At 33.7% G+C, this 210,001-nt stretch overlaps 1 protein-coding gene and 1 pseudogene across 9 annotated transcripts; both read left to right on the top strand.

Annotated features, from left to right (window-relative positions):
• Window positions 1-54,777: 54,777 nt before the first annotated feature.
• On the top strand, window positions 54,778-209,480 carry DOCK7 (dedicator of cytokinesis 7). 9 transcript variants are annotated; one of them, XM_036234638.1, is made up of 50 exons: window positions 54,999-55,135; window positions 77,732-77,837; window positions 83,414-83,589; window positions 83,781-83,849; window positions 87,492-87,621; window positions 87,720-87,932; window positions 88,259-88,344; window positions 90,178-90,244; window positions 91,129-91,278; window positions 99,098-99,178; window positions 100,473-100,638; window positions 103,324-103,466; window positions 106,843-106,936; window positions 107,604-107,766; window positions 120,783-120,900; window positions 124,059-124,129; window positions 127,788-127,926; window positions 128,779-128,880; window positions 133,269-133,355; window positions 135,158-135,389; window positions 138,269-138,430; window positions 142,291-142,460; window positions 149,270-149,362; window positions 150,561-150,650; window positions 151,602-151,697; window positions 153,250-153,390; window positions 153,482-153,595; window positions 155,062-155,232; window positions 157,367-157,506; window positions 162,867-163,036; window positions 164,017-164,171; window positions 172,576-172,758; window positions 172,872-173,028; window positions 176,283-176,379; window positions 178,725-178,821; window positions 179,201-179,335; window positions 180,220-180,372; window positions 186,101-186,259; window positions 186,914-187,014; window positions 187,949-188,141; window positions 189,449-189,592; window positions 192,042-192,173; window positions 193,710-193,724; window positions 199,783-199,908; window positions 201,739-201,828; window positions 201,945-202,181; window positions 202,536-202,679; window positions 203,870-203,976; window positions 206,125-206,292; window positions 208,871-209,480. In XM_036234638.1, exons 1-50 carry the CDS (start codon window positions 55,098-55,100, stop codon window positions 208,911-208,913), a joined length of 6,414 nt encoding a protein of 2,137 aa, XP_036090531.1. In that variant the 5' UTR covers window positions 54,999-55,097; the 3' UTR covers window positions 208,914-209,480. The 9 variants fall into 9 exon arrangements, 8 of the variants coding, with proteins under 8 accessions (XP_036090533.1, XP_036090561.1, XP_036090531.1 ...); XM_036234651.1 differs by having other exon boundaries at window positions 172,872-173,007; window positions 208,871-209,476; XM_036234640.1 differs by lacking the exon at window positions 193,710-193,724 and having other exon boundaries at window positions 54,778-55,135; window positions 199,774-199,908; window positions 208,871-209,326.
• LOC118606613 lies at window positions 175,816-175,934 on the top strand (annotated as a pseudogene).
• Window positions 209,481-210,001: the final 521 nt, after the last annotated feature.

Genomic DNA, 210,001 nt, shown 5'->3' with positions numbered 1-210,001 from the left:
ACTCATCACTGTGCTAAATCCTGAGAATGTAAAGAGAATTCAGATAAGAAACTTTTGGTCCCACAATATAGTGTGGTAGCCGTTATGAATAGAGAGATGGACAAGGTGTTAAGAGAACAGGGAGTGTCAGTTACTTTCAAATTAAAGGATCCTAAAGGAGGAAGTTCTGAGATAATTTAAATGATAAAAATAATTGTTAAGTAACTTCAGAAAAGGGAGATTCAAACAGTATAGGATAACCCATAAATTCATTACAGCTGGAACATGAGAGTGGGAAAGTTGTACAATAATAAGGTTAGAAAGACAGACTGAAGCTATTTCATAAAGAGGTGTTATATGCTATAATAAAAATCTGGGACTTTAACTTGGTTATAAAAGAAACCATTTAGGGAAGGACAATTAGATTGCATTTTAGGCTGCTAGTTGCAGTATTATGGAGAAATGGAAAGACCTGTTGAGTGATTGTCTTCATAATTCAAGTTTTTAAAAATGTGATATCTGAAATAAATAATGATAAGGAAAAAAATAGGTCAGAAATATTAGGATAATAGAATCAAGAGGAAGTATGAGAAAGAGAAGGAATTGAGGGAGACTCCCGGGTTTCTGTCTTTCAACTTTCTACATGTTGAGTTAGAAATGTTTCAGAGTTTTCAGATGGCTATGCCCAGGAGACAGTTACATTTGGAGCTTAAGAGGCAGATTTGAGCTGAGATACAGCTTTGGGAAACATCACCTTTAGATTACAGTTGAAACCATGGGCATGGATAAGATTGTGAACCAGGTGGATGGGAATCGGAACTAGTAACCAGTAAGCCAAAATGTGACAGAGATGAGATAGGGTGAAGAATGACATATACAAATGTCATAAAATTCTTTAAGGAACAGGATTTTTATGTAAAAGCAAAGGACTACTGATTTAGCCTTGAATAATGAGAAGAGAGCTGAACTTATCTCTGGATGCAATGTTCATGAATAAATGAGACCAAGCATAAATTCAAGAAAGTTACAGGGGGACAGAATCTTCAGAGAAGAGTCAGTTTGTATTAAGACCAAGAAGTGAAGCAAGAATTGTGAGGTGAATCAGGGTGCAGCATATTAGAATATCAGAGAACAAATGGAAATATTGTTAAGGGAGAAAAATAGTATCATATTGGGTCATGGGAAGGGAAGCACAGGTGAGAATGCAGAAAGAAAGATAATGGCAAAGGATGACAGGAATATGAAATAGTATTCACCAGCTTCAAGGTTTTAAAATGGAAATCATATATGAATCTGCAGTTCACCCTAACCTGTGTGTGTAGCTTTCACGCATCTTGGCAGCAAGAGTACAACTGACTTGCTTACGATACTCACAACCTTCTCTTATAATGGAACCTACTCTCCTCCTGAAAGCCAAGAGTTTTAGGGAAGGAACACTCTCCCAAGCCCTTTAGGGCATAAGTTCTGATTTGCCTAATATTTATACTCTAAATCAAACATTGTGGCCCATTCTCTTGGTTTAGCCATGAATATGTGACATAATTCCAGACAATGAGATGTGAGGGGAGATGTGCTGGGGAGCTTCTAGAAAAGCTTTTTTCCCTAACAAAAAACATGTGTGCTGTATCACCCATGTTCATAGCAGCACAATTACAATAGCTAAACGGTGGAAGCGCCCCAAGTGTTCATCAACAGATGAATGGATAAAGCAAAACATGGTATACAGACATAACAAAATATTATTCAGCCTTTAAAAAATAAGAAATTCTCACATAGGCTACAGCACGAATGAATTTTGAGGACATTATGCCAGGTAAAATAAGCCAATCACAAAAAGACAGACACTGTGTGATTCTACTTACATGAGAATCCAAAGCAGTCACATTCATAGAGACATAAAATAGAATAGTGGTTGCCAGGGGCTAGGAGAGGGAGGATGGGGAGTTATTATTTAATGGGTACAGAGTTTCGGTTTTAGGTAAAATGAGTTCTGGAGATAGATGGTGGTAATTATTACACTACAGTATGAATGTACTTAATGCTACTAACCGTACACATAAAATGGTTAAAACAGTAACTTTTACAGTAACTAACATTATGTGTATTTTATTACAATAAAAAAAATGGAGGAAAAAGCAGTGCCAAGACCATTCAATAGCAAAAGAGTAGTCTCTTCAACAAATAGTGGGACAACAGCACCTTATATGCAAAAGAATAAAGTTGGATTCCTACCTTATATTATATTTAAAAAAATTAACCCAAAACGGATCAAAGACAAAGTATAAAAGTTAAAATGATACAAAAAAGAAACAACTCTTTGAAGAAATCATACAAGTAAATCTTCATGACCTGGATTTGGCAATGGCTTCTCAGATATGACACCAAAGCATAAACAACAAAGAAAAAAATAGATAAATTGGACTTCATCAAAATTTAAAGCTTTCATGCATCAGAGGACACTGTCAAGAAAGTGAAAGGACAATCCACAGAATGGGAAAAATGTTTACAAATCATATATCTGATAAGGATCTATTATCCAGAATATATAAAGAACTTACAGATCGACAACAAAAAGACAAGAACCCAAGTAAAAGACGGGAAAAGGACTTGAATAGATACTTTTCCAGAAGATATATGTACAGATGGCCAGATGGCTAACAAGAACACAAAAAGATGTTTAACATCACTAATTATATTTTTATGATAAATAAAATATATTTTTTATGTTTAGACCTAAATATTTATACATTTAAGAGTAACATATAATGCTTAAAACTGCAAAATGTCTCTTAGATATTGTTAGGTATGTATTTTGTATAACAAACTATCCACCTCTTAGCTGTGTTAAAAAAACATTTATTATCTTACACTATTTACGGGTTAAGAATCTAGGCATGACTTAGCTGGGTCCTCTGCTTCCTGGTCTCTGACAAAGCTGCAACCAAGGTGTTGGCCATATCATCTGAAGGTACAATTGGGGAAGAATGTGCTTTCAAGTTAATTCAGTGGTTGTTGACAGGATTCAGTTCTTTCTAGGTTGAACTGAGAGCCTTAGTTCCCTGCCAGCTATTGGTCATAACCACTCTCATTTCTTTGCCACATGGGCCTCTCCGGCAATAGCAGCTTGTTTCATCAAAGCATGTGAGCCCAGAAAGTAATATAGAGAGTCTGCTAGCAAGAAAGAAGTTATAGTCTTAAAATCTAATCATGAAAGTGACATCTCATTACTTTTGCTGTATTATACTTATAAGAAGCAATCCACCAGGTCTAGTCCACACTCGGGGTACATACGAGGAGGTGAAAATCATTGAGGGCCATTTTACGAATATCTACCACAGTCACCATATACAATTGTTGTAAATATGAATTCATAAGTATTTTGGAACCACAAATTGAAATAGGAACAGAAGCAAGAAAGTGAATGCCTAGCTCTATTGTGAAATGATTCTTTGCTATGCAAGAATCTATTCCACTCATGATTTCTGGAAAAAAAAAAAAAAAGGATTTGACAAAAAGTCTTTTTTAGCCCAACATTTTGCCACTCAAATCTCCATACTCTGAAGCAGTGTTTATCTTTGATGTTGCCACCAGCAAAACTCAAACCATTACAGCATTTCAACATAGTTGCATATTGTAGAGCAAGAGTTGGGGAGAAGCATTTCCCTGGGGCCTGAGCAATGTTAGTCATGAGAACGGATGTTTAGGGTGAGGGTTCACAATAGGTTAGTGCTGGGAGCTAGGCAGAGAATGAGAAAGATGCTCTTGTGTTTTTAGTATGGTTTTTGTGGCTATATTATATGCCAGGGCCTCTAAGGCATGGGGACAGAAAACTGGCTCCTCTTGCTTGGAGATAGTGGCAGAACTAATGTGTTTAATGCAGAAAGCATTGAGAAAAAAAGTTATTCAAATGTCATCATCTAAAGGCAACACTTTGACCTTCATTTTTTGGTATCTTTTGTATTGTTTCATTTGTTTACAGTGTTGTGATTATTTTAGAAGCATAATATTTTATCCAGCTCTTTTCACTTACCACTAAAACATAAAATATGTTTTCACATTATTATTTATATCATAAACATTATTATTTAAAAACCTATACTCTTTGTCCTACCTCACACTTCTTTCCAGGGAAAGACAGCAAGTTAAATATTGCTCAAAAACATTACCTCTGTTAATCTAAATCTCAGCCTGGTCCAATTTCAGATTCTTCTAAATCTAAAAATAGCAAATCGCCTCACCCTACCTCCTTCCCCCCACCCCATCCACACGCAGGCACACAAGAAAGTGATAGAAAATTAACTATTTGGGGTGTTTGGAGACTAGGAATTCAGTGACCTTGGAGGAAGAGGAAAGAGTTATTAATACTGACAGTTTGTCACTTGAACCAAAAACAAGGTCTCAAACTTTGAATTGGAGAGAGATTCCAAAAAGGGCTGCTCACTTAATATTAAGTTGATCTTAATATTAAATCTTAATATCACAAAAACTGTACATTTAAAACATTTTTATAAAAATCTCAGGTTTATATATTTTAAAGTAAAAAGGCATCCAGAAAAGAACTTTTCTTGATGTTTATTCTTTTTGACTTCTCTACAGAAACACAAAAGCTGGAAGGGATTGTGTTTGTTAAGTCCCAATAATTCAGTGCAAACGTCAGCATAGTAAAAAAGATAGATAGTGTCTTAGAGAAACTATAAAAATAGTTTTGACTGCAGACTTCTTGAAAGGGTCTTGGAAATCCCAGAAGTCTCCAGACCACGCTTTGAGAGCTACGGCTTTACATTCTTAGTCATTTACATCTGAGTAAATACCCGATATATTCTAGTCTCAGCTCTCCATGCCCTTATTTTACAAACTGAGGGAAGTTCACTGATTTGCTTAGGATCGCATAGGTATAAGGGAGAGAAGTAGAATTTGCATCTAAAATTGTCTAAGTCCAAATCCCAGGCTCTCCTTCTGCTTTATATTCCTTGGACAATAATGCTTAAATGACTAAGCTCTTATTTTCTGATTTGCAAAATATAGTGCTTGAAGTATTTGTTGTACATCTCTTCTTAACTGGATGGTCAACAGTACATATGGACTCTTGATAATCTGTTTTCCTAGTTATAAAAGTAACAGAGGTAATCTTTTGAACAAGAAAACCCCAGATTGAGAGAGAGAGAGAGAGAGAGAGAGAGAGAGAGAGAGGGGAAGGGAGTCATGCAGGAAGGAAGGAAGGAAGGAAGGAAGGAAGGAAGGAAGGAAGGAAGGAAGGAAGGAAGGAAGAAAGGAAGGAAGGAAGCCAACCAAAGATAAATGTGTCTATCTTATTCCAGAATGTGGGTAGAAAAAAAAGAATGGGGATGTATTTAACAAATTCCCAGAATTTGAAATTTGGGCCTGCCCTCACTCAAGTCTGGAGTTATACTCCATGCATGCAGAGATTCTCAAATTGAGAAATTGATGTAAAATAGATCCAAGAACCCAAATTTCTTTCTCTCCCATACTCTCCACAGCTGAAACTATCTCTCCCCACATACATACCACTTACTCTGCATTAACATGACTTTACTATTTCGCTGTCTACATAACCTTGTTTTATGTGTATTTCTGTTCCAAGACACCTTATATATGTATTATTGATTTATTAACGTTGAACTTATGGTCAACAGCACTATAAGTCATGCCTTGAATGAAGCTTTTCTAACACAGGTATTTTCTCGGTAACGCATATCACAGCCTCTTGCACTTAGGAACACCAGACACAGCACTTTAAAACTAACTAGGGGCCATTTCAAACAACAAAATTGCTAACAAAAAACCCAAGAATATGAAAACTGAAAAATGTAACAATAAACAGACAGCGAAAGGGTCACATGTTTACCACATGAGAGCTGAAACAAGAAGACAGAGCACGGACTTGTTTGACCTCAGCTTGGAACATACACAAGGGACTCATATTTTTCACAGCTCTGTGCATGAGTATGTCCACCAATGACAGAGAAAGGGCCATGAGTATTGATTTTGGAGTCACAAACAAATTTTAGCAAGTAGATGAATTTGAAAGTATAGAATCCACAAATAATCCACAAATAATGGACTGCAATTGTAAAACTTTCCTGAAGAAACTCATCCTAAAGTCAGGCCATCACAAGATTCTTATTCTGTTTAATATGCAGTCACAATCCAGTTACAGACACAGGAGGAAATGATTTATCATGAGTGAGATAGCAAACACAAGTACTTAGAAACCCAATATCTGGAAATGTAATTATTTGATAGGGACTAAGAAATAAGAATGTCAAAGTAATACTGAAACAAAAGAAAGGGGAAAAAAATCATGATATTATTTTAAAAGACCAGATAGATTTGAAGAAGATCAGACAAAATTTCTAGAAATAAAAAATGCAGTATATTAAGTACAAACTCAATGGAAAAGTTAAACAGTGGACTAGACACTTGAAAAAAATGAGCTCACTTAGATAAATCAGAAAATAGATCAGAAAAAAATACCTTTCAAATCAGTGCAGAAATCAAAAATAGAAAATCACAAAGAAAGTGTAAACTAAGAATCATAATTTAGTAAGTGGTATCTTTTTGGTAATATTTTTGTGTATATCCTTTCATATACACTTACATTTATGCATAAGTGTATAGTTACAATATATTTTGTAGCAAACAATAAAATATTATAGCATAATTGTTTTGATTTGGTAATTTGTTTTGGACATTTTCCAGTTAACAACTATGCTACTACATTGTGACTTTGATGGCATTGTATTTTATTGAAACGTTATAATTTACTTAGATAGTCCCCTATATAAAGTAAGTTGTTTCTGAATTTTTATTTAATAAATATTGCTGTACTGCATATTTTTGTACATGCGTTTTTTACATAAATTTATTTATTTAAATTAGCTTCAAGTATACAGTACATTGGTTATACATCTATAATGTTCATAAAACAATCCCCCCAATTACTCCCTCCCTCCCCAGACCCTCCACTTAACCATCATATTAATGCTAATTGCATTCCCTCTGTCATGCTCCCCATATCCAACTATCAACTACTAATTTGTACTTCTTTAACCCTTCACCCCATTCTCCTGACCTCCCAACCCACCTTCCCTCTGTCCATCACAAAATTGTCCACTATTTTTGTGAATCCATTTTTGATTAGTTTATTCTTTTTGTTCCTTAGATTCTGCATATAAGTGAAATCATATGGTATTTATCTTTCTCTGTCTGACTTATTTCACTTAGGATAATAACCTCTAGGTCCATCCATGTCATTGCAAATGGTAGGATTTAATTTTTTTTAATGGTTGAGTAATATTCCATTGTATATATGAACCATAATTTCTTTATCCAATCATCTGTTGATGGGGATTCAGGTTACTTCCATATCTTGGCTATTGTAAATTGTGCTGCCATGAATATTGGCGTGCATAGATTTTTATGAATTATTGTTTTGATTTTCTTTGGATAAATACCCAAAGTGCAATTGCTGGGTCAAAAGGTATATCCATTTTTAATTTTTTGAGGAACCTCCATACAGTTTTCCATAGTGGCTGCACCAATTTTCAATCCTACCAAGAATGTATGAGGATTCCCTTTTCCCTGCTTCTTCGCCAACACTTGCTGCTTTTGTTTATTGATGATAGCCATTCTAAGAGATGTGAGGTGATATCTTATTGTGGTTTTAATTTGTATTTCTCTGATGATTAGTGACCTTGAGCATCTTTTCATATGTCCATTAGCCATCTGTGTTTCCTCTTTGGAGAAGTATCTGTTCAGGTCTTCTGCCCATTTTAAAATTGGATTGTTGGTTTTTTGTTGTTGAGTTGTATGTGCATAAATTTTTTCATCCATAATTGTTTGTTTTTCTAGAATAATTTCCTATAAGTGTTGTGCTTAAGGCATGCCTTCCATATTTTTAGATGCTTCATGCATTTTGCCATCTGACTCTCAGGAAAGCTTTACCCATTTACATTATCCAATACTATATAAGAATATCCGTTCCCTCACACCTTCTCCAATACTAGAATATTATTAGCATCAGTCTTCGTGGGTATAAAATATATCTCCTTGTTTTAATGATCATCTACTTAAGTATATTAGTCCTCCCGAATGCAATGTGGATGTTCCAAGACCCACAGTGGATACTTCAAACCCTGGGTAGTACTGAACCCTATATATGCTAAGTTTTTTCCTATGCATACATAGCTATGATAAAGTTTAATTTATAAAGTAAGCACAATAAGAGGCTAACAACAGTGACTAATACTAAATAGAACAGATATAACAATATATTCCATTAAAAGTTATGTGAATGTGATTTTTCTCAAAATATCCTTTTGTAGTCTACTCATCATTCTTATGATAATGTAAGATGATATAATGCCTACATGATGAGATAAAGTGAGGTGAATAACATATACATTGTGATGTTGTTTAGAATATTATAAAGATTACTTGAACACAAGTACTAAGATACTGAAACAGTTGATCTGCTAACTGAGATGGCTACTGAGTGGTTAGTGAACAGGTAGGACAAACACTGTACAAAGGGAAAATTCACATCTCAGGCAGGGCAGAGCAGGAAGTCAAGCAATTTCATCACACCGCTCAGAATGGTGGACATTTTCAAACTTATAAATTGTTTATTCTAGAATTTTCCATTTAATATTTTCAGACCACAGTTGACCTGGGGGAACTGAAACAGTGGAAAGTGAAACCGCAAAGGTCTGAGCATCTCTTTAGCTTACAAAGTTGTAAAAAGGGCTGGCTGACTCTAAAAGCACTCATAAATTGGCAACTTCAGTAAATTTACCAGGCTCAAGGCCTGACCTTCATCTAATCTTGTAAACTTGGAAATATAACTATCCATTAGAATGGTGATTAATTAATTTTAATGAGAAATTAAATTGTGAAGAAATATGTATGTTGAGCAAAGGAAGACAACTTTTTCATAATGTTTAAATAGGATGAGAAGGAAATAACCAGGGTGGCAGCTGAAGGCAGATGGAGGGTTGAGGGTGGCTTTTCTGAAGGCATTCATTGATTAAATCAATACATACATGCCCAACATCACTTATCAGTATACTACCATAAATTCCTATCATAAAAATCAGAAAGTTATGTTTATAAATTTAGCATAGAGATAACCATTTAATTTCAATTATACTGTTTTTTAGTGAAGGATTAGTGTTAGTTTTATTCAACCGATCTTTATGCTTTGCAAAAGGATTAAAACTTTACTTAGCTATGATAATCTTAACTTCATAAGAAATGTCATAATAGTCTTTGTAGACTTATATGAATGTTATTGTAACATTAGCTATCTCATTTTAAATAAAATCATCTGAAAAAATTCCAACATTGTTTTAAATCCACTGTTTTAAAACAGAGAATCATTACAATAAAAAGCTTTAATTAAAAGATTATAGAAAAAAAAGATTATGGATATGCTAATGAAATGCTACTTTCTATCAAATTCTTTACTATTGTGTGGATAGTACTGAATATCTCCTTTTCTGGTATTGAAAATGATAGACTGACTAGACCATCATCTATTTTTCTTACAGTTATTTTATTATGTCATGAACCCAAATACCTACAGATTAATATTCTTTTATTTCAGAATAATAGTAGTTACAATTTATTGGATACCTGTTGTGTGTCTCTAGTTTTTACATATATTATCTCATTTTATCCTTTTAGTAACTCTTCGAAGTTCTAGCTATCACATTCAGGCCTGAAGTGTCTAGCAGAAAGTAGTCTTTTTTTTTTTTTTTTTTTTTGGCACAGCTTTTTTATTGTGGTAAAATACATATAACATGAAATTCACCATTTTAACCATTTAAAAATGTATAGCTCAGTGGCATTTAGTAAATACACAATGTTGTGCAGCCATTGCCACTATTTAGTTCTTCATCATCCCCAAAAGAAACTTCATACCCTTAAGCAGTCATTCTCTTTTCACTCCTCCCCCTGGCTTCTGGAAGCCATTAATCTGCTTTCCATCCCTATGGATTTGCCAATTCTGGATATTTTATAGAAATGGACTCAAACAATATGTGGTCTTCTGTGTCTGGCTTCTTTCATGTAGCGTAATGTTTTAAAGGTTTGTCCATGTTGTAGTGTATATCAGTACTTCATTTTTTTCACAGCTGAAAAACATTCTATTGTATAAATGGATATATTACATTTTGTTTATCCACTTATCTCTTGAAGGACATTTTGATTCTTTCTACTTTTTGGATATGTGAATGATGCTGCAATGAACATTGGCATACAAGTATCTGTTTGCATTTCAGTTTTCAATTGTTTCTGGAAGTAGATTTGTTAGATTATATCTATGTTAAAGTTTTTCCAAAACTTTATTCACAGCAACTGCACCATTTTACTTTCTCACCAACAATGTATGAAGGTTCCAATTTCTTCACATCCTATCCAATGCTATTATTTTTCACTTTTGATCATAGTTGTGGGAGAGGGGCAACAGGGAGGGCAAGGTGTTCTGATTGTATTTTCTTAGATTCTGTATTTGTCTATCTGGCATCCATTCATCACAGGGAAAATATTATGTTAACTATATTTTCTTATTTTCTATATTCTTGGGGCCTTACAGACTACCTTTCCAAGAGATAGCTAATTCCTAAAGATAATAACAATTTGCCTACAGAGCATGCCTTTGATGTGCAAACCAGACAATCCTGAGTCTGTATCCTCAACCATCTCCTTTTCAAATCCTCACACACTGAGCTAATATTTCCCCCATTCCAATGCACCCCAAGGTCAGATATCTAGTAACTAGAGACCATTCCTATAGCCTGAAACCCACCAGAATTATTCAAATTAGTTGATCTTAAACTATTTACCCTACTCTGCTTTGCTTTTTTTTTTTTTATGATTAGTGATGTCGAACACCACTATTTTGCTGAAATGAAGGCAAGAAAATTAATTTTATGGAATAACCCTGTGTTATTGGTTGAATTGTGTCCTTCTCTCAAATCAGATATTGAAGTCCTAATCCCCATTACTTCCTTATGTAAACTTATTTGAAAATAGAGTTATTGCAGATATTATTATTTAAGATGAAGTCAGATAGGAGTAAGGTTGGCTATTAATCCAACATGACTGATATCCTTATTAAAAGGAAAAATTTGTACACAGAGACATGCACTCAGGGAGAATACCATGTTAAGATTGGAATGATGCTGTCACAGCTAAGGAACTACCAGGAAGTAGGAGAGAAGCCTGTAACAAGTCCCTTCCTAGTGCCTTCAGAGAAAGCATAGCTCTGGCTACGCCTTAATCATGAACTTCTTGGCTTCAGCACTGTGAGACAATAAAACTTCTGTTGTTTAAACCGCTCAATTTGTGGTGCTTTGTTATGGCAACCCTAGCAAGCTAATACAGCATGCAGTAATTTATAAATTATGCATATCTTCCTTTTATTAATAATCCAAATAGTGCTAGGCCATCAAAAAGATACACGAACATTTACAGTACTAATTAAACTTAATCATCTTTGACTTTTTGATGACGTTCTGTCATATAAAACTGTAAATTTAAATAAATTTCTCAATTTGTTGTGATAGAAGTATTTTTTGACAAGGTAGGAAGATAGAACATTTTAGTTTTAGCTCTTACATTTAGATCTTTGTTCCATTTTGAGTTCCTTTAGGTATATAACTAAGACTTCATTTTTTTACATGTGGATTTCCAGTTGTTCTAGCGCCATTTGTTGAAAAGACTATTCTATCCCCACTAAATTGTGTTGGCATCCTTGTTGAGAATCAATTGCCCATAATATGGGTGTATTTCTGGACTCTCAATTCTATTCTTTTGATATATATATCAATACTTATGCCAATATCATGTTGTCTTTGATTGCTACCACATATTTGCTGTAAGTTTTGAAATTGGGAAATATGAGTCCTCTAACTTTGTTCTCCTTTCTCAAGATTGTTTTAGCTATTCTGAGTCACCTGCATTTCCATAAGAATTTTAGGATTATCTTGTCAATTTCTGCAAAAAGTCAGCTAGAATTTTACAAGAATTGCATTGCCTCAGTAGTAACTCTATATCATGAGTAGTGTCATCTTAACGATATTTATCCCAATCCATGAACACAGATGTCTTCCCATTTATTTAAGTCTTCTCTAATTTTTTCAATGAAGTTTTATAATTTTGGGTGTATAAATCTTATACCTTTTTTGTTAAAATTATTCTTAAATATTTTAAATTTTTTTGATGTTATTGTAAATGAAACTGCTTTTTTTAATTTCAGTTTTGGATTGTTAATTACTAGTGCATAGAAATACAATTAATTACTATATGTCTATTTTATATTCTACCACCTTGAGTACATTTGTTTATTAATTTTAATAGTTTTTGTGAATTCCCTTGGATTAGGGTACCTGCAAATAGAGATAGTTTTACTTTTTCCATTCCAATTTGGATGCCTCTTATTTCTATATTGCCTAATTGCTTTGTACAATGTTGAATACAAGTGGCAAGAGTGGCATCCATATCTTGTTCCTGATTTTAAGAAGAAAACTTGCAGTTTTTCACCATTGAGCATGATGTTGGCTGTGAGTTTTTCATAGATGTCTGTTATTTTCACAAAGTTTCTTTCTATTCCTAGTTTGTTAAGTGTTTTTATTCTGAAATGGAATTAGAGTTTTTTCAAATGCATGCATAATGATCATGTTGTTTTTATCCTTTATTTTATTAATATGAATACATGCTGATTTAGTTTACCCATAATACTGACCTTATATAATTGAATAAACAAGATTCCTTGAAGAAATCTTCTACTACCATCTCTCCAATCCCTCCAATATTCACTCAGTCTCCAGACTTCTGTGGTTCTACCTCAAAAAAATCCTTAACCAAGCATTTCCTACCCACACTTATTGATCTCTAGCAAGGAAGTTCAAATTTCCTCTTTACCAACCCTCTCACTCCCACAACCTTTTATTCTCCATTTGAATAAAGATTAAAGACAAAACACAACTTCACTCTAGTCTTAGTTTTTCTCAAAGGCACACCTTCTCTTCTTCCTCAGGCCCCACTCCGCATGACCTTAGATCTAGGTCGGCCCACGGTAATTCTTCATCTCCCAGGCCACAGAGATTGATTCAGGCACGAGGATGTGAAAAATTGTTCCTAACATTCATATGGAAATGCAGAGAACCAAAAATAGCCAAAAATCTTGAAAAAGAACAAAATTAGAGGATTTATCCCTTCCAATTTCAAAATTTACTATAAATCTACATCGACTAAGATTACATGTTATTGGCATAAAGTTAAACATATAGATCAACAGAACGGAATTGAAAATCCGGAAAAAGTGCTTACATTCATAATCCATTGATTTTCCAACAAAGATACTAAGACTATTCAATAGAGAAAGGACAGTCTTTTCAACAAGTGGTACTGGAACAATTGGAATACTAAATGAAAAGTAATAAATGTAGACCTATACCCCATCCATACAGAAATACCAACTCAAAATAGAGATCATAGACCTAAATGTACAAACTTAAACAATGAATCTGTTGGAAGAAAACAAAAATAAATATTTGTGACTGTAAGTTAGGCAAAAATTTCTTAGATACAACGCCAACAGCATAAGTGATTTTTTAAAATTGCAAAATTTAATTTTATCAAAATTTAAAATATTGTGCTTCAAAATTTTTTCATTTTTGTTAAGTGGAAAAGCAAGCATATGATATGGCTGATAAAGGACTTTTCTCCAGAATATAAGAAAAAACATAACTCAACAATTAAAAAACAAGCCAATTTTAAATGGGAAAGGGATTTGAACAGAAATTTTTTCCAAAGGAGAAAGATGTTTAACATGATTAGCCTCAGGGAAATAAAAATCAAAACCACAAAGATACCATTTCACACCCACCAGTATGGTTTTAATCTAAAAGACAGGCAATAACAAATGTTGATAAGCTTGTGGAAAAGCAGAACTCTTTATGTATTCCTGCTGGGGATATACAATGATGAAGCTGCCTTGGAAAACAATCAGTTTCTCTAAAAATTAAATGTAAAGTTACCACATAACCCATGATGCCACTCCTAGGTGTACATCCAAGAGAATGAGAATATACACCTACATGAAAAACTTGGTTGCAAATGTCTATACTGGAATTATTCATATTAGCCAAAAAGTGGAAACAGTTCAAATGTCCATCAAATTAGAAAAAATATTTAAAAATTTCATTAAAACATCATGAAAAAGAACAAAGTACTGATATATGCTACAACATAGATGAACCTTGAAAACATTATGCTGAAAACATTAAACATTTTATGAAAGAAGCCAGACACAAAAGGCTACATAATGTATGGTTTTATTTCTAAGAAATGTCCAGAATAGGCAAACCTATAGAGACAGAAACTAAATTAGTGGTTGCTAGTTTCTGGAGGGAAGAGACTATGACAAATGACTACTAATGGATAAGGAATTTCTTTCTGGTCTGATAAAATATATTCTGGAATTAGATAGTGGCGATGGTTGTGACTGTACTCAAAAATATTGAACTGTACACTTCAAAAGAGTGAATTTAATAATATGTGAATTACATCTCAATTTAAAAAAATGAATACAAGTAAAGAAACAGATTTGGTGATAAAAGAGAAAATGTGTTCTCTTTGAATATTTTAACACCTTAATATATTCCTCCAGGATATCTCAGTAGATACTCCAAGCAGGCATTGAAATTACTTCACTACGGTTCTGGAGAAGACCAAATGTCATGTGAGTTTTGAAACCATGGAAAATGTGAGATCATGTAGAAACAGTACAGCAGTTCAGCAAAACAGCTTCTAAGTATAGTATATCAAGCCCTCTAAGTATCCTTTCAGCCTGATCCCTCATCACTCTGTCTCAATTTTTTTTTCTTAGCAATACTGAATTACATTCATTTATTAAACAAAGATGTATTTGGTGTCCAATATGAGGAATAAAAGAGTGAACAAAGCAAACATAGACTCTGACTTCAAGGAGCTTGCAATCTAAAAAGTAAACAATTAATTATATTTTAGTGTGTTTGGTGCTGTGACTAGGAGAACAAGCTAATATATTATCTCCTTCCTTCATCAGCCTGCGCTAAGTGCCAATCCATTGTGGTCTAACAGCATCCATTACATATGTTAGTTATCTCACCTCATTATTTATACTCAAATTGATCTATATTTGCATTTTTATATTAACTAACTGTAACTTTCTCAAATTTGCCCTAAAATCTCTATAAATTATAGCAGTGTTGATAATATAATATGAAATCCATAGATTTTGGTATCTGGTTATAGTCAAGAGTATAGACTCTGTAGCCAAATTACTTGAGTCTGAATCCAAGCTCTGACACTTATTAGCTGCTTGAGTTTGAGGCAAGGTATCTAATTTCTCTATGCTCAGTTTCCTCATCTGTAAACTATGAATAACAGTAGCACCGACCTTACAGGTTTGTTTTGACAATTATAAAGTTAATATAAGTAAAGTCCGTGGACCAATGCTGGACATATATTCTCTGCTTTTATTATGTTTACTAAGCATCATATACCCTGTCATCAGCCTTCCTCGTATAATAACGAAATTGGCTAAATTTCAAAGAATAACTCAAACATGGGTATCTGTGTTTCAAGTTATAACTTATATTAAAGATATCTTCCTTTATACAAAGTATAGCATGGAGATTGGTCAGATTAAATTTATCCAGAAAGTTGATTACAGTATTACATATGGAAGTGTATTTGGCTTCTATAGAAACCTAATGAATTAAACAGATTTCAATGAACTACCAGTAGATGGCTCTCTTAATTTGCTATTTTATTTTCAGTTTAGATTTGTACATTTATGAGTCAAGTCACCATTTAAAAACCCTGGTAATGGTAAAAATGGCTCTCCAAGAATTACTTAATTCATTTGTCTACCTTCTGGTAGAATTTACAATACAGAGTTGTAAATTCATTTTCAGAGGTTAGTGGAGAGTTGTGGGAGGTGGGGGGTAGGGGAATGTTAGTTTTTGTTTGTTTTTTAATTAACAAAATATAAAGGAATACTTTTGGAAGTGTTTTAGCTGGAGCTTAGAATTTTGATTATTTTTATCTGTCATAATAGATGGATGAACATAATTTATTTCTTAAAATTTCCTTGGAAAGTGAACTTTCTTGCTATCTCATTTCTTCCTTATAACTTTAGACCTGGCTAATTCTCCCCCTCTGCTCTTCTCTACATTACAAAGCTAGAGTAATGACTTATAAAAATCTATCTTTTCTTTAATATATCAATTAGTTTTCAGAATCGTTATATCACCATAGCATTTTACCTTTATTTTATTATGCTGTGATTTTTTGGCATTTGTTAATTTTACCATTAGTTCCTCAAATGTTTGGAGACTTAATCTACTCTTTATTCTCCAAGATATTTGTTGTAGACAGATATGTCCAGACATTCACCAGTTAAACATTATAACTTATACCACTGTTTCTGCAAAGTTCTCAAATTTATTTCCTCAGATTATGTTTCTAAACTCCTAAATATACCTGCACGCAACAGTTCCATTCTACACTAGGCTGGTCCAGAGAGGAAGCCCAGTCTCTTCACTGCTTTCACACACACACACACACACACACACACACACACACACACACACACACAAAACCCACTTGTACTCAAGCACCTGATGAAGATCTACAGAGTCCTGAGAGGGGTCACAGGGCGAGGTGCTTGGTCTTTCCTTAGTTGAAACTGTCTTATAATTTCACTTCATATTTCTTCGTCTTTACTTCTCTCAATCTCTTTCCTATATATCCAAAAGGAAAAATTAGGTCAACCCTCTTCTTCACAGAACAGATCTGACAAAGTCCTTTTTTAAGTTTCTCAGACTCCTTAGCTGATCCCATGGGTAGCTCTCAAGTTGAAATGGCCCTTCACATGTGTCTTGAATCAAAACAAGAAGCTAGGCCTTGGTATCCCTCATTGATCAGTCTTTGGATGCAAGACGCTCCCAGAGAGGAGGCAAAGCGTTTGTCTAAGGGCAATTCCGAAAGAGAGACTCAGCTTTGAGCCATCAGTGGTCAACACCGATGGGGGGCTGGTGGGGGGTCGGGGAACCAGTGATTCCATCCTAAAGGTAGCTTCTAGATGATGAACCACAGAATCAACCTCAGAGTCCATCTTCAGAAGATGAAGATGAGGCCAGAACAACAAAAAGTAAGTCTAGAAAGAAATGAAGAGATATAACATTATTATTTGAGTCCCTCAGCTCAGCTCTATCTCTGGAATTTCTGATTACTTGAGCCATAGATTCTACTTTCTGCTTAGGCTATTTGAAATTGAGTCTCTGTTACTTACAACTCAAAGACCCTGATTAATAATATCTCATGTTTGGAGAAAGCAATAATCACTATTTTCTTCTTTTAGCACTTATCTGAATGTTATAATTTATTTACACATCAGGTAGCTTTAGGTTGACATTTAAAGTGGATTTGGTGGAATGCTCCTTCTTTCTTAAAATACACTTTTTGCCCTCTCTGTGATTCTGAGCTCTATGTTTATTCTTGGTTTATAGATTTGTTCACTGCATATTTGGTCCCAGGCTCTGTGCTGGACTTTGGGAATACAGCAATGCAAATAATAGAAAGGCCTATACCCAGGGAGTGTGTATTCATAAGAAGGAAGACAGATTATAAATGAATAACAACAAATGCAATGTGTATTGCAAAAGGTAAATATGAGAGCGTATAGTAGGTAAGGATAACTTAAATTGTGAGATTAGGAAAATTGTCCCCGAGAAAGTGACATTTCTACAGTGAACTGAAGAAAGAAGTTAGCTCCCGGAAGCCCACAGTAAACATTATATTGTGTTTCATTGGCCTAACATAATTGGTATGGTCAGAGGAGTAGGTGAATTCGCTATTAAATAGGAATTCACTAAGCAGCTATGCTAACCAGAACCCACTTCTGGAACTGAAGTTGAGGTTAATCTCACTCAAATTACATGGTTAAGGATGGGAGAGAAGTTTTCTCAAAAAGGAGATTTTTTTAGTACAGCTACCAGGAATAAGCAGATATGGGTGCTGGGCAGCGAGCACCAGCACCTCATCATAGGGAGCAAGACTTGGTTCAGGGAACTAGCTAGAAGACCCTTGCAATAAGTAATTCAAGTGAGAGATGAGAATGACTTGGTTAAGGAGAGGCCAGAGAAGGCTGAAAAAATGGATAGGACTTGATCATTAACTGGCTAAGAAGGCAAAAAGCAGGGAAACTAGTCAAAGGTGACTCCAAGATTAAAGTTTTTTCTTGCCAAGGCTGTGACATAACCTAGATGTCTAAAGAATGTACTGGCAGTATGTCCATTAAGAAAAGATTTCTCTCTCTTACCTTAAGGTTCCTTTTTGGTGTTTCTAACTAACCTTGTAAATGTCTCCTTTATCCTTTAGAGGTCTCTCTTGTCCCTCTGGACTCTCATATGCTTCTTTTTGTAATGTATTGCTTGTCTGAATCATATTCACTAATCAAATGTTAAGGCTACTTCTCCCTTAGCTTCTTTATACAATATATTTGGCAAGCATCTGACTCTTAATACTAATCACTGGTGAATGTGTTAAAGTTTGAAATGATTTCAAAGTAGTTTATTTAAGTATCAAAAAAAAAAATAGTATACACGGAATTGTAGACACAAATTGGGATGGCTGCTCAGCTGATGATTCTCCTGTGACTGTCTGATAAGAGATTCCAGATTCCTGGTCACAAAGGTAGGTGCACGATCCAGATGAAGTCGGTATAAGTTCCTCACTCCCCTAATGACAGTGATTCATCTAAGGGATGGGCTCATTATACATCATCCACACAAGATATGGAAAGAAACAGGAACAAGATACACAGAGATCTTGAAATCTGGTAGCATTTATACCCCTGGATCCTGCTGTCCCTGGAACCAGATAAACTTCTAACCTTCCTGTAATTTGGTCATGTGCTCTACAAAAGCAGGGATCCCAAGTGCCTAGCACATCATAGGTGCTCCAAAACTAATACTTGAGATAGAAACTTCATTTTGGACCAAGATAGAGTGGCAGGGGTCACATTTACCCTCCCTTCTGAAACAATTAAAAAAGCAGACAAATTATATTTAAAAATGGGTTTTAGACATTGGACATCAGACAGTACAGAAGAGTGTGATTCCTGAGAGAGAAAACAAACAAAGTAAGTCCTATTACTATCCCCATTATACTCTCCAGAGGGACTTTCATTATTGTGTTGCAAAGAGGGGAACCTAGGTAGAGCCTCATTATTCTTTTTGAGTTGAGAAGATGGAGCTTGGGTCATGAGAGGACAAGGCAGCTAGAGTTCACTGGGCAGCATACCAGATTTCTGCACAGAGAGAATGCTCCAAAGATCTGCAGAGGGTTCCCTTTTATTGTTTAACTGAATATTGATCAGGGTATGTAAAACAGGAACAATCTGAGGTGGGAATTGTAAAAATCAAGCATATCTTAGAGCATATCTGTGTTCCAATTTGGGCGATAAGTACATCTTTACAATTTACAATGAACAAAAGCTCTAATAGTTTTAAAAAATTCTTAAATGAATGTAAGTAAATAAATTCTCTCTCTTTTTTTTTAAAGCTAGTTGTAGTTGGGTTTCTATTGCTTGCAACCAAGAATCTTAAGCAACACACCTTACAGTTCCACTTCCCAAAATTTATCTTCAGGGTTAACAAAAGGAGTCCAAAGATTTTGGTTATAATAAGGTCTATCGTTTAATGTTTATAAATGTCGAAAATCAGAAACAAATCAAAAAAAAGATTTTCTATATAAATTTTGGTAAATTCATCTAATAAAATACTATGTAGTAACTAACATGACATCTTAGTTTCTTAATACAGAAATATGTTTATGATATATTGATGAATTTGAAAAGCAGGTTATAAAACAGAATATATAACTTCTTATTATACATTTGTATATATGTATATACAATGTAGAAGGATATAGCTTAAAATTTTAATAGTTCTTATCTCTGACTGGTGGAGTTTCAGGTAGTTTTGATTCTTTGGGGTTTTTATATATTTATTTATTTTGTCTGCATTTTCTGATTATTTTACAACGAATTTGCTTCAGTTTTTGTGTGTGTGTGTGCCTGGCTCCTTAGTTGATCTCTGAGTTTCTGCTTTTGATCTAAAGTTCACCCCGGATTTCCAGTTTATTTACAAAGCAGAAGAGATAGACACACTTTTAGTCGAATAATTAAAGCCTTTCCTATTCAGATTACAGATTCTTCCTCTTTCCCCAAATCATCTTTCAGAGCTCTAATCATTGTGGTTTTACAACATAACAACTATATTCACTGTACACATGCTACAGGAGCTATAAAAATCATTAAGTAGATAGTTATTCTTTCACTAATACCCTCAAGAAGAGATGTTGTATAGTCAAAGGTATATGTTCAATAAAATGAAGCCAGAGAGGTTTTAAACTTTTACCAAAACCCACTGAAGAAGTTCAGTTATTAAAGCTTAGAAATGTTTGCCAGTTCCTGGATGATCTAATGCTTCTGTAATATTGAAAAATGACCTCTGGTCCTAAGGGGAAGCGCATTAGACTTAACTATTCAATGTCCCAGATTTTTAAGAAAAGACCTAATTTCTTTCTTTTGTTTTTCCATAACAAAGGTCATTCCTTTATTGGATTTTAACTTTTATGTCTCTAGATTTCCCTGAAATTAATTCATGCATTTGAATAAAAGATCTTTTGCTAGATTACAAGTCTCAATTTTTAATTTAGAAAAACGATCACTAAAGCATCAGGGTTAGAACAATTAATCCTCAGGTAATGTAATGTGTCATTGGTGACCCGAGGAGGATCAGGGAGAGATATGAATGTTGTGAATATTCAAAATCTAATCTGGGACTCACACTTTAGTAACCACAAGAAACTACCTCCTTGAATTTCTAGACAATTTATACCACAATTCATTCTGACTTTGTAGTTTAATTCCAGAAATAAAGATAACTAGCAATGTAAAAGCTCAGTCAATATTTCGTTGCTTTCCATATTCTTATCTCTTAAATAGAATTTTAAAAAAATTATCAGCATTGCTGGGTTGTTTCGAGGATTAAATTAAATATTGAATATAAAAGTGATTTAAAAAGCCTTGCTTGTTTGTTATTGATAAGGGGTCCTTTGTTAACATCTTACTATGAAAGTTAAAAAATAAAAAACAGAAAAGTTGAGCTGCTCTGGTTAAAGAGGATTTAAAGGACAGAGCCCTTCATACAGAGTTGGCATGTTACCCTTGCTTCTTTCCATATTTATTAGAGAAAAATTAGAACACAAAAAAAGAAAAAATAAAAGTTATTAATGATTTTACCACGTAGAGAATTGTTCATGGACTGCATTTTCCAGACACTAAAAAATATTTTGAAACAAACTGGACCAGGTGACTGGTTGAGCAGAATGAAATCTCTTCCCATCATTCCCCGGGGGCTGGAATAAGTGGGATTCCGGGCCAAGGGTCAAAGTGAGGAAGGCAGATTTCATCCTCAAATCCAGGAGGCAATGAAATACATGGCCAGAAAGATGTGATAAAGGCCAGTAGCTTCTGGCTAATGAATCTGATTGAGAAGCCAAACTGAAATAAACCTAGAGACCTCTGACTCATAGCTAGAAACAGAACTAGAGTTCCCTTAGCTTGTTTTTATTTTCCAGCTTCTATAAATTTCTGGTTCAATCAGACTGATATAAAGAGTCAGAGTCAGCAACATAATTAAACTAAGAATGAGGTCATTTCATTAAACTTATAAAATTGCATTCTAAATTTTTGATTAAAGGTTTTAACAGCTATAAAAATGTTATTGTGAATATACTTTGAATTATAAGAGTAAAAGAAATGATTTTTTGTACATTCATTTAACTTAATAGAATGATTTTTAAGTTTCTGCAAATATGGTAATTATAAATTATGTATAATTACTGTATATATTTTATTCTAAAGAATATTATAAGTGACTAAAGTTGAAATAAATGCTCTAAAGTTAAAAAAAAAAAAAGAGTAAGAATTAGGATGAATATTTCCCAATACCCCCGCCCCTCCTACTTTCTTAAAGCTCCAGGGCAAGACAAGGAATTTAACTTGAAAGAAATATGCTGAGGCCTAAATAAATAAAGTTCTTCTATACCAGTTGTTTAAAAATATTACCATTATTTGATCTATTTTTCCCTCTCTTTACCAAATCTATAAAGAGCTATTAAAATATTAAAACCAGATATGATTCTGATTGTTAGGTCAAAACATTTGTTTAGGAACTTTCAATCTACTCATACTAAGTTCAAAATCTTTCAGAAACATTTGATTCTATTCCATATTCTTCATTATCTTCCTGCATATGTTTAGCCATTCTTTACTTGAGGAAGTCCTTCCTGACCCATCCAGACTGAGCTAAATACCCTTATATGTGCTCTAAGCTTTTATCACTCCTAATTACCGCCTTGTATTGACATCTGTCTTTTAGGCTGGCCCGTAAGCTTCTGAATAGAAATCCTTCATAAACCCCAGATGGGATTGAGTTCCCTTATTACAGCATCCATAATTTCCTATGGTTTTCCATTATTACACTTTGTGTATGATTATTTTTGTAACTGAGATGGTAATTAGCACTCTCCAGTACTACATAACAAGTATGGCTGAAGCTTTCCCTTCCACACCACTATCACTTTCCTCGTGTGTTTCCTTTATTTTCAAAAGATTATTTGAAAAAATTAGAATCTCGTGTTTCTTGCTTTTTTATTGAAACAGTATCTTTGTGAAGAGATTTAAAAGTCAAATAATACTTTATAATAAAATAAATACTTATAATAAAAAAAGCAGTACACTTCTCCTCGACCCCCAATTCTTGCTTTTTGAAGAGAAACATTTTTCCCCCATTATATTAGTTGAATATTCCTCTAGTACTTGCCTCAATTTCCCCAAATGACATCCTTGTAATGCTATTATTTCAAGATTGCTCAGTTTCATATCTTTCGGCTCCTTATTATGTGCAATGAAGATTAAGTTCTCTTACACCACTGCCTACCCCATACCCCATCACAGACACATTCATATACATTCTTTTCCTCCTTCATTTCTCCCTCTATGATTACATTATTAATACCTTTTGATTAACTCAGCATGATCATGCAGTATACTGTGATTACACTTCCTTTGTTGTACAATGTTTTTTTTTTTTTTCTGGAATTAATAATTTTCTTTACCGTTTATTAGTTTTCTATATAACCAATTCATTCCCAAACATTCTTCCAGGATTATAAATTTCCTCTCATAATGTTCAAATACATCTGGTTGTTTTTTTATTTTGATCATTTTGTGGCAACTTCCTTGGGGAATCCCTCTGCACCCCTGCTCCAACACGAACACGTTTTTCTCTAGAAATGTGCAGGTATCTCTCTGGGATGGCCATGTTGCTCACCCTGGAGATTCCTTTCTCTTCTCTGTCTTGGATCTCCTATTTTCTGGATTCTATATCTTTCTTCTTATTTTGCTTTCTTGCTTTGTGGAGCACAAACTCCAGTAATTTCTGAGAAAAGGTAAATGTTAAGTACAATCTTTAAGAACATAAACATCTGAAAATGTCTTTATTTTATCCTTACCCTTGAATGAAAGTTTGGCTGAATATAGATTTCTAGGTTGAAGCCATTTTCCTTGAATTTCTGAAGACATGACTCCATTGTCTTCTTGCATAGAGCATTCCTGGTAGAGTCAGTTTGTTCCTAATTCCAGCTCTTTGCTTGTGGGCTCTTTTTTTTTCCTCTCTGGAAATGTTTAGGAACTTCTTTTTGTCCTAGTAAATAAAACTTCCCATGTGGTACCTTCGGTGGGTCTTTCTAAATCTATTGTGCTAGCATTTAATGGGCTTTCATACTCTGGAAAGTCATTAGAAAATGTTCTTGAATTACTAGTTTGATAATCTCCCTCTCTGTTTTCTCTGTTTCTGAAATTTTATTATTTAGATGCTGAACTGCCTTTAATTTTCTTATGTTTTCTATTTTCTATGTCTTTTACATTTTCATTTTTATTTTATTTTATTTTTTTGTTCTACTTTCTCAGAGATTTCCTCCAATTTTATCTTCTAATTCCTGAGCTTTTAGGAATTTCACGGCATGAATCAGCCTGTTATTATAGTCAATCCCTGACTATGATGGTTTGACTTATGACTTTTTTGACTTGACAATGGTGCGAAAGCGATACACTTTTAGCAGAACTCATACTTCAAATTTCGAATTTCTGTCTTCTCCTGGGCTAGCAATATGTGGTATGATACTCCCTCTTGGGATGCTGGGCAGCAGCAGCAGCAAGACGATTTTGCCCAACTGTAGGATAATGTAGGTGTTCTGAGCACATTTAAAGCAGGCTAGGTTAAGCTATGATGTTCAGTAAGTTAGTTGTATTCTACACATTTTCAACTTACAATGGATTTATTCTCAAACTACCATGTAACCCCATCGTAGGTTGAGAAATATCTTCATCTTTTCTCTCTGCAAGTTTAGATCTGAGCTTTCTCTACACTAGCATATTAGTTTTCATTTACTCATCTGCTTCCATGCTTCAAATTTTGTTATGTTGCTTTTTCTCCCATTCTCTTGGTCCTTCTTGGTTTTTGTCTTTTTTGGGTCACTTTAGTGGGATTTCAGGAGGAACCTCTGGTGAATGCTTGTGTTCAATTCATCACATATAATCAAGATTTTTGATTATTTCCTGCTATAAGAGCCATATTTCTCAAGGCTACATGACTACCTCTGAGTTACAGGAAAAAGATCAAGTACAAGAGATTAGAGAAAAGAAGAAGTACAAATATTAACATATCAAGGTAACATTTCCAACAGTGCTGAAGCCAGCTCATACTGGCTCACAAAAATAAAGTTTTGCTTTCAGGAATTTTGTGAATCGGTCATTAAATAATCATTATATAAAGTTAAATAAATTTACAATGTCTAATATAACTTACGACTTACAATAAAATAAATTATGTTAAAAACAAAAATAATAAATACTCAAACTCATCATTTTCTCATTATTTTATTGAAATATAACAATGGGCAATATATCTCTTTTTGAGTCTGTTTTCAGTGAAATCCTATTAGTAGTTTAAAAGTGATCATAATGGGAGTATTTATACCACAGAAATAAAAAAAAAGCTACAAATAACAGATTGATATTGTTCTTTTCATTGTCTAGACTTAAGAAAGTGATGGAGAAAAATATTAATAATGCAAATTAAACTTAAAGTGTATTGTGCCTGTAGTAGTTACAGTGTAAATAGTACAAACAATTGAGGATACATTTTTATAACATTTGAAAACTATTATCTCAGTCAGTCAAGAAATCACTCAGTCACTGACAAAAAAGTGAAGTTATGACTTTCTTCTTTTTTTGTTTCACTTTCATCTTACTCTTTAACTTAAATGAAAATAACAACCAACATTCACATTGGAACCACACACATTTGTCGATTATAACCATAGATTGGCCACAGTTACAAGAAGTCTATAAAAAATCAACATCATTCTGTGAGAATCAATTGGTTATAATGATTTTACAATAAAGTATATGTTATTATTTATTAATTATGTGCTACATATTCTTTATATCAGTAAATTTAATACACACACATACTTTTTTGACTTATTTTTTGGAGAGCTAGTTCTTAAACATTTATCACTATGTATAACTTTTCCTATACTGTAAATTCCACGAGGGCAGTAACTGTTTTTGTTTGATTCCTCAAGTCTCACACAGTTTCTATTACCTAGTAGGTACTCCATAAACACTTACTAAATGAGTGAGTGAAAGCACAGGGACCTTGCCTTATTCATTTTTATGTCCGAGAATTAGCACAGTGCCTGACACAGACTGTCTCAAAAAAAAAAATAAGTTTGCCAACCTGAGTTGAACTTGAGTCAAATTCTCCTAATTCTGAAAACTATCTCATGATAAGCGAACACAACAAGAAAAAAAATGGACTATTTTTTCAGGCACAAGGCTTGTTTTCCTGGTTGCTTTGTAAGTTAAGTCACTTGCTACCGAAAGTCCGGAGTGAAAGCCAGATCTCCTGATTCCTAAAACAGTGCCTTATTCATTAGATTCCCTATTTCTCAGGGATGCCAGTATTTTCTGACGTTAATTTTGAATAGAAAAGCTGGTTTCTTGCTTTGTGGCTATAAGATTTTTACTTAAGATAAGTGACAATAAACAGGAAGCATCACGTAATATCTATCATTTAATGAGCCCACACAATATTTGTCATAAAACCATGCTTCAAATTCAGTAGCTTGGCTCTTTCAACAATGTTACAAAGTAGGAAATATCCTTACATTACAAATGAAGGCACAAGATTTAGAGAGGTTTATGAACTTGTCTAAAGTTCACAGCTGCTAGGTAGCAATACTAAAATTCCAAATAGTTCTTACTTAAGACAAATCCTTATGTATTTTAATTGGACAATTTTTCTTAAACATCAGCTGTTCACACACCATTGTTCATGTACTACTTTCAGGATTTGGCTGTATCTGCAATTTATATTATCATTTACTTCATAATTGTTTTGGATTTTTATTATTATTATTATTTAGCCTGATCTGAAACAATAATACCCATGAAATGTTGGGTTGGTATGTTATCTTCTTCTAATACATATTAAAATGAATATAAAGCTATTAAAATAAAAAAAAAATTGCCTACTTGCCAACTAAAATAACCTTAGGTACTCTCAGAGATACAGGTACTTTCCAAGGCAAACACTACTTGCAATGATGTAGATTTAACTTGTACAGGGGGTAGCAGCAAGAGTGACAGTCATATTATTTTATTTGCATTCCATCTCCACCCTGAAATAAAAGGAAATAAGTCAATCTGCTTTACTGGGAGGGAGCCTGACTAATACTTCCTGAGCAAATTCCAACTGCATAAAACAAGGTTTACAAAACCTTCTTCCAGGGTTACTGAAGCCTTCCAAGGAAAGATTTGGAATTAAGCTTGGTGAAGATTACTAAATGTCACCAGTGTTAGACGATTGAAGGTTTTTGCAGCAAGAACAGAATTCAAGAAAAATAAAATCAAATTGTTGGAAAGCACCTATAGTGAGAGCCACGCAGGTTTCAAAAATCTAAGAAAAGCTTCCTGGCATTTGTGCTGCCCCAGCTGGAGTTGATAGAATTGTTTCTATTCTTTCCTGTAAGTATGTTGGAGGAGGAAGTAGTTGGATTGTCTTTCTTGGCTTTTGAGTGGGAGGTATAATACAGCATTGTCAGATATAATGGCAAAAAAAGGGGAGGTTGGAATTTGTTATGAACTGCTGAAAAACTAAATTCATATCTCTGTGGCAGAACATAGATTTGGTGAAGTAAATAATTTGGAATGTTATCCGATGCATTTTAAAGGAAAAAATAAATAAATAAAAAGACCATCAGAAATCATAACAGCCAAGACCACAGTGATAAACAGCATAGATTTTTTTTTTTTTAGAGCTTGTGAAATATAAATGTTTACATTTGGTTCAGTGTTAATAAATCTTCTTTATGATACCTACAAGCTCCTCCACAATACGGTTTCTATCACTTATTCAGTCCTCTCTTTACCTCAAACATATTTGGGTCCTATACCCTGTACCAAACTGAGCCCAGGCCCAAGGTCATTGGCATAAGGATTTCACTTAATCTAAACTTTAAGTAAACCAGAACTTACAAATCTTAGTACTGCTGACCTTTTAATTCTTAAAAAGAAAAAATCCCCTGTAGAATTTAGAGCTAGGAAGAACACTGTTTTTCTTAAGGGAACAGAACATTTCACAATAATAAGACCTTCGTGGTTGAGTGTGTGTTTTCATTTTGCCCTGACTGACTGTGTGCCTAGCAACCTAAATGACAAATTAAATGACTTCACTTCCAGTTGCTGTAGAATCATAACAAAAGAATGAGATATCATTTTTCCTCCCTTTCTCGGAGAGTGTGGGCCTGGGAGAGGGGAAGGAGCCAGGACTACTTGTGTTCTGTTTGCTAAGGTTTAGGCTTCCTTCACTTAGTCAAGAGAATGTTAACTTTGAAATCTAGGTTCCTGAAGACTTGTTGTTAGGTTGGCCTAAAAGGGGACAGCTTCCAGTTTTAAGAGAAGGGCTGGAGCAGAGATGGGTTATCCAGAGTAGGCAGAGGGACTAGCCTTGGGGCTCTGCTTCCTCCCAGTGGCCTGGAAGTCATAGAAATTTTGATAGGCAGTGGCTTTGTGTGACCTGAGGACTGAGCACCACGCCGTAACCTTTCTTCTGTAGTAAAGGTCCCAGTTTCTAAATCCAGCCAAGAGAAATTAGATACTATCTTCAACATAGGAAACCTGCCTTTAAGTAGACTATTTCGATTTGGACACTGTAGTTTCAGCTGCAAATCAACGGATTGAGGACTCTCTACACACCTCTTGCCCACATCAATTTGCCTAAATTATGTAAACCTTAAGGTTTTTATGAAGAATGAGATAGGGCCCTAGTAAAATAACTACGATCAAATTATCAACCCTGATAGGTGAGATACCAAAGGATTTCATTTAATCAAGAAAAATAATGAAATATAATATTTCCTACACATTAAGTTTTATTAGTTATCTATTGCTGTGTAACAATAGTTTTTTTGGGGTCACGAATCTGGACATGGCTTAGCCTAGTCCTCTGCTTTGGGGCCTCTCATAAGGCTGCAATCAGGTGTCAGTCAGGGCTGGGCTCTCATTTAAGGTTCAACTGGAGAAGCATCTTCTTCCAAGTTCACATCATTTTTGTCAGCTTTTAGTTCTTTGCAGGCTGTTGGACTGAGGGCTTCAGCACTTCCCACTGTTGAGTGGAGGGGGTCCTCATTTCCTTGCCACATGGACTTTTCTTTATTGTGACTTTCTTCATCAAAGCCATCAAGTAAAAGACTCTGCAAGATAAAAGTTACAACCTTACATCGTAATGTATAGGAGCTGATACAAGAAAAGCTCTCTGCCCTCCACCAATTTGCCCAGCAGGTCACAAATTTGTAAAGGTATTTCCCCTCCACTCTCCACCAAGGACAAAAGTTAATACTAGAGACAACTCTAGACTCTTATTAGCCCATAGAGGCACCAGAGGAATCTACATAAAGAACATTACTACCTCTTACTTCCATTAGTTCCCTCATATGTTTGCCTTCCTTCAATTTGCCTCCCTTGAAATTCAAAGCCTTTTGTCTTGTTGTGTCTCCAAAAATGTATTGTTCTCTTTTTCAGATGCTATATAAGCCCAAGTTCTAACCACCCCCTTGGACTTAATTGTCTCTGAGTGCTCCCATGTATATGCATGATGCACTCGTTAATAAATTTTTGCTTGATTTTCTCTCATTAACCTGTGTTTTGTCAGTCTAATTGATAGAGCCTCAGCTAATGAACTGAAGATGGGTAGAGTGAGAAAAGAATTTCTTTCCTCCCCTACATTGCTCAGCAAAGACTTTGGAATGGATGAGTCATTATTCCCACTTTTCAAATGAGGAAAGTGGCACAGGAGAAGTAACTTATCAAAAGTAACACAGTTAGTATGTAGTAGAGCCGGGATTTGTAAACAGGTCTGTATAATCTTAAACCTGTGCCCTTAGCGCCTGTATTACTTTACTTTCCTCATTTAAAGAAATAATCATAATAACAATCGATTGCCGCCTTCTCAAAAGATAGTATTTTCCCAGAGTATGATTATAGTTTTCCTCAGCCAGTTAGCAAAATAATACATTCAAAATGGTTTCTTAAAAAATATTATGACATTGTGGAGGCTCATCCTTGCTGTCATCTCACTTCATTTTATGCTTCTCTGTTTTTCCTCTGGGGACTGTCTCTGGCACTTCTTTTTGAAGCATATTCTGGATCAAGGAAGTCTTTCTAGTGCCCCTCAACTGCCTCCGCCTACCCACAAAGCTGGCCTTGTGTCCAAAACACATCAACTTCTCTGCCTCCAAGGAGTTAGTCTTCTCTGGCCACAAAATGTAATAACTATTTTCCTTTCCCTTACTTCCCACACTAGTTTCTCTTTAGCCTGCATAAGTGACCTTTCCCACCCTGAATATTCAAATTACAATGTATTTTAGAGAAAACCCTCTACCCTTCTGAAAATTTTCTTTCCTTGTGGCAGACCTCTGACTGTTATATTCACATTTTACTATAGATAGTTATCACTGTTTGAGGTCTCACAGCTAACTCCATTGACTCAAAACAACACATTAAAGCCAAGATCTGGCCTACAAAACATTTCCTCAGTGTGAAACAAAGACAATCACACTGAGGCCTTTGACCCAGGCTGCACGAGCCCATGGAAGTTAATTGTTTGGTGATTTCCTATATTTGAGGAACAAACGCTTCCTTTTCCAACAATAGACTCACTAAAGCTAAAGCTTCAGTCAATGCAATGAAATTAGGGACTTGAAGGGCAGCCTGTATTCAGATAACGCTGAGTAGTAATTTAGGCTATGAGGTTTGCAGGATCACAGAAGGAACTATAGGCCCTCCCAGTGTGAGGATTCTTGATTATAGTTCTGAATATTTTTGGAGGAGCTGTGGCCCTCCTATCAATGACTCCTTGATTTTATTGCACCCTGTGGAGTTCAGAGACTTTTTCTTACAAAGGAGAAAAAGATGAGTGTGGATAGTATGCAAGCGTAAGCTACCAAGGGTATCAAACTCATAAGCATAGAATAAAAGTGTCTTCATGAATTGAATTTGGACTAACCAGTTTTTCTTCTGTCTTTTCCTGACAAAGATGCTCTCCTTGACCAAACTTCAGTCAGACTCCTATGACCCTTCTTTTCAAATAGGCCATGACCTTGGGCTTCAGTATCTGTCTTTGCTGGCCCATATTGCCCAGTTTTAGCAAGAATACTGCTAAGTCAGTATAGAGAGAATCCCCCACCCTTGATATCTGGTCAAATTCCTTATCTGCCACCATCTCCCAGGCAACACCTGATCACCCTGGCCTACATTCAACAAGAATCTTATTAGCTCAGTTTAGCAAAAATTATCCTACTCCCTTAGTAATTTTCCATTCACCTTCTGACGATACCACTCACCTCAAGCCCCCAACCCCATCCCATCTTGCTCCTTGCTTATAAATTCCCACTTTTCTTTATAGTCCAAATTGAGCCCAGTTCTATACAGAGGTCACTCTTCCCCTATTACAATGTTCCTAAATAAAATGTTTTTACCACTTTACTGTCCAGCTCTGGTTTTTCTTTGACACTGCCTTGTAGTAATTCTATGTTGTAGTCAAACTTAATTATTCTCTACTTCTCAGAACATTGCTTGCTTTTCACAGTTTCCTGCCTCTACATCTGCCTAGGAATGTCCTTTGTTGACATAAGAAATGTCCAAACCTGTAGAGAATTTTTATGATTTTATTTGAGCCAAACTGACCATTTCCAGGAAGCAAAATCTGTATGGATTAAGAAAATGCTCCAGAGAGTGGTAGCTTTACAGCTTATTTTATGCTTTAGAATCAAGGGAGGAGATGTAGGGAGGGGTACATGAAAGCCATTGGTGGTAGATGAAGGGTGGGAGAAAGCAGAGCAGGGAAATCTCTGGGATTGGATAAAAAATAAAACAGAGAGCATACTTTTTTTTTTTTACACTGGCGGGTACAGATTTCTAATTAACATTTATGGTACATACAGATGGTATTTTGAGAACAAGATAACAATGAGGGGGTTCTGTGGATATGTCCTGAGAGGTCTGGAAAAGAAGATCACTCTGACATTTTGAAAGTATGTTATGCCAAAAGACAATAGACAAGATCACTTACGGTAAAGACTGACCTTTGTCACGGAAGCTATAAGCCTAGGATGTGACTACACTCCATGACCTCCTTTTAGTTCGGAATTTTCATGTTCAGATCATCCTATGTGATTACGTTCGGTTCCTGAGTTTGTAAGGCCCACCATTCAGGCCTTCCCTGAGCTTGTCAGGTTTAGCGTGTGACTCCTTTTTTGTACACACCTGGTTGAATATTAGTCATTCTTTAAGATCAAGCTTACATCATTTACTAGCCAAGTCCCTTTCTCTCCATTCCTAAAAGCATTCTCACAACTCGGACCCTAAAATTTCTTGGCTGAATGGCTGCCGACCACCTACATTCTCCAGGTCTCTAGTGTTAAACCAGTTAAAATCCATCTTCCACCCACCAGCCAGAGCAATTTATTTAAAACACAAATTTGATTGTCTTATTCCTTATGAACTTTATAAATATTTCCATCAACTAGCTACAGGGTAGCTCACTAACATGAAATACAAAGGTTATTATTGAGCTTCTTCCTGCCTATTTCTTCGGCATTTCATCATTTACAACTTCTTTCCTGCTAGTTATCCCTGTAGCATGAGGACACATCTAATACGCATTCTCTGCCCTTCTTCACTACCAAATAATTACTTTTATTTCCTTGTTTTTCTTTTTCTTTTTTTTAAATTTATTTATTTTAACTAGTTTCAAGTATACAGTACATTGGTTAGACAACTATATAGTTTGTAAAATGATTCCCCCAGTTGCTCCATCACTCCCCTGATCCTCCACCTAGCCAACGTATTCACTCTAATTGCATTCCCTATGCCGTGCTCCCCATTCCCATGTCTATCTATCAGCTACTAATTTGTAGTCTTTAACCCTTCACCCCATTCTCTCAGCTCCCCAAATGCCCCTCTCCTTTGTCCATCACAAAAATGTCCATTATATTTGTGAGTCTGTTTTTGATTAGTTTGTTCTTTTTATTCCTTAGATTTCACATATAAGTGAAATAATATAGTGTTTATCTTTCTCTGTATGACTTAAATACCTTCTAGGTCTATCAAAGCAAAATATTTTTCCATCCTCTTCCTTTTAGTCTGTGTATGTCTTAATTTTAAGTGAGTCTCTTATAGGCAACATGTAGGGGTCTTGTTTTCCTTTCCATTCATCCACTCTTTTAGTAGGATGAATTCTTTTCCATTTGAGGTACTTAGGAATGTAGTTATTACCATTCTTTATTCCTGTTTCTGATACATGTTTTTTCTTCTTAAAGAAATCTCTCCAACATTTTCTGTAATATTAGCTTGGTGGTGATAAATTCCTTCAGCTTATTTTTGTCTAGAAAGTTTTTTATCTGTCCTTCAACTCTAAATGATAGCTTTGCTGGATAAATTATTTTTGGTTGTAGATCCTGGACCTTCATTTTGTTGAATACTTTTGCCAAGCTCTTCTGTCCTGCATAGTTTCTTTTGAGAAATCAGCTGCCAGTATTAAAGGTTTTCTCTTTTAAGTAACTATCTGTTTTTTTCTTGTTGCTTTTAATATTCTTTCTTTGCATTTAATCTTTGGCATTTTAATTATGATGTGTCTTGCTGTGGGCCTCTTTGGATCCCTGATTTTTGGAATTATCTGAGCTTCCTGGGGTTTTATGTCCATTTCCTTCACCAAGTTAGTGAAGATTTCCAGCATTATTTCTTCAAACAGCTATTCAACATCTTGATTTTCTTCAGTTACAGCAATCAGATGGATATTTGGACCCTTAATAGTATCCCATGTGCTCCTTAAATTATTTTGATAGTCACGGCATCTTATCTTTTGCCGTTCTGATTGAGTATCTTTGGCTTTTCCATCCTCTAGATAGGGTATTTGATCCTTTTCTTTATTCATTCTGTTTATTCCTTTGTTTATTTCATTTAATGTACTTCTCATCTCAGATAATGTATTCTTCATTTCAGACTGATTCTCTTTTATAATTTCCATTTCCAATTTTTATGTTTTTTATCTCTTTGTTGAAGTTCTCACTGAATTTAACCAAAAGTTCATTGAGCATCTTTATAACCAGTGTTTTGAACTCTGCGTCTGTTAGATTACTTGACTTCATCATATCTGGATCTCTGTTCTCTTCTCTGATACGGTTTCTGCTTCTTTGTCTTCCCATTTTGCCTGCCTTTCTGTTTCTGTTTCTATATACTAAACAAAGCTCTTAAGTCTCCCGGCCTTATTAGTGTGATTTGTGAAGTAAGTGTCCAGTGGCACAGTCCTGAGAGGGGTTCAGCTGCAGGCCAAATTTAGCCCAAGCTTCTGCCTCTCTGGAGCCACCTGTTAAGATTCAGCAAGCAATCCACAGATGCAGTGCTTATAGTTGCCTCAAAAGGCCACACAAGAAACCGAGGCCAGCTGCCACCAGTGTGAGTCTAGATACTACTTAGCAAGGAGTTCCTGACTCACTGAGAATATACCTGAATGTGACTTAGATGGGGCCCCGAGTTGGAGGAGACAGGGTTTCAGGGAATCCTCTGGGCAGAGTGACCTCTATTATCCAGTTTGATGATGTCACAGTTATAGCAGAGCTGTGTCCGAGCACTGGGAGCAGGGAGGGCTCCACAGGGAACAATGGTACCACAGGCACTCCTGTACCAAACAAATCTCACCTCTGCCCTTACTCAGATAATGTCTCCCTGTAAGTTCCTGGTGCCCACTGCGCGCAGCTGAATCGGCACTGGTGCTCAGAGCAAGCAGGTCCATCACCTAGAAAATCCGCTTGCGACCGCGGCCCCTTTAAGAGGTGTCTGCCACTGCTGGATCCTCCTCCGTCTCACTCAGCCGCTGGGGACTGGGCCGCCCCACGTCCTCGCCCCGTCCTACCTTCTCCCGTTGCAGGGTGCTTTCTTGGATTTCTCCCTAGTTGTATGGTTTGTTCATCAAGATCCTAGGCGATTTTTCCTTGCCGCTGTTCCTTGTTTCCATTGCAACTTTGATTTGGTCAGCAGAGGGATGGACAGAGCCTCTGTCATCTACGCCATTTTGGTTGCCCCCACTACTAAATAATTACTTTTTTATATCTTTGCTAGCTGACCTCTAAAAAGTTTTTTCTAACTGCATCTCCTCAAATATATAGGAATATTATATACAATATGTACATTTAGGATAATATATATTCTTAAACGTACATACTATAAGAATGCTCTCTATATACATCTGTACATAATACCCTATACATGCATAACCACTTCTGCATTTACTGTATTGTTTTACATTAACTTTTCTCTGTCTCCAATGAGACGATAACATTCTAAGGGCATGGGCCAGGTCTCCTCAGCATCTAACCTACTATATAGTACATTGTAATCTTAATAAAAGGTATATTAAATGAAGAAATAAAAGGAATACTAGAAGTTCCCTTATTTATTTTTTGAACTGTCTTCATAAAAAAATTAAAAAAAAAAAAAAAAAAAAAAGCTTAGAGCTAGCCCTTTCTCTTTTTCTCTCTCCTCAGTTCAAAATGCTTATATCTCTTAATAGCCAGCATTCTCTTAGATCTGCAGTTGGGCTCAATGCATTCAAGCCTCAGCACAATTTTTGTAGTTTTAGCCTTTTTGCAGAAAATTGGCTTAGTCTGCCCACCAGAGCCACTCCTTGTCATAGCACTGCTCTCTTTGCATATACAGAGAAACCTTGCCCTTCACTTTGTCACTTTGTATCACTATGTGGGGTTGGCGCCTGCCACATTTCTTACACGTCCAGCTAGTTTAAACAGAAAGGAATTTATTAAAAGACATTAAGTGCACAGACTCTCCTGGAAGGTGAGAGAACCAGACTTGGAGGACCGAGCTCCCCAAGTCCTGGTGGATTTTAGGAACTTCACCATGTTTACAAGAGGGAGAGAAGATATGCATGGAAAGAAAGAGCTAGAAATTCCCTTATTTTAAAAGTACTTTTCTCCACATAAATATTTCAATACCTGGGTGTTATTTGGGTTTTCAAGCTCCTCTTTTTAACTGCCAACTCTCAAAGAGAGAAGCCATCAGTTGTGTGCACTTCGGTGTAAATTATTTCAAGCTGCTGAATACCTGGCTCAGATCTGTAGAAGTTAAGAGGTTAACTGGAGGAGAGTAGTACACTTTTGTTAATCTTATTGGTTGTCCAAGACTTTTGATGATTTCTCTACCTTGTTAAGTACAAGCCTAACTTCACTTTCTCAACCTCTCTTGGAGTTAAGCTCCTCCAATCAGATACATTTGCACCAAACTTTGAAATGGAGACTAGAGAGGCAAAGAAACAGGCAAGACCCAGTTTAGCAAGAGTGAAGCAGGTACATTTGGACTTCCAGAGAACAGTAGCGGAGGTTCTATTGGGAAGGCCCATGCTCCACATTAGAATCAGTGGTAGAGGCTGTGATGTTTCTCTGGTGGAGTTCTGCCATGTCATTTGGGCATTGATCCTCCAAGCCTGGCTTTCTCACCTTCCAGGAGAATCTGTGTACTTAATGTCTTTTAATAAGTTCCTTTTCTGTTTAAACTAGCTAGAATATGTCCCTACATGCCCTATCAAATACTTTTGACTAATAGAAGTAGGGTAGAAGAAGGGAATACCAATCTTGTGCTTTGGGGAAGACAAACCAGAATAAAGGAGGGGGACTTTGGCCAGAGGAATAGCAATATAAAGATTGAATCCTTGGAGTAGCTGGGGTGAAGAAGGTAAATAAGAATCACGAAACTATGCTTACTTGATTAATTTTGCGTATGATCCTGGTAGGAGCCATTACGCATCTAAACATAATTTCTTATTTATCTTTAGTGAGCAAGGTATATGCTGAGAAATATTGACATCACAATTGGTTTAAAAAGCTGCAGACTTTAGATTCTCCAATCTGCTCAAGCTTGCTGGCCCAGAGAACCCCTGACTCTTCTAATGCAGATCTGTCTCTCTGAATTGGTATGGCTCTTTCCTACATAACTCCTGCCCCTCTTTCCATGAGGAAAAAGAGGAAGAGAGGGATAGGAGGGAAGAGAAACAGCCGCAGAAGCCAAGTACAGAGAAAAGAAAGAAAAAAGAAGGGAAAATAGTGTGTGGAGAAAAGAAAATGTTGGGGAGAGGAAATACGCAAATGTCCATTTGGAAGAGAAACTTTCTACTTTTTCTCTTAACCTCCTTTTCTCTTCTGGGCTTTCTTCTCTTTCTAAGATATTCAGTAATAAGGATTTTTCACATTTGAAAAGTCTTCCAGACCATATTTCTTTGCAAATATTAAGGCTCTTCTATAAATGCTAACTTAGATGTAGACCATCCTAATAAATGTGGGATTTTTTTGAAAGTATATTTATTTATCTAACAAATATTTATTGAGACCCTTTATGTGCCAGGGACTAAGCTCAGGAACAGTGCTGAATAAGATAGATAAAGGCCTTTGGGAACTTTCATTAGCATTGAGCTCATCTATACTCTCATGTTTCATAATCTATTAAAATAAATGTCCTCTCTTGAAATCAAAGCAGTGGTAAAATGGCAGATTAAAGTGTCTATCCCAAGGTTACATACAGGTAGGTGCTTAGTATAATTGCTTTGTAATGATAAAGTGATGATACTATTAAAACTCTGAGTATAGGCAGGGTAATTTCTTAAACTTTATAAGGCAATGGAAAAAATAAATTTTTATCAAGAATATTAGAAGGAGCTATAAATCAATCACTTGGGACCTTCTAGTTAGACAAATAGATGTACTTAACCTGTGAGTATGCTATTAGTGTTATTGAAGATACTTCTCTCTCACTCCTGGTGTTTCTTCCATTTGACAGGAGCCCATTAGTGTATATATTAGTACAGTGCTTCTGATCTTCTGCTAACTCTGTGCACGTTCTACCCTGGAGGTGATGTTTGAAAAAAGAAATTGGACATGAACAATTCAGTTTCTTCCTCTTGAGATAGAGCTGAAGAGAGTGAGTGTGTATTTATCCCTCTGCTCATCTAGGGACAGGCATTGTACATCCTGGGGGCGAAAGAGGGGTTCCCAGTTGTAGCACTGCCTACAACTGGGTAGGTATATCTGAATAATTCTGGACTCAGTATTAGGAAACCCACTTAATTAGACTTCGGCTTTCCAAATTAACCTTTATTCATAATCAAGGTGATTTATTTTGGCTTCTACTACCTTACTCTTATGTCTCATTTTCCCATCAATGGAGAAATCAGGTGGGGAAAAGAGGCCAGTTATTGGCCCTTCAGATTAAGTAAAGATTGTCCCAACAATTACATAAAGAAAAATGTAAAACAGTGGAAAATGCCCCAGCTCGGACATCAGAATTTTGAATCTTGACTCTGTGATATTGGGGAAGCCACCTAGTCTCAGAGAATCTAATTTTTTCTTTGGTACTCTGAAAATTCTGGGTCTGGTATTGTTGCAAAGATGGAAGATAACATATGTAAAGTACTAAGCACAATGCTTAGTACTTTAATAAACAGTAACTGTCAGTAATAGTAGTAGTACTGGTGGTGGTGGTGATTTGGGGTACCCACTCTGGGATAGTTACAAATATATTTCTGCTTGTACGAAAACTTCTCTTTAAAGAGATAATACTAAACATTTTTATTTTAAAAAATGTTTTTTACTAATTAAGAAAATATGTGGCTCATTTTAAAACATTTTATGTTTTAAAATACTTTGGTCATTCACTAATTTCTTTGGAATTCAGGAGAGACAATAAGTGAATGATTATTTCCAGTCTATTAATCTCCTTTGATCATTGTAGAGAAAAACTTTGCTAGTAATAAGGTCTTCCTTTAAGTCAAGCATGATAAGAGGAGTGCTGGGAAAGAACAAATCAGGCATCTTACTTTTGTAGACTATTTGTGTCTCCTCATTTTTAAAGTTAATGTTCCATGTGTGGAATTGTCTGTGAGTCAACATAAGATATTTGCTATTTTTCCCCTCATAAGCATCTTCCTGAGCATAATTTTATCATCCTCGCACATCTCTGCTGATTTCAATTCATCATTGGCAAAGGTGTGGACTGTTTTGTGGCTGGATAACAGATTTATGAAAAGAATCCAGATATGTTTCTATTATTTTTCTGATGCATGCTTTTCAAGGTTCATTGGGTTTAGAGATTTTCATGTTTAGCTCAAATAAATGAAAACTTCTATGTCAATTTGTGACCTATAACTCTACTGAAAAATAACATAAATTGATTTAATTTAGATTATGCTATTTATTACATTTTTTTTGCTGTCCTGAAAGTTCATATTTAAAATATTCTCTCTGTAAACTGACTGTTTAGATATAAAGCAGGTAAGTCCTTCTGTCTGTTAGCACTTTCACGGTTTATATCCCTCTTAAACAAAATGTACCTATCAGAAACAACACAAATAAAACTAGAATTAAAGAAACAGAAACAAAATGATTCTTTTTTGCTCACAAGTGGGAAAGTATTTTTTGTTGTTGTTTTTGTCTTTTGTGTGTTTTTGCAAAGCAGTAATGAGCAATTTCTAGACTATAAGACTGCCACGCTTTAGCATTCTGTTATGGAAGGTTCATATGAGGAGCCAGCCAACACAGAGATGGCGTTCTTTTGCACTAGAGCACTCACCCACAATGGAAGCCATGAGAATACACCAAATGCATCAAATAAATGACCGAAAACAAATGTCTGGTCAATCCAGACAACTGAGGATATTTTAGTAACTGAATTCAGTTTGATTTCTGACATTAGTATAATAAAATCCAGTGATTTTTCCTTTCCCTTAAGCAATATTGCCCAAATGAATGCTCTCGTGTTGGTTCTCAGGGAATCAGGTTTCCAGACTGCTTTGTCTCTAGCATCTTCCCCAAGTTCCCTGCTATGGAGAATGACGTATTTGCTGAACCCATTTAGCTAATGTTACTAATTAGAACTCTTTTAGTGGCAAACATCAAAAACAACTCAAAACAGCTTAGGCAAAAATGTGAATTTATTGGCTTTTGTTAGAATTAGATCCCTTTAGGCATGGCTGTATCCAAATTCTCAAACCAATGCTATTCAACACAAATATAATGAAAGCCACAAGTGTGGACCACATATGTAATTTGAAATAGTCTATTAGCCATGTAAAGAGGAAAACCAGGTGAAATTAGTTTTTCTAAAGTATTTTACTTAGTCCAATATATTCCAAATATCATTCCAACATGAAATCAATAAGAAAATATTATTGAGAAATTTTACACTTCTTAAATTCATACTAAACCTTTGAAATCAGTGTGATTTTACAATTATAGCACATCTCATTTTAGGCTAGCTACATTTCAACTGCTTACTTGCCATGTGTGGCTACAGACTTATCATCTTGGACAGTGCAGGTTAAAACAATGCATCAGCAAGGTGTATCATGCTGCTGCTCCTCCTTGCTTTCCTATATAGTGGCATCAGCATACAGCCTCATCTGACTAACTCCTATGTGCCAGCCACTGTGCTAAGCACTTTATATACATTATCTATTTAGTCCTCATACAACTCTATGAAGATACTACCTCTTGTGTTATTACAATTCCAATTTTACAGATAAAGAAACTGAACTTTAGTAAAATTTTAAAACACTTTCCAAGATGATAGCATAAGAATGTCTCAGTCAAGTTCTTGAATGCTATCTTATAAAGTCCTCCAGTAAATGTGATGTCTTAAAATATGTAAGGAGAGTCAGCGTATGGCTATGCCATACTACAGAAAGAAAAAGGATGCTGCAGAGCAAAGCTTTAAAAATGGCTGGGATCTGCTCAACCAACGTAATACATAGTAGTTGATTTTCTTATATGGGAATTTGTATGAGAGCCAAATCCACTCACTTGATCATGCCAATAGGGTTGCAGATAGAGTTCAGGTTTCTCTAGTGCTGTTAATACACTCGGCATTATTTATTGTGGCAAAGACAAATAAGAAATAAAGAGAAGGGAGAGGATAGAAGGATAGGAAACAAGAGGTGGGATAACAGGTAGTTATTAAATAGATTCAAAATAACACGATTCATAATTATTTAAAAAAGCAAAAATAGCTAATATTTATTGAACACTTACTATGTGTCAAGTCCTTGAATTGTTTAATTTTATCTTCCCAATGATCTATAAAATAGATGCCATTATTACTCTCATTTAGGTTCTCTGATATTAGTAAATAATGGATAAACCATCTTATTAGAAATCTCCAGCTTGCTCATCATTTTCCTTGAAAATTTCTTTCACAATGCTCCTGAATAATTTTTATTGTTCCTTTTTCTTCGAAAGCTTTTCTTCCTTGGCTTCTATAACACACTTCCTCATTCTCCTTCTACTTCCATTGCCCTTTCTTCCTATTCTCTTCCTTAGGAGTCCTTTCCTACTTTTCTTTTTTAAAATTTGATTTCTGCCCTCAGCCTTTTCTTCTTTCTCTCAGTTGACAAATTTTCCCTGTTCTCATACTTCACATAATATCTGCTTTCATACTTTGAATTTCTACATAAATGCTGATGATTCCAAATTTCGCCTACTGAATGGACGTTTCTGCCTGAATGTCCTACTTACGTTGTGAACTCCTTTTGTGCAAAACTAAATTCTTTACTTCCTCTCTAAATCTCTTCTTTTTGTGTGCTCTTACTCAGTAAATGTTATTCACCATCATCTATCCAGGTGTTTAAGTCAGAAACCTGGGTATCATCTCTGGTGCCATCCTGTCCATCACCTCCTATAGCCAATTCATAGCTGAGTCAACTCTACCTCCCAATACCTCTCATACTGGTTCACCTCTCTTAATTTTCACCACCACTACCTTGTTCAGGTCCTTTCCTTTTCTTAGTATAATAGAAAGTGCTAGTCGTCCCCCATAGAATTTATTATCCCTTTGTTTATAGTGATAAGCTCCTGATTTTTAACTGGGCACATGGCTCAATGAAGAAAAACTACATTTCCTAGCTATCCTTGCAACTACTCCTATGTCTCAGTTTGGCTAATGTGACATGAGCAGAAGTGATGTGGAACTTCCAGATCATAAACTTAAAGGGAAACGTATCCCCTTCTCCATTTTCCTCTCTCAGGCTGCAATGCATATGTGGTAGTGGTGAACTATCTTGGAACATGCAGCTGAGGGCTATAGCTGAGAGTCCATGGCCTGGAACTACTCTACCAGCCCTGGATTGCTTATGCTCATACTAAATGAGGAATAAAATTTTAGCTTGTGCATACCCGTGTTATTTGAGTTTCTGTTTCAATAACCTGATCTACAGATTAATATCGTTAGATTAAAGCAACAGCCTTTCGATTGGTCTTCCTGCTCCTACTTTTAACTTCTCTTCAATGTTTTCTTCACTAACGTCAGAGTAATCATTTAAGAACTCACATTTGATCAGATTGTTCCCTGCCATCCTCCACTTTCCCATGTTATTTCTTTCAGTGTGTACCTTATAGTCCATATCCTGCATACCGAACGCTTCATTAAACTGGCCTCTGCTTTATCCCTCAAATTTTAGTTCTTATCATTCCCGACCTTGTATGCCAAGCTCAAATCATATAGAACCTCTTGCAGTTTCACAGAGTAAGCCAGGCTCTTGTACCTCAGCGCATCTGTACACGCTGTTTACTCTGCCTGGAATGCCCAGTCCTTACCTGCACTAGCTCCTCTGCCTCACTGGTTTCTGTTTGCTTTTTAGGATTCAGATCACTTTCTCTTGAAACTTTTCCTTGCCCACTCAAGAATTGGTTATAGTCCCCTCTTAAGTATTTTGTATATACTTTTATCAAAAAATTACTTATTTACTTGTCTACATCTGTCCTTACCTCTCTCCTATCAACTCCCTGGAAAGCAAGGATCATTTTCTCATTAATAGTGTATTGCCATGCCTTACCACAGACCCTGGCACACATTAGCACTCGAAAGATATTTATTCAGTGAATGAATAAATCGATAAATGAATGGATATCATGGAGTCATGAAAAACGTATTTGAATGAAATACAGAGATCTGAGTTTTGTACCTGATTCTGCCATTTCCTGGATGTTTTTAGTTGAAATCATTTTTCTCCATTTCAATTGAGCCACATAAGCTCTCGGGTTCTTTCTAGGTCTATGCTTTGAAAATATGTTATATAAGGATAAGTAACAGTATGCAAACTTATAGAGCTGACAACTTTAAAGGGGCTGGCTAGGTAATTCTTGTATTAAAACATGTATTCTGAAAAAAAAAAAGGTCAAATAAAAGTGAACTTTTAAGCAATATTTAAACTATTTTTATAGAACCAATTCTTTCATAAAATTGTTCAGAAATATCTATTAGAATTTCTGTTTGAGAAGTAAAGAATGTGAAATTCAGTGATATTAAGTTAAAGGGTTCCTGGGCTCAATTCCAGTTCAGACGCCATTTAAAAGCTGGTGTGGTTATCTGTGCTTCTGACTGACTGGCTGTAAATCAAAGGTTCTCATGATCCTCTCTGTGGGTTTGATTAATTTGTTAGAATGGCTCACAGAACTCAGGAAGACCCATTTACTCACTAGATTACAAAGAATATTAAAGAGTACAAATCAATAGCCAAATGAAAAGATACATAGGGCAAGGTCTGGAACAAAAGAGTGTTTGTCTTGTGGAGCTTAGGGCCTGGTATGATGGCAAGTAGAAGTGTTCTAGTTTTCCAGTACAGAAACTCTAATTCCCTCTTCTTTTGGATTATTATGAAGGCTTCGTTACATAGACATGATTGATTAACTCATTGGCCATTGGTGATTGATTCAACCTCTGTTCCTTCTCCCTTTCCTATAAATCAGGGAGTGGGACTGGGAATTCCAGTCCTCTATTTATAGTTGGTTCCCCTAGAAGCCAGCCCCAATTCTTAGGTGCTTTGCAAAAGTCTCCATCATTAACATAAATCTCGTTGTGGTAGAAAGGTCTTACAATAAATAATAAGACACCCATTTCACCTTTATGACTCTAAAGCATTTTTAGGAGGTGATGACAAGAAACAAAATATAACAAAAGATGCTCTCGTTACTCTTATCACTGAGGAAATTCCAAAGGTTTGGGGAGCTCTGAGTCAGGAACAGTGGATAAAGACAACATATCTGAGAAATATATTTTAGTCATTTGAATAACCAAACATACATATTTCTTATAAATCACAATGTCACATTAGGTAACTTTTTATAGCTGGCAGCAGAAACAGAAGCAGAATCAGAGTCTGATTTAGAATTGTCTTGATGGTGTCGAGGAAAGGGAAATTTCCCTCCCCTCCCACCCTTCTTTATTTTTCATGGCTGAACTAACCATAATATTAACAGGAGAAAAAAAATTTGATACATACTCATAGAAGAGTCATAAATGGTGCTCAGAGAAATAATGAACCAGAACAACGTTTTATAATTTTTAGACAAAGAAACTATAAATTTTTGAAGAATTGACAGGACAGAAAAAAAGCGTTCATTAGAAAGGAATCTAAGCAAGGTTTGGGTATTCATTAGTAAGAAATTAAGTAAATTAAGAAAGAGGCAATAAGATTTGTTTATATAGGCTCCTCAGCCTTGGATCTCTTAGCTCTAGGGATAAGGCTGTCTCTCTTAACCCTCCTGAAACAGGGTGTGTGGGGGGGTACCTTTTACAGAAGAGATTTATTTTATGCATTCAAGGAGACAAGGTACGGTCTAGGCGCCCTCTGGCACTGGCTGCTTGTCAAGTAATTTTATTTCAAAGTAATCAATATACTATCGTGGGATATTTGGAGGTGATCTGTCTTGGGCCCGAACGATAGAATCCCACACATTACAGAACAAGCATGTGATATTATAAAGTTAAACCCAGAAAGAAAGCAGTGAACTTTAAAACAAATTGCAGATACATTAAAACAGCAAATAGCAAAGCGAAAGTGTAAGATAACATTCTATTTTAGAATTATGTAATAATGGGGTTTGGCAGCGTTCTAAAGGGGTAATTATCTACTTTTTTAAGCAAGGCTACATCTAGTAGTCCCCAAACAGAGCAAGTTATGTAGTTCTCTAAAAACATTTTAAAAAAGAATATTCTATAGCTTATTCATACTTGTGCCAATACCATATGACACTGATAACAGAGAATTTTTATTTAATTATCACCTAGTTTCATCATCTTTATTTTATAGCTTAAAAAAAAAAAAAGAGGCCCAGAAACATTGTGATTTGCTGAAAGTTGTATAGTAATATTGTGGCAGAGCCAGAACTAAAATCTGTTCTTCTGATTTCCAGTTCCCTGCTCCAATTGTATCAAGAGGGATCGTGACTATCAGGACCTTCCTCATTTCACTCTCTCTGTCTCTTGATAAGTATTCAATATGGGTTCTGACTCCCTAGCCAAGGCCTTATCTTTTAGTTCATGGACTAAACCAGTTTTAGTAATGGCCCTATATACCTGAGATTGCTATCCTTTCCCAGTTGTAGTAGGCAGAATTTTAAGATGGCCTGCCAAATTTCTCCCCCTGGTGTATATGTTTTGTGTCATCCCTCCCCAACTGCGTAGGGGGGATCTGTGCATAAGGAGATATAATCATTCTCTTCATAGGTTACATTATGTGAAAAATATATAATGGTTGTCCCTTTGGTCATATAGTGATAGGAAATGGATATACCAACATTACATGATTATGGTTAGTGAGAAAATGGAATGCTCCCTGAAAGTACTTCCTTAATTTCCCTTATTTCCACCCTCTCATGGTTGCAGACGAAAGGTACCTCTTTCTCTCAAGGTTATCAAAAGTGTTTCTCTCATATTTCCAATTTTTCTCTCTCCTCTTAGTCCTTCCCTAAACTTCCAAAAATGTGGGGTATCCTACCAGACAGAACCTTTCTATGACTCCAATGCTTTTGAATTTTGGTGCTTTTTCTTTCATCCTCTGTGTCAGATCTGTTTGCGCCAGATCTACTCTCCTGTTCCTAAAGAACACTAACCTCAACTGTGTCCAGATCCAGAATCAATAATCCCCAGCAGGTCTCAGATCCTAGCCCACTAAAATCAAATAAGAAAGTCACAATAGGGCACCACTGACATTGGATGGGTTCCAAGCTGGCCCTTGACCTAGCATTTCCTCTACTTGCTTTATTTCCTTAACCTCTGGCTGCTTAGATCTTTTATAGTCTGGCTACATGATAGAGTCATTCTGTGAGCTTTCAACTCTCTTTCTTCTCTAATCAGCAGGTTGTCATCTCTCTCTAGCATACTAGCTTAGGCCTTTTTTCCTTTTCTTTTTTTCACCTTAGAAAGAATGATGTAATGAATCCCAACGTGTACATCACCCAGTTTCAACAATTATCAGCATAAGCCTGGCATTGAATTATTATTGTTTTGTGTGTGACAAAAACACATATCATTAGATTTACCATCTTAACCAATTTTAAGTGTAAACTTCAATACTGTTAAGTATATTCCACATTGTCGTGCAACAGATCTCTGGAACTTTTTCATCTTTTAAAATTGAAACTCTATACCCACTAAACATTAATCACGTTGGATTATTTTTAAAGCAAATCCTAGACCTTATGTCATTTAATTCATAAATAGCTCAATATGTATCTTCAAGGAATAAAGCCCCCCACCCCATACAACCACAAACCCTTATCATACCCAAATCAAGATTTCAATAGGATGACACATTCAAAATAAGATAATTTTAGGAGGGTTTATTTAAAGGTTGTGAGTATAGGGGAACTGCAAGGTATAGGGCAGTAACCTAGGCTAAGTGGCTAAGGTGGTACTACCTCCAGGCCCGTTAGGGAGAAAGTGGTTACCGGAACCTGGAAGGAGAATCAGGAGAATTGGCTGCTCTGTGAGAAGCGATGTCCTTTGGTCAAGAAACACAGCAGGCAAGAGATGGCATTGCAGGGAGGGAAGCAGGAGAATAATACTCTGACATTACTTTCTTCCCTCCTTCAATTCTCTTGCAGTATTTCTCACTGGCCATGTCCATTTAATAGCTAAAAGGCATGGGAACCCTGCAGTTACAGTTCATATAGGTCAGCTTTCTGGAGCAGAAAGCAAGGTGGAGAATGTATTGGAGGAATAAATGGATGATATGCAGAAAATAATAATTCTTAATATTACTTAATACCCAGTCACTGACTTGAATTTTCTGACTGTCTCAAAATGCCTTTTATTTTACAGTTGGTTTGTTTTCTTTGGACCCCCCCCCCCAAATTCCATACATTGTATTTGATTTGATATGTGTGATGGTTAATTTTATGTGTCAATTTGACCGAGCCACAGAGAGCCCAGATGTTTGATCAAATATAATTTTGAGTGTTCCAGTGAGGGTGTTTTTGGATGAGTTTAATATTTAAATTAATAGACTAAGTAAAGCAGATTACCCTCCCTAATATGGGTAGACCTCATCCAATCAGTGGGAGGTCTGAATAAAACAAAAAGGCTGACCTTCCCCTGAACAAGAGAGAATTCTTCCTGTCTAATGGGCTTCAAGCTGAGACATCACTTTTTTTCCTACCTTTAGACAATTCAAAGTGAAATATTGGCTCTTCCTGGATCTTGAACCTGCTGGCCTTCAGAGTAGATCTACATTCTCAGCTCTCCTGGCTATCCAGCTTGCCAGCTGCAGTTTTTGGGACTTAGCCTCCATATTTGCTTGAGCCAATTCCTTGTAATAAATCTGTTGTATTGATTCTGTTTCTCTCGAGAATCTTGACTAATATAGTATGTCTTAAGTCCATTTTATTCTCTTTTTTATGATAGCTTTATGAGATATGATAAAATAAGTTTATATTTAGTCTTTGTCCCTGATTCCTGACAAAGATCTTCCAAAAGTCTTAGAAGTTCCTGAGTGATAGAGGTGATAGGAGCATCTTTTGTTATTTGTAAAAACCTTTCAACCATGTCTGAGTTTATGCAAATGAGGTGACTCTTGGTGGGTCTCTAGGTAGTTTCAGGATGGGGGTTGGTTCCCAGAGAAACCAACAAAGTGATTAGAGGTTTGAAACTTTCAGCCCTACCTACAGACTTCTGTTGAGAGGAGGGGCTGGAGATTGGGATCAATCACCAATGGCCAATGATTTAGTCCATCATTTCTATATAATGGAACCTCCATAAAACCCCCTAGATCAGCGGTTCCCAACCCCTGGGCTGCAGACTGGTACTAGTCTCCATGGTCTGTTAGGAACTGGGCTGCACAGCAGGAGGTGAGCGGCAGGCAAGAGGTGAAGCTTCATCTGCATTTGCAGCCACTCTGAAGTGCTAGCATCACCACCTCTGCTCCGCCTCAGATCATCAGGCATTAGATTCTCATATGATCACTGGTCCCTGGTGTCAGAAAATGTTGGGGACTGCTGCCCTAGGTGATGGGGTTTGGAAAGCTTTCAAGTTGGTGGACATATGCATATGTTGGAAGATTGGTGCACCACATCTCCACGGGAAAGAAACTCTTGTGCTGGGACTTTTCTGCACTTCATCTAAGTACCTTTTCATTTTGCTGTTCAATTCCATCCTTTATAATGAACTAGCGATAGTAAGTAAGGTGTCTTCCTGAGTTCTGCGAGCCACTCTAACAAATTATTGAATCTGAGAATGGGGTCATAGGAACACACTGAATTTATAGCTGGTTGGTCAGAAGTATAGGTCGCAGCCTACGACTTGCAACTGGAGTCTTAGGCGGGGGCAGTTTTGTGTGATTGAACCCTGAACTTGTGGGGCCTGTGCTAACTACAAGTAGTTAGTATCGGAAATGAATTTAATTATAGGTTACCCAGTTGGTGTCCAGAAAGTTAGAGCATTAGTTGGTGTGGGGAAAAAACTACACATTTGGTGTCAGAGTGTTGTGAACAAAAATAGTTCATGATAATGATTCACAAACCATATAACTCGCCCATTTAAAGTGTATAATTCACATCTTTTAGTATATTCACAATTGTGCAACCATCACAATTTTAGAATGTTTTCATCACCTCCTATACCCATTAGCAGTCATTTTCCATTCTCCCTCTCAGTCCCTGAAAACCACTCATCTACTTTCTGTTTCTGTGAATGTCTATTCTGGACATTTCATGTAAATGGAATCACATGACTTATGGCCTTTGGTATCTGGCTCCTTTTGCTTAGCATGTTTTCAAGGTCTCCCCATGTTGTAGCATGTATCAGTACTTTCTTTTTATTGTCAAATAATGTTCCATTGTATGGCTATACCATATTTTATCCATTTATCAGGTGATGGGCATTTAGATTTTTCAGTTTTTTGGCTATTATGAATAGCGTTCCTATAAATATCCATGTATAAGCTTTTGTGTGAACATGTCTTCATTTCTTTTAGGTATGCATCTGGGACTGGAATTGTTGGGTCATAGGGTAACTATGTCTAAACTTTTGAGGACCTGCCAGACTCTTTTCCACACTGGCTGTACCACTTTACATTCTCATCAGCAGTATACAGGGGTTCCAACTTCTCTACTTCATCACTTATTAATATGTCATTTTAATTCTGGTCATCCTAGTGGGCGTGACGTGGTACCTCACTATGGTTTTGATTTGCATTTCCCCCATGGCTAATAATGTTGAATATCTTTTCATAGGTGTGTTGGTCATTTGCACATCTTTGCAGAAATGTCTAAATTGTTTGCCCATTTAAAAATTGAATTCTCTTTTTACTATTGACTTATAAAAGTGGTTTATATATTCTCGATACAAGTTTCTATTCAGATAAATGATTTACAAAATTTTTCTCCTGTCCTTATTCTTTGGTTTATATTTTTACTTTCTTGATGGTGGTGTCTCCTGAAACACACGAGTTTTTAATTTTGATATGGGGCAACTTACTTTTTGTTGCTTGTGCTTTTATTCTAACTTTAACCTTAAAAAACAATTCCTTTCCATTTATTTCGTTGAAGGAGCTAGGTCATATATTCTACAGAATTTCCCACATTCTCATTTTATTAATTATAGAGTGTTAATGTATTTCATCCTTTTTATTTTCTATAAACTGATAATTAGATCTAGAGGCTTGATCAAATTTGGGTTCAAATTTTTAGCAGGAATATTTCAAAGGTGGTACGGTATATAACCTAAACATCTCTTTACATCACATGAGAAACACAGTAACTAGTTGACTTATTTGTAATGCTAAGTTTGATCAATGGGTTCCATTCTCATTAGGTTGAACCAATCACATAAAATTCCCAACAGGATCTTATTAATGGTTTCATTAACTATAATCTTTGGATATGTGCTGTCCTATAGAACTTTCTATGAGGATGAAAATGTTCTATCTGTACACGGCCCAATATGGTAGCTTATATTCACATGTGGTTATAGAACTGAAAAATAAATTTTAAACTGTATTTAATTTAAACAGTCACATATGGTATTACTGAATTGGATAGTACAGGTCTAGATTATTTCACCAAAGCCTGTAGCATTTCTGCATTCGTTAGCTAGAATTCTTGTAAAAGAATTTTCCCTCATCAAATATGGCCACCATGAAATACAACTCATTCAGAAAAAAACATATTATGGGTCAGTTTTCTAAGTGGGCACTGAGCCTGCATTACAGGATAGGCTATTTTGATTGGAGTAGCCCAGCCTTTACAGAAGGAAGGCCCAGCTCTGTAAAGGAGCAGAACCATGAGGGGGTAAATATACTTTATTCTGGTAGAATTGTAATTGTGGTCTCTGAATTACTTTTGCAGGGGGTGGAGGGTGGGTTCTGTAATAGATTCTATTGGTGTCCCATATTTCTTCCTCACAGCTCATCTCTGACTTTAGCTACAGCTATGGTGGCCTTATGTACATGATGGCTTCCTACCTTAAGTACCTACTATGTCTCTCAGCTTTTTGCAGCATGGAGTATGAGGATAGTTAGTATCCCCAGGGTCAGCCTACAACCAATGAGTTTAGAAATTACTAGCTAAATATTCAACCTCAGAGGGACAATTCTGAGGTGCATACTCCAGAGGGTTGCGGGCAGGATTGAGCTTCATTACCCATAGTGATAATGCCTCAATGATGCACCCTTTACTGACTTACTCTCTGTTCTATTCTCTCTACTCCCTCATTCTAGCTTTGTAGGATCACTCCATAATAAACTACCTGCTTCCAAGTCCTTGTCTCAAGCTCTGCTTTTGAGGAAACGTAAAAAAGGCAAGATCTCAACATATTTTAGTCCATGGCATTTATTCATTCAAAAACATTCACTAAGTGATGATAATGGATCAGGCAGTGTATGAGATGCTGGGAATACAATGGTTAACAAGAGATTAAGTCTAAAGGGTTATCCAGATTAATAGGCAATAACTAAATAGTATCATAAGCAATATAACAGAATAAACATGGATGGTATTAGTTGTGAAGTGTGGGCAGGTTTAGGATCCCTGAGTTGTCCTTTGCAAAAAAATCGCATTTTCTAAGTATTAAGAAAGAGTGAACGATAGAGGACAAGGCAGACAAAAGCATCTCTAGCTTGGACTTTGTGCCTAACTCCAAGATTTCAGTTTGGGATTGAGGTAAACCCGACCGCCATGCCTCAGTCCTCCTTTCCTCTGGGCCACGCTCATCTGGCTTTCCGAGAGTCTTCTAGTGAAGGGAGCCCCATGTCAATCTTATTGCATGCTTAAAAGCTCAACCTTGATAAAAGGAACCACTCCCTAACCCCCAAATAATCCACAAAGAGAACCCATTCTGCCTCCGAAGCCACACTGTATCCCTCAGGACACAAAAACTTTGTCTCTTTGTAGTGTGCCCTTAGTATCTTGAGTTTGTCACAACGACAACCCTTCTTAGTGCTACATTAAAGTGGGAAAGTTGAACTCGATAAAGGTTAGAATGTGAACCAAATATGACCCCCTCTTGTTTTTCCCCTAAGTCTTCTGCTTGATGGACTTTAGAATGCTGGGTACATCTAATGGCAAAACCGTCCTGAGGCTTTCTTACCTAAAACTCACTATTTTGAGGCTACTCTGCTAAATTGGTCCTGGCCCTTAGTAAGTAGTTTCTTTGCCAGTATCTTCCCATCGGTGGGAGACTCGGGTCCTGAATCCCAGTCAACGGCTGGGCCATTGATGCTCTAGAGTTCTAACCAGTCTTTCTACCAAGTTTTAACAAGGTTAGACATCGAGTTAAACTCCATCTAGTTTTCACCATCTTGTATCAAATGAACATCTTGGTGGTAACCTAGTCCTCTACTGATGCTGAGAATTGATGCTATCTGGAACTTAAATGTAGCATCCTGAATTTTTTCTGTTAGTACTTAACATACTTTTTACTTGCTTACCTTTTCAACCAGACTCTAAACTATTTGAAGCCACAAATAGTGTTTATTACTCTTATACCACCAGGGCACAGTAGTATTGGTTGACTAAATGAAGGCCTGTATCAGGTAAAATTTTTTCAGTTGCTAATGACAGAAAACCCAACTCAAATTAGATTAAGCAAAATCCACAAACCACGAGGCCCACACCAAGACACATTATAATTAAAATGCCAAAGGTTAAATACAAAGAGAATCTTAAAAGCAGCAAGAGAAAAGCAGTTAGTTACCCATAATGGAGCACAAATAAGACTGGCAGTTGATTTCTCAAAAGAAACTTTATAGGACAGAAGGGCTTGGCACAAAATATTCAAAATGATGAAACCCAGGATCTATAACCAAGAATACTTTATCTGGCAAAGCTAGTATTTGGAGTTGAAGGACAAAGAGCTTCCCAGACAAAAATAAGGTAAAGGAATTTATCAGCACCAACTCAGTATTACAGAAAATGTTGGAGAGATTTCTTTTAGAAGCAAGAACATGTATCAAAAAACATGAATAAAGCATGGTAATAACTACATTCCTGTTAACAAGTACCTCAAATGGAAAAGAATTAAGTGCTCCAACCAAAAGATAAAGTGGTTGAATCAATAAGAAAACAAGACCCCTACATATGCTGCCTATAAGAGGCTCACTTCAGATTAAAAGACACACACAGACTAAAAGGAAGGGGATGAAAAAGATATTGCCTTGATGAACCTAGAGGGTATTGTGCTCAATGAAATAAGTGAGATAGACAAATATCGCGTGATTTCACGTACATGTGTAATCTAAAGAAAATAAACAACAACAACAGAAATAAACTCATAGATACAGAGAATGTTTTGAAGGCTACTAGATGAGGTTGTACCCCAGTGGGACATGGATATTTGCCCACACTGGACTTGCCTGTGACTGCCAGCTCCTCCTTAGAGGTGGGGGCTACTATTCTTTCTTGGAGTATTCCCCATATTCCCCAGACTCGGTGTACCCTGATTACAATTTTGTCCTGCAAGTCCTCTTCCTGCTCTAACTGTTCCCAGCAAGCTGCACAGTGCATGCAATGTCCTTCCAGAGACTTTGGCAACTAGTGAGTCATGTATACAAAGAACTATTGAAAACAGAATGTGGTCAGTTCTCTAATAGAGTAGTTAAAAGATGTTTGGAGAGCACAGATAAAGGCCTACGACATACGGCTGGAAGCTTGAGAGTAGACAACTGATTCCAGGATTATCAAGTACCCAGGACAAGCTTAAGTGTAGGATGAATAATGAGAATAACAGTGAAAATAATAACAGCAGCTAGTACATATAGTACTTACCATATGCCAGGCCCTGTTCTAAGAACTTTACATAAATTAACTCAATGAATCCTCACTATACTATTTCAAGTAGGTACAATTATTTCCATTTTAGAGTTGAGGTTAAGTAATTTGCCCAAGGTCACACAGTTAAGTGTCAGAATAGGATTAGGTTCCCATCACAGAGGATTTTAAAGGCCAGGATACAGAGTCAGCCTTGATTTAATCTAGTTGAGTAGCTGTTTCATCTTTCCCAATGGAATCAAACTTCCTGAGGGCAGGACTGAGTCTAGTTATCCTTTGTATATGCTAGAACACCCAGGTGAGCTCTACACTTAGGTGGAAGCTATTTTAAATAGACTTATCTTTACTGGAATGAGCACTATTATATCAAATTCACAAATGAAGTCTTCCATAGTGGTTGGAGCACTAGACAGGAAGTTATGGATCTGACTAATTGAGGCTTTCACCTCTGACTCAGTGTGTGACTCTGGGCACATAATCTAATGGCTGCATGCTACAGATTTTCCAACTGTAAAAGAAAGGAAAACAAGCATCCAATGTACTTCACAAGGACAAAGCAAGAAAATAAATGAATATATACTAAAATTTTCCAATACTTAACAGGAAAGGTACTACAAGAGAACAAGATATTTTCCTTATTTTCACTGTAACTTCAGTAATCAGCAAATGTGCATTAAGAGCGAAATAATCTACACGCTATGGGACTACAACATAATAAAACATGATTTCTGCTAGTCCCTATTTAATAAGGAAGATCTGTTTAAGTGGTAAACACTGAGATTATTTAATAGAATATCAAAATGGTAAAGTACATTACAGCTCATCTCGTTCAACATAATATAAATGGAAAATGAGATTCAAAAGGGGGATGTAAAAGACTCAGGGAGAGTATTACTAACGCAGAAACACTTGCCCTCAATTAAAAGGCCTGCACTCTGCTCTAGGGTTCGAAAGTCAGTTGAAGAGGTTACCATCTGTGCGGCCTGGGCTGGTCGCTTGGCTTCTCTGAACCAAATTCCTTCTCTCTGAAAATAGTGATAACGACTTACTTCAAAGAGCTGTTGTGAATTTTAAGCAAGATCATGCGTGTGAAATTTTAATCTAGTGCCCGAATAAGCACAAGTCAACTGTTATCACTGTTATTTCTGTATGAGAAAGGTATTTTCTGGCTTTTTCTTTAAAAAACAAAAACATTCCTTCTCTGGTCAGACCCCATTCACATGGTGGAAACAGAACAGAAAGTGCTTTCAGCTGCTTGTAGATGGGCGCTGCAGAAACACGAACCAAGCCATTCTGAGCGGCAAAGCCCATCTTCCATTTCCTTCCCTTCCTTTTCGGGAAAGCCCCCCCCCCCCGCCCCTCCCCCGCGTAGGGTTATCTTATTTTCCAGCTTCGCTAGGTCGCTTGTCCTTCTCAGGCGTCCTGCCGGTGGTGCGGACCCCGCGGCATCAAAGCGGCCGGGGATGGCGTCTCGGTCCCTCCACACCCCATTCTTCCCCTAGGCTCCCGTCCGCCGTAACGGCGTCCCGAAGCCGGTGCTTCTGCGGAGACTGACGCGCTGGGGGAGGAGCGGTTTCTTGTTGCGCGCCTCTCAGGAGCATTACGGCAGGGCTCGTTCCCGGCTCCGGCCGCCAGCCCCTGCCTCCCGAGTCCGGAGCTGGGACTGGCAGAGGCCGCGAGGGAGGGAGCGCGAGCGAGGAGGCACGCTCCCGCCGGCCCGCGCCCAGACCGCTGCGGCCGCCTCCTCAGCAGCCATGGCCGAGCGCCGCGCCTTTGCCCAGAAGATCAGCAGGTAAATCCCGGGCGTGGGGCGCGCCGCCGCAACCGGAGCGAGAGCCGGGGGGGTCCTCCCGGGTCGGGCCTAGGAGGCGGGTGGGTGTGGCGACGCGGACGCCGGGATCCCGCGGCCTGGCCCGCGGCTGGGCGGAGGGGTTCGCGGGTGTTGCGGTCGCCGCCGCCGAGGCCTCGCGCCACCCTCCCACCCCGGCCCTCAGCCCGCGCCAGCAGCCAAGCCTCGCTGGGGTCCTGGAGATCCCGGGCGCCCACCTCCGCCGGGTCCTCGGCCGCGCGGGCCTGCATTTTCGCGGCTGCTCATTGAAGGACGGGTGGGGGAGCTCACTGGCCGGCTGATCTGCGCTTCCTAAATTCTTTGTGTCCCCACCCCCGGCGCCGGGGGAATCGCGGCGCTTCGCCCCCTCCCTCTCCCCGCCCACTCTTGGTTTGCCCCCGGGAAGGTGCGGGGGTCCGCCCTCCTCTCCACCCCAACAAAAGGAGCGGCGCGCGGCGGGCTCCTGGCGGGTGGGAGGCCGCCCCTTCTACACGCCTCTTTCCCTTCCTGAGAAATGACAGGAACCCACTTTGCACCCCGGGGCACAATTCAAAGTGGGCTCGTGCGCTCAGAATTTCAAACGTGTGGCCAAAATTAAAAGTTGAGAGCTTGTGCTCTGCACCTTCCGTGTGCAGCTACGGACTGTTTGAAGAATTTCAGGTTGACGCTTAATGTTAATACCATGTGAATTTCAGTGTGCGCCGCCTGTGTTTCTCAGCACTAGAGGAAGATGGATGATAGGCAGTGTTCTTTACACACTGGCCCTTTGACTCCTATTTTAAGAGTCTGGAAGTAACGAAGCGATCAAGGTTAAAGTTTCCCAACCTTTTATCTATTTGTGGTGGGTTGGTTGCCACCTTTCTACCCCTCACAACTAAAATTGAATTACAGTGGAGGAGTCTAATATTTCTTTGTGAAACATACTAATGTATAAGACACTACACTTTTGAGTTTCAATAAGGCCATATATCTGAATTATGATGTCCTAGTAAAAGAAAGGAATATTCAAATGTATTTTTGACAATTATATATCTGTGGCTCTGGATCTTTTTAGTTTGCTAATGTATTTAAAGATTTTTGGACCTACCAAACACCAAACAAGTCCTGTCTTAACTTCCCGAACTTCCATAGTGTTACTCTGTTTTGGCTCGTTTTTAATTTAAAGCCAACATCACTTTAGTTTAAGCTTCCTGCTTAATTTTTTTTTTTTTTTTTTTTTTTTTTTTTTTTTTTACTTTCGAGCTTTAAAACACATTTCATTTTCTCCTTGAGAGGCAAAATAAGTGATTAAGACCATGGCTCTAGTGTCAGACTGTGACGTGAATTCAGATCCTTACTGTTATTTTCTAACTTGATACCTTGGCCAAATTGTTTAAGCTCTCTTTAAGTTTTAGTTTCTTCATCCGAAAAATGAGTATAATGATACTACTTCACTGATAGACTTGTGAACATTAAATGGCATACTTTTTGTAAAGTGTTCAACATAGTTCATGACCTATACTAGCTATCCTAGGGAGTCATGATACTTAATGGGAAATTATCATTATTTTTTTTGTAAAACAACTGGGTCTTGTTTCTGAAGGCAGTGCCTTTTTAATTTTTTTTTTAAAGATATATTACTTGACACACATGCTTAATATTAATTTCCTTTTAATGGAACCAAAAGTTCACCTCTGAGAACATTGTGCTGACCAAGAAAGTACACATTAGGGAGTTAGATACAAAATACGTACAATGTCTGTTTTCTGTTTATGGAGTTTGTCCTTAGATGGGACAAGACAAAACACACATATACACACAATGATAATCAGTTTTGCAAAACAACACAAAATTCAAACTAATATAGCCTTGTAGAGATGCATTTATTGGACAAATACTTAGGAGGTAGATATCGCACTGATTGGTGATTGATATGGAAGGTGAGGAAGACTGAAGAGTCTGGGATGACATCCAGGTTTCTGACTTGGGCAACCAGGTGGATGATGGAGGCAATCATTGAGGTAAGAGAGTACAGAAGAAAAGGGGTTTAAGGGTGGGAAATGAGGTGGAATAGAGATGATGATTTAGTTTCGGACATGTTGATTTTGAAGTGCTCATGGAGCATCAAAGAGAAATGTCCATCTGGTTGTTGGTGTAGGTTTAAGGTACAGAAGAGAGACTGGGCTGGAGGGCTAGATTTGGGAGTCATCAATAGGTTGATTATAATTGAAGCCAGAGGAGTAGATGAGATAGTCTCCGAGAAATGTGCACACTTAATTTGGAGGGAAGACCAAGGACAGAACTGCTATAGATGATGAATTATTGTCTGCTTATTGTGAATGAAAGATACTTCCTCCTTGTTGCCGAATATAGCTGAATAATACTTCTGAATAAATTCTTGTTCTGTTCTTAGTTTCCTACTAGAGGAAGTATAGTATAAACTCTGGAGACACAATGCCTAGGTTTGACATCCTAGCACTGAGTAAACTTGGACAAGTTACATCACTTCTCTTCTGCCTTATTTTCCCTATCTATAAAATAGGGGTAATAGTAGATGCTACTTTATAGAGTTGTTGTAAGAATTAAATACATTAATACCTATAAAGTGCTTAGAATGGTGCTTTTTTTCATAGTAAGTGCCCAGTAAATATCAATTACTTTTTATTATTAATATTTTTTGTTACTACAGTATTTATAATGTGGCTTAGGACCTTTTCTTGGAAGTGATAATCCTTTTCATGATTTTCAAATTTCATACGAAATTTGTTGCTCTGTGAAAAGCCTGTTGCTATTTGAAACCTTATAATTGTCAGAAACCTTTACTTTACAAAGAATTATACTGATTTCTCTTCCGGCTCAGTTATTTCCTAACCCTTTGCATTTAGTGCTTTTATTTTTTGAAGCTGCGATTTGGTGATTTCTCCAAGCTCTTTATTTTGTATCACCGATCGTAGAAAAGCAGCATGTACATTTTGTCTCTATCACTGATCGTAGAAAAGCAGCATGTACATTTTGTCCATGGAGGTGCTGCTTCTTATCTTCTTACTTTTTGAGGACAAGGCATATGCATTGTTAACCTTTATAATCACTCCCAGCTTTTAATAGGTACAATATATGGAATGTTGACTGTAAATTAATGATCTAGGATTTCGTTTGGATTATTTTGTCCTGTCACTTGATATTCAGCAGTAATGATGAACATTTGTGTATACTTAAAATACTTTTCATTGTACTCTTATCTTCATAACTCAGGGAGGTAGAAGGACATAGTAAAAAAGAATATAGGCTACAGGGGACATTGCACGAGTTGAAATTCTGCCTTTACCACATAATGGCTATATAATTCTGGGCACCTGATTTAACCTCTCTGTCTTGGTTTCCTCATCAGTAAAATGGGAATAAAAGCCTCCACGGGGTTAATGTGAGGATTAAATGAGTTAATGCATTGATAACATTTAGAACTGTGCCTGAAACATAACCATTAAAAATTAATGTTAGCTGCTGCTATTATTCCTATATTATGTACTATTCCCATAATCTAAATGAGGAATTGAGGCCTACAGAACATGAGGTTATTTATCAGAATTGGGACTCAAATCCTACTCCTCTGATTTCAGATACTATACTCTTTTTATGTGACTGTATTTTCTTTCTGCAAAATATTTTGTGGAGTAGCTCCACATTTTCTAACTGCCTCTGTTAGCATCTCGAGAGTTACCCTTGCCTTCTTAATCTTTCCTTCATTAATTTGATATCATTTTTCTGCCCAAGAAGCAGAGTTTTATGAAAGGCTTTCATCAGACCTTTATTTCTGAGGAAAATCTTACATGACTAGGGTTTCCTGGATATAAGCTTATTTATATCCTCAATTGTTTTTAGTCTTGAACCTGTTCATAACTCTTGCTCCAGTCTTTCAGTTCATTGAATCTACTTTGTTCGATTCATTATCTCACTCCTGATCAAAGTAAATCTTTTCCAGTTAGTACCAACTACTTCAATGCTGCCTGTTTCATCACTGTGGACACATACACTTCTCTGACCTTTTGTTCGACTCACCTCACTAACTCTTAGTGCTGAGTATCTAACCTGTTTCTTACTCCAGAGTTGTGTTAGAAGGAGACTAGACCAGGCCAGAGTTGATCTTTTATTAATTAATGTTTTCTCATTTGAAGTGAGGTTTACACCAAATCATTTATTTATTATCTTTGTTTCCTTACCCCATCTTTTACTGAAGAGTTCAAGACCATCTAGCATGAATTCTTCATTTTAACCTCGGCATACTTCTGCCCCAATATGTCATCTAACCATCTTTCTCGTGAGCCTGAAAGGTGTCTTATCCCTAAAGCTTACCTATTTTATTATGCTTTGAATCCCCTACCTTACCACCTCCCTCAGAACCTTGATCTCACAATTTTCCCTTTCTTTACTAGTATCTTCAATCTATTCCTTTTTATGGATGTTTCCCTTATACCATAAGACTTACTGTGCCTTCTCATCATAAAACAAAGAACCATTGAGTCTTCTGGCATTTCTAGATGGAAACCAATCATTCCTTTTTCTTTTCTAGTCATATTTGTCACTTGTATGTGGTATAGTCACAACTACTTTCTTCCTTTTCTCGTAAATCCTTGGGCCGTATGGCTGTGCTTACCATGGTATTTTATATGTGCTTGAATTATAGAATTCACAAGGATTGAGAACCTTTGACTTTTTTCTTTTCTTCACTGATTTCATGAACTACTTCTTGTTTGTTTTTCAAAAAATTTCTTGTGCTTGTTGTCCCCAACTCTCCTTTCCCCTTATTTTATACTTCTTTTCAGAGCTCTCTGATAGCTGGTCCTAGGTCTTTTTAGCTTCAGTGCTTAGCACACAGTCTGTATAAATGAGACACATAGCGTTTGAATGAATGCCACCCTGCCACCATGGAGCATTTTTCATTACCTCTCTTCTAGATGACAACAACAGGGTCATAGCTGATCTAATCTCTCCTGATTCAAATGTACTACAAATGAAATCTCCCTAAAACAGAGCTTTTATTATGGCATTCTTCTGTTCAAGAATATACAGAGGCTTTCTTCGGTGTTAAATCCAAACTCCTGTTTGCATTTTCAAGTCATTTGTCATCCGGTCCCTCTCTTGTTGATTTATTCTCTAGCTTGCATTTTGGACCTGTCAGTCTGTGTTTTCACTGTACCCCAACAAATGTTCTGCTCATTTGCGTCTCTGTAACTCTTCTGTTTTTTCTTTTTGGTATATCCTTCCTTCTCCATATCTTACCCTTTTCTTGAGGCTATTCTAATCCATTATCCTTACTTTTGGCATAACCATTTCCTTGCCTTTTTTTTTTTTTTTTAACCACCTGCGAATGCATTTTTAAGCAGTATATTTTTTTCTGTTTTTGAATTCACCTGAATATAATCATGCTATATATGTTTGTACGCTTTTCTGACTTATTTGCTCAAAGTTATATTTGTATCTATGAGATTCATTCATGATGTTATGAGTAGTTGAAGTTCATTCATTTTCATTGTTTTGTATTATTTCATTGTGTAAATATACAGTAGATGGACATTTGGGTTGTTTCCAGTTTTTGACTATTAGAAACAATGTTCCTATGAACATTCCTATACATGTATCCTGGTTACATGTGTGCCTTAGTTTCTCTAGGGTATACCCAGGTGGGGAATTACTGGGTCATAGGTATTTTTTTGCTCATCACAGCAGTTTTATTTATCATCAAGTTTATTAGGTAATGCCAAGCTGTTGTCTAAAATAGTTGCAGAAATTTACACTCCCACAACAATATTGCTTTACATAGTTGTATCACTTGGTATTGCCAAGTTTTTGCCAATCTGATGGATGCATGATGCTTACTTATTATAAGTTTTAATTTGTATTTATTTACTTGATTACCGATGAGATTGAGCTCTGTTTTGCATGTCTTTTGACCACTTGAATAGTCTTTTGTGAATTACCTATACACGTCTTTTGCTGTTCTCTCCCTCCCCCCCACCTGTGGATTCTTTTTCTTATGGATTTGTGTGAGTACTTTATATACATTCACTGTATTAGTCATTTATTGATTGTATGTGTTGTAAATATCTTTCCTTATGCTGTTTAGTTTTTAATCTTTTTATAGAATCTTTTCAAAACTAAATTCTCAGTTTTAATGCAATTTATCAGTCTTTTTTTTTTTTAATATTCTTTTGGAGTCTTGTATAAGAAATATTTTATTACCCAGAGGTCACTAATATATTCATCTGTATTATCATAAACTTTGTAGTTACCTCTTTTGCATTTAGGCTTATATTCTACCTGGACTTGATATGGGTATGGTGTGAAATTTAAATATTTTTCAGAATGGATTATCCTTTTTCCATCGATTGCCCTGTCACATCTCTACTAGATTGTGTGTCTTTATTTGTGGGTCTGGTACTGGGCTCTCTGTTTTGTTCCATTGGTCTCTTTATATATCTTTTCATCCATTATAAATGATCTTAATTCCAATAAGTCTTGGAATTTGGTAGAATAACTCTTCTCATCTTTTTAAAAGAGCCCTGGCTTCTCTTAGCCCTTTAAAGTTACATGTATATTCTAGAAACCCCCTTAAATCCTACTAGAATTAGGGATTGTATTGAACCTATATATCAACTTTGGGGAAAAATGACATCCTTATAATATTAAGTTTCCAATCTGTGATCATGATGTCTCTTCTCCATTTATTTAGTTCTGCTTTATGGTGTACAATGAAATTTTAAATTTTCTCCATAATGTTCTTACATATCTTTTGTTAGATTTATTCATAGGTTTATAATGATTTTGTATCTAGCCATATACCTTGCTAAACCCTTGTTAATTCTAAAAATGTATCTGTCTTTGGATTTATTTGTATTTTCTTTGTAGGCAGCCATATCATCTAGCAATCATGAATTTTTATTTCTTCCTTTTCAGACCTTATAACTGATTTATTTTTTTGTCTTGCTCTGTAGGTTATTACTTTGCAGTACTGTACAGATTATAATTTCTATTCAACATTTATTACTATTGAGCATCCTCATTTTGTTTATGAGTTCAAAGGGAAAGCTTTCTGTGTTTTACTTAATATTAAGCCTCATGGTTACTGTAGGTTTTTTAGTTTGGGTTCTCTAGAAAACAAGAGACTGAGACACAGATTAAGAGTTGAGGGTTTATCTGGGAAGGAATAATCCCAGGGCCTCAAAAGAGAAAAGGAAAGTGAGGTGGAGAAGGAAGGGAAACAATATAAGGAGTTGTCTTATCTTGTTGGACACTACTTCCCAAAGAGCTGGAGTGAGGTCGTTGGCAGGTGTGCTTGCTGGGCTACATAGAATATCTTTTTATGGATGAGCAGTTCCTTAGATCAGTAGATGGGAGTCTGAAAGAAGAAATTTATCTTACCTGCTTTTGTCCTGCATCCTCTTTTCCATTAGTCAATTCAGTCTTCTCAGAGTTAACTCCGCTTCACTTCTGGGTTGCATCATTTGGATCCCTTTAGCAACCATTCTAGGTGTCTCACTAGTTTTCAATGACTTTATACAGAGGAGACTTTGGTTGCAAGCAAAAGAAACTCAAATCAGATTAATTTGCATACAAAAAGTATTGACTCACAAAACTGAAGTACATCTGGTTCTGAGATACAGATGAAGTCAGCAGGCCTCTTCATGTCTTGGATTTCCCGCTGAATGGTTACAATGAGAGTAGGCAGCTTGAAGCTCAAATCCTGCCAGTTTAGTTCTGGTAGAAAAGATCCAGCAACTCAATTATTGGTCTGGCTTGAGACACGTATCCTTCCTTGAGCCAATTACTGTATCTAGGGATATAGAGGACTCTGGCTAGTCTTGGGTCACATGCCATTCTGTATGGCTTGGAGGAGAGATAGGATGGTGTCAGCCTTGCCCAACTCAAGGAATGAGTTCCTTACCAAAAACAAAGTGTTTCTAACCAAAAGGAGGGTAAGAGTGGTCACACCAAAACAACTAATGGTCTTAAAAATTAGACATTTTAAGTTGTTCAGCATCATTATAATTTAAATACAGTCATTATAATTTAATGACTGTATTTTAAGTTGTTCAGCATCATTATAATTTAAATAATTTAAATAGAGTCAGCTGTGGTACCTACTAAAATTTAAATGTAACTTGTGAAATACAAAAATACAAAGACAACCAGGATTACCTGATACCAGCTATGGATTTGGTCCCTTAACTTTATTAGCTCTGATCTTAATGTCTGCTCATAGCCCTTCCAAGGAGTAGTAGGTTTTTTTTTTTTTTTTTTGCTTTCCCATGCTTCTTTTTGCATCTGCACTCCTGCACCATCACGAGATCTTTCTGATTTGTCCTGTGACACCAGAAAATGGAACTTCTTCACCTATATCAGCCATTTAATGATTTTCATAAACTTTGCTAAAGATACAGGGATTGTGGTAAGGCATCTCAGGGTGTAAAACTTAGTGACTTCCACTTAATCTCTCTTCTTTTCTTGTTATCATCATTCTTACTGACTAATAAGTAATGTCTTCCCCTTATCTTCACAGAGTAGTTAGTTCCAACCATGCTCTGGCTCTTAAAAACAAAAAACAACAAAAAAACTTTATTGAGGAATAATTTACAGACCATAAAATTAATTTAAGTGACCATTCAATGATTTTTAGTAAATTTATAGAGTTATGAAAGTATCACCCACAATCCAGTTTGAGAGCATTTCTGTCACCCCTCCCCACAATCCCTTGTGACAGTTTATAGTCACTCCTTATTTCTATCCCCAGCTCCAGGTAACCACTAATATACTTTCTATCTCTTTCTCTCTAGATTTACCTTTCCTGAACATTTCATATAATTAGGGTCATACAATATGTAGTCTTTTGCGTTTGGCTTTATTCACTTAGCATGATGTTTTTGTGATTTATCCATGTTGTAGCATGTATCAGTACTTTATTTTTTTTGTGTGGCTGAATAATATTCTATTTGTGTATATACCACATTTTGTTTAGCCACTCGCTGACAAACATTTAGGTTGTTTCTACCTTTTGGCTGTTGTGAATAGTGCTGCTATGAATAGTCATGTACAGCTTTTGTTTGAACACCTGTTTTTAATTCTCGTGGGTATATTCTTAGGAGTGGAGCTGCTAGGTCATCTGTTGGTAATTTTATGTTTAATTTTTTGAGGAACTGCCAAACTGTTCTACAGCAACTATACCATTTTAAATTCCTACCAGCAATGTACAAGGGTTTGAATTTCTCCACATTCTCGCTAATACTTGTTAATGTCCTCTTTTTGATTAGAGAGAATCTAAATGAGTGTGAAGTTGGCATGTCATTGTGGTTTTAATTTGCATTTCCCTAATGATTAGTGATGTTCTTGTGTTTTTTGGCCATTTACATATCTTTAGTGAAATACCTATTCAAACAATTTGCTCATTTTTAAATTGGATTATTTATCTGGTTTTTGAGTTGTAAGAGTTCTTTATATGTTCTGGATACAAGTCTTTTATTAGATGTATGATTTACAAATATTTTTTCCCGTCTGGTTTTTTTCCTTCATTTTCTTAATGATGAATTTTGAAGTACATTTTTAATTTTGATGAAGCCCAATTTATCAATTTTTTTTCTTTTATGGATCATGTTTTTGGTGTATCTAAGACTGCTTATCATGGTCGAGATTTCCTTCTCTGTTTTCTTCTATAAACTTTTATAGTTTCAGCTCTTATATTTAGATTTCTGATCCATTTTGCATTAATTTTTGCACATGGTGTGAAACGAGGGTCTAAATTTATTTTTTGCATGAGAATGTTTAGTTGTATACTCTGAAATGACTGTCTTTGTCTCACTGATTTGCCTTGGTACATTTGTCAAAAATCAGTTAACCATAAATGTAGTTTATTTCTTGACACTGGTTTCATTGATCTGTATGTCTGTTCTTACACTCCAGTACCACAATGTTCTGATTACTGTTATTCTGTAGTAAAATATGAAATCTGAAGTGTAAGTCTTCAAATGTTAATTTTTTTTCAAAATTATTTTGCCCATTTTGTCTGGATTTTTTGCATTTTTATAAACATTTTAGGATCAATATCAATATAAATTTTGCCAATTTCTGTAAAAATATTTTTGAGATTTTGATAGGAATTATGTTGTGTCTGTAGTTTGGGGAGAACTGCCATCTGAAAAATCTACGAACACAGACTGTCGTCTCCTTATTTTAGACCTTAGTTGATTTTTCTCAACAGAATTAAAATTTCCAGTGTGTAAGTCTTACACTTGTTTTGTTAAATTTATTTCTAAGTATTTTATAGTTTTTGATATTATCATGAATGGGTAATAAAATTATTATTAAAATTATTTTTGGTTCATTGCTAGTGTATAGAAATGCAATTGATTCTTGAATGTTGAACATGTGTTCTCTGAATGTATTCTTGCTGAATTCATTTGTTAATTCTAGTAGTCTTTTTTAGAGATTCTTTAGGATTTTCTGCATACAGGATCTTGTTGTCTATGAGTAAAGATAGTTTTATTTCTTCCTTTCCAATCTGAATGTTTCAAATTTCTTTTCTTACTTTCCTTCCTTCCTTTTCCTATTGTACTGGCTAGAACCTGCAGTACAATGTCGAATAGAAGTGGTGGAGCAGACATCATTGCTTTCTTCCCATTTTAAGGAGGACTTTCAGCATTAAGTATGCTGTTGCTTGTAGACAGATATTGTAGGAAAGGGAAGGAGGGGACAAAGATTTGAGAAGTATTTGAGTTAGAATGAACAGGATTTAGCAATTAACCGTATACACTTTATACCAGGATATAATTTGTATGTTTGTAAGAAGATTCTGGCTTTATTTTTATGAAATAGGGTTGAATTGAAAGTAAATTTATTTCTTTTAGAAGGATTAACTTTTTACAGTATAGATTCTTCTCAGTTTTCTTTGTAGTTGCCAATTTCAGATGTGTTAATTTTTTTAAATGCTAATTTTTTAAATTCTTTTTTTCTCTATAGTTATAATTTAATATGTTCCATGAATTAGAAAGCAATATTATCACCATGTTTTAGTTGAAAAAATTAAGGTATAGTGAAATACTGTAGATCAGAGTGACGAAAATATCTAAGTCTCTTTAATACAGTGATTTCTAAATCTTTAACTTAAATGTTATCCCAAAATAGTGTCACATGGGATACATGAGTCATCTGATATCTTCTTTCTATCCTCCCCCCAAAAGAGCTATGTCTTAAATGTTAAGGGCTATTTCTGTTCTTTGGTTTTACAAATCAACCTTTTTATGTTTGTATCTTCTTGGGCCTTTAGTGGTTACTGGTCCACTCTGGACTTAAATTCCTAAAGAATTTAACACCGTAATTTATGAGTGACACAAAGGCAGTGACTCAGATGGGAGTTTCATTTAGCCATCTATGAAAGGTAGGAAATAGATCATAACAGTGGCGGTAGTCATTATAGTGTTCCTATTAATATGTTAGTATATACACTAGACATTTTTACTGGGTATATGTGACTGACCTCATAGGCTGGGTTGTGAAGAATAGAGAAATTATTAATATGAACTATTGCTAGAATCATTTACCTTTGGAAACTGGCTTTCATGGAAAGAGGCCTTAGGAGCTTTATGGGTCTGAATTCAAACCCTGACTCTGCCTTTCATAAGCTTAGGAAAATTATTTTTGAAGTTTATTTAAAAGTATCTGTTTTTCTGATTATAAAATAATAGATGGCGCTATAGAAAATTTGGAAATACGAAAGAGAAAATAAAAATCACTCAATTTATTTTTCCTATTTTAGTTCAATATTCATGCATTGGCATGAGAAAAGGAAGAGAAAGGAAGAGGAATCTAATTTTTGGGGGGCATTTGAGTGCTACATTTTCAAGGGATCTTGATGTAGTTCCTTCATAATTTTTGATTTAGACAAATATCTACCCTCTTGGAGCTTACATTCCAATAGTGATCTTTGCAAACACTAGAATTGGCCTTAATGTCTACCAATAGAGACTGGCTTAATGTATTCTAGTTGATCTATGTCATGGACTCTAAAGCCAAGAAAAAGAAAGAGAGCAATGGTTAAGAGTATGGGCTCTTAAGTTCATATCTTGGTGTTATTCCTTATTGGTTATATGACTTTAACCCCTTGAAACTTCAATAAATATCCTCATATGTGCCTACTTCATAGAGTTTTTCTGAAGATCAAATGAATGAGGTGTAACAAATGTAACATTTTGCAAAATGTCTGGCACATTTTAAGTAATGATAAATATTGCTAGAGTAATTTTTATTTTTTGTACTGATATGGAAAGATTTCTAAGATACATTGTTAAGTATGTAATGTAAATTACATATCAAGAAAATGTTATTGTGTGATGTCATATGTGGACAGTAAAAAATAAGGATTTCTTACATATATGCTGCTGTATACACATTTCTTTTCTTGAAGAATACCTAAGAAAATATTAAGTGGTTACATTTGGGGAATAGGACTAGGGATTTGAGGTGTTAGATGTCTTTTGTTTTTACCTTTTTGTGAAGTTTGAATTTTTTAATGCATGCACATATTTCTTTTGTTTATTTTTTATAGATATCTTCTTTTCTCAAGTTGTTTTCTTTGTCTTTTCTCCATATTAAAAAAATCTATTTCCTCTGCTTCTAGTAGTAACTTCATCCATATAATCACAGAGCTTGAAAATAGTTCTGGAGCCAGCCCTTTGCAGATATGTTAAAGACATATTAGAGACTACTTTGAGATAAGTAAACATGTTATATATCTTGTTTAAAAATTGTTTTAAAAAAGTTCCAGTAGTAGTTTTTTACCTTAGCAGTTAACACATGGCATAGTGATAATGTCAGCTAGGCTCTTAGAGAAAAGGTTATACATTTAGAAATCTTCTGTGAATTCAGAGTTTACCCCCCAGCAAACATTTACTTATTTGACAGTAATCGATTAAAAAAAGGCATACTTTATAGTCCTTTTCCAATCTGTTAGAAACCAATAATACTTATAGATTAATTTACTCTACAAAGCATTTGGGAAGTTCATATACTAGGGAGTCTCTAAATTCATTTCTATTACTTATCTTTTTTTTTTTCTCCACTCTTATACTTTCCTCTCCTTCTCCCTCCTTCTCTCTTTCCCACCTTCCTTTTTGGAAGGTCACATCAGTTGTTTCATTGTATCATTCTTATGGAACTTTTTTAGGGGGAGTAACTATGAGTATCTCTTTATTCCCATTTTGCCACTTCCATTTTGTAAACATTTTTAAAGCACCGGGTATGTGGTGGGCACTCTGCTAGAAGGTGCCAAAGTAAATAAGATGAAGACTAGTCTTTTAATTGCTTAGTTCCTTGCAAGGACATAGGTGAATAGATTTCATAACAGTTTGATAAATGCCATGGGTAAGGTATTGTTCAGTTATCACAATGAGATAGTTCTTGATAGAAAAGGGCCCTCAGGCAGAGTTAAAGAATATACATTTTCTTTAATGGCAGAAATTAACCTGCTTTGAGATATTTATACAAAATAAGAGGCAGCATAGCACTCTAGTCAGAAGTGTAGTTTCCTGTCCTCCCTAATTCCTCAAGGAGGTTGTAAAGGTGCCAGGCCTGAGAAGCCAAATTCTTAATACATTCTATATCTTTTTTTCCCACAAATTTTGTATTTGTGGATCGCATCACTACTATTCCAGAAAAGCCGACTTTATAATTTATATGCTTCTTTTAAAGAGAATGTTTATAAACTGGGCTTTCCTACTGTTGAAATCAAACTACGTCACCAAGGCCAGGTTCTTATTCCACCATAGAAAGCAGTCAGGCTAGTCTGTAGCCTGTCTGAACTAGCCTCCCAGAAACTCCATTTCTTTGAAATCACAAAGTAGTGTCTAACCTGAGTGGAACCGAACAGAAATAATCAGGCAGGGCTTTATGCAGTCTATAATACCTCCTTTTTTTTCTGTAATGAAAAAATTTTTTTATTTTAATTTTATTTTTTTAAATGTTTTAAAAATTTGTTTCAAATATACAGTACATTGGCTAGACATCTATATAATTAGTAAATGATCCCCCCAATTGCACCCTCTCTCCAAGTCTATGTGTTAATGCTGATTGCATTCCCTATGCTGTGCTCCTCACCCCCATGACCATCCATCAGCTACTAATTTGTACTTCTTTAACCCTTCATCCCTTTCTCCCAGCCCTTCAAACCCTCCTCCCCTCTGTTCATCACCAAATTGTCCACTATATTTGTGAGTCTGTTTTTTATTGGTTTGTTCCTTTTATTCCTTAAATTCCACATATAAGTGAAATCATATAGTGTTTCTCTTTCTCTCTTTGACTTAAACACCTTCTAGGTCCATCAAAGCAATATCTTTTTCCATCTTTTTCCTTTTCATATGTAGGGGTCTAGTTCCTTATTTTTTCAGCCACTCTATCTTTTGGTTGGAGCACTTAATTCTTTTCCATTTGAGGTATTGATAGGAATGTAGTTGTTACCATTCTTTATTCCTGTTTTTGATACATTGTGTTTCCTCTTAAAGAAGTCCCTCCAATATTTCCTGTAATTCTGGCTTGGTGGTGATAAATTCCTTTAGCTTATTTTTTCTGGGAAGCCCTTTATCTGTCCATCAACACTAAATCATACCTTTGCTGGATAAATTATTCTTGGTTGTGTGTCCTGGGTCTTCATCCTGTTGAATATTTTTTGCCAAGCCCTTCTGTACTGCATAGTTTCTTTGGAGAAATCAGATACCAGTCGTATGGGTGTTCCCTTATATGTAATTATTTTTTTCTCTTGCTGCTTTTAATATTCTTTCTTTGTATTTAAACTTTGGCATTTTAATTATAATGCATCTTGCTGTGGGCCTCTTTGGATCCCTGATTTTTGGAATTCTCTGAGCTTCCTGGGGTATTATGTACATTTCCTTCACTAGGTTAAGTAAGTTTTCCACCATTATTTCTTCAAACGGCTGTTCGACATCTTGATTTTCTTCACTTACATGCATCAGAAGAATATTTGGACCCTTAATAGTGTCTCATATCCTCCTTAAATTATTTTTATAGTCATGGCATCTTTTTTTTTGCCATTCTGATTTAGTGTCCTGATTGGCTGTCCTGTCCTCTAGATAGGGCATGTGATCCTCTTCTTTATTTACTGTTTATTCCATTGAATATACTTCTCATCTCAGATAATGTGTTTTTTATTTCATACTGGTTCCTTTTTATAATTTCTACTTCCATTTTTATGTTTTTTTAATCTCTTTGTTGAAGTTCTCACTGAATTTATCTACACTTTCCAAAAGTTCATTGAGCGTCTTTATAACCAGTGTTTTGAACTCTGCGCCTGTTAGATTACTTGACTTCATTATATCTGGATCTCTGTTCTTTTCTGTCATATGGTTTCTGCTTCTTTGTCTTCCCATTTTGGCTGCCTTTCTGTTTCTCTTTCTTTGTACGAAGCAAAGCTCTTAAGTCTCCCGGTCTTATTAGTGTGGATTTGTGAAGTAAGTGTCCAGTTGCACAGTCCTGAGAGGGGTTCAGCTGCAGGCCAAATTTAGCCCAAGCCTCTGCCTCTCTGGGGCTACCTGTTAAGATTCAGCAAGCAATCCACAGATGCTGTGCTTATAGTTGCCTCAAAAGGCCACACAAGAAACCGAGGTCAGCTGCCTCCAACAGTGTGAGTCTCAGGAAGGGAGCACCTGACTCTCTGAGGATGCACCTGGATGTGGCTTGGGTGGGGCCATGAGTTGGGAGAGGTGGAGTTTCAGGGAATCTTCGGGGCAGAGTGACCTCTGTTACCCAGTTTGATGACATCACAGCTATGGCGGTCCTGTGTCTGGTGCACTGGTATGGAGGAGGGCTCAACAGGGAACAATGGACACTGCGGGCACTTCTGTATGAAACAAGTCTCACCTCTGCCCTCACTCTGACAATGTCTCCCTGTAAGTCCCTGGGCACAGCTGAATCGTCACTGTTGCTCAGAGTGAGCAGGTCCGTCACTGCACAAATCAGCTTGTGGACACGGCCCCTTTAAGAAGCATCTGTATGATCAAAACACTTAACAAAATCAGTATGGAAGGAAAGTACCTTAACATAATACAGGCCATATATGACAAGCCCTAAGCCAGCATTATACTTAATGGTGAAAAACTAAAAACCTTCCCTCTAAGATCAGGAACAAGGCAAGAATGTCTACTATTGCCACTGTTATTCAATATAACGTCAGAGGTCCTAGTGAGTGTAATCAGGCAAGAGAAAAATATAAAAGACATCCAAATAGGAAGCGAAGAAGTTAAACTGTCACTATTTGCTGATGACATGATTCTCTATATAGAAAACCCTAAAGACTCCACAAGAACACTATTAGAAACAATAAGCAAAGACAGTAAAGTGTCTGGATACAAAATCAACATTCAAAAATCCATAGTGTTCCTATACTCTAATAACAAAGTGTCAGAAGAAGAAGTGGAAAAAAATAATTCCTTTTTCAATTGCAACAACAAAAAATAAAATGCCTAGGAATAAATCTAACAAAACATGTGAAGGGCCTATATGATGAAAACTATAAGACCTTATTAAAAGAAATCGAAGAAGATACTAAGAAATGGAAGGATATTCTGTGTTCTTGGATTGAAAAAATCAACATAGTGAAAATGACCTTATTACCTAAAGCATTATACAGATTTAATGCAATCCCCATCAAAAGCTCATCAGCATTTTTTAAAGAAATGGAACAAAAAATCATCAGATTTGTATGGAATCACAAAAGACCCTGAATTGTCAAAGCCATCCTGAGAAGAAAGAATGAGGCTGGAGGCATCACTCTGTTCGACTTCAAATTACACTACAAAGTGACAGTAATCAAAACAGCATTGTATCGGCAGAAAAATAGACACATGGACCAGTGGAACAGAATCGAGAGTCCAGAAATAAACCCATATTTATATGGGCAAAAATAATGTTTGACAAAAATGTGAAAAATATACAGTGGAGAAAGGGAAGCCTCTTCAATAGTAGTTCTGGCAAAATTGGAAAGCCATCTGCAAAAGAATGAAGCTAGACTGTTGTCTATCACCACACACCAAAATTAACTCAAAATGGATTAAATACCTGAATATCCTTAATCCATTTTATTGTTTCAATAAAATGCATATAAGAAAACATAGGAACTAAACTCAAGGACCTTGGGCTTAAAGAGGATTTTATGAATTTGGCCTTAAAGGCAAGGGAAGTAAAAGCAAAAATAAATGAATGGGACTACATCAAACTAAAAAGCTTCTTTCTGCTAAGCAAAAGAAACCATCAACAAGGTAAAGAGACAACCATCTACATGGGAAAATATATTTGCAAGCGACATCTCCGATAAGGGCCTAATATTCAAAATATACAAAGAACTCATATGACCTGTCATATGATCCAGCAATCCTTCTACTGGGTATTTACCCCAAGACTTGAAAACTCATATCCGAAAAGATATTTGCACACTGATGTTCATAGCAGCATTATGCACAGTGGCCAGGACATGGAAACAACCAAAGTGTCCTATGATAGATGATTGGCTAAAGAAGCTGTGGTACATATATACGATGGAATATTAGCCATAAGAAGAGATGAAATACTGCCATTTGCAACAACATGGATGGACCTGGAAATAATCATATTAAGCAAAATAATCCAGACAGAAAAAGTTGAAATGATATCACATATGTGGGCTATGAACCTAAAGGCAGGACAAACATAGACTCACGGACATGGACAATGGACTAGTGGTTACCAGAATAGATGGGGGAGGGAGGAAGGGGAAAAAAATGTTAAAAAAAAAATTGTGTGTACTATGAAAAAAATAATAAACGAGCATTAAAAAAAAAAAAAAAAAAGAGGCGTCTGCCACTGCTGCATCCTCCATCTCACTGAGCTACTCAGGACCCGGCAGCCCTGTGTCCTCATCCCGCCCTACCTCCTGCCATTGCAAGGTGCTTTCTTGGATTTCTCCGTAGTTGTATGGCTTGTTCATCTAGATCCAAGGCGATTTTTCCTTGCTACTGCACCTTGTTTCCGTCACAACTTTGATTGGTCACCAGAGGGACGAACAGAGCCTCTATCATCTATGCCATTTTTTTCTCTCTGTGATATGCCTCTTGCAGAATATTTACCTTATCTGTACTTTGTATTTAATTTGCTAGTTTTCCCTGTTAAGGTAGAATAATAATAATTGAATCGTTCAGGCTAAATTACAGACATCATTTGCATCTCTAAAAGGACGTTTCTCTGCATTACTATATTACTTTTTTCATATATTAAAAAACAAGAACAGTAATTCTTAATTATGTAATGCTTTGCCTTTGTTCAAATTTCTCATCCCCAAAAATGTTTTTTATAGCTGGTTTGTTCGAACCAAACTCCAAGAACTGCTCATTGCATTTAGTTGTAAGACTTTCTTTCCCTTTTAAATAGCCTTTGTTCTTTAGTCTTAAGTCTTTTTTTAAACTAAAGCTTAGCTCACATGCTCATGCTCAAACTCTCTCTTTCTCCTTCCCTTCTCTCCCTCTCCCTCTCCCCTTTATCCTCTCCCTCCCTCTCCCCCACCCTTTCTTCCTCTTTCATTGACTTGTTGCAGAGACTTGCCCTATAGAACGACCTGCTTTCTGGTTTTAGTTTGATTGTTTCCTTTGGTCTTAACTTGTTGCACTGTTCTGTGTGTTTTCTGTAAACTGGATGTTAGATATGCAGGTTTGATTCAATTCAGGTTAAACATTTTAGCACAAATATTTAATAGTTGATAGTAGTGTTGCATTACTTTATTCTTTTATTTTGTTTCTCTTTATCTTTAATACCAATGGTAGAACTCTGATTCAAACCGTCAATCACCAGTCTTCCCCTTGGGTAGTCACAGCACTGGAGTATCAGCTGCTTTTGTCCTTTTTCTTTATGGGATTTTTAGCTAGCCCTTTTTTGCCTTGTCTTTGATATACTTACCCTTATCTGGTATATTCCATGCTATATTCCCTTATCCTTCACTCCTTCCCTGACTTCTATCTTAGACATAAATACTGCCAGTTTCAAGAGATCTCATTCTCTTTATTTGACACGACATATATATTGCAGCTGTGTGTGTGTGTGTGTGTGTGTGTGTGTGTGTGTGTGTGTGTGTGACCTCGTCGAAGTAGCTCAGCAAAACACTTTCTATTTTAGTCTCAATTCTCCTCACTCACTTTTACTCAGGTTTTGCTTCTGGCCCCATGAAGAATGACTAGAGATAAGAGAGGCCCAGATTGGCCTGTCATCCTTGAGTCATACTGAAAATCATGGTTTGATGGGGCATCTGAAAGTGGGAAGAGGCTAGAGGAAAGGTTAAATGCAACATAATTTTCCCTCAGGATGTGGGTCTTTTATTGGTTATTTCCAACATCCTATGGTGAATGACCTTAGCAAGAGTGCTTTATTTTGTGAAAACTCTAATGCATGTTGACACAGTGAGGGAGCTGGTGGAAACGGAAAGAGTCGATAAGGAGAGAAGTAGGTCAAATATTGGATCATGTTCTTTTGGGAGGAGTAAAAGATATTCTCTTATTATAATTTAGGACTTAAGTAATTATGAGATTTTTGACCTACTCTTCTTTGATATAAATAACTTATTAGAAGTAAAAAAGACTTCCTTATATTGCTTTACTATATGAGCTATCACTAGGTGTAGGAAATTGTTTTTGGAAAAAGTAATCTATGATAAAGGATTTTAACTGTTATCAGAAACTATATTCATCACATTTCTTATCTTGTATACTTGGGACTGTAGTGTGGTTAAGAGATACTGTTTTTTTTTTATTTGGGAAAATTTCCTTACTACCATTTAATAAAATCTTTTCATGTAGAGGACCTCAGTGTAAACACATCCTTTGTCTGGATTGCATATTTTTTTTTGATGATATAGCTCAGTTTGGAAATGGTTCTTAATTTTGATTATTGCCAATTTTCTTTTTCGGGGGAAATTATGTCATGTAGAAATAAGACAAATATTTGTAACATGAGAAATATCTTTTGTATGTCTTTTATTAAACTAGAGATTATCTCTTTTTGAGGTAATCATATTTCATTTAAAATTTCACTTTTTAACATCTTAAATTAGGGTATATCTTCCAATTAATTGATGATGTGATGTGAATTAGCAAGGTTTTTCTTTCTTAGCTGTACATGATGGAATAGCACCTCTTAATAATTAGTGACATCATGAATTTGATGAAATACAGCAGTTTACAATTCAGATTATTCATGGTTTAGCCTCAAACAGTGAAGTAGTGCTCAGGATGGTAGATCAAGTTGAGTACCACTGGGGAAGATAGACATAGAATATTTGTTCTTTGCCTCTCTTTTTAAAGACTTACATATTCTCATCTCAGTCTTGGCAAAAGGATCAGGAGATTTTAAGGCCTTTAAATGAAACATAATAATGAATGCTCATAATATGTAGGTTTCATTAAAAGGCCTGACTGGAGTCCTAAACTGAAATGAAAATTGCTATCTTTTCACATCTAGAAGCTTTACAGAATTTGCTCTTTGCCCTCTCTGCAATCTATTTTGCCTTTTCTAGAATATCACAAAGTTGAAGTCATACAGTATGTAGCCTTTTAAGATTGGCTTCTTGCACTTAGCAGTATTCTTTTAAGGTTCTTCTATGTCTTTTTATGGCTTGATAGCACATTACTTTTTATTGCTGAATAATATTCCATTGTATGGATGTACCACGGTTTGTTTATCCATCTACCTATTGAAGGACATTTTGGTTGCTTCCAAATTTTGGCAATACGAATAATGAATTAGTCTTTTAGAAAACACAAATATGATCTAAAGTACTTTAAGTTACCCATAAAAAAGAGTCGAGCTAATTCAGTATATTGAGCCTAAAAGAATGATAACTCCTTTACCTTTGTGTCAACAATTTCTGATTGAGTAGTCTGCTCAGAATGATGCCCAGTAGATGTGTGTGGAATGATTGAATGTGAAAAAAAGCAAAGAGGAACAGAAGAGAAGAAGGCAGGGAACATTATATAAAAAATCTGGATAATTTTTAGAAAATGAGATTGCTTAGAAATTCAGCTAGAAATTCTAATGGGGACCAAGATGTTCAGTGCTCTAATTCACACATCAGCTTGACGACACTTCAGAACAAAAGTATCATTAAATTGGCCCAGAAACCAGGTCATGAGGCCTGTTTCACTTTATGTGCAATGGAATGATAGGAAGAAAGTAGGGTTTATGTTTTGGAAAAGAGTGAAAGAACAGAAGGTAAGTATTATAAAATAGGAATGTAGCCAGTTGATTAGCATAGGGTTGAGGTTAGATAGCGATAGTGGTCTTTATTTTATATTCTCGAGTTTTATTTTCTTCTTAATAAAAATATTACTAACATGAAGAAGTTGTTTACTTACCGGATTTAGGATTCACTGAATATTTTAGTTTATACTTTTGTGGAATTTAAGGAATATAGAGATTAATGAGCTATAAAGTCATTTGAATATCTAAAATATTTTTATTTTAGAACTGCTAGTTAAGTAAGTTTATAATACTCATAGGCCCCCAAGGGTCAACAACCAGCTTGAAATTATGGAACTTCTGAACATTCCTGATTTAAATAAAGACTTAACTGCCAGATTGTGTTATAGTAATGCCCTGGTGGTTTATTTCATTTGCCAATAAGTTTGGTAATATTATATATTTCATAGGTCTAAACATTCACTTACATTTTGGGTGCTGTTTGCTACATATTTTTGGTAAAACAAAACAAATGAAACCATTGCCTCTGTTTATATAGAATATATATGAAAAGATGTGGAAAAAATAACTAGGAAGGAGGAAAAGGCAAGTTAAGTTATGATAAATGCTCTAAGGGTTTTAAAGAAGGGTGATATTATTTTTAGTTGTGAAGAGCCAAGAAGTTTGTATGGAGGTCTTGGTATTTGAATTTTACCCTTAAAACTAATTAAGAGTTGAATTTGTGGTTATGGAAGAAAAAAAGCATTCTAAGAAGCAATTTATGTTCAATGACAAGAATTTGGGAAGGAATATTTAAGGCTAGAAAGGTGATTATGGTCAGATTATGGACAGACATTAATGCTAGAGTATAAGGACATTTTTTATTACGTGAAAACAGAGTAGTTTTGTGGAGCATGAATGAAGAGTTAGGTAAAAAGAGGAGTTTTTTTCCTTCCTAACTCTTATATGTTGATTTGTTTATAAAGTATTTTAAAATTAAATTTATATCTTTAAAAGATGTACACTTTAATATATACATCTTCTTATAACTTCCAGCTCTATCGTAAGCCAAAGTATATTCCCTGAAATGCCACACACACACACACACACACCCCTTATGTAAGTTGGCTGTCACTCTTGTATCCTACATCAGCCTTATAAAGATATTCTGTAATTATAAGCAGTATTTACTGATACCTTATAAATTTATAGCCTTATTTATATGCTGAAGTTTGATGTTCTTGAAATGATTCTTTCACATACTTAACCTTCCTCCCATTTTAAACCTAGGTTGTTTTCTTTTTAAAAATAATATATTTGCTTTCTTTGTTATAGAACTGTGGCTGCTGAAGTTAGGAAGCAGATCTCTGGACAATACAGTGGTTCTCCCCAGCTGCTCAAAAACCTCAACATTGTTGGCAATATATCTCATCATACCACAGTAAGTAGCATATTTAAAATATGGTATGCTACTGGTTTATTACTGACTAGGCCATGAAAAAAATGGTGGAAAGATAAGAGCCAGTAGATTGAGTTACCCTCCCCCACCTCCATAATCTTACTTGTTGTTACCTCACTCTTTCCTGAAATTTGAGTTGAAGGAGAGTGTTAGGAGTTGTTATGGAAATGTTGATTTCTTAGTCAATTCTGAAACTTTATATTCAGGATTTAATCAACTCTATAATTTTAACTTTTTGTGGCATTGACGTGTTGAGGAAATTGGGCTAGTTGTCAGAGAATTTCTTGCCTTTTGGATTTTATGTTTGCTTCCTTATAATCTTATTTTTCTGTCCTTTGTACTTCCTGTAACTGATTCTGCTTCAACTTTTTTGAAATTTCTTCCTTGTAGCCTTGTTTTTTATCTTCTGTATTTCCTGTAACTGATTAGATCCTGGTTCAACTTTTTTTAAAAAAGTTTTATTGAGAATTTAATTCACATACCGTACAAGTCACTCATTTAATTTACAATCATTGGATTTAATATATTCACAGATATGTGCAGTCATTGCCTCAGTCAATTTGGAGTATTTTCATCACCTCAAAAAGAAACTCTTTAATTAGCACCCTGTTATTCCCTCCCCCTAGGCCAAAACAACCACTATTTGAATAACAGAAGTTTTTATGGCACACTGAAAAGGACTGAGAAATCTTAACATTAAACATGTCAGCTAAAATTCCACCACAGTGGTTGCTGAAGTGAGATAAGTTCTTATACTGCCTATGACAGATTCTGTACTGCTTCACTATTGCTTTTCTTTGTCATCTTCTTATCCTAATTACTCTCCAATTACTCACTCTCTCATAAAATCATGTTGCAGTCTTCTTCCTTGGGTCAGTAAATATAGGATCTTTCTTTGGAGTCTTGCAAAGTGATTTATAGTTGTAAGCAGCTCATCACTCCATCGTAAGACTAACCTAGGCAGCTGTCTTCCATGGACATCAGAGAGAATGGACACAGTTTGTAGCAAAAATAAATTTGTTTCCTTGATCCAGGTCTAGCTAACAGTATACCTAGAAAGCCAGTGACCTGGGAAAATTTGGAAAACAGATAATTTATTCTCTATATGATTTAGTTTTTTTAAGAGAATGTCATAGTTTCCTCTCTTACCCTAACACTCTTGGTCATATTTGGAGGAAAGATTAATTTTGAATTAGACATATGTAAGGACTCCCAGCCTTCGTCATTATTTTCATTGAGTGTTCATTTGCGATACTTTGAATCCTGAAAGGTATACTGCCCCAAAGATAATACCTAAGTGGAGAAGCACTGACTTAAAACATTTTTTTAAAAAGTTCACTTAAAAAATGTTTTGTGTCTATCTGCCTGTCTGTCATCTTGTAGTAAAATATATTAACATAAAATTTACCATTTTATTCATTCCTGAATGTGTAAAATCCAGTGGCATTAAGTATATTCAGTGTTATGTAACCATCACCACTATCCATTTCTAGAACTTTTTTATTGTCTCAAACTGAATCTCGATACCCATTAAACAATACCTCCTTATGTCACCCTCTCCTCAATCCCTGATAACCTCTGTTCTCTTTTCTGTCTCTATGAATTTTTCTGTTCTATGTACCTCATATAAGTAGAATTGATTAATATTTGTCTTTTTATGTCCAGCTTATTTCACTCAGCATATCGTCTTCATAGTTTATCTATGTTGTAACGTGTTAGAATTTTATTCCTTTTTAAGCCTGAATAACATGTCATTGTGTATGTGTACTACATTTTGCTTATCTGTTCATCTGCTGATGGACATTGGATTGTTTCCGTCTTTTGGCTGTTGGTAATAATTCTGCTATGAACATGAGTGTACAAAATCTGAGTCTCTATTTCAGTTTTGGGGGGTTATACCTAGAAGCGGAATTGGTGAATTATATGGTAACTCTATTTTTTTTTTTTTTGGAACTACCAAACTGTTTTGCACAGTAGCTACGCCATTTTACATTCCCACCAGGAATGCACAAGGCTTCTGATTTCACCATATCCTCTCTTATACTTGTTTTCCATTTTTAAAAAATGATAGCCATTATAATGGGTATGGAGTAGTATCTCATGTTTTTGATTTGCAATCCTTCATCTCACAAGTTTTGTTATGTTGTATTTTCATTTAGTTTGATGTATTTTTTAAATTTCACTTTTCAGACTTTTGTGACTCATGGATTATTTGGAAGTGTATTGTTTCACATCCAAGTGTTTGGAGATTTTCCTGTTATCTTTCTGTTCCTACCTTCTAGTTTGATTACTTTATTGTTAGAGAACACACTGTATGATGTCAGTTCTTTAAATTTGTTGAGGTTTGTTTTATGGGTCAGGATATGGTCTAGCTTGGTACATGCTTTTTTTGGCCTTACTTTGAAGAGTGTTTATTCTATTGTCATTGAGTGGACTGTTCTATAAATGTCAGTTAGCTCCTGCTGGTTAATGGTGCTTTTGAGTTTTACGGTATTCTTGTTGATTCTATCTGATCATCTTTCAGTTGTTGAGATGTCTTGACATCTCCAACTGTAATTGTAGATATGTCTGTTTCTCCTTTTAGTTCTATTGATTTTTGCTTAATTTATAGCTCCATTGTTTAGTACATATATACATAAGATTGCTATTTTTTCCTGGTGAATCACACCTGTTATCAGGTAATGTCCTCTTTATATAGTACTTTTCTTTGCTCCAAATTAATATAATATAACCACTTCTGGTTTCTTTTGATTAATGTATGTATATCTTTTTTTATCCTTTTATTTTCAACCTCTTTATACTATCTTATTTGAAGTGAGTTTTTTGTATACCAAATGTGTAGGTCATGTTTTTAAATTTATTTTGCTAATCTTTTTTTTTTTTGGAGAAAACTATATTGTTTATAATATTATCGTTCTGCTAAGGCTTTAATCTGCCATTTTCATTTTTGTTTGTTGTATGTTTTTTTGTTTTTCTGTTTTCTTTTTCTTGCCTTCCTGTGAGTTACCTGACCAATTTTTAGAATTTCATTTTGATTTATTTATACTGTTATTGAGTGCATACTTTTATATAGCCTTTTTAGTGGTTGCTTAAGTCATTATATATATATATATATATAGCCATATCACATGACTGATATCAACATTTTACCATTTGAATGAAGTGTAGAAATCTTATGTATCTTTTTGTAGCTTTACCCTCAAGGTATTACATTATAGACATCCTCTGACACTGTCCCAGCAGTAAGTGGAAGGGGTGCCTTATTACTGCTGCATGGGAGTAGATGTCCACATTCTGTATGTGGGCTCCAGTGACACTGGGAGTGGGGGACTCATTACCTCCTAGTAGGTATGAGAATGTAAGGTCCCCACTCTAACTTTTCTGACACCACAATGGTGGGAGTGTTGGGATGACTTGCTATTTGGCTTGGTGAGCGTGAAGTCTAGTTCCCTCTTGGCCTTTGCTTGTGTAGATGTGACCAGGACTACAGTTTTTCATGTAGTACCTAGCTGGAATAGAGCAATTAGTCTAAAAGTTTCTGTTGCACTAGGCTGCCTGTTTCTTGGTCTTTTTAGCTGTGGAGAACAGGCTTTTTTGTTTGTTTCTTTCTTTTTTTCTTTTTTTCTGTGTTCTTTGGTGTTTTTGAGTGGTGGACTTCTCTAGTTCCAAGTCTGGAGTAAGTAAGGAGAAGAGAAATTTTAGGTAATTCACTTTTGTGCCATTCCTTGGGTCCCAAAGCCCCTGCTTATCTGCCCTTTTCTCTACCTCTTTAGGAATCTTCTTATGTTTATTTTATAATACCTCAGGTTTCTGGTTGTAATTAGTGGGAAGAATAGGGAAAAGTATGTCTACTCCATAATCCCATAATCCCTTAAGTAGAAGTGCCCCCTAGTGACTTTTGATGTTGAGCACTTTTTCACATGCTAACTGGCCATTCATTCCGCCCTCCCCCCCATATAGCTATCCAGTTGTTCCAGCAATAACAGTTGAGAAAGATTTCCTTTTCTCTATTGAATTGCCTCTTTTCCTCTATTAAGAACATTATGATAGTGTATTATGTACTTGATGGAATAGGTAAGATAGAATGCTTATAAGAGGAAAACCCATTAATTTTAAAGCTTAAAGATCTAGTTTTAAGTTTTGCTCTATTATTTTGTGGCTCTTTTATTTTCAGAAGTTGTTTAATTCTTTGAGCACAAGTAAATGCCTTTATTTGTAGAATTAAACTAGCAATCATCTCTAACAGAGGTTAGAGGAGATTTAAAGAGAGAACACAATGATAAATGGTAATAGCTGCTCTCTGTTGAGTGTTTATGATGTGCTGGTCATTCATCATTTTTACTTAATATCTTTAAAATGTTGCTCTACCTCTTACTAGTTGTTCAGTCCAAAGAAGCATAGACTGAAGCACCTTCTTTTTTAGTAACACATACCCACAAAGAGGCAGGTCTCAGTGTTTTTACCCAGTTGGACATCTTGAGAAATAGTATGTTTTTATTTTTATTGGTCCACATCTGCACATTTGTTATATAATCCTTCATAGTTTTGCCTGAATATTTTTTTTTCTTGAATTAGACATGTCTAATTCAAGATATCTTACTAAAAAGTATGTTTTTAGCTTGGCTAAGGAATGCCATGAATATTTTATTATTACTAATAGGTATTTTTAATAGGGTCTGTGTACTAGTTTGCATTGGCTGCTGTAAAAAATTAGCACAAACTGGGTGGCTTAAAACAAAAGAAATTTATTTTTTCACAGTGCTAAAGTCAACAAGTGTAAAATCAATCTCAATGGGATGAAATCAGGGCTTTGGCGAGGTCATACACTCTTTGGAGGCTCTAGTAGAGAATTAGTTCTTTGCCTCTTCCAGATTCTGGTGTCTGCTTGTAACTGCATCACTTCTGTCTTTACTGTATCTTCATATGGCTTTCTCCACTTTGTGGCCCAAATGTCTTTCTGTCTCCATATAAGGACATATATGATTGCATTTAGGATCCACACAGATAATTCTGTATTTTAAGATTCTGAATCATATCTTCAAGCATTCTTTTATTTTATATCTTAATTTTTTTTTTCTTGCCATGAAAGGCGCGTGGATTGGGATGTAGAAATCTTTTGGAGGGCCATTTTTCAGCCTCCCACACAGTCTGGTAACATATTTTTACTAGGGTAATCAATAATAACAACAAATAAAATAAAGGTATTGTTTAGAAACTTAACAGTGACAATTCCAAAGATATGAAAAAGGAAAAGAACTCCTTCACTGAATATTTTGTCATTGTAAAGTATTATAAAACTGTTAACTTTACTGTCTTTATACGAGAGTAAAGTCCAAGTAGGATTAAAGAGTGTGACCCAGAGCATAAAGGCCTGTTAGAATGTCAACACCTTTGGTTTCTTTAGTACACCTGGCTGAACATCTGTTGAAATTTTAGAAATAACTAGGTTAAGACATATATTTAAAACAATAATAAATTTTCTTTGCATAAAGATTAAGAATTTTTACATCCACCTCTCCCTTTCTGTTCATTTCTAACACTTACTTTACTTTATAAAGGTGCCCCTTACAGAAGCAGTGGATCCAGTGGATTTGGAAGATTACCTCATTAGTCACCCTTTAGCTGTGGATTCTGGGCCTTTAAGGGATTTGATTGAATTCCCTCCAGATGATATTGAAGTTGTTTATAGTCCTAGGGACTGCAGAACACTTGTTTCGGCTGTACCTGAAGAAAGGTAAGGAGACATTTACCTGTTTTTGGCTTCAGTGTAACTATAGGAAGGCTACTTTCCATTATTTTATTTAGGTTTTATTTCCTGTGATGATGTTTCCTGTTGTATGGACAAGAACTGTAGCAACCAAATTCACAAACATCAGCTAATGCTTTTCTGTCCAAATTAAAACTATATTTTCTCTTTTAAAATAGTGAAATGGATCCACATGTTAGAGATTGTATAAGGAGTTATACAGAAGACTGGGCAATTGTGATCAGAAAGTAAGTTTTATTTTAATAATAACATTTAGAAATGCTGAGTAGTATCTATAAATAGGTTAATGTAGATTAATAATTATGAGACCTGAAAATTTAAACATGTAGCTGAAGAAACAGAATAACCTTTGCCTATAAATGTCTTCTCCTTAGGAGTTCTACAATTACTTTTACTTATTTTTCTTATAAAAATAATAGGCTGTGGGGATAGTAGTTCTATAATACCATATATTATTAATAACTAATGATATATAATGATAAAGACTTGTAGTCTAATTTAAGAAATCATGGATATTGATGAGTAATTTTTATTATTCAAAAAGAATCCATTTTTTGAAACTTGAATAGTTAAATTTAATAGCCAGTTTTCCATATCCAGTTGTTTGAAAGGTCTCTGCTGTTTTTTAACTATTTACAGGTTCTTGACCTGTACATCCAATCAGGTAAATATTTGTAAAAAATAATGTTTTCTTCTACCACAATTTTTTTTTAATGGACAGTTTTGGGATGTAACATGAGATTCAGATATAAAAGAAAACTTTTTCTTTCTAATTTATGTAATAAAGAAAGGGTCTTCATAATGAAACTTTTCCTTATTCTATTTTTCTAAAGGAAATATTAATGACGGAAGTTGTGGAGGATTCTGTTATGACATAGTTTTGAGAAATCTGTGCTAAATTGTACTAGTCACAGTGGCATATCATTGCTTATTGTTTTGTGCTTATGACTGCTGTCTTATTTCACTGGGTTTAATATTCTGCTAAGCATCACTCTTGGGAATACTGCTGACATGCTTTTTAGTTTTAGTGTGACCTAATAAAAGCACAGTCTGCTACTCTTTATAAAGAAGAGCTGTTTTTATGAGCTTACAATTTCGATAAGTATTTCAAATAGCCAGATTTTAGACATTCCCGAAGAAAACTTTTCCTCTGTCAGATAACTCACATGTCTTTACCTCTATGCATGTATGTTGGAAACTTATAATCATAAATCTAATAAGAGATTAGTTGTAAAATACAGTAACTTCATAATCGCAAAATCTGCTACTTAATTCCAATCATGGGGTTATTGACCTTGATTTATGCAAGAGGGCAAGGTAGTTAACATTTATGGGTATTTACTATGTGCTAACCACCTTAATGGACATTTTACACTCTTCTCCTTTAAGGTTTCAACAAATAAGGTAGCTCAGGCTCAGAGCAGTTAAGTAAATTCTTCGAGGTCCCACAACTAAAAAGTGGGATAGCTAGATTAGAACCTAGGGACATCAGATTTCTGTTATACTAGGTATTATATTTTATCTGTGGTGGTAAATGAAAAACAAAAATGTTATTTTTGGAAGACTAGAAGTTTTAAAGTATCCCTGAAAGATAGAAGAGAAGTGTGATTGGAACATACGAGAAAACCACAATACAGAATAATCTAAGGAGAAGATATAGGGTATAGCTTCAATAGTGCTTTAAGCTCAGAAGCAGTGAATACAGGCAGTGGAAAGGATACCTGGGGTAACTATTTGATATTTGGTTACTCTGAAACCCCCTTTACCATGTGTGCATAGTATGTGTGCATAATGGTGGCAACAGAGGTATTTGCCTTTTTTGTTAAAGAACAGTAATTATGGGGCCCTGAGCTAATAGCATTGTATACTAGTGCCCAGGAAGGGCATCTCATGGAAGAAGAAGGAACCCTTATACCCAGAAAAAACGATACTGCAGACTGCCTGGCTGCATGGTTTGCTTCTTCTCCACAACTATTGAATATTGGCTGGGTTGAGCAGATACAGTATATTTCCAGACAAATATGGGGATACAAATTTAAAAATGAGCACAGAACTCAGAATTGCCAACTATTTGTTGAAAACCATTGCACTTGAAAAAGCATTTCAAACTACAAATAAAAGAATTAGCAATTAGAAAATAGTTAATAGAACACAGGTCAAGACCCATAAGGATATAAGTAATACCCGTAAAGAGATTTGAAAGGGTATAGTGATAATATAAATATCAACTAAGTTATCTTTGGAAATAAAAATTTCTTCAGGGGAAAAATATTAAAAATGTAGCCGATGGGCATGATTGAAGAGTAGAATAGTAAGCTGTAAGATGAAGCTACAGATTCTTCCATAATTTAGCACCAAAGGAGAAAAGGACAGAAAGTACTTCATTTAGTCATTCAACAAATATTTATTGAGTATCTATTATGTGCTAGGCACTGTATTAAACAATGATAATATAGTAATCAACAAAACTCACTCCTTGCCATCATGGAGCTTATATTATAGTTGGAGATGAAGGTAACAGCCGATAAACCAACACAGATAAATATATACTAAGTATGGTGGAGTAAGTCTTGTGGAGAAAAAAAGTAGGGCGAAGGGTATAGGGAGAACCAAGAAGAGGGGTTAAATTTTCTATTTTATATAAGCAATCAGTAGAGGCCTTACTGATAATATTAACTTGAGCAAAGACCTGATAGAAGTAAGGGACTAAGCCCTTTAATATCTAGGGGAAGAGTGTATCAGATAGAGAGAAGAACTGTATATGCAAAGACTCTATATTGGAAGCATGCTAGGAACGTTCAAGAACTAGCAAAGAACGTCAGTGTGGCTGGAACAGAATGAGTGAGTGTGAGAATGCCAAGCTCAAAGGTCATAGAAATGGTAGTGGATGTGGGGCTGGATGGATAATTATGTAGAGCCTTATCATAGCACCAGACCAGAGGACAGAATGATAATATAGAAAAGAGTATTGATCATGAATCATGTGATTCTTCTCAGCTTTTTAAAAATTTTGTGATTTTATGTGAATATCACATAGCTTTTATTTTAAGATCTTTCACAATAAGGCATAATATATGAATGATTTATATGAAATGTGATTTTTTACTATTTCATAAGTTGACAGATAGCAGGGACCATATCATCCTTTTGTAATCATAATTGTTTTTGCTCCAAAAAAATCCCCCCCCCCTTTCACTATATGAGATGTGGAACAGTAATTGCTCTTTGATATTAGTATCTATTGTTCTTGGATATTGGATTGTTAGGTAAGGTTACATTAATTTAAGAGTTCTCCTTAACTAAATATATAAATTGTATAACAATGTATGTTAAGTAATAACGTATATAGTGATATAAATCCTGCCATTTATCATTTTAAAAGTCTGCAGGTTTAGATTGTTTAAGATTTTTATACATAATGGGATAAAGCAAAAATATTTTGCCTTTTTGAAATTTTAAGATTTTTATATATGCTATATTTATCTTTTTTGCCTTTTTAATATTTGTATTATTATGGATGCATTATATGTTTTCTACTCTCATTTTGTTCTATAACCTGGCTTCCCATTCTTTCTTTTTAAAGACCAATTGTCTGAATTGAAACTACAATCTTAAATTATATACACATGGTTATGAAAAGAAGACTACGTTTTACTTTTGGAAATTCATAACCTGCTCTCTAGTTGAATTAAAGGAACTTTGAATGGAAGTTTTCGTAAACCTCTGGTTAAATGTTTAACACACTAAAAACTGCTGGAATGTATCTTTTGTTATGTAAAGAAATAATGCAGAGAACAGTTGGCTTATATAATGATAAAGTGAAAAATTTTTAAAAATTGATATTTCTTTAACTGTTTTATTTTGAATAGATATCATAAACTGGGAACAGGATTTAATCCCAATACATTAGATAAACAGAAAGAAAGGCAAAAAGGTTTGCCAAAACAGGTCTTTGAATCTGACGAAGCTCCAGATGGCAGCAGCTACCAGGATGAGCAAGTAATACTTTTATTTTTAAATGACTATAAGAAGTTATTTTAAAATAGTTTGTTTTATTCATTGATTAATATATTTATTTTTAATATTTTGCTTGACAGGATGACCTTAAAAGACGTTCAATGTCAATAGATGATACTCCAAGGGGTAGCTGGGCCTGCAGTATTTTTGACTTGAAAAATTCACTTCCGGATGCTCTGCTTCCTAATTTACTTGATCGAACTCCAAATGAAGAAATAGACCGTCAGAATGATGATCAAAGGAAATCAAACCGTCACAAGGAACTTTTTGCTTTGCATCCATCACCAGATGAGGTATAGATATTTGAATATAAAAAAGCAAATAATTATTAAATAGATATTTTGAGAGTATGAACTGTATATAGTATTACAGTAATGTAGGGAGTAAAATGACTGATTTTTGTAAACGAAATATATTGTATTCTAATAAATTTATTCTTAATAACTTCTGTGACTTGAGCACATTTATTATCTAATAATTTGAGAATAACTAAGTCATTCTTTTTGTGTTCAATTGCGAAGACTAAAAGTATTAGATTAATAAACTAAGTTCTTAAAAAATTGTAAAAAGTCGAAATATGTTAAGCATTTTCATTTTGGATTTGCTTGTCGATTTGTAGGAAGAACCAATAGAACGACTTAGTGTTCCTGATGTGCCCAAAGAACATTTTGGTCAAAGACTTCTTGTAAAATGTTTATCACTCAAGTGAGTATTTTGTTTACTGTATCCTTTTATTTACTGTGGCCTTTTGAGAAACATTGCTCTTCTAGAGCTGAGCTTTAGAGCATTTTTGGTCCATAGGTAGAGATGACTCTGCCACAGCTATATAGTCTTATAACTTGAAAAAATATTCACTGAAATAATACCTTTCTCTAGTATTATCAGACACTGTTCTTGGCTTGGGGAATATAAAGACAAAGTATCTTTTTCCTTAAAGAGTTATTCATTTGTTACATGGTAGGCTTTGTTTTTTTTTGTTTTTGTTTTTTTGTTTTTTTTTTTTTAATTTTGAAGTATATATTTTTTTCCTTGTTTAAAAAAGTTAAATGACTTCTGACCTAAAATCAATGAAGTAATGTAGCTTACATTTATATTCTGCTTCACAAAGTGCTTTTTTTCTTAATTTGTTTCATGTTGTCTTCAGAATAATTTTATAAGGTATATATTATTTTCTTCATTTTACAAATGAGGGAACCAGGCTTAAAAGCATTAGCAGAAGTTAACTGGCATGCTCATTACTGTGTAACTGAAAAACAAACTCTCTGCTCTTTCATTCTATCATGTTAATATTATTAGTTAGTTCAATATTAGTTCTTACAGGAAAAATAGTTTCAATTCATAGAGATTTCTAAAAGAAGCAATTCATAGGAACAGACCACTTCAGTCTATAGATAACCTGGGATGTTTCCTTCCTTTGAAAGTTAAGCCTTTATATGTTTAATTAGATTTATCTAGAAACTTGTTATGTTTAGTGCATGTATCTTTTGAATATCTGGACACCTGACATAAACTTTTTTTTTTAACAGCTTTATTGTGATATAATTTATATGTCATAAGTTCACCCTTTTAAAGTGTACAAGTCAGTGGTTTTTAGTATATTCTCAGAGTTGTGCAACTATCACTACTATCTAATTCCAGAACATATTCATCACCCTGGAAAGAAACTCCATACCTAGTAGTATTCCTCTCAGGCTTCCATAACAAAATACCATATACTGGGTGGCTTAAACAACAGAAATTTATTTCTCACAGTTCTGGAGACTGGAAGTTGAAGATCACGGTGCTGGTAGGATTGGTTTCTGGTGAGGCCTCTCTTCCTGGCTTGCACATGTCAACCTTCCTGCTGTGTTCCACATGGCCTTTCGTTTGTTCCTACATAGAGAGAGAGAAGTCTCTGGTGGCTCTTCCTTTTCTATAAAAACACCACTCCTGTTGCTTTAGGGCCTTGCCCTAAAGAGGCAATATAACTAAATATAGTTATATTGAGAAGACTTCAACATATGAATTTGAGGAGGTGGGGAGCCACAGTTTAGTTTATAACAATACCAATTAGCAGTCACTCCCTAGTCTAAGTCCCTGGGAACCACTAATTTGCTTTGTTTCTATGAGTTTGCCTATTCTTTATAATTCATATAAATGGAATCATACAACGTGGCCCGTAGTGTCTGGCTTCTTTCACATAGCACAGTGTTTTCAGGATTTATCTATGTCGTAGCATATATCAGTACTTCATTCCTTATGTGACTAAAAAATATTTCAATGTGTATATACCACATTTTGTTGGTAAACATTTGGGCTATTGCCACTTTTTAAAAAAATAACAGCTTTATTGAGATATAAGTTACCTATTATGGAGTTTACCTAGGGTGTGCCCAGTATATAGTTCACCCAGTATATAATTTGGTGGGTTTTAGTATATTCACATATTTGTGCAATACCATCACAATATTGAGATAATTTATTTGGGGAATGAAAATATCTCTCCACTTATATATTTTATATTTATTTTTAAACTACTTTATCCTTTTCTTCCTAAAGGTTTGAGATTGAAATTGAACCCATTTTTGCAAGTTTAGCTTTATATGATGTCAAGGAAAAGAAAAAGGTAAGGTTATATAATTTAAACATAGTCATTTGTCACAATCATAAGTTTTAAAAATTGTTTTATAAAATAAATAAGTAATGATTTTTTTGAGAATTATTAAACATGGATCTTTTAAAAGGAAAATAGAAATTTAAGTTATTAAAACTTGTTAAATATTTTCTTACTTTGGAATAGTTTAGTTGATATATAGTTTTTATTCCATTTAAAGAGTTCCAAATGCCAGTAGCAGAGGCAACTTTCTTTTAATTTTAGAAATGGAAAATATAAGAAAAGCATTTTATGCAATATATAAAAGATGAGAATGATGATGACAGTGAATTTCTGTTGACATTATTTTTGAATTCTCACTAGATACAAAGTCATTTATGTATAGTTTAAAAATATTTCCTCTTAAATACTGATCTTAGTTTTACCATCATACTTTACAAAACGCTATCTCATACAGTATTTCTTAATTTAAAGTTCGAAGCCGAAAATGTAGTAGAAACTTGTAGTGCCTTCAGTGACTTCTACTGTCAACATATTATAGTGTTCTGCAATGGAACTCTGCTCTAGCAACTTATATTTGCTAAATCAAAACTACTGAGATATTATTCATAATAATTTCTTTGTATACTTTATTAGAGCTGATATTTCTTATCAAAAGAGTTTGAGTTATACTTTTTTAGAATATGTTTATTGTATTACATTTCCCAAATAGTTTGTACGTTTCTTTTGCTTTGATTTAGACATGTAAAGATTGGTTAGTGAAATATATGATAAATTATATGTTATAGAATAATATTTTACTATCTATAATATTTTAAGATTGAGTATGTATGATTTTTGTGAGCTTTTATAAAATGTGCAGATTTAAAAATTTAATATATGATTGTATTTTTTAGATTTCAGAAAACTTTTATTTCGACCTTAATTCTGAGCAGATGAAAGGATTGTTGCGTCCCCATGTACCGCCTGCTGCAATTACCACCCTGGCAAGATCAGCTATTTTTTCTATCACTTATCCTTCCCAAGATGTTTTTCTTGTAATAAAGGTAAGAATAGTGTTAAATATATTTGTTTATTCATGTTTATTCAAGTAGTCTGTATACTTTTCTTCCTGTTAATATTGCAAGCTTTTCAAGGGCAAAGATTTTACCTTTACTTATTTTTTCATCTTAATGTTTCTTAACACAATGTTGGACATACACTGTAGGGGCTACCAAAGTTTTTCTTGAGTAGGCAGTTATATTAGTCTGGGTTCTCCATAGAAACAAACCAATAGGATGGGGACATACACACATACATGCACCAGGGAGAGAAAGACAGAGAGAGAGGGAGAGGCTCGTGTGATTATGGAGGCTGACAAGTACGGCAGGCTGTCAGGCTGGAAATTCAAGTAAGAGTTGATGTTGAAGTTTTGAATTTGAATTCCACAGGGCAGCATACTGGCAATTCAGGCAAGGTTTCTATGCTATAGTCTTGAGAATTTTTCTCTGAGAAACCTCACACCCTGGGTGAACTGCATAATAGGTGAATTATATCTCAATAAAGCTGTTATTTTTTTAAAGAGTCTTTGCTTTTACAACGTTCAACTAATTGGATGAGACCCACCACATTATAGAAGGTAATCTGCTATACTTAGAGTCTACTGATTTAATGTTAATCACTTCTAAACAATACCTTCACAGCAACATCTAGTCTGGTGTTTGATCAAACAACTGGGCATTGTAGCCAAACTAAATCGACTTATAAGATTAACCATCACAACTAAATTGACATAAAATTATAGGAGCTATACTAATTTTATCACTTATTTCCTAAATGATATGTATGCTAAAATCTAAATCACTGAGGTTATGGAGCATTATGATTTGACTGTCAGGCAATTAGAAATTAGGATCACAAATTTTAAAATTTGCATATTACTAAACTACTTAGCTTTAGGGTGCCTTAAAGAATAATTTATCTTCAATTGACCTTGATTTGAGAGTAGCCTAAAATATATTCCTTGATCATCTTTATTTATATATAAAATTATCATAAAAATATAATGAGTTTTATAATAAGGTTATAAGGGGAGTCATGAAATGAATCCTGTTTATAGGAATAATGTCCTAATTTGTGGACATGTTCTTATGAATTCAGGTTAAAATAAATCTTAGTTACAGTGAATAATCCTATTTTATAAAATAGAACACATTTGAAGGAATGAGTTGGAAAAGTAGAGGTAATGGTTGAAATATTAGCTGCTTAAAATTGAGATTATTTAGTGACAAGATTTGGTTGTCATCATGGAAGTGAATGGCTTAGATAGGATTAAAAATAAGAAATATTGAATGTAAATTTTCAGTGTAAGTAAATAGATAAATCACTGTACATTTGTATGATGGAGTACTATGGCACTTAAAACCACAATTTGAAGAATTTTTAATGACATCGAAACTTGTGATAAAATGCGTAGTGAAATATATACACACACACCTGCACACACATAAATGTATATATATACATAGAAAAAGACTGTTTTGTACTAAAAGAAAAAAAAGTTAAATGTTTAAATTTTAAAGGAAACGTATTTAAAGAAATGTATACGTTTTCTTTAATTACTTCTGGTCCATTAAGATGTTTTTGTTTTTGAGAGAAAAGTTCCCTTGATCTGTGTATCACTTAATTATTCCTGGACAAGAACAAAATCCCAGTGGCATACAGACAATAAATAAACATTTATTTGGTTTATGCATCTGAATTTTCTGCTGGTCAGCCTATCTAAGCTATGTATTCTTTTAGGTGGTTATGTTCCTTCAAGTGTCTGTAGGTTGCTTTGTTGTTAGTTGATTTAACTGCAGTTGTTCTTTTCTGTATGTCTCTTGTTTTCTAGAAGGCTGGCCTGGCATATTCTCATCATGATTTTAGATGTGCCAAAGAACAGACCCATTTGCACAGGCACTTTTCAAGCCTTTGGTTACATCGCGCCAGCTCACATTTTGTTGGTCCAAAAAGGTCACATGACAGAACACAAAGTCAAGGAGTTGAGATGTATAGTTGGCTTCTTTTTTGGGAGGAATTGCAATGTTATATAACAATGAGAAGGGTAAAGGAAGGGTGAAGAATTGGGGCTTTTAGTGCAATGTATCACTGTCTGCGGTATTGGGATTCTCACTCAGCCAAGATTATTAATTCCTTGCCTATTTTGGTGCCCTGTTTATTAGCATAATTAGTCTCTGATAAGTATGTGAAGAGATAATATTATTATATATGGGGTATTGTTTATGTAAGCCTGCTGTTTTAGAGAACAAAAACACAAAGAACATGGAAAGAAACCCACAAATAGATAAAGAAAACCTTGGGTTACAATAAGGTAATGATAATAAAGTGGGCTTAAAATTATTTAATTAAAATCTTTATTGAAGTGTGACATAATTATAGAAAGTACACAAAAGTCATAAAATAGTTTGATGAATTATCCCCAAATGAGTACACTTATTATGTAATTACCACTTGCCCAGGTTAAGAAACAAAACTTTACCAGAATGCCAGAAGCTGCCCTGTGCCCTATCCCATTCGCTGCTCCCTTTTCCACAATCTTTGCCTGTTTTTGAACACTGTGTTAATGTATGCAACAGTATTTATATTTTTTGTTTTGCTTTTTTCACTCTACATTACATGATTGTGTGATTACTCTGCTCTATGTAGTAGTTTAAAAATTCATTTACATTACTTTATAGTATTTCATTATATGAATTTATCGTAATTTGTCCATTTTACTGGTGATAGATATTTTAGTTCATTTCATTTTCTGACTTATCAGTAATTCTGAGAACATTTGCATTTTATGGTGATAGACATGTATTCATAGTTTAGTATATTCTTAGCAGTAGAATTGCTAACTCATGGGATATTTGTATGAATAAGAGTTTCATTTATTCACATTTGGTATTTATCGGTTTCTTTTTAATTGAGATATAAAATACATACAGTGAGATCTATATAGTACACAAATCTGAATTAAACAACTTGGTGAATTCTTACACATGTATTTTTCATCTACGTAGTCACTTCTGAGCTCAAGTCACACCGTATTTCAATCACCTCATCACCCTGAAGGGTTCCTTTACTTCTGTTTCTAGCTGCTACTCCCTCTCTTCGTCCAGGTGATTGGTACTCCAGTGCCTATTACCATCTATTATCATCATTTAGTTTTTCCTAGTCTTGAATTTCATATGAATGGGTTGTAAAATATGTAATCTTTTGTGCCTATCTTCTTCCACTCAGTATGTCTGTGAGAGTCATCCTTATTGTTATGTACAGCTCTAGTTTGTTCTTTTATTTTTATTGTCATGTTGTAATGTACTCCATTATATGACTGCAACACAGTTTACTCATTCTGCTTAGATGAACAGATGGACCTTGATAGACTTGAGGGTTATTTTTTTTTTTTTTAGTGTACCTCTAATTTTCAATTGGTTATTATGAATAAAGCTTCTCTGAACATTCTTTAACAAGTCTTTTGGTACACATGTATAGTCATTTGTGTTTGATATTGCTGGGTAATAGAGTAGATGAATGTCTAGTAAAATACATCAGAACAGGTTCCCAGAGTGAGTCAACCATTTTACACTCTTACCAACACTGGTATTTGTCATTCTTCTTAATTCTAGCCATTCTGGTATTTACTGTGGTTTTAATTTGCATTTCCCCTGACTAATAATTATTTGACCATCTTTATATGCTTATTAGTCATTGGATATTCTTTTTTGAGAAATGGCTCTTGAAATCATTTATCCACATTTTTATGGGGCTGTTTTGGCTGCTTTTTCTTGTTAATTATTGAATATTAATATATTCTAGATGCTAGTTTGTTGTTGGTTCTTTTTATTCCTCACTTTTTTTTTTTTTTGCCACTCTGTGTTTGCTTTCTCCCAGAATCTTATTCTTTGATAAACCAAAGTTCATAGTTCACACATTATCTAATTTATTAACCTTTCATTTATGGCTCTGGTATTTTGGGTTCACTATGTGAAAGTTTTGCCTCTCTCAAAGTCAAGAACATAATTCTATTAAGTGATCTCTTGTAAGATTGTTTTACTATTCACATATAGGTCTGTTATCTGTATGAAATTGGGCTTTGCATTTGGCTTGAGATAGAGATGAAGATTAATTGTCTTCCCCCCTCCCAATATGGATAACCAAATGACACAGAACTATTTATTGAAAAGACCGCTTTTTTTTCCTACTGTGTTTGCAAAGTCTGTTTTGTCATAATTCAAGTGTTCACATTTTTGAGGTTCTTTTTCTGGAGTCTTTGTTGTTATTGCCCCATTGGTCTATTTGTCTTTTCCTGGCACCAGTACTATACTGTTTTAATTATTGCAACTTTGTAACAAAAAGCATATTTTCCTCCCAACTTTATTCTTCAAGATTGGCTTGGCTATTCTTGACCCTTTACATTTTTGTATAAATTTTTGCTTGTCAGTCTCTCTCCAATAGAGGCATACTTTCTTTCTCTCAAGAATGAAGTTCCTGAAATGCATTAAATATACAGACAATTTTGAGAAAGTTGATATCTTTAAACTATTGAGTTTTCTAGTTATTGAACATGGTATTCTCTCCATGTTGTTAGGTCTTTTCCTCTTCTATCTTCCCGATAATTTGATATTTTTGATTCTATTATAAATGATATCATTAAATTTTTAAAATTTTAAATTATATACAGAATTTAATTTTATTAATCACTTATATAGAAATTTGGTTATCTGTTTTTGTAAACTTTTATTTATGCTTAGTAACATGCACAAAGTGTACACCTTCATTAATTTTTACATACTTAACTCAGTTATGTAACTAACATCCAGATCAAGATATAGAACATTACCCAACAGCTTTCTCTGTGCCCTCCTACTATACTGACATTATCACCATAGATTCATTTAGGCTCTTTTAAAACTTTGTATAAAAGGAATCATAGTATATGTTCTTGTGTCTGGCATTCTAAAGAATTATGACTGTAAGATTCATATAGAAGTAGTTTTCCCGTATAATATTTTGTTATATGAATATATCAGAGTTTTTTTGTTCATTCTAATTGTTGGTGGACATTGGGGTTATTTCTAGCTTTGGCTATCATAAGTAATGCTACTTTAATCATTCTTGCATGCAATTTTTGGTGCAAGTATGTTTTCATTTCTATTTAGTATATAGATAGGTATTGAATTACTAGATCATATTATAGCTTCAGTTTTAGTAGAAATACCAGTTTTCCAACATGGTGAATCCAGAATTCACTCCTCTTAGGAGGCCTTAAGAATTTCAATTGTTCCGCTTCCTCTCTCAACACTTAATATCATCAGATTTTATTGTATTTTGCAATTTAATTTAATTTTATTATGCATTTTATTTTCTGGTACATCTGCAGGGTTGTATCAGTTTGGTTTTAATTTGCAGTTTTCTGATGACTAAGAATATTGACTGATATGGCCATTTGTATATTTTGTGAAGTGATTTTCCAAATAGTTCATTTTTAACTTATTTGTAAGTGATTTATAGTATAATATACATAATATACATAAATTTTAAGTGTGCATAGAATACATAAGTTTTAGGTAGAAAAAATATACACCTGTGTAATATCCATTTCATTGGATTATTTTTATTTATCTTATTATTTTGTATGAGTCCTTTATATATCTTTCATTCACTAATTTGAAGTACCAAGTTTATTATGTGCTAAATTTCTATATATGCTTGATTTGGTTTCTAGACTTTCATTCTATTTTATTTACATTTCTTTTTTAGAAAACATTAAACATTATATAGGGGTCCAGTGAGACAATTTGGAGAAAAATGATAAATAGAAACTATTTTATTGACCACTAAAGAATATTATTTGGTGAATTGTCTTTTTTAATTGTAATTTTGTACTTTGATATTATATTAAATGGAGGTGAACTTACAACTTGCTGCTTTTATTTCTATTTTAAATCGTAAAATACACATAACAAAATTTATCATCTTAATCATTTTTATGTGTACAGTTTAGTATTAAGTATGAGCATGTTGTTGTGTAACCAAGCAGAAATTTTCTTCTTCACATACAACTTATTTTCTCTTCTTTCCACCTTCTGTCAGCCAATGTTCTGCTCTCTGTTTGTATGAATTCGACTACTCTAGATACCTTGTATGAATAGGATCATATAGTAGTTGTCTTTTTTGTGATTGTCTTATTTTTCTTAGCACAATGTTTTTAATTCTCCACTCCCCTTTTTGAGACTGAAAAATATTTCAGTGTGTGTGTGTGTGTGTGTGTGTGTGTGTGTGTACACCATGTGTTGTTTATCTACTCTTATTTCAGTGGACCATTTGGGTTGCTTCCATCTTTTGGCTCTTGCGAATAATGCTGCTTTGAACATGGTGTACAAATATCTGTTTGTGTCCCTGCTTTCAATTCTATTGGATATATACCCAGAAATAGATTTCATGAATTGTATGGTAATTCTATTTTTAATTTCTGAGGAACCTTGTACTGTTTTCCATAGCAGAGTACCATTTTACATTTCACTAATAGTACACAAAAGTGCTATTTTTTTATGTCCTTGTCATTTGTTATTATTTTTATTGTAGCTATCCTGATGGATATAAGGTGCTATCTTACTGTGGATGCGATTTGCATTTTCCTAGTGATTCCTTATGTTGAGCATCTTTTCATATGCTTGTTAGCCATTTGTATATCTTCCTTGGAGAAATAAATGTCTGTTCAAGTTCTTTGCCCATTTAAAAATCAGATTGCTGTTGTTTTGTTGTTGAGTTATAGGATTTCTTTTTCTATTCTGAATGTTAACTTCTTGTTATATAAATGATTTCTCTCAATGATCTCTTTATATATATATATATCTTTATGCCAGGACCATACTGTTCTGTACCTTGATTTGTATTGTTTTGAAATCCATAGGTATGAGCCTTCTAACTATTTTCCTTTTTCAGAAGAAGTTTGTTTTGACTATTCAAAGTTCTTTGAGATTCGATATGAATTTTAGGATGAATTTATTGCTGCAAAAAAAATGATTTTGATAGAGATTATATTAAATCTATAGATTTCTTTGGGTGTGATTGACATCTTAACTATATTATGCCTTCCAATCCGTGAATATGGGATGTCTTTCCATTTCTTGGTATTTTCTTTAATTTTTTTTCACCACCATTTTACAGTTTTTAGAATACAAATTTTCACCTTCTTAGTTAATTCTGTAGTATTTTATTCTTTTTTGATATTATAAATGGAATTAATTTCTTAATTTCTTTTTTAAATTTCTCATTGTTAGTATGTAAAAATGCAACTGATTTTTGTGTTCTTTGTATCCTGTAACTTTGCTGAATTCATTTATTAGTTCTAAAGGTTTTTTTTTTTGGTGTATGGAATGTTAGGGTTTTCTATATAAAAGATCATGTCTGTGAACAAAGATATTTTTACTTCTTTCTTTCCAATTTGAATGTATTTCTTTTTCTTGCATAATTTCTCTGGCTGAGGCTTCCAATACTGTGTTGAATAGAATTAGCAAAAGTGGTCATCCTTACCTTGTTCCTGATCTTAGAAGAAAAACTTTTAGACTTTCGTCATTGAATATGATGTTTGCTGTGGGCTTTTCATATATGGCTTTTATTCATGCGCAGGTAGTTTCCTTCTATTCCTAGTTTGTTGAGTGTTTCTGTCCAGTGCCTTTTCTGTATTATTTGAGATGATTATGTTTTTTTCCTGTCATTTTTTAATGTGGTGTGTATTACATTGATTAATTTTATATTTTGAACAGTCCTTGCATTCCAGTCTGATTGCTTTTTTTTTTTAAGCTTAAGTAACCCTTACCTTTTTGTCTTTGACAGCTAGAAAAAGTCCTACAGCAAGGAGACATTGGAGAATGTGCAGAACCATATATGATTTTTAAAGAAGCAGATGCCACCAAGGTAAGATATTGTACCTCTCATTTTCCTCTCTTTCGTATTCATTAGCAGTCACTCCCCATTCCCCCCAAATCCCCAAACCCAACCCTGAATAACCTTTAGTTTCCCAAATTACAATTTGGGAAAATACTATACAAAGCGTATTGAAAAATTTTACTACTAATTCACTTTTTCTATTGGCTTACTCACTGTCTTACATTCTTCTTTATTTTCTTGTCACCTAGCCTGTGTCATGTACTGTGCTGTTCTTTAAATTCTCCCTCACTCCCAAAGTAATTAATTAAAAAACTTTTTTCCTGGCGAGTAGTTAATTCAACTTAATTCCTAAATAATTAAATTTTTCCTGTTTTTACAAAATAGTGATATTGATGGAATTTTTCTTAGCCAAACAGAAGTATTTTAGGCTTCTAACTACAGGTAATTAAGGGAAATGGTAAACATAGGAAATATAATTTGTGTTTTGCCATGAAATGACCAATTTCTAGACTCTGGATAAATTTATAAAGCAAAAATAATTGATCAACAGTAGGTACCAAATTCTAGGTACCCTGAGTTAGCTACAAGAATAACAGGTGATCTTGGATCTTAGATCTGTCATTAGAGTATACCTCACCAACATTCTGTATGAGAAGAGTATGTGAGATTTTGGTGTAGGTTTTTACTTTTGGACCACTGATTGGCCACTTCTTAGCGTTTGTTTCAGGAATAGCCTAAAACTTGAGCCAGCCTCAAGATGTCTTCCAGATAGGCATATACTGTTTGGACCATTCGTTTTTTTCAGGGTTTAGTTCTTTTGTAATACTTTTTTTCTTTCTTTTATTTCAACTCTGGGCTTATTATTGGTCTATTTTTGCCTTCTACTTGCACCTCATGATTGTCATAAGTTATGGATTATTTCAAAGTGGCTTAACTGCTTCATCTTTTTTTAGAATATTAAAATTCAGCAAGTCATAACCTAGAATATTTTGTAATCTGCAGTTGCTGACTAGAACATGGTTATGTTTTCTTTCATAAAGTAGTACTTGCAGTACATAACATGTTTGACATTTGTTCTCCTTTTCTCCAAAGATGAGGTAATCACAAAAATTTCAAAAACTTACTCTATGCATACATTCGTAGAACATGTTGAGGTTGTCCAGTGGTTAAGATGATACACTGTTGATTGATCCCTGAAAGGATCAAGTTATTTTTCAATCTTTGCTGAGAACTGAAAATTCTTAACCCATTGATTATAAAATAGTCTTTAATTCATTTTTTTTTAGCATAATCATATACTGTATAAAGTTTTATTTTGCAGAATAAGGAAAAATTGGAGAAGCTGAAAAGTCAAGCCGATCAGTTTTGCCAAAGACTTGGGAAATATCGCATGCCTTTTGCTTGGACTGCGATCCATTTGATGAATATCGTTAGCAGCGCTGGGAGTTTGGAAAGAGATTCTACAGAGGTAGAAATAAGCACTGGAGGTAAGACTGTTTTATGTAAAATATTTCTAACTGTAATTTTTTCTGTTTTCTTACATGGACTTGTTTTATTTGTAGATTTTGCAATGTAATGAGGCATAAAAGGGTCTTTGCCTTTTTTTCTTTAACAACTTTATTGAGATGTACCATTCACATATGATACCATTCACCCATTTAAAGCATATAATTCCAGTGTTTTTTGGTATAGTCACAGGGTTCTGTAACCATCACCATTAGCAATCACTTTCCCTTCTCCCCAAATCCCCAAACCCAACCCTAAACAATTTCTAATCTACATAGTGTGTATGGATTTGCCTGTGCCAGTAATTTCATATCAGTAGAATTATACAATATGTAGTGTTTTGTAATTAGCTTCTTTCTTTTAGCATGTTTTAAAGGTTTGTCCATGTTGTAGTGTGTATCAGTATTTTATATCTTTTTATTGCCAAATAATAGTCCATTGTATTAATATATCACATTTTATTTTTTCATTCATCAGTTGATGGGTATTTGAGTTGTTTTAACTCTGGTCTTTATGAATAATGCTGCAATGAACATTCATGTACAAACTTTCGTGTGGACATATGTATTCATTTCTCTTATAGCAAGCTACAAGAGAAATTACTGAGTCATATGATACTCCTATGTTAAACCTTTTGAAGAATTATCAGATTGTTTTCCAATGTGGCTGCACCATTTAAAAATTCCACTAACATTGAATGAAGGTTCCCATTTTTCAATATATTTGCCAACACTTTTGTTGTCTGTTCTTAGATTATAGCCATCCTAGTATAGGTGAAGTGATATCTTCTTGTGGTTTTAATTTCCCTTTTCCTGATAGCTAATGGTGTTGAGTATTGTTTTGTGTTCATTGGCGGTTTTTATATCTTCTTTGGAGAACTGCGTAGTTATATCCTTTGCCCATTTTTTAACGGCTTTTTTGTTTGTTTTATTACTTAGTTCTTAAGTGACTTTTTTTGTGTTCTTATCATTGAATTAGAGTCCTTTATTCTGGATACAAACCCCTTATCTAGTAAAGGATTTGCAAATGTTTTTCCTAATTTGTAGGTCGTATTTTTTATCCTTGATGGTATTATTTGCAGCACGTAAGTTTTGAATTTCGATGAAGTTTGTTTTATATGATCTTTCCTTTGTTGATTGTGCTTTTGGTGTCATATCTAAGAAAGTGTTACTTAACCCAAGATTAAGAAGATTTACTTGTACAGTTTTGTCTAAGAGTTTTATAATTATAGCTCTTATATTTAGGAGTAATCCATTTTGAGTTAATTTTTGTACATGGTGAGAAGTAAGGGTCTAACTTCATTCTTTTTATGAAGATATCTAGTTGTTCCAACACCATTTGTTGAGAAGACTATTTTTTCTCTTATCGAATGGTCTGGCATTCTTGTTGAAAATCAGTTGACTGAAGGTGTACAGGTTTATTTCTGGACTCTCAGTTCTATACCATTGATTTTTATGTCTGTGTTATGCTACTATTATACTGTCTTTATTATTTTAGCTTTGCAATAAATTTTGAAATGGGAAAAGTGAGTCTTCCAACATATTTTTTATCCTTTTTCAAGATTATGACTATTTTGGGTCCCTTATATTTTCTTATGAAGTTTAAGATCAGTTGTCAGTTTGTGCATAAAGGCAACTGGAATTTTAATAGGAATTACATTGAATCTGTAGATCAGTTTTTGAAGTCTTCTTAACAATATTAAGTCTTGCAACCCTTGAACAAGGAATTTTTTTTTCGTTTATTTAGATCTTAAAATTTTTTTCATTGTTTTATAGTTTTCAGTGTACAAGTCTTACCCTTCTCTTGTTCAATATATACCCAAGTGTTTCATTGGTTTATGATGCTATTTTAAATGGAATTGTTAATTTCATTTGCAAAATGTTCATTTCTAGTGTACAGAAATGCAATTGACTCTTAAATATTCATCTTGTACTTTGAAACTCTTTAAACATGATTATTAATTCCATTTTTTTTAAATTTTCTGGATTCTTTAGGATTTTCTATATACAAAATCATGTCATGTGCAAATAAAAATAGGTGTACTTTTACTTTTGCAGTCTAAATGTTTTTTATCTCTTTTTCTTTTCTAATTATGTTGACTGGAATCTCCTGTACAATATTAAATAGAAGTGACAAGAGTAGATATCCTTGTCTTGTTCTTGACCTTAGGGGGAATGTATTCAATCTTTCTTTCACCATCAAGTCTGTTGTTTGCCGTAGGTTTTTCATGGATACAGTTTAGTAGGGTGAGGAAGTTTCCTTCTATTCCTAACTATTTTAGTGTTTTATCATGAAAGTTTATTGACTTTTGTCAAATGTGTTTTCAAACTCAAGTATCAAGACTGTGGGACTAAAATAGGACTAAAATTTCCATTGTGTTGACTGTTTCCTAGTAAATACACAGTTCCTCTGTAGCTCCTCTTCATAGTTCATCTTTGGTTATATGCATAATCTCTGTGTGGTAGAGACTTATTTTACATTGGAGAAGTTTTTAAAAGAGAACCAGAAATTTTTAAGTGTAGCACTTCCTTACTGATCATTCCAGAAGCGAAATTCTTCTACTGTGATCAATGTGCTCAGTAGATTTTGTCCTGTGTTTAGAAAACTGTTTTAAAACAAATGTTAAATATTATGAAAATTAATATCTTACTTTTTTTCTTTGATAGAACGTAAAGGGTCTTGGTCAGAGAGGAGGAATTCTAGTATTGTTGGTAGACGATCACTTGAAAGGACAACAAGTGGAGATGATGCTTGTAACTTGACCAGCTTTCGACCTGCTACGCTCACTGTGACGAATTTTTTTAAGCAGGTATTGTTCTGTCATGAAGGAATTCTTGGGGACTATTTGTACGTGAATTTCTTTTGGTTTCAGAAAAGTCATAATTGTACATGCTCATGTAGTACATGTACATGTAATAATTAATTATGATTTCAAGAAATTTGAAAAAACTAAGAATAAAAATAGAACAAATAAAAATTAAAAATAAACAATAAGGTTTACAACCATTTTATCTTTAAACAACATTAGGTAATAATGCCTCAAAATCAATCTCCACTTCTATATCCTATTTTTTAATTGTAATACTTTAATTTTTTCTAAGCATTGATGATTTGCTTAGAGAGATTCTGTGGTTACACCTGTCCTCCCCATGCAAGCTTTTTTTTACATCACCTATCACATCCATGGTATATGGAGTAGAACTTCGAGGTCCTAATAGTGCATTTCTATGCTAAAATGCCATTTTTGTTTTTATAGGTGAGTTTATACGTCTATGAAGTTCTTAAAGATATTTTATTCTTTGCAAGTATGTTGCCTACACTTCAAATCATGAATCAAATCAGTATTTTTCAAATGCTGGTTATAATCCATTAATGGTAATGGAAATTTAGTAGATAACAACCTGCTTGAAAAAAAAAAAAAGCAGTAGAATAGAAATATAATAGTGCATTACACATAGTGAGGTTAAATATTGCTTCAGTAAGCTCCCCCCCCCCTTTTGTGTGTGTGTATGCATGTGTATATGTGCATACTGGATTTTGATGTAAAATAAATTTTATACTGCAAATCATCTGGACAAGCCTTTGTACAGATGACCAGAACCATATAAGAAGGAGATAAAATTTATATTAATGCGACAAACTGAAAAAAGATATTATGTATGTATTTTAGATAAGATTAAAGAAAAATACTAAGTATTGTTTCAAAATTCTGTTTTTAAAGATGTTACTGTATATAAGAAGAGGATATTCTGGCTTACTGACACCTTATAACTTCAAAAAGCAAGATTTTAGAACAGGATGTGCCATGAGTTGACAGATAGCAATCTATTTGAAGCCCCTTTCATAGTTACATATCAATAGCATTTATAGGCAGCTTCTCTGAGAGACTCAATTGGAAAATAAGGCAGGTAAGAAGTGTCAGAAATGGTAAGAGTCTTTTTCATTCTGGACAGTAATAGAAGAAAGAATCTAGAAGAGGACACAGTGTTACTTAGATGAGGTGATAGGCCAAGTATAGCTATGGGAACAAGGCAGTAGATTTACCTGCTAAATTGATAAAACCTTGCAGCTATGACATTTCTCTTTTTTTGTACTTCTTCAGCTGCTATATCACTTTTGCCACTATTTCCACAGCTCTTTTTTTATTTCTTCAGCTGCTTTATCATTGAACTGGTATTATAAACTTAAATCAGGAAGTCATCCATCCTTCTACCCACCTGTATTTATTCAACAAATATATTTTGAGCATTCACCATGTACTGGAGGCTAGAAACTGGCACAGAGTAATTGTGAAATCTTAAAAGTGAGTGATTGCTGGAGACACGGAGCAATGGAAAGCAGTTACTGTTGATTTTGTAAAGTTCCATATTTTTTTAGCAGCATATACAATTTTTATAAGTATTTTTAAATAGGGTATTATACATAAGGCAAATGCAAATTAAGTAAAAAGCAGAGATTATAGTTTTAGAATTTAAGGCACATGTTTCTTATAAATAAGATACAGAAGGCAATTTGTTTTTTTAATTAATGAGAGATTACTATCCATGCTTGTAATATACTAATCATTGTTTATGTACGAATTCGAAATGTCATGCTAAAATTATTAGAAATACACGAAGATTTAAAAACAAAATCAAACCCACATATTATTTTAAGGACATTTGTTCTATTTGTTAAAAGGATTATAAGTTACCGAGTGTTCTAGGATTATGCAGCAGTAAACACGTAGTGTGGAGAAGGGGTGTCAGCTATGCTCATTCATATGTTTGGAAGTTAGGTGGTGTCAGCTGATGTAGTTTGACTTCTGAGAAGACCGAAATGACTCAGACCTCATCCTCTAGCAGGCTAACTTGGTCATGTTCTCAAAGTAGTGGCCGAAGTTCAAGAGAGAGAACAAGCTCACTTTTGTGCAGATGTTTTTTAGGTTTCTCCTACCATGTTTGCTTATTGGCTAAACCAAGTCACATGGTCAAGGTTGGGGAGGGAATTATGCCCCACCTAACAAACGGCATAGAAACAGACAGGGAGCCAAGAATGGAGACCAATAATATAATCAATTTAGCAGGTTAAGTAGACAGAAATAATTAAGTCTAGAGATAATCTGAATATATTATATGTAAGGACCATTTAAAGATCTATATTAATTCTGTACTCAATAGGAGAGAATATACTGTTTTAGCAACTGATGGAACATTTATAATAATCATATATTAGGTCACTGAAAAAAATCCTCATAAAGTCAAATTCTCTAACCATAAATCAAACCTAAAACCTATTTATAAAAGTATTAACAAAAATCTCCAACCACTTAGAAGTTAAAAATCACTTTTCTAGATAATAGAGTAAAGGAAGATCAGTTTTGTACTCCTTTAGAATACAGCAGTGAGCCAAAGGGATATGGCTCAGGGTGAGCTCATGGTAATAAAGTAGCCTTAAATATATCCACTACCAAGTAAGATAAAAAGATAATATATGAACTATGCATTAAAAACAGTAAGATATCAAATGCAGGAGGTTTGGATTAATAAAATCTAAAAACTGACTCGAATAAAAGAATAAAATCAATCTCTACATTTTTAATTGTAAAAAGAAAATGCTACATTATTAAAAGTATTAATTGAAAATTTTATATTAATTAGATATAGTGTGGTTTTGTCTCTTTTCCCATTGATTGAAGTCTTTTCAGAGTTTTCTTTCTGGTCTTAGTATCAGGATCATTGTCCTTTTCTTTAAGAGTAGTTTTTTGTTGTCATATCTTTTCTTTTTCAAATTGAGTCAATGCTGTATATTTTGCATTTAAGAAATTCAGTAATATAAAGTTGAAAAGACAAATATAAATTCAATAATAACAAATTTATAATAAGGCTGCCATACACACACACACATTTTGTATTGTGTTTATAGTCTTTCTTTTCATCAACTTGTGTTGATTTTCTATATTTTGGAGGGTCCTATAATAATTTATAGACATAAATTATAGGCTATAAGTAAATATATAAAATTTAAAAAATAGTATAATAAAATTCAAAAGCATAAAAGGAAGTAGGTCAGCATGTTTATTTTTAATCATGATTATATTTTACTTTTCATTCTGACTAAATTGAAGAAAGAAGAGCAATATAATTCATTTCAATCTATTATATTTGTTTGTTTTAGCAAATTATTTTTTTTGTTTTTAAAATCAGGAAGGAGACCGCTTAAGTGATGAAGATCTGTACAAATTCCTTGCTGATATGAGAAGGCCATCTTCTGTTTTACGGAGACTAAGACCAATTACAGGTATCTTAAAATTTTGAGTAGAAAAGACTATAACTGTTATCACTGATATATTGTATTGTTCGTAATTGTGTATTCTTTTTTTTCTCTTATCTGGCACATGTCTTTCTGTGCTCAGTGCTGATCAGTCTTCTCATTATTCTACTCTTATGTGGTCTAACAGTTGGGACGCAGGATTTGAGTACTGAAATGAGAATGATGAATAATATTGTGGCTTAAAATTATTTTCTAGAGGAAAGAAAAGAAGTTCATGGAATGGTAAATATTCAGAAATAGATTCATATTGTGATCAAAGCAAACCTTTCTAGAGTAAAACTGTTTTGAAGACTACCAAGTTTAAATTAAATATTTAATCTTGGAAATGTTGGCTTGTTCCTGTGCTAGATTCTTCTGTTTTCTTCTTTCCTTTTGCTTCTTCCTTCCTTTTCATTCATTATTTCATTCATTCATTCATTCATTTAGTATTTTACATGTATTTATGTCTTTCTCAGTAATTTATAAGTTTGGGACTTGATAAAATGAAGTAATTTAGCGGTCTGAGATGATAGTAATTTTAGTTTCTTCTCACACATCTTGCAAAAATAGGGTCTAAACCTTCCAAAAATATTTTTAACGTGAAGTTTTTATTTATCATGTTTACATTGTTTTTATAATATGTCTTTATATGCAGCTCAGCTGAAGATAGACATTTCTCCGGCACCTGAAAATCCCCATTATTGCCTAACCCCAGAGCTACTTCAAGTGAAGCTTTACCCTGACAGTAGAGTTAGACCTACCAGAGAAATTTTGGAGTTTCCTGCCAGGGATGTCTATGTTCCAAACACTACATACAGGTAATACACTTTAATTTTGGGGAATTCTGAAATAAGATACTATTTTTTATAATATTAAAGTAGAACTAGAATGCAACTTTCCAAAAATATTTTGGAGCTTTGTCACATATTCCATTTCTTACTACATGATTTTATTACTGGTGCTCTATTAAGCTTTTACTCTGTGCTAGCTATAATGTTAATTACATTACATGCATTATTTTTCTTGGTCCTCATAGCTGGAAGTAGGTGTTACCTTTTTAAAAGTGAATAAACTGAGGGATAGAGAATTTAAGTATACTTGAGTGTGGTGGATCTAGCACTGAATCATGGACTATTAGGTTAAAATATTTGAACTCCTAGTTACTATATTTCCTCAAATATTCTTATTAGCAGAATTTAGCATTACACATTAATCAAGTTTATGTGCCTACACTGTATTTGAACAATTAATCAATAATATTTGGTGAGTATATACTACTAGGAGAATACTTGACATGAGGTTGTTGGATAGGCTTTTCAGGCTGAACACTGCATAACTCCAGGGTACCATTTACGTGCATTTTTTATGAATGATGCTCCCTTTTTCTGTGAATGCGGAGACTGTGACTTGACATAACTGTCGGGATATCTAACAAGGCAGCTCAGACATAAGATTCTAACCCAGAATTCCTTGTCTTTGTATATTTCACCACCAATATTTCCGATCTAGGTGGTGACTTAGACTAGAGTTTTAAAGGTGGAAAAGGTGAGAAATATTGGATTTGGGATACATTTTGAAAGTAGAACCCACAAAACTTGTTGGAGGAGTAAATGTGAGGAGTAAGAAAAGAAGAGAAGTCATTTTGATTCCCCAAATTTTGGCCTCAGGAACTTTATATTAGTTTCAGGTGTATAGCATGATTCACTATTGTGAAATGATAACCACAATAAGTCTAATTAACATCCATAACCATACATAGTTACAGAATTTTTCTTTCTTGTTTGAGAACTTTTAAGATCTGTTATTTTAACAACTTTCAAATACGCAATACAGTCACCATGCTGTACAATAACTGTAGTCGCCATTCTGTACATTGCATCGTCATCACGTACTTCTTTTATAACTGGAAGTTTGTTCCTTTTGATTTCTTTCACCTGTTTCACCCACTCCTCATCCCCCAGATTCTTTTTCAATTTTCAATAACTATTGACTGTTATAGAAGATGAAGATGTAACTCTTGTATCCTCCTTCCAAATAATATGTATATATGTGCATAAATCCAGAAAAAAATACATATACTTATTATCTCTTCCACATATAGTCATATCCTAGTTTTTCATTAAATTGATGTTATTTTTTTTACATGTTCATGATTATTAGATAACTTTTTACACTTGAGCCTCCTAGATTACTATGATTTTATTCTCATTTTTTTCATATAGCTTTTTATTTTTTGTGGAGTAGTAACATTATTTAGTTTCCCTATTTTTCTGTGTGTCATTACTAAAATTCTCTGTAATGCTTTTTGCAATACAGTAAAATACATCAGCTAATCAATCATTTCCATTCTTGCTACTTTCTTAATTTTCCTTGCAACTAAATTAGAAGTTATAAAGCAGAGATTTTCCAGGCTCACTTGGCTTACTGTACATTTGTTATCTTGGAGCCTATTTACCATTTTCCTGAATTTTTTTTTTTTTTTTGCGTTTCTTCTACAGTGGAGTCCTTATTTCATATATATTTTTCTTTCTTGGATTATTCATTTCTCTGAGAGCTATCAGTATCTTCCTGAAATAGGGCATATGGGGGTAAATTTTTTGAGACCTTTTGCATCTGACAATATCTTTATTTTATCCTTACTCCAGAATTGTTAATTTTGCTGAGTACAGAGTTCTAAGTTGTAAATCATTTTGTCATAATTTTAAAACCATAACACAATTGTCTTTTTGTTTTAAGTGATGCTTTTTAGTACTCCAATATAATTCTGATTGCTAATACTTTGTTTATGTCATATTTTTCCTTTGAAGGCTTATTTGGGTTGTTTTCTGAGCTTTAATGTGATATAATAATTATGATATATATTTATTATAGTGCTTTATAGTATTGAATTGTTTTCATTTAAATTATTTTATTCAGTGTCAAGAATCATATAATTATGGAATCCTGGTAGTATTACTTATTTATCTCCATTTATAGGTAAGAGAAATAAGGCTGAAATTAAAAAAACTTATTTGGACTTAAACCCAGGTCTTCTTATTTTATTTTCTATGTTCATCATTTGGGATGATAGCACAACAGCATTCATAATTATATATAATGTGAAAAAAATATTCAGTGCTAGATAATTGGTTACTACATTTTTATTGGAGCAGCTAGAACATCTTTTTTTTTTTACCTTATTATTTGCCTCAAAATGTACAGCATTATTTATCCACATTTAATAATTTTTTAATATCTTAAAATTGACCTAGGTGTTAATGCTTGATAGATATGATATCCTAGAGTATTATGTCTATGAAGTGATAGAAACTAGGGCCAACATAGGAAATCTAGACATGTTACAGGATTTGAATGGGAGTTGGGTAGAAAGCTTATACCAAGTGAAAAGACATCTTACTAATTAAGATACATCTTTTTTTCTCTTGGAGGAGATGGAAAAGTTAATACACCAAAAGATTTAAGTGGATTTTATAAATTATAAGTTAGTATGGTTTTACTAAATGAATTTATGGAAATTTTATCAATATGTATTAGTAACTCTTTAAGATAACTTCTTTATTTTAGTTTTTATGTTTGAATACTTTGTCATTTGAAGTGTTTAGCACTGGTAAGGATAATTGGTAGGGATATTTGTCCAAAAACTAATTATTTTCTATTCTGGGTATAAACTTTCAAGTATGAGAATAAATTCTTAGCATATAAGATTGAGAATGATCTTGAGAGGTCTTTTGATATATCTCAGTGTCTTTAGTTTGAACTGTAAACACTGTGTTATAGAGTTGGTTGGAGCAAACATTTGACTGACTGACTTGAGAAAACCATAGGAAAAAGAAGTATATTCTGAAAGTGACAGATTTCTTATTAATACTCTTTGCTTCTAATTTTTATGATTATTATCAAACAATTAAGAAAGAGATGTCTAAAAGGATATATATGTAAAATACATATTTTTCAGTTTAATTTTTTTATTTTTATATTTAAAAATATGCTTTTAAAGATATTGAGATTTATCCAAGATGTTTTTTAAAAAAAAATTATTGTGAAGCTAAACATACTATTAGAGATTTTCACATTTAAGTAAACATTTTCCCTGCTCCCCGCCCCCCCACCCCCCAACGCACATGTGATTGTTCACTTATTCTTCTATATTGCTAACCCAAGAGGGACCTGGTCTTTTCAAATCCTCTATAGAGATAAATGAGATATATGGTAGTTTCTAGCAATTAGGAATTGAACAACAAATTTTTTATTTTGCCAAACAAGTGGAGATTATTTACATCAAATGCTTGCTCTATTGAGGAAATACTTGTGCTAAGAATGAATGTAGTGGTTCAGAACGGGTAACCATCACTGTGACAAACAAAATGAGAGGATGCGGTTCTTTTTGATCTGAACCTTTGTTAGCAGTTAGGAATATGACCCATATATCTCTTAATAATCCTTAGTAAATTTATTATCTGTGAATTAATATGAGTAGTATAGTTTTAAATTCTTTATAATAGAAAATTACAAACATACAAAATAGAACAGTACATTTATACATAGTCATAGTACATAGTCATTCTTGTTTCATCTATTACCTTTCCCAGTGTTTTTTCTGTAGTGCTTTAAAACAAAACCTAGTCATTATATCATTTTACCTGAATATCCTTTTGTATGTATTTCTAACAGATAAGGACTTTTAGAAAATTAGCCACAATAACATCCAAGGTGTTTTATGAACACTTTGCAATTTTACCTTGTATCCATTTTCTCTTGAGTAGTTTAATAAGCTTATTATATTTTGATTCTTTTTTTTATCCTTAAAATTTGTTTGTAGGAACAGTTTGGCTAGTCAAAGTATATATATACTATTTATATTATGACACAAGAGCCATGTACTTCATGTTTCTTAAACTAGGTTATTACACAATGGTAGGTCTTGCTTAAGGTTCGGAGTTTTTAATACTTCTGTGCCATGGTACCCTTTGGCAGTCTTGTGAATCCTATGATTCTCTTTTTTGGAATCATGTTTTAAAATGCATAAAATAAAACACATAAGATAACAAAGGAAATCAATTACATTGAATTACAGTTATCAAAATATTAAAGTTGTGATATATATTTATTAATTGACTAAATAACAAGATCTAGCTGTGGGTCTAAAAGCTAAGTGGTGATAAGCATGAGCAGTATTTTGAGATATCTGCAATAGTTGTAAAAATATGAAATATGTGTAATATCTATTAACAACAAAGTCTCATGTATTGTATTGCTGAAACCAGTGTGATTAGTTCAAAACTTAAGGAAGTACAAGTTTCAATAAAAATTAAGTATTTTTTTCCCATTTAGGTTTACGGTGCCATGCTTTAGAGTGTATTAGTCTTTCTGTTTATTTTTAGTTTTCATAAATTTCTTGAGCTATTGCCACTTACTCTGCTTTTTGGTTTCGGTCTAGATATACCACTCTGGTTTTTATTCTGTCCAGTTGGTCCGAGTTAATTTTAACTACAAAAATTCTTGAAGTTGAGAGCTGTTACCTAACGTTTACCAAAGCCACCCAGAAGTTTTCAGTTAGGTGCTGCATTTGAACGTGGTAGACTGTTATCTCAGTCTCTGAGAGAAGGAGTGAAATTTCAGAAACAGTACCAGACTGTGAGGAGAGCAATTTTGTTCTCCTATCCTGAAATGAGAGTGTTTTCAGTTGGGAAGCAGTTATATGTACAAAAATGTTAAAAATATTAATAGGCCTGCCTAAATCTGATTATCCTTTCTAAAATGGATATTATGAAACATTTTACAGATGAAACATATTAGAGTATAACAGATATTTTTAGATTTGGTCATTGGTAAAATATCGCATTTAAGAATGTTTTAAATTAAAAAGTATAATTTTTAATAACTTCTCTATAATTTTAAAAATAATTTTTATTTGGAATTAAAAACATAAACACATAGATCTTTTTTAAAGTAAGAAAATAATCAAAATTTTCTTACCAATTTTTGAATTAGTAGGGGACTTTATTTTAAAGATTGCAAATACAAATGGTTTCCTTTTTTTTTTTTTTTAATCTAAAATACAGTTTAATGGGAAGGCTGACAGAACAGGGAAAACACTAAGATTACTACCAATAATGTTCAATCAATAGATTTTCATTTTGCTTATTGGTAGAAACCAGGAAGCAAATAAAAAATTTCAACACCAAGCATATAAATAACCATCACTAATGGGGGGAAAATTGCATACTTGGGAAATAAAAATTTGGTACCAAAACTGGTTTCCTAATTGCTTCCAATGGGTCATTATAACAAAATCTAAATTTAAAGATATAAACAGAGCCACATATTGGGTACTGATTCATGCATAGCATAATAAACGGCTTACTTTCTTACAGTAACAAATGAGTACTATAGACTTAAGTGTCAGCCTTTTATTTTTGGGTTATACTCACTCCAAAAGAAGCTTTGGAGCTACAAAACAATCACTGAATATAAACCTTTTAGTTAGGGATTTAACTGGTAGTTGGAGTACAAAATTTTTTGAATGGTCAAATGGTATTGAGTGTTTAAAAATAATGGATGCTTTCCACTTTACAAATGAGTACTTGTACATCATTCATGGATTTTTATGATATGAATTTTTAGATTGTAAACCTCCTATTTATTTTTATTTTGCTTACTTTATTTTTTATCTTGTTTAATTTGTCATCAAAATATTATAATAATTTTCATTGAGTTAACTTTTAAACCACACGTTTTATAGTATACATTAATCATTGAAATCTCAACATTTTAGACTGTACATCTGACACCTTCACGTCTTACAACCTCCAAATAACTGATATTTAAAATTTAATAAGAAAGTAGAGTGACAATTGATAAGAATGATTTTCTTCATAGCTTGGTCATAGCATTTACCATCTATAAATGCTATGAACAAAGCACATAGTACTTGATCAAAATTGTTTTTGATAATTATGTAATTAGAAGCCATCAAATTGTGGTAAGTATACTTAAGAATAGACATGTAACTGTAAATCATATAATTCAAATAAAGACACTGTAATAAATGTAATTACTGACAAGTAGGTAATTATTTTTAAATAAGTTCTATGAAGGCCAGGACTGTTCCTCATTCATTGTTGCATTCCTAATGCCCAATCCATGATAGGTTTTCAATAAATATATTTAACAAGTGAATTAATAAATGAATGGTCAACTTACCATCAAGATTCTCAAAACCATATTTGTAGTTTTCTCAAGTTTCATTGAAGTCTTGTGATCCATCTATTCGGTACTGAATTTATGTCCATGAATTACTTGAGTATAATGAACGAAAGGCTGTATTTTTAGTAGATTCATGCTGACAGATATAACAAAATACTGTTATTTGGTTTCATTTTAATTGATGGCTATGTAAGGTAGTTATTAATGTTGCTATGGTAATGACATTTTTTTTATTTATTATCGTCCCAAGAAGTTAAGTGAAGGGCAACTAATGAATTTGTCTTAATAAACTTATTGAAAATAATCTTTTCAGATTATTTTATAGAAAAAGATGGAGAATATTGAATAAATTCATGGATAAATACATGAAAAAGCAAGAAAAATATAAGTACTAGATCTATATAACTGTTCATGTTATATATATTTCATTATATATTCAGAACAAACATAACAGGATTAGTCTTACTAATAGGCAGTGAGTGAGTAACCTGAATTAACTGCTGTCCATTTTCTTTGTAGGCTAATTTTACCTGGTTTAACATCACAGTAAACATTAAAAATTTGAGAGTTGCTGGGTCTAATGGAATAGATGCCACTTGTTTGTTTGCCTTTGTTATAAATGGTGGTACAATCAACAGGAATGTCTAGAATGAACAAAATATTACATAAGATATAGTAATAAGGTTGATATCTTTAGAGCTTGAGATTTTACTTGACATTTTATGGAATTATGGTGAATGTGGCCTTCAACCCTTTTCAGTAATATATTACTGAAAAAGTACTTTATGCTAAAGCATTTTTTATTAGATGGCATATTGTGTAAATAATATCAAAATAGTTATTACCAAACTGATTTCTTTTTGAAAAAAGTGACAAAATGAGAATTTTAAGCCTTTTTTTTTTTTTTTTTTTTTTGGCTAGGTATAGGAAGAATATAAAAATATCACATATGAGATACCAAAATAATGTTTGGTTCATAGAAGATAGTCACAGATATATGTGGAAAGAATGAACATACATGGAGGAAACTAATAGAGACCTTTTTTCTGTATGAATTACATAAAGAATAAATGTTTTTAAACTATATCATTTTGTTGAGAATAGAGACTTTTTTCCTTTATCAGGCAAATTTTAAGGCAAACAGGGAAGTAGAAAAAAATATCGAAGAGAATACCATAATCTTTCCATTCATATTCAACAATTGTAACGTTTTGCCATATTTGCTTTATAAACATACATATACACAAGTACGTATTTTGCTGTGCTTTTTGAAAGCAATTTGCAAGCATCGTGACCCTTAACCTCTTATATATTTCAGCATGCATCTCTTAAACATGAGACTATTTTCCTACATGACTGCAAAACCATTATTACATCTAAGAAAACTAATAAGAATTCTGTGTTATCTAATACCAAGTCTATATTCATATATCCCTGATTATCTTAAGTATGTGTTTTTTATAGAGTTTTTTTTTTTTTTTTTAAACCCACCAGAATCCAATTTAGGTCGGCATATTGTATTTGGTGGATTTGTCTCTACTTTCTTTTATCTAGAACAGGCCCTGAAAATAGGGATTTTTTAAACGGAAATGTCAAAGGTAGAAAAAGAATTTGATAATAGTTTCAAGAAGGAAACCAAATTACCTTACCATCATGTTCTACATTGTTTGTTTCAATTTAAGTGAAGAGAGGGAGTACTTCTTGGTGCTCTTGATTGAGAAGAAAGAATTTTCTGTGGATTCTTGAATACCAATTTTTCTTAACTGATAAAATAATATATGCCTGCTTTTAAAAAGTGATATTGGCTATACAATTAGGGGAATGGGTGGTGATATTAAAAGTACAACTTGTACACATCTTTTAGTTCAAATGTGTTATTGTTTTTGATGTTAAATGGGATAAACAATGCTATACAGATTGTACAAGATGTTCTGTTCTCAAAATATGTAATCAGGTACATTATTTAATGAGTTTAAAAAAAAAAGAGAGAGCAAGGCAAAACTTTTTGTTTTTCTTCTTCATTAGTAAAAGTATTTGTATATTTTTATTTACTTGTCTTCTTTATTTCTTTTAACAGAAATGTGTATGTGGTCTATATTGAATACATAGAAAAAGTATATAGGGGTAAACAAAAGACATAATTCCTTGCACTTACTAAGGTCCAAGAGAGCAAAACTCATACAACTTAGATTCTAGCAAAATTTCCCTACTTATGCCATCTTAACATGAGATTAGATAATATTCACTGAGAAAATATTACAGTATGTACCGAAATGCATTGATTGTTTCTAATTACCAAAAACAGCTAATATATCATACTTTATAGTGTTTACTATTACTGGGTAGTATTCTAAGTTCTTTAAAAAATATTAATTTTTTAATCTTTATACAACCCAATATTATCTTCACTTGACAGACAAGAAAATAGAGGTACAGAAAAGCTAAGCAGTTTGACCAAGAATCACACAGCTGAAGAACAGCAGAGCCAGGATTTTGATTCATAACCATACTCCTAATCATTACGTCCTAAATGCTTTATATATTCTTTTAATTCTCATAACCCTATTAAGTACTATATATGTAGCTACCTCAACTTACTGATGAGGAGACTGAGGTATGGCAAGGTTAAGTAAGTAACTTGTCCAAGGCTGGACAGCTAGAACTGACTGTTGGACCCAAACCAAGTCCGATTCCAGAGCCCACACTCTTAACAATTCTATATTAATTTGTCAAAATAAGGAATTTTTAAAGGATTTATTATTTTCTCAAAAAGTTCTTCATATGAACACTCAAAAAAAATAATCACTTATAAGTTAATTGAAGTATTTAGTATTTTTTCTTTTAACACTAAGTTACAAGCAGCACAATGGAACATTTATTTTTAAACATACTACTACTTTTTTGGTTTTGTTAAATTTACATTATCAAAATCATTACCATCATTGCTATGATTATGATTATTCTTGTTATTAGAAACTGTGTACCTGATACAGTTTAATCCCACCAAATATAATTAATCTACAATGTAAACAACAGGCTAGGTGAGAGAGGTACCTATTTATTATAAAACTGTCAGAATCTAAACATTCCAATATACAGTTCTACAGTTCAAAAACTTTAGAAATACTATTAAAAAGTCATTCAAGGGGGTTCCAAAAATAAGACTCGGAGAAAATGGTAAAAAAAAAAAAAAAAAGCCAAGAATTACAAAACAAATATTAGTAGCAATTTTCACTAAACAAACATATAATTATGTTTCAGTAATTTCATGACTCATATTTTAGTAGGTTATTTTTGCTAATTATCTAAAAAGGTTTTTTTACCAACTAGTTTGATTTCTATATTTTTGTTTTTATTATGTTATTTTTCTAAATTGTTTTCCCTATACCTTTTATTATGATTAAAAGAGCCTGTTCACAAACATAAAATACTATTACTATAAAATTATATACATGTAATAAAATATGTGAAAATTTTGAATGATGAATTTCTGAACTGGAAGAAGCCTTAGATCATCTTCAAGTTTAAACGAAGAAACCAAAACTCTAAAAAGTTAAGTGACTTTAAGATCACATAGTTATTTAGTAGGAAAAACTAATACCCAGTAAGTGAACTTCACAACAGATCCTTCACAACAGACTGGGCCCTGGAAAATGCCATTTATGCTAATGTCAAAACCTAATACTAATAACACAAGATATTACATACCACTCTGCTCTTCTCAGATTATCAATAAGAAAAGCTAACAGCCAATAAACTGCAAACCTAGCACACTTTTAACTGTTATTGTTAGACTAACAGACAATGAAATATCGAACATATTGAAAGCAAGCACATAATCCTGCCAATTTGTTATCTCTACAGATATGTTTACATGTCAAAAATTACCAAGAAAGCAGTCTTGTTCAAATTATATGCTATGTCTTTATGGCAGGTCTGAGAAACAGAAAGATCTATAATTGAGACTTATTAATTTAAAACCTGCCTGTGCTACTAGATACAATATATATTCTATTCATATAAATAGGTCATATTAAAATATTTCAGCAAAGTCTCTGCCTTCGGTCTTGATATTTTCTAACCAATTTGTGTATAAATATTTTAATATGATAAGTTTATAAATGTTAACTTTCAAATTATGATTTCTCTTATCAGAGTATCCTTTGTTGTGCCATTTACATCCCTACCAGGAGTAAATGAGAGTTCCTCTTTTCTCATGAATTTTTACCAGTGCTTTGAATGAGTAAAACAAAAAATATCAATAAATATAATAGGCAAATATATCTAGTTTATTTTGTTGGCCATCTATTTTGCCCTCTTTGTGAAATACCTGAGTATTATGAAAGTACCCCCTCAGTAAACTCCTTCCTCATTTTTTGTTAGTCTATTTCTGACTAATTTAGGAATTATTTACATATTTTAGATACTTTTTGTCATATCTGTAACAGTGTTTTTCCAATTTGTTGTTTTGTCTTCTATCGCTTGCTCTATAGAGGCTTTTAAATTTATCTTTTAGGATTTTTGTAGCTCATGCTCAGAAATGTCTCCTTCAATAATAAAATATGGTCTTTTTTAGGGCTTTTCTAATACTTTTATGGTTTTATTTTTATTATTTAAACCTATGATTGATCTGCAATTTATTTTGAGGAGGGGCTAAAATATGAATTTAGTTTTCCACCAAATGGCTAGTTGGCTATCTCAGCACTTCTCATTAATCTACCTGCACTCTGCCGATTTGAAATTCCTATGAAGGAGTATTATAAATACAAGGTAGAGACTTGCTAGAGTTTTATGGGACTTTATTAGTGGAGGTAATAGTCAAATGGAAAAGAACCTGGATTCAGTTGCATGCCTTTAGCTTTCAGAGACAAGTTGAATTTAAAATTGTATTGCTTATATTGGAAAGCAAGCATGGTTTATAGATAATGATCAATTAATTCCCATTTAATCCAGAGTCCAAACTCCCAGAAATGTTAAGTAACTAAATATTTTGTACCATTAATTTATTCCTCCATTCAATATGAGGCTCTGTTTTAGGCATTGAGAATATAACAGTTAACTAGATAGATAAAGTCCTTACTCTCAAGGAGTCTGGGCTCTGTTAAAGGAGATATAAACAATGCATAAATGAACAAGAGTTTAGAATTATCCTTAGAAGATTTTTTAAGGGTTGCAAATGAAATAGCAAAGTGATGTGATGGTGCGGGGAGGTAAAGATAAGGCTTTCTGAGACTTGAAGGATGGGAAGAGGACAGTCATGTTCATGTCCACAAAGTGAGGACAGTAGTAATCCCAATGCAGAGATTCTCAGGGGTGGGGAAAAGCATGACAGGTTTTGCTTTTCTTTGTATTTTTCATGCCTATTCTACTTACAAATTTCTCATTGAAATTTGTGGTTTGATTCTTTAGTCTCAAGTCCTCTTGTGAGTTCTGCTGACATTCTATGTTCATAACATTTATCATGCTGCATTACAGTTATTTACTTGTCTGATTCTCCCTCTAGACCATGAGTTCTATGAAATCAAGGACTTCAAGTCTTTTATTGCTCTATTCTCAGTATCTGGCACACTGCATACTCAGTAAATGTTTGTTACAAAGAGGAATTATAAACATAGTTAAGGCCCATCTATTTTTATATGCTGTTCTCTCCCACCATTTCAGGAACTTTACATTCTTGTCCTAGTATATGCAAACCTTGTCTCAAGTAGATTCTTTTCATTAGGGTTTACTCAAATCTTTTCTATCTTAAAAAACTCATAGATCTTCGTATTGTCTCCAACAGTTGCATTATCTTTCCTCCCTTCACATACTTTTCAGAATTTCACTTGTTTCATTTTGTTACCTCTTACTTGCTCTTGAACCTACTTTATTTGTTTTCAGCCTGAAATTATAAGTGAATTTTATGTTGCTAAATCCAAAAGTTTTCAATTCTTTTGGCCTCTGATTAGCATTTGACACTTAATTCTGTAATTTGCATATTTTCTTCCCTTGGCTTTCATGTCACTGTATTCTCATGGTTTTCCTTCTGCTTCTCTGTGGGTGCCTTCTCAGTCGTCTTTGCAGGCTCATTGTCCCCTGGCTGACCACAGAATCTTGGTGTTCCTTAAGACTACATTCTTGGATTAACACACACGAATAATTAAGTGACATTCTAATTCTCTCCTAGTTGATGTCCTTGAGTATCATTCTCAGCATGGGAAAAATAATATATAGATGCAAAATTGAAAACTTTAATAAGAACGTTATAGTTTTGAATTTGAAATAGCAATATGAACTCAGGGTGTATTTTACATTAAAAGCATTTTCCCTTAACTTTTTCTATTTAAATGGCCTAGAAACAATGCCTAACCCACAATGAGAGCCCAGACTGTAGCTTGGGAAAACACTTCTCATTCAAAGAACCACAGCTCCTTGGAGAAATAGCTGATTCCAGTTGGGGTGTATTTTATTGCTGTCTATTTGAATGATTAGTCTGAAGAGCAAGTAAAACATTTTATGTGAAAATACTTAATATAGTGGCTAGCAAATATGAACATTCAGTATTTGTTCATCTCTCTCTTTTGTGGCATGTAGTGATACAGTGTTTCTAGATATATATTCACTGTCATGCATACTATTGCCTTCACAGAAATCTTCTCTACATATACCCTCAGAGTCTCAATTTTGCCAATCGTCAGGGTTCTGCTAGAAATATAACAGTGAAAGTCCAGTTTATGTATGGAGAGGATCCAAGTAATGCTATGCCGGTAAGAAATATTCTTTTCTTATTCTTCATATATGGTTCCAATAGACATTTTTTGGGAGGGTATCACGTGATTGGCAGCCCTAAACTAGAAATTAATGTGATCCTGTAAACCACATTTCTAACTGCATTACAGATAGTAATAAATTTACTTAAATTCTTTTATTTATTGAGAATTTGGTATATGTCGGGCACTCCCAGAGATACAAAGATGAATAAGACTTGTAATCTAGAGGATATAAGACAAATGCATGAAAATCTAAAATGGCAACTTTCAAAAGAGGGTCAGAGCAGAATTACCTAGGGTACTCTAACAAAGCCACGGATACTTTTTCTCTTCCTTGATGTCTGTGATTCTGATTCTCCTCCTTTAGAATGAAAAGCCAGGCGAGGGAAGTGAAAAGTAATGGGCTGTGGTATAGTTTAAAAATAGCCCCACCTGATTCTAATATGTATGATTCTCCAAGTCTTTGCTGAGAAACTCTGGCAATAGTTCTCAACATTGGCTGCATGTTAATTACACTCTCCTAGGGAGCTTTTAAAACTACCAATGCCCAGACTAAATCTCATTCCAATTAAATTATTATCTCTGGGCATGGGAATCAGGCAGGTGTCAGTGGTTTGACATCTTCCCAAAGGATTACATTTTCATAGCCAATATTGAAAAGCAAGGTATGTGCTAATTATTAAAAGATTGGTATAGGGTTTCAAAGACATAGATGTTCAGTGGTAGGTGAGAATGCGTTAACAGAGGTTAAAATGTTTTGGCAGTAGGTCTAGATGGTGCAGAAATGAAACCAATTCAAGTTGGAGAATGGCCTTCAAAGGGGTCCAGTGGTGAGTCGCCAGTGAACCAGAGCAGTGGAAGATAAGTCAGCAGTACTAGATTGAGGCCAGACTGGGGAGATTGTTGACTGCCCAAATTGTGATTTAGGACTCATGGGACATTAATAAATGCAAGTTCCATGAAAACAGATTTTCGGATCAACTTGAAGTTAGTAACATGGAATAGGAGCACAACTGTCACTGTAGATGTTCAACCTAGTAGAATGAAAATGAGCTAAGAATAGATATATTGTTAACAGAATTATTTTAGCTTTCTGTATCAGTCATTTGAGGCGAGTTCTGATTTTCTGCTTACTAGGAAAGCTATATATCTCCCCTTATTGCCTCAATTTCATCAGCATTTATAAATCTTGACAGCAGCAAGCGCAAATTATTCATCTTTGTATTCTTCTATGGCAGCTATTTCAGTTCCGTGCAAAAAATAAACATTGAATAAATATTTGTTGAAGAAATGTAGAATTTATTTTTAAAGTTTGAATTAGCATTTCATGCTCTACTAGCTCTTCATTTCTGCTAAAAGAATGAATGTATTATAGTCGATGAAAAGATACTGGATTGTGAAAATAGATGCTTTATTATCCTATATGTAAATTGCAATATGAATTTGAGTTTAATGACAAATGTAGACTATGTAAAATAATCTGTTTTATTGTTTGCCTAACAAGCTCTTCCTTGTTTTAGCATCTGTATGGCCTCCTCTACAGAGCCCCAGCTGCATCCAGCCACATTGACAGTTAGACTACTCCCTCTTTTAATGCTACCGTAGCATCTTATCACTTCTTTTATGGCCTTATCACTTTATGATTATATGTTTATTTCTTCATCTTGTCCACTAGACTGTGAGCTCCTTGAGGGCAGGGACCGTGTCTTACTCATATTTATATCTCGATGCCTATTGTAGTGCTTGGTATATAATGGCATATAATTGATGCTCAGTCTGTGTTGACAGATGATTAAAAATACATGTCAAATGGTCAAAGAAAGAACTTTCTACTTTATATCATTTGTTATGAAAATAAATTACTTTATGAAAAATGATAGCTTCTCAGAGGGTAAAAGGTACTGCATGTCTTTATTTGTGTATTATTAGTCATATGAAAATATAATGCTTTTAGGCTTATGTGAGGGGCTGGTTTGAAAGAGTGTATAAACTTGGATAGATTTTACTTATTTTTTTTTTAAATAAGGACTATTTAAATGAGTCCTAAGAGAATTTTTTGATCACATAATGTCGATATGATAAAAATCATAAACTTCATGATTCTTGCACTGGAACGTAGTAAGGTTTTCTTAGCAAATTGATGAAATTAGAGTTACCTAGGATCATAATTGTTAAGCTTTGACATCCCCTTAAAATAAAAGGACCTGATTGAGATGTTGCAAAAAGAAACAAAGTACCTGTTAATGTGTTCTTTTTATTTTGGAATGGTCCAATTAATCCCTTTGTATAGGAAATAAGTGTTGAATTTTACCAATTGTGTTAATGGGACTGTGATAACATGCCCACATACTTATTCATGCATACGTAGAGATGGCTGGCCAGATGTGAGTTTTATCTATGGCTAGATAATATTGCAAGCCTAACTGTCTCACATAGGAATCATAGCTATGACCTTGACATCATTAAGCCATTGATCTAATCTGCTGCCCTAATTAACCACAGCTTTTGTTAGAATTCAAGAGGCAGATATGTAAGATTGAATTATTTTTTTCTCCAAAAATAATATAATATTTTTTTTAACGTGGTGGATTTCTTTAAAAAACACATATGTAAGAATATATAGAATGTCTTCCTTCATTGCAGAGTAGCTTGCAGGGAGTACTTGAAGCAAAGGATATATATTTTGACCTAAAATAGGATTTTTAAATATCACTTATAAATAATATATATTTGACTTTCAGAATGACTGCCGTTTTTGTGGAGAACCCACCAATTTGTATAGTAGATATATGCCACAATTCTAGGGCCATATTTCTTATATAAATTCCAAATGATGTGCTACATCCAGATTTTAAAATGAATTCTTCACCTTCTTTTAAAAAAAGAGAAAGTAATGTACCTTATTGCCCAAGAAATATAAATATAATGGATAGAAACTTTTTGAATGTTTGAATGTCAGATGGGTCTATAGTTGAAAAGAAATTCAGAATTAAGCAATTGAACTGATTAATGAACGTCAGTAGGCACATTGTTCTTCATTGGGCTGATTTTGCCCATTGTTCTCAAACAGTTATTAAATCAGACAATTCTTACATAGATATGAAACATTCAGCATTTATTACAACAAAGTTTCAACATGCTGTTATTTGTTACAGGTAATCTTTGGTAAATCTAGCTGTTCAGAATTTTCAAAGGAAGCCTATACAGCCGTAGTATATCATAACAGGTACTGAATTCAAATATTTCTTTCAAAGTTACTCACTCCTCAGTGGCCATTGTTAGCACTCACCTTAGTGTGTTTACCGAATGCCTTGCTGCACTGATTGTGCAAAATCAAGACAGGTGACATCAGAGTTATAATTTTAAATCTGGAGATCCACATTTTTCATAGACATCTCAAATGTAAGACTTTAGACACAAAACATCTTTTCTATCAAATTCTGATTCTTTCTTTTTTTATTATAGTGTTATTAGTTATCATTGTGGCTTCTGGTCCTTTCGATCTTTCCCTATTACATTCCCCTAACACTTTGTAGTTTTACTTAAGCTTGAACCCCTTAGTTAAATTGGTGTTATTCTAAACATCCAGTAATCCTTTCACTTAGTGCCTTTCCATGTTACTTCTTTGGGAAATTGTTAACTTTAGATAACCTTTAATTCTTTTTTAATTTAATGCTGTTGGAGGAAAATCACAGAATTGTACCAGTCACAAATTGATATTATTTTATTCTGTGATGGGGCTACAGTAATTCATTTTATTTTATTTTTATCTCGATTTTGGCCCCACCATTCTTTGGTAATCTTTTTGTCATCACATTTTTTACCCTTTCTCTCATTTGGCAGTAGTTATTTTAAGCCTTTCTCCCCCTTCCTCTAGCTCCTTACTTCTGTTTGCTCTGCTTTTAGCTATCCTGCTTTATTAAGCTAGTGGAGACCATCCAACCTGAGATCCATCAGCTTCTCTACTCTTCACCTCAAATTATCTTTGTACTGATCTGCCTTTCCTTCTGTTTCAAAGATAGTAATGGCCCTTACCCTGCCCACTGTCAAATCTTTTCACCTCTGCTGTCAGTCTTATCCAGCTTCTTCCAGAATATGACTCCATCAGTTATCCCTTCTCTTGCATCATCAGTTTCCTGTTTCATTGGCTCCATCTCTTATTGTCAAAAAGAAGCTTAACTTTTCTATTCTTAAAGAAACAAAAGTCTTTTTGCAGCGCTGTTGTGTAGTGTGGTTTTTCCTTGTCTTCCTTAAAACTTTCTTCTTTCTCACCTTTATTTATGGCCTTCTCTCAATTTCCTTCTATTTCTTTGAACACTTGTTTTCCTTCTATCGTAATTATTCTAATTTTTCTTTTTCTTTTAAGTATAGACATTGCACACAAAACACAGGTTTTGTTTTTAACCCTCTTGTTCTATAATATTCTCTTCCTAAATAATCTTATATGTATTTCTCAGAGTTACATTCAATGAAAATGCTACAACTTTTATTTTTATGTGGATTATTCACAACTCTTACTTTCAGTCATAACCTTTCTGAGGTACAGACATGTATTTTTAGTAGCCCGTTGGGCATATTCATTTGGGTTCCCTGCTGCCTCCTCAGTTTCTGCATATTTATCCCTGGCCTTCTTCCAGACCCTGTCTCTGTCTCACTGTTTATTTTAATTAATGGAACCACCATTTCTCCAGTTACTCTGACTCAAAATTTAAGACATCCCTTCCCGCCTTCTTTTTTTCTCTAATATCCAGTTATCTTTTAGATCTCGATGATTTTCTGTTTGCCTCATTACTAAATGTATTCTGTGCTGTCCTGTTTTGGGTCCTTTATTGGATCTTTTTTTCTATTACAATCCCTCTATTTATTGAACTTTTACTCATTCTTTAAGGCCTATATTATATAGTGCCTCTTAAATACAATTCCCTCATCTAAATCTTGAAATAATCAGTTCAACTCTGTTCTTTTAAGTACTTACTCTATATGCTCTATACCAGAGGTTGGCAGACTTTTTCCACAAAGGGACAAATAGTATATATTTTAGGTCTTGTGGGCCATAAGATTTCCATTGTATATACTTAGCTCTGTTTTTGTAATATAAAAGCAGCCATAAACAAGTAAAGTTGCAAATGAATAGGCATGGCTATCTTCTAATAAAATTTTATTTGTGGACTCTGAAATTTGAATTTCATTTACTATTTCAAGCGAAATGTTGGTCTTGATTTTTTTTCAATCATTTAAAAATATAAAGACCATTTTTAATTTTTGAGCTATACAAAGCCAAGCAGTAGACTAGATTTGGCCTGTGGGCTATAGTTTGCCAACCTCTGCTTTATAGCATAGCAATTGTTATATATGTGTCTTATTTATTTTTCTACTAGATTATATATTTTTGAGAGTAATTATTTTTTGTGTTCCCCTTTAAAACCACCACAAAAGTGCTTAGCCTAAAGGTAGGCAATTCAGTTGTTGATGAATAACTGGTAGATTTTTACTTTTTTGTAACAGTCTTCACACAATGTGATTTGAGGAAAGAAATGAACTAAAACACTCAATACCAGTAAAGATATTAATAAAGAAGATAGTAATTTCTAAAAAAATATCTCGGTTTGTGGCTAAGTCTTTATTTTTGTTGCTCTCAGCATTAGTAGAATTTAAATAACAGTACCATCTAACATTGCTAGTAAATTCAACTTTCTCATAATTCAGTGGTGACTAGTGAGATCAGTAATATGATGTATAGCATCTTTTATTCACCAAATTTGTCAAATTCTCAGATAGCCAGCATTAACTATCTTCTTTGTGGATATTAAAAGCCTCATTTCACTTAACATTTCTGTGGCCAAATCTACACCCATTAGCATTTTCGAGGCTTATTTGAGATGGAAGAAAATTTGACCAATTAGCATCAGAGGAAAAAACCCTAATAGGTGGGCCAGCCTTCACTTTAAAGGTAGTTAGAGCTGTATGGTTTGAATGCATTTTCATTGACTATAACTCTGAGAGATACTAGTTGAATATGGAAGGTTGGGATGCTAAGGTCCTAACCCTTTTAAGTTTATAGTATGAATAGCAGCCATACTTTCCTATAAAAATATTCTTGGGGCCATCCTTAATGAATATTGAGATGAAAATGCCATTAGTTTGATTAAATATGATATCTATTATATTCTTATAAGTGGCTAGGAGTACTTCTAAACTGTGGGACAGGTGTAATCTGTGGGTGTTCCCTGGTGTTTTTCTTTTCTTTGAGCTGTTAGTCAACACACTAATTAATGTTTTGGTAGCATTATTTATCTCTTTAGCAAGAGGACAATTGATATAAAACATTTCATAAAGAGCCCAACTTTATACTAAGTTGTCTAAAGACACCTTTTTTCTTTTTTACAAAAGGATAATTCAAATTAGTCTTAATTTTAAGCTGTAGTCCTATAATAGTAAAACGTTTTTCTCTGGTATGGTTTTAAAGTATACACTTATAAAAATTCATATTATTTTTTCTATGTAATGTGTATTAGAATTGGTTTATAATATATAGAAGGCATTGCCCTAGTCTCTTCTTTCATACAGTTTCCACTCTAATGAAGACCTCAGCATCAAGGTGGTGATTATAAATGCATTTTCAAATAGCAGGCTTACTCAGCCCATTAATAAAAATGGGGTGAGAAATTTCAGAAACAGAGGCAGCTCCCTCGTCTTGAAGTAGGAATTAGTTACTTAGGGTTTGAGAATAAAGAAAATATTTAGGCCAGAAGAAAAATTAAGCATGAATCCTGAAATTAATTAAAAAGTTACTCAAATATACAAATGCAGTAGTTATTTATTTTGAACAATTTCCTGACTATTGATCTGTTTTTTGTTTTGTTTTGTTTTGTTTTGTTTGTAAGGTCTCCTGATTTCCATGAAGAAATCAAAGTTAAACTCCCTGCTACTTTAACTGACCATCATCACTTGCTTTTTACTTTTTATCATGTTAGTTGTCAACAAAAGCAAAATACTCCTCTTGAAACTCCTGTGGGATATACAGTAAGTACATTTTTATTAAATATTTAGCTCTTTGATCTTAAAAATAATTATAATATTTAAGATATAGTTGGTATAATAGTTTTTATCTGATTTCCCACATTGGTTAGGAGTCAAGAAAATGCCCATTAATGTATTGATTAACTAGCGTGTATAAACAGATGTTTTTCCTGATTATTGTGTGTTTACCCAACAGTACGGTATAAATATAGTAGTTTTAAGGGTTCTTCAGAAGAGATAGTTTGAAAGTAAATTGATTAAAAGAGACCCTTGGCAATTAAATACATATATTATTACTTTAATTAAAGGCAATTAAAACCCTTGAGTATTTTTTGAAGATCTTTATGATTGAATTGCAAAGGTGAAGGACGTCATAATGTGCTATCACATTTTTGTCAGAAAAATCATGCCTTACCCAAAAGAGAAAATTCAACCTTTGATTCATTTTCTGTCTTCTTGCAGTTTGTGACATCAGTTTGCTAAATGTAAGAAATTAAATTTCTGGTCATACTTTTTAACTTTGCTTTCAAAATTCACATCCTTATTTACTTTGACACTATTACCCCACTTTAAAATGATATACCTTGTGGCTACCAACTTTCTACTACCAACCTCCCCTTGGCTAATAAGGACCTCCTATAGATTTAAATATTGCATAGTTAGCTAGTCATAATAATGTTTTGAGGACCATCCTTAACAAAATATTGTAGGGGGAACTTCATAATTAGATAATTAAATCCCTTTGGGGATGTGTGATAAATATGCCTCATATCAAGTTTTTAAAATAAATTTCCCAAGTAATCATTTATGTAACAAACGTATTTAAATGAAAATTGTTTCCTTTTTGTTTAAAAGTGGATACCAATGCTTCAGAATGGACGATTAAAGACTGGGCAGTTTTGCCTACCGGTCTCATTGGAAAAACCACCACAGGCTTACTCTGTACTGTCTCCTGAGGTCGGTATCTCTCTTGTTGATATTTTCAAGACTGGATGAAATGGGTTTTTCATTACAGAGATGTTTTTCTCAAACAAGACCTTGCTATTCTGTCTATAAGCATGTAGATAATGAAGTATTATTTTGTCCTATAAATAAAATTACTCTGTAGAATACTTAGAAGCTTTTATATTATTTCTAAAAATATAAGTATATTTAAAATCGAAGTAGTACATGAAATATAAACTCAAAGGAAAGACAAATTTGGAGAAGTTTTATATTGTAACACGAGAAACTTCTTTATATAAATATTTTTAGCAGAAAACATTTCACTAAAAGGGCGGAGGGAGAACAGATATAAATTAATTTTTTAGAATCTTTTTTGTAATTGATGATTATATACGTGAAAGTAAAGTAGCTATAAACATGTAGTATATGAGACATTAGCAACTTTGATGATGACATGTGACTTGAAAAAAACAAAAATATTGGAAAAATCTTAATCAAGAATCAGTAGTTGCTGTTTAAGAACCAAAGTGCCTTTTGAGAGAATATGTATTATGAATGTCGTACTGGTGACATTTATTTTCAGATTGGAGCTCAGTATTCACAAATAAATTTTTATTTTTATTTTTATTTTTAAAAAGCAATATAAGGTAACGCTACTGCTCTGACCTCTTTTCTCACTATTCTCTGTCACTCATTCTGCCTTAGCTACATAGCACAGCATCTTTGCTGTTCCTCAGACATGAAAAGCGCATTCCCATTTCAGGCCCTTTGCACTTATGTAAAATATACATAACAGAATTTTCCATTTTAAAATGTACAGTTATGTGATGTTAAGTATATGCACATTGTTTTGAAAACTAGCCTTTTAAAACTACTTTATATAGATGCCTAAAAAATACATTTTTTACTTTGCTTATTTTATGATTTTAACAAAATGTTATTATCCTATATATAACCTTCTGGGACTTGTATTTTTCATTCAGCATCATAGTACCAAGATGTAGTATTTTTTTTCTGTGATCAAAATGAAATATTTAACTGGCCTTTTATTGTCCTTAAAAATATAATCCTGATTTTTCTCCGTGACCTACAAATCTCTGACTGATCTGTGGTCTTCCGCCACTCCAACATCATCTTCTACCATAACTGCACACCTTCTCTCTGTACTTACAGCTTCTTTCAAACTTTCCTCTAAGCCTTTGAATTTTCTTTTTCCTCTTCCTGAGCTTGATGTGGCTGGATTTTTTTCATTATCTGAATTGTACTTCCTCAGAGAGAGACATCTTTTCTTTATGAGTTTTCAACCCTTCCCTCCTCCACACTGCCAATATACTCTATCATTTTTAATCCAATTTTTTTAACTTAATACTACCACCTGGAATTATCTTATTTTTTACTTGTTTTTATTTATCCCTGCTTGATGGTTGGATAAGTTTCCTGAAAACAGATCTAATGTTTACTATGAAACCCCAGTATCTAGAAAACTCTGTACACTTCAGTAATTATTTGTATGAATTAACCAGAAAAATTACAGAATTACTGGTATTAGTGAAAAAAAAAAAAAAACATGGAAATGACCTGCATAGAAACCAAGAGGTTAATGTTTAATTAACTTTTTGTGCATCCATATAATGGTATAGTAGCTAAGAGGAATGATATAGATTTAAATATCCCAATAAAATATTTATGATAAAAACATAAAAACAAGCAATGTAGTAGCAACCAAACTCAGTATGTAAGTATATATTAATAATTGCATAGGAAATAGTTTAGAGACTATATACCAAATTTAGCAAAGTTAGCTGTTGAAGGAATGTGGGACTATGAAAGTTTTTGCTGTTTTTTAAACCTCATATATTTTAGAAGGAAGCATAGCATAATTTGCATGATTTCACTATTGATTTCACTACTTATAGTTGGGTGACCTTGGGTAGTTTTCTTAATCTTTCTGCTGTGGATGAATTGTCTCACCCCAAAATTCATTCGTTGAACTTGTAATCCCCAAACATGATAGTATTTGCAGATTTGGCCTTTGGGAAGTAATTAGGTTTAGATGAGGTTGTGAGGGTGAGGCCTTGTGATAGAATTAATTAAAAGAAGAGACACCAGTTTGTTCTCTCTCTTGTGAGGACACAGTGAGAAGGTACCCTTCTGCTAGCTAGGGAGGTTCTCACCGGACACTGACTATGTTGGTATCTTGAATATGGACATTCAGTCTCTACACTGTGAGAAAATAAATTTCTGTTGTTTAAGTCACCCAGTGCATGGTATTTTATAATAGCAGCCCAAGCTAAGACGCTTTCTGTGCTGGAATTTTCTCATTTGTGAATCGAGAATAATTTATGCTTTTAATAGGGGTTATGTTGATGAGTGCATGATATAATAGTATTCAGAGCATTTAGAATGGTGCAAGGCACATAAAAAGTGTTAAAGTAGTGCTTGCCACTGTTATCACACTGCTTGTTAGAATATTTTAAGACAGCCTGCTTACTTTAGCAAGCATCAAAATCACCTGGACAGTCTGTTGTACCACAGTTGTTGAACTTTACCCCCCGAGTTTCTGAGGCAATAGATCTGAGTTGGGGGTTGATTATATACATTTTCAACAAGTGCTCAGATGATATTTATATTGCTGATCCTCAGATCAAACTTTGAGAATCACTATTTTTAAAGAAGTATATGTTCATATTTTACTCATGTATTTTTTTTATAACTGAAAACAGTGTTTTGGGTTAAAAGAGCTAGTACTGTTTTTTCTTTTGAGTAGTTTCAGTTCACCAGCTTTTTTTCCCAAAAATGTTTCCAAACCTATATTATCTGCCTCAGTAGAGATACTACATTTCTTTCCTATTTATGTTGAATTTTGTAACGGAAAACTGACTTCATTTGGTTTTCTTCACATAAAAATATAAAACAATGGAAAAGAAATTTATTTTTTATTTATTTTTTGCTGAGACTTTCTATTTTTGTCATTTGTTTCACAGATATTCACAACTGCTTGAAGTTATTTTTTTATGATGGCTGCTTTAAAAGCCTGTCAAATCTGTCCAGTCTGGGTTATCTTAGTATTGGTATCAGTTGCCTTTTTCTCATTTGAGATTTTCCTGGTTCTTGGTATGATGTGTGATTCTTTATTATATCCTGAACATTTCGAGTATCATTGACTCTAAATCTTATTTAACTCTTGTATTTTAGCAGTGGGGATGAGGGGAGGAGCTTTGGCCAGATGGGAATAAAGGTTCACATTCCTCACTCTGCATTGGGTTGGAGTAAGGGCTTATTATTGGATGGAAGTGGGATTTCAGGCTCCCTGCTAGGCCTCTGCTGACACTCCCTGATTGTGAAGAGCACAGGGCATCTTGGTACCGCTTTCTTCTTGGCCTCCACTGACACCACAATTGGGGTACATTATTCCACTGGGCAGGGGTCAACTCTCATCTCTGTCTTCTCTGATACCACCCAATGTGTGTGGGATGGGGTGAGGATCTGGCACCTTATTACAGCCAGCTGATGGTGGAAACCCAGGCTCCCCACTCAGCCTCTGGATGTGGGGTGGGGCTGCAATTTGTTTCTTTGTGTTTGGCCAGAGTAGGGCAATTCTCGGCTTTGACTAAAGAGAGCAGGCTTTTCTTGGAAGTTTTTTTTTTTTGGTCTTGCTCCTTTTGGCATTTCTGTGTTGCCAGCTTCTCTAGCACTTAGTCCAGGATATATGAGGTAAAAATAAAACCCAGGCAACACTGCCTTATAGTTCAGTCCTGAGGTCCCTATCCTATCTGCATTCTTCTATCCACCTGTCAGTCTTTGTTTATTTTATATATAATGTTCAGGGTTTTTAAGCAGTACTTAGCAGGAGGAATAGAGAGAAATAATGTGCTCTCTTTTTAAAATAAATTTATATGATATAATTTTAATTAACTTTCATGTTTTATCTTTTAAACAGCAGATTTCCTTTGCTTGTGAATATTTTAAAGTCCAATTAAAACATAAGAGTCTTTAAAATAGAAAAAATAGAATATTATAAACTTAAAATGATATAAATATGAATTTATTGACATGAAAAGAGATTCACAATGTAATATGTGAAAAAGAGGTTTCAAAATACGTTTGATATCACCTACGTAAGGGTGTGCATAAAAATACATTTGCATAGAGGAAGATTTGGAATGATATAAAGAGATCTGTTGTTGGGAAGATAGAATTTTGTGTATATTTTCTGCTTTTCTTTCCTCTAACCTTTTAATTCTCTTGTAGAGAACATACCAATTTTGTAATAAGAAAATGTTTTATATTTAAAGTACATAAAATATATTTCACAGTATTTTTTCTCATTGAAATATAATTTTTTTGTTTTCAGAATTTATAATCAAGCATCTGTGATCATTATATTTAATATCTTATAGGTTCCTCTACCTGGCATGAAATGGGTAGATAATCACAAAGGTGTTTTTAATGTCGAAGTTGTTGCTGTTTCATCTATCCATACACAAGTGAGTTTTAATAATTTTATGATCACATTTCACTTGAATGAATTGAACATATTGTTTAGTCCTTAAATCCATTTTGCTACCTGCTGTAAGACTTAATGAGAGTTCAAAATGTATAGATTTATGGACGTGATTCCATAGTGTAGTGGTTAGCATGTCTGCTCTACACACAGAAGGTCCTCGGTTCAAACCCCAGTGGAGCCACAGTCCGTGGTCTATACCCATGCTACCCTGAACAAGCCCGATGTATAATCTCATAAGCTAAGCAGGGTCGGGCCTGGTTAGTACTTGGATAGATCACTTATGAAGGCCAGCTACCGTAGGCATAAATTAAAAAAAAAAAAAGTATAGATTTAGAAGTTAACTTTTTAAAGAAATCAATAAATGTCATTTAATGCCAACAAAAGCAAATATTTTGCTTTTGAAAATGTCACTGACTCCATTTGAACAGTTAAGTAATTTTTTCTGTTAAATTTCTGATACATAGCAAAATGCTTAAAGTTGAAAAAGCACCATCTGTCTCATTTTATCTCTCATAGATAGACACAGGTATTTCAAATGGAAAGAGTTCTTAGGGATGATTTACTCTATATTCTTCACTATATTTCTGGAATATGCTTGTAGCTCTTTGAAATTTACTGGATGTATAGTTAGAACTCCATAGAATTATTTTTTACTTGTTTAAAATATACATGTCAATTTAGTGTTATAAATGTGAAGCTGTTCAGCATTATTACCTTTTCTTAAAGTGTATTTTTATCATTAAATAAGTGAAAGTCTTCCCAGAGTTTCAGCAGACTTTGCTCACACCTCATTGGTCAGAACTATAACACATGGTCATCTCTAGTTATTAAAGAGGCTGAGAAAGCAGGCGTGTATCCTGGGAGTGGGCACTTACTGCCTTATATAAGACTGCTCTTCTGTTAGTGTATAGGAGGTTAAATAAGAGTAGTCAGGAAATGGAAACTGCCAGTAATTTGAACGGATAAGATTTGTATATAAATAATTATTAACTAGGTTAAAGGTAATTCACTACTAAATGGAGTAAAAGAGAATTCTGTGATTGTAACAAAGATAGCAATTGCAGGATGTGATAAGGAGGGAAATTAGAAACCTAAAAAAGGATCCTGAAGGCTGAGAATTGGATCTCTGAGGAGAGGACGCCACTGCCACAGGAACACATTGCCTGCCACGCGGTAGTAATGAAGAACTTGGTGGAGGGCACCTACTATGAGAGCCATCATTGCTGTGGCGAATGCTGCTACCCACGTCCCTCACCTCTGAGCCACCAGCATTCACATCTGTTAGCCGCCAGGGAGACAGCAGAAAGGTTCCTGCTAACTGCTCAGGCCTAGCAGGCTGCTTCCTGTACCATCGTTGTCAGAGCCTGACCACAAGCCACCTGACAAGGGAGAAATGTGATTTGAAGAGTCTAGTCCAAGTACTGCAAAATGTGGCAAAGGTGATGGGTTTGGATGGAGCCGAGAGGCAATAAATTAATAATGAGCACAGGTAGGTTACTGGCAAACCTGCCGTAGTAATTGAGCTCTAAAACAATAAGGCAGACTCACACTGGGGAAAAAACTCTTAATTAGTATTAATAGATTTCTTGAGTCATCACTGGTATTTAAAGTGGCTACTTTCCAATAATAAATGAAAATAGATGTAGTGTTTAATTAGAAACGATATTGTATATACTTCTGTACTTTTATGTATAATCAATTAATATGAGATATTTTATTAGTTATCCATAGTTTGGGGAATTTACACTTATAATTGTTTAGTGCTTTTGTTCTTTGTTTTAGGATCCTTATCTTGACAAGTTTTTTGCTTTGGTCAATGCTCTGGATGAGCACATGTTCCCAGTCCGAATTGGAGACATGCGAATCATGGAAAATAACTTAGAAAATGAACTGAAGAGCAGTATTTCAGCATTGAGTTCATCTCAGCTGGAACCAGTGGTCCGATTTCTTCATCTTCTGCTTGATAAATTGATACTTCTAGTTGTTAGACCTCCTGTCATTGCTGGCCAAATAGGTAATTTGCTTTTGTTTGGAGAATCATAAAATTTATAATTTGACATTCCTAACTTCTGCAGAACTAGAACCATGATTCTCCTTTGCTGTTTGATTTTGGGGAAGCGGGGGGGGGGAGGGCGATTGTTATTTATTTGTTTTTAATGCCAGAAAATAACTTTATTTTGTTTTTTATAAAATGTGCCATATAGATTTCTATGGAAATTATGGAAACACATTCATTTATTCACCAAATATTTACTAAGCAGTTATTATGTACCCAGACACTGATAGGCATTGTCCAAGGCATAGTTCCTGCTTTTAAGGCTCTCAGAGACTCGTTAGGAAAACAAGCAGATAAATCAAGTTGCATTTTACATGCCATGTAATCTACCCAGTCTACATTTCACTCACCTGCTTCCTCTATGTAATGTAGCTCTTCTTTTCTTCATTAACTCAAAATTTCTATATTCTTTTTTTAGTTCTGTATTGTTCTAGAATTAGAAGTATTCCTGTTTCCCACCCTTTCCCAAGATTTCTTCCTCTACTTTTGCTGACAGCTTTTACCTAAATCCTGCAATGTAGTTGAGCTTATAAGAAAATCCAGCTAACTTGTTATAGAAATTTAGTGTTAAGTGGGAAAGGAGTATTCGATGCCTTGGGACCTTTTTTTTTTTTTTTTTCCTCAGGGGAGGCTTGTAAGTAAGGGTAATTTAAATATGAGTAGGAGTATGACAGGTTAATAGCTAGTCCAGGAAGATGAAACAGCATGTGCATTATACAAAAAGGGACCCGGAAGATTGGGAGAATTATAAATAATTGGAGGGTTGGTATTTAGAGATGATAGGTGGTGAAGGAGATCAAGTAGGGTCTTCCATGACACCTTGGGGAATTGGACTATTATTCTGTAAGGATAATAGTCCCAGACCCTTCGAAGGGTCTGGTCTTAATTAGGGACGTAACATGACCCAGTCTGGCTTTTGTAAAGATGACTGTGATGCATGGAAATGGGTTGAAAGTGAGAAAATCTGGAGGCAGGGAGACAAATTAGGAATCTTGTAGAATTTGATGTAAAAACTATGAGGTCCTGATAAAAGATAGATGACAGTGGGTTGGAGAAGAGAGGGTGGGTTAAGAGATATTGAAGAAATATTGTAGAGTACCAGTACAGGAGTCATAGGAGAAGTTAAGGAAAAAAGTTTATTAATTGTTATAGATTGTGTAAGTAAAATAATATCAATAGTAATAAACATTTGCATAAGGCTTATATGTACCAGGAATAGTGCTATGTGCTTTATTTATATTAATGTATGTAATCCTCACAACTCTGTATGGGTATCATTGGCACCACCATTTCATGAGTGAGTAAAGTGATGAGCATAATGCTTTGAAAATTTGCCTAAGGATTCGAGCCCAAGCAGTTTACTCCAGAGTCCTACTCTTATCTATTATACTTATATCCACTGATGAAATTCTCAAGAATAGTTTTAGTGTAATAGTGAAAATAGAAACTGGATTACAGAGAATTAACTAGTAAACAGTAGATGATGCAAGGAATACAAAAAGCATTTACTACTCTTTAAAGATATTTAGTTAAAAGAGGAAGCAGGGTCAATTAGGGTATAAGAATATGAGATTTGGGCATGCTTATGTCCTTTGAGAAACTACAACGGTGTAGGGGAGAAAATTTAAGATGTAAGAGTGTGAGATAGTTTAATTCATGAAGCAAGCCTGTAGGACAAAAGTGAAGGTGAATAGATCATTCTTATATAGGAGAGGAGCACTGATTCCTTTGGACAGAAAATAAAAATCTCTTCAGATACTGCTAAATTTTTACAAGAACTTCAGGACTTTCCTGTTATATACTTTTTTTTTTTTTTCCCCTGAGTGATAAAAAGCAAGATTGCTGAGAAGGGAGTAGGTGGACTTGAATTTTGAAGAGGAATCTGGTGGTTTGGAATAGCTACTTCTATGAGGAAAAGGAAAATGAATTAACCAGAAACACAAGTAGGATTGCTAAACCTCACTTAAGTTTCTCTGTCTCTCTAGTCTCTTCCTCTTCTAGTTCAATATATGTAGATTAATCTTCCTAAATGACCACTTTATCTGATTATTCTACTTTTACAAAAACTTAATTGGTCCCATTATCTGTTCATAATTTCCTGTCTTGATGAAATAAATCATAGATTGAGACTCTATTGCTCACAGTAGCTGCTTGGTTTATCCACTTATTCAGTGTACTACCAGAATTTCCAAGTTTGTGCAAAATTCTTTTTATATACTGACTTGAATGACTGAGTAGATGTTGCTTAATCTGACATTTAAAATGCTATATACAGTTTTACCTCAACCTGATTTTCTAGCCATTTTTCCTTCTAATACTTTTACAGATTCACTTATTTTAATCAAGTTGTTTGCTCACTATTTTCTTATTAAGTTGATATTTTAAACAATCTACTTTTGCTGTTAACAGTTTTTACTTTTTTAAACAAAAGTAATGTGCTCATTGTATGCTATGTAGCGTTTCAACAAAATTGTTAAAATGAGAAGTTACTTCTCAAAGGTGATACGCAAGATAGATTTTTTTTTTTTCTTGTGTGCTTTGTATTATTGTTTTACAAAATAATGGGTACCTGTTTGATGGTGTTTTGTTTTTCGACTAAGCCAACCCATACAATTTTCATGTTAAATTAATAAAATGAGTTTTTTCTCATTTTGTTTAGGAAGGTATTTTTGATTCAGCTAATACAGGATATCATTAAAATTAATATCAAATATCTTTATGCACTTATTGTGTATATTGACTATACATAATGCATATAGTGATAATAATAACTTGATTCTTTTGGGATTTAAGGTCTAAAAAAGTTAATGCAAAAATATTTTCCTCATTCTTATAAGTTAATCTAGGTCAAGCATCTTTTGAAGCCATGGCATCAATTACAAATCGGCTTCACAAAAACTTGGACGGAAACGACCAGCATGGCCGGAACAGCCTTCTCGCGTCATATATCTATTATGTTTTTCGCCTACCAAATACTCACCCTAATTCCCCATCACCAGGTATTTTTTTTCTTTTTGCTATGAAACTGTCTTGCATAGATTATTTATTCATGGCAAGATTGGAATAATCTTATAGTCCATCGTGTGATGCAGTCATTCAACAGCAAACATTTATTGAATGCCTGCCAAGTGCTATGGACTATGCTAGGTGCTGGAGTTAAATTAGTAGTTAAAAAATATTCACTGAATGTAGAGTACAGCATAGGGAATGTGGTGAACTACATGGTAATGACTATGTATAGTGCCAGGTGGGTACTAGAGTAAGTGGAGAAATCACTTTGTAAATTATATAAATGTCTAACCATTGTGCTGTACATCTGAAACTAATATAAAATTAAATTTTAAAAATAATATGTTTAAAAGCATCATTACAGGTTACACTTACATTATAGGTTACATTTTAAAGCATTATTATACAGCTTCCTTTAATTTGCATTAGAGGGATTTTGGTTGAAGTAACTCTTGGAAATGAACCTTGAAAATAACTTACTCTGTCTCTGGAAGTGTTTTATTCTTCCCCGTTAAGATAAATAGAATGTCGTATTTGTCATCTAGAGTGCTATTGGACATTAAAGAAGAAATATAATGTCTCAGTCATTTCCTGATAACCCCGGGAAACCTACAATAATAGATTATTCTCTAGAAAAGTCTGATCTATTCATGGTCAATAAAATAACATAGCCTTTCTGAACATTAGAGCTCAAAGTAGTTATTTGCTTTTTATTGTGACCTTGGTGATAGTGGAGTTTGTGGTGTGGTGAGGGCAGGTAGATGTCTTAGTTTGAATAACTCTTTAGTTAAAAAAAAATAACTCTTTAGTTATTCAGTTAATCATGTCACATACAACTTTCCACTACTCACCTACTTGTATGATAACTCTATTTGAGGTTTCATCACTAATGAAAATGGTGAATGCCCTTTTTTCCATCTCCTGGCAACATTAACATTAATATTGGTGACAGTAATTATGATATTCATTGTGGAAACAAGGCGTAATAGTGTTAACTCATTTTATTTTATTTTTTAATTTTTATTGTTGTCCCTCACTCCTTTGGCAACCATCAGCTTGTTCTCTGTAACCATGGGTCTGTTTCTATTTTGTTGTTTATTCATTTGTATTATTTTTTTAGATTACATGTATAAGCGAAATCATGTGGTGTTTGTCATTCACTGTGTGATTTATTTCACTTAATACCCTATAGGTTCATCCATGTTGTCGCAGATGGCAAAATTTCATTCTCCTTTATGGCCATGTTGTCGCAGATGGCAAAATTTCATTCTCCTTTATCCTCTGTGTGTGTGTGTGTGTGTGTGTGTGTGTGTGAGTGATGATGTCTTTATTCATTTGTCTATCAGTGGACACCGAATATTTTTGTTTTGTTGGTATAAATACCCAGAAGTCAAATCGATTGATTGTATGACAGCTCTATTTTTAATTTTTTGAGGAATCTCCATACTGTTTTGCATAGTGGCTGAATTAATTTACAGTCTTACCAACAGTGTACGAGGGTTCTCTTTTTTCCATATCCTTGCCAGTACTTGTAATCTGTTGACTTATTGATGATAGCCATTCTGACATTCTGACAGGTGTGAGATTATATCTCCTTGTGGTTTCATTTGCATTTCCCTGATGATTATTGATGTTGATCATTTTTTCATATGTCTGTTGGCTAGGTGTATGTCCTCTTTGGAGAAATGTCTCTTCATGTCCTCTGCTCATTTTATTTCCCCTCTTTAATCCACACCCCACCCCCCACTTCCACCCCTGACCTACAGATGTGGCTGTCTCCCCTTAAGAACTGGATCTCTGAAGGTGGGGTGTCTCCTCCCACACGCTCACAGCATGCATGCGAGGCCTGGCATCCCTGGTGCACTCACGGGGACCCAGTGCTCCCGGAGCCTGGTGCACCCGGGCCCAGGGAACCCGAGGCTTGGCATCCCCTGCACACTCAGGGGGCCTGGTGCACCCAGGGCCTGGCGCACCCGGGGCCTGGTGCACCCGGGGTATGGTCCGTGACTCCACCTGGGGCGTGAACCCAGAACCTTCTGCGTGTAAAGCTGACATGCTATCCATTAAACTATGGAGCCACCCTCTCTTCTCATTTTTTAATCAGATTATGTTTTGGCATTAAGTTGTATAACTTAGATATTTTGGGTCTTACCCCCTTATCAAATATATTATTTGTGAATGTCTTTTCCCATTCGGTAGGTTGTCTTTTCGTTTTGTTGATGGCTCCCTTCATTGTGCAAAATCTTTTTAGTTTGATGTAGTCCTAATTGTATATTTTTTCTTTTGTTGCCCTTGCTGAGGAGACATATCCAAAAAGATATTGATAATACCATTATCAACAAGTTTACTGCCTCTGTTTTTCTTCTAAGAGTTTTATGGTTGAAGGTCTTACATTTAAGTCTTTACTCTATTTTGAGTTTATTTTTGTACATGATATAAAAAAGGGGTCCTATTTTATTTTCTTCCCTTATCTGTTCAGTTTTCCCAACACTACTTATTGAAGAGACTGCCTTTCCCCCATTGTGTCTCCTTGTCATAGATTGATTGGTCGTATGAGTGAGGATTTACTTCCGGGCTCTCCATTCTGTTCCTTTGATCTCCGTCTGTTGTTATGCCAGTACCATGCTGTTTTCACTGTTGCGCTTTGTAGTACAGTTTGAAATCAGGGAACATGACACCTACCACTTCGTTCTTTCTCAAGATTTCTTTGGCTAAATATGGGTCTTTTGTGGTTCCTTATAAATTTTAGGATTAGTTCTAATTCCGAGAATACCATTAGTATTTTAATATAGATTGCATGAATCTGTATATTGCTTTAGGTAGTAAGGACATTTTAGCAGTAGTAATCCTTCTAATCCAATAATAGGAATCTGACTCCAAGTTTTAGTTTATCTCATAATTGCAAAAAGAGAAGTAATTGGCTCATATCCTACTTTCTAATTTTCTATCTTGATTTTTAAAATTATAGTACTTGAGTCTCTGAATGTACAACTGATTGTGGACTATATATATGATGGTTCTCCATTTACTTTTTTTATTCAGTACACTATTAGAATTCCACAGATTTTTGCAAAACATCTTTTTTTACACTCTAACCTGAAAGACTATATAAATTAACTCGTTGACAGGTGTGTGTCATTTCCAAATATGATAGAGCTCCTTAGAAAAAATGAGATAAACTATGGAAATAATTGCTGGCTATTTTTATGCTCATAGAACATGGTTGAATGATGGTGTCAGGCTTGATTTTAGGTTAAAAAGGGATTTTTCACTTTTTTTTTGTAACCTGGGCTCTAGGAGAATTATCTCTAGGTTTTTTTGTATGTATATCATAAGGATACCATTTTGTTATAGTTCAAATTGTCACTGATGAAGATAGAGAAAGAAAATATAGTCTCCTTTATGAAATATTGACAGTAAATTGGCTCCCCCTTTAGTGATTGTATCAAAGGACAGAGCGGGAGGGGTGGGAAAAAGAAAAAGACATCAGGTGTGGAGTATTTTGGGTCCCAGATACTAGGTACACCCATATCTAAATTTAAGGTAATATGCATGAGTGTGTTTCCTACTACTTTTTGATTTTTATTTTACATATAATCAATAATAGAAACTTGAAGAGCTGATGGTTTTATTTATAATTCATGTGGTTTTGTTAACTGCTATAAAATAGAATATCTTTGTGTAGCTATCATTGGGTATTGAGTGTTTTTCTTTCTCTTACAGTCTTCATTTAGAAACAAAAGCAATTCATGATCTTTATGGAATTTTGTGAAGTGGCAGAGATTTTATCAAATGTTTTTCTGACTAATTTTCTTTGTTTAATTATATATTATTTTATACACAACTCTAGGTCCTGGGGGTTTGGGCGGATCAGTGCATTATGCCACAATGGCAAGATCTGCTGTAAGACCTGCAAGCCTTAATTTAAATCGTTCTCGGAGCCTTAGTAATAGTAATCCAGATATATCTGGAACTCCCACGTCACCAGATGACGAAGTACGGTCCATCATCGGCAGTAAGGTAAACTGAAGATATGCGTCTATAAATTGGGTTTTCATTTATGAACAAATGAAAAAGTTTTTAATTATTTTAACTTATTAATTTTAAAATGTATTTGAGTTAATAATGAGCAAGAAATTGTACATTACTAGTCTATCAGTAAATTTATTCTTAGTTTAAAAATGTGTGTTTGAGTTAGTAATAAGCAAGAAATTATACATTTCTATCAGTAAACACTAAGCGTTTCATGTTTCTGTTAAATAGGCTTGCTGTTAGAAACCGATTTGTGCACTTTGCTCAAAAATCTGCCAAATTCTAAAATCTATCCATGATGACCAGTCACATATTACTCACTTTTGTCTTTCTGATACTTCATCATGTGAGAAATGGCTAGATTTATTTCCTATAGAATTAAAAGACCTATGTGACTACTTTGTAGAAAAGACATATCATTGATTCAAAATATAAGTCCTCCTTCTTCAAAAAATGTCAAGAACAATGTTAAGCCTTATTGATAATAGAGATACATTTCCTATGCAAAACTCTGTGTAAAGTGCACAAAGATAAAAAGTGTATGACTTATTTAATGATAGTTAATGACTATCGCAGACATCAAAGGAGACACCAGCTAGTATAAGATCTAGCCACATTTGATTTAAAGCATTCATCTTTATTACCCAAAGAAATATACTTATGGAACAAATAGTTATTATGTGAAGTACAAAAATAACCCAGAGTATATACAGTCCATCCGGACATAAGAACAGTAAGACTGAGGCCAAGAAACCACGTCACGTTGTATTTTGACCATACTATTTCAAATGTATTTTTTGCTATTGTAAAGGAGGAAGATATTGTTATGGAATCATAGCCAACTTTTCTTTGGTATTTTAGTTCATTAATAAAGATATGAGGAAAAGTTGCTAACCACTTAGCCTAAACTATAATAGAATTTTTTTTTTTTAAGATCTGAGTTGTTTGGTTTTGTTAGGTGAAATACTTGAACATTGACCAAAAACATCAGAACTACTCACATCTATTCATATAGTTATAGAAATTTTATATTCAGAGGCTTCTAACGAGCTTAAAGTACTGTTCATTTTAAAGCAACTTTTTAAAGTTAATTTCTCACAGATCAAAAATATATTTTGTAAACTTACCCACATATATTTCCATGTTAAGGAAAAGAACTCAAGTTTTTTATACTTGTCTTTATTTTTTTATCATATCATTGTTATAGAGGTAATACTTAGCATTATTTATATACTATAAAATACAGTTTTTTTGTAGAATGAATCTGATTTACGAATTATAAGAAATTTTCTTATTAAAGAGCTATGGATACCATTTTCTTGAAGGTCCTATGTTTTAAACCTCTAAATTTATATAAGATTTCCATTATGCCTAAGTTAGCATGATTCTAGAGTTTTTTTTTTTTTTATGATGTATTTGATAAATTATAACATCAAGATTTAGAACAAATGTCTACAGATACGGGAATTATTTGCCTTTTTCAGGTAGTTTATAAAATGGGGCATAATGACATAAACTTACTTTCGATGCTATATGATATATAGTGATATATATCAATTTCTGAGAAAGCCATCATAAGATGAGAATTTGTTTTATGACAACACAGCCATGTATAGGTCAGGTTTTTTTTATATAGCTTTTATATGTTCTCTTTTTGTTGCAAAATTTTTGCTAGCTACCTTTATTTTGGACCATCGTTTAGTCATAACCCCTAATAATGGTAGTATATAATTTTATTTCATTGAAAAATTAAAAGGAATGTTGAAGTTTATTTATAGCTCCTCTTTATTCTGATTGTATTGGCCTAGAAATTTAATTAACTCATCTTCTTTAATAATTGTTTTCTTTCACCTTGCCTTAGCCATGGTCATAATCTAGATCTTATCTTTACTGACAACTTTAACCTTCATAACTTCTGTTTCATACATTTGATTCTCTAACCATTAGCTCCTATTTTTTCTTTAGTACCCCAACTCCAACAATTTCTCTACTTCTCTGGAACTTCTAATCACTTGATCCTATGACCTTTATACTGTGCCTCACCTTCCTAATGTTTTTTCCTCCAATTTAGCCAATTTAAGTTCCAGTCTATTGTTATAATTATCCCCATTGTAATCAAATTGCAATTCACTTATCCTTCTCTCACTTCATTTTACTTGCTTAACCAAACCTCAAACCATATTTGAACCCAATTCACTGCCTGTGCCATGTTAGCACCTGTGCCATTGAACGTGACTGGAGAAATACCATGAGCCTGGTGTCATTTGAAATTAAAGAGACCATAAACCTCAGAGAACCCCTAATGTTGTCAAGCAATTATACTGCGTGCGTGTGCGCGCATGAGCGTGCGCTCTCTCTCTCGCTCTCTCATTCTCACTCTCTCGCTCGCTCTCTCTCTCACTCTTCTGTATTCCATCTACTTTCCCAATCTCCCAGAAAAAGGTTTCATGCAGCCTTTTGTTACTTCAGACCTCCTAACATCTCTCCATCAGTCCTTCTTACTTTATCTCCTACTTCATTGAGAAAATTGAAGCCATCAGAAGAAAATTTTGGGTAGACATTTATCCTTGTAGCATCTACCTACCTACTACCATCTCCTATTACCTAATACTTAATACCCTGCTATAGATGAACTGTCCATTTCCCTAAATCACACCCTCCATTTGTACACAACTTCCCATCCCCTCTCACTTAAGATCCTCGCTCTAGCCACTCTTTTCAACTCTCTTCCATATCATCTGTTTCTCCTTGTCTGCTACATCATCCCATACACATACATGTTATTTTTCTATTAAAAAAATCTTGTTTAGTATTTCTGCTGTCAGCTTCTTTGTCATTTCTCTGGTACTTTTTGTAATAGGATTCTTCAAAGGAGCTTTTTATACTTCCTATGCTCATTTCTTTTGCTCCCATTCTCTTTAGCCTACTTCGATCAGATATTTCTCCCATCTTCCACCCATACTGCCCTTGTTGATGTCACTAGTGCTCTCCGTGTTACTAAATCCAATGGTCAAGTCTCGACACATAGCTTTACCTTCTAGCAGCTTTTATCACAGTTACGTTCTCATTCCTTCTTGGTTTATTGTGTTTACCTGGCTTATTCTTCCTTGGTTTGTTCTATTTACCTGGTTTGCAAGAGAGTACTACACTCTCTTAGTTTTCTACTTTACTAATTACACCTTTTTGGTCTCCTTTGTGGATTCTTGTTTTTCTGATCTTCTTATCTGGAAGTACCCCCAGGCCTCTGTCCTTTATTCTCTTCCCTTCCTATCCCTTCCCCTTTTCTTCTCTTATTTCTACACTCACTTGGTGATCTTATCAAGCCCCATATTTTTAAGTTCCATTTTGTGTTAATGACTCCCAAAATTATATTTTCAGTACAATATCTCTCTGGAACTCTCAGTTGCCTTTTCTAAATTATTTTGTTTGATTTTCATATATGTTAAAGGTAGAGCCACTTCTTACCACCTCTCCTACTATATATACTGTGTTTTTTTCCTATACTACATACCAGTGATAAAGTTTAATTTATAAAATAAGCGCAGTAAAAGATGAACAACAACTTAATAAAATAGAATAGTTTTACCTGTTTACTTAAATAAAAGTTATGTGAATGTGGTCTCTTTCTTTTGGAAAATATACTGTACTCATTGTGATGATGTGAGATGATACAGTGCTTATGCGATGAAATGAAGTGAGGTAAATGACGTAGGCATCTTGAGCTGCCATCAGAGTGACTTGAACACAGACCCTGTGATACCTCAATAGCTCATCTGAAGACCCAGAGAGCTACTTACTATGTAACTAACGGGCAGAGAGCATATACAGTGTGAATAAACTGAACCAAGGGCTGATTCACGTCTGGCCTGCAGAGGATGGGACAGTACAAGATTTCATCAGAATGGCACAATTTAAAACTTATGAATTATTTATTCTGAAATTTTCCATTTAATATTTTTGGGCCACAGTTGACTTTGGGTAACAAACTGGGGAAAGCGAAACCCTGAATCAAAGGGAGACTACAGTAATGTCCAGCATTAAACTTTATTCCTTATAAAATGCAGAACTCCTAAAATTCAAGAATACTTGTATCAACAGGCTTTTATTCCTCCAGGGCTAAAACAACATTTGTGAGACTTTCTTCATAATTATTTTCTAAAACTGGTCTATTCTTTCATTGTCCCAGCAATAGTCTTTTAATATTCAGTTATGTAAATAGTTACATAAGGTTTGAATTTTATTGCTTTTGATCAGACGCCAATGCAATTGTACTTTGATAGTTTCTTTCTAATGTATCTTCTGCTTTTTTAATTTTCAAACACTAAGAACTTACTGTGTGCTAGGAAGCATGCTAAGGACTTCTGGGTATAAAGCCAAATCTTTATATTATAGCATGAATGTTAACGTCAAGTCAAATGTAATGCAAGCCTTGCTCAAGGAGAGAGCCTATCTACAGCTAAGGGGCAAAATAATATTACGGGGATTTGGCAGAAACAAAAATACTTTCATACACATGTGTATATATTTGTTTAGTCTGTTCTATGATGGAGATCAGTAAGCATAAAGTTATTATGTTAGTAAATATCATTGATGAATTTGCTTAACTAAGGCCTGTTTAATTCTTAGCTTTATAACACCTAATTTGTGGAAATTATTTGCTTTACAAGATAATTCACAGCTTTTTCCTTAATTAAATGTAATTGCTTGGTGTAATTATAACTGTACAGAGCTTTAGTATTGTGGATATGATATATAATTGCACAAAGAGATTTATTGTTTATTCTGACATGACTGATTAATATTTCCCTTAGTTTTAAAGAAGATTATTAAGCAAGGAATAAAAAGTGAATTTAAGAGTTCAGTAAAGTTATTCTAATTTTTCAGAAATCAGGTGCTCGTGTTTTGTTATTTTTGTGACATTAGTAGTATTTATAAAAATTGAAAATGTCATGAAGAACTTTATATGTACCCAATGGAGACATAATTTGGGAGACTGGTGAAAAATTTTATTTTAAACATATTGTATGCTGGTTTTCTTTTATTTGAGATAATATAATGGGATTCTAGGTAGGCAAGTATCTTAAATTCAATTACATATTTGCACTAGTATTTGAATATTGTCTAATTTACTTTGCTATGAAGCATTTTTTAAAAACCTGTATAGAAAATTTTTTTAAAACAATTTTTTGAGATTTTACTATATTTGAGGTATTGCACTTAGTAATTTACTTGCATTATTTAATCTGATGTTTATAATATGAAGGAGACACTATTATTATTCCTATTTTATAGCTGAAAAACTGAAAAAGAGATTAGGTAATTTACCTTAAATTTTACAGTTAGTAAGAAGTAGAACCTGGAATTGAGTTTTAACTCTCATCTTACCCATTGAGTGTCAGATGTATGGGTGATTTTATATCATCATTTCAGTCCATTTGTATTTTGGGGGAAAAATAGGTAAAAGAAAAAAAAGAAGGGGAATAACCTAAGACTTTGAGAGTTGGCAGGTTGTCTAACCCCCTCCCCTCCCTTCCCCCCTACTTCCTCTCTTTCTCTGTTTCCCCTTCCCCTTCCCTCCTCTCCTTAGCAAAATACTCTGATTTAATTGTCGAGAGTAAGGGCCCTGCACATTTGGGTGGTTAAGCTTCCCAGATGATACTGTCTATCCAGAGTCGATAAACATTGTTAACTATTCTTTCTTTTCTTTTACCTATCCTTCTTTTGGTGCTTTCTGGTTTGAGGCCATACTGATACCCTCATCTTTTTAGTCGCTTCTCTTGGGTTGTTTTAGTAAGTGTTATTCCAGCAATCCTCTAGAAATTTCTTGTAACTTGTTCTAGTTCTATTAGCAGCTTCCCAGGACCCAGCTCACATTGCCAAATCATGATTTCTGAGGGTTGGGCCCAGAATCTGAATTTTATAAAGCTTCCCAGGTGACTTTAATGGTCATTTAGGTTTAAGAAATTGAAGTTAAGCCCCCTTCACCTGGGAAAATAATAACCTCTCTTTTAGAGACAGATAGACATAATTCACTGTGGTCATATACATTAGTAGCATATTGAATTAACTTTAAATTAATGAAAAAGGTGATGAAGATATAATTCCTGTGAATAGCTCCAGCATAGTGTTTTCCCTTATACTATTAATATAAATAGTAGCCAATTAGGTTTAATTATAGTAAGCACAGTAAAACTAAGCACAACCCCAAATTCACCACCCGTTTAATGATGGAGCAAATATTAGGTATATTTTTTTTCCTTAAATTTGTCCTTAATTTCTCCTAACAGTCCCTATAAGAAAGTGAAAGAAGAAGCAAGGTCAGATAGAATTATGGAGTATCACTGCACAGAAGTTTTCAGTTGATGACAGATGGAATGGAGTTGAAGTCTTTCAGAAAAGAATGGAATGGTTTCTACTTCCATTTCTTCCTTTTAAACCCTAGTTATATTCAAAGGAAATTATGTGTTGCTAACTTGTACCATCTTTTAGAGAATTTGTGAGAATGATTCTGTGGGAACTTTAGTTGTTGGTACTTCAAGGTGATCCCTTTGCATAAAAAGAAATTACCTTTAAATGCTATACTTAATGTTCTTGGTGATTTTTAAAACTTATGTAATAAGGTAATTTTGGTGAACTAATACTCTATAGGTGCCTAAAATTTTTGGTTGCTTTAACAGTACTAATTTAAAAAAAAAAAATTGTTTGCATTGGAAAGTCTGGATTTCTTTAAGAGTAATTTATAGCATGCCACATGTAATATTTCTTTCCTTTCCAACTGCTTTCTATTATATGCTTAGGGTTTAGATCGCTCCAATTCCTGGGTTAACACTGGTGGTCCAAAAGCTGCCCCATGGGGATCCAACCCCAGTCCAAGTGCAGAATCAACACAGGTGGTGTTTATATTAGAGGTTTCTTTATTGGCTGCTGATGTGTCCCTTTAGTACATTACTTTTTAGTACATACTATGATTTCAGTGGCTTGCTTTTTTAATCATTAAAAAGTGTGTATTTTTGTTTACTTAGCACATTGTCCAACTACTATGCATGAATACCACCAATTGCACCAGTATTGCTCTGCTTTCCTGTTTCCTGTCTTTTTTCTCCTTCCCTCCTTATACACCCTATCAATTTTCCAGTGCCTGCTGCTTATGCAATTGATGGCTTTGATAACAATTTCTACTTTAGGGGTAGCACATCTTCAGTAGGAATTTAAAAATTTTTGTGTGGAAAAAGACCTTATAGTTTTCCATTTGCTTTTGGTGAAAATGTAGCTCTTGTATCATTTTCATTTAGCATTTACTATTTTGTCATTTTTTCATAATCACTAACTAGAAATACTGGTAATTAATGGAAATTAAATGTGAATAGTGTTTGATCCCCATGCTGTAAGATTAAATACCAGAAGCAAAAATCCATTTTAATTTGTGCTGTGTTGCAAAGTATGAAATTTGTTATAACTTAGTTGAATTAGGTTTTGCTTACTTAAGTTTAATTGCTTGATAGCTAATACTGCATGATACCTCAAAATGTACTTCTCATCTGTGTACTGGCTTTGGAGGAAAATGCTGATGTTCTTGAAGAAAAAAATGTAATTCCTTCTTTAATATTATAATTGATTTATATTGGATATCATATATGCCAAGCCTAAATAGTAGTTTTGCTAGCAGTGAAAAATGAAAGAATTTATTCTAAACTTTTTATTCTTTCTATGAATATAAAATTCTTGATTTTTTTTTTTTTTTGGTCTGAGACTGGCTGAGAAGTATGTTTTTATATTTTCTTACTAGATATGTGCATGTATATAGTTCACACAAATAAAAGTTTCATTCTTTGCAACACTCTGAATTTGTATAATTTTAAAATACTCATCTTTTTAAAGACTAAAAGTATAGAGAAGCCATTTTGATATTTCTAATGCCTTGTCATTAAAACAGCTTAAAATGGTGAACATGAGATAAGCAATAAAACAGATGGTTGTTGAAACCGCAATAAAACACTATTTTAAAAATTGTATGTAATCCTTTAGCTACAAAGTCATCCACAGCAGACTTTAATGTTATCTCGTCATTCATTCATCTTCACTCCATAGGCTATGGATCGAAGTTGTAATCGTATGTCTTCGCACACAGAGACGTCAAGTTTCTTACAAACATTAACGGGACGCTTACCAACTAAAAAGGTAGATTCACATGAAGACAATCCAAATAGGGGGAACATAATTCCAACAATTAAGTAGATACAAGATTTCTTTACATAACAGTATGAGATGGTAACAGTATTTGCGTAGTATTTAAAAATACATTTGAGCAAGCACTGTCTGTCTGACACCTTTTTGGGCTTACCTCTTCAGTGTAAGCTCTTTTACATCATTATAGTTATTTAATCTTTGGGATTGACTGTTTTTAGAGTTTAGCAAATTGAAATTTGATCATCAAATTGTAGTGCCAAAAAATGTATCAACTCTTAATTCTGTTTCTGTAACTACTTCTGTTTTGTGTTTTAAATCTCCAGGGAAAGGAAGATGAGTTAGAAAAATTATCACTCTTAGTAAGATATGTTGATTTGCTTCCCTTATGCACAGTTTTGTTAGTCCTTTTTCATATTAATATACACGACTTTGCAAATGCTTTGTATGCATATCCATTACAAGGCAGGAAGTATCTGCCATTTTTATAAAAAAGACTTTAAATACCTGAAAACTTGAAAATTAACGCATTATATCAAAGTTTAAATTTTTAAAGGTATTTCCTAAATTGTACCAGCAAAGTTCATGAATGTATTTGTATAAGTTGAAACATGTATGTAAGACAGAGAATTTTATTTGTAACTGTGAGTTTTTGGTCTAGTTTCTGTTTGCAGGTACAATTTAGGAGGCTGTTTACCGCCTGTCCTTTTAAAATTACATTTTACTGCAAGATAACATGTAATTTTTTCAGCTGTTCTACATGCCTCTGTCTTACATGTATAAATAGCCGTTTCGTTAATGGGTGTCCTCACTGCATCATTGAATGGTTCACATGCCTTATTTTGCTTATTCTCATTATATCTTCATTTGCAGTTGCATTATTATTTGGTTTGTGTTATTAACAGACTTGACTTTGATAATAACTTTGGATTTACTTCTGGATAGCTTTTTCATGAGGAGCTGGCTTTACAGTGGGTTGTTTGCAGTGGCAGCGTTCGGGAGTCAGCTTTGCAACAAGCCTGGTTCTTCTTTGAGTTAATGGTGAGCAAACGAAACACGTTCTTAATGTTGTTTTTCTTAGTGAGCACTTTGTGCTAGCTCATTATTTTATACTAGAAATCTTTTTCTATCATCCATCTCATGGTTTTACATGTGCCTCCAAGACAAGATTACATATGTTACATCTATAAATAAACACTCTGGACACTCAGCACAATTTAGGTGGAATTACTTAGCTATCTTTTTAAAGGACCTGTGATGCATTCTTTTTTAGTCTGAACAGGCTGCTGTATAATGGCAGTAGTATAGATTTCATAACCAAACATAGATGAAGAGAGCTTTATAGATACTGCTTTTAGGGGAATGCCAGTTTCGGCCAATTAAAACAAAACAAAACAAAACTTTTTGTTTAATCCAGTCAATGATATTAAAAACAAATGGATGAATTAATATTTTAATATTTATATACACCCATGAATATATATATACACAAAAGTAATACATTTATCAAGCGTGTATAATGTGGTAGCACTGCTTATAGGGCTCGGTATTACCAAGGCACAGAGAAATTAAGTTGTCTAGATATACACAACTTATAGAAAGCAGAACTGTGATTCAAACTCAGGCGTTCTGGCACTAAGGACCTTCCTCTTCAGCCTCTGGAAAGCTGAAATTGAAGCTTTTTCTTCCACAAAAGAAGTATGTAAAAAACTAAGAAACAAAAGAAAACAAATCAACAAAATCAAAAGGGAGAAAAGAAACAGAGGGAACTTCTCAAGGATGTTATAGGATCATTCTCAGCATTGAAGGTTACCTATATTGGGGATAAAATGACATTTTTTCTGGGGATTTACTAATTGAATAACTAACTAAAGAAGAGACTATACCTAGAGAAAAAACAACGAATTTGTAATTTGTACGCTTTTAATATAAGGTCAAAGTTGTAATTTTTACTTACTTTTTGGTAGTCTTCCATGTATGTTTAGATTTCTTAAATACAAAATAGTCAAAAGGCTGCAGTTTAAGACTTGGCTTTAATTTCCCCGAATTTACAATCTTTATTACCTTTACCACATTCTAATAATAAGAATCTATATCCAAAAGCATTTCGTAAACTTAAATCACTTTGTTACTTTGTACCTAATATCTCATTCAATATTTAATGTATACGTACCATTCGCCTCTAGACGCTAGACGGCAAAGACAATACAGTGAAGTCAGTTTCTCACCTCTCAAAGTTCACATTTTGAGGGAAATGGAATGGCAAAATTGTTGAGTCTTGGAAAGACTTAATTTAAAATGACTTTAAAAAGGTGAAAAATTTTTTTCTTTTTATATACACAGAATTTTTTCCCTACAGACAGAGTAATTTTATGAAGGTGATGCAGTGATTGAATTGTATTGGATATGATATTTCTTTGGAAAATACAGAATATTGTAGTTAACTTTTCAAAATATTTGAGTAGCTAGAAGTATTTCAGTTATCTGTTAAATCACATGGTATACTGAAAAAAATAGCCCTACTATTTATAGAGTCACTGTAACTGTTAACTGCATGCATAAGAAATTAAATTAATGACATTTATTGTTTCAGGTGAAGAGCATGGTGCACCATTTATACTTTAATGATAAACTTGATGCACCAAGGAAAAGTCGTTTTCCAGAGCGTTTCATGGATGACATCGCTGCTCTTGTCAGTACAATTGCTAGTGATATATTTTCACGATTTCAGAAGGTAACGATGACTTTTTTTTTAAGTTAAATCTCTTTTTCAAGCTTACATTAAACTCATACTTTTATTTGTGTTTGCTTTTTCTGTTTCTTAGGACACAGAAATGGTTGAGAGACTCAACACTAGTCTTGCATTCTTTCTCAATGATCTGTTGTCTATTATGGACAGAGGATTTGTCTTTAGCCTTATAAAGACCTGCTATAAACAGGTAATACATAATTAGTAATTAGTAATCAAATAACTTAAATACTGTGTTTGCTCTTTTTACAGATAGAGCTAAGAGACCTTCAAGAACACATTAATATACTGATATTTTTAAAAATGGCATATTTTTATTAGTAAAGCAAAAATAAATTCTATTTGTTTAATCAACAAAGATTAAACAGAACTCTGGCAAGCTGATATCAGAACAACTGGCTTTTCCTTGGATTGTACTGGTCCACTCAAGACTCTTTAATTCTCATTCTGGAGCATACTATCAAGTCAGTGGTCTAACTGTAAAACTGCCCCAAGATACCATTTAAGAGTAGCATTTATACTGAATCAGCAGCTAATTGAACTTTTTGTGTCTTGAGCGATGTTTAAATCAGCTGTATTTTGTTGTATATATTCTTTGTAACGCAGCCCTGGCCATTGTAGAATTTAGAATCATGGACAGATTTTTACCTCGTTCTCAAATGTCATTTATTATCTCGCTTTTTCTAAACTAAAAGCATCCTGGAACTTTCCCACAGACAGCTGATTTTGTTTTAAAATGTTTATCAACTGATCAATGAAATCTGCCTTTTGGAAAACATTCATTATTGAGCCTGAGAGGCCATTTCGGTAGTGAGCTTTATAACCATCCTAGAATTACCTCTTAAAGGAGCTTTAAAAATATACAGATCTGTGGGTCCCATTACTGAGGAGTTTGAATCCTGGTGGTAGCGATGGGGAGTGTGGGACACAGTGCTTGTGAAGCACTTCCCAGTAGGTCCACAGATTAGATTTTGGGAGCTGCTGGGTAAGAATGCTATTTGGCAATCTAAATTTCAAATTTTGAAGATTTGTTATATTGGATGCCTTTATTGTATGTTTCTTTTGATAGAGAAGTTAAAACTACACATAGGCACTAATCCACTGGCAGATATTTACAAGTATGTATCATTTTTACTTTGTCCCCAAAATTTCATGTACTGTTGCTCCCAAAACCTTTCCTATCTTTGTTCAAGCATTGACTTCCTACATTTTCCAAGCAGTGATCTTGACTCTGGGGATGTTATTAAGTTAGTTTATATGTGTCCTCAAGGAGTTTATGTGTGGTGAGCTGGGAAAGTAGACAATTATAAATATAAGTTAGCACAAGCTATATAAAGAATGGTTAATTTCTTTTATGCAGTTATTTTGGTGGTGTACTTTTCTTTCAAAAAGTACATCCTTGAGATGTTTAAATTTTAATGTTATATTGGAAACATAACAGTGTCTAGCCAGTGGTTTTATACAGTAAATCTTATAGTTCAGAATTTTTTATTTTAACAGTAATTCTGGAGAAAACTAATACTGTTGTTCATATCACAAAACCCAAAGCTGCCCACTGAGTACTGTTCTTTAATTCTTTAATCTATCATTCTGGTGTTGGTACTGGAGAAATGATATATTCAGTCGGTGTTCTCTTGTTTATTCAATGCTTACAAGGTGTCGTCAAAGCTTTATTCCTTACCAAATCCAAGTGTCCTGGTATCCTTGAGGTTGGATTTTTTGCGAATCATCTGCAGCCATGAGCACTATGTTACATTAAACTTACCCTGCAGTCTGCTTACTCCACCCGCCTCACCATCGCCTTCTGTTTCTTCTGCAACATCTCAGGTATGCAAAGTGCATGGAAAAAATTTTCTTAAAGTTCACATTTGTGAAAAAGCATTCTAAACACTGGAAAAAAATATAAGTAAATATTGAATAACAGCTGTATGGTAGGCTCTGTGCTTTATAAGTATTAATCATTTGCTCCTCAGAGCAGCTCTAGGAGATAATTTCTGTTACTATCCCCATTTTACAGATGAAAAGACCAGAAACACAGGTCAATAACATACTGAAAGTCACACAGTAAAAGATGGCAGTGCTAGGCTTTATTTTATTTTAAATTTATTTTTCAATTATAGTTGACATAAAATCTTATATTAGTTTTAGGTGTATAACATAATAATTAAATATTTGTGTACCTTACAAAGTGATCACCCTGGTAAGTCTAGCACCCATCTGACACCATATATATGTTATGGACTATATTCCTGTGCTGCACTTTACATGTTGGCTTTATTTTAGAGCCCAAGTTCTTAGCCACTATGTTATACTCTTCTTAGAGATCTATACACATGTGAGTGAATTCACCTACAAAACTCACTTATTTAGATGTTTTCACAAATTGGATTGTCTCGAAGCACAAACAGACTGAGTTTGGGGTGTAGGATGTTTATAAGGGATCAATATTTCTGAAAGGAGGGAGAATGAAGCATAATTCAGCAGAGAAATCAAACTGCAATGGAGGTCCAACGGAGCTTTGCCTGTCTCTCTTTTATTCAAAAACCCAAAGGAAACTAGGTGGATATTTATAGGTTTTCATTGGGTGGCACTTGACTTTAATATCAAGTAGTTTCTCTAAAACTCTGAAGACGAAAAAGGGTTATCATAACAATTTTTATGCATCCTATTAGATGGATTGAGATGAAAAGCTTTTATGGTTTTAGTATTAAAGAAGCCTGGATTTTTTTCCTAGTGAAACATTCTTTCTGCTACATAATTCGTGAGGCAAACAAGCCGCTTCTTTAAGCTATTAATGTCTAAAATTGATCTTAACTCTTCTTAATTTCATTTTTGAGATATTTAATTCCTGAATGTAATTCCCTACTCTAGATCAATCTCAAATGTGTGTTAAAAGAAAATTTTAAACTTCATTTAGAAAACAACAAAGAGCACCCACAACTTTTTACTTTACCTTTGCAAAAAATCTAGGGATCAGCCTATTTCCATATACTCTTTTGCCTGGCTAGCACACACTTCTTCCTAAAATGGATGAGGCTAGTCTTTTCCTTTCTTCCTCCAGCCTTTGCCAAAGACATGACTACACACAGTAAAGAACAAATTGAGCATAGGTGCCGTTCTAAAACCTTTAACGATACACATTTGTTTACATCTAACTCCCTGCTGAACATCTCATTTCGCCAAGAAATTGATAGAATTTCTTCCATTATCTTGCTCCCCACTCTGTCATCCAACTAAAGTACATACTTTTCAGGTTCTAATAGATGACAGAGACATCATTTTTGGGGGGTGGCAAGAAGAATTTTACATACTTATTAGGATGATGATTTCTCCATAGAGAAATCTGAAATCTATTGTTCTTCTAAAAAACCTCACATGGAAAGTCTTGAATTATGGATTAGAGGGTGATGAAGTTGAGGACATTCTTGCCTTGAATTATATCTTTGGGAATGCTATTTTTCAGTATTAAAAATCTTTCCAAAACTCAGTAAGTGGACCACAAAATGATAGTGATTTTCTAGAGATAGTATTTTCTCTGGAAAACAGTTTTACTGGTATTTGAAATTTCTCTGGAAACCAATAGCCTTGGCAATGAGTATTTCTCTTGTACTCAGTGGGTACAGAATATATTATTTGGACTTAGTTCTTTTTCTCCCCCTTCAGAGTGATATTAAAACATTAATTAGTTAAAAGAATAAAGAAAAACAGATGAAAAAGCTTCACTATGAGAAAAAGGAAATTGAAAATCTTTGAAAGTGTTATTTCATCATAGTTTCCTATAGCAAAAGTAAAAGCAGTTACTTTCTCCCATGTTAGTAATCTATAGTAAACCTTAGGCGGTAAATTACCGTAGGCAAAGTTAATCTCACTTTCAGATAATGCTCACATTTTCTTTGTTGCAATACTCTGGATGTTTTGTTGCACAGCTATTATAGTTTTGTTCTGCCTCACTCCCAAACAGAGTTCTGGATTTTCCACCAATGTACAAGACCAGAAGATTGCAAATATGTTTGAATTATCTGTACCTTTCCGCCAACAGCATTATTTGGCAGGACTTGTGTTAACAGAGCTTGCTGTTATTTTAGACCCTGATGCAGAAGGGTAAGTAGACCAGTTTTTGCCTTGAAGAATATCAGTTTGATTTTGGACAGTGGGACAGAAGTATTCACTTACACTTCTAAGAATCAAAGGAATACTCTTTCCCATTCTTCCACTTATCTATTTACCAAGTTCTAGCCTTATGTTAGCTCTATATTCCATCAATTTTAAGAAAGACATTTTTTCATCTTAAAATCAGTGGTGTATCACAGTTTATTTGGTAGGTTTTTTTCCCTTCTTAACTTTACATAAAATAGTTCTACAGTCTAGTAGATGGACTCAGATTTGTTGATAAATAGTAGGCAGACATGTTTAAGTTGAGGAGGATAGACCCATCATATGTTTGATTCCTTGTGAGGAAAATTTATCATTTGCCATCATACTATGTAGCATTTTATTTGAAAATTTGCCCTACAAACAAAATCCTTAGGTTTTAAAAACTTTCAACACTGAGTACATTTTTAGAGGGTTTTTAGAAATGGATGCAGTAGGAAAAGAAAGGGTATATTGTCTGATGATTTAAATTTATAGTAATAGCTTGATGTGTTGTGGTTTAGCATCCTTATAGGGTACTTCCGCCTTAATAGTTACTTTTAAAAATCTGTATGATCATAACTCATTTGGGTAATAATTCCTTTTTCCTCCCCAATTTTTCTCATAATAGGGTTATTGAGAGTCTTTAATGCAATTTAACCTCATGTCTAAGAGCTTCAGAGAACAAAAGGAGATACCTTTGAACGGGTTTTACCAGGGTTCTACAAGGAACCTCTGATGTATTTGTTGAGTGAATGAAAGAGGAGGTTTCAAAAGTTCTTAGCAATAGTCAGGGATATATTCAATGCTCTATAAATTGTGAAAGGCTAAATCTTCTGCAAATGAAAGACATACCTTTTTTCAATAATGGGAACTTCCCACTTTAGAAATACGTGTTAAAGAATTGTTCACACTGTATTCTGCAGAACTGTAAAGTTCTAAAGAGGTGCTTATTGGGTTTCCATGAAGGATAGGGTTTGGGGTGCAGCATTGGAGCATGGTGAGGACAGACTAAGTTGGTGAAACTCTGAGCCTTCCACCTTTGCATGCCACCACCTTTATATTTTGTCATGTGACATGTGAATATGATGTCATTTGGCGAAAAGGGGGATTTATTGTTTGAAAAAAACCACTCTGAAAACAACTTCTAAACATACTACCTTTCTTTAATAAGTGATATATCTCAATTATTTGAATGCAAATTTTCAGTATTTTTACTTGCTATATCAGGGTATATTTAGTTACAAGAAACAGAAAACCTTTCTTCATATTAGTTTTATTAAAGGAAGGAAATTTATTATTTTATAGTTGGAGGAAAGATAGGGTTGTTTGAACAGAACAGTACAATCAGTGGCTCAATGGTGTCATCAGGGTTCTGGTTCTTTATCTCTCCTGTTCTAGATGTTTTATCCTAAAGCTAGTGCCTCTCATGACTGCAAGACAGTTGTCACTGGCAAGTCAAATGAAATTCTTACTTGTTTACATCCATCAGGAGAGCGAAGGGGAAACCCCCTTCCCAAGCATGCAATGTAATTTTTTTCATTTGGACTGATTTGACTCACTTGCTATTCCATACTGTCACAGTTACCGGAGCAATGCCAGGTTGCTGGGTGGATTAAATTAGTTCTATTCAAATGTGGTGCTTAGACTGGTATCAGTTCATGGTTTGTTACAGAACAATAAATCAACTATGCCACTAAACACGGTGTTTAGGTCGTATGACTTTTCTTTGCCTTGGGTAGAACTTCTCAAGTAAGGAAGCAATAAGTTGATTAACATTTATCTCTTCTCAGACTGGTAACAAAATGGTTTGCTAACTGATGCTTTAAGTAGCAGAGCTAGTCTAATTAGGATCTCCTGAAATGGGATGGAGTTGGCTTCCCCTGAGTCATAGCAGGAGGAATGCATATCTGAAAAATATTGAATTCTCCTAAGACAGAAGACAGGAAATAGATGTTGTATAAGTGTTCAGCAGTATCTGATATAAAGAATAGAAAATTCTAACAGTCAGCTGTTTCTGCAGTGAGGGTTTTTCATGTCAAGGATCAATTCTATTAAAATAGGTTTTTTGTGTTTCTGAGGACTTAAGAAAGAATTATGTATTGCCTTTTTCTACCTCTTTAAGCTAGAATGTGTTGGTCTTTCACACTTGGAAATATTTATTTTCTATGAAGTCCAGAAAACAATGATAATTGTACTCATTACCATCTTCTCTTTGTCTATGCAATTAAACAAGATATGGGCAGAGCTTTAAATAGCAGTATACAGGATTACATCCTTAGTTTTTACTGCTGCTTGTTTTCTTTCCTCACTTTTTCCTGCACCCAGTCCATTAGCAAATTCCACAGATACTACCCCAAGTTCAGCTACTTCTCTCCATCCTCACTGCTACTTCCCTAGTCATAGTTCCACTCCTACTTTCCTAAAATCCTTTTTTCACACAGCAGCCTGAGTGATCTTTTAGAAATGAGAATCAGATTATGTCACTTTCCTTGCTTAAAACTCCTCAATGGGAGCATAAACTCTAAAAATGGCACTTAAAATCCAGACTTTTATTAATGGTCCTCAAAGCCTGATATATTTCTGGCTCTTGTCTACTCCACAACTCTCTTCCCTCTTTGCATACTAAAATCTAGCCATCCTGGCCTTCTTTGTCTTTCTCGATTGTGCCAAACTTATCTACCTTAGGGCCTCAGAACTTGATATTTCTGTGCCTGAAGTAGTGCTCCAGTTGCCCTCAGGTCTTTTCATACCCATTTCCTCTGTAAGGTTCTTCAGGTCTCCACTCTAACAGCATCTCCTCAATGAGGCTTTCATTGACCTCCCAATCTAAATTAAAGCTGTGTCGCCCTTGCCACAATCATTTTTAACCACATAACTGTTATTTTCTACAAGACACTTATCTGAAATTTGCTTGTTTATTATCTATCTTCCATTAGAATGTGAGCTCAGGAGAGCAGGCATTTTGTCTTCCTGTTCGCTGTACGCTCAGTGCCTTAGAATTGTGTCTGGTACAAAGTGGAAACCTGACAAATACATGTTAATTCAATGAATGAGTGATAGACTTTGAGAAACTCACATCTCTTTTACATTCTTTAGTGGTATATAGTTAAAATGCAACATACATTGATTGTCTTAGATAAAATCCTTGAGAAAGAATGCTTTTCTTTTTACTGCATCAGCTTGCTAAGTAATCGAGAATAATTTCTGGCAATCATATGTTCTAATATCAATCAAAGATTTGCTGTCTAAAATCTTTCATTATAATAAGAAAGTTAAGACTATGAAACAATACACTATTATTAAATGCTAATTTCATAATACATAGATCTGTATAGAAGAATAACACTTGTCATAACATTTGTAACATTGAATTATTTTTCTGTGTTTCTTTTACGAAAACAAGCTCTCTTAAAACAGACACAACCTCTTATCTCCAACATCTAGAATAGGATAGACATTACAGGTCCTGCATAACTATATATTTAATAGCTGATGTGATTGAGTATCTTAGACGAAAGGGCTTCGTGAAGACGGATGGATAGAGTTTAGATAGGTGGAAGTCTGGGGCTGGTAAATGCTGAGAGATAAGAAATACATACCCAAGTTTGGCAATCATCACTGGTGATACAAGAAGTTGAAAGGGAGAACATAAAAAGCAAATAACCAGAATTTGAGACTTGGAAAGAATAATGAGAGAGAAATATGAGGAAGGGTGGCAACTATTTGGAGACTATATTGAGAAGAGAACATGTAAGATGACAGTGCCAAGTAGGGAGAGCTGGAGAATGAAATCTGAAATATGTTCCTCACATGTGGTTCTTGACAGTATTTAAAAATAAGCTTTCTGAATAAAAATCTGGAAGGGAGAAGAAAGAATATTCAGCTAGATCTTATATGATCTAAATGGCAGACAAGATCAAAGGCTCTGGAGTAAGACTATTTCAAATCTCGGACTTTAAATCTATATGATCTTAAAAGAGATAAAAGCTACTATTTACTGAGGAAGGCAATGTACTAGTCACTGTGCTAAGCACGTTACATAAATTATGTAACTTAATTCTCACAAGCACTGGTAGGTTATTACCCTCATACGTAAGTAGGAAAATGGGGGCTAAGTATCTTTGAAAAATCAGTTAGCTGTTAAGTGATAAAAGCTAGTGCGGTACCATGTTGTAAGCATTCAAATATTGTTAGCTTCAAAGAAAGGGAGTAGATATTAGGAAGTAAATGTAAACACATACATTTGGGAAGTTACTACTGGAGAAGTCGTATAATAGTTTTACTATGAGAAGTACTATAAAAGCGAAAGGAAACTAGTTTCAAGTGAACATCTATTCTCAAGATAGGGAAGGCTTATTTGAAGAAAGAAAGGAAGACTTTAGTGAGGGGAAACAATGAAGCTATTGAAGAAAGATGGGATTCATTGAACATAGGCGGAGATTACTTTCTGAGAGAAGGTACAACTTTTTTTGAGACAAAAGGAGAGATGATCTGATAGCTATAAAGATGGAGATGTATCAAAAGATCTGACCAGAACAAATTCAGAATGGCTACTCTTTCTTTAAAAAGTTGGTATTTTATTGAGATTGATGGTGAGAAGCTTAGGAGAGAGAATGAGATCTGAAACTGATGCCAGCTACAGCATAAAGGCCAGTGGAAGTTGGGGGAATTTTTAATTAGAATGGTTTGCATGGTCATGGCGCCTTTCAGTCTAAGAAAAAGGCAAAAAAAAAAAAAAAAAAAGTGAAGATGAGCGTGACCCTTCTTAGTGTGTTAGCCCAGTGAAACTCAGGGGTTTGAGAGTGTAGAAAAGTTTTAAGTACCCAGTTAAGGCATATGAGCAAAGAAATTCAGTTAAAGAGAGATGTCACTCGCAAACCCAGCCTGTGGACTACATGATCTGTTAGGTGGAATGTTTTTCTTTCAGAAAAAGAAAATACAAGTTTATCTTTGTTAAATGTGAAGAGATCTCACTTGATGAAATAAAATTTATAACTGCTTAAGATTTCCCTTTTTTTGCTTTAAAATATAACCACAATAGGTCTTAAGTTATTTAATATTAAAATGAACTAAATAAGGAGTTAATGTAAAAAATATTCAGATTTACTCCTAAGTCAATTTGTATATTATTTCTTTTTCCTCAATTTTTTTTTGTACAGACATTTATTAATTTTAAAATGAGGTGTTTTGTAGGAATACATACAAATATGTGGCAAAGTGAAGAAGTTGAAAAAAATTGATTCAGTTCCATGACTTACTATTTGCCTTAAAGATATTAACTAATCTCTGTGACCTTACTGCTTCTTCTTCATCTTCTTTTTAAATAGACTGTTTGGATTGCATAGAAAAGTCATCAATATGGTACACAATTTACTATCCAGTCATGACTCAGACCCACGGTACTCTGACCCCCAGATAAAGGCTCGGGTGGCCATGTTGTATCTACCTCTGATTGGCATTATCATGGAGACTGTTCCTCAGCTGTATGATTTTACAGGTACTTAGTATATTTAAGACAACTTTTAAAGACAAATCTCAATGTATGAAAGTGTAAGAAAATATCTCAAAGATAAAGATCTTATTTGAGGAGAAAAAATATAAGGACATAGATAGTGTATAAGTAAACTGTGAATACTTAACTCGATTACTGAAAAACTTTTCACCATGTGGGAGACTTCACTGTAAGGTTTCTATAAATAGTTCTTATGAATTTTAAAATAATGATTATATAGCATTTCTATCCCTACCTATTAGGAAATAGGTTGTGTGTGCATGTGTATATACTGTTCATCTGAAATAAGAATACAAGAAAACCTGGCAGAAGTTTACTATGCTCAATGTCATTTTATCATATACATATAATAAAATTAATATTCACTTGTATAACAAGAATTATGTTTATTGCTAACACTGGGTTAATACGTTGAAGTTTGGTTGCTTTTTAAAAATTAGAACCTATAAAATTTTATTCATCTTGCTTTTCATATTTAGAATTTACTTAAATTCCTTTATTCACTCTGAAGAAAGCCCTGATAAAGTACTTCCAGTTCAATAAAAAGAAAAACAAACATTATTTAGTACCTAATATGTATTAAGAACTTCAACAGGTGCTGGTGATAAAAAATAAACAACTCCTTGCCTTTAAAGGACTGATAGTTGAGTACTTTTCCCAGTATTTTGATCACTAACATGAGCTTCCTTATCTGAAAGCAGAAATGTTTAAATTATTAGATCTTCTTTTACTAGCAAGTTAAAGTTTACAAAACTATAAATTATGGTTGTAGGAATGAGTTAATATTTAAAATATTGTTTAAAAGACCTAAATCTTAAGGATAAGTATCACACGTTAACAAGTTGTTTGTTTGTTTTTTTTTTCAAAAATAATGGAGACTTGGAAGGGGAATTGCATGCTCAATAACTGTTAATCAAGCTAAACAGAAGTTTCATTTATTTATTTTTGGATTATTTTTTTTCCAGAAACTCACAATCAACGAGGGAGACCAATTTGTATAGCCCCTGATGATTATGAAAGTGAGAGCGGAAGCATGATAAGCCAGACGGTTGCCATGGCAATTGCAGGAACATCAGTTCCTCAACTAACAAGACCTGGCAGTTTCCTCCTCACATCAACGGTAAAAATCAACCCTCCTACATAAGTTTATTCTGGAAGAACAGATATTTGCAAGGATGTATCCTTAAATAACTGAGAATATTGTGTTAGCTGAGGCAAGAGTACTCTGAGCTTAATTTATTTTGTGGAAACATTAAGTTCTGAGAATATTGCCTTTCTCGTACCAAGTTATTTTATAAATTATTAATTACCTCAAGGTTTATGATATAAAGCTATATATTCTCCCATTAAGAATTTTGAAAGTTGCCTTATTTTCTATATATGTAAATATTATACATATGTACATTCAAATATATATTAAATCCATTTTAATATTCTCATTTAATAAAATGAGAATTTTTTAATCTGCGAAGATTTATACTTTTCATGTTTAAAAAATTGATATTTACTCTGCCTCTATAATAAATGGGGGAAAGGAGGAAACAAACTACCAGTAAAGCAAGATCAATTTCTAAAAGTTTTAAAGGACTTTCAGAAATATGCAATATTTATGGAAGCTATTCTACTTGACAACTTAGAAAAAAGAGTTTACTGAAGTGATTTACATATCAAAAGATTGACCCATTTTAAGTGTACAATTTCATGGATTTTAATATAATTACAGAGTCGTACAGCCATCACCACAATCTAAGTTTAGAACATTTCCATCATCCCTGTAAGCACCCATAGGCCTGTTAGCAGTCACATCCCCCAGCCTTAGACTTCAACTGTGCTCTTTGCTGTGTGGCTTCTTTCACTAAGCATAATGTTTTTGAGGTTCATCCATACTGTAACATGTATCAGTACTTCTTTTTTTTTTGTAATTGCCAAATAGTATTCCTTTGTATTGATATATTCGATTTTTATCCATTTGTCAGTTGAAGATTTGAATCATTTCCACTTTTTGGACATTAGCAATAATGCTGCTATGAACATTTGCATACATGTCTTTGTGTGCATGTATGTTTTTGGATTTTTCTTAGGTAGATACTTAAGAGTGGATTGCTGGGTCATATGGAATCTCTGTGTTTAACATTTTTTGAGAAAATTTAATCTCTTTTTCAAAGTGGCTGCACCATTTTACATTCTCATCAGTAGCGAATAAAGGTTTCTAGTTCTCCAAATCCTCACCAACACTTCTTTTTATCTCTTTTTTATCCTAGTCACCTTAGTGGGCATGAAGTGGTATCTCATTGTGGTTTTGATTTGCATTTCCTTAATGTCTGCTGATGATGAACACCTTTTCATTTGCTTATTGGCTCATCTTTTTGTTCATCTTATTTAGAGAAAAGTCCATTCAAATCATTTGCCATTTTAAAATTATGTTATTCATCTTATTATTATTGACTTGAAAGAATTTTTTATATATTTTAAGTACAACTAACTCCCATATATGTGATTTGCAAATATTTTTTTCCATTCTGTAGATTATCTTTTCACTTTTTGACGGTATCATTTGAAGTGCAAAAGTTTTTAATTTTGGTGAATTTTAATTTATTGATTTTTTCTTTCATCACATGTACTTTTGATATTATACATAAAAAAGAGTATATAAAGTGCATGTGCAATTATAGTAGAATAATAGAAGATACAACAGTGTATCTACCACCCAGCTTCAGAAATAGCACATTGTAAATATCTTGGAAGTTCTCAGTCTGCCTTCAATTTACTCCCTCTCTCCCTTTAAAATGACTACTATTCACAATTTTATTGATTGCGCTTTTCATTTTTAAAAACTTTTCTATATTACACATGAAAGTATACATGAAACATAAATATATGTTTATAAAATATAAAACAAACACCTTTATAACCACAAATCAGGACAAAATATAGAACATGGCTATTTCCAGAAATCCTTAGCTTGTACTTTTGTACCACAGCTATCCACCAAGCTCCCCCATTATTCCAACTAACTAACTACTGCTTAGTTTTGTTTATAATGTTACCATATAAGTTTTCATATATAAATAGTTTACTTTTTAATTTAGTTTTACATTATGTAAGTCTTTAATATTCACTTGTTACAAATTATTGCTATAATTCACTGATTTTTACTTCTGTATGACATTCTATTGTCTGACTATAAATTTTTTGGTACAGTTTATTTACTAGTTCTGTAGATAGATGCATGAATCATTTCTGATCTTTGGTTATTACAAATAGCAATTCTACAGATTCTTTTATATGTATCCTGTATGCATGATTATACTTTGAGTTAGGGTATTTCCTAGGAGTGGAATTTGCTCAATCATGTAATATGTGTATCTTCCTCCTTACCAAATATGCCAGGGTGTTTTCCAAAGGATTCATCTTAGTTTATACTTGCACCTACAGTATGAGTTTCCATTCCTTCACATGTTCATCAGCACTTAGAATTTTCAGACTTTATAAATTTTGTCAATCTGGTAATTTATAGTTGTATTTCATTTTCTTAATATCTTATGAGGGTGTGCACAATTTCATATGTATGCTGGCCATTCGGATTTTCTCTTTGGAAGTGTCTAGAGTTTTTTGACAATTTTCTCTTCTGGGTCGTATGCCTTTATTTATGACTTGCAGGAGGAGTTCATATGTTCTGGATCAAGCCTGTTATCAATTATATTTTATTGTTCAAATATTTATGTGGCTTGCTTTTTCACACACTTAATGGCGAGTTTGATGATTAGAGTGTCTCATTTTAAAATACTTAAATTTGTCAGTCTTTTCCTAGTGTTTTTGTCTCTTATTTAAAAAATTTTTGCCCTATTCTATATTTGAAGGTATTCTCCTATTTTTTTCTTAAATGCTTTTTTTTATTCTGTCTTTTGTATATAATTCTAAACTTTACCTGAAATTGATATTTTTATGAACAGTGGAATTTAAGGGCCCAGGTTCATTTATTTATAAATACAAATCTATATAAATTTTTAGAATCAGTTTATGAAGCTCCACTAAAATAAATAGACAAAAACTAATGAACCTGATGGGATTTTGGCTGAGAATCTATGGATTAATTTAGGGGAACATTGATATGTTCAGACTGTTGAATCTCCTAATCCTTGAACATGATGAATCTCATTTTTGGGGCCTCCCTTAATGTCTGTGACTACATAAACTTTTATAGTTTTCACCAAAGATGCCTAGTACATCTTTTGTAGATGTATTTTCAATCTTTGACAATTGTTAATGCTTTTTATTATAAGTAATATAATATAATTATATATAATAATACTCTTACAAATGTCATCTTTTTCAAAAATTCTATCTTCATTTGTTGATCGCTTTTGTGTAGAAATAGAATTCATTTTGTACAATAATACTTATTTCCAGCAGAATTACTAAACTAGAAACTTATGTATAGATTTTTTACCTACATACACAATTACATCATCTATAAATAATAGGAGTTTTGTTTCTTCCTTTTAGTTTTGTTTCATAATTTATTTTACTGGCTAGAACCTCCAGTATAATGTTGAATGGAAGTGGCGATAGTTGGCATCCTTAAAGGGGAAACTTGCAACATTTCGTTCTTAAACATATGTGCTATCATTTTTTTTAGGTGCCCTCTTATTATATTATGGATGTCCCCTCTGTTCCTAGTTTACTTAGAGTTTTGTTTCTAATATGAATAATTGTTGAATTTCATCATGCTTTTTTTGTATCCGTTGAGATGCTCATTATCTTGCTTTTGATCTTTCACTGTGACCTCTTTCAATTGGTTTTTTAGTGTTAAACCATACCTCAAATTCCTAAATTAAACCAAACTTTTTTGTGATTGTGTATTAATGGATTTTATTTGCTATATTTTGTTTAAGATTTATGTATATATGTTTGTATGTGAGATGGTCTATAATTTTTCTTTCTCATAACATTCTTTTCAAGTTTTGGAAGCAGTGTTAAGTTAGACAATTAAAATGAGCTAGGAAGTTTCCCCTTTTATTCTGTTCTCTTTAAGTACTTGTTTAAAATTGGAATTATTTCTTCCTGGAATACTTGAAGAACTTGTGGGTGAAACCATCTGTACCTGCAGTTTTCTTTTTTTGAAAATTTAAAACTCGACTGATTTAACTTCTTTTATGACTGTAAGAGTTTTCAAGTTTTCTACTTTTTTTTACACTGGTTTCTGAAAACTTTATTTTAGTAGAAGTTTATTCACATTTGTGACAAAGTTGTTCTCAGTATCTTATGTGGTTTTCCAAATGTCTATGGTAAATGTAATAGATAGAAACTGTAGTAGATGTAAACATTTTCATTTCTGTGACTGGCTTTTTGAGACTTTTGTCTGTAACCAGGCTCAACAGAAATTTGTATACATCTTTAGTTTCTATAGAAAACCAATTTGGGGGCAATATTGATCCTCACTTTTGAATTTTGTTATTTATTGCCATCTACTTTCTTCGGGTTTATCTTGGTGTTTTTTTTCTAACTTCTTTTTTTTTTTTTAATGCCAGTTAATTTTTTTTCAGACTGTATTTATATAATTTTTCTCCCTTCTGGTACTTTTTCTAACTTCTTGATATGAATGTTTAACTCACTAGTTTTCATCCTTTCTTTTTAGATACATATTTTAAACTTATACATTTTCCTTTAATTATCGTTTTAGTTGCATGCCACAATTTAAACATAGCATTTTCATTATTCAGTTCAAAATATATCTAAAGTTCATAATGATTTCTTTTAGACTCTTGCTTGGGCTATTAAGTTGGGTTTTTTTTTAAATTTTCCAGTCATGAAAATTTCTAGTAATCCTTTTGTTTCAGATTTTGGCTTAATTGCATAAGTAGAGAACTTACTTTGTATAATTTCAGATATATTCGTGGCAAGTGGTTTTATGGTCTAGTATATGGTCAGTTTTTGCAAGTATTTTATGTATTCCAAAAGAATGATATTCTTCAGTTGTTATTCACAATGTCTGTGTTTGTCTGTTATGCCCATTCTGTCAAATTTATTAATACTATTGTTTAAATATTCCTTTAATGTATTCTGTCTGCTTATTCTAACATCCCACTATAATCGTGGTTTTGTAATTTCTACTTGCTCTTCTGTCAGTTTTCTGTTTTCTTTCAGCACATTGAGGACACTGTTGCCACTGTCTTCTCATTTCCATTGCTACTTTTGAGAAGTCAGCTGTGTCAAACTGTTGGTTCTTTGAAGATAATTTATCTTTTTTTCCATCTTGCATCTTTGTTTTTCTCCATAAAATTGATTTTCCGTGGTTTCATTCTGTTGACTGTAGTTTTGAATTTCTTTATATTGATTCTGCTTTGTATTTTTTGGACTTATTAAATCTATGATTCAGTATCTTTCTTCCAGTCTATGAAGTTCTTGACTATTACCTGCGTGGATATGTCCTCTTTTCCATTCTCTTTCCTCTTTTCGTATTCCAGTTAAATGTATGTTAGTTCTTTTTATTTTATCCTCTATGTCTTTACTCTTCTTCTGTATATTCCATCTTTTTGTTGACTATGCTTCATGCTGGATTATTTCTTTTGATCTACCCTCCAGTTTACTAATTCTTCCCTTAATTGTAATTGATATTATATTAAAATAATCCATTGAGTTCTAAATCTGGTTATTGTGTAAATTTTTTTCAGTTTTCTAAAGTCTATTGGTTCTATTTTTTCAAAAACACTTCTCTTTGTACTTTCAAGCTTCCTTTCAAATTTTTAAACATTATTTTTTGGACATGGATGCATAGAAAGTGTGATTGTTTTATTTTTTTGATAATTTCAGTATCTGAAGTCTTTGTGTACCTGTTTCTGTTGTCCGTTTTGGCAGTTCTCACTTATGATGTCTTGCTTCCTTGAGGGCCTGGTTCTTTGACTATGTACTGAACTTCGTAGTTGCAGTATTATTTGTATGTATAATAAGAGTCCTGGGATTGTGGTCTCTTCCTTCAGAGATGATTCATTGATTGATAATACCAGACCAGAATTCAGAATTATCCTTTTATTAATGCCGTGGGAGATTACGGGAAACAGTCCTTTGGTCATTTTGGGGGAGTGCTTGATTCTCTCATGGAAACTTGATTAAAAAAGACTTCTGGGTACTGATCTCAGGTTGATTTTATATGCAGCAAATTTCTACTAATTTATGATGTGCTTTTTCAATCTATTTATTTTTTGATGAACACACATTCCCAATTTTAATGTAGGCAAATATGACCATCTTTTTGTCGCTTATGGTTTATGCTTTTTAGGTCTTATTTCAGAAATTCTGTCCTCCTAAGATCATAAATATACTCTCTTACATTTCCTCCTAAAAGTTTTAAAGTTTTACCTTTTCACTTTAAATTCTTCCTTTGTCCAGAATTTATTTTTTATACAATGGTATGAGGTAGGAATCTACTTTTATTTTTTTCTCTAGAGAATAAGTTATCTCAACACCATTTATTGAAATACTGTATCCATCCACTACTGATTCATAGTGCCAGTTCTATTACATATCAGATTTTCATTATTCTTAGGAATTTTTGCTTCATATTCTATTTCATTACACTATTTGTCTACCCATTTGCCAATATCAAGCTGTCTTAATTATTTTAACTCTTTAGTAAATCCTACCTGGTTCTTTTTTAAGAGTGTCTTGGTTATTTTTGGCCCTTTGATCTTTCCATTAAAATTTCAAATTAACTTGTCAGTTTCCAGGAAAAACCTGTCTGGGAATTTGATTGGAATTGCAATGATCCTATAAAACATTTTGGGGAAAACTCAACCTCTTTTCATTATTGATTGAGTCTTTTTCATCTTTGTCTGACATTCTTTAAAATATATCACTGTGTTGTTGGTTGGAAGGGGATATAAGAAATGTTAGTATATACCTATTTGTCAAATTCAGAAAAATTAAAAAATTTTATTTCTAAAAAATCTATCATTGAGAATTCAGTCAATATATTTATGCATACCTGAAAGTTCAGCTATATAAAGTACCTACTTTTTAGATAAAGATGCATTTTCCTTTTCAGAGGTTGTGGATTCGGGGGTAAAAGTCAATGCTATTTGTGCCCAGGTCAGAAGCAGTATAACATAGTGGTTAAGTGAGTTTTTGTAGGTGAATTAATTGACATATGCATATGTAGATATAGTAGATATAGTTTTGGTCTCTGGAACCAAACTTTCCTAATTTGAATCCCAGTCTTACCATTTACTGCAGAATACTTGTACAAATACTTAAACTCTTAGTGTCTCAGTTTTCTGTCTCTGAGATGGGGTAATAATGTTCATCTCTTTTAATGGTTGCAAGGGATAAGTAAGTTAATATGCATAAAATGTTTAGTATAGTGCCTAGCACAGAGTAAGCATTATATGTATGAGTCAGCTGCTATCATTATCATCATCCAGGACAGAGAAAAGATTACGGTAGAGGTTTAGATCATGATTTCAGCAATTAAGTATGTTCAGCTTTTCTTTGTCTTTCCTCTCAATATATCTTCATTACTTTCTCATTATTATTTAGCATATTTATTAACCAAATATTAGACTGTGGTATAAAGCTGAAAAGTAAGCTTTGGAGTCTGGTTAACCTGGACTAAAATCCTGGGTTTACCTTTTCTTAATATGTGATTTAGGGCAAATACTTTGTCTGTAGCCTTTAGTTTCCTTACCTGTAAATTAGAAATAACAATAGTTAATATGGCTTCATAAAATTATTATGAGTTAAATAAGAAAAAGTGATTAACATAGTGTCTAGCACATTTTAAATTTGTTATGTTTTGTCATTATTATTGTCATCCTGTATACTTGTCTGTAAAATTGAGATGATACAACCTGCTTGGTAATATTGTTGGAGGACTAAATGAAATAATCTACGTAAAGAGCTTAGCATAATGACTGGAACAGAATAAATATCCAGTCAATAAATGGTATTGTAAACAAGTTCTTCTAAAGTTTTCATTTGTATTTCACATACTGTATACTAATATAGATTGAAGACTGAAAATAGCATCTTAACCTTATATGTTGTATGTAGAAATGCTTTTTACTTTTATATGGTCTAAGACTTTTCCCTTTTGTCAGTGGCCCTTGACAGGAAACAATGATTCTCTAAACCTTATAAACATTTTGTTATTACATTCTGTTCTTATACTTCTGTTATTTTACTGAATCAGTTGTGTGGGTTTTTTTCCCTTTATTTTCATCATGTCGGATATTCTGTGGTAGATATTTAGTTAATAATAGTATCTTTTAGTTTTTTGCTTTAATGCTTTCTATTATCATCTGCCAGAAGCTCTGCCACAGATTAAAGCAATCTCCTATTGCCAGGAAAGGTTCGCTAAACTTCAGTATATGACTTATACAAGTATTATCTAAATTAAATGTTGTTTTTAAATATTTGATTATAAGCAATTTTTGTTTTTATTGCTTTCATAAGTAAACAGCTGACAACTCACAAAAAAGAAATGGTCATTGATTTTTCTGTCTCATTCTACTGCTCTTTATTTTCAGAGTGGCAGACAACACACTACCTTTTCGGCAGAATCAAGTCGAAGCCTTTTGATCTGTCTACTTTGGGTTCTCAAGAATGCAGATGAGACAGTTCTACAGAAATGGTTTACAGATCTCTCAGTCCTGCAACTAAACAGGCTATTAGACCTGCTTTATCTCTGTGTATCCTGCTTCGAATACAAAGTAAGTGATTATTATGCCATTGCAAAGAGAAACAAGAAAGGAAACAATGTGGAAAAGGAAGAAGAAAATTTTCTCAATGCCTCTTCTTTCCTTTTCTAATGTTTAAATTTTAGGGAAAGAAAGTGTTTGAAAGAATGAATAGTTTGACCTTTAAGAAATCAAAAGACATGAGAGCAAAGCTTGAAGAAGCTATTCTTGGGAGCATAGGTGCTAGGCAAGAAATGGTGCGCAGAAGCCGAGGACAGCTTGGTACGTACACAATGTCTTCTGGTGAGGATTTTTCAGTTTCTCTGAACTATATATTATAAAGATCATTGTTGGAAGTCTTCAATGATAATTCTCCACTTTTGAAAAAGTATTTTTGAATGTAACTGTGAATTAACCCAAATAACCATTTCTCTGCATGAATTCAAGTTAGAATTCTGGTTTAAGTACAGTAAACATACTTCCTGATTTGCTCTGGATAGAGTCAGTTTATTCTTGTTGTCCTTGTGTGATTATTAATAGCATCCCTTATGTTAAAAAGTAGACTTTTTTTTTTTAGAGCATTTTTAAGTTCACAGCAAAATTGAGCTGAAGGTACAGAGATTTCCCATATACCCCCTGCCTTCACATATGCATAGCCGCCTCCCTTATTATCAACATCCCCCACCAAACTGGTATACTTGTTACAATTTGATAAACCTACACTGGCACTTCATCTTCACCCAGAGTCTATAGTTTACTTCAGGATTGGTTTGCTCTCTGTGTTCTACATTCTATGTAGCATCATTTTTTACTCTTAAAAGTTTCCTAGTTTGCACAATGAATTAATATACCCTATATGAAAGGCAAAAATATTGCCCATCAAACTCATATATCAAGGAGAAGAAAACAGTTTAGTAGTCTTAGAGGCCTGTTTCTAATCTCAGATCTACTACACATTAGCCATGTAACCTTGGCCAAGTCACTTAATCTCCCTACTTTCCTTTTCCTCATCTACCTGTAATTGTTTTGTAGATTTAAAAAGTTGTGTAACTGACCTTATCTTTGTGGGGAGCATTTGCATGTGAATATTTCGTAAATTCTAAAGTGACACAAATAATATTGTTGCCGAGAGCTCCCTAAGATCAAGGACATGGCTTAGTCATCTGCTCATGATGCATGCTAACAGTTCCTCATATATTTGTTGACTTAAAATATGAATGTACATGAATATTTTTTAATTATCATTTTCTAAAAGGCCATTAACATAGTGATTATTTAAGTGAACTTAAATTCCTTCATATGCAATGTGTGTTTGGAATTTAATAATGAATAAGACGAAGTCTTTGCATTTAATGGAATTTATAGAGCACTATTTTTATATACAGTTTACAATGTAACTATGGATTTTCTCTTAACTCATTATGTATAACATCCTCTAAAAAATGCATGAAAATTAATTTTTATCTAGGTCATTTATTACCAGAAGCTAATGAATAATTCTCATCTTTAAGATAAAGAAAATAAACTCATAGAAGTAAATACCTATCTTGCCTGAGATTATAAAGGAAATAACAGAACCAGGATCTTTTGACTTCCAATTTAGTGTTCTTCATATTATACCACAGATTTTTCTGAGGTTTATTGTTGGAAAGAGTAGAACTGCTAACAGTGTTTGTTACATTTTTAAACCTGTGGCCTGAGGACTGTTACCATTGTTTAAATGTAAGAATTGAAGTTCTATATGTGGAATCTTAAATGAAACAAAACAAAAACTGAACTCATAGATACAGAGAACAGAGAGGTGGTTGTCAGAGGCAGGGGAGAGGGGCTGAGGGGTGGAAGAAGTGAGTAAAGAGGGTCAAAAGGTCCAAACTTAAAGTTATAAAATACAAAAGTACCAGGGTGTAACAAATAGCACGGCAACTGTAGTTAATAACACATGTTGTGTATTTTAAAACTCAGAGAAGATCTTAGCTCTCATCGTAAAAAAAAAAAAAAAATGTATAACTGTGGTGATGAATGTTAACTAGACTTATTGTGATGATAATTTCATAATAAATAACATATTGAATGATTATGTTGTACACTTTAATGCTGTGTCAGTTATATCTCAATTTAAAAAAAAGAATGAAGTTCTTATCTTATTAAAATTAAGCCTTTACAATTCTTATTTACATGTGGACATTTAAGCTAAGTCACCTAGTGGTAGACATTCTTAACTAAGGAGATGAGAGACAATTTCATGAAAACAGGTTAATGATAAAAAATGTAAATAGATCACAGATATTTATTTTGTTAACTATCTTAATATAGGTGTATCATCTTGTTTTTTCATAATTTTTCTTAAAAAGTGTCATGTTTTTCAAAAAAAGAACATTAGTTTTCTCATTGAAAGCCTGAAATCATGACTGATTCTGTCGTTTAAATGTATATGTATGTCTCCACAATTCCCCGTGCCTTCTCTGCTCCTGATGGATTTGTGTGAAATCAGTTCTATTGCTGCTGCTCCTTAAAGGAGCCCATACTGTTTAATATGCCTTCTATCCTAGAAACCTATCAGGAGAAAGCCCCTGTCTTTTTCTTGTCCTGCCTTCTGTGGACCAAAAGAAGTAATTACTTTAGGAATCCTTTTTATTTTCTTTATTCATCAGACAAAAACTTATTGCGCTCTCAAAATGTGTCAAAAACTTTGTCATTCCTAGACATGAAGTGATGGACAAATTGGCATAATCTCTATTATTAGTAGTTTATATATTCTTGTGGCCATAAATGCTATGGAGAGAAGTAAAGCAAATAAGGATGAGAGGAAGTGTTAGAGAATTGGGAACATCTTTCTTTGGAGGTGATGAATGATTGGCCAGTGAAAATATGAGGGGAAGAACAATCAGGTGAAAGGAACAACAACCATAGCACAGGTCCTAAATGAGAAGCTTATATAGTGAGACTATATACAGAACATGCACACACACACACACACACACACACACACTCTCACAGAGTAACTGGTGGCATAAGCAAGAGGGAGAATGGTAGGATGAGGTCATATCATATAGATATGGTTAAGATTTTGAGACAGTTGTCTATAGCCATGTCTATAGCCATGCTGCCTTGGACAAGCCCGATCCTGTCTGATCTCGGAAGCTAAGCAGAGTTGGGCCTGGTTAGTACTTGGGTGGGAGACCACCTAGGAAGACCAGATGCTGTAGGCATTAAAAAAAAAAAAAAAATTGTAAACTGACAAGGTTCCTGCAATCTGTGAAGTTAACCAAGGATTGCCTCGCCTGAAAAAAAAAAAAAAATTGAGACAATCGCTATTAAAAAACTTCTTATTTAAAAGGGTGTTTTTTATATTACATGTAGCAAATATAGTTCTTCTGTAACCATTGAAAAAACTTTTAATAAAAAGTACGTTGTTAGGTTTTTCCATTTGTATTGAGGATTAAACTGGCTGTGTATAAAATCAATAATTTTGTGCAGTGTTTCTTATATGTTTACAAACATACATATATGTGGTCCTACTAAAATAACATTCTAAAAATGACTTCAAAATTTGACAGAGAGAAGCCCATCTGGAAGTGCCTTTGGAAGTCAGGAGAATCTGAGGTGGAGAAAGGATATGACTCACTGGCGTCAAAACACTGAAAAGCTTGACAAGTAATATAACCTTTTTTTTTTAATATTGCTGATGGGTTTGTTAGATTTTGATTGCAAGAGAAAAATGATTAGTTTTAGTGTTACTTTATTTATGTTAGGCATTCAAATCTTAGAAGACAAAATAGTTGTATTTAATTTTTAATATATGTGTTGCCAAAGCAAGCACTAAACCTAATTTTTGAATTTTAGATTTAAAAAGATTTGGAGGAAGAATTTTCCATATGGGATAGTGAAGCAGAATGTTACATATTTTAAATGTTAACCTCATTTTCCACCAACAACCCAGCATATTTTGGGTGTCACAATGAACTAAATATTTCAAGGATAAAAAAAAAAATTAGAAAACCTTTGCTCTCTTGGAGCTTAAAATATAATTTAAAAAGGCAAAACACTGCAGGTCTTCTGCTTCTAGCATGGAGGCAAGCCAGATACACTGACTGACCCTGTTGCCAAAAACAACTAAAAATGTATTACATGAGCCTGGGATCCTAAAGACTGTACCTTCTGCATATGGGGAACTAGAACTAAACCTGTCTCACTTCCAGGTGACTGCAGGTAAAACTACTTGGCCCGAAACCTGGAATCAAGTCAAAGGGCCACATATTTTCTCTTGAGAATTTGTGATTATAGTTTAGCCCTCAAGTATCTTGACTGGACCAAGAAACTTTGAGAATTTGGTGACTCACTCATTCAGGTTTGCCTAGCATGTCTAATTTTAGCACTGAATATTCTACATCCCAGGGAACTCCTCAGTCCTGTCTTAAAGCAAACCAGGGTGATTGATCACCCTATCTGAAATCCATATTCAGCCCAAGCATTAGAGGATTCTTACAGATAAACCTCTAGAAACATTAGTTCACACAGTAAAATATAAAGCACAATACAAGGCCCTGGACAAGTTTCAGCCAAGAGAGAAGCAACAGACTCAGTACCATATAGATGAGAGTTTGGAATTATCAGAAATGTTCTTAGTCTCTTCAGGCTGCTGTAACAAAATAACACATGCTGGGTTGCTTGTAAACAACAGAAATTTATTTCTAATAGTTCTGGAGGCTGAGTCGTCCAAGATCGCGGCATTAGCAGATCTGGTGTCTGGTGAAGGCTCTCTTCCAGGTTATACAGACTTCTTGCTGTGTCCTTGTATGGTAGAAGGGCAAGCAAACTCCCTGGAGCCTTTTTTATAAAAACTCTAATCTCAGTCACAAGGGCTCTGCCCTCATGACCCAATCACCTTCCAAAGGCATCCTCACCTCCGAATATCATTACCTTGACCATTAGCATTTTAACATATGAATTTCTGGGAGATGCAAATACTTAGACCAGAGCAGATAGTGAATACAATATAAATATGTTAAAATTTTTAAGCTTTGAGTGTCAGCTTTTCTTTCTGTGTCTGTCCACGTCCCTTTCTTTGATCATTTGTCCGCATGTGTTATGGAAATCACAAAGCAGCCAAATACTCTACTGTTAGTTATAGCTTTTTATCTACAATTGTATAATGTGTTCTCTCTCTTTATCTTCTTGTGTTCTAAGGAAGCCTTATTTTTGGTGTTTTCCCGATTCTTATTGTTTAACCCATCTTGTCATTGTCATGTTTCTTCCCAGAAATCTCTCTGGAATTTTATGTTTGAACATTGTATATTTTCTTTGTCAATTTAATTCTAACTTTGCTGTATCCTCTCTTTAACTTGTAAAATGTAAATTAATAAACTATTTGCTTTAATGGTAGTAATAAAGATTCAAAGACGAACATCTAAGAATTTCAGAAAGTTAGCATTTAATATGTCCTTGGACTTTTGCTTTGATTTATGTACCATCTTGTCTATTTAGATGTAATATATAGTTTCTGTATATGTATTGCTACTAAAACAAATGTGTAGTTTTTCTTAAATTTTTGTTTTCATTAAATAATACTTTTGTACATATTTGATATTCAAGAAAACCACTTTATTGGCATCGAGTTATTTTGTTTCTAATGAGTGATTTCATCCAGCCTCACTGAAGAGTTAAATTGTTTTCTGCATCAAAATTTTTCAAAAATTTTGGGAAATTAATATGAAACATTAGAAAAAAATAAGTACTTTTATCCTAAATTATTATATTGAAATTCTTTGAACGTTTTGAATGTTGCTTTACATGAAACAGCCCTTAATGCAAGCCCACATAGCACCACCTACTGTCTGTGCCATTCAGAACAAAACAATGTGTTTTCTGTGTTTGCTGTATCTCTGAAAGTTAAATATTTCTGCTTTTAGTCGCATTCTGATACTGTAATAGTGTGAGAAAATGTGTATCAGCACGGTCAAAAAAAGATAAATATAATTTCTTATAATGTTTTATATTAGGTCAAGAGCGGAGATTGAACATGAAGCGCTGATCGATGGAAATCTGGCTACTGAAGCAAACCTCATCATCTTGGATACATTAGAGGTTGTTGTCCAGGTAAGAACACAAAGAAGGGGAATTTAAAGTATAGATTTGGTAAATTGGGGTAAGGGATAAAGTATTTACTAAGCCATATAATTACATTTAAATATCAGTAGTTCCTAAAAGTTCTATCTTCACTTCTCATTTAAATACTATCCAACTTTTCCCACGCTTTTCTTCTCTTATCCAAATCCTGGTAACCACCTCTTTCTTGAAGTACTCCTGGTTCTTATATTATCATTGTCTTTTAAAAAATATATATTTGTCAAAAAATTTAAATCATTTCTTCGATTTAAAATTTTAATTAATTTTTAAAAATATATTTTTGATACATATTTTATCTCCGTAACCAAATTTCAGGTGCATCTCTATTTTATTTATCTTTAAATTGCAGACTGTTTCTGTAACAGAATCCAAAGAGAGCATCCTCGGTGGGGTGCTGAAAGTGCTACTACATAGCATGGCCTGTAACCAAAGTGCGGTTTATCTACAACACTGTTTTGCTACGCAAAGAGCTCTGGTTTCAAAGGTAGGTTAATTTTGTACCTGCAGACTTGTCAGGCTTTATTAACATTGTCTAAGATCATTTGACATGTGCCTTGGTTAATATATTTATAGTTAAAATTTTAATAATAACCCGAGACCCCTGATTCTTGTTTGCCTCTCTTCTACTGCTTGCCTTTTGGAATTCTTATTCAGATCACCTTTAACCAGTTTCTGGCTTAAAAATAGTAGTTTTGATGTGGAGGAGGGCCTGAAATTAATAGCCGATTTTAAATTGGGAGCTTTTCATTATTTTTCTTCATCCTGTTCTGTCTACTCCTTATTAACATGATTTATCAAGAATTCAACGTATAAGTAGTTCAGTCTGTTGAAATTAACATATTCTGTGTTGAATGGAAAAGAAAGAAAATTTGTTCAATTACTTTAAATATTTATTTTCTATGTTTGTTTTCCCCCAAAAGTATTTATATTCTTAGATCTTAAGGGTAGTTATTTCATCTTAGATATCTGATAAGATGGAATACAGAGATGTTGATTAAACTTAACCAGTGAAAATAACTTATACACTATTTTGTAATAATAAAAACATGTAAGGAATTATTACACATTAGTTACTATACTGTTTTATGCACATTATCTAATCTAAGATAGTTATACAGTCCCATGTAGATAATATTATTAGGCTCATCTTATGAATGAGAAAACTGATCCATGGTCACACTATTACTAGCTAGCAAGTGGCATAATCAGTATCCAAACTCTGTCCACATTATCAACCATTGGCAAAAACTGTCCCTTAACCATTCTTTTAATTCTTGGGCTATGGTAACAAATCTCTAGTTTAGGCTATCTTAACATATCTTTGGAACTTTCAGTTCATAAAGTCGGTGTTGGTATTGCTTTTTACAGTTCCCAGAACTCCTGTTTGAAGAAGAGACAGAGCAATGTGCTGATCTATGCCTCCGGCTTCTCCGACACTGTAGCAGTAGCATCAGTACAATACGGTCACACGCTAGTGCCTCCCTTTACCTACTGATGAGGCAGAACTTTGAAATTGGGAATGTAAGTGTTTTGTCTCTCAATTTTATCGCCGGATTCATAAGGGAATGTAACTTCTGCAGCTATTAAATGGCTTTTTGGGGGTCATGGAATTATTTTGCATATTTTGAGTCTAATTCTAGACGGTCTTGATATTTCTCACTTTATGGGTAACATAAAAATCCAAATCTCTAATTTGCTTCCTGTACTAAAAATAACACATATAGTAGTACATACTTAGAATATAAGTGTATGTTGAGCTATTGTAAATTTTAATTATCATTAATTCAAATGAAAGTAATAATAAAGAAAATTAAAGGTTTAAATACCTTGGATTAATACTTTATATGCCAGTCCTTGAGGAATTGCATGTTTTTATTTAACTTTTTTATTTAATAATATATTCATGTATCATATTTTTCCTAGCTTTTTGAGTCAAATGTTTAATTAATATATTTTTACTCATGTAAATATTTAAGAATTAAATTTTAGAATTTTTCTGTGAGCACTCCTTTTGGTATCTCTTTGGTTCTGATATGTAGTATTTTCAATATTCTTGTTCTGTACATATTTTGTAGTTTCAGTTTGTATTTTCTTTTTAACCCAAACAATTGACAATCCTTTTAGTTTTAAAGTTTTTTTGTTAATTCTTAGTTTCATTGCAGTGTAATCATACAATGTTATGTCTTTTGTACTGTGTGTGTGTGCATTTGTGTGTCCAAATAATGTTTTTATAAATGTTACACAGGCATTTAAAATTTATTTTTAGAGTATTGAGTTAAAAAGAAATATACCGTATTAACTGCATTATTCTGTTTTTCTATTTTCTTGTTTATTTTTAATTCATTTAGTAAACTGACAGAAGTGATTTAAAGCATGCACATTGTCTATTTCTCCTTTAGCTCTTATTTGGTGAATCGATATTTATAACTATTTGGTATATTGATATTTATAGCTATTGCATCTCCTTATGAATTATTATTACCTTTACAATTGAAAAGGGCCTGAATTCCTGAATTGCTTTCATTTAAAACTTTTATTTTTATTTTTTGGCCTAAATTCTACCTTGTATGGTGTTAAAATACCTCTGCTTTCTTTTTAATTTGAACTTATTTCAGTTACCTTTGTCCTTTTATTTTTACTTTTTTGAATTACTTTATTTTAAATGTACCTCTCGTATACAACATAGAGTTGAGTTTCACTATGTAATACAGTCTCTATATTGAATTAAATCTTTTCATATTTGCTCTTATAACAGATATGTCCTGGAGTTCTATTGTATTATTTCATGATACCTCTTCTTCCTCTCCTTTTTTAAAAATTGTTTTGGTTGTTTTCACCTTGCACCATTTGGTCAGTTCACCTAATACTTTGGGTATAGTGTTTATCATATTTAGGAAAGCTTATATTGCTGCAATGATTGCCTTTATAATCATGTAATATCTTCAGTCCTCTAATTCTTTAGATCATGCATTCTCAGTGGAGGCAATATTGTCTTCAAGTGAGTGACAATTGTTTCTTACGGAAAGAAAAAACAAATCTTAACTATCAGTGTCACAGTGGTTTGTGGCCTTCCAAAGTTCAGCACGACCATCAGCACCTTACTCTTCACTACAGTTGACCCTCGAACAACGTGGCTTAGGTGCACCGAATCTACATTTACAAATCCACGTATAACTTTTGATTCCCCAAAACTTAGCTATTACTAGCCTTACCGATAATGTAAACAGTTGATTAACACATATTTTGTATGTTATATGTCTTATAGACTGTATTCTTACAATAAGTAAGCTAGAGAAAAGAAAATGTTATTAGAATAACCATAAGGAAGAGAAAATACCTTTGCAGTATTCAATCTGTGTGTAAGAGGACTTGTGTAGTTCAAACCAATGTTCAGGGGTCAACTGTATTTATTTCTCTCATTGGGTTTTATTGGGTTTTACATGAGCAGCACTGACATTAAGTTCATGGAAGGTAAAGAAAACACATGCAGGACTGGTGATACAAAACTATGGAGAATATATGGCTGTGATTTGGGGGACCTCAAATCAGTTGTTTGATCCCAAAGTCACATAGCAAGAGGTGGTCTATGTGAGCCTGTTGGCTTCTATTGTCTTCCTTGTGGTGGTTGTTTATGTCTGACTCTCAGTGCTTTTGTATGTGACTTAGGCTTTGAAAACTAAATTTTATTATTTAATTCAACAAAAGTTATTCAACTCGTCATTATTTATGTCAAGTGCTGAAAAAGAAAAATGTAAATATCCGAATGACCATCAAGCAGCTTAATATTATCCTGTAGTTGTTTATTTAAGGAATAATATTTCCCAAGTTCTTGATTATTCTAAGTTGTCTGTAATTCTAAGACAGTTAGGATGGTTAAGTTTTTTTCTTCAGACTTTGAATAATTAAAAGGGTGAGAAAGATTGGCAAAACTTACCAGATAGAAGACTTACTATAAGGGAAAAAAAGGTATTGAATACCATTTTCTTTTGGCTTTAAATATTGTTGTAGAGATATATGAAGACAATCTGATATTTTCTTCTCTTTTAGATAATGTTTTCTCTCCCAGCTACTTGAGTGATTTTTTTCTTTATATTTAAAATGAAATGCCTTTTCTAGACTATGTCATGGTGTTAGCAGATTTTTGTTAATTTTATCAGGCACATGATGTCTACTTTTATTTATTTCAGAAAGTTTTCTATATTTTTCCCCCAGAATTTTGGGTTTTTCTGCTAAGTACCAATTAGACATATGTCGAATCTGTTTTTCCTTTACTTTTTACCTATCATTGTTTCTTTCTGCTTTTAATACATTTTAAATTTCCATTTATTTTGGTTGCTTTTCTTATTTCTTTCCCCTCTATTGCTTACATGCTTTTCGCAACATCTTTCCCTTTTACCAATTTTATCTTTTTCTTTTCTACTTCTTTTTCAGGTAGTGTTAGCTCACATGTGAACTTCTATTTCATATCATCACTTTGCGATTCTTGTTATCCTTCCTTGAATTCTTTAATTTCTGCTTTGTTTTCCTTCCTAAAATTAATGGCTTCATAAATTTTTTATAATTTAAGGTAAAATATTTCATTTGAATTTACACCTGTTTCATAACAGCATTTTTATAATAAGTATTCTTTATCTGGTGAGTTTCATTGATCTTCTTTACCTTTCTATTAAAGTAGAATGAGTTGGATTATCTTGGCTAAGATATATGTAGGAAGTTCCTTTGGAATGTGTTTCTCATGGAACTTTGCTATTATGCACAGCTCTTGCCTAACTTTCTGAAATTTCTGATCAATCCCTTTTTCTCTAGTCCTCCCAGATTTTTAGCTCATTTTTTTTTTCAAGATAGAGAGTTTTATCACTTCAAAATAAGTCTCCTATTTAAAAGAAGCATTTTTCCCTTTACTTCTGAAATCTTTACCCTAGGATTCTTCACTGTTTGCTTTCCTTGCCTTCTATTGACTTCCTATCTTAGCTTGTCTTAGCAACCCTTATGCATTTTTCTAATGTATGGGTTATATCAGTCTCCTCATTTTGCTGAAAATAGAGTTTATGGATTTTTTCCTATTCATCTTTTCTTTTTGTATGAAATCCAGGAGAAGTGGGAAATTGCTCTCACACTATTCTATTTTTACTTGAAGCCAAGTCTTCTTTCTTAATCCGAAACAGAAGAATCCAGTTGTTTTATCGATCTTGCTTAGTTTTAAAATCAGGTTCCTCAAATTTGACCATGCTCAAATCTTTCTTGATACATTTTTCCATTATTTTAGGAAAGCTTTATATAATAGGATAAAAATAGCTAATTTATCACCTTAGTGTCAGGTAGTACCTCTAAAAAGGAATAAGTAATTTAAACTTATTCCTTGATTTATATAGTTCAACAGATATTAGAACAAAGTATTGAATTATATACTAGGTACTTTAGTGGGCATTGGACAAATAAATGGACAGTCTTTTTTCAGGTAACTTAGCACATAGTGGGGGAGAAAATGAACAGGTAATGCTTATCTAATAATAGTACCTACTTCAGATAGTTTCGTAAGGATTATATAAATTAATGTTAATTAAAATACTTATAACAGTACCTGGCACTGGGCAAATGCTGAATAAGTGTTTGCTGTTGTTAATATAAAAAGAGGTTAGCACAGGACAGTGTATAAGCAGAGAAAAATAGCTTATGCACTCAGAGATGAGTGTTCAGAAAGAGGAAATGTTTGAACTAAGGATGAAGAATTGCCTAATCCTATGGGTAAGTAGATGAATAGAGCTTTGTGCATAATTAGAAAGGCATGGAAATGAGAGAAGGACACAGGCAAACAGAGAAAGATTCATTTTTAGCCCTTCTTGGTGGCTATGGCTGGAAGAGAGAGTAGTAAGAGATAAAGTTGTAATTAAAAAGGCCTGTACTAAACTATCATAGGGCAGATACTTGTTCTGTTTATTAGTATACTTTCAGTTCCCACCATATAGTTTGACACATTACTGAGTCAATACTTGAATTTTATCCCCAACACTATGGGCAGCCATTGGAGTATTTTAAGGAAAGAAGTGATATGTTCAGATTCGCATTTTACAAAAATTTTCCTAATGCTATATGGAAGATAGACTTTAGGGGTAAGAAAAAGGCAGAATGATCAATTAAGAATTTATTACAGTAATCCAAGTAAGAAATGGTAAGGGTATAAACTAAAGCAATGACCTTGGGAATGGAGGAAGAACAGATTGAAACAGATTAAGGTATAGTAGTATGAATAGGATTAATGGTATGACTAATGAGTGACTACAAGAATAACAGCACTATTTATTTAATCAATAGGGAAAAAAAGGTATTATAGAAATGTTAAAATTGACATACCCATGAGACATTCAGGTGGAGCCAGCTAGTAAAATATAACAGCCTAGAGTTCTGGAGAGAAGTATGAGCTGAAGACATAGACATGTATCTATACTAGTCTAAGACTTGGATGAGGTTATTTAGAGTATGACTAGTGAAAAGATTTTGACAGAATCTTCAGGAACACTGGTATTTAAGGAATAAAGGAGACAGAAAAGGAGTGGCTAAAAAAAGTAGGAAAATTAGGATAAAGTGGTACCCCTGAAGATAAGGCAGGAAGTTTTCAAGGAAAAGTAATTCATACATTTAAATATGCAGAGATGTCAAGTAGAGTACTGACCTCCCAAAAATCTTGGGTTTGGCAGTTACTATGTTATTACCGATAACCTTAGTGGTTTCTTAGTGGTGAATGGCGGAACAAAAATGAATTTACACTAAAAAAGGGAAAATGTAAACTCTTATAGGCATCCCCAAAGATTCTACCTCTAAATTATTTATGCATGATGTCTGTTAATTAGGACCTCATAAAATGGGCTGGAGTTTAAAGACTGCATCTATCACTTATGAATTTTGTGATGTCGGTCAAGCTTTATAACCTCATCTATAAAAATGGTGTTATTATTAATAACATATACCTTCTAATAGGTCAATGAAAAGTCTTATGCACAACTTCTAGTTCGATTGTGACACATGGCTTTTTTTTTTTTTAACCCTGTTTTATAGCATATTGTTCACAGCAAGATTCTGTTTTATGTCCTTTTTAAAATAAGATTTCAACATGCTTATTTCATTACTTTTTACAAACAATTTTGCTTAGAGTGGTATTTTTTCACTAAACTTTCCTTTAGCAAGTAAAAAAAATACTTTTTCTTTAAGCTTTCTGTTATTAAATGCTGACATGACAATTTCTCTGTTACAGAACTTTGCCAGGGTGAAAATGCAAGTAACCATGTCACTATCTTCCTTGGTGGGCACATCTCAGAATTTTAATGAAGAATTCTTAAGACGGTCTCTAAAGACTATATTGACATATGCTGAAGAAGATCTGGAATTGAGGGAAACAACCTTTCCTGATCAGGTCAGAAATGCTGCTTTCTAGATCATTAATTGAAATAGGATTGTAAATAGGCACTTTCCAATTGTTAAATCAGACTTTGTTTTTTATTGGAGGAATCTTGTTTTTCTTTTAATCCAACATATCATACACCATAGATTGGGCTGAATTTTTTTGTCTCAATAAGCCACCCTTCCTTCTTGGAACATTTAATTAAAAGTGTTTAATTCTGTGAATTTATAACAAAAAGAACAAGTAGACTTAGGCAGTCTAGACAAACAAAAACCTGTATGATAAAACGTTATTCCCACTTATTGCAAGAGTAACTTTGTTAAAAATTTGTTTCTACAAATTACCTTTTGGGAAAATCAGAAACATAGGAGAGAATTTCCTTGTGTTCTTTTCTTATATCCACTATATCCCTATATTTTATTTCTGCTTTTAGTTCTTATTTCCAGATGAGAGACCTGAAAAAAACAGTCTGCTGAGGAATTTGTATAAAGTTTACTACCCTTAATCCACCATACTCCAGCATATTCATACTTTTCAGAACTCTGTCAATATCATTTGTTTTGAAATTATTTGTTCAGATGCTCATCTGAAATATCTTCCAAAATATTTAGTGATTGTGAATGAATGGCAATTGAAGAATGTTTTTCATATAATTCTCTGCTGCAGGTCCAAGATTTGGTTTTCAATCTCCATATGATCCTTTCTGATACTGTTAAAATGAAGGAACACCAGGAGGATCCGGAAATGTTGATTGATCTAATGTACAGGTAGCATTTGTTTGATTCACTTATACCTTGTATAATGGAGTTAAGTTAGTAAGACACAGAAAACATTGGATTAAAAGATAAACATGCAAATATTAAGTCATCTTTTAATGGTTGATTGACAAGCCAAAATGCACTTTTTTAAGCCTGCCTTTTCAGATCCCCATGCCACTTCTTTTAAGAACTATGCATAGTTGTTCAGTATATTTTTTGGTTATCAGAAAGAAGAAAAAATTTTAAAATAACCATAATACATTTAATTCCTTGGCATTCTGGGCCCTAGACATCTTCATAGGAAGGCTCAAGACCCATATTTTAAATGTAAAAATCAGTCCTTTAGGAAGAAAATATAGTGTATTGTTTTATCATAATATTAATTTTCCTGACTTTAAATATAGTTATGCCTGCAGGATAATATTTTTTAGGAGCACATTTTGAGAATTTTTAAATTCCTATTGTATATTGAAAGGTGTAAGTAAAATTTGAAACTTTTTCCTTGCCATGTAACCCTCTCTTCACAGTTCTAGAGTTTTTTAAAGGCACATATAAAATATTTTATATAAAATAAAGATGATACCATCTTTTATAAATCTTCCCTTTTTTCTTGAATGTAAAACTTATTTATGTTCCCATACCAAACACACAAATTCTCATAGTTTTTACCTTACCAATTATTTTCTTAATGGTCAGATTTTAATATGGCATGTCTTTTTTTAGTTACCCCTCCCCTCCAAGAAAACTAATATTACCCATTCCATGGCCCCACAGCTATTTCTCTACACATACTCGAAGACATCTTCATACCACTCAAAAACTTGTTTTAACAGGTTTTGTTAGATTACAGAAATTTTTGTAGATAAACCCTGAACAAGCAGTCTAAACTCCCTTTCAGTTTGGGAAGTAAATGCTAAATGAGAAGAATTTCTGTTCTAATTAGAATTGCCAAGGGCTACCAGACCTCTCCAGACCTGCGGCTGACCTGGCTGCAGAACATGGCTGGCAAACACTCCGAACGCAGCAACCACGCCGAAGCTGCGCAATGCCTGGTCCACTCGGCAGCACTCGTTGCTGAATATTTGAGCATGCTGGAGGACCGGAAGTATCTTCCTGTGGGATGTGTAACGTTTCAGGTAGGAATCTGCCAGATTTTCATTAAATCAAGGTATGTCCTTTTTGGTTTTAACTTTTCTCACTGGTGTTTAGATTCATCTTGTAAGGAAAGCATAGAGACTGGAGGTGTGCTTCATAAGAGTAATTAACATTTCACTATCACTGTCATCAATACATTCTGAAAGAGTACTTCTTGTTAATTCTCTTTCCACATTTTCTTCTGAATTATCGGTGGTATGTAAATTTATTCTGTTTATAGTACTGTGGACTCAAAATATTGAGAATTAGACTTCATTAGAGACTCTTAATTGGCCTTTATTTAACACACCAAATAATCCAACATTCTCAATTCCCTGTATAAAATATGCCAATACCATGACTCAGAGATGATAGTTTACTGTAGGGTTATATACCTCTAAGTCACTAGTTGACTTCTTTTCTTACCTTGAGTCAATCATGCTTTGCTTTTCTTCAAAAACTGTTAATGCCAGGTATGGGAAATGTCAAAATTTCATTAAATATTATGTCCTCTAATGAGATCTGAATGCAAAAAGAAAGTGAGTTGTTGTTTCTCAGAAAACTAAGTCATATGATTTGAAAAGACTTGATAAAAGTGAGTCTCCCAAATGATTACTGTTTAATTAATATGGTCCAGACAATGACAAAAGATTGTAGGAAAAGCTCTTAGAAATGTAGCCTAAGTTGATAATCTTTCTAAGTTCAAATTTTACTCTACTTTAAAGAAACAAAAACTAGAAATCTTAAATGATAGTCGTGTTGTGGGTGGGTATTTAGTCAAGAGAGATTATGTGGAACTGTGATCTGGAGACCCACACAAAAAGAAAAGGCCTTAGACCTACTTCAAAAAATTGACAAATGAATTTATAACGACCAAAAATGTTTAGGTTAAAATAAAATAGTTAAGGTTTGTATGTATCATTTCTTTAGTTAGAGGTAATGACTCATCCCAATCTCATGGGATAAAAGGGCTTTTATTATACCTGTTTTTTCATTAACTTAGTGTATGTTAGACAAGTCAAAGAGACCATTTTTGTCCTATGTCATCACTGTTTTCTTTAGCCCAAAATTCGAAAAGATTTTTTTTCTTACAACCTTTTATTAATGGAAAAGTTATCTAGCAATGGTGTTTTATTTTCATCTTCAAAATACAAAAAGTTTTAGATTTGTCTTTTGTCTGTGCATTGACTACCCTTTTTTTTTAACTTAAGCTGATAATTATATTTCGTTTCCAATTACTTCTTCATATACATCTCTCATGCTAAGAAATTAATTCCATTTTATAAACCTTTTCAATTTTTCCCCCTAGAATATTTCATCTAATGTTTTAGAAGAGTCTGCAGTCTCAGATGACGTGGTATCTCCAGATGAAGAAGGTATCTGCTCTGGAAAGTACTTTACTGAGTCAGGACTTGTGGGATTACTGGAACAAGCTGCTGCTTCTTTCTCTATGGTAGATGACTCTTGTTCATTCTCTTTCCACAGTTACATACTTCTGAATTATTAGTGATATGTATATTATTTTCTCTGTCTATGAACCTACTTTTTCTTTATGATCATTTTCTCTAAGTACCTTAAGAACTATATAGGAACAAATTTTCTTTCTAGATTCATCATTGCTTACTCCTTTTTGTCTTAATAATCTGTCACTTCCTGTAGTGCTTTTTTGTGAACCAACTCTTAATCTACAACAGATTTTTTATTGGTTTACAAAACTTTTACCACCAAACATTTCTAAAATGTTAAAATTTTATTAAAAACAAAACAAAATAAAAAGCATCTGGATGATTTAAGTTCCTGTTTGAGAAGACTGATGTGGCTCTAGATACAGAACTTGTCTGTTGAATGAAAAGAAGAATCTTCTTTTGAGTGTGTTGGCTATTGCCCTGGTTCAGGAAGGTTATGGCAACTCATCCCATTGGTTACCTAGTGAGCCCTATTAGGTAGGTGTTAGGGGCCAGGAGCTTACTTATCAGGAGCTTCATGAACCACAACCTGGATTCCTTGTCTGACCTGCCCTGCTATGCTATAACCAGTCCTTGTCCCTCTCCATCAATGTGTGAAAAATTGAAGCAGTCATGTGGATCTGAGATAGGATGTTTATTGGAGAAGGGAAAGATAGCCAGTCAGATCCCTGCTTACTTTCTTGAACCATGGTGATAGAGTCACCTACTTTCTGTGACATTTATTTCTGCTGATTGTTCGGTGTCCCAGCATCAAGGTTTAGAAGACAGTGAGGTTCATGTCAGCATAAGAAGGAAGCTTGAGGTAATATGTAATGCTGTCCTCCTTCCCCACTGAACTACTTTTAGGAATTGGTTATTTCTTTTCCTGGCCTTAACCCTACCCTGCAATCTGTTGGTTAAGGATATAGATTTAGAAGTCATACAGCCAGAATTCAAATCCTGGCTCTGCTACCTTAATCCTGGCTCTGCTACCTTAGTCGTTAAATCACTTCAGGTGCAAATTATTCAACCTATCAGTGTCCCCCTTTTTTAATCCATTAAATGCATCTAATAATAGTACCTACTTCATAGGAATGTTGTCAAAATTAAATGCGATAATAATGTATGTAAAGTGTTTATCATACTTTCTGGCTCCAGGTAAGTAAGTACTAGTATGTTTGGCAATATTATCCTCTTCATCATTATTGGCACTTAAAATCAACTCATTTAAATATAATGATTCTGAGACTAAGAATGTTAAGCATTGAATCATGTTAAAATTTCTTATCTTTGAGGACCTCAAACGCCCTGATTTCTTTACCTGGATCTCTGCAAATTGAGTTTCAATTTAAGTGATCTGAAGTAGCAGGGGAAAAGTTTTTTTGCTGTTAATGGAATATTTTAATAAATATACATTCTGTGTGTTTATATGTGTGTGTTTGTAATTTTAATAATTCACAGTGGTGAATTTATATTGTGGTATGGTGGCCTATATTAGAATTTCTTTTGCGATAGCATGTAATTATGAATTTCATCCTTTTTCAATTAGTCTTCTTAATCTTAATAAAATAATTACTGGAGCATTTTAGTTACACTAAATATATCTCACTATTACAACTACCTGAGTGCTTAATAAGCTCCTGTGAACTAACTAGAAAATATAAGAACTATATGTATATTTCCTTGAGAAAATATGTTTGCTGATTTGTGAGGCAGTGGGAACTCAGTGGCTGTTGGAAAATATCTCTCTCTTCCCTCACTACAACCACCAAACTATGATTAATAAGGATGAGAGAATAGAATAGCAGTATAAACACATTTCGTCTTTTATGCTAAGTATAACCAGAGCAACCCTTGGCCAACCCCTGGCCAATTAGCAGCTAGTAGAATAAAATCTGGTGGCTCAGAGCCTTCTCATGTTTTGTTAAAGATGAGAAGATTTCTGATAAGATTTTCTGTGCCAATTTAATGTTTTGAAAAAGTAAGTAATTTTAGTTATCTAGGCAGCCACAGGTTGTCTGATATCTTGTGTATCCGTGACCAGTGTAATAATTGGACTTCTCTTATTCCTCTGCTCAGAATTAGTTTCTGCTGAAGTTTATATGCATATATAAATACACGCACACATTTACCTTAATGAAGTAATTATTGGGTAGACAGAAGCAGAGTGTCCAATTTAAATTATATAGAATAAAAGTATGCATTATGCATGTTTGTATGTTAAATGCACATACATACATACATGTAATTCCATCCATCTAGAGGAAACAATAATTGTGCAAAATTTATTTATTAAGCTTTAGTATAATTAAAAATTAGTACCTTTTATTTTTATATCCTGTTAGAAATGCATCAGTGGTATTGTCTTAGTAGAAATATTGTGAATTCATAAATTGTAAATATTTACTTTCTTATTTATGTAAAAGAAAGCAATATCTTATAACATTATTCTTATAGGCTGGTATGTATGAAGCAGTTAATGAGGTTTACAAAGTACTTATTCCTATTCATGAAGCTAATCGAGATGCAAAGAAACTGTCCACGATTCATGGTAAACTTCAAGAAGCGTTCAGCAAAATTGTTCATCAGGTAACGATTGCAATTTCTAACTTCAGTATAAGCAAAGAAAATTGTCTGAAAGCATTAGCGTTGCTTTGTACCTATGTCAAACCAGATCCCATGAAATGACTATTTTAATCAGGTTACAAATGAATAGTGTCAAAACGATGGTTCAGGGCCAACGCTAGGCTCATTAACAAAAAATGAATTTACCTAAAGTAGATTATGATTATCTTAAACTTCCCACATAGCTTTTCTTTTTTTCCTTCACTTTTTTGAATTATTACTAACTGCCAAAATTTTTTAAATTGTGAGTTATTTTCTGTTATACAGTATCAGTTATAATTATAAATCTGATTTTTAAATTGAGTTCTATTCCTTTGCTGCCAAAAAAGTTTTTTATTCAAATTAATTTTTAATTAAACAATACGAAAGTTTAATAAACTCCTAATATATTTAGTGATTTCAACTAGACTTAATTGTTTTTCCTAGATGTTACTATTCACTAATCCTTTGACATATTTCTAATATGAAAATAATGAATAAAATTGTCTTATGTTTATTCGATTATAATATAGTATGACTTCAGTACTGGTTTATAGTTCATGGGATCCACATATTATCACCAAAATTAAAATCAAAATAAACTTAGTTTACAAATGAAGTAGACTACTACCAACTGATATCCTTGAAACTAAATTCTTGGCTCCATTGAAATTCTCTGAAACATCCTGTTGAGCCTTTTTCTTCTCCACTTTTCTGTTCCCTTTCCTGTACTACCTGTGCTATTATCTGCTACTGCCATCATCTAAAAAGGAAGTGGAGTATTGAAAATCCACTTTTGTATTCAATACTAGTCCTACTTCATTGTCCATGGGCTTGACCTCCTCTTTCTTGCCATGGACTAAGCTGTTCTAGATGAATTGATATAATCTGAAAACTCTTTAACAGTTTTAAAATAGGGCTGCTGTACTGTTAAGCCAGAATTTTATTGTCAGCTACTAAAATATTGAAGTTGCAAAGATTTACTAGGATTCATAATCATAACAAGTGGGTCTTTTTTACAATCAGTTATACGTATACTGTCAAAAGAATCTCATCCCAGCTTCTAGAGCTGTAAATTGCAAATTATACATGTCAGGTCTGGAACATCTAGAGCTAGTAGATTCCAAGAAACTTAACATCCATTTATATAAAGACAATTGAGCAAAGTGGCAATTTCTATCCCAATTTACCCTTGGTAGCTCAGTTTATTTAGAAATCTAATTTAGACACCAAATAGGAAAAAGCAGTTGCTTTTCTTTCTCCAAAATTTGTACTTTCATATTTAAAGTTTTAAAAGGTGAAATTTTAGCTACTAGATTTTGAATAAGCAGTTTATAAAATTATCTGCAGTCTTAAGTGAAAAAAATATGGTATTTTAAAATATCTTAGTGTCTTCTATTCATGGAGAAGGATTTATGGTATATGGTACCTTTACACTACTAAACTTCCTTTGGCCTTTTTTTTTGTTTTTTTTAAACAGTTTTTTTTATGACTTGCCCTTTTTTACTTTTTATTATACAGAGTACTGGCTGGGAGGTAGGTAATGTTTTAGTTAGTTAAAGACACTAATAGATTGATTTGATCAGATTTCTTATGCCAATGCTTTGCCCACATGTGCTAGCTGTGGGCATTCTGTTGCTATCTGCTGTCAACTGAATTCATTAACCAAAGAAATTTGTTAAAGTACCGTAAGCTATTTTAAAATTTTTATTATTAAGAGGTTGTAGGCAGTGCATGGAAATCCACATATTACACTAATGAGATTCTTTGGTAAATGATCCACTTTGTCATCACTTTAGTTTGTTTTTATCATTTGAAGCATTTTCTTTCATTGACTGTTACACACAGATTTCTTTTTAACCATATTGTTTCACCTCATTTTACAGAGGTCGATTTATGTGTTATTGCTCAGAGGTGTAAATAGAAAATACTGTATTTCATCTGATCTAAGATGCCATCAATTGTAAGACATCCCATTATTTTACATGCCTTTAAGAAAGAAAAAAGAAACCTGTGTATTAAACTACAACATCCTATCAGTGGAAAGATGCCAACTGCAAAGATATTAAAATGCGGGGGAAAAAATGTGCATCTTAGAATTGATGAAAGAATGTGTTAATTTGATCTTGAGTCACTTCACTTTGAGTATAAGCCCTACTGAGGAAAGAAATTCACTTTTGTCATCTAAATTTTATTCTGGGTATGGATAAAGAGGTTGAGAGAACCTTAAATTTAATTTGACCTCATTCTGATAGTGCTTGATAATTGATGTTTAATGAAGACTACGAGTGCTTCCTTTTCTGTTCTAAGTTGTTGGGCTTACAAAAAGTTATATAAAAAAACAAATCTTACCTGAAAAATTCCAGGAAGAAATTGATTGCCATTGTTTTAAATTTCTCTGTAAAGGAAGCAATTATATAAAATGTACCCGAATTTATTTTGATGAGGTAAAGCAAGGTATTAATAAATCAGATTTATTTAAAGCTAGGTGTATTTTTTAAATTGTATGCTTTGCCTTTCACTTGGTAATCAGGTTTATGTTGACTAAGTGGTTTAGACTTTCTCTGTTTGGTTTTGTGACCCAAATAGAAAATCTTAAGAATAAATGTTACTGCTCCATTTTCTTTCATTTCTGAATTGGTTCCCTCCTTTTGCTTTTGTGCTTTTACATGTACCTTAATTCTCCAGATTACATGTGTATGACCTTATTAATATTTAGTATAGAATCCCTCATCTGTGGCTCAATTAAGACATATATAAAGAGACTTGCCATGGTTATCTGTGAGTGATAAAGTTCCTTATGAATTTCCTAACATGAAATGGAATTAGCTGAAAAGTAGGCATAAAAGAAGATGTATTGAAACCTCTGAGCAGTTTATTACTAGTCTGCTTGATGCTAAATCGACCCCTGAAAGGTATAATTTTCACTGGTTATGACATTAATATCATTCTGTCATCATGTTTATTGCATGGTAAAAGTTGCACAGGCTTTATTTTCTTGTTTATATTCTTGTCACTACTTTTCACTGGGCCTTTAGCTTTGTAGCTTCTAAAATTGTTGCACGCTTATTTTTTGCCTTTTCCTTGTAAAACTTAAGTGGATGCTTGCATTTTAAAAATGTGTTTGCTACCATTTGCTGCTTATTTGTTTTGAAATTTCCCTAATTAAAATGCTTTCTGTTTTCTCTTCTCTCTTGCCCCTGGTTGCTGACCCTACTCCCTACTTTTACTATTGTCTATTGTGGTAAGTTCCTATCTTGTGAATATTTTTCTTTTTGACTCAGAAAACTTCAGTAATTTCATTTTTTCTAAAAACTATGTTTCCTAGCTAATTTCCTTATATTCTCAAAGAACTCTCCCTGGATTGAAATTCAAGAATGATAATTTAAACATTGTAGAAAGACTCTTTGAATTGATAAATCATCACTCTTTGACTTACAGGAAAAGCCTTCTGTGCTTATATATTAACCATAGTTATATTTTTCATTATGCTCCTTAATTTGGCACAAATTATTTATGTTGGCAAAGCTTTTTGGGGATGCGTGTGTGCGTTTGTGTGTGTATGTAAAAGATAACTCTAAAAGTTGGTACTTAGCAATTTGGTAAAGTATTAACTATGCAAAGTAACAAATCATGAGCCCTTCATGAATCTTAGTGGCTATTCATCTCTTGTGTCTGTTTCAGTACCTTAATGGCTGTTTAGTGTTCACCTTTATTTTCCCAAGTCCATTTTTTTTAAATAATAGGAGATAAAGTATGCTTTAATCATTTCTTGTGATTGCATTTTAAAGTATGTTTAGAAAAAAAGGGACATGTTGAATATCTGTATGAAAATTTGTATAATCATCTAATTTTGTGTGTGTATATTTCATTTTAAAAAGATACATTTATCAATTTACCAAATAGTGATCAATTTGTATTCAGAAGTAGACGATTTGTATTCACAGTAAAGGACAGTGTTATAATATAGTGGAAGACAAAACAGAGAAGGAAGTACCAAGCAGTTAATCAAGGAACATCTCAAAAATTCTCAAGGAAAACATCAGAGAAGTGGAAGTTGGTATATATATACTTATGTCCTAGTGTTTGTATACCAGTATATAGAGTATAATGAGGATTATATAGCTTGATTAAGAACTTAGACTAAGGTATCAAATATATTGGGGTTTAACTCCCAGGTCCACCACAGTATGGTTCACACACTGTGACCTTGGGCAAGTTACTTTTCTTCATGTATGCAGTAAGGGGGAAAATAATGGCACCTAGCTCAGAGTTGTGATGAGATTGATATAATGCATGTAAAGTGGAGAGCTAGTGTCTGGCACATATTAAGTACTCAAAAAAATGTTGGAGATTATTATTGTTATTACTGTTATCTAAAAATCTTAATACAATTTGGTTAATAATATCTGTCCCCATATTGAGATCTGTGACTAAATAAACTAATAAAAGTATATGTGTTCTTTAAGAGAATAGATCTAATAGAAAGGAAGAGAATTACCAGTATGTGGAATACTGGTATGCCTACATGCAAATCAGTTAACCTGAAGGAAGCATAGTGGAAAATAATTGAGTGAAGATAAAAGAAGTTATAAAAGTGGTGTCATTGTGGAAATATATAACAGATAATACAGATAAAAAGAACTGGAACAGATTTAAGATATATTTGTCATAAGAGATTTCAGCCATTAGAGACATGGATAGATGAGTAGGTGGATTTCTTTGTCTAGGACATAGTTTCATCACCCATACAATTGTGGACTTAATAAGTAGAACCGCTAAGGAAGAACAAGTTAAAATATGGGAATAATGGGAAGTTCGAAAAGAGTTCATAACAGTAAGAGAAAGCAATGTTAGAAAACAAAAGCTAGATGATAGGAAATGAGTTTTAAAAGATATTCCAAGGAAAAACAAATATCTTGTGGTCCAAAACTCTGAGGAAGAAATAAGATGATGTTTTTCCTGAAGATGGAGCTATGTTATTTTGCTTTCATGAACCTGAGAGGGTCACTGATTTGACATTAGAGAACTCTTAAGTTGAAAAAGAATTTACTCAGACTCTTAATTTTCCTCTGCTGCTCCTTCCTCCACCTTCGTACACACACATTCATTTTCAATTCTAGTAACTCCATATAGTTACCTCTTTGATCTCATCGCCTCCATTTTCTCACTTACTTTCTTTAGCCACACTGGCCACCTTCATATTATCCAAACACTGGAGATGCTCCTGCCCTGAGACCCAGCTCTTCTCTCTGCCTGGAATGTACTTTCTCCAAAGATCCACATGAATAACTCTCACATCTCCTTCACATCTTTGCTTAGATGTCACCTTGATGAGACCTATCCTGACCACTTCCTCTGTCTTGTTCACAATTTCTCACAAATATCTAGAACAGTATGCTGACACATAGTAAGCACTCAAATATTTGATTGGGTGAATAGTATCCCTAACATACATTCTGTTTCATAACTTCGGATCCTCCTTTCGTTTCCCTTTCTCTTTCTGTACTGCAATGTCCTTTCCTTTCCTCCCACGTCCACTGTTCATTTCCTGAGTCTGTATGCCACCTCTTTTGTGACCTGGTTCCAACAGGGTTAATATAATATACTATAACAGGGTTAAATATAATTAAAAATGGTATCACTTTTTAATCATAGCACATGACCCTTTGTATTGCAATTGTTTGAATACATTTTTTACTCTCGAGCCAAATCTTATTTTAATTTTTCTATTACTCATGAAGAGTGCCTAACACATCATAAGCACTCAGTTTTTTTTTCCTTGAACTGAACGTTAGTGTGAGAAAGTAAATAAAGAGCTTTAAATGACTGCTTAGCAGTTCAGTTTTAAGCTGCATTAATAAAATCCAAGTCCAGATCCAAAGAGGCAGTGAGGGCACTGATCAGATCACATCAGCAGTATGATGTCTATTTCTGAAATACCACATTTAAAATGCAAACTGAATAGTAATTACCGTCGTAATGAAGATGATTGAGAACTGGAAAGTTTAGCTAAAGGAAACATCCTAATAGCTGTCTTCAAATATTTAAAAGGCCACAATATTGAAGGTTTGGAATAGTGTTTTAAATTGGAAACCTCTGAGAGGAGTACAGCCAGAATAACAATATTTTAATATCTGTGTTCTTAAAAAGAGGAGTATATATGTATGTATGTATATGATATTTTGGAAAAATAATCACAAATTAATTTTTTTCAAATATCTTTATTTTCTACAAAGTGCTTTAATTCCTTGATTATGTCAAAATTTGCTAATATTATATTGTTCCATTGTCATATCGATGATTTTAACTATAATTTTGATTTAATTCATTTACTCTCTCTTGAAATATTTCCTTTGTTACAGAGATCAGTTAATTTTTACGTCTGTTAAATTTTCAAATAAAATAACTTGTGAAAAAATTTTAATTAGAAATCTCAAGTTTCTTTAGCTCCAGAGACATTTTTTAAAAAGGAACTTTATTTCTTCTGGATAAAAATATGGGGATATTTTTAGTCACAGTATTTTGTTGTTTGTATTATAAAACCAGTAAATTAAGAATCAGCATTTCCCATTTTGCTTACTTGTCTGTGAAATTTATGATTTATTTTACATGCCCTTTTGCCTTTTCAATAAGAACTCAATATAGGAAAAATAAGTAGAAGACAGATTAAGCTTAAAGAGAATTTAGTGGTATTTAAATACTTAATGCATGTCTGTGTATGTAGGAAGCCACCACTAAGTCCTTCTGAAATATTTTTGTATCTAAAGTGAAAGAATTGCATAGAAGTTTTTAACTATTTTATCTTTATTAAAGTAATTTGTTTTCAAATGTACTGTGTAAGAGTGACCTTAATATACTTCATACTTGAAATGAATGCGTGGTTAATGTATGCAGTGGATGATTTGGGACTGTAGAATAACCAACTCGTCTCCACTGTTTCTTCTTTTTATATTTTATTCTTATATTTTTCCCTTTCTATTCCATATTTAGTTATTCTTTCACATGTCAGTATTTTATTGGCACAAGGATGCTGCTTGTAAACTTTTGCTTTAGTGCTTCCCAATATTGATAGCCTTAACTGTTTGTCTTCTCTCTGCCACGTGCTCTACTTGGCTCCTAACTTGTATGATCTCATTTAATATATCTAAAGAGATTATATAAAGGCTAATGCTAATTAAAAATGTTAGTATTGTTTTTAAATTTAACTTTATTTAGTATGCTCTAATTTCAGGATAATTAAGATACAGTTCATGTTATACCAAACATCTTTTCTTGCAATAAGGAAAACAAGTGAATTTATTTCAATTGTATGGACCAATGTGAAGTAGTTACTTGGTACAAACCTTGAAAAACATATACCATATGTAATTTAGTCACTTGGTAAAAATCCAATGACATGTTATTTGTTAGAAATAATGAAAAAAGATTATTTACTTAGTGTTTACCTTCATTTGAGAAATAATAAAATATTGTAATTTAGACAATTTTTATGGTTTCAAGAATTATATTCTAAGATTTTCTATATATACTGTGAAAAATGAAAAGACTTTATATTAAAGTTTCTTTATTTTCCTAAACCTAGGATGGTAAGCGGATGTTTGGCACCTATTTTCGTGTTGGTTTTTATGGAACCAAGTTCGGGGATTTGGATGAACAGGAATTTGTTTACAAGGAGCCTGCAATAACTAAACTTGCAGAGATATCTCACAGATTGGAGGTGAATGCTGTGGTGAATCATAAAATGTCATCTTTAATTCGTGGTGATGAATAGACTTTCAGATCCAGATCTAATCATTTAATAAGCCAAATCCTACTAAATAAACTACTCATTAAGAGTATAAGGATTTTTGAGAAGTAAAATAATACTGAATAATCTCTTTCAAATCTTTTATGGCAACAGTAAATAATATTAGCTTTTTTTTTTTTTTGAGGTTCTATTTTCACATATTTTAGAAACCCTATGCCCTTCAGAATTACTGTGATTTATGGAGAAATGTATAGTATTTACACATTTTGTGGAAAAAGGCATAAGGAATTGAGCAGTAACTAATGATGGAACTAGAAACCCAAGAAATTTCTGACTCAGAGCTTTATCACTTTGGTTTAACTGATTCCCAGTGAAATATCCTTAGAATTTAAAAGCTTGAAATCATACCAAAGAATCCCTTAACCTAGTTACCGTTCCACATACAAATATTTTTATTGGTGCAGGGATACTAATTGTAAACTTTTGCTCTAGTGCTTCTGGATAGTCTTAATTTCCACCATAAATGATTATTTTTCATATGATAAGGCTAAACAATTTTTTTTTTTTTTTTTTTTTTTGCTATAGTTAGTCTTTCCAACTTTTCTCTATTTTTGTCACTCAAAGTGTGGTTTAGGGACCAGAAGCATTGGCATCACCTGGGAGATTACTTGAAGTAAAGAATCTCAAGGATGTGGTTCCATAGTGTAGTGGTTAGCACATCTGCTTTACATATAGAAGGCCCTGGGTTCGCGCCCTGGTGGAGCCACAGTCCATGATATACAGCTATGCCACCCTGAACAAGCCCGATGTCTGATCTCAGAAGCCAAGCAGGATTGGGCCTGGTTAGTACTTGGATGGGAGACCACCTAGGAAGACCAGGTGCTGTAGGCATAAATAAAAAATAAAAATTAAAAAAAAAAAATTATAGAATCTCAGGCTCTATTTAGACCTGAATCAAAATCTGCTTTAAACAATTCATCAGGTGATTCGTATTCCTATTAGAGTTTGAGAAGCATTGCTCTAGGCTTGTTTTAAAATTCTCAGCTTTTATATTCTGATTGGTCTTTTTAGGGCTCAACTTCCATAAATTGGCTTAAACTGTGACTTTTGTTTTTCAAGGGGCTAGGTAAGTCTTGGGAAATATTGAGACAGGATTCCCCAAACTTAATCATAAAAATTATCTTTTGGGGAAGAGTGAGGTTTCATCTTTAAAGATTCAGATGAAATTTTTCCTTTGAAATAGCTCCATTCATTGGCCATGTTTGCTACTTGGTGTCACATGGAAAAGTCACTACATTCTTGACCCAGGGTTACTCGTTCAAAATCTAAACCTATAACAGTACTTCAACAGGTCAGTGCTTTTATTTGAAAATTCTGGAACATTACATTAAATCATTCATAAAAATGAATGCTTGTTCATTGACCCACGTCTGCAAGAAATCAGGCCACATCAAACTCAATAAAAGATCCTCTACATCTAAAATACTGTTTCCTTTGTCTCTGCTTTGAGGCCTTCTTGTGGAATCCTGTCTTTTTATTGAAGATAATATTTTTTTTCTATTTTATATTATTTAAATGACTAGATAGGGATAATGAGGAATAAATATGGTCTGAGACCATGCTAATTTGTAGGCTAAATATAATTTTTGCAAACCTAAGTAATTATTACTTTGTAATTACTGACAGTTGTACAAGAACTTACTAAATGGCCTAATTTTGCTCAGGAGTCTCTTTCAAAGGCCTTCTCTATTCTCTAATACTGTTAACTTCATGTAAAAGATTTCTTTTTCTTTATTGTAGGGATTTTATGGAGAAAGATTTGGAGAGGATGTTGTTGAAGTTATCAAGGATTCTAATCCTGTAGACAAGTGTAAATTAGATCCAAACAAGGTAAGCTGGAGTAGACTATAATGACTCAAAATCAGTCTTTGAGACTGATTCTGTTGGAGAAAGACTGAATGGTGATTTAACAGTGAGAAAATGAAGGACCTTTTTTCTTTTCCCAGGCATATATTCAGATTACTTATGTGGAGCCATACTTTGACACATATGAGATGAAAGACAGAATCACATATTTTGACAAAAATTACAATCTTCGCCGTTTCATGTACTGTACACCCTTCACTTTAGATGGGCGTGCCCATGGTGAGCTTCATGAACAGTTCAAACGGAAGACCATTCTGACTACTTCTCATGCTTTTCCTTATATTAAAACAAGGGTCAATGTCACTCACAAAGAGGAGGTAAGTTCACAAATGGGGTAACAGAATTAGTGAAACACATATGTTGGAGCCATGTGAGAATAATGTGAACACAGCGTTATGTACTGCCTGCACATGGGAACATACTAGAAATTTACCCAATTTTGAGACATTAACTTTAGATTTCTTTTAAGTCACTAGCTAATCCTTAGCTTTTGCTTTAAAAGATCGTTTTTTGTTTTTTTTTTAATTTGGGCATCCAAAGTTTGGAATTTTATTATTGTTGGATAACAGTTTACAATTGGTCTCTTCTTTTCACAATTTAATTGATTGTATATAAAGCTCATTAAATAGTTTTTATTTGTACACTGATCTAATAGATATTATTTCACCCAGATCATCTTAACACCAATTGAAGTTGCTATTGAAGACATGCAGAAAAAGACACAGGAGTTGGCATTTGCAACACATCAGGATCCTGCAGATCCCAAAATGCTTCAGATGGTACTCCAGGGATCTGTAGGCACAACAGTGAATCAAGTTAGTGCTTTTCGCTGGTACTATTTAAATTGTAAATGGAATTTGGTATGATTTTATATTTTACAAAGATCACAAATAAGTACTAAATCAAGTGAAAAAAGATATATGCTAAAAGTTGCAAAAGACACTGAAAATATAAATGAAGGCAAACTGAAAAACAAAAAATTTGTATAATCTCAATTGTTAAGGTTTTCATGTGTCTTCTATACTGCCTTCTGTTTTTCTACCTATCTATGCTTAAACATTGTATTAAGAAGGAATTGATTCACTTAAAATAGCCTTTCCTTTAAAAGCTCGTACTGAAAGAATGTGCTGTAAAGAAGAAGGTTCATTTTTAGAGCTATGTAATTGTGCATGTAAACGCCTGCTCTCTTAGCTACTCCCTGGTGCTATCTTCTCCAGATCTCCACAGTGAGTTGTGAGGAAAAAATAAGTAATGTGGAATCATTTTGAAAATTTTAATAATATATGTATACAAGATATTACTGTTAATTTGTCATATGCAGATTAGAAGCCATCCTCATTTTCTCCTTGCTGATAATTAGGGAATACTCCCAAGGTAAGGGAGAATCCAGACAGGCTTCAAATGCAAGATTTCACGTAATACATCTTAACCCTATTTTCTAGATTAAAGGAACAAACCAAAAAGTGCCCTACCTAAACTGATGTAAACACTTTAAAGACTTTTACCCCCTAAAAACTTACATGATTTGGAGGTTTTACTTCCAAAAAATGTAACTTATAAAAGATAATCGTCTTTAATTTATGGTGTTAAGAACACATTTAGAATACTGAGGAAATGTTTCAGGAAATGAAGTCTAATAATCGGTGCATTGATAGTTGATTGCCAGTAGCCCAACAACTTTTATATCCAGGCTAAATTAAAGAATGTAAAAAATACAAGGTAAAATCCATTAATGAATATAATAGTCAATCTTTGAGCTCCTACTCTTATTTGAAAATGAACTAATAAGTTAATTTAATTGCAGCTGGCAAGAATATAGATTTCACATTAGGAAGAACTAAAAACATATTGCCAGAATCTGTCTCTGAAGAGTTTTAATATAGATGTAGACATATGCATTAAGCTTAAATGCAGCATCTCAGTGCTAAGAAAAAACATTTGCGTAAATTCTACCTCTGTGATTTCAGCGAAGACAAAACACACTTCTTATTTTCTTATTTTACAGGGGCCTTTGGAAGTTGCCCAGGTTTTCCTATCTGAAATACCCAGTGACCCAAAACTCTTCAGACATCATAATAAATTGCGACTCTGCTTCAAAGATTTTACTAAAAGGTATTCAAGGCTTCCTACATAAAGATCTTCAAATTGAGACTATCCATGCCACAATATAACATAAGAGTCTTAAGGGACTATTGAAAAGAGAAAATATATGAAAGTTGTTCACATTGAAAAATAGTCCGTGTATTTCTCTATTTACTTAGATCTTTTAAGTGTTTTCTTAATATTAATTTTCTGTAGAGGCCTTGTTTTAAATTATATTTTGTTTACTAGTATATAGAAATGCACTTGAGTTTTATATATTTTACATGACAATAATGTCAAACCCACTCGTTAATTCTAATAGTTAACCCGTAAAATCTTTTTTACAGTGATGTTTAGGACCTCTGGTACTATATTGAATGAAGATAGTGATCGAAGGCATCATTTTCTTGTTCCTGAGCTAAAAGGAAATGTTTTTATCATTGAGTGTAATGTTTTCTTCAGGTTTTTTGCAGATATTTTTAATTAGGTTAAAGAAGTTCCTACCTATTTGTAGTTATGCTAAGAGTTTTTATCGTGACAAATTTAAAAATGTTATCAAATAGGATGTGTGTTTGTGTGTAATATTTGGTAAAACCATTTCCTATTATTTTATTTGGGAGTTTTGCACCTATCAGAATATTAGAATAAATTGTAATTCAATCTCACCCACGAAAATAGTTTCAAAACAATTTATTCTTATAGTCTCCGTTAGATTTTAGTATCCTAGCCTTGAAAAATGAGTTGGAAACTTTTCTTGGGAATAGTTCTTTTTTTCCCCTATACTATGGAATAGTTGGGGTTTTTTTGGGGGGGGAGGGTTGTTTGTTTGTTTGTTTGTTTGTTTTTGTGCTGTAGAATAACTGTGCTGCATTGGGATTTTCTGTCCTTACAATGTTAGGTATAATTTACATATTAGTGTTTTCTTCGTGGATAGATTTATGATTCGACTGATTCAATGTATTTGATCTTTTAGGATTATTCATGTTTTAAGTCTGTTTTCGTAAATAATATTAATCTAGAAAAGTGTAATTGCAAATTTATTTCCATTAAATTGAATGTAATAGTCTCTGAGCTTTTATAACTTCTGCTCTTTTGGCTTTCTGTCCCATTTTAAATTTTTAGTAGGGGATATTAGGTCTTCTCTCATTTAATCTTGCCTACGCTTAGTCTATTTTTTGTTTTTTCAAAGAATCAACTTTTGCTGTTATTGATATAAAGCTATCATACTTTAAACTGTTTTCCTGTTTTAAAAAAAAGTGCAGCTCACTACTGGCATTAATTTAACGACACGTGTAGGAATGCTACATTTTCTAGGATTTGACATTTTTGGTGGTCGAGAATTATTATATTTGGAAATACCACTACTAAACAGAGAATGCTATAGATTGATGTCATTTCTTTTCAAAGACTATCAATATACTAGAGCAGCGTTACAATAATAAAAGTGAGATATTTCATGGCACACTGGGGGTCAGGTTAGGACTGTAATCCGCAAGTTATCTCAGGGTAAACGCTGCAGCCACAAGCACCGTCCGCAAGTATTCTTGGGGCAAACGGGAAATGGGTTAAATTTTATTTCCTTCCTTATACTTTGAGTTTATTCTGTTCTTTTTAAGTCACTTAGCTCTTAAGTATTCGCCTTCTTTTTAAATATAAGCATTTAAGGTTATGCATTTTCCTGAGTACCACTTCAGCTATATTCTGCAAGTAGTGATATATATTCATTATTTTTTAACATCCTTTCATTTATCAAGAGTTCAGATATTTTTTTCTTAAACATCCAGAATTGGATAAAGGATTATCATGATCTATTCATGTAAGAAACATTTATTTGAACATAGGCAAACCACTGTGCCAGATGCCATCAGTGCCTCATAAATGAGTATGGTTATATGTTTAAAGTACTTTTAGTTTCGTGATAATGTGTGAAAAAAATGGCTTCAGATTTAACATTAAAAATATATAATTTTCAATTAAATGAAAACTGAAAGTGAATGTTAGACTTTAAAGGTTCTCAGTTGATCATCTGTTCTGTACTTTAAACCTAATACAAGAGAGGATATTTAACACTTGACTGAGAAAATGAATTATTTCATTATAGTGAAAATTTATATATGTATTACTAAGCTCTCAAACTATGCTAGAAGAAATTATTTGATATCACACTGTTTTTTCTAGGTGTGAGGATGCCTTAAGAAAAAATAAGAGCTTAATTGGACCAGATCAAAAAGAGTATCAAAGGGAACTGGAGAGAAACTATCATCGCCTTAAAGAGGCCCTACAGCCTCTGATAAACAGAAAGATCCCTCAGTTATACAAGGCAGTATTACCTGTCACCTGCCACAGGTATGCTTTTTTTCCTTTTATTTTTGATATCTTCAAAAAAAATAAATCTGCTTGAATTATTTGTTTTAACACTGCATTAGTTTAACTTTTATTACTGGTTTCAGGTATTGTCTCCTTTAACCTAACAAGTTCAATATACTCCTTTTATCATCTATACAAGAATCAGCCTTTAATATAAAAGTCAGATATTTCTGTAATTCAAGAATCATAAAGTTTTGTTAAGTACTCATACTAACCAGGATACCAACACATAAGGCTGGCCTCCTAAAACTATTCCTTTTAAAATTTTGTCACGCTTTCTCGTATTTTTGTGGGAGATTCACTAAAATATGTCAGGAGCCAGGTATTTATTTCTCTCAGCCCTGATAATCAATAGTATACAGTAGGGTCTAGATTTGTATTAAAACAGGTGACCCCATTGAATATCAAGAGGCTTTAGCATTTTTTTCCACTTTCTAAGTGTGACAAATAAAATTAGAAATGGAAATAACCTGGAATTTTCTACAACTGATCCTGGTTCTACTTGAGCAGGTAATTTAATGTAATTTTTGTTTCTTCCCTGTAAAATTTCTTACCTTGAAGAGGTTGTCATGGTAATTAAATAGCATGTAAAATTCCAAGGATGGTGCTTAGTATTTTGCTTTTTAGTACCTGGATTCTGGATGGGGCATGATGACTGCTAAAAGTAAACTACTTTATTTGCATTTTGAAATCCAAATGTATATACAACTAGTGAATATTTGTGGCACCAATATTTTACCACCCTTTTCTTTGAATTAATAACAGTAAAGCCATTAAATTATACTTACCTGATTAATTGGGAGGCCTTTGAAATTGCTCGTATAAAAATAGAATGTAGATGTGTGGTATAATATATTACAAAAGAAAGTTAAACTGGCTATTTGATCTTCTGAGAATTAGTCCTTGGCCTTCAGTGATCTAATATTTTTGTACTTTGACCTCTGAAAAAAATCACACTCATTCAAAAAATGTCTACCAAGTGCCTGTTGTACATCATGTCCACTACAGGGAACATATAGATTATCTGAATCTATGCTACAATATACAGAAACAGAAGGAGACCAGAGGGCCTGTTTTACATCCTTTTTCTGGCAAAATATTTTGCTTCCACCATTCTATACTGATATGAGACATCCTAGGTGGTTTCTTCTTAAAATTCCCAGTGGGAAGCAACACTTAGCCACCTCTACTTTTGGCTTCCCCTTCAGTCCTTTTAAAATTTCTGCCTTCTTATTGCCTGTAAGCCCCTCCCACCAGTCTTTTACTCTCTGATCAGAGGTCCTGGAATGAGGGTGCTGGGTCCCTGACGTAGGTCAGGCAGTTTTCCTAATGCTAGCTAGTCTCACGTCCTTCAAATCTCTCCAGCTCCTTTCCCTTTCCCTCAGACTATTATCCTGAATTTTGCCTTTCTCTATGATCAGTCCTCCACACTTCAGTTCTTAATAATTACAGGCAATTTTTTGGAATTCGGAGAAACTCTTCTTGATTAATAATTATCTAGCTTTTAATACTGCTACTTTCCCTGGAACCAAAAAATCGAGCTTTGAGATTCAAAGCTGAACATGACTTTTTGTACCTGCCCTCTTCTCTCCAGGAGACTGTAAACCTCAGAGCTTAACCTAAGTAACAGGAAGGATAAGCAAAAGAAATTAAAGATAAAAAAAAAAATACATTAAGAGGTATTGAAGAATATTATTCTCTTCATTAACATTTTTAGAACTTAGAAAATAAAACTCTGCCGATTTACCAAATCTGGAATGTTATTTTGCAGTAGGCTTATGGAGCATTAAGATAGTGGTTCTCAAAGTGTGAGCTGGGATCCATGATGGAGGGGGTCCTTTAAACCCTTTCAAGAGGTTCCAGAGTCAAAACTAATTTTATATTAATACCAAATATTATTTGCCTTACCTGTCATTCTGAGAGTACAGTGGTTCTCCAGAGATCACATGCACTGATATTTTAAGACTGAATGCAGAAACATGAGTGAATCTAGGCCTTCTATTAAGCCAGACATTAAATGAGTACCACTCTTCTAAAATTTCTTGCAAGTTATTTTTAATCAACAATGTCATTTATAGTAACATAAAATAATTTAAAATTTTCTTAAAGTTCTAAAAGCTTCCTAGGGTCCTCAATTTTTACATATAAAAGACTTAAAACCCAGAAGTTTGAGAATGACTGATTTCAGACTCAGGATATTTTAAGAAACATCAGCCTTTTGCCTTTTAATAACCTCAAAAAAAATCTTTTCCTGAAATCTCTCCCATTATTTCCTTATCATAATATCTAATACAGCTATTATACAAATGAATAAGTGATCAATGACTTGGCAAAGTGGCTACTGTAATATACTTTTAATCAACAGAGAAGTCTCTAAGCCAGAACATACGACTCAGTAACTTAAAAGTTAGTAAGAACTTTGGTGGCAGAGGGGCTTTAAAGGTAATAAGTTTTTGGTAGCAAACCTTTGAGATAACTCTGACAGAAAAAAAAATAAAGCATATTTTAAAGGAATATGTAAAAATTGTTTACTTATATCCTTTCATTCTCTTCCCAGAGATTCCTTCAGTCGAATGAGCCTGCGCAAAATGGATCTCTAAAATAAACATACTTCTTTTATTCATTTGAAAAGAGCCATGTATTCAACACTGAATGTGAACAGATCTATTGAAAAATAAGACTTGGGACTTAATGCTGGAAATTATAGCATTAATTTATTCATTGAAGAATGCAGTGGCCAAAACAAATATCAAATATAGATTGTTGACATTTGAGAATCATGGCTATGGCTTCTAATGTTCTGGTAATATGCTCTTTTTTTAAGACATTTTAATGACGCAAAGGTACACTATACATTTACCATTATTTATACCATAGCTAATGTTAAATTTATTTACTTTTAAGTTTGTATTTTTTAATTTATATTACCATTTATAGATTCATTTTGGAACCATTTTAAATGTAGTAATGCTTATTTTAAAGGTACTATTAAATATGTGAACGTTTACACTAATTTTACTGAGTGAGACTTTAAAAAATTCTTTATTGGCATAAGTAGAGAATAAGTTAAAGAACTAGTTCCAAAACTAGCAAAATGGAAGTAAAAATTGACTGTCACTTTATGACCCGAGTCCCAAATTAAATAAACAAAATATTGGGTGAAGACATATTGATAACTGGTTTGTGAAATCCTAAAACTGGTTTCTAAGGAATTTTCCATTTAGACACCAATAAAAGGGACTTATAAATTAATAAGTAACTTTACGTAATAAAGTTTTTGTCTATGATTAAATATAGGGATAGGTAATACCAGTGACAGTAGCTTTATCTTTGACTCTGAATCTTGTTATACTGATAGTGGTATGAATTTAATGACTCTCACCAACTAAAATGAATGATTCAGTGTTTCAAATTAAACAAGCCAGTCATCATTTTAGTGATCTAAACTGTTAAATTAGAAATCTGCTTTAAAGTTCTTACACCACCATAAAAATAACAATAACTGCTGTTCGATTTTAATATACCAGTTGAATGAGAATTTATATTTTTTGATACTTGCATAGATTTTTATAAAGTACATGTAAAAAGTAAAATTAGTTATAATTGAAATTAAGAGCTAATTTAAAATTATAACTTTATGGTAAGAAACTAATGTGAGTTTTTTTAAAAAAATATATTGTTACATGGC

The sequence above is a fragment of the Rousettus aegyptiacus genome, unplaced genomic scaffold (assembly GCF_014176215.1).
Source record: "Rousettus aegyptiacus isolate mRouAeg1 unplaced genomic scaffold, mRouAeg1.p scaffold_m13_p_1, whole genome shotgun sequence".
Taxonomy (NCBI): Eukaryota; Metazoa; Chordata; class Mammalia; order Chiroptera; family Pteropodidae; genus Rousettus; species Rousettus aegyptiacus.
This window is presented reverse-complemented; position numbering and strand designations above follow the sequence as displayed.

Bases quoted from the DNA above. Each gene is read 5' to 3' on its own strand.
- DOCK7 (XM_036234638.1), top strand. From the start codon at position 55,098: ATGGCCGAGCGCCGCGCCTTTGCCCAGAAGATCAGCAG. The intron at 173,029-176,282 runs GTGAGGATTTTT...AAAATTTGACAG, and splicing joins TACGTACACAATGTCTTCTG to AGAGAAGCCCATCTGGAAGT. The intron at 201,829-201,944 runs GTAAGCTGGAGT...TTCTTTTCCCAG, and splicing joins GTAAATTAGATCCAAACAAG to GCATATATTCAGATTACTTA.